Below are 288,358 nucleotides of genomic sequence, written 5' to 3'. Positions count from 1 at the left end.
ACAGGAAGTAAAACATGCCCAAGGGTGGGTACATACTCTTCAAGGGTGGGTCACTTTGGGAGACTTTCTTGATATAGGACATGAATCTGATGAGGCTCTTTTGTCATCAAGTGATAAAAATTTGCCGAAAGCTGCTTTCCTTAGAGGCACTGACTGCTTCTGAAGCAGAGAATGTATGCCTGAATGTGGTAGGACTTTGGTGAGTTGAGTTGTATTATAGTAGGGATAAAAATTTGAGAGTATCACAGTGAAAGGCTGTTAGTTGAGTAGACACTGTGGCAGTCTTCAGGACACGAAGGCCGATATTTGCAGCATCCACTCATCTTCTAAAAAGACTTATTTTTGGATGAGAAGAGGCATTCTGAGTATCTACTTGGTATTCTGCAGAAGTAAAACGTCTTGCTAGAGAGTTAACCAGACCATGAAGCTCTCTCTAAGGATGCAAAGTGGCTAAGAAAGTACAGCAATAATTTAATGTTTATAAAGGCTGGGCTGAAATAACTATAGTATATCAAAGGCAAATAATGGCTGAGGAAATTGGCATATTTTAATTTGGCTCACACTATATTTTACATGTTCTGGGCATATTGTAATGTATGAGCTTGTATGTAGAGCTTAAATGTATAATTAATATAGCTTTGAAGCTGGCTCTATCCACACAATTAAAATTTATCATGGCATTAGCTTTCAAAGAGAGGCTTCGTAACAAGTTAGAGTCCATGCAGCAAATTAGATCATCTCTGATGAGCTCAGAAAAAGGAAGCATCATTTATTTCCATAGCATTTTATCTAAGACATTTTATTTGCTGTGCCAGGTGAAACTCTCCATTCAGTATGTTGGCCAAATATCTTTATTAATGGAATGATTTCTTTCCAGCACTATTGGCTTGAAGAATATCCTGTACTATTGAAGATGAACTAAAGTCTTTATTTTATACTTGCTATCTGGCCTTAGTGTGAATACCAAGCAAACCCACTATATGTCTCTGTGTGTGTGTGTGTGTGTGTGTGTGTGTGTGTTTGCACGCGAGCGTGTGCATTCCACAAAGAAGACAAGAAATCAGTGGAGGGAAGGATCTCTGGAGGGAAGGAAAGCCTCTTCCTCACACGTGGAAAGCCAAGGGAAGAAATTTCCTGCCAGTGGTGTAAAAGTAAGGATCCAGGAGATGGCTTAGTGGGTAAAGTCCCTGACAATTTCAGTTCATATTCCTGGGACCTGTGTATAATTGTTCGAATAAAAATGGCCTCCATAGGGCTTAGGGAATGGCACTATTGGGATGTGCACTTGTTGGGGTAGGTGTAGCCATGTTGGAGGACTTTTGTCACTAGGGACAAGCTTTAAGATTTCAGAAGTTCAAGCCAGTCCTACTGGCTCATGGTTTCTTTCTTCTGCCTACAGATCTGGACGTAGAACTCTCAGATCCTCTCCAGGACCATGTTTGCCTGCAGGCTGCATGCTTCCTGCCATGTCAATAATAGACTAAACCTCTGAATTAGCACCAATCAAATGTTTTTCTTCATAAGAGTTGCCATGGTCAATGGTGTCTCTTCATAGAAATAAAAAACCCCAAAACACTGTGTAAAACCCAGATACAGAGAAATGCATCTGCAATTCCAGCACCCCTAAACAAGATAGGAGATAAAGATAGAAGAATTCCCTCATAAGCTTGTGGGCTAGCTAGCCTAGGGTATATAGTAGCATGGTGTCTTAGTCAGGGTTTTACTGCTGTGAACATACACCACAACCAAGGCAACTCCTATAAACGACACCATTTAGTTGGACTGGCTTACATGTTAAGAGGTTCATTCCATTATGATCAAGGTGGGAGCATGGTAGCATCTTGGGACTGGAAAAGCCGACAGTCCAACCTTTTGTTCCAAAGGCAGGTAGGAGAAGATTGGCTTTCAGGCAGCTAGGACAAGGGTATTTTTTCTATTGGATATTTTACGTATTTATACTTCAAATGCTATCCTCTTTCCCTCTCTTCCATGTCCCTGCCCCATCTATGAAGATCTTCCTACTCCCATCCCTACGTCATCACCCTGGCATTCCCCTACTCTTGGAAAACGAGCCTTCACAGGACCAAGGATTTCTTCTTTTGATACCAGACAATGCCATCCTCTGCTACATATGTGGCTAGAGCCATGGGTCCCTCCATGTGTACACTTTGGTTGGTGTTTTAGTCCCTGGGAGCTTTGGGAGGTTTGGATGGTTGATATTGTTGTTCTTCCTATGGGGTTGAAAACCCCTTCAGTTAGGACAAGGGTCTTAAAGTCCACACCCACAGTAACATATGTCCTCCAATAAGAACACATCTACTCCAACAAGGCCACATCTCCAAATAGTGTCACTCCCTGGGCCAAACCACCACACATGGCAAACAATAGAGACTCCCCCCACTCCATCCCCCCCCCCAAAGCAAGGCAGAAGATGAGGATTAATATCAGAGATTGTTCTTGGACATCCCTATTTGGACTGTGACAAACAGATCTGCGTTCTCACTCAAACATGACCCCCAGAGTTAAATAAGAAGACCTAGGGTATAATTTCTGATTACTACATTGTGAATGTGCCATGCTTACTAATTATTTTTATTTTTCTGATCTTATAAGTACTGCACATGTCTAAATACTTAAAAGTTTTAGAGACGTACAATGAAAAGCCTTCTGGTAACTCTTTCTCTAGCAGAGTGCTATTAGCAGTTTGGCATATTATATTATTCCAGAATTTCCTACAGAAAGTCCCTGCCCATTTTCCCCCATTCCTTCTTAAAATTGTAGGTCTGATGCCAAACGTGTCTGAATTCTTCTTCCTCTGCCTGCTGTATTTTAACAAAATTTCCACCCCTGCCGTTCCAATCACTGTGTTGGAATGACATATTACGCAAATGTAGCCAAAAATCTCAGTTCTTGGGCCTGAGGACAGATTCTGTGCCGATGCATCTGTGTCTAAAAGGAGATTTTAGATTCATGCCCAAGGAGGGATGGGGTGCCAGCTGGTTCAAAGCTTTGCCCAGCCCAGCCCACATGCGATGAGGATGCTTCTGGAGGCTCATGTCTGCCAGCTGGTTTAGGGGCACGTGTTGACTACATCGCTGAAGGGAGGGCAGAGTCTCTATCTCACATCTTCACATTGGGTTCAGTGGATTAAGCAAGGGCTCTTACTAAAATTTTGCCCTTGTCAAACTGATTGCCAAGCTTCCTCCATCTTGGGATGTGTGTTTCCAAACTTCTAATGAGTGAGTTCTACGGCTTAGTATTTGACTGCTAATTCAGTAGTCACAAGGGAGAGGCTTTAAAATGCATCTTCGAAAGTAATCTTTATCCAATCTGATAGGTCATTTGGAGTAAATATTCAACATGTATAGGGAGGCTGAAATTAACCGTCTAAATGCCACGCTCTATCTAGTAGGTTTTAGCACATCAGATAGCTTTACTAATGCCTAAGAACAAATTCCATATATGTTAAAGTAGTGATCGCGAGATGTTTGGGTTAGGATGCATCAGAAACTGATAAATAACTTCTTGGACTTGGTCACAAAAGAAAAAGTAAACACAAAGCAGGAAATGAAGCTCAGTGATAGGGGCTTGAAGGTCTTGGGATCAAGGTTTAATCCCCAGTGACACAGACACCATCACTTACAACCCCACAACCAACAGATATAAGGTTAGAATTATAAGATCACTGAACACCCTGAAGTAACCAAGGCAAAACAGTTTTATTGATACCTCATAATGACAATAAATGACATTGCTAAGCCCCTGCTGTGAGGTACATTTTTCCTTTTAGGTTTTTTTTTCCCTTAAAAACAAAACAAAACAAAAAAATCAGGATTTTTAATCCCTGAACCTGTATGAAGCTGGGCAATGGTGGCCCATACCTTGAATCCCAGCACTCCAAAGGCAGGTGAATCTCTGTGATTTCAAGACCAGCCTGGTCTACAAAGTGAGTTCGAGGGTAGCCAAGGCTGCTCAGAGAAACCCTGTCTTTCCGGGCAGGGAACCTATATGAGAGAGTAGCAGTTATTTATATATTTCAGTTTCATTTTATCTTTAACACAAATTGTACATATTAATAGGGCACAGTGTTATTTTTCAGCATATGCATGTTTGGTATAATAATCAGAGGACAATTAGCATATCCATGACCTTGAATTTATAATTTTTCTTTTCGCAGAGAGCATTCAGATCCTTTCTTCTGGGGCCCATTGAGATATGCAGTGGATGACAGCACTGGGTGAGCTTGTTGGCTTCTGGGAACCAGTCATGGAAGCACAGCTGAAAGTCGTCACCTCTGACCTCCATTTACCAGCCATGGCAAGCTCATGACCCGGCTCTCTCTCCTACACATCTGATGCCTCCTGGCCTTTGCAGATACTGCCATTCATGTGCACACATTCAACCTATAGTCACTCAATCAACATAATCTAAAAATAGTAAAATAATTGAGGGATGGGGCCACCCACCTACCTCAAAAATACTAATCCAGAATTCCTCCTAACAAAAGGAAATGCGGAGATAAAGAGTGGAGCAGAGACTGAAGGAAAGGCCATCCCTTAGGAATCCATCCCATTTGCAGCCACCAAACCCAGACACTATAGCTGATGCCAAGAAGTGCTTGCTGACAGGAACTTGATATAGCTGTCCCCTGAGAGGTTCTGCTAGAGCCTGACCGATACAGATTTGAATGTACACAGCCAAGCACTAGACTGAGTGTGGGGAACCCCACTGGGAAAGTTAGGGTGAGGACTGTGGGAGCTGAAGGGTTTGTAACCCCATAGAAAGAACAACAGTATCAACCAACCAGATCCCCCAGTGCTCCCAAGGACTAAACCACCAACCAAAGAGTACTCTTAGTGGTGATGGTGGGAACCCATGGCTCAAGCTGGTATGTTGCAGAGGGTGGTCTCATTGGGCATCACTGGGAGGGGAACCCTTTGGCTCTGTGGAGGCTCAATGACTCAGGAGAGGGGAATGCTAGGGCACTGAGGCAGAAGAGGGTGAATTGGTGGGAGAGCACCCTCATAGAGATGGGGAGAGGAGAGAGGATAGGGGTTTGTGGAGGGGAAACTGAGAAGGCAGATAACATCTGAAATGTAAAGAAATAAAATAAGCAATACAAATGAAAAAATAGAAATAAAAGCAAACCAAAAACCCTGGCTTCCTTCAGGGCAATTTGATGAGCTGCAGTTTCTTCATATTGCTTCCCAGCAATGCCTATGTTTGCTCAAAGCTTGAGGGATGTGCTTTCTAGATGGGCTGCAATGTTGAAGTTAAGTGTATACAAGAGAATATTAGGAAGTTGCTCACCAACAGAGTTGGGCCACCTTTCCATAGCCTTGGCATTGCTCATTGTGGTATCATGAAAGAATTCTGGACAACCCGTACCATGAAGTACTTAAATTTTTAAAAAAGAATTATTTATTTTATGTCTAGGAGCACACTGTACCTGTCTTTGTACAAACCAGAAGAGGGCATAAGATCCCATTACAGATTGTTATGAGCCACCATGTGGCTGCTGGGAATTGAACTCAGGTCCTTTGGAAGGGTGAGCAGTCAGTGCTCTTAACCACTGAGCCAAATCTCCAGCCCCTGAAGTATTTAAATTTTTAAAAATAAATTTATTATGACATTTTAACACACCCAAATAATATTTTTAAATTAAAAATATTGTTTTTTACTAGTTACTTATGTGTCTGTGTCTATGAGCACATATGTGCAGGTACAAAGGAGATCAGAATCGAATATCAGATCACTGGACCAGGAATCACAGTGGTTATAAGCCACCTGATATAGGTGCTAGGAACTCAACTCTGGTCTTCTGTAAGAATAGTATGTGCTCTTAACCACTGAAGCATCTCTCCAGCCCAATCTAATGTGTTTGGGTCATATTTACTCCCCTTGTTTCCCACTTTCCCTACTGATTACCTTCTTTCCAACCAGTCAACCAGTGGTTCTCATTTTTTAACACCTGTGGTTTGTTTCTGTCGTTCAAAGTCATGAGGCTTACTTTGGCAGCTATAAGTGGTGTGCTATTTGCAGGAAGACTGGAAACTTACCAGGATCTATAACACTGAAGAAAATGTCTCCTCTCCCATTCATGTAGTAACTACCTATAGATTCTTTGGGCAAGGCAGACTCTCATGAATCTCTACCTCCTTCAAGACAGAATGGACACAAATAAACTACTTAACTTCAATTAAGTACCATCACATTGTTAGATACACTATTGTCTCTGAAATTGGTGGCTGTGCGGACTGTCATCTGAGGCAATGTTGAAGGTTGCTCCTGGACTTGAGGAGTAGGAATGGTTAAACATTTTGGTTAAGAAGGATCAAGAGAAGAAAACTGATGAGCTCTCTGTGTGAAAAGGTGGCAGAATAGCAATTTGCAAATCAGCCCACACGTATTTTCCAGGGCTTTTGCCAGTTTTCAGTGTTTAATGGAGAAGGTAATTGAGGGATATAAATTACATACAGGCATTTATCTATTTAGACGGCATGCTCGCTTCTGGCAGGACACTGAAAAAGCTGGAGCATCGTCTTAGTTATGCAGGGAAGGGTGGATGGCATCCTTAGCTGAGTCAGAATGATAACAAGCCATGAATTATAACAGGCTAGCAAAGACAGCAGGAACGGAGCACATCAAATAAATACTTAACTCTGATGTTGGCAATAAGCAGAGGAGACTACAAAAGTGTTTTTTAGTTTTTTTGTTTGTTTTGTTTTTTGCTTTGTTTTGTTTTAGTACAGAATAGAGTTTATTCAGGGCATGGGGAGGGGGTTAAGAGGGTAGTAGAGGCAGAGAGAGAGGAGAAGAGGAGTAGAGGAGAATAGGCCGGCCATGAGCACATGGGGGGGGATGGGAAGAGGATGGGCAAGGGGGAGAGCAAGAGGCTAAGAGACCAAGAGAGAGCAAGAGAGAAAGAGAGAGGGAGGAGGGAGCAAGCAGCTCCCTTTTATAGTGTCAGGTAACTGGGGCGGAGCATACCTGGCTGTTGCGAGGTAACTGTGAGGTAGGGTTTACAGAATCCCAACATTCCCCCATTTTATTTTAAATAAAAAGAAAAATTAGAGGCAATGGTGTAACAGGAATAAGGTCATTTTAATCTTTTACTACTACAACTTCATGCTTGTCTTGGGGCAACATTTCTAGAGAATCTAGAAAAGTAGGGATGGGGGTGTTTGTCCAGTTTTAGAGTTGGAAAGAGAAGTTGGGACTGGACATGCAGTTACAGCCTCTTTTGTTTTTTTTTTTTTTGTTTTGTTTTGTTTTTGTTTTTTTTTTTTTGTAATATTTATTTGATGTATATGACACACACCAGAAGAGGGCATCAAATCTCATTACAGATGGTTGTGAACCACCATGTGGTTGCTGAGAATTGAACTCAGGACCTCTGGAGGAGTAGGCAGTGCTCTTAACCACTGAGCCAAGTCTCCATCCTGCTTTAGTTTTTAAAATACTAATAAATTGGCAGTGATCTTATCAAGAGGAGTCTAAGATGAGGAATAGGACAGAAATGCCCAGGTGCCATGTGACTCCTTCAACTTTCAGGGATTACTAGTTAAAAGTCAACAGCCAGGAGGGCAGGAAATGCCAATGGAATCTTTACGCTTTGTTCTTGGTCACTGTACCTATAGATGTTAAAGTCTAGGCCAGAAACTGTCCTGTCCAAAGGGGAAATGTAGCTCATGCCATTCACCTGTTATTCTGTCATTGTTTGGATTGCAGCCTCAAGTATGGCTCTAATCTTCGTGTCTGCTCTCTGATCCTAAGATGGGTCACTTCTGACAAATCCCAAGGTTGTATACATGGGATGGCTTTAAGATACTGACCAATAGCAATACATTGTGTTCATCTCTGGGTCTGACCGGATATCCCAGTGGGTGTTTAACGTAGTCAACATCCCAGTATTTATTATAAAGTAGGGCTCAGTATGCATGGAGACACATCGTCAAAGGTACCTGAAGTGGGATAGTAAAGGTGGTGTGCAGAAGAGGCAGTTTATGGTTGAGAAGAGGAGAAAGGGCCTTGAAGAAGACCTAGCTTGTGCCATCGCTTCCCCTTGGTCATTTAGTACTCATGGTAGAATTTTATCATCTTATCTAAAGCTGAAGAGATGGAAAAAAAAATCTGGGGGTTCTTGTCAAAGGTATTTGAACGTGTGTGTGTGTGTGTGTGTGTGTGTGTGTGTGAGAGAGAGAGAGAGAGAGAGAGAGAGAGAGAGAGAGAGAGAGACAGAGAGAGAGGGAACGGGTCAAAGAACTTCTGCATGGAGAGCTATGCAGAACAGACTACCATGCCTATCCTATAAGGCAATACACCAAGTGGCACAGTACTTTTTTTCCTTAAAAGTTGTTTACTATTACAGAAGCAATAAGCACATCATGTAAGAAGTTAACATAGAAAGATAAGTTATTTCACTCTGAGAAGTACATAGCAACCCCCCTTTAAAATTTTTTTATTAGATACTCATTGTATTTACATTTGAAATGTAATCTCCTTTGCCCACCCCGGTCCCATTCCCCTTCCCCCTCTACTTGTATTCACAAAGGTGCACTAGCTCCCAATAACCCTCTCCACCTCAGTGCCTTGGCTTCCCCTACATTGGGAAAACACGCACTCCCTGGACCAAAGGTCACTTCTCACATTGATGCCTGACATTGCTATTCTCTGCTACATATGCAACTGGAGCCATAGACCTCTCAATGTGTGTTCGGTGGTTGGTGTTTTAGTCCATGGGAGCTGTCGAGGATTTGTTTGGTCAACAATGTTGTTCTTCCCATGAGGCAGCAACCCCCTTCATTCCCCCTTCCCCCAGCACCCTTATCAGGGTCCCCGTGCTCAGTCTGATGGTTAACTGCAAGCATTCTCAGCTACATTACTCTGGCAGAGCCTCTGAGGAGGCACCACTATCTGGTTCCTGCCAGCAAGCACCTCCCAGCATCAGCTATAGTGCTCGGGCCCTGTGGCTGCACATGGGGTGGATCCCCAGGTGAGGCAGCTCCTGAATCATCCCCTTTTCGATCCCAGCTCTTCCATTTGATCTTGTACCTCCTCCTGTGAGCATTTTGTTCTCCCTTCCAAGAAGGACTGAGGCTTCTACATTTGGCCCTCCTTCTTTTTGAGCTACATAAGGTCTGTGAATTGTTTCTTGGGTATTCAGAGCTTTCTGGGGCTAGTATCCAATTATCAGTGACTGTATATCATGTCTGTTCTTTTGTGTCTGGACTACCTCACTCAGGATGATATTCTCTAGTCCCATTCATTTTCCTACGAATTTCCTAAAATCATTGTTTCTGATATCTGAGTAGTACTCCATTGTGTAAATGTTCCACACTTTTTGTATCCATTTCTCTGTTGAAGGACATCTGGGTTCTTTCCAGCTTCTGGCTATTATAAGTAAAGTTGCACATATCTTTGTTATATGTTGGAGCATCTTTGTTATATGGTGGAGAATGTGTCTTTATTATATGTTGGAGCATCTTTGGGGTATATGCCCAGGAGTTGTATAGCTGGGTCATCGGGTAGTACTATGTCCAATTTTCTGAGGGACCACCAGACTGATTTCCAGAGTGGTTGTACCAGTTTACAATCCCACCAACCATGGATGAGGGTTCCTCTTTCTCCGCATCCTCACCAGCATCTGCTGTCACCTGAGTGTTTGATCTTAGCCTTTCTGACTGGTGTGAGGTGGAATCTCAGGGTTGTTTTGATTTGCATTTCCCTGATGACTAGGGATGTTGAGCATTTCTTTAGGTCCATGGCAACCCTTTAATGCCCACCCTGTTAGAACTTTCTCTGTGCAAGGGGACACAGGGGGACATACACTTACTACCCATGGTATATGCAATTCATATTTTAGTTGTATATTATTTCTATGTACACAGCTTTACACTTACACAAAAGTTAGAAAGAGGAAAACAGCACAAGGGGACTCGTGTGCTCTTTTCCAAGACTCATTAATTATAATTTGCCAATTTCCATGACCATGTATCCTATGTCTCTATCTAGAATTTTCATCCTTGAATTTTTTTGTAGTTTAATGGAGCAGGTAAGCTATGTGTGTGTGCTTTTTCCCCTAAGTACTTTTGGAGGTAATACTTTGATAGGAGGCTTGGAATTTTAATAGGGAAGGTAATTTAGAAGCTGGCCTTGGGAATGCATCTCTATACACCAAGCTCTAGAGGAGTCATAAGTTAAAGAATATTCAAGAACTTTCTAGTATACAGAGTTAGTTAAGGCCATTGTCTCAAAATAAAGATGAAATGAAAGAAAGAAAGAAAGAAAGAAAGAAAGAGAGGGAGAGGAGAGGGAGGGAGAAGAAAGAAAGGAAAGAAAGAAAGAAAGGAAGGAAGGAAGGAACGAAGGAAGGAAGGAAGAAGAAAAGAAAGGCAGAAAGACAACAGACTGGAGATGTGGCTCAGTGATAGGGCACCTGCCTAGTGTGTATGAGGCCCCAAGTTGCTAGTACCACCAAAGTCCTTTAGAATAAAGCTACAATTGAGATAAAATGCTAGAAAATATTAAATCCCAAAGAAAGACTTGCACTCATTGTATCTAGCAGATTTGTATCCAGGCTGGCTCTGGTTGAGTACCATTCAAAGAAGGAAGCACATGGATTTAATGCTCACTATTTTATTTTGCTGATTTTGAACCTTAGAATCTATAACTTAATTCAGTTACCTATTCTTTACTTGCTTCCTTCCCTGGGAGTGAATACAATAAACATGGATGTTTAGAGACCAGGAAGTGGGGCTGGAGAGATGGCGTCATGATTAGGAACATTTGCTGCTCTTGCAGGGAACCTGGGTTCAGTTACCCAGAACCCACACTGGGATTGGACTGGCCACAACTGCCTGTAACTACAGATCCAGGGTGCCCTGATTTCTTCTGGCCTCCAAGAGCATCGGGCACACACATGGTACACATAATATACATGCAGGCACTCACACATAAAAATAAAATAAGTCTTTGAGAAAAATAAGGAAAATTTCATTTTTTTCTTCGTAAACATAGAATAATTATCTTCCCAGTCTCCAGAGTGAATTGTCTAGAAAAGCTTGGGAAGAGGAAAGAGGCAGAAGAGATGGTTCAGAGGTAAAGAGAGCATGTGCTGCTCCTACACCGGACTGGGCCTCAGTTCCCAGCATTTGTGTGGTGGATCACAACCTGCTCAAGGAAAAGAACTAGGAGAGATGGAGGGAAAGGGACAGGGAGAGCAGTAAGGAGAGGCAGAGGGGGCACAAAACTGAAGTAGACTGGCCTGGGGAAAGCAGATGCAGATCTCTCGTACCTTATCCAAGGCTGCTAGCAACCAAGAGATTGTACACCCACTGTCCAGGCTCATGACCAGAGTGTGTCACCCCTGGAAACTGCTTACCCAGGAAATCTCAGAGCAGCTTGTTAGAGATTCAAGTCACTTCTGTTTTGTTCTTATCTCATAGATAGATTTCAAATAAAAATAAAGATTTCTTTTCAAATTTCTAGTTGATTTATTATTACTGAATTACTGAATGTGTATCAAGTGCATGTGAGGGCGCTGTACATGTGTGCCGTAGTGTGCCTCTAGAGGCCAGATTCTCTCCTTCTACCCGGTGGGCTTCCAGGATCAGCTTCAGATCACCAGGTGTGGTGGCAAAGATGTTTACCCTCTGAGCCATCTCACTCACCTGAGAAGAGATAGTCTTTAAAAGTCCGAGTTTTTCTTTAACACAGAGGAAGTTTTGCCAATATTGTTGGAGCTGCCTTCTGTGACCTCTGCATGGTTGGTCTCTCAAGAGCTTTGAAACTTGCTAGATCACTAGAAAAGGTGTTTAATTAGTGCCTTTTCCAGTCCCTCCTGATTCCCTTAGCTTCTCCCCCTTTTAATTCTTTAGCTTTATCTCCTGTTCTCTCCTTTTCTCTGTTCCAGCTACATGTGTTTGTGCCATGTCCATGAACTCTCTCGTTTTGGTGAGGCCAATTCAGGATACCTCATGAGGAGTTCTAATCTTTCTCTATAATACATGTAAAATTGTAGTCTTGAGTCTTTCCCCCTTTGTGCTTAGCACTTTCTAGCCCAAAATATGTATAAATGAGTATGTCATTTCCACGCTCAGTTAAAATATGTGACAATGGGGCGTTTTCCCTGTTTTTGCTTTCTGCCTTTTTTTAGGATATGGATAAGTCTGACATTCACAGAGATTTATTAAGTTCATGCGAAATGAATGGAGCTCACCTGCAAGGAGGGAATAGAGGACAACGTAATTTAAAAGATTCACTAATGTCAGCTCAAGATATCCCCAGCACTCATTCATTATCACTGAACAGGATCAGAAATTTACTTGAAACTCCATGTTAAAAATGAAACCAAACCAAACAAACAAAAATTAACTAAAGGGGAAGTTATTGCTTGATCATGCTAGGGCCTAATTTTGGAGACAAAAAGAAAAGATCTGTTCCTAAAATTGGCAAAACCAAAAAAAAAAAAAAAAAAAAAAAAAAAAAAAAAAAAAAAACAATCCATAAGACTGATGAAAGAGACCTGTAGGAAACAGAGGGCACACGGGGCTGTTCACATTTAAAGGGCATGGTCCTGATGCAGCTGTGCAGTAAGGCCTACAAGGCTAATGTTGAACATGGGGCTGGTCTATGACTCAGTAAAAGACGCGTGGAACCATATGCCCAGGGAACCCAACATTAAGTAGTGACCTAAGCTGTTCTGTAACTATTCCTGGCAGCATGCTGTCTCTGTGTGGGTTTTTTTTTTTTTTATTTTTAATAAGTATGGACAGATGCCTTCACCAAACCCAGCCTTGTCCCTATTCGTCAATCTGCAGATCTATGTGTCTACCTCAGTGTGAACATCTGTCCATCAACATATGTGTCTTTTGCCTGCCTGTGTGTGGCCCAGTTGTGCTGGCATGTGCCTGGGTACCTGCTGGAATTTGCCAGCTTAGTGGCCTTCATCCACAGTAAGTAAAGCATACATTATCTGTCCAGAGATCTGAACAATCTCTTTAAGCTTCCAGGTTCCCTTGACCCCCATCTTTTCCTGACTTTGGTACTTGAATCTCACAAGACCCCTGCATTGGATTCCATTTTCTTATCTTTCCTAATTAACAAATGACAGATATGATGACAGATTATCAATCTCTCCAACATCTATTTGTGCAATAGATATTTGACCCAGAAGCCCCGGCTGAAGCTCTCATTTCGTCTTGCAAAATTCAGTCTCCAGACAACAGCTTGAGCTTGATCTGCTCACGGCATTCCCCCTTGGATTATACAGAGTCACTGTTTCCAGAGACTAAAGGGAAAGTTACTCAATTTAACTACATGGAGTGGACCCACTCCAACCATGTGGAATAGATATTCGGGTGTCTTGTGGAGAGCTTGGATTCTGGCATGCAAAAATAAATCAATAGCCTATGCTCTATGAGATGCCATTTCTGAATTGGGCTGTTTATATGAGTAGGCGAGATAAATTTAAAAGGTAAGTGGGGCTTCTGAGTTCGTCCCTCAAATTTACTCCTGTAGCAGGAGAGACTTATGCAGATAAAGGAACTACCCTAAGCTCCCAGGGCAGCTTATGACACAGCTTCAGTAGAATCTGCCTTCTGACCCATTTGTCAAACAAACCCTGCTTTAGCTAGTGCTGTTGTCATTCGCTCCAGCTGGAGACACGAGCTCCATCTTCCTTATCCCTTAGGAGGTAAAATATATTCAGTGTACTTCAAAACCATCTCCTGAACAATTCATGCACCTCACAGGCATCTTCTTACGGGTCTTAGGGTGCCTTACCGGTCTCCTAACAACCACACATGGTTCACCTGCACCCCACTAAAAGTCTTCTAATGCCATTTCCTATTCTTTTCTTTTCACAGGATTATTTTATTAGTTTTATGTATATGCACTTATGTGTGTGTTTGTTCGAAGACAGGCCATGTGTGTGTGTGCTTGTGAGTACAGAAGAGCATCAGGAGCTGAAGTTACAGGTATGAGCAGTTACTGGTGCTAGGAATGAGTCCTAGTCCTCTGGAGGAGCAGCAAGTGCTTTTACCTGCTGAACCATCTCCCCAGAACTTTCCCCGGTTTTCTTCCCCCCTCCTATTTCTAAGATTTAGTTTTAAGTTTTTAAAGTGTGTGTGTGTGTGTGTGTGTGTGTGTGTGTAAGTGTATATGAGTGTAGATGCCCAGAGGCATTGAATCCCTCTGAAATCGGAGTGAAGGGTAGTTGTAAGCCATCTAAAATAGGTGCTAGGAACTGAACTCAGGTGCTCTGGAAGAGGAGCAAGTGTTCTTAATGGCTGCGCCATCTCTCTAACCTTGTTTCCTTTTAAAAATTCACCTTTTCCTATTTTCCACAATGTAATGGTGTCCTTTTTGGTAAAGACATCCAATAATCAATTCCTCAACAATCAATCCTCAGTCTGTTTTGAGAATAGCTGTGTGCACTGATTTGCTTATTTATTTATTTTTATTCTACAATGTAACAATTCCAGCCTGGCTTTCCAGCCTTCCCATCATTCCTTAGCCACAACCTATCTTCCAAATCTCCATGGCATTAGGACTTGATTTGTGCACATGGCACAGGAAAAAAGCTACCAGTATCTTATATAAGATGCACATGTGAATTCCTTTTACATTAAAGACAGCTGAGAAGTAGGAATAGCAGAACAATGTAGTAATGTTGTCAGTGGCTAGAGCCTCTTCCATTTTACTACCCTACATATGTGGCTTGCATTTTTTATTTTCTATTTTTTTCAGCGCTGGACCTCACACATATTAGACAAGCTTTCTCCAAATGAGTAATAATGGCAGCCCACTGTTTCTGTTATCAGCATATATTAATTATATATTATTAGGTAACAATGGCCTTCATTATAACATATTCATATATGTATGGAATAGATTCCAATAATCTCCATCTCCCTTTACTTTTTCTTATCCTCCCTGCCACTCCCGCTGATTTCTTTACTCTTTCTAAATTTCTCCTCTACTTTCTTGTCTCTTCTTGACAATGCAATGAATTTTGTTAGAATTACTTACTGGAGCATGGATATAGTGTGGGAATCTTACCATAGCTACACCACTGAAGAAAATGTCTCTGCTTCCTCTAGGAACCATTAACTGCCTATAGAGTCTCAAGTTACTGAGCTCCAGAAAAAGACAGAATGCAGAGAGCATTCGGAAGGAGCAGCATTTTCTTATCTCGATTTCCTGTCATTTTTCCATTCGTCTTCACTTGACAATTTTAACTCTCAGGACCAAGACTCCACACTACACTGAAAGAAATGGGGTTTATTACTTCTATTTGGATAAGCCAAAATTTTAGCTACAAAAGCATACTATACAAAGATATCTGGTATAAACAGAGAGCAGATCCCAGCAGAACTGACTGACAGTTGGCTCAGTGGCATGGAACAGCGCTGGAGAAGCTGATGTAGACAAGCAGGACCAAAGATGGTAGCGCTAGCCTGAAACCCTGACTGAAAGTGTCTCTGAGCAGCATTCCCAGCACGTAAGTCGCAGGGGTTTTGGGATTCTGTGGGTTCCTGGCCCCGGAACACTGTTCCCCCCCCCCCCAGGTATGGTTCCTTGTGTGGCGTGAGCTGTGTGACACTAGCCTTTGTTTCTCATTAATTCGCGAAATTCTCCCTCGGCATTACACTTTGCAAAATGTGAGGACTGGACTTTACCACGCACCTTCCTCTCCAGGCGGCAGACCCATTGCCTTTTCTCCAGATGGTCTTCATAGGCTAGCCAAAGAGGAGACTGGGCTGGCCATCTGTTTCCTGTTGCCTTTTTAAGTTACCGAGCCATTCAGCAAGGCTGACATAGCCCAGGGTACCAGCTGTCAGTCCCAGCTGCCCCCAGTTGGCCTCGCCCTTTGTCATAGTAGGCAGGATAGGACAGGGGCCATGTTCAAAACAGTTTGACACTCAGGAGGAAAGATGGTTTGTTTCTCATTCATTCCAACCAGCTTGCCTTATGGCAAATATAAAAGATGCTTCCACGTACATAATGTCCGCACACTGGAGGTGGTGGTAGTGATTTTGGGGAGAGAACAGGCAAGGACTGATTGGGTAGACAAAACTGAATGTAACATAATTTACATTTAATGTATCAGTAAGCAATTTGATCATAACTTGCGATTTACCCTCATGTTTTGGTTTGCTTTCTATTCTTTCTAATTACACATTTATTTATTTACATTAACAAAATAAAGATACATTGTCGGTAGAAGTTTTATACATACAGCTAGAAAACTAAGATGATCACCTACTATACTGCACATCATAAATAAAACTACTGTTAAGTGTTAAGTGTCTGTTCAATACTCTGTACAGACAAATGCCTTGACTACACCTTCTCTTGGGCTTTATTTCTTAACATCACAATATCAAACATTAAGTACTTTCAATGAGTTACATCATTGTGTATGACTGTAGCAGAATTCATGTGACCATTCTCTAATTGTTGGATGGTTTTTTTTTTTTCCATTTTGTTACTATTTTAGGTCATTCCATTAAAGCCACATATAAACCACATTTAAAGTATGTCTAATTCCTTTGCATAGGATGGAGATATCAATTCTAACAAGTTAGTGCACTGTTAAATTGCCTCAAGAAGACTATTAGTGCCTTTACTGCCTTCAGCAGGAGATTGCCTGCTCACCGTCCTTCCTTCCTTCCTCCCTTCATTCCTTCCTCCCTTCCTTCCTTCATTCCTTCTTTCTTCCCTCCCTCGCTCTCTCCTTCCTATCTTTCTTCCTTTCTGATGCCTCTTTTTTTCTTTCACAAGAGCCATCACTGAAGGATAGATGTGAGCTACAGAGGCTAAGTCTGATACAAAGAGCCAGACACTCATTTCTGCCAGGTTCCCATAGTGACCTGGAGTGTAATCTGAACCTGACTCAGCAGGAGGAATGGATGCTGATGATGCTTCATCCTGTGCCTGAAAGGGATCCACAGAGCTCTGCATCCCAGGTGGTGCTCCCCTTTGAACAATCTCTATTTCCATTAGCCAGCTCTGTGGGGATCATGGCTGGCTCTGGGTCTTTAATGGCTCCTTTCAGTGGCCAGGTGGTCACCCCTACAGGGAAGAGCACAAGTGCTTGAATTGTTAGCCCAAGTTGGGCATGGAGTTGGGCATGGTGGCTGGCTCTCAGAATAGATTCCTCAGGGGTGCTGGTATTCTGTTGAGCATGCAGGCTGCTTCATGAGTGAGGGTCACACACCAGCCTTCTGTGAACTTGAAGAGATGATTTAGAATGCCCTGAGGTGGTGCTGTACAAACATGTTAGACTGTTGTTCCACCACCCAGCAGCTTCAGATTTATGTTTATTGAGCCTTTTAAGTATCCAGCTTATCAGTATAGCCTGTTCACCTCCTGCCTGGCATAAACATACTGTCTTCCTTGTGACAAACCAATTCTTGCCAATTCTGGCTCTAGTCTAATTCCTTCAAGTAACATGCATTGGTAATCCCGGGCTGTATTTTTCTCTGTCTTTATTTTTTTTTATTGCTCTGTAAAATTATAAATGTTAGGTCCACAAAAATTATCACTGATGCCAAACATTTATTTTGTCATTTTATCATCTACACATCTACTTCTCCCAAACTTGTCTAGATAAGCAAGCCTGGTAGCTTCAACAACATCACAGTCTTGTAGAAAAGAAACTTGAATCTTTTCTTTCATACCTTTCTTCTATTCCAGACCTTTCTATGAGCTCTGGCTGCTCCTGGCAAGCATCCACTTCATTTTCTAGGCAAAGCACAACATAAACGTCTGTCCTACCCAGATCTGAATCTGTTCCAGCATTCCCTGTCTAAACAACACCCTATGACCTCCCTTCTTGTTGTACCAATCCCAGATTCAACATTTCTGTTGCTCAGATCTGTCCACTTATAGCCATTTTTTCTAGCAGTCTTGCTGTGTCCTCCTGGCCAGCTTAGGCTGAACTTACCATACGACTTTCTTCAATTGATAGCATGACTAATGCAGTCTTTGCAAAACCCTAGTTAAACCCTGCCATGCTCTGTAGTCTTGTATTAAATTAACGTGTTTTTTTTTTTAATCCTATAAAGTTGTAATATTGTGGCAAATATATAGACAGTTTACCTTTTAATTCACTCAGTGGCATTAAATACATTGTATTTAATGTAATGTAATTGTACAGTCGTCACCATTAATTCTCAAACCTTTCATTACCTCTAGACAAAGCTCTGTATCCATTTTCAAGGACTTTTCCTCCACAGCTCCTGTAATCTCTAAACTATTATACTTCCCACCTAGGAGTTTGTCTCTTGTACCTATTTTGTGCTAAAAGTCTCATAGAATATTTAAACTTTCTATTCAGGCATATTTGCTTAGCATGTTTCCAAGGTTCATCTTTGCTGTAGCATGTATCACATTTTTTTTTTTTTTGATTATGGAATAGCATTCAGTTGCAGAAATACATGGTATTTGTTGATCCAGTCATTTGCAGATGGATATTGCTCCCTCTTTCGGCTCGCATGAGTATTGCAGTATTGATGTTTGGCACACAAGTCTCCATTTTTAATTCTCTTCCCTTTTATTGAACATTTTTAAAGCAAGCTTAAGAACCTGTCCTATTATATAAAGTTTTGCATTATGCAGCCACTGCCCCTCTGCTTCCCAGGATTTTCTTCTCTCTGTATCCTCTCTCTCTTCTTCAGAATTCTCATGTGCAAGGTTTCTTCCTATGCTGGGGCTGTGGCACAGCTGTTCGATATGCCGGTTGCCCACTTCCTTCCAGCATGTCAATGATTTCTTATCTCCACATCTTCATTGAAGTGCTATTTCTCTCAGAAGGGTTCCCTTCCCCTATCTCCCTCCCTTTCTTTTCTCTTCTTCCCTTTCTTATTTGTTCAGAATGGAAATAATGTTTACCTGAAAGCAACATTAGTTATAACTGGTATCACAGTAACAATACAAACTTAGAGACAGGAATTTCCACTCAGCTGTGTCACTGCTTCCGAATAAATAAGGTTGTTTCTTTTTTTTTTCCTTCGAAGTCACAGGAACAACTAGAAATGGTAAAGACATAGTGTTGAAATTTGGTTGGAAAGCTAATTAATTAAACCTCCATGCTATTCAACAGAATTCCAAAAAAAAAAAAAAAAAAAAAAAAAAAAAAAAAAAAAAAAAAAAAAAAAAAAAGAAAAGAAAAGAAAAGAAAGAAAGAAAGAAAGAAAGAAAAGCAAAAGGAAAGTTGACTTCCCACTGAGATGCAGTGCTTCAGACTCACCAGCACTGACCAGAAGACATTAGCCTCGCTAGAGCTGAGACGTACAATTCAGAAGTCCTTTACTCAGTCTCTGTGCATCTTTTCTCACAGTCCAAGACCTGCAAAGACCTGCAGGTGTATCGGGTGTGTCCTACCATCAGCGACCATAACTGTGGTGACAGTCCAAATGTTTGTCTCTGTTTGTCTCCATAAATAGCACACGACAAGGGTAATGTACTCGGCTCTTAAGTCTTCTGATTCACTTCCTGCCTCTTGCTGCATGTCTGCACGGAAACCACCGTGCTAAATCCTTCCCTCGGGTCTGTTGACCTGACTTTGGAGGAACTATGAGGCAGCTGTGCTGGCAAGTGAGAAATTGTTGCTGTCTGGGCCTTTCTAGTATCCTGTCCAGCCTTCCCACCAGCCATTCCTATCTGGCGGAAGCACATCCTGAGAAGGCAGGGCAAAAAATCAAAATTTTAAAATAAAAGAAGCCAGTCAGACAGAGAGGTGAGCCCACATCTTTCTCCCTCATAACTCTGCAACTCAGCTACCTGAGAAAGCAGCTCTGACCTTGAAGTCTAGATTCCCACCCCGGTGTCTCAGGACACTGCGTTTTGCTGATTGTTCCTCCGGAACAACTTGCTTTTACAGGCAGCTCTTCAAGAAGTCCCATTTCAAGACTATTAAACCCCTGCTCCTGTTCTTCCTACTGAGTCCTGGTGAGTTCCTCTTGCTAGAAGTTCAAGTATTTGTTAAAAGAAGACATGGTGGAAACACTGTGCTTTTGTTTCTGTTTTTGTTTTTCTGAATCCTAGTACATCTCATAAGGGCTCTTCTTTTATTTCTCACTTAAGCTTACAATTATTCATGTTCCAGTTTATGTTATAAGAAGAATACCTTAAGCCATAATAATAAAAACACAAAGATTCCAGAATTCAAGGGGCATCTCTTAATAGCCTGAGTCTTTTTCCTTGGCAATAACTATGTCATCATAGCTTCTATGACATATCCATTGTCAGAAACCAGAAGATGATTAAACACGTCCATTGTTCAATATGTTCAACACCGACTTACATGATGTCATAGCAATTCCACTCGGAGGTGCCAACCCAAAAGGGATGAAAACTGTGTCCACACGAGTACTCACACTAGAGGGTCCATAAGAATCTATTTTGCTTGTGAGCCTAGCCTTTAACAGCTGAGACGTCTCTCCAGACAGTTCAAAGAATCTAAAGCTGAAGTAACACATATGCTTTCTTCAGCCAGTAAGTGAATAGGTAAGATTTGTGTACTCATGTAATGGAACGTTATAAAACAAATGGCCGATAGATACATGGCCCACCAATAGCAAAGGAACACACATTGTGCACTTTCATCTAGCCAAAGGCCCGAAAGAGCTCAGTACATTCAGAAGTAGATTAGTGGTTCCCAGGGTTAGGCAGCTGGACAAATGGACAGTGAAGGAAGTGGTTATGAGGCTTCTCCTGAGTTATAAAAAATGTTCTAAAAATCACGACAGTGATGATCATACACCTTCAAAAATATTTTTAAAATACTCAAAAATCAAAAGCATGAAAAACTAAAAAAAAATATCCAAACCCGCTAAATTTTGTGTGTTTTTAAAAAAAGGTTTATTTTATTTTTATGAGTACACTGCAGCTGTCTTCAGACACACCAGAAGGGGGCATCAGATCCCATTACTAATGGTTGTGAGCCACCATGCGGTTGCTGGGATTTGAACTCAGGACCTCTGGAAGAGCAGTCAGTGCTCTTAACCACTGAGAGATTTCTCCAACCTGAATTTTGTGTTTTAAAAATAGCTTCTATTACCTGAAGTATATACCAATAAAAGTGGTTTTTTTATCATTAAAAAATAACAGATGGTGTGCTTCAAACTAGCTGTCTGGATTTAACGCATGGCCTCCTCATTTCCTAGTAATGTGGTCCTGAGCATGGTGCTTTATTTTCCAGATAATAATGGTAGCTACATGACGTGATATGTTATGAGGAAGAATATGTGACTTAGACTGGGCCTTGTGGCATGCACTTGCAATCCCAGCACTCAGGAGGCCAAGGTGAGAGGATCACAAGTGGAAAGACAGCCTGCGTTGCATGGTAAGACCCTGTCTGCACAAACACACAGAACTAAGTAGCATATAGCAAATAAATGGGCCAGAATGTTGCTAAGTCTTGTGCACATAAAGCTTATGTAAGGATCTGGAACTTAGTAAATTTTCAAGAATTGCAGCATTTTTTAGGAGTGTTTACTCACTGTCCTGGAAGGGTCCTTTTGCAGTTACCCGTCTTCCTATATAAGCACTATGTTCAGCTGACTGAGCCTCAGGTAAAGGGCTCACACCTCACTCATTGTTGTCTTATCATTTATCTTGCTAGTCATTGGTCTCTGGTTCCCTCTTTCTTAACAGAAATTGCTTTCATCTTGATTTTAATCTGTAAAATAGATTGTTTTTTGCAACTACTACGCTTATTAAGTTATGAATCGCTGCAGGAAATTTCACTTTGCTCAGGATTGCTTTATCACCTTTACATGTGAGAACTAGACAGGCTTAGTGATGGATATCTGAAGACACAATGAGGGTGGAATTGTTTGTGGGGGCAGGGCAAGCACATAATCAGAACACGGCTGTCCAGTAGTAAGTACACCCAAGCTAGACCATGTCCTGTTCTTGACTACGTGCCTCATGGCCACAAAGGATATAGAGGATAAAGACTGAGTACACTGGATGAAGATCCGACAAAGAAGCTACTCTTAGATGTTGTAAGACCACCAAGTGTCTGCACTTATGTTAACTATTTAACTTGGTAAAACTCTTTTATTTAAATAGTAAACCTTGCCTGCTTGCTTCCTTCCTTCCTTTCTTCCTTCCTTTCTTTATTGAGACAGGTTTAACTTTGTAGCTCTGGTTGTCCTGGAACTAGCTCTGTAGACCAGGCTGGCCTTGAACTCACAGAGATCCCCCAACTTTGTCTCCTGAGTCCTAGGACTAAAGGCATGAAATACTATGCCTGGCAATAAAGCTTAATTTATAAATTAGGTAAAAAACGATTAAAAGTTCAAGCAAATAAAATAATTAGAATAATGTATTATAAAGTTAAGAGAAAATTACTTCTCTGTATCTCTGTCTGTCTGTTTATCTGGGGTGTATGTCATTATAGTATTTACTTAGCATATATAAAACTGGGAGTTCAGTACCCAGCATTGCAAAGAAATATTCTTACGGTGCTGTATGCACAGTATTCTATCAGCAACACAATGCTGGTATACTGAGGAGAATGTCGACTAAGCACTTCTCCTGTATCATGCATTGAACTCTTCTTAGTATATGTTTTGCCGAAGCAAGAATACATTTAACTCTTTTTATCAGCTTATTTTATATTGACATATAACACTTGTATGTGCTTATAATCTGCAGTGAGATAATTCATACATATACATAATGTGTAATGATCAGGTTAAGTTAATTATGTTTTTGTTATTTCGGTGTATTGGAAAACCTTGGATTTCTCTCAAGTAGTTTATATAGTATATTTAGGTAAATGTGATATATATAAAGACCATATTGTAATACAGGACATTAGGAGTTAATTCTTGAAGGCATAGTGACACATGCTTGTAATCCCTACACTTGTGAGGTTGAGATAGGAAGATTACATGCTCAAAGGCAGTCTGGACTACTTAATGAATTTGCAGTGAACTTGGGCATATAGTAATACCCTGGATCAAAACAGAACAGGAAAACAAATGAAGAGTCTGCTCACACAACTGTCTTCTGGTGCCGTATAACCAGTCCCCTCTGACATACTGTTTCCTTTTTTTTTTTTAACAACTTTATTTTAAAAAACAAAGATAAATGTACAAATTTTAAGCATTTTGGCATAAAAGTATATGAATACATTTTTGTCAGTGCTTGTGTGTTTTTTTTTTTTTTTAATGTTTGATAGTGTGCATTAAGATCTTACCAGTTACAATGGGCATAGAGTCCATGTAAAAACAGGTTGTAACTTAAGACAGTTTGTTTTGTATCTTGCGTCAGCCACAAATGTACATATAAAGGATTCAAGACTAGACTATGCATTTGATCAATTACTTCTATATAAAGTTTTTAGTATTTCACTTCTTTTCTTTTCTTTTTTTTTTTTTTTTTTATTAAGAACAAAATATAACTGGCTGGCTTACTGGTTCTGAGGTTCAGTTTTTTTTTTTTTTTTGTTTGTTTGTTTTGTTTTGTTATCTTTTGTTCTTGAACTTCACACAGTTTGTGAGTTGTTTCTGGGGCAGTCCGGGCCTCTGGGGTTAGCATCCCACTATCAGTGACTGCATATTATATCTGTTCTTTTGTGACTGGGTTATCTCACTCAGGATGATATTCTCTAGATGCAGCCATTTTCTTAAGAATTTGGTTAAGTCATTGTTTCTGATGGCTGAGTAGTATTCCATTGTGTAAATGTACCACAATTTTTGTATCCATTCATCTACTGAAGGACATCTGGGTTCTTTCCAGCTTCTGGCTATTATAAATAGAGCTGCTATGAACATTGTGGTGCATATATCTTTGCTGTATATTGGAGTGTCTCTGGGGTATATGCCCAGAAGTGGAATAGCTGGGTCTTCAGGTAGTATTATGTCCAATTTTCTGAGGTATCGCCAGACTGATTTCCAGAGTGGTTGTATCAGTTTACAACCCCTCCAACAGTGGAGAAGTGTTCCTCTTTCTCCGCAACCTTGCCAGCATCTGCTGTCATCTGAGTTTTGGATGGTGGCCAATCTGACTGGTGTGAGGTGGAATCTCAGGGTTGTTTTGATTTGCATTTCCCTGATGGCTAAGGATGTCGAGCACTTCCTTAGATGTTTCTCAGCCATTATATATTCCTCAGTTGAGAACATTTTGTTTAGCTCTGTACCACATTTTTTAATAGGGCTGTTTGATTCTCTGATGTCTAGCTTTTTTAGTTCTTTGTATACCTTGGATATTAGGCCTCTATCTGTTGTGGAGTTGGTAAAGATCTTTTCCCATTCTGTTGGCTGCCATTTTGTTTTCTTGACAATGTTCTTAGCCTTACAGAAACTTTGCAATCTCATTAAGTCCCATTTGTTAATCTTTGACCTTAGAGCTTGAGCCATTGGTGTTTTGTTCAGAAAATTTTCTCCTGTGCCTATGTGTTCTAAGGTTTTTCCTACTTTCTCATCTAATAGTTTCAGTGTATCTGGTTTAATGTGGAGATCTTTGATCCACTTACACTTGAGCTTTGTACAAGGAGATAAGAAAGAGTCTATTTTCATTCTTTTGCATGCTGAGTGCCAGTTGGACTAGCACCATTTGTTGAATAGGCTGTCCTTTTTCCATTGAATGTTTACGGCTCCTTTGTCAAAAACCAGGTGACCATATACATGAGGGCTCATTTCTGGATCTTCTATTCTATTCCATTAATCCACGTGCCTATTTCTGTACCAGTACTATGCAGTTTTCAGCACAATTTCCTTGTAATATAGCTTAGGCTTCATCCCTGGGATGCAGGGATGCTTTAATATAAGAAAGTCCATTAATGTAATCCACCATATAAACAAACTCAAAGAACAAAATCACATGGTCATCTCACTAGATGCTGAGAAAGCATTTGACAAAATTCAACACCCCTTCATGTTAAAAGTCCTGGAAAGAACAGGAATTCAAGGTCTATACCTAAACATAATAAAAGCAATGTACAGCAAACCAACAGCCAACATCAAACATAATGGTGGGAAACTTGAAGCAATCCTACTAAAATCAGGGACTCGACAAGGCTGCCCACTCTCCCCCTACCTATTCAACATAGTACTGGAAGTCCTGGCTGGAGCAATTAGACAGCAAAAGGAGATCAAGGGGATACAAATCGGAAAGGAAGAGGTAAAAACATCACTCTTTCCAGATGACATGATAGTGTACTTAAGTGACCCCAAAAATTCCACCAGAGAACTCCTACAGCTGATAAACAAGTTCAGCAAAGTGGCTGGATACAAAATTAACTCAAACAAATCAGTAGCCTTCCTATACTCAAAGGACAAACATGTGGAGAAAGAAATTAGGGAAAAGATACCCTTCACAATAGTCACAAAAACTATGAAATACCTTGGTGTGACTCTAACTAAGCAAGTGAAGGACCTGTATGACAAGAACTTCAAACCCCTAAAGAAGGAAATAGAGGAAGATCTCAGAAAATGGAAAGATCTCCCATGCTCATGGATTGGAAGGATCAACATTTTAAAAATGGCCATCCTACCAAAAGCAATATAAAGATTCAATGCAATCCCCATCAAAATTCCAACCCAGTTCTTCATTGAGTTGTAAAGATCAATGTGCAATTTCATATGGAATAACAAAAGACCTAGAATAGTGAAATCCATCCTCAACAACAAGAAAACATCTGCGGGAATTACTATCCCTGGCATACTGTTTGCTACTCTTTAATTTTATGAAAACTGATCACTCTCCAGTTTTATATTATCAGCTTGAGTTTTGCTTCTGCACATGAGAAAGCACACACACGGTATTTGTCTTTCTGTATTTGAAACATGACAGTTAACATAGTGTCTTCCAGTTTATCCCTGTTGTTACAGAAGACAGTATTTTTAACAGATGAATAATGTCCCAGGGAAGATTTCCACACTTTAAAATGTCAATTGTTCCATTGATGGACATCTTGGACGATTTTGTACCATGGTTATCATAAATAAAGCTTTAGTAAGCCGAGTCATTCTTTTATTTCCTCCCTCTCTCTCCTCCTTCCTCCTTGGGCTTTGTGTATATAGGCTGGGCCTGAAATCTGTGTGCAGTCCAGGTAGCTGCAAATTTATGATCCTCTTGCCTCGGCCTTCCAAGTATTGGAATAAAAAGTACATGTTACCACCTTAACTTGCAGATAGTAAAATTAATTTTATTTATTTATTTTTTTAAAGATTCATGTATTGTTTGTATGTGAGTTCACTGTAGCTGTCTTCAGGCACACAAGAAGAGGGCATCTGATCCCATTACAGATGGTTGTAAGTGACCATGTGGTTGCTGGGAACTGTACTCAGGACCTCTGAAAGAGCAGTCAGTGCTCTTAACCACTGAGCAGTTCCTCCAGCCCATGGTTTTTATTTATTTTGAATATATAACTACTAGTAGTTAAGTCCTATTATACTTTTATTTTAATTGCTTGGGAAACTTTTCTTCTATTCTCTATAACTCTCGTAATCTACTTTTTCTCTCAACTATGTATAATCATTCCTTTTTTATGGCTGGGCATGTAGCTCAGCCAGGACAATGCTACTTAGCATACATAAGGCCACAGATTTTCTCCCTAGCACTACATAAACCAAGTGTGGTAGCTCACACCTCCAACACCAGCACTTAGAAGGTGGGGGCAGAAATTCAAGGCTATCCTGGGCTATCTAGGAAGCATAAGCTTGGCCTGGGCTGGTGATCATATTAAAAATATTCTTTCCCAGATCTGCCTGCTGTCCCTCAGCAGACTGCTAATCCTGGGAACACAGCCAGTCTCACCTGATTTCCCATTCCTGGCTCACTCTCAGTACCTGCTGTTTACCTGCTGTTTACACCTCTTAAGCTGCCGGGGAACAGCATTGCCAACAGAGTCTAGCATCTTGAATCTGAGCCCCAGCACACAATACACCAGATCCCCAGAGGCAAGCCACGAGGCTTGGGCACGATGCAAAGATGCTGGCAGGCAGCTACCCAAGTACAAGAGTGGCAGCGGTTTAAGTGGTGTTGGGAAAAGTGCTCTCACGATCCAGATGACCCACCACTGCTTCGTGAAAGACCATAACCCCACTATCCAGGATTCCTTCCGGAAGGAAGTGGTCCTGGACAACAGAGGCTACATTCTAAATGTGCTAGATACAGCTAGGGAGGATATTCACCGGGCCCTGTGTGACCAGTGCTTGGCCGCTGGTGATGGTGTGCTGGGCGTCTTTGCTCTTGATGACCTCTCATCTCTGGACCAGCTGCAGCAGATATGGTCCACCTGGAACCCTCACCACAAGCAGCCTATGGTGCTAGTGGGCAGCATGTGTGGACCACTGCTGGAGATGCTCACGCAGCTGCAGCAGTCCTTGCTAACAGGTTGGGAGCCCCCTTAGTGAAGACTTCAGCCAAGACACCGGAAGGTGTAGAGGACGCCTTTGCTCTGCTTGTGCGTGAGATTCCGAGGGCCCAGGAAGCTGTGGCTGAGTCAAGCAAGAAGACCCGACATCACAAAGTCGACTGTAGCTGTGGCTGCTCTGTAGCGTGAAGACCGTAGTCCAGCAAACTGACCCTTGTCTCATGTCAAGGTGACAATTCTCTTGTCATACGATTCCTCTCCCAGACCAAGTAAGTTACCACGGACACCTTTTTATTGTCATTTGGTGGTAACGTGGGGTATCCCTCATTGGCTGTGTTCTGTGAAACTCTATGCAAAATTAAATAAATGTTCTCAGGAAAAAAAATTCTTTCCCCGCGTCTTCATCTGAACTTAGTTTTGATTATAGCCAGTCTAATTAGTGAGATGGTATTCCATTGTGGTTTTGATTTTTCTTTCTTTGATATTAGTGTTGAGCATTGTCTGTCATGATGCCTGCAGAAGAAAAAGATGGAGCAACAGAGAGGAATCCTCAGCAGTACAAATATTGTACTTGGAATTATGAGCTTGTAGAGATATGGGCACAAGTGGATGTGGTTAGGAGTGCATGATTGTTAGTGGTTCTATTTTAAAAACATTTTCATTATTATTGATCCTGTATATCTGAGTGTCTCAAGTGTGAGTGTGGGGGCTTACTTGTGCCGAGCATACCTGTGGAAGACAGAGGAGAACCTCTGGAATTGGTTCAATCCTGTGGGTTGGTGTCCTGCTTGGAAAGGAATGGCACCCATAGGCTCATAGATATTGAATGCTTAGTCATTAGAGAAAAGGATTAAAAGGTGTGGCCTTGTCGGAGAAAAAGTATCACTGAAGGAAGGCTTTTGGGTTTCGGAAGCTCCATCCAAGCTCGGTGGCTTTTTCTTTCTTCCTGAAGTCTGCAGTTCTGGATGTAGAACTCACAGACACCTCTCCAGCACCGCACTGTTCCCGGCACACTGCCATGTTTCCCAGAATGCTGAAAATCTACTAAACCTCTGAGACTGTAAGCAAGCCCCAATTAAATTCTTTTTCTTGTAAGAATTGTTTCTGTGGCCATGCTATCTTTTCATAGTAATAGACACTGACTATGATAGTTGGGTTCTGGGAACTGAACTGTCAGGGCTGTGTGACAAGCATCTTTCACCCGCTGAACCATCACTCCAACTTTGATCTTATTTTCTTTAATCTTAGAGGAAGAGAATCCAAGGTCATTGAACAGGAGTGGAGACAGAAAGGGTGCCTGCCAGATGCTTGTCAAAGGGGAAAAGGTATTGGCTCAATGCTGTTCTGTAAGAAAATAACTAGGAAAAGTTGTTGAATTTTCTTTTAGACAATATTAAAGGTTCATTGGAAAGATTTTAGGTCACAAATTAAAGCAAAATTCTCTTTCTCTCACATTCTCCCCCTTTCAACCCTCTCTGTTTGTGCTGTGCATTCAACTTTAGCACAGTTACAGGTATGGATCAAGCTAAGTACTAGGTTAATCAATATCTAGGATATCTAGGATTTGTTTTTCCAATAAGTCAATGAGAAAACGTGTTGAGAGGCAGTTGTAGATGTTCACAAGAAACTCACGGACCATGGCCCTTCTGTTCTGAGAAGAGGGAAGCGGGGATTTGAGCGGTGTGACAGACAGTAAATGGTGTTGGGAAATTAAATATGTATTATAGGTACACATTTCCTCTAACCAAAACTGTAAACTGAGAGGAAGTGACAAAGATCTAGCAGCAACCTGTAAAATACTCTTATGCAACAGTAGCCAAAGAACACCATGTACCCAAGGCTTAACCAAAAGCACACCTTCTGTTTAACTTTTTTTTCATTCATTAATTAATCTATTTACTTTACACCATTATTGCACTCCCTTCTCTTCCTGGTCCCCCATTCACAACCCCTCCTTCATCCCCTTTTCCTCAGAGGAGGGGGTGTGGTCCTGGATATCACTCCACCCTGGGACATCAAGTCACTACAGGACTAGTCACATCCTCTCCCACTGAAATCAGACAATGCAGCCCAGATAGGTGAATGGGATCTATAGGCAGGCAATATTTAGGAACAGCCCCCTACTCCAGTTGTTGGGGGACCCACATGAACACCAAGTTTCACATCTGCTACATATCTATGGGGGGCCTAGGTCTAAGCCATGATTGCTCTTTGCTTGGTGGTTCAGTCTCTGGAAGCCCCTAAGGATCCACATTAGCTGACTCTGTTGGTCTTTTTGTGGAGTCCCGATTTCCTTTGTATCACTCAATCCTTCCCCCAACCGTTCCTCAAGTCTCCCATCTAATGTTTGGCTGTGGGTTTCTGTATCCGTTTCACCAGCTGCTGGGTGGAGCCTCTCAAAGGACAGTTATGCTAGGCTTCTGTCTGCAAGCTTAACAGAGTATCATTAATAGTGTCAGGGATTGGTTCTTGCTCATGGGATGGGTCTCAAGTTGGTCCAGTCATTGGTTGCCCATTCGCTTCATCTCTGTTTCATTCTTGTCTCTGCATATCTTATAAGCAGGACACATTTTGGGCAAGTAGGAGTCCTTATCCCTCCACTGGGAGTCTTGCCTATCTATAGGAGGTAGCCACATCAGGCTCCATATCCCTAGCTACTAGGAGTCTCAGCTAGAGTCATCCTCAAACACCTTTTTTAAAATTAATTATTCCATTTGTTTATATCTCAAATGATATTTCACTTTCCAGTTTCCCCTCCAGAACACCCCATCCCACATTCATTCTCCCCTTTGCTTCCATAAGGATGCTCTCCCACTCACCCACCCTCTCCCACCCCACTTCTCCAGCATTGCCCTACACTGGGGCATCAAATCTCCACAGGACCAAGGGCCTCCCCTCCCGTTGCTGTCAGGCAAGGCCATCTTCTGCTACATATGTATCTGGAGTCATGGATCCCCCCTGTATACTCCCTGGTTGGTGGTCCAGCCAGTTGATGTTGTTCTTCCTATGGGGTTGCAATCCTGTTCCACTCCCCTATTTCTTCTGCAGCTCCCCCATGGGGTCCAAGAGCTCAGTCTGATGGCTCCAAGTATCCACATCTGCATTGGCCAGTTGCTGCCTGGATCTCCCAAGGAGCAGCCACACCAGGTTTCTGTCAGCAAGCACCTCTTGACCACAAAAAACAGTGTTGGGTTTGGTGTTTGCAGGGTGGATCTCCAGATGGGGCAGTCCCTGGATAGCCCTTTCTTCAGTTTCTACCCCATATTTTGTCCCCTTTTCCCCCTTTGGACAGAAACATTTCTGGGTTAAAAATATTAAGATGGGTAGATGCCCCCAACCTTCAACCGGAGGCCGTGCCTATCTGCCAGAGGTGGTCTCTACATGTTCTGCCTCCCCCTTCTCTGTCCATTTTAGTTAAGTCATCCCTTAGGGACCTGGGAGCCTCTCTTTTCTTGGTGTCTGGGACACCCCAGTGGCTATCCCACTATCTTCCTCCTGCTATATTTTTATTCTTCTTGACCTTCTATACCTCTTTCCCATCCCTCCCAGTACCTGATACTGCTCCCCTATTTCCTCCTCCTCTTCTCTCTCTCCCAGGTCCCCCTGTCCCTCTACCTCCTGTGATGATCCTGGTTTCCCCTCAAGGCAGGACTGAAGCATCCACACCCTGGACTTTCTTCCTCCTAAGCTCCATATGGTCTGCTGGTTGAATCATGGGCGTTGTGAGCTTTTGGGCTAATACTCAGTTATCAGTGAGTACATCTCATGTGTGTTCTTCTGTACCTGGGTTACCTCACGCAGGATGAGATTTTCTAGATCCATCCATTTGCTTGTGAATTTCATGTAGTCATTGTTTTTAATAGCTGAGTAGTACTCCATTGCATAAATGTACCACATTTCCTGAATCCATTCTTCTGTTGAGGGACATCTGGGTTCTTTCCAGCTTTTAGCTATTATAAATAAGGCTGCTGCTATGAACACAGTGGAACATGTGTCCTTGTTATATGTTGGAACATCTTTTGGGTATATGTTCAGTAATTATATAGCTGTGTCTTCAGGTAGAACTATTTGCAATTTTCTCAGAAACTCTCAAATTAATATTCAGAGTGGTTTTACCAGATTGTCATCCCACCAGAAAAGGAGGAGTGTTTCTCTTTCTCCACATCCTCGCCAACATCTGCTGTCATCTGCACTTTTGATCTTAGCCATTCTGACTGGTGTGAGGTGGAATCTCAGGGTTGATTTGATTTGCATTTCCCCAATGACTAAGGATGCTGAACATTTCTTTAAGTACTTCTCAGCCACTTGAGATTTCTCAGTTGAGAATTCTCTGTTTTGCTCTGTACTCTACTTTTTAAATAGGGTTATTTAGTTCTCTGGAGTCTAACTTCTTTAGTTCTTTGGATATATTAAATATTAACCTTCTATTGGATGTAGGATTGGTAAAGATCTTTTTCCAATCTGTGGAAAAGCTTGCCATTTTTGTTCTATTGATAGTGTCCTTTGCCTTACAGAAGCTTTGCAATTTTATGAGGTCCCATTTGTCAGTTCTTGATCTTAATGCATAAGCCATTGCTGTTCTGCTCAGGAAGTTTTCTCCTGTGCCCAAGTATTTGAGGCTCTTCCCCACTTTCTCTTCTATTAGATTCATCATAACCCCCAAACTCTTGATAACAATAACCTCCAAAATGCTTTACATGTAGTATTTGTTCAGTTAATTGAATGAATAAGTAAATGATGCCAATTGTCCATCTCTCCATTATGATGGTTATGTTTAGTAAAATCTCTCCCAGTGTGCCTGAGTGACCATGGTGGAGACCATTCTTTGTTGTATGCTCCATGATTCTTTGCCAGGCAGTGCTTGCCATTCCCTAAACTGATTATTTTATCCCTTTACCTTTAAAATATTATTCCTACTCTGAAAATCACTTGCTGCCCCCTTGTTAATCATTTATGATAGATTACACCCATTTTCCAGCAGGTCTATTTGGAAATTCCTTTTTTCTTTTCTTCTTTTCTTTTTGTAATAACTAAGCATCACTCACCCCTTGTTTGCTTTGCCTTCAACTTTCTGCAGTTTCTCAGGCTTCTTCTGGAACTTGGCACTTGTTCAGTAAAGAGAGAGTCATCTGACATGAGTAACAGGAACTCTCACACTTGGTCAAAGCAATATGAACTCTTAACTACTGAGCCATAAATCCTACTCAGTCAGACTTTACATATTTTAAATTGTTCTCGGTGCATTTATGTTCCCTGTGCTTTATCTAATGTACAACAACACTTGTATGTTCAGTGCCAAGGAATTCAATGCCCTCTTCTGGACTCTGTTGACATCTGCAGTCCTGTGTAAATATGTACTTGCATATATAATTAATAAAGACACAAATAGGTCAATTAACCAAATAATACAAAAATAAAGTTATTTTTAAGGTAAGTACAAAATATGACACAGAAACCTATATGACATACAAAGTTAAAATATGCATAATCCCTTTACACTGAGTTTGTGAAGGCTGGAGATTTGGCACAGTTGGTAGACTGCTTGCCTACTGTACACAAAGCCCTCACTCCTATCCCGAGCACTGCCTAAAACAAGCATGGTGGTGCTTGCAATCCCCACACTAGAAAGGTGGAGGCCAGAGTGGGAGACCTAGTCTGCAGGGGAGCAGAGAGATCTCTGCGGAGTGCACACGGAAAGTGCACCCCCCTGCCTTGCCCTGTCCTGCCTTGCCCGATCCAGCGACTGGGAACAGAAAATTAGAACTTCTGTTTCCACGGGGAAGCGACTTCAGGACACAGAGCGGAGCCCGAGCCCATCTGCTACTCGAAACGGCAGCTCGTAAAGGCTGAACAACTGAGACTATGAAAGCTAGAAGAGCCTGGACAGACATCATGCACTCCTTAAGAGAGCACAAGTGCCAGCCCAAGCTGCTATACCCAGCAAAACTATCAATCACCATCGATGGAGAGACGAAGATATTTCAAGACAAATCAAAATTCACACAATATCTGACCACAAACCCAGCACTACAATGAATTATAGGTGGAAAACCCAATACAATGAGGGAAAATACAGCCTAGTAAAAACAAGAAAACTCCTAAACAAGAAAACTAAAAGAAGAAAAAGACACAGACACAACTCAACCCACAAAAGCAATAATGGCAGGAAACAGAAACAACTATTCCTTGATATCTATTAACATAAATGGTCTCAACTCCCCAATAAAGAGACATAGACTATCAGACTGGGTACATAAACAAAATCCAGCCTTTTGCTGCATATAGGAAACTCATCTCAGAGACAGAGACAGACACTATCTCAGAGTAAAAGGGTGGGAAAAAAACTTCCAAGCAAACAGCTCCAAGAAGCAAGCTGAAGTGGCTATTCTAATATCGAATAAAGTAAATTTCCAACCAAAAGTTATCAAAAAAAATAAGGAAGTACACTTTTTACTCATTACCGGAGAAATCTGTCAGGAGGAACTCTCAATCCTTAACATATATGCTCCAAATACAAAAGCACCCACATTCATAAAAGAAACCCTACTAAAGCTCAAAAAATACATCTCACCCCACACAATAATAGTGGGAGACTTTAATACCCCACTCTCACCAATGGACGGATCATGGAAATAGAAACTGAACAAGGACACTGCAAAACTAGCAGAGACTTTGAACCAACTAGAATTAATAGATATATACAGAACATATTATCCTAAAGTAAAAGAATACACCTTCTTCTCAGCACCCCATGGCACCTTCTCGAAAATTGACCACATAATTGGACACAGAGCGAGCCTCAATCAATATAAGAAGATTGAAATACTCCCATGCATCCTCTCAGATCACCATGGTCTATGGCTGGTCTTTAACAACAACAAAGACAACAAAAAACCCACATACACATGGAAACTAAACAACGCTCTGTTAAATGATAGCAGGGTCAAAGAAGAAATAAAAAAGAAATTAAGGATTTTCTATTATTCAACGAAAACGAAAACACAACATACCCAAACCTATGGGATGCAATGAAAGCAGTATTGAGAGGAAAACTCATAGCCCTAAGTGCTTCCAAAAAGAAACTGGAGAGAGCCTACATCAGCAACCTGACAGCACAGCTAAAAGCCCTAGAAGAAAAGGAAGCAAATATACCCAAAAAGAGTATACGGCAAGAAATAATCAAAATTAGGGCAGAAATAGACCAAATAGAATCAAAAAGAACCATTGAAAAAATCAACAAAACCAAGAGTTGGTTCTTTGAGAAAATCAACAAGATTGATAAACCCCTAGCCAGACTAACTAGAGGGCAAAGAGAGAGTATCCAAATTAACAAAATCAGAAAGGAAAGTGGTGACATAACAACTGAAACTGAGGAAATTCCAGAAATCATCAGATCCTACTACAAAAACTTATACTCCACAAAATAGGAAAATCTGAAGGAAATGGACGAATTCCTAGACAGATACAAGGTCCCAAATTTTAACCAGGACCAAGTAAACCATCTAAATAACCCTATAACACCTAAAGAAATAGAAGAAGTCATCAAAAGCCTCCCTACCAAAAAAAGCCCTGGTCCAGACGTGTTCAGTGCAGAATTTTTTCAGATATTTATTGGGAATATAACACCAATACTCTCCAAACTATTTCAAAAGATAGAATCAGATGGAATATTACCCAACTCATTTTTTGAGGCTACAATAACCCTCGTACCTAACCCACACAAAGACCCTACAAAAAAAGAGAACTTCAGACCAATCTCACTTATGAACATTGATGCAAAAATACTCAACAAAATCCTTGCAAACCGAATCCAAAAACACATCAAAACAATCATTCATCATGACCAAGTAGGCTTCATCCCTGGGATGCAGGGATGGTTTAACATAAGGATATCCATCAATGTAATCCACCATATAAACAAATTAAAAGATCAAAATCACATGGTCATCTCACTAGATGCTGAGAAAGCATTTGACAATATCCAACACCCCTTCATGTTAAAAGTCCTGGAAAGAAAAGGAATCCAAGGTCCATACTTAAACATAATAAAAGCAATATACAGCAAACCAACAGCCAACATCAAACTTAATGGCGGGAAACTTGAAGCAATCCCACTAAAATCAGGGACTCGACAAGGCTGCCCACTCTCCCCCTACCTATTCAACATAGTACTGGAAGTCCTGGCTGGAGCAATTAGAAAGCAAAAGGAGATCAAAGGGATACAAATCGAAAAGCAAGAGATAAAAACATCACTCTTTGCCGATGACATGATAGTGTACTTGAGTGACCACAAAAATTCCACCAGAGAACTCCTACAGCTGATAAACAAGTTCAGCAAAGTGGCTGGATACAAAATTAACTCAAACAAATCAGTAGCCTTTCTATACTCAAAGGACAAACATGTGGAGAAAGAAATTAGGGAAAAGGTACCCTTCACAATCGTCACAAAAACTATGAAATACCTTGGTGTGACTCTAACTAAGCAAGTGAAGGACCTGTATGACAAGAACTTCAAACCTCTAAAGAAAGAAATTGAGGAGGATCTCAGAAAATGGAAAGATCTCCCATGCTCAGGGATTGGAAAAATCAACATCTTAAAAATGGCCATCCTACCAAAAGCAAACTACAGATTCAATGCTATCCCCATCAAAATTCCAAGCCAGTTCTTCATGGAATTGGAAATATCAATGTGCAATTTCATATGGAATAACAAAAGACCTAGAATAGTGAAATCCATCCTCAACAACAAAAAAAACATCTGCGGGAATCACTATCCCTGAACTCAAGCTATATTACAAGGCAATTGTGCTGAAAACTGCATGGTACTGGTACAGAAATAGGCATGTGGATCAATGGAATAGAATAGAAGATCCAGAAATGAGCCCTCATGTATATGGTCACCTGATTTTTGACAAAGGAGCAGTAAACATTCAATGGAAAAAGAACAGCCTATTCAACAAATGGTGCTGGTTCAACTGGCACTCAGCATGCAAAAGAATGAAAATAGACCCTTTCTTATCTCCTTGTACAAAGCTCAAGTGCAAGTGGATCAAAGATCTCCACATTAAACCAGATGCACTGAAACTATTAGATGAGAAAGTAGGGAAAACCTTAGAACACATAGGCACAGGAGAAAATTTCCTGAACAAAACACCAATGGCTCAAGCTCTAAGGTCAAAGATTAACAAATGGGACTTAATGAGATTGCAAAGTTTCTGTAAGGGTAAGGACATTGTCAAGAAAACAAAACGGCAACCAACAGAATGGGAAAAGATCTTTACCAACACCACATCAGATAGAGGCCTAATATCCAAGGTATACAAGAAAGTCAAAAAGCTAGACACCAGAGAATCAAATAACCCCTTAAAAAATGGGGTACAGAGCTAAACAAAATGTTTTCAATTGAGGAACACCAAATGGCTGAAAAACATCTGAGGAAGTGCTCGACATCCTTAGCCATCAGGGAAATGCAAATCAAAACAACCCTGAGATTTCACCTCACACCAGTCATATTGGCCAAGATCCAAAACTCAGATGACAGCAGATGCTGGCAAGGCTGCGGAGAAAGAGGAACACTTCTCCACTGTTGGTGGGGTTGCAAGCTAATACAACCACTCTGGAAATCAGTCTGGCGATACCTCAGAAAATTGGATATAGTACTACCTGAAGACCCAGCTATTCCACTGCTGGGCATATACCCCAGAGACACTTTATTACACAACAAAGATATATGCACCACAATATTCATAGCGGATCTATTTATAATAGCCAATAGCTGGAAGGAACTCAGATGTCCTTCAGAAGATGAATGGATACAAAAATTGTGGTACATTTACACAATGGAATACTACTCAGCCACCAGAAACAATGACTTAACCAAATTCTTAAGAAAATGGCTGCATATAGAGAATATCATCCTGAGTGAGATAACCCAGTCACAAAAGAACAGACATAATATGCAGTCACTGATAGTGGGATGCTAACCCCAGAGGCTCGCACTCCCCCAGAAACAACTCACAGACCTTATGAAGTCCAAGAAATAAAGAAAACAAAACAAAACAAAAAAAATTATTTACAAAACAAGAAAAGTTTAACTATTTCCATGTTACACTTTATTTTACATGTACTTTATGGTCATTGTAACTATTAAGTTTTCAAGGCATACTATCAAACCTTGAAAAAAATCAAGTACTGACTAAAAAATATATTCATATAGTTTTATGTAAAAATTATGTTAAAATCTGAAAAATAAGTACTGACAATAATGTATAATTTTAAGAAAAAATATTTAAAATCTGTACATTTATCTTTGTTTTGTAAAATAAAGTTGTTTGAAAAAAAAATGAAAGGTGGAGGCTTGATCACAAGTTTAAGGTTATCATCAGTTAAATAGTGGATTCCAGGTCAGCCCAAGCTACAAGTCCTTGTCTCAAAACCACCACAAAACAAACAAATGAAAGCTTACTTCTTCAATATGGAAGCGCATATACTCTTTTATAAGAAAGGAAACAAGATGTATTTATTGGAAATAAGATTGTAAAATGGGAACTATGTAATCTTAAATAGAAAGTCAGTTTTCTTTTTCATTGAATTGCACTGACCACCCCAAGAACTCCATGCCTGCATATAATGACACATCACGACCATAGAAAAATGGTGGCCATGTCTCCAACCATGCAGCCTGATAATTCTCCTACTGCTTAGCCCTGCTTGCGTCTACTGATTGGCTCTGCCCTTGTGGGATATGCCATTTCCCCATTTCTTCTCTCATAATTCTAACCCAAAGAGAGCATGTTGCCCATATCATCCCTGGAGGGGCCTTCTGCTTCAGGGAGTGTGGTTTACAGTGTCCTGTGCAGAGACTCTTTGGAGTGTTGGCTCACCAGATCATTGCATGTTCTGAAAGATGAATGAATCCCCAAGTGAGCATCTCTTAGACTCAGAAGGATGCCCTACCACATCTGAAAATAAAGCATGTTTTGTTTAATTTTAATTTCTGCTTTGCTTGGAATAAATCTATCTACCTACCTACCTACCTACCTACCTACCTACCTATCTATCTATCTATCTATCTATCTATCTATCTATCTATCTATTTATCTGTCTATCATCTATCTATTTATCTATCCATCCAACCATCCATCCATCCATCCATCCATCCATCCATCCATTCATCCATCCATCCATCCATCCATCCATCCATCTATCGATTTATCCTATCTATACATCTATCTATATCTCTATCTCTCTATCTATGCTTCCTCTTTGATACAAATTCAGTCTTGATGTAAATGTGAACCATAATAAAAACTTGGAAATGAGAAGGTGATTATTTTCAGTGCATATTTTCTTTCCCTTTGAAATGTAAATTGCTGTGCCCTTTTCAGCTGGCTGTTTGCTAGCTCATTGCTGCTAGACAAAGGTTACATATGCCAGGAAGTATTCGAAAGTGCCAGAAAAATAGCATACACATTCAGGTAATGTTGGTCATCTGCTCCTTTGAGCTGATCACCCCACACCTGTCTTTCAAGCATCAATTAAAAGTAGCAAGAAAGCAATGGCTGTTTTTTGTTTGTTTTGTCTTGTATCTAAAATTCATTGCTTAAAAAAATGTATAAATTCGAGTAGAAAGTACTGTTTCGTAGAAAGTACTGTTTGGCAGGTGCATACATTACTCGCTATTGCTCCTCTTATGTCCCACCCTCCCACCATGATCCTCTACCATCTGCCCCAGCCCCGTTCTACTGTTCCAACCCAGTGGTCTGCTAGCTGCTTTCATACTCCCTGTGATTTATTTCCTTCTTTCTCTTCTTCAGAAACTCCTTTCCAAATCTTGTGTGTGTGTGTGTTTTTTTTTTTTTACTATTCTCATGGCTATACTCCCGAGGATGTATGTATGTATGTATATATATATAGTGTGTGTGTGAGTGTGTGTGTGTGTGTGTGTGTGTTCAGAAGTGTTGGAGTCTAGGATTCTCAAGAACAAATTAGCTTGAGTCTTGGAGAAATTTTTTTTTCTTTTTCTTCTCTTCCTTCTCCTTTTTCTAAAGGAGCCACAGCTTTCATTCTATTAACTGCTCTTATTTTATTGATGTTAGATTAACATGAGAATTGTGATGCAATGCCACAAACATGCTTATAGTTATCTTTGGGTTTGGTTTCCTGAGAGTTCTTATAAGAGCAGTAGAAAGACAATTTCTATTGCAGCAGGTCCAGAGACTAGTCTGCCAACTTAAAAAAAAATGGTATTTGAGAATTTCATGTAATATACTTTGACTATATATAATTTCAATTCATCTCCTCTACTCCTCCCATGTCCTTCCTACTTGACGTCCTTTCATTTTGTTTTATTAACCCATTGCCTCCAGCTGTGCCACCCACACCCTCCTGGGTGTAGACCATCTATTGGAATATAGTCAACCTACAAGAAAAACCTTAAAGAAAAGAACCTCTTTTCCTCACATTTTATCAACTGTTTATAGCTCTTCAGATAAGGATGTGACTCATGAACCCTTCCCACTTCATGCTAGAAAGCTGACTGACTTGGTCTTATGCATGTCTTTTGCAGAGAACAACAGCTGCTATGAACTTATGAGTAAAATAATCCTTTCATGTCTGGAAGACAGTGTCTTGCTCCAAAATTCCAAAATCTCTGGCTCTTACAGTCTTTATCCCTTGAGCTTCAGGGAGAACATGTTGTATAAATGCATCTTTTGTGGCTCAGCACCTTGCTGACGTTTATTTTCTACACTTTAATTGGTTGTTATGTTTCTGCATTAACTACCCTCAATTGTACAAAGAAACTTCTGCAATGAGGTATAAAAGCTGATCTGTAGGTAGGAAGACACAAATTTAGAAGGCAGTTTGATACTATATCCAGCTAGCAGAAAACAATAAAATGTTCACCTGTGAGATTCTATGAGTCCCATAACCATTCGTATTTGGGTATGTTTTACAGTAGCAGACAAACATTTCCCCCACTATGAAGCAGGTTATAAATTCCATCAGAAAGTGCTTGGTTCCCCCATAACATTCAAGCCACGATTGCATTCTTGGGTCTATCTTGCTACTCTGGTCACGTTTGCATTTCACAGGCTTCACAGTTTGGTAGGGCTGTTGATGACTATTTTCTCTTTAGGAGCCTGCATAGCACCTTGTAGTACCATGAGAGCTATCCAGGGAGGGAACTTCCTAGCTAGTGGAAACTCAATTTTTCCGTATCCTATGACCAATACGTGTGATGTCTTCAGCAATAGAGTCATGCTGAAAAGTTCTGGTGCCAGCTCATCAGCTTGTTACTGCTGGTGTGTAGTCTTTCATAAGCTAATTTCTTCCTCAAAGTCTGGAACGCTTCCTGCTTAAACATAGAATGAAGGGCTGGAGAGATGGCTCAGCTGATAAAAATGCTTCCTATTCTTCAAGTGGATCTTAGTTTCCAGCAACCAGATTTAGTGTGGCTAAGAATTGCCTGTACCTCTAGTTCCGGGAGGTTTGGCACCCTCTTCTGGCCTCTTCGGGCACCTGCACGGGTGTGGTGCACATACAGACAAGCATTAGTGTATTGTTATCATTCATTTTCATAGATAATTTAAAGAATGAATAATGTAATGTCTATGGAGTATTTCACTATTCTTGGTGGGAAATAGGTTTTAGGCCAGCTCTGGTGGTACTTGCTTGGAATTCCAGCTTCAAGAGGCAGAGGCAGATGGATTTGTATAAATTCAAGGCCAATCTGGTCTACACAGTGAGTTCCAAGACATCCAGGACTATATAGAGAGATACTGTCTCAAAAATCCAAACAAATTTTAATGTATATGACTTTTTTTGTCTGCATTTATGTATATGTACCATGTGTGTGTGGTAACCATGGATACCAGAGAAAGAAACCAAATACTTTGAGGCTAGAGTTACAGAGGGTTGTGAGCCACCATGTTGGTACTGGAAAGTGAACCTGGAACCTCTAGAAGAGCAGCCAGTGCTCTTAACCACTCACCTATCTCTTTAGCCCCTGATGCAGTATTTTAAATGAGAATTTTCTGAAAAAACATGAGCATTGGCTTGAGATGTACTGGCCCTGTTACCAAGAGCACCTTGGTTAAACCAACCCTCAGAATAGTTCATGGTCATAAACAACCCAAAATCTTCTATCAGTTGCTTTTTGTTTTTTCAACTATGAGGCTATTCTCTTTGGAAAAAGTTTTATTAGCATATATTAATCATACACAATAGCAAGTTTCACTATGACATTTTCATATACATAATCTATTCCAATCATCTTCCCAGCCACAAGTTTGTCTTGTTCTTCCATCTCACTGATTTCTCCCTCCATTCCCAATTATTCCTTCTTCTGCTTCTGGGTTTTGGGTTGGTTTTGTGTATGTGACCCAAGGCGTTTCATTAGGGTTGTTTACAGGTACATGAACACTTCACTAGTGGCTGTATCATTCAGGAAAATGCCTTTTTGAGCTGAAAGGGTCTGCAACCCCATGGGAAGAACAAAGTGATCAACTAACCAGACCCACCATAGCTCCCAGGGACTAAAACAACAACCAACGGGTTCACACGGAGAGACCCATGGCTCCGGGTGCATATACATCAGAGGATGGCATTTCCTGACATCAATGGGAGGAGAGGCCTTTGGTTCAGTGAAGGCTTGTTTTCCCAGTGTAGGGGAATGCCAAGGTGCTGAGGTGGGAGAGGGTGGTTGAGAGAGGGAGCACTTTAATGGAGGCAATGGGAGGGGGAGGGGAGAAGGAGTTAGGGGAAAGGGGATAATATCTGAAATGTAAATGCAGAGAATATCCAATAAAAAAATAGAGAAAATGCTCCTTACCCCCAGCATCCATTAACCGTATGTATCAGGGAGAGGTGTGTATGGATGTCCCATGAGCTGCTCCACTCCAAGGCAGGAGTTGATGGTCCAGACCTTATGCAGATATTGTGAAGGGAATCACTGCTGCTGTAAACTCAGGTGTACCATAGCCATGCTGCTCCTGGAAATATTCTTGCCACACTGCCTTCCTCCTGGTTATTTATGCTTTTCATTCCTTCTTCTGTGATATTCCCTGAGCTTTCATGGAGCTAATGTAGGTGCTCCTCTTGTAGCCAGAATATTCTATCACAAACATTTCAGTGTGCAAGGGTCTACGTGTATGAAGTGTGTGTGTGTGTGTGTGTGTGTGTGTTTGTGTGTGTGTATTTATGGATGTGAGCATACACACGTGTGTCTATGTGTGCATTTATATGTGTGTGAGCCTGTGGATATGGGTATGTATGTGACAACATCTGTGTATACCTATAAATGTGACTGTACATACATGTGTTTGTATATCTATGTGTGTATACCTATGGATGTGAGCACACACCCATACATACACATACACAGACACGTATATGTATGTGTATATACCTAAGAATGTGAGTACATTTATGTGTATGTGTGTACCTATTGATGTAAACATATGTATGTATGTACCTGTAAATGTGTGCATACATACATGTTTATTTCAATGGATGTACTCACATACATCATGTTCCACTGCAAGGCAATGAGTGTTTGCCATTCTTTTGGCAAAATCATGTACTAGGTAGATCACATGACTTGGATTTTCTCCCAGAGCAAACAGAACTTATTAAAGTAATTGGAGTCCCCAGGAGTCACTATTCGCTGATCTTAGAGCCATGTGACTTTCCAACCAGAGCCCACTAGTTATGTCATCACAGAGCATTTTGGTTGATAAATCAAAACCTAGATATTCTTTTGAGAGTATCTCTGTCTTAAAGATGGAGTTCATGAAGAGGCTTGGTGAGAGCTTTCTTTTGTTCACATCAGCTCCTCCAATCAGTCCTTGAACCCTTTTAACCCGATGCGTTGTTATGGAGAACAGGAGCTGAAGCACCACTTGAGATGCCTGAATTACCTGAAGAGATGGCTCAGTCACTTAGAGTATTTGTTGCTATTGAGAAGACATGGGTTTGATTCCTAGCACTGACCTGGTCACTCACAACCATTCACAATTGAAGTTTCAGTTTCAGTTCTGAATGGCCTGTTCTTGGGCATTGGGGTGCGTGTGGTACATATACACAAACACAGACCAAATATTCGGACACATAAAATAACATAAATAAATAAAACAGATTGTCAAATCTGAGGCAAGCATAGGACAAATACTCTCACAATAGACCAAGTCGAAAGCACTTCTAAGTTTTTAGGGAGTATATTGGTCAGGTCCTTTATTTTCTGATTCTGTTGTTTGACATCTGATGTCTTGCTGATCCCAAAGGGAACTTCTTTATTGGGTTTTCATACTCCAAACTGTTACTCTCTTGCTCCGGAACACATCATTTTTGAACCAGGCATCAGACTCCACAATATAGAACCGACTGAAGTTAACTCAAGTTAGACAATCCCAAGACTACTTACTCAACCTTACTGGCTCCTTCCCTGCAGCAACCTTATCAAAGGCCTATCAGCCCCCCTTTCCTCTACCTCTTATCTGCCTCAGTACATTCTCACATACCCTGCTGCCTTTGGGGAATCAAGATTTACAAACTAACTTTGCAGCAGTAATCTTTTCATCTGTCTGCCTTATCATACCTGAAGTGAAATAAAGCTGATTAATATAGGAAAGGAAAATCATCATAAGGACTGATGAACCACATACGGCTGGGGTTAACAGAAGCAGGAAAATAAGAGAAAGCCTCCCAGAAAGATTATTATGCAACTCAACTCCATCAATTTTGTTGGACTAGAGCTGCCATGTAGAGAAGATGACAAAATAAGGATGGAAGAATTCAGATCTCATTTGGTTGCAATCCACAGACTAATGAATTTGGACATTGACTGATTCATTTGAGCAAGAGAAAGCATTAAAGCAAGGCTTCAGATGAATCTCAATTGGTAGTGTGGAAGCCAGGTGTGGTGGTGCTTACTGATAACCCTAGAGTGTGTGTGGTAAAGCAGGAGGGTCAAGAGTTTAATGTCATCCTTGGGTACATATCAAATTTTGAGGCAGCTTGAGCCACATGAGGCCCCATCTCAAGCAAAGAGTAATTTGCAAAGCTGGAAGATTGTCCAGCTTAAGGACCAGAGTTCAGTGCTCCACAGCCTATAACTGATGGTTTGAATGGGAAATACTTCCTGTGTTAGTGCTCTATTGACTGTGGAACCTCTTATAAAGAAAAACATTTAATTGGGGATTGCTTGTTGTTTTGGAGGTTTAATTTATGATTTTCATGACAGGGAACATGTCGGCACACAGGCTCACACAGTGGCTCAACGGTCTCTAACCAGACCCTCAGGTATCAGGAAGAGAGAGAGACTAAGACCAGCTTGAACATTTGGAATTCAAAAGTCTACCCCTGTGACTTACTTCCTTCAATGAGGCTATACCCACACCAACAAGGCCACATCTCCTAGTCCCTCTCAAGAAGCACCAATTCCTGATGACCAAGCATTCAAATATATGGGAGTATTCCTATTCAAATCACCACACCTTCCATAGGCTCATGTTAGGGAACACAACTGTTTACTAGGAAATGAAAAACCTCCCAGGGCAAGGACAGCATTGGCTAAGTTTTATACTCAGGCCTAGTCATTCTGTCTCTGTGTATCTTTCTCTCTGTCTCTCTGTCTGTCTTTGTGAGTCTTTCTCTCTCTCTCCTGCTTGTGTGCTAATGAAATGTAATCTCTCTGCTTTTTGATTGCCAGAGCAGCCTCACACTAGAACTGTAAGCCAAAATAAACCCTTTCTTTCCTAAATTGCTTTTGGTCAGTATTTTACCTTCCAAAGAGATGAAACCGGAACCCAGTTTAAAGTTGGACAATATTAGATAGCCAGCATCTAATCGTAGTGCTTCTGTGGCAATATGGAAGGAGGAAACAGGAGAATGGTCAGTCACTCACAGGGCATGTAGTCTCTTGTTCATACACTGAACTGAACAAGTGACCCCGTCTCAAATCAGTAGACATCAAGGACTAACACCCATGTTTGTTGCTGACCTTCATGTGCATATTATAACGTGTATGACTGCAGTCACACATGAATACACATGCATGTGTACACACACACATATGTAAAAATTAAAAAATAATACTGAGTTGGGCACTTTAAAAGAAGCAGTAGATAAAGCTGCCTTATGACACTGAGCACCTGTGATTACAGCATCCAGTGCAGGTGGGGATGTCACTTGGTTTGACGTGGCATATTGCAAATAAGCAAACAACTCGGATCCTGGTAGGACAGAGTCTGATTTAGCAGGTCTAAGAAGAGTCTTGCAATTCCACATTTCCAGCAAGCTGATTGTGTAGGTTGCACTGTGACTTACAAAGAAATGTATAACCTCTACTTACAATAATTTTTAGTACTATCCTGCCAAGAAACAGTAGGGTGAAGATTTGCATCCAGTATCAGCTCAAGCTATTCTGTTTGTCCCTATTTGAGAAACAGAATTCTACAATACCATGCTCAACTATGCAAAAAGCATATGCACACAGTCTCTTGTCTTGAAGTTACCTGACAACGAAAAAGATTCATGGGAGAAAAAAGAAAATGATCACTAAGTTCTGCAAAGGTTAGAACTAAAGGGGGGTGAGAGGGAGTTCGGAGACAGCCTTGGTATCTTCAGAAAGATACAAAAGAAGAGCTGTAGGCCTTACTAATGGCTTAAGAATATAACTTGACTTGCTTATAAGATGATGAAATTCAATTTCACCATATCATGTAACTCTTATACAAACTACAAAAGAAATAATATTGTCACGTGTGCTCATGTGTGGAGGTCAGAGGACAACTTCCAGGAGTCTGTTCTCTCTTTTCAGTGTGTTTCTGGGCTCAAACTCAGGTCATTAAACTTGCAAGTGAACACTTGCAGCCTCTAACCCATCTTACTGCTCCCCCATCGTGTCATTGTTGTGAAGCACATATGAAAATATTCTTCCAATCATGCTCTTCCTCAAGCGTCTTTCTGGACCTTGAAGGCATGATGATATCGGAAGTACTTTATCAGAAGAATTAAAAACACTTAACCATAAACTTTTATTTCAAAGAAGTTTTTTTTTTTTTTTAATATTTATTTACGTATATGAGTACACCTTTCTTCAGACACACCAGAAGAGGGCATCAGATAACATTACAGGTGGTTGTGAGCCACCATGTGGTTGCTGGGAATTGAACTCAGAACCTCTGGAAGAGCAGTCAGTGCTCTTAACCACTGAGCCATCTCTCCAGCCCCCTCAAAGAAGTTTTTATAATGACTTTTTATATACATTCATTCTCTAGGTTTTGAGTTTTCTGACATTAGGTAAAAATTGTATTTAATTTTCATTTAACCACTTATTCTAGAACTTACATGTTTTTTTCTATTAGCATATCTTAATTTTACAAATTAGTAGGTCTCCTTGTGACATTTTCATGTGTGTTTCTCTGTTTTGAAGAGGCCCAAAAGTGACAAACTTGGGGACGCTTGATGGAGAACAGAATTCTCTTCATGTGGAAGAGATGATATGAATTCTCTTCATATGAAATGACAATAATATTTAAGAAGGAGACTTGTCTCTGTGATTTGCATTTATAGAAAGTTTATTCAATAGGATAATGGACTTTCAGAATAAAAAATGGACTTCAGAATTATAAGTTTCTTACTTTCATTTTGCAAGTTAGTAGACCCAGGCCAGCTCTTCTGGAACACCTAAGCAATTTGCTGCACACTGGGATATTAGTGGCTCAGTAAGAAGTTATTCTGATAGTTTTAATTCTTCTCCTCCTCCTTTTCCTTCTCCTTCTTGAATGTTACTTAAAAACAACAACAACAACAACCACAACAAAAACCAACCTTTTTATTGGTTCTTTCTAAATTTTACATCAAGCACCTCACTACCACTCCTTCCCTTCCCCCACCCCCCCCCGTACCCCTTACAACCTTTCTCCCCCATTGTAGGAGTTGTAGTGTGTCACAGTGTGTCCCACAGCATACCATTTTGTCCATACTTCTTTGCTAAAAAAATGTTTTTTACAGTGACCTGTTGTTCTGGTACAGAAGCTTCTGGTTTCTGCTACTTCATCAATACTGGAACCACACTGGGCCTCCTCTCAGATATCCTGTTGTTGCTCTGTGCCGTAGAGATCTTGTAGATTTGGATCTATAGGAACCTCCTCTTTATTTTTTATTTTTTAGCAGTTCTTCAATGGGGTAGATGTTGCGGTGAACCAATTCAAAGCCATGGATCTAGGCATGAAAGGTATTTAAGCTGGTCAGCCTTCCAGCTCTCGCACTTTCTTGCCCTTTCAGCCAGCGCGACAAAAATCCTTCCAACACACTACCAAGGCCAGTTCTGCCTCGCTGCCTAGGTGAGGTGCAGGACACAGTCTCCCCAGTGTTGCAGCCAGTGATGGACATGGCCGGTTCTTTCACTCTTTGACCCCAGGGCTAGTTCTCCTGTCTGCAGTAGATGGTGAGGAATGATGGAGGGGAGGAAGAAGTCTCTCCCTCATCTCTGCCCCATCCCCACAGCAGGTAAGTAGCAGGGTTGACTCTCCCACACTTTTACACTTGGGGTTGGCTCACCTACAACCTCCACATCTAGGACTAGCTCTACTGTGCTGTCTGGGTGAGGTGCGGGGCCAGTTCTCCTGAGTGCTTAGCAGGTGAGGGGCAGGGCCAGCTTTCCTACTCTGAACACATCAAGGCCAACTTTACTTCCTGCCATTGGAGGCAAGGGGCAAAGGAAGAGAATCTTTTCCTTCCCATGTCACCACACGGTAGACATGAGGTAGGGCCAGCTTTCCCATGTTCCCTCAATCCCCAACGTCAGGGCCAGCTGTACTATGCTGTCCAGGGGAAATGGAGGTCTCACTTTCCTGAGTGCTACAATTGGTGAGGGACAGGAACAGCTCTCCTCCTCTCATGGACCCATAGAAGGCTAGGTCTTCTGCATACTGCAGGTGGTGAGGGGCAAGCCAAGAGGAGGGTATCTCACCCTCATCTACATCAATGCATGGGAGACAAGCTCATATCCTTGAGTGCCAGCTTACCTGCAGCTCCCGCAATGTGCAGTGACCACTCTCCCTGTTACTGAAGCTGACAAGCAGCAGAGTCAGTTTTCCTCTCATGCCCAAGGCTTATGCTTAGTCTTTACACACCAAGAAAACTTTGACTGTTTCCAGGTTACATCTTGTTTTACATGTACTCTATGCTCATTGTAACTAGTAAGATTTTAAGGCATACTATCAAACCTTTAAAAAAAATCAAGTACTGACAAAAATGTATTCATATACTTTTATGTAAAAATGCCTTTAAAATCTGTACATTTATCTTTGTTTTTTAAAATGAAGTTGTTCAATTAAAAACAAAAGAGTAATTGTGGCTTCATAGAAGAAATTCAATAGTGTTCCTTCTGTTTCTATTTTGTGGAATAGTTTGGAGAGTGTTGATATTAGGTCTTCTATGAAGGAAGGGCTGATAGAATTTTGCACTGAACCCATCTGGACCTGGGCTTTTTTGATTGGGATACTTTTGATGACTGCTTCTATTTCTTTAGGCGTTATCGTACTAGTTAGATGGTTTATCTGATTCTGATTTAACTTTGCTATCTGGTATCTGTATAGCAAATTGTTCATTTCATCCAGATTTTCCAGTTTTGTTTAGTATAGGCTTTTTGTAGTAGGATCTGGTAATTTCTTGAATTTCCTCAGTTTCAGTTGTTATGTCCCCACTTTCGTTTCTGATGTTGTTAATTTGGATATTCTCTCTGTGCCCTCTAGTTAGTCTGGCTAAGGGTTTATCAATCTTGTTAAGAACCAGCTCTTGGCTTTGTTGATTCTCTGTATAGTTCTTTTGGTTTCTACTTAATTCATTTCATCCCTGAGTTTGATTACTTCCTGCCATCTACTCCTCTTGGGTGTATCTCCTTCTTTTTGTTCTAGAGCTTTCAGGTGTACTATCAAGCTGCTGGTGTATGGTCTCTCCAATTTCTTTTAGGAGGCACTTAGAGCTATGAGTTTTCCTCTTAGCACCACTTTTATTGTGTCCCATAAATTTGGGTATGTTATACCTTCATTTTCATTAAATTCTAAAAAGTGTTTAATTTCTTTTTTTATTTCTTCTTGACCAAGTTATCATTGAGTAGCACATTGTTCAGCTTCCAAGTGTATGTGGAAGTTTTTGTTGTTTTTGTTGTTATTGAAGACCAGCATTAGTCCATAGTGATCTGATAGGATGCATGGGTTTATTTCTATGTTCTTGTATCTGTGGAGGCCTGTTTTGTGACTGACTATATGGTCCATTTTTGGAGAAGGTACCATGAAGTGCTGAGAAGAAGGTATATTCTTTTGTTTTAAGATTAAATGTTCTAAAGATGTCTGTTGAATTTATTTAGTTCATAATTTCTGTTAGTTTCACCGTGTATCTGTTTAGCTTCTGTTTCCATATTTTGTCCATTGATGAGAGTGGGATGTTGAAGTCTCCCACTATTATTGTGCGGGGTTCAATATGTGCTTTGAGTTTTAATAAAGTTTCTTTTATGAATGAGTTGCTCTTGCATTTGGAGCATAGATATTCAGAATTGAGATTTCATCATGGTGAATTTTTCCTTCAAGGAGTATGAAGTGCCTTTCTTTATTTTTTTGATAACTTTTGACTGAACGTCAATTTTATTTGATATTAGAATGGATACTCCAGCTTTTTTTTTCAGACCATTTTTGAAAAATTGTTTTCCAGCCTTTTACTCTGAGGTAGTGTCTGTCTTTGTCACAGAGGTGAGTTTTCTGTATGCAGAAAAATGTTGGGTTATAGATAGATAGATAAATAGATAGATAGATAGATAGAGAGAGAGAGAGAGAGAGAGAGAGAGAGAGAGAGAGAGAGAGAGAGAGAGAGAGATGGATAGATATCTCTAGTCCATTAGTCTGTGTCTTTTATTGGGGAATCGAGTCCATTGATGTTGAGAGATATTAGGGACCAGTGATTGTTGATTCATGTTAGAGGTGGAATTATGTTTGTGTGGCCATCATCTTTTGGGTTATTTGAAAAAAGATTACTTCCTTGCTTTTTCTAGGGTTTGGTTTTTCTCCTTTATGTTGGAATTTTCCATCTATTATCCTTTGAAGGGCTGGATTTGTGGAAAGATATTGTGTACATTTGGATTTGTCCTGGAATATCTTGGTTTCTCCATTTATATTAATTGAAAGTTTTGCTGGATATAATAGCCTGGGCTGGCATTTGTAGTGTCTTATAGTCTGTATGATGTCTGTCCAGGATCTTCTAGCTTTCATAGTCTCTGTTGAGAAATCTGATGTTCGGTCTGCTTTTGTATGTTATTTGACCATTTTTCCCTTAGTTCTTTGTTTTGTGCATTTGTTGTTTTGACTATTATGTGACATGAGGAATTTCTTTTCTGGTCCAATGTATTCAGAGTTATGTAGGATTCTTGTATGTTTATGAGTATATCTTTCTTTAGGTTAGGTAAGGTTTTTTTTTTTTCTATAATTTTGTTGAAGATATTTGCTGGCCGTTTAAGTTGGGAGTCTTCCCCCTCTTCTATACCTATTCTCTTCAAATTTGATCTTCTCATTGTGTCCTGGATTTCCTGGATGGTTTAGGTTAGGAGCTTTTTGCATTTTGCATTTTCTTTGACTGTAGTGTCCATGTTTTCAATGGTAGCTTCTGCCTTTAAGATCCTCTCTTCCATCTCTTCTATTCTGTTAGTGCTGATGGCTTCTATGACTCCTGATCTCTTTCCTAGGTTTTCTAAAAAGAAACCTAGGCTTTCTTTCTTTCTTTCTTTTCTTTTTTTCTTTTTTTAGCCTTTGTTTTTCTTGAACTTCATATAGTCTATAAGTTGTTTCTGAAGTGTTCACAGCTTTCTGGGGTTAGTATCCAATTATCAGTGAGTGTATATTATGTCTGTTTTTTGTGACTGGGTTACCTCACTCAGGATGAGATTCTCTAGATACGTCCATTTTCTTAAGGATTTCATAAAGTCATCGCTTCGGATAGCTGAGTAGTACTCCATTGTGTAAATGTAACACAATTTTTGTATCCATTCATCTACTGAAGGACATCTGGGTTCTTTTCAGCTTCTGGCTATTATAAATAGAGCTGTTATGAACATTGTGGTGCATGTGTCTCTGTTGTATGTTGGAGCTTCTCTGGGGTATATGCCCAGAAGAGGAATAACTGGGTCTTCAGGTAGTATTATGTTCAATTTTCTGAGGAAACAGTGGAGAAGAGTTCCTCTTTCTCTACATCCTCGCCAGCATCTGCTGTGATCTGAAGTTTTGATCTTAGCCATTGTGGCTGGTGTTAGGTGGAATCTCAGGGTTGTTTTGATTTGCATTTCCCTGATGGCTAAGGATGTCGAGCACTTTTTTAGATGCTTCTCTGTCATTCAATATTCCTCAATTGGGAACTTTTTGTTTAGCTTAGTACCACATTTGATTCTCTGGTGTCTAACTTCTTGAGTTCTTTGTATACCTTGAATATTAGGCCTCTATCTGATGTGGGGTTTGGTAAAGATCTTTTCCCAATCTGTTGGCTGCCATTTTGTTTTCTTGACAGTGTCCTTAGTCTTATAGAAACTTTGCAATCTCATTAAGTCCCATTTGTCAATATTTGACCATAGAGCACGAGCCATTGGTGTTCTGTTCAGGAAATTTTCTCCTGTGCCTATGTGTTCTAAGGTTTTCCCTAATTTCTCTTCTAATAGTTTCAGTGTATCTGGTTTAATGTGGAGATCCTTGATTCATTTGCACTTGAACTTTGTATACGGAGATAAGAAAGGGTCTATTTTCATTCTTCTGCATGCTGAGTGCCAGTTGGACCAACACAGTTTGTTAAAGAGAGTGTCCTTTTTCCATTGAGTGTTTATGGGGAGACATGGCTAAGAAAATAGCTAAACTACAGCCATCTTGACACAGCAACCTGTGAGCAGCTGTACCCCCACCTGTGGGAACCTGACCTTTCGCCTGAGCCTTCCGGGAAGCACCACAATGGGCCCTGCCAAGAATAACTGCCAGGTGACAAAATAGGATGTTCCAGAAAAAGCACGAGACCATTGGAGCTAGACCACAGCACCACCCTCTTCCGTGTTCTGAAGATTTTGTAATATTCCACTGCATTCTGCCTTTTCCCTGCTCAAGCCTATATAAGCTGTAAGCATTCTATCCTCAATGAAACCTTGATACCATGCAGACTGACTCTGTGTCATTCTTTACTTGGTTGACTTCCTTTCTCTCTCACCCCCATGACTTTCGGGATGAAGGCCTTTTCGGGACCCTGAATAACCTGACCTGCTGGACAGGTCAAATGTTTACAGCTCCTTTGCCAAAAATCAAGTGACCATGTATGTGAGGGCTCATTTCTGGATCTTCCATTGATCCACGTGCCTATCTCTGTACAAGTAACATGAAGTTTTTTTAAACACGATTTCCTTGTAATATAGCTTGAGGTGAGGGATGATGATTCCTGCAGATATTTTCTTGTTGTTGAGGATGGATTTCGATACTCTAGGTCTTTTGTTATTCCAGATGAAATTGCATCTGTGACTCCTGATTTCTTTTTTATGTTTTTCTACCTCCAAGGTTGTCTCTTTTAGTGTTTTCTTTATCGTTTCCATTTTCATTTTAAATTCCTTCTTCAATTCCTTCATATCTTTGGTTCTGTTTTCCTCTAGATCTTTGATTTCTTTGAGGGTTTTTCGTGTTTCCTCTTTAAAAGCTTTTATTTTTTTATGCTTTTCCTTCCATTCTTGTTTAAAGATCTCCATCATCATCTTGAGGTATGATTTCAGGTCTTACTCTTCTTTTTCTGGGGTGTTTGGCATTCTGTTTGCTGTAATGGGAGAGCTGGGTTCTGATGTTGCCAGGTTGTCTTGGTTTCCACTGGGTAAGTTCTTTTGCTTTTCTCTTGTCATCTTGTTGTCAGTGATTGGTTCCCATCTCTCTGGTGTACCTTGCCTGTGTCCCTGGATTTCTACTGTTCCTGGTGCCAAATGGCCTGAGCATTTGTTCTGCACATACGGAACGAACCTCCGGGTAGAAACTGAGTCCCTATGGCAGAGTTCCTGTTCCCCTGAACCAATGGGAGGGGGGCATGTTTTCTGCATGTTCAGCCCAGACCTCTCTGCGCCCTGGCTCCTCTCAGGGCAGTCTCACCAGGCCTGCGTCTCTGTTTCCAGTCCACAATTACTCTTATAGCTAAACCACACAAAGACCCAACAAAGAAAGACAACTTCAGATATTCTTTTATGAATATCCATGCAAAATACTCAATATACAAAAAATGCAAAAATATGCAAACTGAATCCAGGAACACATCAAAACCACCATCTATCATGATCAAGTAAGCTTCATCCCAGGGATGCAGGGATGATTCAATATAAGGAAATCCATCAACACAATCCACTATTAAACAAACTCAAAGGAAAAAAAACATGATCATTTTATTAGATGCAGAGACAGCATTTGACAAAATTCAACACCTCTTCATGTTAAAAATCTTGGAACAATCAGAAACTCAAGGCCCATATCTAAATATAGTAAAAGCAACATACAAAAACTTAGTAGCTAACATCAAACATAGTGAGAAACATGAAGCAATCCCACTAAAATCAGGGACTAGACAAGGCTGCCCACTTTCTCCCTTTCTCGTCAATGTAGTACTGGAAGTCCTAGCCAGAGCAATTAGACAACAAAAGAAGGTCAAAATAATACAAATTGAAAAGGAAAAAATCAAAATATGACTATTTGCAGATGATATGATAGTATACTTAAATGACTCCAAATATTCCACCAGGGAACTCCTAAACTTGATAACAACTTCAGCAAAGTACCTGGATATAAAATTAACAACAACAACAACAAAAATTCAGTAACCTTCCTCTACCCAAAAGATAAACAGGCTGAGAAAGAAATTCAGGAAATGACAATTCCTTGTTTCTTCTTTTGGGACCTGTCCTTTTCTTTAGCACATTTATTGAGTGATAGTATTTTTACCTCTAATTCTGCAGTTCTTTTATAGCCTAGATAGTCACTCTCTGAGCATGGCTGGTTTGCTTCTATTCTGTAGGCTGACTGTTCACTCTGAGAGTTTCCACTGCTGTGCAAATTTTACATTTCATAGAGTCCCATGCATTCATTCTTTGGTTCATTTCCTGTGCTATTAGAGTCTTGCACAGAAAGTTCTTGCTCATGTCTCTATCTTGACATCATTTCTTATGTTTTCCTTTGGCATTTTCTGCATTTTACCTTTAAATTGAGGTATTCAACCCATATTATATTGATTTCTCTGCAGGGTGAGAAATATGGACCTAATTTTATTCTTCTGTCAGATATTTATCAAGCTTGCCAGCATCACTTGTTGAATAGACTGCCTAGTTTCTAGTGTGTTTTTGATGCTCTTATAGAAAATTAAGTAACCATAGTTGTGTGTGTGTGTGTGTGTGTGTGTGTGTGTGTAGGTTTATTTTGGCTTTCTACTTTTCTTATTGATTTACACTTCTGTTTTTATGCCAGCACTCCTGTCTTTGCCACTTTGGTCTGTGGTATTATTCAAAGTCAGACGTTATAAATCTCCAGCAGTTTTCTTTCCTTGCTTAGGATTATTGTGGCTGTATGTGGTCTTTTGTGTTTCTGTCTCAAATTTTAGACTTTAAAAATAGCTCTATGAAAAATACCATTGGAATGCTGATGGGAGTTGCTTTGACTCTGAGATTACTTTTGGTAAGATAACCATTTCATAATATTAATTCTGCCAGCCCATGACCATGCAAGGCTCTTCTGTTGTGTACTGTCTTCTTCGGTTTCTTTTCTCAGTTAGACATCAAATATTGGGAATGTTAGATTTATAGAAACTTAGCAGATAGTTTACATTCATGCAATATAATATTTTATAAGTATTTTGTACCAGTACAGTCTACCTATTATAATTAATAAGCGAATGTCCTATTATCACTAACTAAAGCCTATAGATTTGTGGGTTAATTTTTCACTAGGGGACACAAGAACTTGCATTCTAGTTAGTGATTCCTATATGGAAGAGAAGAGAGCTCGGAAGCTCAACTTTTAGCTGAGGAGCTCCTGACAATTAGGAAGGGATGTCATTTTTCTTTTGGGGTATAGACATTGGTATGTTGCCCATGTTCACAAAAGCATCACTAACTGGATTCAGTGGGCCAATAAAAATCACAAAACCATGAAGGTGAGAGAGTATATATTGGGGAGGAGGTAGAAATTGTTGGGGGTGAAGTTGAGTATGAATATGATTAAGATATATTGTTCATATATATCAAAGTACCAAATAAAATATTTTAACCATTTTTATTGGATAATCTCTGTATTTACATTTTTAGTATAATCCCCTTTCCCCCCCATTACCATCCCCCTCCCCCTCTCTTTGCTTCCATGAAGGTGCTTTCTCTTCCAACCATACACTCCCACCTTAGCACCTTGGCATTCCTCTACACTGAAAAATGAGCCTTCAATAGACCAAAGGCATCTCCTCTCATTGATCCCAGACAATGCCATCCTTTGGTACATATGCAACTGGAGCCATGGGTCTCTTTATGTGTACTCATTGGTTGGTGTTTTAGTCCCTTGGAGTTCTGGAGGGCTTGGTTGGTTGATATTGCTGTTCTTCCCATGGGATTCCAAACCCTTTCAGCTCCTTCAGTTCTTTTTCTGCATTGGGGAGCTTGTGTTCAGTTTGATGGTTGGATGCAAGCATCCTCATCTGTATCATTATGACTCTGGAAAAGCCTCCGAGGAGACATCCATATCAGGCTCCTGCCAGTAAAGCACTTACTGACATCACAATAGTGCTTAAGTTTGGTGGCTGTATATAGGGTGAATCCCCAGGTGAGGCAGTCTCTGGATGATCTTATCTTCAATCCCTGCTTCTCTATTTGTTCCTGTGTTACCTCCCATGAGTGTTTTGTTTTACTTTCTAAGAAGGACTGAGGCATCCACAGTTTGGCTTTCCTTCTTTTTGAGCTTCATAAGGTCTGTGAATTTTTTCTTGGGTAACTTGAGCTTTTTGAGCTAGTATCTGCTTATCAGTGAGTGCATACCCTGTGCATTCTTTTGTGACTGGGTTACCTCACTCAGGATGATAGCTTCTAATTCCATCCATTTGCCTAAGAATTTCATGAAGTCATTGTTTTTAATAGCTTAATAGCTTACATTATAGCTTAATATAACACACTTTCTATATCCATTCCTCTGTTGATGGACATCTGGGTTATTTCCAGCTTCTGGTTATTATAAATAAGGCTGCTATGAACATGTACCTGGTTTTATGTGGAGGTCTTCGATTCACTTGGGCTTGAGCTTTGTACAAGAAGATAAGAAAGGATTGATTTGCATTCTTCTGCATGCTGACTGCCAGTTGAAACAGCACCATTTGTTGAAGAGGCTGACCTTTTTCGATTGAATGTTTTTAGTTCCTTTGTCAAAGATCAAGTGACCATAGGTGTGTGGGTTCATTTCTGGGTCTCCCGTTCCATTCCACTGATCTAACTGCCTGTCTCTGTACCAATACCATGCAGGTTTTTTGTTTTTTTGTTTTTTTTAATCACTATTGATTTGTAATACAACTTGAGATTGGGGATGTAATTTTCCTCCATAAATTCTTTTATTATTGAGAATAGTTTTTGATATCCTGTTTTTTTTAATTCTAAATGAATTTGCAAATTGCTCTTTTCAACTCTATGAAGAATTGAGTTGGAATTTTGATGGGGATTGCACTGAATCTGTAGATTGCTTGTGGCAAGATGGCCATTTTTACTATATTAATCTTGCCAATCCATGGGCATGGGAGATTATTCCATCTTTGAGATCTTCTTTAATTTCTTCATAGACTTGAAGTTCTTGTCATAATGATCTATCACTTGCTTATTTATGGTCACACCAAGGTATTTTATATTATATTTGACTGTTGTGAAGGGTGGCATTTCATTAATTTCTTTCTCAGCCTGTTTATCATTTGAGTAGAGGAAAGCTACTGATTTGTTTGAGTTAATTTTATATACAGTCAGTTTGCTGAACTTAATCCATCAATGCAATCCACTATATAAACAAACTCAAAGAAAAATAAAACACATGATCATCTCTTTAGATGCTGAGAAAGCATTTGAAAAAATTCAACACCCCTTTATGCTAAAAGTCTTGGAAAGATGAGGAATTCCAGGCCAGTGCCTAAACATAATAAAAGCAATATACAGCAAACCAGTAGCCAACATCAAACTAAATGATGAGAACCTTGAAGCAATCCCACTAAAATCAGGGATAGACAAGGCTGCCCACTCTCCCCCTACCTATTCAATATAGTACTGGAAGTTCTAGCCAGACCAATTAGACAACAAAAAGATGTCAAAGGGATGTAAATTCAAAAGGAAGAAGTTAAAATATCACTATTTGCAGATGATATGGTAGTATACGTAAGTGACCCCAAAAATTCCTACAGCTGATAAGCAACTTCAGCAAAGTAGCTGGATCTAAAATTAACTCAAAGAAAATATTTCTAAAAAGGAGCCCAGACCATCCTGCAAGTGGCCTGGGACTCAGATCCTTATCTATCACAGCCATCCATTGACTGTCTAAGCCTTAATTTATGTTTAATAAAATAGATCATATATACTTGTTGGTATAATATATAGCAAGTCTATACCATCATGAATGTTATTTTTCACTTTTATCAATGAAAGTTTCTTAAAGAAAACAAATTTTGAGCATGTTATATAATAAGTAACTTGAGAACCACACTTGCACCATTAAAGGAAGACGTGGAATTGCTCTCTTGGACTTGCTTAGCATTGGAATATCAAACAGATACAGTGTGACCCAGCCTTACAGGAATTCTAGAGGGTGTAAAGTTCAAGACACCATTAAAGGTGATGCTGAACTTTGGCTTGTTTGTCTACTCACCCTATAAAAACATGAGGCGACACATAAGGAGAACACAGGGTGTATAATAACAGTTTGTGAGCCTCAACTTTGGAAATAAGGCTCTGGGGACTTTGAATTTAGCGAGTGCTGTCACACCCAGTCACTTCTACTAAAACCATGGGCTTCTTTTATTTGTTTTCATCTTAGAGAACTAACAATGGGCTTCTTTAATTCATTATATAAAGAGGCCAAGTAAAGGTGACTCACTGAAGACCTTAGAGCAGATACTTTCCATTTCAGAAGAATTCAGTAGCTAAAATATTTAGAGTATGAACAACACAAGATAATATACACATCACCATCTCCGCCACAGAGGCCACAATCAGCAAGTAAGTGACAAACATGCTGTCAGCTCCCAGTCCTCTCTGTTTGTCCTCAAACAGACTTGTACATAGGATTTATAAATTGCTGTCAGAAAACAAATGGAACGTTCAAAAATATTACTTATGCCATCTCATATGTCATTGTGAAAATCATCCATAAAATTGAGCCTGACAAATAATGACTCCCCAAGGTGCTCAGCTGCCTGAGTGCTGAGTTCTGAGCTGTGCTTTTGTATTACATACACTACTGATACGGTGCCTCCGTGTTTGCACAACTTGGCTAAACATCTGGATATGCCTCACTTCCTACTTGGCTCAAATAGAAGCAGTTGTCTATTAGATTGCTAGGAAAAAAATTGTTTTTCTTAGGCCTCAGTTGCTTTGGTCTTGTTTTGATATTTTTCTGTTGCCCTCTAAGTTTCCAAAAAGAAAAAAAAATCACATACACAGACAAAATTATATTTGGGTAAGAAATCTTGACATGCCTGTTTGATAGCTATCTAACTACAGAATTGTCTCTTGGTGTTATTTAAGGCCTTTGGTAGCTAACTCTTTGGTGATCTGAAATTCATCCAGCTTTCATTGAGCAACATGAGGAACTCAGAGCCTTCTTCCTTCCTCCACTACTACAGCTGTATTAGTGAACATGCTGTATGCAGACCATCTAAATAATAGCTTGTAATGATTAATTTTATGTCTTAACTTGACTGAGTAACAGTGTCTAAGTATGAGGGTGAATACATTTTTTTTTCTGGATATTTTTTATGAGAGGATCTTGGTGTAAAATTTACTTTGAAATAATTGAAATTTAGCTGATGCAGGCAGACTACCCTTTATAAGACAGGCCGTCCTCATTCAATCGGAGGCTGTGAGTCGAAATGTCTGGTTCTCTCTGGCCTAGCGGGACTTCTGCCAGCACACAGCACCAAACTTTGCATTGCTTCCCTGGCTCTTCTCTTCTCCCATATTACCAGCCCACTCTCTGCTTTTAGCTTTGCTGGTCTTCATAATTGCAGAAGGCAATAGCTTAAAATTAAACAAGAATAAGAAAAAACAAAAAACAGAAAACAAAACAAAAAAAAACAAAACAAAACAAAACTCCATTCACATTCTACTGGTTTTATTTTTCAAGAAAACTTTAATACCCTAGTATCCTATAAGTTTCTATTAACGTCTCAAAGCATAGAATTCTTAAAGCGGTGAAAATATGCTCATAGAAAATTCCAAATGTATTAACTGTAGCAGAAACCAACATCTGAGTTCTTTGCTTTGCCGGTCTGTTGTTTTTCTTTTTCTGTTTATTTTTCTCTGTGGTGCTGGGGAATCAAACCCACAGCATTGCTTTGCTCATGATAAGAAAAGATTCTACCTTTAGTTAGGCCTTGTACACCATTCCTTTGTGAGTATTGAAAAGGTATAGCAGTTACTATTGTAACTCGCAAATCAACCTCAATTTCCTCCTGGAGAATGCCTGCACTCAGTCCACAGGCAGGTTGTAGGCCATTAGGAGCAGCTACCTGTGTCCTCCGTACCTGGGGAAAGTTTTATGGTATGACTTTTCAGCATCTCACTGTTCTTGGTGTAACTTCTCAGCATCTGGATGTTCTTGGTATAGCTTCCCAGCATCTGGTTGTTCTTGGTATAGTTTCCCAGCATCTGGATGTTCTTGGTGTAGCTTCTCAGCATCTGACTATTCTGAGTTATGACTCGGCAACTGCACAGAATGGCTGTATACTCAGAAGAACAACTATTATCTTCAGAGAATTAAATGACCTGAAAAGGCCCAAAGAAATTCTCCCAGGAAACAACTGACCTAAGAATATGAAGAAAATCAACTTCTGGAGACAGCCATCTTACTTATCTATGATTTAGAAAAACAATCTTGGCAATTGGTTATAGCATCATCCCTAAATGGGGAGGCATCCCAGAGACACATGCAAGGTCAGAAAGGAAAAAAGCAGTCCACTTTTCTCTTGAGTCAAATTTTCTGCACCATTGAGAAAGATTACTGATGTACCCAGAAAACATGTTAAACTGTTATTTCTTACTAAAACAAATATAAATATGTTTGGGAACAAAGCACAACATTTTCACATTTTCCAAGACTTCCATAGATTAATGGCTTCTAGTAGGTTCCTAAACACTAATGTCAGTCAATATTATATTTGCTACTGTGCTCAGCAGGAAGCTTTGATGACAAAAGTTTCAAATGTATGAACTGGGTAAAGAAAATTTAGTGCATATACACAATGAAATTTTAAATATGTTAAAAAACAAAATAAAAATAAATGTAAAATATGTTTAAAAAACGAAACCACGACATTTGCAGAAAATGGATAAAACTAAAAATCATTGTGTTAAATGAAATAAAACATACTAGAAAAACAAAGAACTGGATATTTTCTTATTTGTACGAACCAGATTTAAATTGGTTTATGTGCGTGTGTGTGCACGTGTGTGTTTCACAAAGCTAGAAGGAGTATCATAAGAGTGTAGGAAGAAATCTTGGATAAGAGGTTAAACAGAGAGGGTAATGTGTACAGTATTAAGAAATGTTATCATTTTGTCTAAGCGCTGCCCCACAGTTACCTGGCAACAGCTAGGTGTGCCTGACTCACTATAAAAGGGACTGCTCGGCCCCTCCTCTCCCTCTGGCTTTCTTGCTCTAGCTCTGTCCTCTTCCCCCTTTCCTCTTCTCTCCTCATTCCCCTTTCTTCATGTATTCATGGATACTATACCATTGTGTTGCTGGTCCCTCAGGGGGAAGGGATGCCTCAGCATGGGCCCGATGGGGCACCCCCTTCTGTGGAGAGCTGTTTTGGCACCTCTGGTCAGCTGGTGGTGGAGAAATATTAATTTTTCTGAACACCTTGAAGCTGACCATAGGCAGGAAACTGGCTTTTGTGTTGCACCCCTAATGGGCTAGAATTAAATACATTTGCGTCTGAAGTTCAGAGCTAACCACTTAGGACAGCTAACCTGAGGAAGTATATTTACATTAGAATGCAGCTCCAGACGGGGCAGATTCAGCCTGGTTAGATTGAGCAGAGTAGGCTCAACAGTCTCTTGTCTTTTGAGACCACCTTTTGTCCCTGATCTTCACACCTGGCCTCCAGAAGGATATTTACAGGATCTTTGTTAACTTGCTTGTTCCCTGTCTTAGAACTGATATAATCTTTCTGCATGCAATTAAAGTGGTATATAACAAGAGAAATAAACAAAGGCTTCGCTTAAGCCATGTGGCTTAGGCTTCAAGTCCGCCGAAGTCATATGGCAACTTTAACTAACTAATTTGTCTTTTTTCAATCCTCGCTCCGGTTCTGGGTGGACTTGTTGGGAGTTCGAGCTGGTCTCAGACACCCTTCCCCAACACCTTACCAAACAACCCCCAAACATATTCCTTCTCTCTTTATCTTTTTACAAACACAACAAGAAAGCAGAAAAGGAGAGTAATGAGAGAATCAAAGGGAATCAGCTAGAGAGTAAGAGGGAGTGCAGGAGATGGACCAATGAGAACAAAGTATAGATAAGGGGACACACACAGACACAGACACACACACATACACACAGAGAGACACACACAGACACACACACACACACAGACACACACACAGACACACACACACACACACACACACACACACACACACACACACACACACACACACACACACACACGAAGATGCCGTGGTTGAAACTATTACCTTGTGTGCTAATCTAAAAATAGTAAGATAAAAATAGAAGGGAGGGCCTTAGAAAGTGGCAAGTTTTGGGAAAAGGGACTGGGTGCCAGCTTTGTTTGAGATGACTCTACTTTGAGTTAAAACATAAAAATGAGCTAACTCTCTCAAAGAAGAGGCAAGAGAGCTGAGAGATGTGAGCAGAACGTTTTAATGGCACTGTTAGTTGAATTTTGCATCCCATTTCTCAGAAAAGAACCTCTTTGGGTAAATGATTTTACGTTGGTCTTTATTTTCTTTCTCAAGCATAGGCATTTATGGTGCCTTTTCAAGTTTATCCAGATGTCTGCAAGGGTTTCCACTATTGCTCCTTTCAGAGTCTCCATGAGTTAGACGTAAAATATAAAGTAGCAACGGCCACATTCAATCTTCCTGTTTCTCCAAGCCTGTGATTTGAGCACACTGCTGGGCTAACTCCTACCATCTTTGTATTTTCCCTTTCAAAACTCAGGTCTGTCTATGGGGCAGCAGATATATCAAAGGCCATTATGTTCATGTCAAAATAGCGGTGTGCACTTGCTTTCAAAGAAGTCCATGCTTCCCGAGCCTGCAAAGAAAACACAAGTCAGGATGTCTGAGCAGGTGGGACGTGACCTAACACTTGAACTAATCTGTTTATTCTGGTGCTCAGATGTGTGACAGGGTTTCCAGGGGACACTGTGAATGAACATGCCCACCTTGTGACATTGCAGTATCTATCCGTTGATTACTAAATTGGTTTATGGCAACAAGCAGGAGCACACTTGGATATTTTAACATCCCATGAATAAGGCACCATGTATCGAGCCTATGTATTTATTTCATTTGCCAAAGTAAACACTGTTGCATCCTAGTAATTGTAAATGATCACTATCGGAGAAAAAGGAGCATAAAACTTCATGTTCTAGCTGTTGGGATTCTGTAAACCCCACCCCTCAATTACCTGGCAGTAGCCAGGTATGCTCCACCCCAGTGACCTGACACTATAAGAGGAGCTGCTTGCCCCCTCCTCTCTCTCTTGGCCTCTCTTGCCTCCTGGCTCTCTTGTTCTCCCGACCCTAGCCCTCCTCTTCCCCTTCCCTGCCCCCTCTCTCCACATGCTCATGGCCGGCCTCTACTCCTCTACCTCCCCCCTCTCTCTCTCTCTCTCTCTCTCTCTCTGCCTCTACCACCCTCTTAACTCTACCATGATCTAAATAAACTCTATTCTGTACTATACCGTTGTGTGGCTGGTCCCTCATGGGGAAGGGATTCCCAACATAGACCCCCAGAGGCATCTCCCTTGCCCCCAGGCCTTGCCACACCTCCATGGGCCATATACCCCCCACTCTCTTCATCCTTCCCCTAACATTGGTGCCAAAACCCAGGACGTCATGTCATCTTTTCACAACATTGGTGTCCCGTAACTTTTCCTTTCAGTGACTTTTCCTTTCATTGGTGCCCCATCATCTTTTCCTTACACTAGCTGGTGCTGAGCAAAAGTGAAGTGGCCCTGGGAGGCCAGTTAATACCTAGCCATGCAAACAAGGTTAGGACGGGGCCTATTCAAAACCAAGGACATTTCATGGCTTTATGTTTTTATAATGCACATATGCCTGGTAATGATAACAGCCTGAGACAGAAGAGATAAAGAAATAAAGAGAGCAAGGGGGGAGGGAAGGGAGGAAGGAAGAAGCAAAGAAGGAAGGGAAAGACAAAGGAAAATTTGATAATTTGTCATAGACATATTTTTAGGTTGTTAAATTGTAAGAGGACACTCATGAGTAATGGGCATCCTCGGGTAAGTTAGCAATTTCACTGGGTTCAGAACTTCCATTGTTTTCTTCTATCAGAAAAGTAAGCATGAGAGACAACTGGCCAATGCACGCTGATTTTATTTCTCTTGAAGCTGGAACAAATGAATAGGAAAATATTCAAAAGATAAGCACATGAAGGAGGCCTCAGAGGCACAATAATGGTCACAGAGGAATATTAGCAGTAAACAACCGAGAGTAGACTACAGTGGGGCCACTATCCACTTATCCACGTACCGAAGCAGTCAATAATGTAGTAAGCCTTGACTGTATAACAGTAATTGTATGGAGCCAAAGAATAGATAGACATAGACTTGGCCTCTGTAATTCAGTGAGGCTGGGTGTATGAACCAAATAATCCCCATGTGATATTTTGAGAGCTGTTCACATATAAATAGCATGCAAAAGGGAGGGAGAAGGAAGCACACATATCCCCTTGAAATGAAGAGGAGGATATCAGAAAGAAAAGGACATTTGAGCTCAATATTTCAGCAAGATGTGGCATTTACTAGGTAAAGGCCACTTCATGGTGAGGGAGAGAAATTACAGCTCAGAAAAGCTAAAAAGGAGCACACAAAGCAAGCCTGGTGTCATCAGAATGCTGGCAGATGCAATGTCAGTTCACAAGATTACAATAAAGGACTGCTTGTATTGGATACCACTACCTCGTCAGCCAATAGCGTTCCCTTTCCATCTGGGTGGTGATCTGGGTCCCAGAAATCTTGCAAGTGTACCACTTGTCTTTTCAGGCTTAGGAACTGGTTTTCTGGGTCCTCCATTAAAAATGGTGCTCCCAACACTTCTGCAATTAGACCAAGGGCACAGAATCTTAGGAAGTGCATTATGTATCTATGTTTCCTCTAAAACAGGCACAACTCTGGTGTTTGGGCAATAGGTTTCTGTGCTGGGGCAATCTGGGAAAACTAAGCCCTGGGGAACATAACGGGCTTTTTGTAACCTATGTAGTGTCACCACCATAACCTACAAGTAGATAGAAAAGTGTGGCAGAGTTGTGGTAAATGTATGGGAGCCTCACAGTCTGGATTAAAATCCTAGCTATTCTGACATACTACAAAAAGTATTTAATTCTAAGCTGTAGTTTTCTCATAGGTAAGCAGTGCTGGTAACAACACATAAAAATTGTTCTACGTGCTGCATAAATTAATAGATACTGCCTCCTGACCTTAAACCAGCCAGTCAATGTTTATATCCTGCTACATAGAGACTTTGAAGCCAATGGGGGTTACATGAGACCCTGTTTCAAAAACTAAACAATAAAACACATGAAAATGAAATTAAGAACACTAGCTGTTCTTCCAAAGGACCAGGGTTGGATTCCCAGTGCCTTCACGACCATCTGCAACTCCCATTCCAGGTGATCTTGTGCCCTCTTATGACTTCTTCTGGTCTCCATGGGCACCAGGCATGCACATGGTACACAGACACATTTACCAACAAATTACCCATACACATTAACATATTAACAACAACAATAAGACTTTGTTAAAATGTACCGCACAGGGGGGAAAATGAATATACTCTGAAAGTCTCCAGACTGAATTAAGCTTAAGAATGATGTTGAAATGATATAAAATCAATCCAGATAAAAATGGAAAATATTCCAAAAATAGAATATATTTTTTACATTATTGCTTATTAAATTTTTTGAGAATTTTTTCTATGTAAACAGTGTTTACATTAGTTTCATTTGCACCTCTACTTCTGTCCCCTCTAACTCCTCTGGTGCCCCCTCTTCCTCTCAAATTTATGACCACTTCCTTTTCAATTATTATTGTTACATATGTACACATACATGCATGCATATTTAATGTTCTCAGTCCATTTAGTGTTCCTCATAAGTGCATGTTTAAAGTTGACAAGGGATTGCATAATCTCTCTGGGGCTCCTCCCTGGAAAACACCGATTCTCCTTCTCTCTCAGAAATCACTACTTGCATGGAGTTCTTTATCTGGGGATGGTATCCTGTAAGATTCCCCTTATCTAAAAGCTCCATGTTGATAGTACACTGCATTTTGTCTTGAGTATAACAACCCTGCTCAGAAATGCAACACAATGTAACCAACGTGGAGAAAAAAATCGAAACTCTGCCCTACCTTTGCAGTAACAATATAATCTGTGCTTCCTGTTTGATAAACACTTCTCACAAAATGCAATGCTAAAGAATGCTACCTTAGGGGCTCTCCAGCCTCACAATTAACAGGGCTTAGGACCAGCGCTCTACATGGAGCAAGGCTTTGGTGAGATACAGCATTCTCTCCCACAAGGCTTGCTGATTAGTTGAGGGTCAAAGATTAAAGATACGTAGCAGAATGATCCAGCACGTGATCCACTTACATCGTACTTGAGGGTAGGGCATAGGGCATGGACAGCTGTTTCCATGGTTTATGAAGAAAAAATTAGATCGGGAGGGTAGCAGAACAGGCTGGGTGCTTTGGTTTAAATTAGAGGAACGATGTGTGGAAACTACTTCTAATCTACAAAGAATCCACAAAGCCTAATCTGAAAACAATGGCTAGAAATATGAGTCATAGCTGTTAATATTAAATTTCAGAATGTTGTCATGACAGGTGCCAGGGTAATACTGTCTTAATGTTGCTAATTCAATTTCATGCCATTGAACTGAGAAATTTGCAAAGCCTCTCTAACAGCTCCCCAAACCCTTCTGATTCCTGTTATCCATACCTTTGGGCATTTCCCTCTTTCAGCTCATAGGGCTGTGCTATGTACCTGGGAGATTGCAAAAGTGATTGCATGGTTCTTCTTTTGTGGCTAGTGTAGAGCTCCTGATGTGTTCTACACTGAGTCACTTGCTCTAATAGAAGGTAGATGCTATGATCTGAGAACACCTAAGTAACCCCAAGGGAGAGGCTCAAACCCCAAGGGAACAAAGCTTCCCAACATCTGTGCATACTCTCATCTCAGAACCTGATGCCTTTGCTTCAGTCAGGCCTTAAGATGATGGTTTGCCCACATAACTATTTAATGTGTCATTATTGCAAAAAAAAAAAAAAAAAAAAACAAAAAACAAAACAAAAAAAACCAACAAACAAAAACAACAACAAAAAACAGAGCCAGAATTGAGGCCTTATGCCACTCGAAAATTCCTGACCCTGAAATGAGTATAATAAATGCTTATTGTTTTAAGCTGCTATGGTTTGAGGCAATTAGCTACATCATAGTAGATAAATACTGAGTACCATGATAGGTACTTGCAGTAGTAGGTCCAGTAGGTTGCAGTAGGAGAAACGTTCCTCACAAGGGTAGGAGTGTAGTGAAGTAAGTAAGGGCCTGAAGAACATAACAGTCAAAGAACATTCTCAGAGGCATGTAAATTTTGTGCCCCAGGTCCCTCATATCCCCCTTTTTTAGCCTCTGTTCTGATAATTGTCATTGCTTGGTAAGATATCAGAAGATAGTCCTGACCCATCTAACCTTGCTATGGATGTAGCGATAGGCAATAAGCCACCTGTGCCACATGGGAATTCATAGTAAGAGTTAACGTGTAACTTGAAACGAATACGTTGAGACCAGACAATCCAGAGTATGTGTTACTACGTTTTAGGGATAGTTTGTTTTATTTCTTTTAATTTTTAGACAAGGTCTTGCTGTGTAACCAGGGTAACCTGGTACTGTGTACACAGGCAGCCTCAAATCTTCATCAGTTCACTAGTCCTTCTACCTCACCCTCCTCTATATTGTAAATAGAAGCACACAGCATATTGAGCAGTTTTAAGGGTATAATTAATTTGCATACCATGGTGGAGACCTTGCAGAGGATCTGGCTTTCTCAGCAGACACAGAGATCTCTTGGAAAAGAGAGCAAGAAGTTGAAAGTAGACAAGGAACAGTCTGTACAACCACGACCAGGTTCAGAGACTCCCACACTGCCAATGTGATTGAAAAGACCGGCTGAGCTGTGGACATGCTTAGACAGTGTTGAAGGATGAGTTGGACCTGGAGCCCAAGGTACGTTGCATGCAGTGCTAAGGGATTTGGATTTTAATCTGTAACTACTTTCTGATAATTTCTGAACAAGAAAATAAGGGGCCAGATTTACTTCTAAGTTGTTGTTATTTTGATAAAAATGTACAAAATATAACAATGATCGGTTTAATTTCTTTCTTTTTTTTTTAAGAGAAATTATCTCACTATGTATTCCTGGCTGGACTGGAATTCAGTACATAGACTACTCTAGCCTTAAATGCACAAGGATCTGCCTGCCTCTGTTTCCTATGCACTGGAATTAAAGGTCTGTGCTATTATCTACAAGCATTTTAAAACTATTGTTGAGTTTATGATTCAGCAGCAGCAAGTTCATTCATGTTTTCTAACCACCATCTCTGTCCATTTCCAGAACAGTGTCCTCATCCCAGACAAAACCTCTGAACGCTGTAGCAGTGACTCCCAACCTACCCTCTCCCAGTTTCTGTAACTACCATTCTCCTTCCTGTCTCATTGCAGATGCATTCCAGGTACCTCCAGTAAGTGGACCCATCCTGTATCCATGCTTTATTTCACTTAGCAGACTGTATTCAGGGTCCACCATGCTGTGAAGGGCCTATTCCTTTGTAAGGCTGAACAGCATTGTATAAACATGCCACATTTATCTTCCCACTCACAGCTCTACTTTATCAGTGGATAGGCAGATGGGAAAAGGAGAAGGCAGATCAAAAAAACATAAGGTTGAGACTCTCCTAAATATCAGATGTGTGATAATGACAGTGGAGATGGGAATTCACCACTGACCTGAAGATGCTCAGAAGAGCCCTCATTCATTTATAGTATGGACCAACCAGCACTGGTTCTAAGAAGTGCTTGTGGGGGACTCTTCTGATTTCTCATTTATAATTTATCCTGAAGAAAAGGTCACGATGTTCCCATATACTGGTCCTGATTAATCCTGTTTTAAAAGGTATTTTCCAAACAAGGTGAATTGTTATGCAAAGTGGACCAAATATTACCAGCAAATAATAACACTGCTAAATATTGGCTCTTAGGTTATTCCACAAAGAAAGAGAAATTGTAGTAGTTGCTTCACACAGTATTCCTTCAGATCATCCAGAAGTAAAATTCATTTTCTGCAGCACAATTATCCTGGTGCATTGTACAGCCTTTGAGAACAAAGGAGCTATTACATAAGCCTCAGAAGAGAAGCATGATTTAAAATATGTGACATTGCTATTTTAAGCTTTAATAACTCTATCTTTGGAACTCTGCTCCCCTTTTCTTCATGGAAAATGTTTTACTGATACAACCATCTCTTCCTTCCCAGGGCAAAGGATCCACCTCAGCAGAATAGGCCCAACAGGCAACCAATAAATATTAATCGGTGGTGATAATAGCATCACCCAGGAGACAGAAGCAGCAAGTGTTATTTATTATCTGACATTACAAACGGGAAAATTGACCCTGGGGGATGAGATGACTCAAGGTCGCTCCGGAAGCTGGTGGCCAAGCTGGAAATAAAGTCTAAGTAATATAGTGGGGTACGCAATTACCCTCTCTGCTTCAGAGATTTCTCCTCCCTTTTTTGTTCTGCCTCATCAACCTTGAAAGTTACTGAAAGCAAGAGCAGGGTTTTGAGTTTGTGGGTTTATTTAACCAGGCTGGGTTCTGGAAATTCAACCCCGAGAGTTTTATTGCTTTGTTGGTCTTCCAAAGGGTGTTTTGTGATTTGGTTTTCTTAGTGTAGTTATTATCAGCAAGGTTAACACTTTCCTTAAAATCTTTATAAGCCATAAAAACATTTCCCTCTTTTTAACTCTTTATAACTTATCCTTTCCTCAGCCCCTATTAGTCAGACTTAATAAGTTCGGTTTATGTTCTAACAAGCGTTCTCAAATACCCTCCAAAGAAATGCTAATGGCAGAGACTTCAGGCTGGACAGCTGTTCCTGCTGGCGACTGCCTACATTGTGCAGCCACTTTCTACATAACTCCCCTCTGTGGTTAAGGGAGGCAAAGCTTCATGTTCTCTAGGATGTACTGGAATAAAGGAGAAAGGGTTCCTAATAAGCAAGTATAAAAGAGGAAGGTGTGAGAATAATATACAATTGTACCAATAATGCCAAAATAGATAAAGTATTCTCTGTTAAGTCTCTCTCTCTCTCTCTCTCTCTCTCTCTCTCTCTCTCTCTCTCTCTCTCTCTCTCTCCTCTATTTCTCTCTTTTCTTTTCTCTCTCCTCTCTCCCCCCTCTCTTTCTCTCTCTCTCTTGAGAGACAATCTATCTTTATAGCACAAGATGATCTCTAACTCACTGCTATGTTCCCAACTTAGCTCTCTAGAGTTGGCATCACAAGTTATAAGCAACGTGCCTACCTTTAAGTTCTTCTTCTTCTTCTTCTTTTTTTTTTTTTTAAAGAATAAGGAAACCACTTATTTCATTCTCTTTTAACACTTGACTTTGATCACCAATTCAAAGACTTGTGATTAAGGGATGGACAACTTGGTATGTAGTATAAGAAATAAGTCACATAAAAATGGAGCAGGAAGCAGGGGAGGGGGAGAAGGGAGGGAGAGTAGATAAATGAATACAAAAGAAGAGAAGAAATTTGGGTTATGAGTGAAAAGGTGAAGAAGAGAAAGGAAATCAGAAAGAGAAAAGGGAAGAAACTATCTTGATCTTTTCACATGTGCCTATAGTCCAAAATGACACTTAGAGACCTAAAATTTGAGGCCAGCCTGGGTTACACAGTGAAAGTATGTCTCAAGAACACAATAGGAGAGCCTTGTGGTGGTCTTGGTGTACTTCTGTAATCCCAGAACTTGGAAAGTGAATGGAGGTGGAGCCAACTTGAGCTGCACCTACAGGAGACCTTAATCTCAACGGGCAAAAAGAATTTAAACAGAGAAAGGAAAAGTCAAAAGAAGGAAAGAAAAAAAAAAGAAAGGAAGGGACAATCGACAGAAGGTCACAGAAGGTGAGAAGCCATGGGGCAAAGGAACAGGGTTCAGGGGTAAAGAAAAGACACAAAGGGAGGAGGAGAGCTGGAAAACAGAAAGGCTGGCTAACTTCTTTAATTTAGCCTGTCTTTTCAATCCTGGTGTACTGAAATATTTAACAGGCTCCTTCACATCTGAAGCTTTAGCAGAGAAACCAGTTTTATTGACCTGAGAATTGCTGATGGCTTCGAATTCACTGCTATGCCCCTGTCTCAGCTTACTGAGTGGTGCTTTTGTGGCATCTGTGGAGAATCTTGCAAAGTCTCATCACCCGAGTTTATCGGAAGTCTGACCCAGCTCTCAGCAGGTACATAGGGACACACACATGCAGGTAGCCATACTGCGCAGTTCCTTGGATATGTCTTGGGAACAGCAAAGATTCCACTGGTTTTTAATTACATGGAGAGGAAAGTTGAGACCCCATGAAAGGCAGCATTTCATATAATATGACAGTGACCAGACAGTGCCACTTCCTGGCTGCGTTTATGGTATCTCTATTTCCAGGGCCACGCTTGGTGCCACATGGATGGGTAGCAGTTTCACTTGTCCATCAGTGAAATCGTGTCTTTAGCAGTACAATACAATTTCTCTCCAATTGTATTATTTTCTGTCACTATTATTTATTGTCCCTATGCATGATTAAGAGTATCAAGCAATCCTACTCTAGTACAGGCCCACACCTGTAGCTCCCAGCGTTTGGGAGGCTGAGGCAGGCAGATCTCCTGAGCTTCAGAGACAATTCCAGGCTACCCCAAACTACCTAAAACAGCAGTGTCTCACTCATTCTTAAATCCAACTAATCAGGTGAAATTATAATAGCAAAATCTCCCAAAATAAAAGTTATAGCAAGAAATACTAAGTTTCCCAAGGATTAGAGCCTTTCAAGGGAGTGGCTGGAAAGAGCCATGTCTGTGGTTGAGGAGAAAGCTGGAAGAGGAGGTCTGAAGGCACAGACAAGCCTCTGAAGAAGGAAGTGTGAGCACAGAAGTCCTTGTAAAAGAAAAAATAAAACTGAAAATGAAAAGTCCTTCAAGACAGAGCCACGGCTTACTAACAGGGGAGAGGGAACTACAGGTTGGGATGACCAGAGACAAACAGGTCAAAGGTGGCTGATTTTTTTTTTCTGTCTCTAGCTGGCAGATGTCCTTGCACTTTATGGGCAGGCATGATCACAGGTCAGCAACAAGGACGTGGACCTCCACGTTGTTCTACATGTGGCTCAACTCCAGCTGCTGAATCAAAACTGATATGTCGAGGGGAAAAAAAAATCTGGTTTTTATTTTAGCAGACTAGCAGTGAAAACTACCCTTTACAAAGAAAATTAGAAATAACCAAATTCTTTTGCAGTCGTAGTTGTTTCAGACAGGGGCGCACCACGTAGCTCAGGTTAGCCCCCTTACTCACAATCCTCCTTCCCCAGCCTCATCGGTACTGGGATGGCAGATAACACTAACACTTACTCCACTGAATCTCAATAATGCTTAGAGATTGGCTTACTAGGGAAAGACATTTAAGATGTGTTTATTTTCCATAGGGTTCCTAGCAGTCTAGGCTGGCAACCAGCTTATTCTGTAGCCAACGATGACCTTGAACTTCTGACCTTCCTACCTCTCTACCTTTTAAGTGCTGGGGTTACAGGTGTGCCCTACAGTGTCAGGTTTATGTAGTTCATACTAAGCAAATACTCCACCACTTGAGCTTGAACTACAGTTCCAGTCTCATATTCACTCTTTTCTCCCCCTGCCTACAGTACCTGGTATTCCCAGGAGGGTTTCCAGCCCAGCACTAACCAGGCCCGACACTGCCTGCCTTCCCAGATCAGATCCGGTGTGTTCAGAGAGTTTTGTCTGTAGATCCAATATTTACTCCTTAGGTTTGATTTCTTGAATGCCCCGTTGAGAGAGATACATGTTGAACTTAGCACTACTCTGAGCAGCAACAGACTGAGGAACTGCCTGGAAAAGCTGCTGGCTGGGCCGCGTTAGTTACCTTGTCGGATATGGTTCCCCTGCTTGCTGGCTTTTGTTCTTTTGGTGAGGAACCAACGGCCACCTTACTGGGTTGATTTCTCTGGGATGAGGTTTGGCCTGTGTTCAATGCCCATGTCAACTCTAAAGTCAGTGCAGCCATAAGAGGCTTACGTGGCAAGAAGAAGGGGCTTGCTTTAAGCTGTATAATGTGACGCGCCTCAGCATCCGCCTGGGGATGACTGTGTGACGTGCTCTCGACACATCTCAAAGCTCAGAGTTTTCTTTTCATAAAGCGGGGGCATGGAACCGATTTGCAGGTTGATCAGGGGACTTGAATTACAGGAATGTGAAATGTCCCTGACACATAAAAGGAACTTAGCTGGCAGGATTAATATTTGCTGACTTTAATTTAGGGGAAGGCAGTTCTTGACCTAAATGTTCAAAGGAGGTGTAATTATTTTTTAAATCAAACTATGGCACTCACGCTTCCGATTCCCTATCCAGGGATGTCTCTGTTACTATTTTGAAAACAGAATCAGTGAGATGCTGTAGGAACTCAGCTCTCAGCTTTAAGGACCCCACTGAAGCTAACAATCGGTTTTGGAAATGGATAATGAGGATCTCTCCCTATCCACCAAAGTCATGTTCTAAGGGAGACTGGTGTGCTGCATAGCTAATCTGTTGTGGAGAAAACTTTGAAAATAATAAAAATAAACATTAAAATTATTTATTTATTTTATGATGCTTAGGGCCCCAGGGACGTATGGGTGAGAAAACTCTGTTCTTATTGGAAAAAGGAATCGAGGCAGAAGTAAAGGAATTTGATACCTACTCTAGAGTTGTCCAGTTTAGAAGATGTTGATTATACTCATCATTAGAGCAAAGAATCAGCGTGATTCTAAAGACTTCGGCTTCTACAGCTTCAAACAAAGCAGGCTTCTTTCCTGAGGGTGGTCTGAAGGTCTGGCCCAGGACAGCAAATGGTTCTTTCATCTTACTTTCCAGTTCTCAAATTGTTTTTTGTTTTGTTTGTTTGTTTGTTTGTTTTTTCTTGAGCTTTAGCTACAACTTCATTTTCTTTTTATTACAGCAAGGCCAGGCAAATCTGTTGTCTTGCAGGTAGATGTATTTGCATCTCAGAGCTTCTGAATTAATGGCTAAATCTACACAAAGGCACACAAAAAGAGCTGCTTCTATCTATGGGAAGAGCTTCATGCAAAAAGTAATTTTTGCATATTTCTAGACCTTATGAACAAAACAAATTTATTGTAGATTATGAATTTTTATCAGAAATATTTATCACTAATTTTATAACTCATATTGGCTTAACTATTAAGTTAACTTAAGTATTTTATGTTCAGTTACAGGGAAAACAAATGGTTGCTTGGTTAAATTCTGGTGAGTTACAAATTTCCTGGGTCAGCTTGGCAGTAAATTGCTTGTGCTCTGGTGCCTCCCTTGATCTGTCTTTAAAACATGGAGCTCAGGGAAAGTTAATGAACTCAGGCTTCCAGAATACTTTGAGGTCTTCTTATACTACTCTGTGGGTATTACAATTCTGAAAAGATATTTTAATCGTTCCTTTATTCAAGGACACCAGAATGCTCCTTTGGAAGAAACAATTAAACCAGAATATTAATATGTTAATGTAAAATTAGGAATAAAGCAATCACCCACTCACTACAGTACCAGTTTCAAAACCGTATCGTGGCAAGTTTCCTTGACCCCCTCAATGATTCTGAGGTCTACAGGTGAGACATTATTTGTTCATATCGTTCAGAATCCAAAAGGAGTTATCAACCACCCTGATGGTTGTAAAAGATATGACAAAACAAGAAATGAACCAATCTCTTACCTATTAGCAAGGTGGAGCACACAGCTGCTTGAAGCAATTTATAGGCCATGATCCTGTTTTAGAAAAAAAAAAAAGATGTATTTACTTTAATCCATCCCACACAAAGCTTTAGGGTACACTAGATATTTTCCCCCAGGCATATATAGTATTTACTGTGTATCTGAACGCCCGAAAGGAGTCAGGGAGAGGCACTTTCTTGATGTCACAGTTTTATATACCTCCTGCTCCCTTAACCTTTGGACTTTTTGAACTGACTTTACAGGCTGTACTTACATGAACCATTTATTTACTCACGGATTTAACTATACACACAGTTACATAATATATCAAAAAGGAGGAGGAGGAAGAAGAAGAAAAGAAAGAGGAGGAAGAAAAGGATGAGGAAGAGGAAGAGAAAGAGGAAAAGGAGGGAGAGGAGGAGGAAGAGGAGAAGGAGGAAAAGGAAGAGGAAGAGGAGGAGAATTACCACCACCACTACCACCACCACTACCACCATCTCTCACCCCCAAGGTCACATCCATTCCTAGTGGAAACATTTTAGAATGTACAATTAATCATGTCAAAGAATACTTTGGTAGTTTCTTTAAAAAAGTCACAGCATACAATTAAAATTTAGTCCACAGCTCCAGAACTGGACGTGTATCTGAGCTTCAATACTCATGCCTAATCAATAGCTTTATTAGTAGGAATCAAGGCCAGTAGACATACCAGATGTTTTTCAGTTCCAAATGTTAAGTTGTAGTACATATGTATTATAGAGTTCATCCATTAGTAAAAAGTATCATTTATACATATAGCAGTTTGGATGAATATGGGGAAGTCATTGAAGTAGTTACATCCTTTATGGTTCATTTGTTTAATGTTTTTGAAAACAACAAAACTGTGGATATTCAGAACAGATTAGTGGTTGCTAGGGATTAGCAATGAGGAGGGAAAAGAAGGACAACATGGATTACTGGTGGGAAATGTGTGGGTAGATCTCCTCTCTATTTGAATTGTGATAAGGATGAGACACAAAAATGTGTTCAAATTAAATGGAACTTACTACATATCACACACAATGAGCCTATGCAGAACCAGGGAGATTGTGATGTGGCAGTTCTAGTCACAAATTCCCTCATTGTGTTAGAAAGCTTTACTCTACTTTTGCAAGATACTCCTGTTGGGAAGAGCTTGGTAAGGAACACATGGCACCTCTCTAAGTTATTTCTTACAAGTGTGTGCAAATCAATGCATCTCAAAATAAAGCTCAATTAAGTGCAAAGTGTTTAGCTGCACTGTAATGTCTGTTTCAAGTAACAAAATGCAAAGCAAACCAACAGCCCACTCTTGTGTCTCCAACATTTGTTTATTCCTGGGTGTGATGAACAGTTAAGTAAGTGGATTCATCATCTGATACAATTTGTTGTCAATGGCAAACTGCACATCTTTTGCCCAGCCTCACCAAAACTTCCACCTGGAATATGTATAAAGATATAAAAGTGATGAAAACATCTTCTTGATGGCATCTGAACTATGCAGGGTATTGAATATCTGGATCTCTGGCTGGGACTGTGTCTCCATTAACTTGTAGACAAATGGCTTGGAAGAACTCTACTGGAAAACAAAACAAAACATGGTAACCATGGAAGCCCATCCCAGGTGTCACACACACTACACCTCCCATATGTCCATGCATATCACACCTCCCAGGTGTCCATCCACACCACAACTCCCAGATGTTCACCTACACCACACCTCCCAGGTGTCCATCCACACCTCACCTCCCAGGTGTTCACCCACACCTCACCTCCCAGGTGTTCACCCACACCACACCTCCCAGATGTTCACCCACACCTCACCTCCCAGATGTTCACCCACACCACACCTCCCAGATGTTCACCCACATCACACTTACCAGGTGTTCTCCCATACCACACCTCCCAGGTGTCCATCCACACCACACCTCCCAGGTGTTCACCCACACCACACCTCCCAGGTGTTCACCCACACCTCACCTCCCAGGTGTTCACCCACACCACACCTCCCAGATGTTCACCCACACCTCACCTCCCAGATGTTCACCCACACCACACCTCCCAGATGTTCACCCACATCACACTTACCAGGTGTCCATCCACACCACACCTCCCAGGTGTCCATCCACACCACACCTCCCAGATGTCCATCCACAGCACACTTCTCATGTATAAATCCCACCTCCACAATTCTCCTTTGCTTTGAATTTGAGGAGGGTTAAGGGGTTTAGTTGTGTATTGTGTTCTGGAATCTTGAGAAAATACTTAACTTTAAGTTAGGATAAAAAGAGAAATTAATCTTACCTTCTTAACTTTCATACCTTTACAATTTATGAACTTAAAAATGCAGTTTACAGATAGGAGGGAAGGGTAATGTTGTTTTGCCTATTATTATTGTTTTTATTACTATTTGCCTCTTATTATTATTATCATATAAGTTGTTCATTTCTGTTGAGTGGAAGCAGGAAGAAAGCAGAAATCATAATCTGAGATGGGTGTAGTGGTGCATGCCTTTAATCCCAGCACTCGGGGGGCAGAGGCAGGTCGATCTCTTTGTCTGAGGTCAGCCTGGACTACAGAGTAAGATCTAGGGCAGCCAGAGGAACCCTGTCTTGGAAAAAAAAAAAAAACAGAAAAAGAAAAACGAAAACAATAGTATATCATCCTGCTACAGAGGAGAGAACTCGTGCTCACAGACTTTCCCTGGCTCTTCACGGAGTGTTCAGAAACTCAGATCAACCTTCACAGCTGCCCAGACGATGCTCATGCATGTGGGTGGGATAAGAATAATGTGTCAGTTCAGGTGTTTTCTGTCCCAAATGTGGTCTGGGCAACAAACTCAGTTTCTTAGAAGTGGAATAAATATAATACACTATTCTGAATGGGCTGAGTGTTGTCTTTCCTGTCAGTAAAGCCCTCCTTGAGATTTCAGTGTGTTAGAGTTCCTCTTTCTAATATGTGCTTCCCTGTTGTCCTCAGATCAGGCTTCCCTGCGTTGTGACATTCCCAAGGAAATGACAAGCCTTCTACAGGCCATTGCCACATTCACCCCCACCCCAACCCTGTGTCTTCAGTGCATAGCAGGCACCTGTCATGCAATAGTCCTTACTAAGCATTACTGAAGTTAATGGAATCAATTGACTCAGCTTTAATTAAGCTGCCTTCCATCCAGTCAGGACTTCTGGACAGTTGCACACAGTAAGCAGCATGTAACAGTTTCATCTTTGTGTTGAGGCTTGGCTGAGCTTGTCTCCTCTTGTGATCTATGAAGGAAAAATTATCCATGAAAATTAGCAACTCATATTCTAAAGTAGTGGAAATGGTCTTTAAAATGAAATTGAAATAACTGTCTTTGGAAAAAATAGATCAAGTAGCATGGATTAATGAAGCCCATCCCTGGGCTGTTTCTTATTATCGTTTCCCACTGGAAAACTGCTGCTTTTATATGATAGGACAGACTCCTGTCAGCTACCACAATTTCTTGCATACCAGTCACATGCAAATGTGGGAAGAGAAGACAGTGGATCCCATCCTATATCATCAAAAAATGATTTTTTTTTTAAAAAAAGAAGACAAACAAAGGAGAGAAAGATGCTGTGTCATGCCATCAAAGCCATCGGACTTCATAAACTGCAAAACAACTTATGCCATCAGACTTTGTAGACCGCAAACCCACCAATGCCAGAAGACTTTGTAGATGGCAAAGCCTTGGAGAACACAGCCCTCCTTTATAAGGTCCTGATGTTGAGTATTGAAGGGTATAGTAGAGCCTGGCTTGCTTCAACTGTCTCAGTATCAGTGGATGGAGAGGGCCAGCCTGTGCTCCAGGGGAAGATGGAAACATACTGAATGCTGTGCTGAACTTTGAACTGTAGTTGCAATCTGGGAATGGAACTGCTGCTGGTACTCATTCTTGTGAAGTTAATGTAGGTATTCAGAGCAGCTAAAGAAGACCAGCACTTCCTCACAGCACCTTTCAGGGGGGACATTTGTAAACTGATTTGTCAGCCAGTATTGTTTTACCGTAATTTGTATTCTGAGAATCCTACCACGGAGGGCATCACAGTGAACGTTTGCTCCCTGATATTTAGGCAGAGAATGACACAGTAACAAATGAATACGGACTTGGGTATAGCCTTTTTACCTGTAAGCAGCTCTTCCCAGAGGGGCCCAGTCAGACTGAAACCTACCGGTGTAAAACAGAAATTACTATTGAAGTGTCAGATGGAATATGTGTTAGTCATGGAAGGTGGATTTTTTTTTTCCATTTTACTCACAATGTGAATTGTGACACATGGAAGACACTGTTCCTCTTCATCCCTCTTTCTCCATGAAAGAACACTAACTTCTCAGAATTATGTTCATCAGAATTTGACTGGCGTTCTCACCATAGTGGGGCACACTCATGGTATGCCAAAAGTGGGAAGAGGATTAGTTGGAAGAGGTCAGCTACAGTTTTGAGAAGTTGTAATTTTGCCCTTGGATTCATTTTTGGCATGATTAGTGAAGATTTTAAAAATTTCTACAGTTCTCTCCTTTTCTGGCTGGAACTATAGCTGTTCCAGAGGAGAAAAAGAAGGTTGCTGTTGTGCCAGAAACTCTTAAGACAAAGGATCCTGCTTAAGAAAAATCGAAGGTATTAAAGGTGGAGCACCCAAGGAAGAAGCTTGCCCTGAAGATGTTGCAGAAGGCAAGGAGGAAGTTCATCTAGAAGAAGGCAAAGTACTGTCACAAGAAGTACAGGCAGATGTACTGGCTGGGATGGCAAGGAAGGCTGGAAACTTCTATGTGCCACAGAACTGAAATTGGCATTTGTCATCAGAATCTGGGATATCAATGGAGTAAGCCCAAAGGTGACCAAGGTATCGCAGCTACTTCGTCTTTGATAGATCTTCAATGGCATCTTTGTTAAGCTCAATAAGGCTTCAATTAACCTGCTGAGGATTGTGGAACTGTACATTGCATGGGGTAACCCAACCTAAAGTCATAAATGAGCTCATCTACAAGTGAGGTTATGGCAAAATTAATAAAAAGCAGATTGCCTTGACAGATAATCCCTTGATTGTTTGATCTCTTGGTAAATTTGGCATCATCTGCATGGAGGATCTAATTCATGATATCTATACAGTTGGGAAACTCTTCAAGGAAGCAAATAACTTCCTGTGGCCCTTCAAATTATCTTCCCCTCGAGGTGGATTAAAGAAAAAGACAACTCAGTTTGTAGAAGGTGGAGATGCTGGCAACAGGGAAGAGCAGAGAAACAGGCTTCTTAGATGACCTAAGGTGTCACCCATGGTATTTTTATAATCTGGTCAGTCAATAAAAGAGTCACAGCTTGGCAAATTGAAAAATAAATAAATAAATAAAAATTTGCTATGACTCAAGAGGTCCAAGATTTAATATCATTTGGTCATTACTTTCAGGACTTGTGTAATGAACTTCCCTTTGAAGAGGTACAAGGAGGAAGGAGTCATTCTTGGGTCTGTGTTGTCCAGGAGCTTTCTCTTCCATTTTCCTCATTTGTGTGCTAACTTAAAAAAAATTAATTTAAATTTTGTTTCTTTTCAGGACAGGATTTCTATGTGCAGTCTGGCTACTGTGGAACTCACTCTGTAGACCAGGCTGGCCTCAATTTCACAGAGATCCATCTGCTTGTCTGTCCAGTGCTGTGATTAAAGGCATGCACTACTACCACCTGACTTTGTGTGCTAATTTGTATGCCCCAAACTGAGAATAAAGGTAGGGAACGTGGGGAATCTCATAGTCTGTTGTAATTTATTACTTTAATAACTATTTTAAGAGCAGTTCCTATGCTTTAGGTAATTTTCAAAATCTATCTATTTCAGATGTATTTGTTTCAAATACTGGAATTACAAAAGGACAATGAAACTGTTCCCAAGGGGGAAGAAAACCCTTTCATGGACATTTGAGGAAACAGATAGTGCTTTGAAGGACAGATAACTTAGGTGAAAGGCTGGGAGAGGATTACATGGACACAAGGTCCACTGTAAACATATTGGATCAGAAACCAAGTGTATCTTACACATTAGCAGAGCATACACTGGGGTATTCATAACAATTCTTGTGATTTTTTTTACACACACACACACACACACACACACACACACACACACACACACACCAGTAAAAAAATAACAATAAAATTCTTGTTAGCTGAGTATGGTTGGTTACATATACAATTCCAGCTCTTAGGAGGCTGAGATGAGAAAAACATGGATTTAAAGCTAGTCAAAACTATTCAGCAAACACGAGTAAAGCCTGGGTTACAAACCAAGACAAACCTTCTAACATTTTTAATTATTTATTATTGTTAGTATTTGCTATTATTATTACTACTTGAGAACATGACTTGTATGTGGGGCTGTGTGGATTATTGTGTAACAGAGCACAAATTCAGGAGTTGATTCGCTCATACCCCAGGTTCTGGGGATAAACCCAGGCTCATGTTGCAAGGATCCACTTAGCCAGCTTACTAACTAATGACACTGTCCTAAAACAATAAAAACAGCATTAAAGAAATCAGGGCATTGGGGGGGGACTTCCTTGTTACTGGTGTTTAATAACATCGTGACTTCCACCAATTGTCACTATAAACAAATTAGAGTAATTTGGAAACACTCCATTAATACAAATGTATTCAGTCTTAAAGTTTAAGGCAAAGTGACCATCTGTTCTGTGATACAGTGTTGGAATTCCACAGCTTCTCAGTTACATTTTGAAGGAAATGCCTGCTAAGGCTTTTTTTTTCTCATTACACACTGAATAATTGATAGGTGACAAATGTGGCATTTACTGAGCATCAGCAATATGCTACAAAGCTCACGGAGCACAGAGCCGTCAAGGATTGCTGTCCGCTTGGCTCGCTATCAAACCCAAGCCTGCCATTTGCTAAGTCATCCGTGCTTCCCTAAGCCAAAAGCAAAGAAAACATTGCTGGAGAGTCTGGATAGAAGTGAATGGGTCCGGATTTTCCCTGCAGGTATCCCCTTGGGGATTAGAATTAGTTCTGCGGGGATGCAATTTGTTCCCATGGTGCTGATAATCTCACAAGATAAACTTGATAAAGAAGGAATAGATTTGAAATGAGGGCTGCGGGCTGCCCTGTCATTTTATGATCGCCATTCTCCTCCATCCGCCTGTAGTTGAGCCTTCAACAGCAACAGCATGAGTTGAAGCACGGGGAAAGCAAACTCAGAGTTCTCAACTGGCAGGAAAGGACAGGAAGTTAAAGGGATAGCAGAAGCCTGGCTTGGTGAATCATGCCTGCGATTCCTCCACTTGTAAGGCTGTGATGAGAGGACCACTAGTTAGAAGTCAGCCTGGGCCACGTAGAAAGACACTATTTCAATGACGAGCACGATGACAAAGGGCAGAAATTACTTTCTGTTGATTCCTATTGATGGCCATTGGGTAGTGGTAATAATTTTTCAGGGGTGTCCCAGTGAAATGCCACAGATTGTGTGTTCGTGTGTGTTTTTTAAACAAACAGAAATATATTCCTTTCAGTTCGAGGAGATGCAAGTCTGAGATCACTGGGCTGGTATGCTTTGTCTGCTCTGAGATCTTATTGGCCATTCTCCTGCTGTCTCTTCATGTCATGGTTTCTCTGGGCATAGGTGTATGCATCCTTGATGTCTCTCTGTGTCTGAGCCATCTCTTCTTAAAAGCAACTAGTCATACTAGATCAGAGCCCATTCTAACAATCCCACTATAAAATAATTACCCCATTAAAAGTTCCCTCATCAAATACAGCTACTTAGTTATGGTTTAGGATTCAACATATGACTTTTTTTTTCTTGAAATAGGTCTCACTATGAATTCAGATCTCTGGCTAACCTGAAACTTGCTATGTAGATCAGGCTAGCCTCAGGCTTTCATGAGCCTTCTACCGTGACCTTCTGAGTCCTGGAATAATGAATGTCTGCCTCCACGCTTTACTGTACTAAACTCTGTTTTAATTGTTCATCCTTGGCTGAATTCTTTCCTTCAAGAAGACAAAAAAAAAGCCAAGGTTAAAACCTTTCTCCTGGGGTCAGGTTCTAGTTTATAACAGCAGCAAAGAGAAGACCCTTCAAATGTGGATGTTGTGCTCCTCCCAAATGTCATTTCCACATAAGGACGGAGTGTTTGGAAGGTCTGTTGAGATGTCTGAGGTCAGAGCTGCAGTGAGGCCCTGCCTATGACGCAGTGGCTTTGCTTGGTGAGGCTGCTGTTCCTTCATGGCTAGAACCGAGCTTTAAGAAAAACAAGAAACACTGTCTCATCATCTTCCCTCAGAGTTATTCCAATACCGTTTCTTTCTTAGGAGTTCCAAGGTGGTAAAATTATTTCCATCTCTATCCATTGTCAACAGGTCAAAGTTAATGCACAGTTTTAGCTTGTGTTCCTATTGAGGTTGGCCAAGTGGCTCAGGCCTTTCTGAAGCAAGGACAGGTAAATATGGATACCCGTGATCTTGGGATGTAGATTGGGTTGTTTTTACCTACAGGAGGTTATTCAGAATCCACAAGTATGTGAAACAGAGAGGAGAAGGAGAGAAAGTATGTGTGTATGTGTGTATGTGTGTGTGTGTGTGTGTGTGTGTGTTTGTGCATGTGTGTGAGTGATCCTTAAAAACCAGATTATTTTGTTCATTCCTGACCTTGGAATAGGAATAAATGAATTATTAGAGTCATATTTCTTTGTTATCAGCTGTAACATACTTCTCAAGCCCATCGAAAACATATCCTTTGGATCCAGAAAATCAAACTTAATGCATATTACGTAGATGGCTCTTGACATTATGAAAAAACCCCAAACAGAATGCCTACAGGGTACATTTAGAACTCTAACTTTTACCTGATGTCTCCGGACACTTTGTGTGCCTCAGTGTCCTTTACATAAGACTGGCACCTTCTTCTGCCATCAGAGATTCTACCAGAACAACAGTTTTCTGATTACTTTAGATGAGATTTATGACACCGTGAATAATAAAGTTTTCAGTGGAGACACGGGTGGGATGTTTTGTAATGGAGAATGAGAAAAAGACATGATGAACCCAGAAAGAATAAGCAACATCACAATGACATAAAACATTGCCATTACATGACCTAATTAGATATAGCCACACAAGGAGAGACATGATAAAGTTGCATTTGTTTTGTGTACCAAGAAAAATGAGAGACAGAAGACAAATCAACCACATGTTATTTGGTCACGTACATTCTTCTTCTCTCCCTCTCCCATTCCCTCTCCCTCCTCCCCCCCTCTCTCTGTTTTATTTTTATATAGACTGAGTTTGTAGTCTAGGCTAGATTCCCACTTGCAGCAATTCTCTTGGCTTGGCCTCTTGCTTTAACACTGCAGTGGCTGCCAGGTCCTGTCTATCTAGCATTCTTAAAGAAAGTTTTGAACTAAATGGATACAATTTAATAAACACAGATAAGTTCAGTGAGTTCAATGCCTTGGTGGACTCTGAGTCGTAGCATACCAGTTTCTGGGACAAGATGATGACTATCAGAGGGACTTGAGAAGAATTAATATTCATAACCAGTGGTCTTTAATAAGAGTTTTATCTGTATGGTTTAGGTATAATAAAAGTGAGTGGGGCATGGGGCGATAGCTTGGTAAAGTGCTTGCTGTGCAAACGTGAAGATGGTTGGCTCCTCAGAAACCACACAAAAAGATTAGCAGCCAGGAAAGGTCATTTATAATCCCAGCACTCAGTAGACAGAAATGGAGGAATCCCTGGAGCAATCTGTCAACTAGAGACGCCACAATCCAGGTTCAGTCAGTGATCCTGGATCCATAGTGAAAGGCACTGGGTGTCACCTGCATGCTTCTACAGGCAAGCTACACATGTACGGCTATACACAGACAAACATTAAAAACTACATAATAAACAAGAGAGACAATGTTACTCTAAGCATGGTGACATCCACACCCATTAGCACAGCTGTAGTAATGGTGGGTCCATAAGTAATGGGGTGATGAGCTTTTGGAAGCAGTGGTGCTCTGAAGAGAAGCAAGGTGTCAACTTCCATATTTAGAGCTGTTAGAGCATAGAGGTATTTCTAGGAATGGAATAGATAGTCAGGGCTTTAAAGAGACAGGCAATGCCTCAAGCAAAGAGAGACTGATCTAGGTTTTATCAAGATGCCTATGAAGAAGCCCTGGAGTAAGTCAACTCCCAACAGGTGTCACACTTCCCATCCTCAACCTTCCTTCTATGCACTGGAACTAGATAGATAATCAGGGCTCTGGAAAGTTGGCTCAGTGGTTAAGAGTGCTTGCTGCTCATGCAGAGAAACAGAGTTCAGTCTCCAAGCACCTTCTTTGGATTGCTTACAACTACCTGAAACTCCAACTCCAGGGGTGACCCAACATCTGAACTCTGTGGGCACTCACTAGCATGTGTTCACTCAGAAAAAAAATAAACCTTCAAAAACTGTATGGTGCTGAAAGCTCTAGAGCAAAAAGAAGCAGATACACCCAAGAGGAGTAAATGGCAGGAAATAATCAAACTCAGAGCAGAAATCAACCAAGAAGAAACAAAAAGAACCATACAAAGATTCAACAAAACCAGGAGCTGGTTCATTAAGAAAATCATCAAGATCGACAAGCCCTTAGCCAGACTAAATAGAGGGCAAAGAGAGTGTATCCAAATTAACAAAATCAGAAATGAAAGTGGAGACATAACAACTGAAACAGAGGAAATTGAAGAAATCATCAAATTCTACTATAAAAGCCTATATTCAACAAAACTGGAAAATCTGGAGGAAATGGATAAATATCTAGACAGATACCAAATGCCAAAGTTAAATCAGGACCAGATAAACCATCTAAACAATCCCATAACACCTAAAGAAATAGAAGCAGCCATCAAAAGCCTCTCAATGAAGAAAAGCCCAGGACCAGATGGATTCAGTGCAGAATTCTATCAGATATTTATTGATGACCTTACACCAATACTCTAAAACTATTCCACAAAATAGAGTCAGATAGAACACTATTCAACTTGTTCTTTGAAGCCACAATAACTCTCATTCCTAAACCACACAAAGACCCTACAAAGAAAGAGAACTTCAGACCAATCTCACTTATGAACATTGATGCAAAAATACTCAGCAAAATTCTTGCAAACTGAATCCAAGAACACATCCAAATGATCATTCACCATGACCAAGTAGGCTTCATCCCTGGGATGCAGGGATGGTTTAATATACATCAATCCATCAATGCAATCCACCATATAAACAAACTCAAAAAAACAAAACAAAACAAAATAAAAAAAACAAAAAAAAAAAAAAAAGAAAAACACATGATCATCTCTCTAGATGCTGAGAAGGCATTTGACAAAATTCAACACCCTTTCATGTTAAAAGTCTTGAAAAGAGCAGGAATCCAAGGCCCATACCTAAACATAATAAAAGCAATATACAGGAAACCAATAGCCAACATCAAACTAAATGGCGAGGAACTTGAAGCAATTCCACTAAAATCAGGGACTCGACAAGGCTGCCCACTCTCCCCCTACCTATTCAACATAGTACTGGAAGTCCTGGCTGGAGCAATTAGACAGCAAAAGGAAATCAAAGGGATAAAAATCAGAAAGGAAGAAGTAAAAATATCACTATATGCAAATGACATGATAGTTTACTTAAATGAACCCCAAAACCCCATCAGAGAACTTCTACAGCTGAAAAACAAGTTCAGCAAAGTGATTATATAAAATTAACTCAAAAAGATCAGTAGCCTTCCTCTACTCAAAGGACAAACATGAGAAAGAAAGTAGGGAAAAAGATACCCTTCACAATAGTCACAAACAACATGAAATACCTTGGTGTAACTCTAACTAAGCAAGTAAAGGAACTGTATGACAAGAACTTCAAATCTCTGAAGAAGGAAATTGAAGAAGATCTCAGAAGATGGAAAGATCTCCCATGCTCATGGATTGGAAGAATCAACATTGTAAAAATGGCCATCTTACCAAAAGCAACCTACAGATTCAATGCAATCCCCATCAAAATTTCAACTCAATTCTTCATAGAGTTGGAAAGAGCAATTTGAAGACTCATCTGGAATAACAAAAAACCTAGAATAGCGAAATCTATTCTCAACAATAAGAAAACTTCTGAATGACTCACCATCCCTGACCTCAAGCTATATTACAAAGCGAGTGTGTTAAAAACCGCATGGTACTGGTACAGAGATACTCAGGTTGATCAATGGAACAGATTTGAAAATCCAGAAATGAACTCTCACACATATGGTCACTTGATCCTTTGACAAAGGAGCTGAAAACATTCAATGGAAAAAGGACAGCCTCTTCAACAATTGTTGCTTGCTCTACTGGCACTCAGCATGCAGAAGCAAGAAAATAGACCTTTTCTTATCTCCTTGTACAAAGCTCAAGTGCAATTGGATCAAAGATCTCCACATAAAATAAGATACACTGAAACTAATAGAAGAGAAAGTGGAGAAAACCTTAGAACACATAGGCACAGGGGACAATTTCCTGAACATAACAACAATGTCTTATGCTCTAAGATCAAGAATCAGTAAATGGGACTTAATGAGACTGCAAAGTTTCTGTAAGGCTAAGGACACTGTTAAGAAAATGAAACGACAACCAACAGATTGGGAAAAGATCTTTACCAATCCCACATCTCATAGAGGGCTAATATCCAATATATACAAAGAACTCAAGAAGTTGAACTCCAGAGACTCAAACAATCCTATTACAAAATGGGATATAGAGCTAAACAAAGAATTCTCAATTGAGGAATATCGAATGACTGAGAAGCACCTAAGGAAATGTTCGACATCCCTAGTCATCAGGGAAATGCAAATTAAAACAACTTTGAGATTCCACCTCACATCTGTCAAAATGGCTAAGATAAAAAACTCAGATGACAGCACATGCTGGCTAGACTGTGGAGAAAGAGGAACACTCCTCCACTTTTGGTGGGGAAATCAGTCTGGCGGTTCCTCAGAAAATTGGACATAGTACTACCTGAAGACCCAGTTATTCCACTTCTGGGCATATACTCCAGAGAAGCTCCAACATATAACAAAGTCACATGCACCACAATGTTCATAGCAGCCCTATTTATAATAGCCAGAGGCTGGAAAGAGTCCAGACGTCCTTCAGTGGATGAATGGATACAGAAATTGTGATATATTTATGCAGTGGAGTACTACTCAGCTATCAGAAACAATGACTTCATGAAATTCCTAGGAAGTACAGAAATAGGCACGTGGATCAATGGAATAGAATAGAAGACCCAGAAATGAGCCCCCACGTATATGGTCACCTGATTTTTGACAAAGGAGCTGTAAACATTCAATGGAAAAAGGACAGCCTATTCAACAAATGGTGCTGGTCCAACTGGCACTCAGCATGCACAAGAGTGAAAATAGACCCTTTCTTATCTCCTTGTACAAAGCTCAAGTGTAGGTGGATCAAAGATCTCCACATTAAACCAGGTACACTGAAACTATTAGATGAGAAAGTAGGGAAAACCTTAGAACACATAGGCACAGGGGAAATTTTTCTGAACAAAGCACCAATGGCTCGTGCTCTAAGGTCAAAGATTAACAAATGGGACTTAATGAGATTGCAAAGTTTCTGTAAGGCTAAGGACACTGTCAAGAAAACAAAACGGCAGCCAACAGAATGGGAAAAGATATTTACCAACCCCACATCAGATAGAGGCCTAATATCCAAGGTATACAAAGAACTCAAAAAGCTAGACACCAGAGAATCAAACAACCCTATTAAAAAATGGGGTACAGAGCTAACCAAAACGTTCTCAATTGAGGAATATCGAATGGCTGAGAAACATCTAAGGAAGTGCTCGACATCCTTAGCCATCAGGGAAATGCAAATCAAAACAACCCTGAGATTCCACCTAACACCAGTCAGATTGGCCAAGATCCAAAACTCAGATGACAGCAGATGCTGGCGAGGTTGTGGAGAAAGAGGAATACTTCTCCACGGTTGGTGGGGTTGTAAACTGATACAACCACTCTGGAAATCAGTCTGGCGATTCCTCAGAAAATTGGACATAGTATTACCTGAAGATCCAGCTATTCCACTTCTGGGCATATACCCCAGAGACACTCCAATATACAACAAAGATGCGTGCACAACAATGCTCATAGCAGCTCTATTTATAATAGCCAGAAGCTGGAAAGAACCCAGATGTCCTTCAGTAGATGAATGGATACAGAAATTGTGGTACATTTACACAATGGAGTACTACTCAGCTATCAGAAACAATGACTTAACCAAATTCTTAAGAAAATGATTGCATCTAGAGAATATCATCCTGAGTGAGATAGCCCAGTCACAAAAGAACAAACCTAATATGCAGTCACTGATAATGGGATACTAACCCCAGAAAGCTCGGCCTACCCCAGAAACAACTCACAGACTGTGTGAAGTTCAAGAAAAAAAAAAAAGAAATTCCTAGGAAAATGGATGCATTTAGAGAATATCATCCTGAGTGAGGTAACCCAGTCACAAAAGAACAGACATGATATGCAGTCACTGATAATTGGACACTGGCCTCAGAAAGCTCTGAATACCCAAGAAAATAACTCTCAAACTATATGAAGCTCAAAAAAACAAACAAACAAAAAAAAAAAACCAAAAAAAAAAAAGGCCAAAAAGTGGAAGCCTCAGTCCTTCTTAGAAATAATAATAATAATAATAATAATAATAATAATAATAATAATAATAATAATAATAAAGTGTATAGCACCCTCTCAGAGTGGGGTACACCTAGACTTTAAACCATTAATAACTGAAGAGCTGAGAAGATAGCCTTGTGGTAATTTTTGGTAGTTAAAAATCATTATGTTTAATCTTTACATATCAAAAACTTTGACTATTTTCATGTTATGTTTTGTTTAACATATACTTTATGATCTGTAAACAGTAAGATTTCAATGCATATTATCAAACCTTTAACAAAATCACATAGTGTGAAAATGTATTAATATATATTTGCGCTATAATGCTTTTAATAATCTATATATATACATATATATATATCTTTTTTAAAAAAATAAAGTTGTACAAAAATCTGTATGGTTTGGTGAATGTGGAAATTGGAATGCTAAGTACATTATAGAGTCTTGTTATACTTCCTCTCCCTCTCATATTCTGTTCCATACAGTTAGATTTTTTCTTCCTTTCCTTCCTTTCATCTTTTCTTCCTTCTTTCCTCCCTCCCTTTCTCCCTTCCTCCCTCCCGTTCTTCCTCCCTTCCTTCTTTTCTCTCTCTTTTTCTCTCTCTTGTCCTTTTTGACTCCGTTTCCCAATAGTCTTTCATGATTTTTAGAGGCTTAGAAAGAGATTCCTCTGCTGACCATCCTTTTATGACATGGTCCCTGAGCCAGCCTTCTGGACAGGGCTCCAGGGTCCGTGGAAGCTGGGCTGGCTTGCCAGTGTCCCTGAGTGAAGAAGGCAGAACCTGGTTCATATTCTAACTTGGAACCTTGAAACTAAGTGCAGCCACATATAAGTCCATTCTCTCCAGACACACCCTCCTACTTCTCTCTGCTGTAAAATGAAAGTTCTTAGGGCTCGTTGAAGACATTTTATCCTCTAGATTGAGACCCGAGGACATAAGGCTGAAGGCATAGATCTCTGACATCACAGACAGGCTCCTTTTATTTCTGCATGTTGTATTTTTTCATCATTAGTACGTGATAGTTACGATGGACCAAAGGTAATTATAGTCCAACAACATAATAAGATCAAGAGAAGTTATTCTCAAAGTGTTGTCTGCTTTGTTTCTATATGAATGTGGTGCATGCCATACAATTCTTTTATGGCAACTTACTTGGAGCTTGTCTCAAATAGTATGGGCCTAGTACTCTTGATATTGGAGAGATATGAAAATAGTAAAAATAAATTTAGATACTAATTTAATGCTATGAAAGTAGTTTTTTTGAATGCCTTACACTGGGTAGCTTCTAGATATTTGTGTGGCACAGGATGGGAAGACAGGCCAATTATGGGTAAGTAAGGTCCCTAGACTAAAATGACCCATTTGAGAGCATACAAGGCAATTTGATTCATTTCAGAGCTCTGCAATTTGAGTTAAAAGACAATTTAAGAGATGGTACCTTTTTATTTATTTATTTATTTTTATTTTCTTTGTAACAGCGGGAAAATATGTATTTTCTTCTCCTTTGGAACTGCCTATGACTCAGAACATGTTGGCAAGCGCTGAGCCCAAAGGCCAAGGTACTAACCTCTCTTACATGTGTGAGACTTTTTCCCACCTTTGGACTTTTAAAAAGATTTTCATTAGAGAGTGCTCCAAAGTTCAATCCTCTTGTTTTGTCCCTTTGCATCCTAATAGGGGGTCCAAAGTTGGCTGCTTCCCCTGAGTTTTAAAATAGTTTGCTAAAATTGGTGTGAGATTAAACACACATGTATCTCCCCCCACCCCCTATTTCCAAGGAATATCATTCCAATCCCTGTATTGCCTTTTCACATCCAGACTGTGACTTATTGGTAGAGACTCATGACATTGACATTGTGATCCTGAGTTCAATTCCCAGCAACCACATCGTGGTTCACAACCATCTGTAATGGGACCCGATGCCTTCTTCTGGTGTGTCTGAAGACAACTCAGAGTTAGGCATTATATCTAAATGAAGGTTCTGGAAAAATTGCTTTTTTCTTTTCTCTTCTTTTTCTGGTGTGTGTGTGTGTGTGTGTGTATGTGTACGTGGTGGGGGATGGGACTTAATGTCCCAAATATGCAAAACAAATACCACTGAGCTCTTCCTCTAATAATGAAAATGTTTTTGATACACATTTTTGGGGGAAGCAGAACTTGAAATATTAACTTATATGTTCAAAGTTCAAAATTGGCATTTACATCTCTGCTTCCCCCTATTTTATACATTTTTTCAATTATACTATTATTATTATTATTTTCTGAGACAGAGTTTCTCTTCGTTGCCCTGGCTGCCCTGGAACTCATTTTGTAGATCTGACTGGCCTTGAACTCATGGAGATACACCTGCCTTTCCAGTGCCGAGATTAAAGTCGTGCACAAAATAATGAGCTTCTTTGTGACTTTTTCTACTATTTTTTTCTCTTACAACTTTATTTTAAAAAAAGAGATGCATGCACAGATTTTTAAAGGCATTTTGGCATAACACTATATGAATATATTTTTGTCAGTACTTAATTCTTTTAGAGGTTTGATAGTATGCATTGATATCTTACTAGTTACCATAAGAATAAAGTACATGTAGAACAGAATGTAATATGGAAACAGAATTTTGTTGATGTGTATAGATTAAACATAATAATTTTTGAATACCAAAATTTGCCACAAGGCTATATTTTTAGCTCGTGGGTTATTAATGATTTAAGGTCCAGGTGTACCACACTCAGAGTGTGCTATACACTTATTTTTTTTTTCCTAAGAAGGTTTTCTACTATTAGTAACTGGCTTCTTAGTACCTTCCAGCGCTGTAGCTTCTGATTTCAGAGGGACAATGGCTCAACAGCTTCACTTTTCCATAAAACATAAAATTATATTTCATTGAAGAAAATGGCAACCTGTAATCTACTTCCAGTAAAAAAAAAAAAAAGGAGAAGTATGTATTTATTTTAACTGCATTGACAATTTTATTCTATTTGGATATACTACTTAATGACAAATTTTACCATACCCAAAGTGAACTCATTCTTTCCTAATCTCTCAACCTAAAACTGTGTGCATGCGTGCGTGTGTGCGTGTGTGCGTGCGTGCGTGCGTGCGTGCGTGCATGCGTGCGTGCGTGCATGTGTGTGTGTGTGTGTGTGTGTGTGTGTGTGTATGTGTGTGTGTGTGACTGGCTCAGTGCTGTTAACAAGGTCATATGTTCAGGGGTGAACACCTATGGTAGGGTGTTGGTTCCTGCTTCCTTTCCTGATTCGGTTATCCCTGAGAAGAGCTAAGTCAGCATGCACAGTCATGTGATCCCCCTTCCCTTTATTGATTCTGTCCTGTCCTCTTTGAAGTTTAGCTTACCGCTAGGTACTCCAGTTCTGCTGGCATATAATAACTACTTCCCCTCGAATATCACACCTCTCTCATCCTGCCTTACTGCACGCACCATAGTCTTGGATATAAAATTCTCAGTGAACATACAGAAATTTTACAGTCTTTTTCCCCCAAATCATCCCTCTGTCCAAAATGCTCATCCCTAATCTGTTTAACTCACAAGTATAAACCCATTTTTTTTTTCAAGTGTAAACTTATTTTTCAAGGGGCTGTTCCAATTTCAAAATTTCAAACCTTCTTGGATCTTTCTTAACCTGCTTCATGACTTGGAGACTGAACTTCTTCCAGAGGGCCCACACCACCTTTACTCCATGACTGATGCTTTAGGACCCGTAGGGTCTGGACACTTCTCCCAGTCTTGTTAGAAAGGAAAATGAGAAGGTATGCTTTGATGCTGTTTCAGTAATTCTTCCCCTGCTGTGATAAAACAGCAAGACAAGCACCTTATAGAGAGAAGACTTTATTTTGACCTATGCTTTCCAGAGAGCTAAAGGCCATAACGGTGGGAGTGACTTGACAGCAGGCCACTGAGAGTAGGAAGCTAAGACATCACATCTTCAATTACACACAAAAAGCAGTGCGTAAACTGGAAGAGGGGCAGGGCTACAAATCCTCGGACCTATACTCCCTGTCACATACTTTTTCTAGCAAGGCTACTCCTAACAGTTCTACACTTTCACAAAACAATGCCTCCAGTTGGAGATCACGCCCTTAAAAACCTGTGAGCCCATGAGGCTGAGGACAGCATGGAATATTTCTTATCAAAGCCGCCACAGATGCCTCTGTAGCTAACTAAGCTCAAATTGTGAAGAAGGGGTGTTCACCAATTCTGGAGCTTTACTAACTTGGAGGGCAGTGGCCAACCTTCCTATCCCACAAGCTAGAGGCCATCCTTACAGAGACAGCTGTCACAATGCCTTCCACTCTGTGGCTTTGTAGTCATGAGCCTGAACTTCTCCAGCAGGGGCCTTACACTTAGACGCCTCTATGTTTCCCAAACATTTTATGAACGATCATTTTCCTGTACTGTACGTTTCCTACCAAGAGTAAACAGAATGGCTTCTAATACAGACACTTACACACTTTTGTCCTATTGAACTCCTTTGAAAGTACCAACAAAGTGACTTGATTTTTATATTGTTACAAAGAACAAACTCTCCTGAAATAAATGTATGATTTGCATAATGAGCTGGTAGTTTCTCCAAATTAAGAGCCATACTCCACAGGAGCCTCACCCCACCACACAGCACACACCACAGGAGCCTCACCCCACCACACAGCACACAGTACATACCACAGGAGCCTCACCCACCACACAGCATACACCCCTCTCCTAAGGCCGCTCCTTCCCAGGCAGTGTGATCTGTCTTGTTTGTACTTCACTATGATGGTCCAAGTTACTAAGCTCTAGCTCCTCCCATCTTGTCTCTGAAACCTTTTTGTGCTGATGGCTGCTCATGTCTGTCATACCGGCTGATGTGTCACACACATTCAGCACAAGTAGTAAGGAAAGTTGGAATGTCCCTTCAGGAATAAATAGTCTGCTGCTGCTGTCTAGTGACATAGAAGACGTGACCCCAGTACTTTTGAAAGTCTTGGCTATATGGACAGGAAAATTCAATTACTGGGACTGGAAAAATGATTAAGAACATGTACAAGGTGGCTCACAACCACCTGTAACTTCAGGGAATCTGACATCCTTTTCTGATCTCCACAAGCACTTTCACACATATCACACTCACACATACACATAAACTCACACACACACACACACATACATACATACACACACACAGACAAACATGCAGACACACATGCACACACATACAGACACACACACACAGTCACACAGATGCACATACACATAGACATACACACATACACACACACAGAGACACACACACACAAATAAAATAAAAGTAAAAATCCACTGAACTGACTTAGGATGGATAGCAAGTTTAGTTTCATAAAAGAACTCTGGACATGCATGTCTGCTGGTGAGTGTCCAGTGTTTGGGGCAATTTTATGTCCATCTCTTGACTTTTCAATCACAGATGTAAAGATAACACAAAGATCCAGGTGCAATGCTTGATTTCCTTAAAGAAGGGAGTTAAGAGCCAGCTTCTTTTCAGGAGGGAGAGCAAAAGTTATCTCAGATACCACTTAGTGCATTTTCCACTTCTGTCTAATTCATGACATCTGTATCAGGCGAGCACCCTTAGTGAGAAGATAGCCCAAGGGACACGTTGTTTTCAGCTTTGTGGTGGAAAGAAGCAGAGGCATTTGAGCATCCCTCTGGGGTTGCCTTCCTCACAGCCATCCCTCCGGTTTCATCTCTTACACCTTTGCTATGTTTGGGAAAGCTCCTCTTTATTTTCCCACACTGACCAGAGGTGCTTGTGGAAATTGTGATTGCTGGTTACAAAGGTAACTACGAGTTGTGAAGATACTCATCATTGACCGATATGTGGGAAACTGGGAGGGATGAAGGCACAGAAAGGAGACTCAGACTTGAAAGAATACCTTATCTATCTATCTATCTATCTATCTATCTATCTATCTATCTATCTATCTATCTATGTATCTATCTATCTATCTATTTATATTGAATATTTTCTGTATTTACATTTCAAATATTATCTCCTTTCCCCTTCTCCCCTTCCCTCTCTCTTTCCCCTTGCTTTCATGAAGGTGCGCCCTCTCCCAACCGCCCTCTTCACCTCCATGCCTTGGCATTCCTCTACACTGGGAAAACGTGCCTTCACTGGATGAAAGGCCTCTTCGTCCATTGATGCCAGACCATGCTATCCTCTGCTACACATGCAACTGGAGCCATGGGTCTCTCCACATGTGCTCATTGGTTAGTGTTTTAGTCCCTGGAAGCTCTGGAGGGTTTGGTTGGTTGATAATGTTGCTCTTCCCAAAGGTTTGCAAGCCCTTTCAGCTCCTTCAGTATTTTCTCTAGCTTTTTCATTGGGGTCCCTGTGCTCAGTTGGATGGTTGGTTGCAAGCATCTTCAACTGTATCTGTATGACTCTGGCAGAATCTTTGAGGAGGCATCCATATCTGGCTCCTGCCAGTAAGTATTTCTTGGCATCAGCAATAGTGACTTGGTTTGATGGCTGCATATGGGGTGGATCCCCAGGTGAGGCAGCCTCTGAATGATCTCTTCTTCAATCCCTACTCCTCAAAGAATATAAGAAGCTTAGCTAGTGTGCTATACGGAGTTTTCAGAATCAGTGGACCTGCTTCCATCGAAGGTCATTGGTCCTTACAAATGTTAGCTTTATAGCAGCTGCCTCCCACGCTCATTCGAATATGCTAGCAGTGTATCTGTGGCTGTTAGGATGTGGCAGTTCTTCTCCACACCAATTCAGACTCCAGTTTTCAAGTTCATCAACTTTGTGCTGAATTTAAATATCTTCTCCAAAAGTAATACGATTCTGGTTTATCTGTACTTATTAAGAGTGACGTTTTGTGTAGCATATGCATTTACAAACCACAAAATGGTTAGTTAGAGAGAGCTGAGGTGATTCTCTTTAACATGGGGATCAGGTGTGAGAGGATCAAATGACTGTCACCTCCTCTCTCTGTTTTTATGTCTGAGTTCCTATTAAGAAATGATGTTAAAGTGTACCTTGAAGCAGGGTGGAGGGAAACAGGTCAAAGAAGGTAACTCCCCTGAGTATACCTGGGGAAGACTATGCTTAGCTTTCCGTACAAGGGTGACTGACAATCAGAGCTGACATGAGAAAGGAGGAAGGCTTTGGGATGATGCACTGTGGCTCTCACCCCCTCAGCCCCATCATCATCACACTAACCCGGCAACGCCTGCGCTTTGGGGCTGTCTACTGACAGCAGGAAGACTGCTCAGATTATTAGAAGGACTGCTTCTGTGATAATTGGATTCTTCCCTCTGGTAGATATTACAGTGTTTACTAATTACAGGCTAGTGGCTCCGGTGTCCCTCAACTCCCCCTCACCCCCGGACCTCGAATTAAGTTGCTCTGAGATAGCAGATGGAAATGGGAATTGCAAAATAAATCTGGAAGAGGCTCGTCGAGCTTTTCTTTCCCATTAAAAATGAAAATAGAATATCATTTGTGAAGTTCTATTGAGGAAAAACTTGGGAAAGATCATTTAGGTTGCTCAGTAGAGGGAATGTGGGTATTTAAACAGTGCCAACGACACCAGCCACCGTTAAAAGAAAAATGCAATCAGGAGAAATTACTAGAAACGTTTACGTTCACTTCCATTCTTCAAATTATAGCCGAGCACGTGCTCCTTTGGGTTGCAATTCAAATTCTCACGTCCTCCCCAGATTCCTATAAACGTAGCAGCTGGAAGAGACTTCCTGTCTGCTAACTGTGACTGCTCCGCACTTCACATTTTTGCTTCTATTTTCTGAGAGCTTTATTGCCCGTTTGACACTTTGAAATCACAAAACATCTCCTTCAGACTCTCCGCTCCAGAGACCCGTCTCTCTGACTTTGAGAAGAGCATGTGAAATACTCTGAGCAGAACTGAGCACATTAGTCTCCAAGCCAAGCAGCCTTAGCCTTTGGGTCTGACTACATCCGAGCGGCCAAGTCACCTTCCAGCCTGTCAATCATGTCCCTCCAACGTCCTTGACCCTGAGTTGCTTCCTCTTGGGTTTTGGTGACTCAGAATTCAGGGCTCTACTGAGTATATTGATGGGTCTGGACACAGGCCAGCACATCAAATGGTTGAATGCAGGTGTGAGGACAAACAGAAAAATGTTTTTGATTCCTCCAGGTGGCGACAGCCCTTAACACAGAGGGAAATGCCTGCACATCGAAGCCCGTCTAATGTCGGCTCTCTGTCCTCTGCTCTTTCTTTTGTTTGCCCTTTTCTCTCCTCCACTCTCCAGCGAGGAAGATGCAATTAAACCCATACACAAGAGTGCAAGTGGATCACTCAAGTAAGGAAAAATGACTATAACTTTCTGGGGTTCATGTCCTGCATGGACTCAACAAGGTTCAGAGGGAAGGGGTATAAAAGAAGGGGGGTGGCTAAGAGCTCTCACTTCAGACTCAGCTACAATGACTTACTTTTCAGATGGCCAGCGATGGGGAAAGTGCCAGGAAGAGGAGAGTCTGAGGTTATAGAAAGTCCTCTTCTGAAGAGGCCAAGCCAGACGCTTTCTAGCAGCTTTCAAGAATCTCTCAGAAGGCCTAGCATGGTGGCATAGGGCTTTAATTCCAGCACTTTTGGGATAGAGGCAAGAGAATCTCTGTGAGTTCAAGGCCAGATGAGTCTAAATAGTGAGCCTTAGGACAATGAAGTCTCAAACAACCACAACAGAAACAAAACAAAAGAACAACAAGAAAACCAAAATGAGAATCTCTCAAAGATAGAGACACATTGCAGGGTGAGCTTCCGCGCTGAGGACACCAGGGGGCGAATGTGTCTGTTGAGCTCCGGCTCCTGCAAGGGAGCCAGGGCGTGGGCGTGGAAATAAGCGTGGGCCAACAGTTTCCGGTCAGGCATCAGTGTCGTCTGGTGTCCCGCAGGCCGTGTCTGAAGACATGGACAAATACGCCCCGCTGCAGAGGGCCAAACTGCATCTGGATTTCATCCACGCAAACTCGTGAGTTTCCAGAGGGGTTGGAATGGGGTGGTTTTTGTCCACGTGCTGCCACCGTATTTAACTCGAAAACAAAAGCTTAATGAGCTTGGTAGAGCTGTTTTAAGAGTGTATTTATGCTGCGTGAGTACTTAGTGGAGAAGCAACAACCCGAGGACAGAATGAATAATTTTGATGCCCTTCAGTTAAAGCCACGTGTGAAAAGATGGCCTGGTGTTTATCACTTAACAAATTTAAATATTGGCCAGCAGATTAGAAGACTTACTCCTCACCTTTCAATCCTTCCACCGACACTCTGCAAGACACTGTAAAGAAAAAAAAATCTTGCTGCTTTACAGAGTAATTGGCTTGTGTAGATTCCAGCAGCTGTGGGCAGTAATCTAGCACTTTTCCTTCTTTGCTGAGTCAGATGTGTTTGCTGTCTTCTTAGTAGCTGTTATGGTGTCAGACTAGAGAGAAGACAAGGCAGTTGAGAGCACTGGCTGCCCTTCCAGAGGACTGGGGTTCAATTTGAAGCACCCACAGGACAACTCACAACCGTCTGTAGCTCCTAACACCATCTTCTGACCTTCCTGGGTACCAGGCATGCACTGTGGTACTCAGATGTACATATACCAAGACAAGACACCCTTGCACACAGAATTGAAATTAGAAAAGAAACAGTACAGTCTGTTCTTAAGCACGACGGTTGACAAAGATTTCCCAAGTGCATCTTTAAATTTTGGGTTACTACAGAACCAGAAATGACGATAATCGTCTGTTTGTGTTGATATATCTGAGCCCTTCATTCATATATGCCTGTTATAAAGCTGATGAAGGAGACATAGTAAGAGAAGACCTATAATAATACAGACCACTTAGAGCCATACGCCGCGATGAGCGGAGCAAAGCAAAGTCATGATTTAATGGTTTCCAAGTAATGCAAAGGGTAATGAAAATCCACAGAAAGTAAAACCATGGACCAGAAAGGGCTACTGCAGTCATGTTGCAAAGGCGAGTGGCTGAATTTTCTGTGTCATTTGTCACTTGGAGTTTGGCACAGTACAGCAGTGGACGGTGAGCCACTTGTGTGGTGTGCTGGAATTACCTAGTAATTTGTATTTACAGAGACTACCACCCATGGAGCAAGTTTTAACCACAAGGATGGAAGTGGATTGGAAATCCAGGGAAGGGTTGTCATATTGTGTAGGGCACTCTGTGAGACTCTAAGGTAACAGAGGACAGCAGGCTTTGCCATAGACAGAGGTTTTAAGCTGGCAGGATGAGGGCATCTTCCTAACATTTTGCTTGATATTTGAAATAGGGTTTTGTTGTGTAACCCAGAGTGGTCTCAAACTTGAAGTCTTTCTGACTTAGCCTCTCAAGTTCTGGGATTGCTATGTTTAATATTCCGTCTCTACACCCTAGAATCATACTCTGTAATTAAGCTAATGCTTTCTCTAAGGCACTCAACAATCCTTTCTATCCTATCTGTCATTGATGTCAGTCCAAGCCACATTATCTCTTTTGTGAGTCACCTTCCAAGTGGCCTGTTAACTGGTACTATACTTCCACCCCAGCTCCTTACAGGCCCCTGTTTTCTAAAGTTTCCAGGCTGAACGTTGAAAAAGTGAACCAGATAGAAAGGGCATGCATCAAAAAATATTACAGTGTTCTCCACTGGGACAGGAGCTCCTATATGACCTAGACATGCCTTTACTTTTAGCCTGCTCTGTGAATTCATGAAACATTTAGTGTGGTCTCAATCAGTCTTTTCCTGCTCTGAGATCTTTACCTGTTTGGAGAGTTTCCACCCTGGCTCTTCAAAGGATATAATTATTCCCCCCCCCTTAAAGTTTTTTATTGGAATTTTTCTGCATTTACATTTCAGATGTTATCCCTTTCCCACAATCCCACCCCCCCCCCATTGCCTCCATGAAGGTGCTCCTTCTCCCAACCACCCTCTCCCACCTCCAGCACCTTGGTGTTCCAAAGGAAATAATTCTTGAGTGCAGGGGTCAGATGAAGAGTCTTTTGTGACATCCTATCCATCTTTTGCTGTCATTCTTTCTTGGTACTACTATGAATAGTATATCTGTTAACAAGATATTTTTGGTGGTTTATGAAGCTAATTCAAAGATAGCTTACAGAATACTGAGTTTAATAAGGTATTTTATACCTATATGTCATTGTAATTTGCTTATATGTCCCCACTCAATACACTCTCTAGTCTTCCCTCCCCCTTCCTGTTGGTCTTCCTCCTCCCTCTTCTAGACTGTACATACAAGAGAAACACATGTAATTTCTTGTCTTTAGCTCCCCTTCACTCTCTCATTCTTCCTTAGCTAGTACTTTTTTTTTAACTTTGTTAGGTTTATTTTTATTTTTTTTAATTTTAAGTATATGAGTATACTGTAGCTGCCCTCAGACATAGCAGACGAAGGTGTTGGATCCCATTACAGATGGTTGTGAGCTGTCATGTGGTTGCTGGGAATTGAATTCAGGACCTCTGGAAGAGCAGTCAGTGCTCTTACCCGCTGAACCATCTCTCCAGCCCATCTAGTACTTATTTTTAAATAAATTAGAAAATTTAAAGGATTGATTCAAAAGTCCTTTTTTAGCATCTGAATTTGAAGTTAAATTAGGCTTATGTATGTGTATTTTGTTTTCTCTGGGACAAGGTTTTTCTGTTTAGCCCTGGTTGTTCTAGAACTCGCTCTGTAGACCAGGATGTCCTCAAACTTAGAGATTCACCTGCTTCTGCCTCCCAAGTAAGTGCTGGGATTAAAGGCATGCGCCACCATTGCCTTACATGTATATTTTATTAAATTCATTTAAACTAAGGCTTGAAGTTTCCATTAACTTATTTATTTGTGTTACACCCCAATTGGAGGCCTCCCTCCTCCCTGTTCCTTTTTCACATAGCCCCCTCCCTCCCCTTTTCCTCTGAGAAAGAGGAGGCTCCCCTTGGGTATCAATGCATCCTGGCAGATCAAGTCACTGTGGGACTAGGCACATCCTCTCCCACTGAAGCCAGACAGGGCATCTCAGTTAGGGGAACAGGATCCACAAGCAGGCAACAGATGCAGGTACAGCCCCCGCTTCAGTCACTGAGAGAACTACATGAGGACTAAGCTGCACATGTGGTCCATATGCTTGTGGGAGGAAGATGGGTCTAATACTACCCTTTCCTGGTAGTATTAGAAATGGGGAACACAGAGAAAAGCCAACCACCATTAGGGCTCAGGGCTCAGTAGAGAGTTCACAGGCTCAGGGAAGCTCACGTACAAGTGCCTTCCCAATTTTGAAAAAGCTCCACACAAAATTATAGACAGTGGGGGTGAACAGGGTGCCTGCTTACTTCTGTATCTACAGGTTTTTAATATTCCCTCAAAATGATTTGTTCTTAAATGCTATTATTTATTAATGTCCTAGAAACAACCCACTTAATACATATTTATGAGGTAAATTTAAAATATGAAAGAGATTTGTAGCAATAATATATTCCTTAAAGACTCCCTTTTACTACAATCTATTGGTAAAACATGTTTATAGAGCAAAATATAAGCATATGAATGTACGAACTTTGTGCAGTGAAGCCTATTTCTTTTATGCTTACAAAGTATTAACAGTGAAACAACTAGGGGGCTGGAGAGATGGCTCAGCAGTTAGGAGCACTAACTACTGTTCCAGAGGACCCCATTTCAATTCCCAGCACCCGCATGGTGGCTCATAGCTGTCTGTAACTCCAGTTCCAGGGAATTGTGGTAGCTCTTCTGGTTTCTGTGGGAACCAAGAATTCATATGGAGCACACACTTACATATGGAGCACAAACAAAGGCTCATTCATATAAAAATATAAACAAATATATCTTTAAATGATAAGCCAGACAGTGGTAGCTCATGCTTTTAATCCCAGCACCGAGTAGACGGAGGCAGGAGGATCACTGTGTTTGAGGCCAGCCTTGTCTACAGAGTGAGTGAGTTCCAGGGCAGCCAGGGCTATTTAGAGAAATCCTATCTTAGAAAAAAACAAAACAAAAAACAAACAAACTCCAACCAATCAAAAACAAACGAAAGCAAGAAAACCCAAAGAAGCCCACAAACAAACGAAAAGCAAAAATAAAACCAACAAAAAAACAAATGAAATTAACTGTAGAAGGTGTTCTTCCTTTAGCTTTACAATATATAAGATCTATTTCAGAGTCTTTGCAAGTAGTTTTAAAGATATTTTACAACTAAATTTGATTGAAATATAGTTCATCATATATGTTATATATTTATACTTATTAGATATACTTTAGGTAAATATCGTTATCACCTCTCATTAGTGACAGGTACCCCCCTTCCCTTCTGTGTTACTCTCCCTCTTGTCCATCATCAAATTCCTCATCCTCTTGTAATTGGTGAGCTGCTTAGAGACGCAGAAAAGTTGACTGTGTCTGAAACCTTCCTCTGATTGCATACCTGCCTCATCTTTTCCTTTTCCCTTTCATTTCCTCATCAGCACAACTCACAGTTTCCTCTTTGGAGCGCTGGCTGAGTTGCTGGACAATGCGAGGTAAGATGCATCTGTGAACAAAGATCATTGGGGAAATTTCCAGACACAAATATTTATATTTGAAATAAAACTATAATACTAGTGAATAAGAAATAAAATAAAAGGTGGGCATGACTATTCCCTAAAGGGTTGAAGGGGTTTTGTTATTGTTGTTTTAACTATAGGTAGAAGATAGAGCAGAGACCGAGGCAGAGACAGAGGGAGAGTTCAGAATGAACATGACTGGCAGATTGAAAAGGAGAGAGGTACCAGGAGCCAAAGAGGCCAGGAGTGACTCAGGAGACCAGGAGAACAAGAGACTGGCATAGCCCCAAATAGCTGGGTTATATAGGAAAGAGAAGCTGGACAGAGGGTAGTCCAGTCCCTGAGCTGGGGAGTTGAGAGTAGGGGCCAGGCCATGCCAGGCAGGAGGACCTTGTAACAGGGAGGGAGGCTGGCAGCCAGAGTCCACCTAGATAAGTTAATAGGCACCTCAATTAGGCATTTGTCCAGGGTTTGAGACCTAAGAGCTATTACCTCCAATCTGGAATGTACTGTAATTTGCTTTCCTATACATTCAAAGTACTATACAAAAAGACCAAACAGGAGTGTTTCATACCTTTACTTAATTTGTCCTGTCACATCTGAAACTCTAGGATCCTGGGTGCCTGCTTTTTTATTAACAGTTATGAAAAGCAGATACTCTCGAATTCAGCTGCTTTTTGAATTATGTATCAGTGGACGGTACGTCTTAACACACCCTGAAGTTGTCTTTGGAGCCATTTGTACTAACCAGTAGCTGTAGCTTATCTCTTCCTGTATGCCGTGTGTTTATACACATTTATATGTGTGTCTCACCTTGTCCTAGTTGGCCTTCTGCTGGCGTGACAAAGCACGGATCAAGAGCAACTTCGGGAAACAGGGTTTATTTAGCTTCTCCTTCCGAGTCAGAGTTTATCACTGCAGGAGGCATAGGCAGGAATCTTGAGGTAGGAAGTGAAGCAAGACCATGGAGAAGTGTTGCTTACTGGCTTGCTCTGTTAGTTGTTTTAATATGACTCAGGCTCATCTGCCTAGGGATGTACTAGTCATCAAGAAATATCCTTTAAAGACATGCTCATGGGCCCCTTTCATAAAAGAAGTTCCTCGACTAAGACTCCCTCTTCCCAGGAGTGCCAAGTTGACACCTACGACTTGGCATCAAGTAACTCATGTGTCTTTTCAGTGTTTCTCTGAGGTGGGGATCATTATGCCATCTCTACAGACATAGACCATGCTGTACAGAGAGACTAGATGGTTTATTAATAGTTATGCAAAGTTATTCAGTTGCTCTGTGCCAAAAGTAATTCAATAGCCACGTGGCTATACAACCCAGTACCACATTTTACTGACTCTGACGAAAGTAATGAGGCTTAAGTATCCTCTTTATGAATTTAAGATCCATCCAGTAGTGTGTTTTGGAAGACTTAAGAAAGACTAGTTTTGGTATATTTGGTGGTTGTCCTTGAGACCTATACTTAATATACGGCATCAGGCTTCGTCTGTAGTCCAGATTGGCTTCTGTCATGACTTCTTGCAGCCCCAGCCTCCCAGGTGTTGGGACTGTGGGAACACACCACCATGCCTAGCTCAGACCTCCATGTCTCAGCTCAGTTGAAAATGACCTGTTTATATTTCTTTTCTCTGTTAAACACGTTCTCTGCAGCGGGACAAGTCTAGTCAAGAAATACCCCGTAGTTTTCAGATGAAGGCATATCAGATTCTTGAGCTTGCTGCTCATTTCGACCCTTAGAAATAAGATGGCCTTGTGAGAGCACATATAGAGTGTAGTGATTAGCTAACTACCTAGGAATTCCTCTAAGCACCAAGAGGGGAATAAGATGCTAGCACTCTTTTTATTTAAAAAAAAAAAAAAAAGAAAAGAAAACAAAACCAACTATCTTTCTGTAAGTTAGGAAATAATAAAGCACTTAGTCCTGGAGCACTGAATTCACGTCCAGAGCTACGAGGGATGGGGCCAGGCCCAAGGATCACCACGGTTGGTTTCTCTGTAGTTTCGAGTGGCTGCTGCTCCTACAAGGATTTCCTATATACCCCTCCTGACTGTTTCTGAACACTCTTTTCAGGAGCTTCACTATCTCTGACTCTGAAAGAACGAGTTTATCCGAGCTGCCAGGTTTCTCTTTTTCTGGGTTTTACATGTTCCTTTGAGAGAGAAGCATAGTTAAAAGCAGAGTGTAGCAGGAAGGGTTCTGGGAGAGAACTTTAGGGAGAGGATAGTCAGGGTGGGTGGGGAGAAGATGGAGAAAACAGTTCTCCGGTTCTGTTTGTGAAGCTCCAACCCCAGCCCATCTCTTGTTTGCACTGAGCTTGTAAAGAAAAGGAAGTTAAGGTTCAAGCAGCGAGAGGCGGGCTGGGGGTGTGGAGGGGGCTTGTGCAATAAGGGACTTGTCTTGTGAGCACAAGGATCCTAGAGGTCACATAACCCCCCTGGCCGTGTGGTGTAGTTGTAACTCCAGTGCAGGAGAGGTGAAGACAACAGGATTCCCATGCTCACTGGCCGCTGGTCTATTCTACTTTTTTTTTTTTTTTTCTTGGAAAGGATAAATAGTGTTAAAGATATGTGAGATTTCCTCTACATGCACTCACTACTCAACATTCACACGCAGGATCTCTCCTTTCCTCTCAGCTCCCTCCTTCCTCTACCTCCCTGCCCCTCACTATCTCCTTCCTCTTGTCTCCTACTTTCCCAGAAGCAATGGAAGAAGTGGCGTGTGGCAGGCGTCATTTCTTCCCAGGACTGGACTGTTCCAGTTCCTTCACCTTTGCTTTCACTGATGCCCTCAGGGAACACATTGGTCTTTTTTTTTCCCCCTGGCTTTGGCAGATACTGATGTTTTTCACCCTTGTTTCAATGCTGATATTAAACATCAAAAGAAAATGTACGTTTAATATTTTATTGAAGATGCTCATCTGGTCTCCTGAAGGAGTTTGTAAAACTTCCCTGTTACTCTAATAAATAATTTTGCATCATATTCAAGACTTTAGTGACTTCCTGTGGATGTAAACATGAGAACTTATGTATCGTAAAAAGAATACCTGAGAGAAGAGGAAGGAAGGTGGTAACATGGAGTGGTGCTGGGGGTGTGGCCAGTACAGTAATGATCCAAAGGAACATTTCCCCGGGCTGAAGCAGAAATGCTGCACAAAGCATCCAGAAAACAGTCCATATAAACTGTCTCTTTAAAACCCGTAGTCTCTGCTGGGAGTATGGCTCAGTGATAGAATATTTGTTCTCATGTATCCGGCCTTTTATTGGATGTCTAACACACAAGAAAAACAAACAAACAAACAAACAAGCCCAGCACACATTTAACTTCAGTCCAGTGGTATTTACTGAGCACCCGATGTATCCACACTTCTTAGCAAAGGCACAGCCGTACAGTGGAAACGCTGACCACTTCATACAGGACTGTAGTGGGACTAGAGGAGCATAAAGTCCGGATCCCACCCTGCGCTTGCTTTATATACAGGAAATTATTAGGAAACGGCGAGTCTTGCAGAATTTGTATGACATGAGAGCCTTAAGGTATTTTTAGCTGCAGGAAAAAGCCAAAGCAGTGTTTCCTACCAGGCTGGCAGACTGAGTACAGTGTGCCTCCTCTCACTGTATTTGGCATAGTTCTCTCTCTCCCTGAGGTTCCACCTCACACAAGTCAGAGTGGCTAAGATCAAAAACTCATGTTACAGCACATGCGGAACACTCCTCCACCATGGGTGGGACTGTAAACTGGTACAACCACTCTGGAAATCAGTCTGGTGGTTCCTCAGAAAATTGGACGTAGTAAAACTTTATATATAAAAACAGTTGGTGAGCCAGACTGGGTCCACAGGCCATAGCTCACCTTTACAGGAAAAACTTCTATTGACATTTTGAGGGGTATGTAAAGCATTCTCCTAGTATGAATGAGGCCTGGGCCTTAATCTCCACCATTTCAAAGGAACACATTTTGTTTGAACATGTATATAATACATGCCTTTAAAAGTATGTTCATGTGCTACAAATGGTATGGTAATTTCCCTTTCTTTTCAGCTTTTGAACTGGGATATGTCATGAAAAAAATTCTATTGCTTTTTATTATTCTCTAGGACATTTTAAAATATAAATACTGTATTTATGTTCATTTGAACCTTTTTTTGTAACTAGTGCTAAATTCCATATCCAGTCTTTTAAGGTACTAAGTTTTAGCTTTTGTAATATTTGTAAATTATGGGTAATGACAGTTCTTTGTATATAAATGTACAATGAACCATTGCAGAAATTTACCTTAAGTGATTTATGATTTCTGTATTGATATCTGACAATAGGTTACACCTCACATAAGCTATAAAGATTAATGTTATTTTTAAGACATTTTTTCCCCTGCGAATCAATGTTATTTTTGTATTGTTTCCAGAGATGCCGGGGCTGTAAGACTTGATGTGTTTTCAGGTGAGCACACATTTTCTTTTTTTTTTCTCTAATAAAAAGCCTGTAGCTACTTTGGTTTTATTTTATTTCATCAAATCACACCACATTTTGTAGCTTTTCAGTGTAATCTAAGTGCTTTGTGAACACCGTGGTCCTGTGGGGAGCCAGATTAAGAAATGTATACTCTGATGGTCAAATTGCTTACTCACTGGAGGGCCCGTTTGCAAAATGAGGTCTTCTGGAGTTTTGTGAAAACCTCTGAATGATTTGGAGCCATGAATTTGCTTGTCACGAGAAGCAGTTTTATTTTAAAAACTGCATTAACAAAATAGTTATTCATAATTAAGCATATAGAATTTCTGATTTGTTGCAGTCTTCAAAATGCGTAAGTGACTATGTGGTACAGGTAATTGTCTAACTGCTACAAAGCACAAGCCAAGTGTGATTTCTTCATTGACTTACTTTGTGGTTCCTCTGTCTTGTGTGCTAATTAGTTAGTCTTGGTAGATTATGATGCTAACGACATGAGTTTCTGAGATGCTATTAATGCCGCCTTCCTGCACCAACACAGCCATTAGTTTTGGTCACATGAGAGGGGATGTTGTCCTCGACATGATCCCAGCATCTCGTATCACTTCTCCTGTCTGAACATGTTAAAATGAGTGCTTAGCGTTCATGAGATATGTAGATGGTGAAATCCCAAGACATGGGACACAATAAGTGATACTCTCCTCGTTCCTCCTGTTCACGTTATGAAAAGTTTGAGAGATAAATGGACAAATGAGTCTCTGTCGCTGAGGCATAAAATTAGGTTGGAGTGTTGTACCGGCTGGTTTCGTGTGTCAACTTGACACAAGCTGGAATTATCACAGGAAAAGGAGCCTTCCTTGGGGAAATGGATCCAGGAGATCCAGCTGTAAGGCATTTTTCAGCTAGTGACCATGGGGGGAGGGCCCAGCCCATTGTGGGTGGAGCCATCCCTGGACTGGGAGACCTGGGTTCTATAAGAAAGCAGGCCGAGCAAGCCAGGGGAAGCAAACCAGCAAGTAACATCCCTCCATGGCCTCTGCATCAGCTCCTGCTTCCTGACCTGCTTGAGTTCCAGTCCTGACTTCCTTTGGTGATGAACAGCGATGTGGAAAGTGTGAGCTGAATAAACCCTTTCCTCCCCAACTTGCTTCTTGATTATGATGTTTGTGCAGGAATAGAAACCCTGAATAAGACAGTTTGTTATGTGGCTTGGATTTTTTTTTTTTTTTTTTTTCTGGGAAGTCAGGACAGGATTTTCAGCAGGAGTTGTGACATGAACAGCTGACCAAAATTGGGCTGCACAGTGTTTAGGGGAGGAAGTTAGGAAGCTTTTGCTGCCATCTGGAAAATCCAGATCTTCTGAGTGAAGTCAACACAGCTGGATAGAGTAGCCCAATCACAGAGGCAGTGAGAAGCAGAGGACATTGAGAGTTCGAATCCTGGTGGGGGAGGGGACGGAAGGCTTGATTGCCATGATGTTTTTGTCTTGGCCAAAGCCCAGTGCAAACAAGGAGCACTAGAGAAGAAAGGAGGCTTGTGTAAGTGATGATGGTGTTTGCTTAGGGAAATACATAATTAACAGGAGATAGAAATCTGAGCACCCTGCCTTCAAAAGAAATATTGTTTTCCTCTTCACAAGTTATCCAGCCTCAAGTATCTTATTATAGTAACAGAAGTGGGTAAATACAACTAGGTGCGTCTTTCAGATATTTATCTTTGGCTGTCTTGAGAACTGCCTCAATTTTCAATGTGAGTTCTATTTGAACTTTGAATACATAGGCACTAAAATTAGTCTCCTTAGTTTTAGTTACACCTCTAACATTTGAAGTGGGAGATTAGACTATGTAATTTAATGGCATCTCTTCATCATCAAAATTGACTTCAAATGACTTAGCCCTTTTCAGAAATCAAAAGCATCATCAAGAAGCAAATATTTGCCGCTACAAAGAAACACTCACCGAAGGCGTTCAGAGGAATTAACTACTTAGAAGGGAGCCTGCTGAATTTAATAAGAATGGCCTTGATCTATTATAGAATTACTGTGTTGTTGGAAGGGCATAAGGGACGGTCAGGTTGATAGAGAAATCCCCGGGGATCACCTCTCATGGTTACCTTTTACCCTTTCCCAGAGGAAAATTACCTGAAGCTTCAAGGACCGATCCAGGTCCTGAGCAGGGCTTCTCCGGCTGTATGCGTAACTTGTCCACCTGCAGATGCTGCGTGTTAATTTAAATCTGTTCTGCCGTGGGATTGTTTTCCTCCTGCAGTTTCTTAGGAAGTTATAGCCAAGACTCCATTTGGTGGCCATCTCTATTCTGTCCCCGTCCCATGCCTGCCGAGGAGGGGTAGAATAATTATGGGAGCAGCATGGTTTTCTGATGAACAAATTAAGCCCAATATTTATTAGGAATAACTGCTTTCCCTTACAGTGGATAATGAAACTCTGCAGGGAGGATTCATGTTGTGTTTCCTGGATGATGGATGTGGCATGAGCCCTGGTAAGTTAATTATCTGGATACCTAACTGGCTATGGAAGGATGCAGTTTGCAAATGCAGAAAATAAAAATAAATTGAACTATCTGTTCCAAACAGAGATAGGGAGCAATTAGGGCAAATAGATTGCAGACGACTTGTTTTGAAAAAGTTATTTTTTTTTTTTTTTTATTTTTAGGTTTAAATATTCTAGCTGGCAAACTAGATTCATTTTAACCACCTAAACCAAGACACAAAATGGCTGTGCATACTATCGTAAGGGCCCATGAAAGACAAATCATACTGGTTGTAAGACAAAAAAGCACCTGGAAAGGAACGACTACAAACAGTAACTGAACAGACTTTGAGCTCATCTTTTGCCTCTAAGTTTCAGGAGCCCTGAGGCAATTTCTAATACCTTTAGGCTATTATTAATTTTCTGCATAACCTTGAGAGAGAGAGGTTGTTTCTCTTTATTTTTAGCAGTTTGTGGGACTTTTTCTTCCTCTTCTTCAAAGGCTTAGTTTCTTCGACTGAATGTTCTCGTCACAGCAAATATATCCACAATATATTTTAGGATTTCTCCTGGTCTATTTAAGGGTAGCTCCCAGTCAGCACATCATAGGTGCATGGTGCAGACTCCAGGCAACTGAAGCCATGTCTCCTCTGATCCTGCCTGTGTGTTCTCTTGGATCTAGTCTTCTTAGATGCTTTATGTATCTTAAGCTAAGGTTCTGACCACTCTGCTTAAAAGAATGGCGTTGGAGTCCAAGCGGACTGATTAGGCACACGCGTGAGAAAAGGGTGGCCATCTTCTGGAGAGACTGAGAACGATGAAAGCAGTTAACTTCCCTTAGCTTTGATATCACCTCTTGCTCCCAATAGCCACTGGGCAAGTTTAGAAAATGCCCTACTTTCCCACTCATCTGCTTGTTCGTGTTTTGTTTGGATAGTTTTTCCAGGGCTCTTTTGATTAGAGATTTTTCCACATTTCAGTATAATGTGGTAACGGGGCTGTAGAAAGCTGAAGTGAAGAATGTCTCTATTTACGTCTAGTCTGAGTTACAAGTTCATTTTCCCAAGTTGTTTGTTTGCTTATTTGTTTTGAGACAGGCTTTCTTGATTCAGGATTGACGTGCAAGCGCCCAGACCATTGGCAGTGGTGCCATCCATAGGCATGTGGGTTCGGATGATATGAGAATGCGTGACAAGCAAGTCAGTAAAGAGCATTTCCCCAAAGCCTCTGGTCCAGCTCCCGTCTCCAGATTCCTGCCTTAGGTCCTCATTTTCTTTGATGATGGACTGGTGGGGAAGTGTAAGCAACATAAATCTCCACCCTCACCACGCCCACCAAGTTGCTTTGGGTCATGGTGTTTTATCTCTGCAATAGAAACCCTAGGTAAGACAGTTAGAAATCAAGTGATACATTAGGAAGAATTTATCTCAGATGGCATGTGTCATCTAAATATGTAACCCACAGGTGATGGCTGTACAATTTCCAGGATGCTTTTGTCCTTCATTCTTCCAGTCTTGATATCAAAGGCTTGATATCACAGAGTTGCATGAATTTATCTTTAGTTTCTTGTTGTTGTTTATCCTTTTGAGACCATTTTACCTTGTAGTTCTGACTGAGCGGAAACTCACCATTTAGACCAGGCTCTGTACCTTTAACAAATACTGTGCAGTGAAAATCTTGTACCCTGTGGTCAGGGCTTTGGTGTCAGTGATTTCACTTTCCTGATGAAAACACTTAGTGAGTGCCCATGGCTTCAGAATAGGGCTCAGAACCCCCCCTTCCATGGTCAGCATCTCTTAGTCTTGCATTCCACACCGTCCACTTTTTGAGACTTCTCTTGGAACACTTGTTTTCCTGCTTATAGCCATATTTGGTGGGACCACCACACGTGGAACTTTCTCTCTGGGGCTGACTTTCAATGCCACTCCCCAGTTACTCTATCGTAAGGCTACACGTGCTTCTCTATCACATCTTTTGTTTCCCTCACTTAAGCCTGTAGGACACGATCTTCTATTTCTCTTTTTCCTTCCACTACATTAATACAGATTTTAATACCGTCCTGTAAGTGTAGAAGGAGAAAAATGCATGTGAGGCATAGAACCTTCCTAACATAACGAAGCTGTCAGTAAGTGCTAGCTAATACTGTCATGGACTTACTCCCGTATGAAAATATGTGACCAAATGTCTTTAGCTTCATACTAAATATCACAGTGTATCTCTGTCCTTAGTGTCACATGGACCAGAACCAGGACCAACACTGTGAGACAGTTACTAGCTATCAGACAACTGCAACATTTACATTAACGCTTCTTATGCTCCAGGTGGTGTGAAGCAGTTCGTAGGCATATCAGCTCATTTAATTTGCTTTCTTTATCTTTGTTGCTAGGGTGGTGTTAGTCTTTCTCTTTTAGAAAGGAAACTGAGGCTCACAGTTTTAAACTGTAGTTGAAGTTACATGGTTATGTCTGTCTGACCTTCAGTACATCCCCATGAGGATCTTTGTGACTCTGGGTCATGACACCAGTCCCTGTGTGTGGACTGTAACAGAAGCTATGGACTGGTCTTAGGGTCCTGAAGCATGGATAAAATTCTGACATCTGGACTCAGTGCTGACGTCAGACTCTTCATAACTACCTTAAGAACATGTTGTCAATTACAGATGAGGCTTCAGACATCATTTACTTTGGAACGTCCAAGAAACGGTTGTCAACCTTGAAGTTCATCGGGCAGTATGGCAATGGGCTTAAAAGGTGAGAATTGGTTCCCCTTAATTTATACACTATTTGCTGATACTGACAACAATATGCAGTATTTTTTTTTTTATATAACCTGGCAACAGTGGCTGAGTTTTAGGAACCATCTGAACTCACTTTGGAATCTTTATACCTGTAATTGACTCAGTTCTTTGCAATCTTAAAAAGCTTTTCATGTAAAACAAGTTGCGTCTTTCACAGGCATCCAAAAGCAGTTCAGTGTCATTGGGTCTTTACATTCTCTTGCCTCTCAAAACACATTTGTGCATTGGTGTGGTGTCTGCAGCTTTCTTTAGTTTGCTTCAGTGTAAGTGACATGTGTGTGGCTCCATTCAGGGCCTGGTAATTGTTGTTTTGTGCCTTGGTTGGAACTTTTTTCAGGCAGCTGTGTGTCAAGCAAAAGTGTCAGGCTGGATCTGTTCAAATTCATCTGTTCTACTCTGAGAAGTAAAGGAATATTTGTGCGCTCCTGGGGATGAGTCAAGCAGATGGGTTATGGAAAAGAACAACCTGTTCCAGTAAACAAAATCATGCCCCCGTTTCTTCTTTATTGGTGTCTGTATGTAAAACACTGTGCTCTCCATTTTGAATATAGTGGCTCCATGAGAATTGGCAAAGACTGTATTCTTTTCACAAAGAAGGAAGAGACCATGACCTGTCTGTTCTTCTCTCAGACTTTCTGTGAAAAAGAAGGTCTCACTGAGGTAAGAGATGGGGCTTTCCTTCCATTTCCATGGCAACGGTGCAGTTTTCATTTACCCTCTCAGGAGGTGAAGAAAGCTGTAACTCCTTGCAGATTAGGACTTAGATATTTGGGCATATGTTTGAGGAATGGACAGAAGGTGTCTGTATACACTGGGGTCACCAGAGGCCTTTTTTGGAGAACTTAATTTTGTTTTCCTTGTGCCTGAATTTCCCAGAATAAGAAACTGTCTCTGGCACAGTAATATTTCTTGGAAAAGACTCCGGAGACCTTTCTGCCATTTTGTGACACACACAATTTATCAGTTTTTAAATAAATAAACCATTGAGTTCAAAGACTTAGAATACATTTATAAAGAAACTGAATGCAAAATAGACTTAAATTGCTAATTCTAGTGACATCTTCAACTCTTTTAGCTGAACTTCAGTGTATTAATTTACAGTGTTTGAGTTCTGTTATGAATGTGAATTTTAATCCAACACACCATATGCATATTACAAATACTGTCTGCTTAGCAATGGTTAGAGTCTGTGGATGGAGAAAAACACAACTAAAGACTGTCACCAATAAAATGTTTTCAGCCTTATCACAAGATTATTCAGACACACAGAAACTGTTTAAATAAAAAAACCTGTAGTATTGTGAGGAAGAATGCCGCCCAATGACCTTGTGTGACCATTATTGCCAAAATGTCAGGAAGCAGCACCGTGGAGGGAGAGGTTAGGGAGCCTTGGGTGGCTAGTGAGGGTTCAATAGAGACAATATATATGACTATGTCTGGATAAGCAGCTCTGTGAAGATGTGGGGTTTGAACAGTGTGGCAGTGCGAGCCTGCTGCAGGGGTTGGGTCTGGACCACAGCAACACCTTTCATCAAAAAGGACCTTAAAAACACACACACACACACACACACACACACACACACACACACACACACACACAGAGTCACATGTGCTCCTGAGTTTAGGCTGCGAAGGGTGACACCATGTCACCTTAGAGTACATCACCAATTATTCCATGCTTGTTTTTCTTTCATGTGCCTTTGCCTTACTCTAGAATGAACAATTACTTAGTGTCCACATTTGTATCAGTTGGTTGACCCCAGCCTCACACTGCAGTCAGGTCCCCAGTAAACCCTGCTGTTGATCTCTCCCCTCGTGTGTGTGTGAGTGTGTGTGTGTGTGTGTGTGTGTAGTGTATGTGTGTGTGTGTTGACCTCTTGTGCCACCATGGAATGTATATGGAAATTCAGAGGACTTGTGGAAATTGTTTCTTTACTTCCACCTGTGTGTCATCCCAGGGGTTGGTGACAAATGGTTTTCTCCACTGGGCCATTTCAGCAGCTCTGACAATAGAAATTAGAAACAAACAAACAAACAAAAACAAAAAGCAAACAAAAAACCCAACTCTGAGTAAACACAAACACATCTGTCTCCTTCTTATAAGTCTAGGCTTCAGGAAGAAGATTACTTTTAACTTAGTGTTTTGTAATTTGCAAGAAGAATGGAATAAATTAGAATAAAACAAAGGAATGTTAGTGTATTTATATTTCACAATATGTTGTTGTGTTTTTAAAAACTAGGTTGTAGTTCCAATGCCTTCATGGCTAACGAGAACAAGAGAGCATATCACTGATGACCCACAGAAGTTCTTCACAGAATTGTCCATCATTTACAAATACTCGCCATTCAAAACCGAAGCTGAATTAATGCAGCAATTTGACATGATCTATGGGAGATGTGGTAAGGTTATCAAAAGCAACATCTTTGACCGAAGCATTTCTTTTCATACTTTTTAAGCATCAGTGATCTCAGGTGCAGTTTTGCACGAGGGCAGCCATTCTTCTTATCCTTATGAGTGTTATCTTGAAAGAATCCAGATATGATTTCTTGTAAATTCTTAACACAAGGAGAGCAGTTCAGGCTTGAGCTTCTGAATCAGCAGAGGGTGCCAAAGGCTGTTCCCACAGGGATCCTCAGTCCTGAACTTTATAGCAGACATAGCTGTCCGTTGCATCTTCTGAATCTGTGTGATGCTGTGTTGATTAGAGAGTTAGCAATGATGAGAGGATGCTGTAGTGCACTTGTGTGTGGGGGAGGGGGACACTCCTCTCCCAGGCTCACATCTTTCCCTCATTTTTTTCGGCAGCCACTGTTCTCTTGATGTCTAGACTGCACTGGTTTCTGGAAATTTCCTGTGTTGCTCTTTCTCTAGACATCTATTTTCATTTCTGGAAGCATAAAAAAGAAGTCTGCTTTAGAGGAATCCATTGCTCTTAGCAGTGTTTGACTAATATAATATTTGTAGAAAGATTCTGATAATTTTATTTCCAACTTGGTCTGCTTTACTCTGAGATTCCTCCAAAACCCGTGGCATCATTTTTTTTTTTTCCAAAAAATATTTTAACTACTTTCCTTCTGTCATTGATAAAAAATGGTGGTGATTAAATTACTATTTACATAATAGCACAAATATTATAATCTTATTGTTTTAGGTTAGACTATGAAGTAATGGCTTCCATGGGATCTTCAGATGTCCCCTTACATTTTCTTCTCTTCTTTTCCCCTCTCTTGGCCTCCTCCCTGCTCCAGCTGGTCTCTTTCTATCCCTGAGTTATTTCCATGTCTGCTTCCCTATAATTTCACTTCATTACACTCTCTGCCTTCTCCCCTCCCTTAATATCTCTCCCTCTTCTGTCAGAATTTTCCTGTTCATCTTACCCCTTCACATATGTAAATACTTGTATGTACACACAAATATGTAGGACCTTCATGTGTGGGAAAACAAGAAAGACTTTACACCTTAATGCTTATTTATTCCCTTAGAGCCCTTCTCATTGTGAAGTACTCACAAAAATATTAGTAAAGTGGTTTTTATTTTTTCTTATTTTATTATGTTTATGAGTTGGATATATTAGGAAAATGAGGCTTTTGTTAGTTTTATATGTGTATACATGGTTTTACAATCATTTTACTCCCCCATTACTATCTCTTGTCGTCCTCTTACTGCTGTGTGCTCCCTTCTTCTCAACCAGTCCCAGCCCACTTTTATGTGTTTGCTTGCGAGTGGAGCTCTTAAGGTCACTCCACTGCTGATCCAGGATTTAGAAGATTACTAAACTGAAAGCTATATTATATGATGTGAAGCAACTGGTGCAGACCCATATAGGCCCTGTGCATGCTGCTTCAGTCTCTGTGAGTTCATATGAGCTTAGCTCAGTCATTTCAGAGGGCTTTGTTCTCCTGGTGTCCTTTATCCCTTCTCTCTTCCCAGTTTCTTCTGCCTCTTTGCTGTGGTATTGTGGTATTGTGGTACTTGAGCCCAACCATAAAACTTATGATTTATAAAGCTGAGAACTGTCTTTTGAAGGTTTGTGAAGAATTGTCTTGAAATTTTGATGGGGACTGAATTGAGTTTGCAGATTACATTTGAACATTTTTACTAGATTAATCTTACCAATTATTAACACGAAAGATTTCCATCCTCTGATATTCTCTCTTTAAAGACTGTGAAAAATTTATCACACACATCTTTAACATGCTTGGATAGAGTTACTCCAATATATTTTATATTGTTTAAGGCTGTTACGAAAAGTGTTGCTTCTCTGATTTCTTTCTTAGTCTGTTTGTTATTTGTCATTTGTATTTAGGAAAACTACTATTTTTTGTGGGTTAATCTTGCTCCGAGTTTCTCTTCACTTAAATTGATACTGGTTATGGGCTTCCTGTAAACTGCCTTTATTGTGTTAGGATATGTCCAGTGTATCCCTGTGTTTTCATCATTGTAATTAACTTCCTTTGGTTGGAGTTTTTCTTCTAGCACCTGTAGGGCTGGATTTGTCGATAAGCATTCTTTATATTTTGTTTTATAATAAAGTATCTTTTATTTATAGTGATTGAGAATTTTTCTGGGTATAATAGTACGGGCTGGAATCTCTAGTCTCTTAGAATTGACAACACATCTTTTCAGACCTTTCTGGCTTTTAATTTCTTCATCAAGAAGCCAGGCATAATTTTGATAACTCTGTCTTTTTATGTTACTTGGTCTTTTTTCTTTGCAGCTTTTAATATTCTTTATTTGCTCTATACATTCAGCATTTTGATTATTATATGTCAAACAAACTTTCTTTTCTGGTTCAATTTTCTTTGTGTTCTGTATGCTTCTTGTACTTTTGTAGGCATCTCTTTCTTTAACTTAGGAAAATTTTCTTCTTCCTTTATTCCTATTACTTTTAGATTTGCTCTTTTCACAGTGTTACAGATTGGGTTTTACTTTGGGTATGTGTGGGTGGAAAGTTTTAGACTTAACTTTTTTGACCAATGTATTCAATTTTTCCTCGTATTTTTCAATGCAGGAGATTCTACCATTTCCTGTAATCTGTTGGTGAAACCTGTCTCTATAGTTTCTCTTTAAATTCTCAAATTCTTCATTTACAGCATTTCCCAAGTTTGTGTTTTCTTCATTGGCTCTCTTTCAATCTTAAGATCTTGAACAGTTTTATTCACTTCCTTGCACTGTTTTTGTTCTCCTGGGTTTCTTTGGGGATTTATTAATTTTTCTCTTTAAGGACCCCTATCATCCTCACATAGGCCATTTATAGGTCTTTGTATTGGGCTTCAACTCTTTTGGAATAATCAGTGCCTGCTGTGGTCAGGTAGCTGGGTTTCAGTGGAGACTTATATTTCTGGATATCATTGGTTGTATTTTTATTCTGACATCTAGGCACCTGGGATTGGGATGATTATAGGTCTGGGTAATTATATCTGGTTTTGTCTCTACTGAGTGTGTGTTTTATTCCTTGATTCATGCTTCCTCCCTGGATGTCAGGAGACTGTGGTGGCTATGTGCTTCCTGGAAAGAATTTTCTGTGTAACTGTTTTCCCAGCCTGATCAGCTGGTATGTGCCCAGTGCTGGTGTTGGAGGCTGGAATAATGGGATGAGATTGGGGAAATGAATGCTGGGGTAGGGGAGAAGATATTTGTGAATTATTGGTCAGAGAGAAAAGGGAGACTGCAGCAAGTCTGGGTCTGCCATCAGCCTACTTGTTGCACTAGCATGGGTGGTCGTTAGATTAGTTAATATGAACTGCCTGCTTGGGTTGGGGTCTGAGACAGTCAATGAATGGGGTGGGGATATTATCTAAGGGAGTGATCTGTGGTGGTGTCTACAGGAGATGGCAATAGGGGGACAGGGAAAGCTTCCATCGTGGTTCTGATGCAGAGCTGGGGTTGAAGCTGGGGGATTGGATCTCAGAGAATGGAGTGAGAAGAGAATATCTGCAGGTAGCCTACCCCATTTTCTTGGCACTCTGTAATTATTAATAACCTTTTTGGGGAATAATTTTCTTCATTCCTTTAAGTCTCTTTAGCTGTTTTTATGGTACAACAGTGATCAAGTTAAGTTGTGAGTAGCTAAGGAGGTGACAATATGAAATTCAAAACTTAAAATATTTATTGATTGATTTATACAGAATAATTTGTCAGTTCCAGCTCTAGAATAAAAAAATTGACACTCAATTAGTTTTTCAAACTAATTGTTTTATATGCATTGTTTTTAGTTTCACCAATGGGAGCTTCACGTACAATACAAACTTGGCTCAGGCTCATAGCAGTTGTCCAAATATAAACTATGAAAAGTGTGCCAAATTTTAAAAGACTGACAGTGGATTGAATAGTACTTGATGCAGTGTATTATGGAAGGACAGCAGTCTCAGACAGATAGTTTAATTTCCCATAAGGCACGGCTTTTATTTTATCCAAATGTATTTCCAAAAAAGAAATTTGTTCTAGAACAACAATTCTCAACCTGTGTGTCCCATGCCCTTTGGGAGGGCTGAATGATCCTTTCCCATCAGACCTTTTCATATCAGTTATTCTGCATAGCATATGTTTACATTACTATTCATAACAGTATCAGAATTGTCCCCACAACATGAGGAACTGCATTAAAGGGTCACGGCATTAGGAAGGTTGAGAACCACTGCTTTAGAGTGTGCTGAATTCTACGGTTGAAATGATTACAAAGGACTAGAATTTAGTGCAGTTTAAGAACTAACACATCAATATTCCCCACACCCCACTTTTTTTTTTGTAGGGACATTGCTGATTATTTATAACTTGAAGCTGCTGCTTAGTGGAGAACCAGAATTGGATGTTACAACTGACAAAGAAGATATACTGATGGCTGAGACTCTGGAAGAGTGAGTACTAGTATACTGAAGAGCATCCTTCCCCCATGGCACTAGCCTCGAGCTGGGAGCACTGCATTCCAGCTGCAGACACAAGGCTCCTAATCGTGCCACTGTGATAATTCATTTTATACCGAGCAGAGAAGGAAATTAGGCCAGACAGGTGGTCTCCCAAAACACGTTTGAACCTCCAGTGTATTGGGAAGCTTCTTAAATAGGCCTCATCAAGATGTCATATTTAGAATCTCTGGATATTAAGGCTGGAAAATAATACATTCCAGATGTTTCTCAGGTGACATGATGCCAGAACATTTGGAGATTACTGGGTAATCAGACTTACAAAGTTCCTTAGCAGTGTTCTCCTATTCCACATATATTAAAACAGAAAACATCAGAATTGATATCACAAATCAACAAAGGTGATTGATATGAGCGGGTCTGTAGATAGAGTCGGGAGCAAAGAACAAGACGAAAAGTGAAAAAAATATGGCGAGAAGTCAACTACAGGATTTGTCTGCTCAAGCTGGTCTTGTGTGAACTCCCCTTGTTTTTATGTAATAAACAAATTAATTAGAATAAACATTCTTTTATCTATTGTGGACCCAAGATAAACAGAATGGGAAGGCACTGAGAGAAGGTACATGTGAAATCTATAAGAGGATGAAGTTGATGTAAAGTAATTTACTGGGACTTTCAGTAACACATCAAGGAGAATGTGGATTCTCAGTGTCAGACTAAAAGGTACATCTTATGCAGCTTAAATGGCAGGAGAGTTGCTTTTCTGACTAGGAGGGCTTGCTGCTCTTCCAGAGGAGCTGAGTTTCATTCATAGCATCCTAATTGGACAGCTCACAACTGTATCTCTTGCTTCAGATCATCCAGTTCTTTCTTCTGACTTCTATGCACACCACACACACACAGAGTCACATGTCTAGCACATAAAAAAAATTAAGTTCTTTAAAAGCAAAGTAATTTACTATAATTCAATTTGTTTTATGTATTGTTACCTAGTCTAATCTTAAATTTCTTACTAGCTGTGTTAAGTCAAAAGAAACACCTGAAAATGATGTTAGTATTGTTTTATTTAATCTGATGTATCCAAAATAATTTAATTTCAGTCTCAATACAAAGATGTCTCTTTTTCTCTCCCTGCCCCCACTCTCAACAAAATCTTTGATGTCAGAGTGTATTTTAGACATACAGCACAGGAATTTGGAGTGGTGTCCAGTAGCAACAGTAGCCAGTAGCTACTATACACAACAGAAGAGTTTTAGCCTGAGGTGTTATGACTCTCACAAACACATCAGCTTACCAGGGAGCATTGTATCCTTTACCTATGAGGAGAAATTTAGACAGTCTCTTTTAGTTTATTGTTTAAAATATATACTTTGGGTCTTTCTTTTGTAATTTTTCCATTTTATTTTTTTTTTGTTTTTATAATGTGTGGAATTATGAATAAACAGAAATAGGGAGGATTTAGTTCATTTAGACAAAAAAAAAAAAAAAAAAAAAAAGAAAAAAAAAAAAAAAGGAACCAGCCTCATTGCCGTAGTGCTGGGAACCCCTTGCCAACATTAGTATGCCAGTATCAGGCCAGAGGCCAGAGTTGTTACTGGCACCTCCATTACACACTCCCCACTCCCCACCGACCCTGTCCTTCTGTTTAACAGTTGGTTCCAGAACTGATATTTCATGCTATTTAAAAGCTTTGAATACACATTTTCAAATAGTTATCTGTCAGAGTGCCTTGGCATTTCAACATTAATGTCAGAAAACAGTACATTATTAGAGGAACAATTTGTCAGCCTAAGTTGAAGGAGAAAGTTCTTGCTGTTTCCTGATTGTCTAATGATGCCTAAAGCTTCTCAAGACATTTATACAGTCAATTATAAAATAAAGAAAATGAATTAGACCTAGGACATCATATAGTTTTGAGTAGTGAAATTGATAGTTTTATTTTTACAGTCATTCATTCTCTTTACATCCTGTTTACTACCCCTTGTCCTGGCCCCTCCCTCACACAAATCCCTCCCCCTAACCCCCTCCCATTCTCCTCCGAGAGGGTGTTCGCCTTTTCTGGGTATCTCCCATTCTGGTACTCCAAGTATCTGTACCCTCTCCTTGAGGCCAGAAAAGGGAATCCAGTTAAGGAAGCATATTCCACAGATAGGCAACAGCTTTAGGGACAGCCCTTGCTCTAGTTGTTGGGGGACCCACATGAAGATAGAGCTGCACCACCGCTACATATGTGTAGAGGGTCTAGATCGTGCTCATATATGTTCTGTGGTTGGATAAGTCTTTGAGAGACTCAGGGGTCCATGTTAGATAACTCTGTTAGTCTTCTTATGGTGTTTCTATCCCCTTTGGGGCCCTTAGTTCTTCCTCCAATTCTTCCATAGGAGTGCCCAAGCCCCATTCAATGTTTGGCTGTGAGTCTCTGCATTTGTTTTAGTTAGCTGCTGATGAACTGTCTAAGAGGACAGTTATGTGATGCTCCTGTCTGCAAGCATAACAGAGTATCATAAATAGTGTCAGGTACCATGGACTAAGGCTGGTCTTCAATGACAATAAAAACGACAAGAAACCCACATACACATGGAAGCTGAACAATGCTCTACTCAATGATATCTTGGTCAAGGAAGAAAGAAAGAAATAAAAGACTATTTAGAATTTAACGAAAATGAGGGCATGACATGCCCAAACTTACTGGACACAGTGAAAACAGTGCTAAGAGGAAAACTCAGTTCTGAGCACCTTTAAAAAAAACCAAAAAAACTGGAGAGAGCATATTCTAACAGCTTGACAGCACATCTGAAATCTCTAGAACAAAAAGAAGGAGATATGCCCAAGAAGAGTAGACGACAGGAAATAATCAAACTCAGAGCAGAAATCAACCAAATAGAAACAAAAAGAACTATACAAAGATTCAACAAAACCAAGAGCTGGTTTTTTGAGAAAATCAAGAAGATTGACAAACCCTTAGCCAGATTAACTAGAGGGAGCAGAGAGAGTATCCACGTTAGCAAAATTAGAAATGAAACAGGAAACATAACAACAGAAACTGAGGGAATTCAAGAAATTATCAGATCCTACTACAAAAGTCTATACTCAACAAAACTGGAAAATCTAGAGGAAATAAACAATTTTCAATACAGATACCAGGTACCAAAATTAAAACAGGATCAAATGAATCATCTTAACAGCCCCATAACCCCTAAAGAAATAGAAGTAGTCATCAAAAGCCTCCCAGCCAAAAAAAAAGCACAGGACCTGATGGGTTTAGTGCAGAATTCTTCAGACCATTGTAGAAGACCTAATACCAATACTCTCCAAACTATTTCACAAAATGTAAACAGAGGGAACACTACCCAACTCATTCTTTGAATCCATAATAACTCTCATTTCTAAACCACACAAAGACCCTACAAAGGAAGAGAACTTCAGACCAATTTCTCTCATGAACATTGCTTCAAAATTAGTAAATAAAATTCTTGCAAACTAAATCTAAAAACACATCAAAACGATCATTCACCATGATCAAGTAGCCTTCAATCCAGGGATACAAGGATGGTTCAATATATGGAAGTCTATCAATGTAATCCACTATATAAAAAAACTCAAAGAAAAAAAAACACGTGATCATCTCTCTAGATGCTGAGAAATAATTTGAAAAAATTTAACTCCTTTTCATGTTAAAAGACTTGGAAAGATCAGGAATTCAAGGCTCATACTTAAACGTAGTAAAAGCAATATACAGAAAACCAGTATCCAACATCAAACTAAATGGTGAGAAACTTGAAGCAATCCTACTAAAATACTAGACAAGGCTGCTCACTCTCTCTCTACCTATTCAATATAGTACTGGAAGTACTAGCCAGAGCAATTAGATAGCAAAAAGAGGTCAAAGGGATACAAATTGGAAAGGAAGTCAAAATATCACTATTTGCAGATTATGTGATAGTATACTTAAGTGACCTCAAAAATTTCACCAGCTGATAAACAACTTCAGCAGAGTGGCTGAATATAAAATTAACTCAAGCAAATCAGTAACTTTCCGCTACTCAAAGGCTGAGAAAGAAATTAGAGAATCCACACCCTCCACAATAGTCACAAAGAATATAAAATACTTTGGGGTAACACTAACCAAGCAAGTGAAAGATTTGTATGACAAGATCTTCAAGTCTCTGAAGAAGGAAATTCAAGAAGACCTCAGAAGGTGGAAAGATCTCCCATGCTTATGGATTGGAAGGATCAACATAATAAAAATGGCCATCTTGCCTAAGGCAATTTACAGAGTCAATGCAATCCCGATCAAAATTTCAACTTTAATCTTCATAGAGATAGAAAGAGCAACTTGCAAATTTATTAAGAATAGTAATAATAAACCAAAGATAGCAAAAACTATTCTCATAAAACAAACAAACAAAAACTTCCAGGGGAATCATCATTCCTGACCTTAAGCAGTAACACAGATCAATGGTGATAAAAACTGCATGGTATTGGTACAGAGACAGGCTGGTAGATCACTGGAATAGAATGGAAAACACAGAATGAATCCACACACCTATGGTGAGCTGGTCTTTGACAAAGGAGCTAAAAACATTTAATGGAAAAAGGACAGCATCTTCAACATATGGTGCTGGTACAACTGGCAGTCAGCATGCAGAAGAATACAAATGGATCCTTTATCTTCTTGTACAAAGTTCAAGTCCTAGTTGACCAAAGATCTTCACATTAAACCATGTACACTGAAACTAATAGAGCAGAAAGTGAAAAAGGAACTTAGAACACATAATCATGGGATAATTTTCTGAACACCAATTCCTTATGCTCTAAGATCAAGAATCAACACATGGGACCTAAGCTTCCACCTTATTTATAATAACCAGAAGCTGGAAAGAACCCAGATGTCTTTCAACAGAGGAATGGATACAGAAAGTGTGGTATATTTACACAATGGTGTACTATTGTACTATTAGAAACAATGAAAAAGAAAATATCAACCTGAGTGAAGTAACTCAGTCACAAAAGTACACACATGATATACAGTCACTGATAAGCATATACTATCCCCAGAAAGCTCTGAATACCCAGGAAACAATTCACAGACCTTATGAAGCTCAAAAAGAAGGAAGGCCAAAAATGTGGAAGCTTCAGTCCTTCTTAGAACAGAGAACAAAACACTCATGGGAAGAGGTACAAGATCAGATGGAGAAGCAGGGATTGGTGAGGGGATTTTTCAAGAGATGCCTAACTTGGGGATCCACCATATGTGCAGCCCCTGGGCTCAAGCACTATAGCTGATGCTGGGAGATGCTTGCTGGCAGGAAGCAGATAGGGGTGCCTCTTTAGGGCCTCTGCCAGAGTCATGCAGCTGAGAATGCTTGCAGTTAACCATCAGACTGAGCACGGGTACCCCAGCAAGGGTGCTGGGGTGGGGATGAAAGAGCTGAAGTGTGTTTTAGCCTCATGGGAAGAACAACATTGTCAACAACCAAATTCTCCAGAGCTCCTGTAGACTAGAACACCAACCATTGAACACGCATTGAAAGGCCCATGGCTCCAGTTGCATTTGCATCAGAGAGTAGTAGTGTCTGGCATCAATGTAAGAAGAGGCTTTTTGGTCCAGGAAGGGAATGTTTTCCCAGTGTAGGGGAACGCCAAGGCACTGAGGTGGAAAGGGTGATTGGGAGCTAGTGCACCTTTGTGAAAACAAGTAGAGGGGGAGGAGGGGATAGGAGCAGGGTGGGCAAAGGGGATAATATTTCAAATGTAAATACAGCAGTATCTAATAAAAAATTTAAAACAAAACAACACAAAACAAAAACAAAAAAATAAAACCTATAAAGCTTCTGTAAGGCCAAGGACACTGTCAAAAGGAGAAAATGGCAACCAACAGATTGGAAAAAGATCTTTACCAATGCTACATCTGATAGACAACTAAAGAAGTTGAACTTTAGAGAATCAAATAATCCTGTTAAAAATGGGGTACAGAGCTAAATAAAGAATTCTCAACTGAGAAATATTGAATGCCTGAGAAGCATCTAAGGAAGTGCTCAACATCCCTAGTCATCAGGAAAATGAAAATCAAAACCACCCTATGATTCCACCTCACACCAGTCAGAATGGCTAAGATCACAAACTCAGATGACAGCAGATGCTGTCGAAGATGTGGAGAAAGAGAACACTCCTCCACTGTTGGTGGGGTTGTAAGCTGGCACAACCACTCTGAAAATCAGTCTAGTGGTTCTTCAGAAATTTGGACATAGTACTACCTAAGGACCCAGTTATTCCACTTCTGGGCATATACCTCAAAGATTCTTCAACATATAATAAGGGCACATGTTCCACCATGTTCATAGCAGCCTTATTTATAATATCTTGTAGCTGGAAAGAACCCAGATGTCCTTCAACCGATGAATGGATACAGAAATTGTGGTATATATACAGAATGGAGAACTACTCCGCTATTAGAAACAATGACTTTAGGAAATTCCTAGGCAAATGGATGGAACTTGAAGGTATCATCCTGAGTAAGGTAACCCAGTCACAAAAGAACACTTATGGTATGTACTCACTTATACGTGGATACCAACCCAGAAAGCTCGAATACCCAAGAAACAATTCACAGAAATCATGAAGCTCAAACAGAAGGAAGACCAGAAAGTGGATGCCTCAGTCTTTCTTAGAAGGAAGAACAAAATGTTCATGAGAGGAAATAAAGGGACAAATAGAGGAGCAGGGATTAGAGAAAAGATCATGCAGAGCCTGCCCCACCTGGGGATACATACTATATTCACCCAATAAACCCAATGCGCTATTGTTGATGCCAAGTAGTGCTTACTGACAGGAATCTGATATGGATGCCTCCTCAGAGGCTCCAGAGCCATACTGATACAGAGGAGGATGCTGGCTGTAACCATCAGACTGAACATGAGGACTCCAGTGAAGGAGCTAGAGAAAGGACTGAAGGAGCTAAAATGGTCCTTGGGAAGAACAAAATGCTTGCTTCTACTTCATTTCATTTCTATCAGAAACCAGCCTTTCTAAACTGGTTTCTTTCTGACTATCCCTTCTTCTTGGGTCTTGTACCACAGCTTTTTAATGACAGCACTTTTGGTTTGTTTGTTTGGCCTAATGCTTGCAAGCAGCCTACAATGCTGGTGGTGTTAGCATTTTATGTAATACACATTTACTGTTCCCTGGCTATATGTAGACTGACATTTCACATGTCACATGTCGCGTTATTTTACTTCACTTCTTTTGTTCTTTTTGTCTTGCCATGTTTTTGTCTTCCCCTTTCTAAAACAGTAGTCGTGGTTTTGCTTTTCCAAGAGAGAAAACTCTTATCTTGTCCCAAAGGTTTGCAAAGGAGCTGTTCTGTTGTATTATTTTGGTAGTTTGCTTTTACATTTAATAAACATGCCTAATCTTGAGAGTCTACTGTCTAACTGTGGAGTTCATTTTTATTGACGTCATTTCAAAGGCGTGGAGTGCTCTCACATCCTTGTCTAGGATTTGGACTTGTCTAGGGTTATAGTTGCACATTTTTACAGTTTTTATTAAGTCATGCATAAACAATTATTTAGGCTTAATTACACTATTTATTCTAAATTTTTCTGCATATTCCACATCATTTTCTCCTTTCTTGGATTTGTTGTTCATTTTTCTTGGCTAGGTCCTCAAATGACTATTTCATAGTTTGTTAGAAGTAAACTTTTGAACATATATTATCCCTAAACGCGTTCTTTTCTTCTCATTAAAAATTATTTAAATGGAAATGTTGCCTCAAAAATAGTATGCCCTAAAAATTAGCTATTTATTTTCACTTTCTGGGCCCAAGTTATTGAGACATGTCATGAAGATATAATTATATTCTCATTCTCTCTTTCTCTTTCCCTAGCAAGGTCTTACTAATTAGCCCTGGCTGGTGTGGATCTTGTTATGTAGACTAGGCTGGCCTTCGGCTCGGTGAACCACCTGTCTCTGCTTTCTGAGTGCCGACATTGAAGAAATACACTGCCATTAGCAGCAATCATTAAGTTCTTTATAATCACTATTTCTTCCTCCACCTTAGGTAGCTTTAAGCCTTTCCTCAGGACCTTTTATAATTCCCACTATTTATCACCCGTGGGTCAAATCCTGGTTTGTTTCTTGGTACTTAGTTACTTCATAGTGGTTTCACTCTCTAGAAAGATTCCTGCAGATGCAGTTAATGATATTTTGGTGCACACCCAGTCATGTCTAGCTTCATTATTGCAACACAACGTCCATTGTCACCAGGGTCTCTCTACATCAACCCTTGGTCCTCTAAACCTGTCTCTGATGCCTAAGTAGGTACTAGACCAATCCTTTTAAACCTTTAATAAAAGAAAACAAAATGTCTTCTGTGGTATTCCATTATATTCCAACAGAATGCTTGACTGTTCTGTGGTTGTCTGGATGAATAATTTGGATGCCTGATCTACCAGGCAAGCCCCAACCCCTAGGCTCTCTCTCAGGCCTCCCTAATAGTAACCTGGGTTTCACCAGGAGACTATATGTATGCTCAATCTGACAACCTGATTTTATGTCTTTATTTAAAAAAACAAAAACAACAACAAACAAACACACAAAAAAATCCCCAACTGATTCCTTTGCCTAACAGCCTGGGCTGCCAGTAGAGATATTGGGTTAATTGGATGCCTAGGAGCTGTTGGCTGCCTAATACCATATAATTTATTCTATGTATAGTGATAGACAGGATCAGAAAATGGGGCCACCAGATCGTTAAATCCAGATCTGTATGAACAACTTGAAGACATGCCAGTTTATGTGTACGTGGGTGGTTATGGAGAGCTGCTGTTCTGGTGACCTGTTTTCTGTGGTTCCAAACTTCGTTCCTTTGTATAAAACACAGCTGTCCAGCATGTAGTTGATGTGAATGTCATGCATCTAAGAGAGCTGCAGCATGTGATGTGTGGAAGATCTAGTGCTGTTTACTTTGACTTCTGCATTCCCCTTCTCCTCACTGCTCTTCTTCCTGGTGTTTGCTACAGTGCCGTTAGTTTGCACAATAGGAATCTAAGCCAGTGGTTAACACCTGGATTAGATTCAAGTGACTAACGGGAATGTTATATTGTCTTCATGGGTCTCTAAGCATATGGCAGGTTCTATAGTAGGAAGAAACTGGGAAGCCTTAGTCTTAGCTTCTAGTGCCCTCAATCCCTGAAGCTCACTGGAGAGCCTTATGATGTGAGAGGGACTTTGGGACAATTGGAGTCTCTTCCATTGCAAACTCTGGAGGTCTGATCACCTCTAAGGCATCTTTTTCTAATGCTTTGTGCTTTGTTTGTTTGGTTGTTTTAGTCACATGATCCATTGCAGCTGTTCTGTTTTACACTTGGATTTCTTGTGCCCATATTACCTTCAATGACTTAGCATATTGTAAACATTATAAATTAAAATGTCCTGACTATGTACGAAACTGGATGAAGGCACTGACCCCTGGAGAAGAAAATAAGGCTTGTGGAATTGACTGTCCTTATAAAGCCCTGCATTAACTTTAGAACCCATCGGGGCTGGGGCTCTTGGGACTGGAATGCCATCCATCTCCGCCACCTTCCCGAGTGATGGTATAATGCACAGAATTAGAGAGGGGACTTTGTCCTATGTCGTGTTTTGAAATTAGGTGCCACACTGCCAGCAGTTTTTAAATTGACAATCAGTGGGCAGCCTTCCATAATGACCCTAGTTTACATCTTAATCAAGCTGGCCAGATCACAACACTGCTGCGGCTCCAGACTCTTCTAACATGCTGCTGACATCCTGCGGTAATCGCAAAAGAAGCACTTTTGTCACCCCATGTAGCTCAGGACTTTTCTTTGAAGCTACCTCTTGCAGTTGACATTTCTCTCAGGAATAATCTACAACCTAACATTCAGTAAATCTGTTCAAAGATCAGAATTTATACTAGTTAAAAAATCTTCATGGAGCTTTTTGTGTGCATGATAATATAGACCTTGTTAATGTCAAGCACAACAACTTGTCTGCTTTATGGGAACACAATTTTGGTTGTCATATATAACTATTTTATACATAACATATGACACCTCTGTGGTATTGTAAAAGGACCTAGCTTAATGTTGTGCCTGGAATTCAGAGCCCATGTCCCAGCCATACCCTATATAAAGTACCATATATATATGTATATATATATATATTAGAATACATAAGGATGGGCTATTTATTCAGGCTAGGTTTACTTAACTCATGGTTTGGGAAGCTGAGAGATTTGAGAGCATGGGCTTATATCTGGTAAAGATCTTCTTTCTTTTGGGATCTTTGTACTGTGCCCTAAAGCATCAGATGACATCACACAGTCAGAGAGACAGCTGAGAGAACCACGCAGTCAGAGAGATGGAGACAAAAGTACTTTTTTCCCACTCAGTACTATAGGTTTGTTTGTTTGTTTGTTTACACTCCAGATTTTATTCCCCTCCTGGTCCACCCTCCTACTGTTCCCCTCCTCCTCTTCGCCCCCCTGTCTTCAAGACATCTTCACCCCACCCACCCCACCTACCTCATCAGACCTCTAAACTCCCTGGCGCCTCCAGTCTCTTGAGGATTTGGTGCATCTTCTCTAACTAGACCCAGACCTCAGTCCTCTGCTGTATATGTGTTGGGGGCCTTATATCAGCTGGTGTATATTGCCTAGTTGGTAATCCAGTGTCTGAGAGATCTTGGGGGTCCACGTTAATTGAGATTGCTGGTCCTCCTATAGGGTCACCCTCCTCCTCAGCTTCCTCCAGCTTTTCCCTAATTCAATCACAGGGGCAGCTTCTGATCATTGGTTGGGTGCAAATATCTGCATCTGACTCTTTCAGCTGCTTATTGGAGGGCAGTCATGATAGGTCCCTTTTTGTGAGTGCTCCATAGCCTGAGTAATAGTGTCAGGCCTTGGAGACTGCTCTTGAGCTGGATCCCACTTTGGGCCTGTCACAGGACCTTTGTTTCTTCAGGTTCTCTGTTTTCATTTCTGTAGTTCTTTCAGACAGGAACAATTATGGGTTAGAGTTTTGACTGTGGGATGGAGAGCCCATCCCTCACTTGATGCCCTGCTGGAGGTGGGTTCTACAAGTTCCCTCTCCCCACTGTAGGGCATTTTATCTAGGATTCCACACCCCCTTGAGTCCTTAGGGTCTCTCACCTCCTACGTCTCTGGTACATTCTGGAGGGTCCTTTCAACCTCCTTCTTCCCGAGGTTGCCTGTTTCCTTTCTTTTGGCTGGCCCTCAGGGCTTCAATTCTTTTTCTCCACCCAACACCAGATCATCCCCCCCCACCCTACCCCTTCCCCTTCCCCTCTGAGGTCCATCCTTCTCTCCCTCCTTGTGGTTGCTTTCTTCTTCTCCCCCAGTGGGACTGAGGCTTCCTCACTAGGGACCTTCAGCTTGTTGAACTTTTTGAGTTCTGTGAACTGTTTTTTTTTATAACAGACATGCACCGGAAATAACCACCAACCAATTAAGCTATTAATGTATGAATATATGAATGTATTTATGGTGACCTAGTTTTCTCTTATAGATCCCATAGGATTGCACTTTTTAATGTCATCCAAGGGACTTTTAGTTTTAACTTGGATTTTTGTGGGGACATTCGTACTCTATAGCACAAAAGTAGCTCAGATGATGGCTTGGATGGGAGTCTGTCGTCTGGGCTCATTTGTGGTTATATGTAGGGGTTAGCTTTCTCAGTTAGTGTTCTACTCCTAAACACCTATAAGTGTGTTCTCCTTTCTTGTGGTCCTGTGCCTACATATCCCCTGACAGCAATGTCTACCAAACTGTAACTTCCAAACTTCATAGAGGGAAGGAGTTTAGGGGCAGCCTTGAGGAGTTCATGCTTCTAAACTCTAGCCCCAGGGATCTGAATCAGTAGATAAAGGCAAGACCTGGCTGCAGTGGCTTGCCCTCACGTTCCCACCCTTCCCCTGTTCCTCGAATACTACTGCTACTACTACTACTACTACTACTACTACTACTACTACTACTACTATTACTATTACTACTACTACTATTGTTATTATTAATTGCGTGGTTACTATGCTAGTCCACATGTATCTAAGGTACACATGGGTGAGTCCCAGAAATAGAAGAGTGTGTACCGATCAGGTAAAGAAAGCTGTACAGATGGCACAGCAGACCATTGAAGCCACGTTGTAGACTGAGTCGTAAGAATTCTCAAGTCTAAGCAGAGAAAAGGACACTGATTGTAACCTGCTTCTCCTCCACCATATTCCCCAGACTCTGCACGCACTAGGTTCAGACTTAAAATAGTCTTTTCTTTACCTCTGCTTGTCATGTGACTCTGAGTGGGGAGGGCCTGGAGATGGGGATAGTGGCTTCCTTCAATTTCTTATCAGAGCTAATTAAATAGAAAGTGAAAAAGGAAACCATACAGTGATAGAGATAATGGAGTCCCCTGGCAAAGCACAGGGAGGTGGAAAGTAAGGATGCTTGTGCAGAAATGAGACAAGAGAAGCCCTTGACGAGTTTATGAAAAGAGGGTTCTTACAATTGGAGAGTTGCGGACATTTCTTTGTCTTCTAAAGATATCCTGACTACTGGGCATTTCTTTGTCAGCCCCTCAAGTGCATGTCTGTATTTACAACTGGATAACATCAGCACTGAAGATGATTGGCCATGAAAAGACCTCATCACATGGGGAATGCTCTGCTGCTCATACTAAACCAGCAAGAGAAGCCGTGAATGATCCTTCATTCACACAAAAACCGTTTATTTAATGGATGAAGTCACTAACTGCATGGAATTTACAGCCTGATAGAAAAATACAGAGGTAGTGACAGTAACTGGGGAAGGAGGGACAGAAGGGGGGACTCACACAGGGTCTACCAATCTGGAGGTACAGAAGTACTTCAACAGAAGTGAGATTTCAAGAGATCGAAAGAGATCTAAAGGAGCTAGCCTAGCCAAGACTGAACAAGATTCACATAGCTGTGGTCTGGAGATTAGATGGTGTGAGCCATATTTTAGAACTGAGAGTTTCCAGAGATGAAGCTACAGGGTTAATTTCGCAGAGTAAGAAGAAGCTTTACATTCTGTATTTAACTCTGTTTTCTTTATACTCCAGTCTTCAGAAATTACAACTAGTTCCATTATGTTTGTCACAGACAGGAACTAGAGAAAAGACAGGAGAAGAGACGAGGCCAGAGCAAGTGCCAGGACTACATAGATTGTCTAAAAAGAAGTGATCTTGGGTCTCCAAACAAACAGAAATATTACTGTCATTATTCATTTGGTGTGTGTGTGTGTGTGTGTGTGTGTGTGTGTGTGTAAGAGAGAGAGAGACAGAGACAGAGAGAGACAGAGAGAGAGAAGGAGGGGAGGAGAAGTTGGTATTTATTTATATATATCAGCACTTGTTAATCACTTTGAATTCTCACCATACTTCTACAATTCATAAACTCTGTTGTAAATTATGCTGTTGTTTTGCTATACTGGGAATTGAACCAAGGGCTTTGTGCATGCTTGGCAAGCACTGTACCACCACTGATTGAAATCCCCATTCTCTCTGAACTACTCTTGACTTTAACCTTGAAATAGCAACGTTGTGTCTGTATTGATAAGCGTACAAATAAGGAGTTAGCAGCTTCAGGGCAATTTCAAATCACAGGATTTCAAGGGTGGTAAGATTCCTTGGGGTGTTAATAAGCATCACAAGACTTATTGTTTTTCTTTCCTTGACTAAGTGAAGAAATACTTAGTTGTCAGACATTTAGGGATACTAAATGAAACTGCCGCATCACAGTACAATACCGTAATGCAGATAGCGTCTCTTGTTACATTAAAAGTGCATTAGTAATGACATATATGCATGAACATGCTGTAATAAAGAAACCATTACTTCATATGCCAACTTAAAAATAAATTAAAAAGTGCATTGATATTTATGGCATAGCAGCTACATACAGGGTACTTTGACATAATTTATGTGAGAAAATCGGAACAACTGGAAGGAATTTCTTATCTTTGAGCAAGCTTCAGAGAATATCCAAAGGATATTTTACCAGGAAACCCTTGGATTACTTAGGGCTTCACCTTCAGTTTCCAGAGTCCCTTGGAGTTCTACCCTTAGACCCTGCTGAGCTGATCCCTCAGATAGACCTCATCTCATCAACCCTGTCTCCTTCTGAACCAGAGAGAATGGCTCCCTGCTTTCTCTTTAATCTCAGAGCCTTGTCTGCAGCTTAGAAGCACGGAACACCAACCTTTAAGCCTAGCTCAGTTTGCTCTTGTCCAGCATTTTTTACCTATTTGGAGACTATTTACAGCACACAAGTGGATTTTAATATTCAAGGTCTACTAACAGGCAGAGTTCCAACAACCTCCCAGCCCCATGCAGCTTCCCACGGTAGTTTTCCTCAGACTGCTGACATTGTTTTTCCTCCTGCTTAATTGTCTTCTGTACTCCTTTGTCTTTTTTCACCATCACTGTAGAGTGTCTTTTCAGCTGACCATAAATACTGATTCTAATACTTGATGTTCATACAGAGTTAAGTTTTATATGCCTGTCCCCTTCAAAGTTCTGAAAGCAAGTTTTCCCAGTTTCATTTCTCTGATTACCACTGATTAGTAGAAATTCCTTTTGTTTACATGAACCTGCAATCTATCTCTTACGTTTGAACAAGAAGATTACGTTATTTGCTTGATTTTTTTTTCTGCAGCAATTACTGGGTCAGTTAATGTAAAGTATTTTTCCTGTGACAGATGTATCTTCTTAGAACTGGTTAGCTGCCAATAAATTTTAGTTCCGACCAAAGCAAACGTTATCTGTGCTTGCCTTCTGTTCAGAGATTTACTGCCATGAACGTGGTAAGATTTACTGGTGTCTGCAGCATCATTAGTTCTGAGAAAAGGTTTCTAAGACTATCCAGGAACCTGAAAGAGAGTGAACCCCAAAGCTCGTATGTCTGCGTATGCAGTGCCCAGTTGGTAGAGCTGTTTAGAAAGGAGAAGGAGGTGTGTCCTTATTGAAGGAGCAGTGTCACCAGCGGTAGCCCAGGCCATTCCCAGTTATCACTCTCTCTGCTTTTGTTTGTGGTTTGCTCCAGCCAACATGCCTGCTGCTCACTGCCCTGCCGCCCTGCCATGGTGAACTCTTGCCCTATGTAGCCGATTCCTTACGTTAGTGGCATTGATCATAGTGTTTTATCTCAGCAACAGAAAAATAACCATGACCGAGCACAGTAGTAGGACGTTTCATTTTTCTTCTTCTTAAAGAGAATGGTGCCCTCTACACTGTGACCTTTCACGTTCTCTGTTTCAGATTTCCAGAGAGACGGTCATTCAGAGCCTACACAGCTGTTCTGTACTTTGAACCCCGGATGAGAATATTTATTCAGGCCAAAAGAGTTCAAACAAAGCACCTATGTTATTCCCTCTACAAACCCAGGTAACATGTTTGCTTTATTTCCTTGGTATTTTTTACATATAAAATGGATATAACTCCTCAGATTGTCAAGATGAAGGTATTGACTGAGGTTAAGAGTTTCACCTTGCTCTTGGGAAAGAACGAACACTTACGGGAACATGTGAAATTGGAATAAAACCCTTAGTAGGAATTCAGGGTTCACTTTTATGCTTTGCTTGTGATTATTTCTGTGAAGAGAACACAGCTGGAGGTGTTTTTAGTTTATGTAGTATGTTAGAACTATTAAGCTACATACAGTCTTGTTACATATAGTAATGGTCTTCAGGATGAGACTATAAGAAAGTGATTCCATAGGACTTTTACCACTTAATGGTGACACGGGTATCTTAGTGTTGTAAGTACACTGTGGCTGACACTTCTCAGACTGTAATATAGTATCCCTATCCTTAGCAGTGCATGGTTTACAGTTAGGCATGGTATACGTGTAGCTTGAGCAGCAGTATCAGATACCTGATGCACTTGTACCTTACTACGTATAGTTTTATTTCCTTTTAAAAGTATTTTTATTTTATTATTTTATATCTATGGGTATTATTATTATTTCATAAATATCAAACAGTGTTTACTGGTCTTTTCTTTTCTTTTTTTAATTAAACAACTTTATTTTAAAAAACAGAGATAAATACACAGATTTTAAAAGTATTTTTGCATAAAACTATATGAATATATTTGTCAGTACTTGATGTTTTTAAAAGTTTGATAGTATGCATTGAAAACTTACTAGTACAATGAACATAAAGTACATGTAAAACAAAACGTAACATGGAAAGAGTCAAAGTTTTCTTGGTGTGTAAAGATTAAACATAATGATTTTTAAATAACAAGAATTGCTACAAGGCTGCATTCTTAGCTCTTGAATTATTAATTATCTAAGGTCTAGATGTACCACACTCTGAGAGGGTGCTGTATACTTTTTTTCAAGAAGTACTGAGGCTTCCACATTTTGGCCTTCCTTTTTGTTGTTTCATATGGTCTGTGTGTTGTTTCTTGGGTATTCAAAACTTTCTGGGGCTAGTATCCAATTTTGAGTGAGTGCATATTATGTCTGTTATTTTGTGACTGGGTTATCCCACTCAGGATGATATTCCGTAGTTCCACCCATTTGCCTAGGAATTTCCTAAAGTCATTGTTTCTAATAGCTGAGTAGTACTCCACTGTGTAAATTTCCACAATTTCTTTATTCATTTATCTACTGAAGGACATTTGGGTTCTTTCCAGCTCTGGCTATTATAAATAAGTCTGCTATGAACATGGTAGAGCATGTGTCCTTATTATATGTTGGAGCATCTTTGGGGTATATGCCCAAAAGTGGATTAACTGGGTCTTCAGGTAGTACTATATCCAATTTTCTGAGGAACCTCCAGACTGATTTCAGAGTGGTTGTACCAGCTTACAACCGCACCAACAGTGGAAGAGTGTTCCTCTTTCTCCGCGTCCTCGCCAGCTAGTTTTTTTTAAAATGATTTCTGTCTTTGTGAGTTTGGTTGAGAAAATGTTCAAATTATTGGAAAATGAATTCCTTTCTATTTTCTGAAGAAGTTTTTGTAAGCTGAGTTTTAAAGCCTAAAACTCAGTTTGCCAAACAATTGCTGTTTCCATTCCAGTATGTTTTCGTCCACCTTCTGAAGTGACATCCTTAGTTTATGCTGCCAGAAGCAGGCATCATGTCAATGTGTGTGTGTGTGTGTGTGTGTGTGTGTGTGTGTGTGTGTGTGTGTTGGTGTCAGTAGCTTCGTTCCAACTTTATACTCTCTTGAGTATTATCAGTAGTAACTTGGATGAAAAAGCCAAATGTGAGTGTTTTTTAAATTCGTATTCGACCCTGACCTAATGAGATATATTTCTGGAGTGGTAGCAGAAACAAAGTGTGAAAAGAGTTGAATTTGTGAAACAAATATGCTATCTACAAGTAACACATCAGCCTTCATTTTTTTAAAATAATGTATTTATTTTTATCTCATATGCATTAGTGTTTTGCCTGTGTGTATATCCATGAGAGAATATTTGGGACCCTGCAACGGAATTACAGAGAGCTGTAAGCTGCAATGTGGGTGGTGGGAACTGAACCCAGGTCCTCTGGAAGAGCAGTCAGTACGATTAATCGCTGATCCATTTATTTCTTCCGTCTAGCCTTTAGATTTCTAAAACTCTATTACATGGGCATAGCGCTGACAAGTGATTTTCGTGAATAGGTTCATAGGTGCCTTAACTGAGCCAATATTGGTTTTTATCTCATAGGGTGATAGGGTTACTAAATGTGGTTTTGGAACTAGATAGCCAGCACCAGTTAACCAAGGCTACAGGGGGAATTTCAGAATCAGGTCCTTTTGAAGGGATGTATGCTACTGAGATAATATCAATTTCATAGCAAATAACTATCTTCCAAGAGTCCATTGACAGACCTGAGGATTATCCTAAAGATTGAAGAACACTCTGGATGAAACATGAAAGGCTGCCACGTATTGTTAGAATTCTGAGAGCTAGACCTTGGATGGCTGAGGAGCAGACAGAGCTAGCTCTGCATGACATAGTTAGGCTGCTTTCACAATGAAGAGACGCATTACTGACCTTTCCCCATTGCTGCTTTATACAATGATATTCAGAGTCCCAAGCTGAGGGAGCCCTTACAGCTGCTTTTGCATTCAGCTTGCATTTGAGGTGTGGCCAGAGATAGGTAAATGTTAGAAAATCCCTAGCCACTAAGAGGGGCTAACTGATGCAGACAGGACAGAGAAACTAAGAGCTAGATGAAGTTCCTTTTCTCTCTTCCAGTAGATAAATGGAAGATCTTTTTTGTCAAAATTTTATTAGTAGGGTGTGTGTGTGTGTGTGTTGGGGCTTGTAGAGGAATTTTAATCTGGCAACATGGCTGCTCTGATTACATCTAAAGACCTAGGTCTGTGTGATCTCACTAGAATGCAGACAAGCCCTTAGTATACATCTTTAATCCCAAACAGTTGAGGGACAGATAAAGTGACAAATCAGAGAAAAATTTGACAAAATGAGTCAGAGAAAGGATCCACTCAACTCTCAGGAGCAGCGCAGGGAGAGAAAAGTCAGTTTGTTGGTGAGTTGGGAGTTGAGTTCATTTCAGCCAGTCAGTACAGGAGTCAGTATAATGGAGTTGAGTTCAGTTCCATCCAGTTCATGTAGCTGAGGCAGTTGAAGCCAGAGAATGAGAAGGAGCCAGGTGATGAGAACAAATTGTCAGAGTTATATTGAGGCCAAGCAGAGCAATTCAGTGGGAAGCCAGAGAAGTCAGATTGACTCAATCAGTTTGTAGAAGATTCAGGCCAAGACAACTGAGGTAAATCAGCCAGCCATAGCTCAAAAAGAACTAGAAAGTGTGAGCTTATTCATAGTAAACCTCTGAGATGATGTTTACATCAGGTGAATATAAGTTATGCTTACAGGGTGGAGACACATAAGTATCAGGGTGGTGGTGGCTTCCATTTCTGGAATGGAGATTTGAACTTTTTTTCAGTTATGAGGTTGGACAGATTTACTATATTAAACTTTTAGAAATGATTGAACAAAGTTTGTTTAAATTGTCAACAAAAATTCTGAAGTTGCAGCTGTACACTGTGATGCAGATTGTTTGGTGTCAGGTTATATCATTCAATTGTCGGCTTATTATTTTAAATTAAGCACTAAGGCAGAGTTGGCATCTCTAATGCCACCTTTATCTCCTACAAAAATGCTTGAATAGCTTAATTCACGTTCTTTGAAAAATGACTTCATTGTTTAAACAATATCCTCTTAATTTCATTTTGATTAAAAAATGTGAATTGACCTAAGATGAATGATTCAAACCAGATAAAGTATATGATTAGTACCTGATTTTTAAAAGCAAATGACAATTTCAGTATGTAGTCACCAATAATTGCATGCCATCCAGGCTTAGGTTTGCTGTTCTCTGAGTACAGTCGAGACTAATTTGGACTACACCAAGGTTACCATTTGAATGAGCAATATTCGGCATAAAAGAAAATCAAGGGAACAAACTTATTATAGCTTCACCTTAGATTTTAGAAGTTTTTCTTCTCTGTAGTCAGTCTTTTCTCAAATTGGACATTGAACTTAGTAACAGTAACTACAAAGCTAGGCCTGAGAATAAGATGCCCATTAAACCATTGAGGTGCAAGAATACAGGACGCCATTTAGTTTTGCTATTGCTATGTATTTGGTTTTTGTTTTGTTTTGTTGGTTGGTTGGCTTTTGTGCTGTAGAGAGATCTCATGTTCTCGATATTCTAAGTGAGAATTATCTCACTGAGCCCTCCCAAGTCAGTCTGTCTTGTTAGGATTCCTATTGCTATGATGAAACGCTATGACCAAAAGCAAATTTGGGAAGATTGGGATGGTTTCATTTATATATCCAGGTAGCCATGCATTACAGAGGGAAGTCAGGCAAGAACTTAAACAGGACAGAAATCTGGAGACAGGAACCAATGCAGAAGCCATGGAAGAGTGCTGCTTACTGACTTGCTGTCTATGGCATTCAGCCTTCTTCCTTCCTTTCTTCCTTCCTTCCTTTTTTTTTTTTCATTTTACTTTTATTGAATATACTTTATTTACATTTCAGATGTTATCCCTTTTCCTGCTTTCTCCTCTATAATCTCCCATCCCATCTCCTTCCCCCGGCTTCTATGAGAGTGTCCCCCTATCCCCACCTATTCACCCTGACATTCCCTTACACTGGGGCATCCAGCATTGGCAGGACCAAGGGCTTCTCTTCCCATTGATGGCCAACAAGGCCATCCTTTGCTACATATGCAGCTGGAGCCATAGGTCAGTCCATTTGTACTCTTTGGATAGAGGTTTAGTTCCTGGGAGCTCTGGTTGGCTGGTATTGTTATTCTTATGGGGTTGCAAACCCCTTCAACTCCTTCAATCCTTTCCCTAACTCTTTTACTGGGGACCCTGTTTTCAGTTGTGGTTGGCTGTGAGCATCCTTCTCTGCATTTGTCATGATCTGGGAGAGGTGTCAGGGGACAGCTATATCAGGCTCCTGTCAGCATGTCTTTCTCGGCATCAGCAATATTGTCTGGGTTTGGTTCAGCCTACTTTCTTACAGCACCCAGGATTACCAGTCCAGGGGTAGCACCACCGGCCCCGGGCAGAGCCCTCCCAACATCAGACACTAATTAAGAAAACGCCTATAGGTATTCTGTAGCACCATCTTCTGGAGGCATCCAGTCACTAGCATTCCCCCTTCTCAGATAAACTACCTTGTGTCAAAGTGACAGAAAAACCTAATGAGCACAGAATCCAAACATTTAATTACTTTACAAGTCTTTGTTTTTCCGTGTGAGTCACCCATCAGATGTTACAAGTTTTTCACATTATGACAAGAAAAGTAATTTATTCTCAATCCACAATGTATTTCTTCTCTAAAACTAGAGGGATTAGATAATAATAACAACATATACTGAGAACCAACATAGTTTGAAGTTCTTTAATATGTTAAATTTTACTTCCTGTAACAGCCCTCTGAGATTGGTAACACTGCTGTCTCCCAACTACAGATGATGAAACAGAATTTTTGCAAATATGATTGGTTCAGCCTTACATTACTTTAGAGGATACATATTAGCTTGAACCCAGGCAGAAAAAAAACTCTGAGAATTCCAGATTGTGTTCATTTGTCCGTAAAACTGTTGTGACTGGTGTAATCTGTTCTGTATCTGTTAAGATAATGAAAAAGAGTCATTAATAAACTAAACGGACCCCAGGTACCAACCATGTAATTGATGTGTGACCTGTTTATGTCAGCAATCAGTGAAAAATTTGCATTACTGCTCTCCTTCTTTAATGTTCCTGTATTTGGCTGGAGAGATGGTTCAGTGGGTAAGAGTTCTTGCTGCTATTCCAAAGAACCTGTGTTCAGCTCCTACCACCCATGTTTGGAGGTTCACAGCTGCCTGCTAACTCTAAGTTCAGGGGATCTTATATTCTCTTTGGCCTCTTCAGGCACCCCAAAGTGTGATGTGTATGTAGACACATACACATAAATAAAAATAAAAACAAAAGACCAAACCTTTAAGAATTGTTTTGAGTGGTGGAAAATATGCAAGCATTTCTAGATCAGGTGACAATTTAAAGGCTGTTGTTAATGGGTTGCCAGGCTGTTTCTGTATGTATATGTAGGAAGTTCGTTAGTGAGTACATAGACACATTTGCATATTTCCTTTAATTTAAAAACCATCAAAAATGTTGATTCAGGTGTGAGGCTGTCTCAGAAGTCAGTGGCTCCATTTGGCCCATGGGCTGTAGCTTGCCTACCCTGGTGTATGCACACTTGTTCAATGAACAGATTTATACACTGCTTTTTATGCATCTTCGGAAAGCTTGGCCTTCAGCAACTGATCTCTGTGCTTTGGGTGTGTTTGATTAATAGTGATTTTATTGGTCAGGATTCTCTAGATAAAGAGAACGTGTAACAGAGTCAGAGACTTTGATATGTGGATTCCTCACATGACTGGAGTTCAGGACCTTTTACCAGCTGCAGTATGCACACTGGCAGCCCAGGACACCAGTTATATAGTTCAGCTTGAAAACAAAGGCCTGATAACCCGGGTAGCAGATAGCACAACTTTTATTCTGAGTCTAATGGGTGGACCTGGGCAGGGAAAGAGTAGGTAACTCACAGCACATGCAGGCCCAAAATCTGAAGTTTTGATGTTTCAAAATAAGAGAGTTGAGTGCCTCAGCTCAAACAGAGCTGGAATTAGGCTGCTTCCGTTTTATGCTTCTATTACCCTTGAGCTGGGTCATGTCCAGACACGCTGATGAGAGAGGATTGTCTGCTCGTCTATATCTTCAAATGCTCATTTCCTCCAGAAACACACTGACAGACACACTTGGAAATAACATTTTACCAGCTCTCTGGTCATAACCCAGTTATGTTGACACATAGAATTGACTGTCCTGTGCTTTTGTAAATGAGACGTGAGTGAATGATGGGCTCCTGAGTCAACAGGACTGTGAGGTGAAAGCACAGAGAGAGGGGTTGTGCTTTGGTCCTTCCCAAGCCTAATATTCTAGAATGTTCTTTTCCATGATGATTTAAGACAAAATTTAAGCACCAGGCTCCAAGGATCCTCTATACATGCCTGTAGCTTTATACATCAGGGTGACCTATTCCAAAAATCTTTTCTTTAAATTTTGTTTTTATTAGCATATTTCATTTGTAATAATATGTGTTTTATTATAACATCTTCATACATGAACATATATTTCAACTCTCTTCTCCTCCATTAATTCTTTTCATTGTCCCAAGAAGTCCCTCTTTCTACCACTGTGCATGCATACATGCTGCTCTCTCTCTCTCTCTCTCTCTCTCTCTCTGTGTGTGTGTGTGTGTGTGTGTGTGTGTGTGTGTGTGTGTGTGTGTATGTGTGAATAGCTTTATTTATAGGACCCCGGGTGGGAACTTGTTTATACCAAATTATGGAAAAAATCTTTTTTGTCCTGCTTTGCTATTGCTGTGGTAAACACCATGACCATAATCAAACTGGGGAAGAAAGCGTTTATTTCATTTTATACTTCTAGTTTGCAGTGAAGGGAAGTCAGTGCAGGAACTCAAAGCAGAAACTTGGAGGTAGGAACTGAAGCAGGGCCCATGGAGGATGGCTGTTTATTAGCTTGCTCAGCCTGCTTTTCGATAATAACCACGACCATTCAGGGGTGGTACCATTCCCAGTATGCTGGGCCCTCCCACACCAATCACTAATCTAAAATATATGCACATAGGTTAATGTGAAAAAGGCATTTTTCTCAATTTAAGTTCCCTCTTTCCAGATGATCATTGCTTATATCAAGTTACCAAATAGCTAAGCAGCTTACCCCTCTGTTAGCTGTTATCTGTGTATACATTCTCAGGAAGGGGTGAGTCTTTTGGACAGGATGCTGATGGGTCTGATCTTACACGGCTCTAAGCATTTAACCACAGCTGCCATGCATTCACAAATGCAGCTTCTCTGCCATGCCCAGAAGTTGGTGTGCACACATTTTTTCCTCCTTCTGCTCTTACTCAATTTCTGATTCCATTTTTTTTTTTTTTTTTTTTGCAGTGTTCTCTAAGTTTTGAACGTAGTCTGGGCCACTTATATCTTGTCATTCAAAGTTATTTATTCTCCATCTTATGACAAGTTACAAGTTTCTGCAGTCTCTGCTAACCACTGCAGAAAAGCTTCTCTGGCCCAATTCTGTGATGAAGAATTGGAGAAGGCAGGTTGACAGGCACCTCATGTCCATTTAGGAAAATAACAGCAGCAGCTTCCTCACTAGGGCCTATAACTGGCCCCCAAGGTGTATGCTTTTGGCCAGATTTATGATACCAAATGTGCATCCCCACTCATGAAGCAGCCATCAAGTCCAGTAAGAAAGCAGTTAGTTACCCCACAACAGACTTGCCACTGTTGCACAAGTGGGCACATCTTCCCTGGCTGGAGTCCAGAGCCGTGTGCCTATTGAAGATAATTCTTCCCAGAAGCCTGCTTAGCACCTTCCAGCCCACGGAAGGCTAGCCAGCGGAGAGGAAGCTTCAACACAGTTCCAGCTTGCTTTCTCATTGTCCTGTGACTAAATCTTGTGTCATCTTTAGGGCCTTAATAACCACTTGTTCTTGTAGGAAAGCAATAGGATCATTTGTCTATGTTCTTTTGAGAGCTTCTGGAGCCTCCCATTCAACAGCTCCTGGAAAGATGACCCATCCATCTTACCCCTGATTTGTTTTCCTTGAGTTCATAGATACATAGACACACACTCATATATCTTTTTCCTTGATTATTCTAGAAACTGTTTGCTGCCAGTCAAACAATGGGCCTTAAAAATAGGATACCAGAAAGTGGGGCTCTTAGTAGGTCAGAATGACTATGTGTTTTTCTGAACATTTCAAGCAGAGATAATGGCTTGGGGACTGGGAGAAGCCATTTATACAGTGTCAGAGATGAGCGGAGTGAGAAAGCTATGTATATTAATTGGAAACTCTGACAGTGGAGCACTTGGGTGATCGTGTATCCCTTTTTGAGAGTTCTCCTGTTTGCACTTGTAGTGAACACTTGTGTGGGAAGAGATTTTAATCTCACTCTTAACTCATGATTTTCTGACAGTGAATTTTCTGAAGAAAAATTACCATGTATTAAAAGGCAAGTGATTTTTTTTCACAGTTGCATCACCTAGATGGGACTTACTCAATGAATCTTTCTTTCTTAACAATTGTATATTTCTGGAGTCATGGTCTTATTGAAGAATATTCTCTTATTAATGCTCTTTAAGATGGTAATCTGACTTGATTGTGTTCTTTTCTTCTTCCCAGAAAGTACCAATATACTACATCTTCTTTCAAAGGGAAACTCAAAACTGAAGTCAAAAAGGCAGAAGAAGCAGTAAAGATGGGTATGTGGGTTTCTACAGCCACATCATTATGGCTCATCCACTTAGCAAATGCTAATCAAGCTCTTATTCTCAGGAAAATACTGCTCTAGGAATTGTGGGTACTGTCACTGTCCAGCAAAGGCAGCTTGTCTCTGGAACTTAAAATGCATTATATATCTCTACTTTAATAATCATATAATTTAATATAATTTAGTATCTTTTTCACATTTACCCTCCTGCACCTCGTGTGTGTGTGTGTGTGTGTGTGTTTATGTGTGTGTGTGTGTGTGTGTGTGTGTGTGTGTATTAGTCAACAAACAGCTTTCGGGAGTCAGTTCATTCCTTTTATGATGTAGGTTCTGGGCTCCATCTCAGGTCATTTAGCTTGGTAGCATGTACATCTATTGTGCTAAGCCATCTCACTGACTTATAATTTAGTATCTTAAGTGTGATGCCTGTCCTAGACAGAGTTACTATTGCTGGGATAAAGCACAGAAAGCAACTCTTGGGAATAAAGAGTTTATCTTATTCACTTTTAAATATAATATATCATTGAAAGCAGTGAAGACAGGAACTCAAGTAGGACAGAAACCTGGAGTCAGAAGCTGGTGCAGAATCCATGGAGGGATGCTACTTATTGGCTTGCTCCTTGTGGCTTACTCAGCCTGCTTTCTTACAGAACCCAGGATGAGCAGCCCAGGGTGGTATCATCCCTCTCACACCAGCCACAAGTTTACAAAATTTATAAAATGCCCTGGAGTTGTCTCTCTTGGATAACTATAGCTTTTGCCAAGTGGACTTAATGCTATCCAGCAAAATCCCCAACATACTAAGAGATAATTGATGTGTTAGAACCCCTAGATGCTATGATGCTGTGTTAGCTCATGCTAATGATGAACATTGCCTTTATTTGGGGAAGTGTTTTTTTTTTCTCATTTGTCAGGTTAGCCAGCAAGCTTTCTGGCTCTGCCTGACTCTATCCCATCGTGCATGTATACACACATGCAGCCTTGCCATGCTTTTTATGTTGGTGACTGGAATTCAAACTCAGATCCTCATTCTTGCCAAGGAGGCACACTTACCCACAGCAGCATCTTCCACCTGCCTCAAATGGAAGAGTTAAAATCTCTTTGAGGAACAGAGAGTTTTCAGATTGTGGTCTCTGTGCCACTCCCAGTGGCCATGGCTACACATGTAGAAAGCACGTGCTTAGAAATGGCTTGAAAGAATCTGTGTCATAACTTTTGTGCTTCTGCTCCCAGCTGAACTCCTGTTTAAAGAGGTGCAAACCAAAGTAAACCAGCCTGACAGAATTGTGTTGCCTTCTGCCAAGGTACGATGGGCCAAACGTCATCTGCAGTGGCGAGCAATGCCCCTTGTTTTTTTTTTTTTGTTTGTTTTTTTTTGTTTTGTTTTGTTTTGTTTGTCCCCCCCCCCCCCCCCCCCCGCCGCACAAACTTGTCTCTGATCAAACTCTTAAATCCAGACAAGCTCAAAAGATAGAGGTGGTTTTAGCACAGGTAAACAGATGGTGTGAGTACAGAGAACGGGAAGCCCTGTGAGAAGGGGGAAAGCTAAGACAGAGCAAAGATGAGCAGGATCTGGGATGGATTTGGAGCAGGGTGAAAGGGCTTTACAGCCAATTTCTCTAAAACGAACAGGAAAGCACTACAAGAAAAAAAAGAAAATAATGAAAAGATAGTAGAAAAATATCTAGCTTGTGAAGCATCCTCCAGAATATCTATTCAAATTACAGCTCTCCATGGACCCAGATAAATGGGGAAAGCAAGAAGAGGGCTAATAAGCAATTCTTCTTCCCAGCACTAGGAATCATAGACCATAATTATGAATATTAATCACAACACTTCCAGCTTACAAAGCTGTTTTCTTGTGAGTTGGTTCGCACAGTTCATAAACAATCTCTGTAATCCTTGTAATATGCCCACGAGTAAGGCACGTTTATAAAGAACTATAATTATTAGTTATAGCATACTGCACTAACAAAAAAAAACCTGCAAGATATGCACTGAAAGACTGCTCTTACCCAAACCATGGCATAACACTTCCACTGCAGTGGTTTGTCAAGCACTGCGTAAGCTGGCTTGTGTGCAGAGATGAACAGGAACGAGGAGAGGAATTGCCTTCTCTGTTACCTGATGCAGGTTAAATACATAAGTCTTTGCAGTGATTTGGCCTTAACTCTGAGAGACAGGAACCCAAGTCTAGTCTATGGTCACACAGAAGTCAGAGAGGGGTGTATGTTAATGTCCCAAGCAAAGCAAAACCATGGCTTTCTCAAGATTCTTATATTCTTGCTGTCATCTTGAAGAGGTAAATCTATCTTCTTTTTAAGTTTTGGTAACTTAAGCTTTTTGTTGTTGTTGTTGTTTCTAAGATTATCAATGCCCCCGGCCTTCTGTACCTGAGAGTTGAGAGAAATACCCTGTCGTGGCTCAGGGTCTAATTTCTTATCTCCGTGCCTCTGCTTTGCACTGAGTGCTCTATCAGGAAAGGGGAGCTGTCTTTGGCCAGCTTGCTTTGTGTCTCTGAAGTGTCATGGTTACTTTAATGCAGAGAAGGTGGTGAAGTGGAAAGACCTCTTCATGCTTTCAGGGAACTTAATATGATTTTTTTAAAACTTAAAAGATAGTGAAAGTGGTGTTCTATCACAGATGCAGCCACTAAGAGTGCCATCATCAAGAGATATTAACAGTCATATGTGATGGGTGAAGCTCTCTAAATGTCTATTTTTTTTAAAAAGGCTTTATTAGTATATGCTATACAAACTAATGAATCTCAGTATAAAATTTGTATATATGCATAGAATACAGTTTGATCACATTAACTTTATTACCCTCTCTTGTCCCCTTCTGACTCCCTATGATGTTTTTCTCTTCCCAAGTACTCCTTATAAAAGTCTATTATTATCTATGAGAACAGTAATAATGGATACTGCCTCTTCAGCCTAATTAGAGGGAATGGAAACTTACTAGAGATGGGGGGAGGATGATAAATCAATGCATCAGATTAAAAGCAAGTCAGGCTGGGGACTGGCTTTAGAGCACTCTGAAAAGAAACAGCCCGAGGAACCTATAACTGGAGCATTTGGGGAATGTCAGTCCAGAGTTTGATAACAAAAGGAACATATTGAGAGGAATACTAACAAAAGTTATAACTGAAACACACCTCAGTGACTTCAGAAACCAGGATTTCTGTTCCCCCAGACAAAAGTCAGAGTCTATATGCATTGAATATGTCACTCAAGCTTTCATGTAGTTTGTGTCAAAACCCTTTGGCCTTATAGGAAGTAAAATGAAGGCAGAAGAGGGCATCTTAGAATGTGCAAAAAGAGAATGGTAGATTTGGACTTAGGGTATATTCTGGAAACACTGGAATGACACCTAGTACTGTGTGCCTGTTGAGTTCCTACCATTAGAACTGCATTAGACCCGATGTTCTTTCTGGCTCTGCTGCCCCAGAACCTTCTGATAACAGGGGACCAGCTCAGCTAGTATCAATTCAATGTCCTTATGTTTCCTCTCAACCAATATGCTTCTCCAGGATGTTTTACAGAAAGCTCTGGAAGATGTGGAAGCAAAGAGTACAAATCTTCACCAGAAACAGAGGTAAGGCTTAGGGCTTTCTGTTTGTGAGGAGCCCCATGCTGTGTCAAATTCTTATTTCTAACTGGTTATATTTTATGGTACTTATTGTGACAATTTCTCTTTATTAGCATGTGATATATTATTATAGTAAATCTTAATGTGATGAAGCTTTCCCAACCAAGACAATATTGTAAAACACAGATGACATTTTTATCGGTGTACATTTGTGTCTGTATAATGTTGAAGACAAGCGAGAAACTCTCCCGATTTGTCAGTTTAGACCTTAGGAAGACGTTTATGTGAAGAGACCTGAGGAGGAGAGCGTATGACAGCTTTGCTATCCCTTTGTCATTTGTCCTTCATGCTAGAGCTTAAAATTTAAAGTACGAATTAACGCTTAAAGGGATGTTTCACACACACACACACACACACACACACACACACACACACAAGTGGCAAGGCTATCTTACAGAACAAATATTTATGTTTTTAAGTTTGACTTGTTCACCATCTTAGATGCTGAGTAAGTTAAATTAAAAAAAAAATTACTGTTACACAAAACAGACCAAGTCAGACTTTGAAAACTGACATCTTGAGAAACTTCTTTTCGGGGAACAGTGATTAGCTCTCAGCATCTTTTTAATGATATATTTATACCTTTAAACACAAGTTTAAAATGCTAATTATGCAGATGCCAAAATGATTTTAAAATATTATTAATACATTTTCCAAAATTATTTAAATTTCATGGAATTTCTACTGAAAACTAAGATTTCTACTAGTCTTCAGAAAGAAAAACTTTGTTGATAACACATTTCCAGCCATAGTGGGATATATTAAAATTTATCTATACTGACAATAATGGCTAATTTGTAAATTGAAACTTAAAGTTAGCATATGAAGTAATGGCATCATGTTCATGAGAATTCTGTGGGTTTTTTTTTTTTGTTTGTTTGTTTGTTTTAGAGAGAGGCTCATGTACCAACATCTGGTATAGAGTTCACTCTGTGGTCTAGGCTGAACTCATACTCACAGTGAAAAGATTAAAGAAGTGTGTTTACCACCCTGCCTGTGCTTGTAAATCTACAGACAAGCAGAGTATCCAGAACCGTGGAGGGATAATGTCATACCTCTTCATGCTGTTTTGGGAACCCCTAAACTGGTCACTGTTCTAGTTTGTTGCTAAATTGGAATCTCATGGTTAGGTAAAGATTTTTGAGAAAGGCTTTGATCTTTTTATTACCTTAGGTGTATATGCATTTAGTATTATATAATACCCATGTCAGTAAGCCAACCTCTGAGACATGGAAAAAGATCCAGTCTGTGGCCATTAGGAGCTGAGAAAGGAAGATTTTTATACCTCCTACCATTCCAAATTAACTCCTAAAAGTCTTCTCTCAGTCTTCACCATCTCCCATGCCTAGGTAGGCATTTTCCCCAATGTTGCAGGTGGGACATTGTTCTAGTAGCTTGTGGTTGCCAGGTTACTGTGAATGTGAGCCAGGTTTGTGTCTCACAGCCAGGTGCTTTCTGGAGATCCAGCAGCTTTCTTGTACCATGGCGATCTGTTTCACAGTGTGTTATTTCTCTCTCTCTCCTCCTTTACCTCTCCCTCCCACTCTCCCCCTCTCTCTTTCTCTCTCTATGTTTTTAACACTTAATAGAAAAGAAAAAAGAAAAACAATCCCAAAAACTTTCTGTATAGGAAAACAACAAAAACAACAACAAAAGACCATAATGGTAGCCTGTCTGTTGTTCATGTAAATTGACACTATCAGCTTTTATATTTTTTGAATTTTAGCAAGTATTAGAGAGAAAGCTAGTGAGAACATTTCTTTCACAGTTTAATCTTCATTGGTTATTTGGGAATTTGAGAACACGTTGCAAGTGGGAAACACAGGTAGTGTCAAATTTTTCTTTTAAGAACCACGTTACCATTTTGCAGTAATACTCTTGTGATGACTGTTCTTGCTTTTCAACTTTATTATATCTGGAGTTAACTAAAATACAAGCAGCTGGTTCGCCTGTAAGGGAATTTCTCTTAGTTAAATTACTTCAAGTGGGAAGGCCCACTTTTCCTCCAGGTCTTTGGAGGTGGGAAGATCCGGTTTAGTCCTGACTATCCCTTGCTGGCGGCATGGAAGGAGGAAGGTCGGCTTCTTTGCCTTCGTGCTCTCACTCTCTGGCAAGTCCATTCTTGCACTGGCATTAGAACCCAATCTTTGAGATTCTGATGTGTACTGAAGACCAGCTGCGACATCCAGTCTTGTAGACTGAACAACTGGATTCTTACCAGTAATGCTTCTAGATAAACAGAAATACAAGGACGAATAGTTTAGCAATCTAGAATAAGCTTTACAATTTGTTAGCTGGAGCCTCTCCTGGGAGTTTGGAGACTACTGAAAACCCATGGCATGAACTACATGTTTGAGGAGCTTTATTGTCATTTTTGCTTGAGCTAGAACTTAGGGTTGAGGATGCTACTGCTCAGTGGGATGGATTAAAAGCAGTGGGCTCTATTGGGACTTGAAGTAGCAGAGGCCAGGTTGCAGGGCTGAATGACTCAAAGTCAAGGTGATCATAGTTATCATAATGGGCAGCATACATAAAGCAATGTCCACAATGATCTGACCCGTAATGTTCAGCACAGGCACCATGATTTTTATAATGGCATGGACCTTTGATTCTGGGTAATCAGTCATGGTATTTATAGGCATGAAATAAGAAGTCTGCTGCATTTTTGGTCCTCTGTATAAACAGAAAAATTCTCAAATGAAACAAAGGCTAAATATAGATTATGGAAAAGGAGAATCTTGGCCCATGAACCAATATTCAGACTTGAGCCCATTTGCAGACCAAGAACCCTTTAGTTCCCCTAAGGAAGGATCTTCCTAAAATACCTACAAGTTGTACTATTAGCCTTTTTCTAGTCCTTCCCTAGAGAGACCTGGGTCTTTTACAAGGGTAACTGAGCACTGGGGGAAAGGAAATAATGAGACTTTTCTGGATCTATTGGATGCTGGTACTAAATTAATACCTATTCTGTAAGATCCCAAGAAATACTGTGGCCCTCCAATTAAGTTAGGGGCTTATGGAGGTCAGTTGTTTATGAAGCCTGACTCACACTATGTTCAGTGAGTCTCGGAATTCATCCTGTGATTATTTCCCCAGTCACAGAATGGGTAATTGGGCTAGATAAATGCTAATGTTTTCATGACCTGTGGAGTGAGGGCTATTATAGCTGGAAAGGCTAAAGGAAGCTTTTAGAGTTGCCTCTGCCAAGTAAAATAGTTGAATTGAAAACTGTATCACTCCCCTGGATGAATTACAGAAATTAATGCCACCATTAAGTACTTAAAAGATACAGGGTTGGTGGTTCCTTCCATATCTTTCTTTAAGTCTCCTATTTGGCCAGTAAAGAAAACAGATGGATTATGGAGAGTGACAAATGACTGTTGGAAACAATCAAATAGTGACTCTGATTGCAGCTGCTATACCAGATGTGGTAGTTTCTTACTTGCACAAATTAACACATCTGGTACATGATATGCAGCTATTGATCTACCAAATGCATGTTTCTTGTACCTGTCCATATAGACTGCCAGAAACAGTTTTCTTTTAGTTGGCAAGGCCAGAATTATAGCTTTATCTCAGGAATATATTAATTTTCCAATCTTGTTTCATAACTTAATTTGAAGAGATTGTGATCATTTGTTTCTTTCACAAAATATCACATTGGTTCACAGCATATTTATGACATTATGCTGATTGGACTAAGTGAATAAGAGGTAGCAACCAACCACTTTGTATGTGTTGATAACACATATGTCTATCAACAGATGGGAAATAAATCCAAACAAAATTCACTTCTACCTCAGTGAAATTCATAGGAATGTCGTGTGTAGGGCATGCAGAGATATTCCTTGTGAGGTAAATGATAAGTTTTTTTTACGCCCACCACTATGAAAGAAGCACAACATTCTGTTGGCCTATTTGGAGTGTTACCCTGACCAATATATCATTTCCAATGACTTGGAAATCTACTAGCTTTGGAAATAGCCTGGAACAAGAGAAGCCTTTCAAGTTAAGCATGTTGTGGAGGCCACCATACCACTTGGTCCATGATTCAGTGGATCCATTGGTACTTGAGATATAAGTGGCAAATAGGGATGGTGTTTGGTACTTTTGTCAAGCTGATATAGGTGAATCCAAGAAGGGATCTTTGGGAGTTTGGAGTCAGGCTTTGACACCATCTTCAGATACTATTCTCTCTTTGAGAGACAGCTCTTGGGCTGCTATTGGGCCTGAAAGTTTATTAATAGTTCACAAAGTTACCAAGTGACCTGAGCTGCCCATAATGAGCTAAGTATTATCTGACCCACTGAGCCTTAAAATAGGACTTTGTCACTAGCAATTCATTATCAAATGGAAGTGATATACATGTGATATGTCCAAAGCCAGTCCCTGAAGGCACAAACATGTTACAAGAACAAGTTTTCTAAATGCCTATGGTTCTACTGGTGAAGTGAAATCTTCCCAGTGGGCAGATCATTGGGCAGTACATATGATCAGATATTTTATTTGGAAGGATAAATGTGTAGATGTGCAATTGTTCGCTTATTCATGTCAGTTGATGTCTGGATGGACAAGGACTTAAATATCACATGATTGGAAAATTGGTGAGAATTATATTGAGGGTAGTATGTCAAAGATCTCTACAAATGAGTGAAGGATATGAAGATATTTGAGACCCATGTAAATGCACATCAAAAGGTGATGTCAGCAGAGGAGGAGCTTTGTAATCAAGTAGATAACAGTAACCTGTTCTATGGGCAGTCGGGCTCTTTCTGTAGCTATCTCTGTAATTAACCAATATGCACATGAAGAAATTCACCATGGTAGCAGAGATGGAATTTATACATGGGCTTGGCAATCTGGACTTCCACTTCCACCAGGCTGATCTGGCTACAACTGTGGCGAATGCCAGATTTGCCAACAGTAGGGAGAAACACTGGTGCCTTTAAGCAAACAGGAACAACAGTGCTAAGAGAGATACTTGATCCAGATTACCAAGGGGATATTTGATTGCTTCTCCACAATGCAGGTAATAAAGATTGTGTCTGGAATTTAGGAGGTCTTTTAGAGTGTATCTTGGTGTTCCTATATCCTGTAATTAAAGTCAATAGGAAACTACAACAACCTAGTCGAGGTAGGGTTACAAAGGATACAGATAGACCTATTCGGAATGAAGGTAAGGGTCACTCCTTCAGAAAAAGAGCCAAGACTTGATGAGAGTGAAGGAAATACAGAATGTGTAGTAGAGGAAGGTAGTTACAAAATGTCAGCTAAAGCCACATAACCGTTCTCAGAAATGAGTATTATAATCGACGTGGCTATTTCTGTCATATTTTGTTAAGAATTTGTTTTGCAGATATTTGTTTTCTTTCCTCAATTTCTTTATCATGATCTGGATGAAAAATTAGTCTTCAAAGTACTTAATCATGAAATAGTTCCTCTCAGGTTTTTGAATTTTATATTTTATATTTATATTTTATATTCCAGATACAATCAAGTTTACAAGAATAACCATCACAATTCCACTCTTTGTCAACATAACACCCAGTCATATATCCTTATGTCATACTTAATTTCCAAATGCAAACAATTAACAGGTCATAATTACACCTATCATAAAATAACTATCTCATCTACAATCATAAATACATTATCTATTTAACTGTTATAATTATACCTAACATGATACACCGATTACATGCATAACCACAAACTTTTTCTACACATAGCCCTATAAATTTTTAGGATAGGTGGAAATATCTCTTGAGAGACATTTTTTAGTCTCTCAACTTACATATGATAATTCTTGATATTCCTTCATTGGTGTTAAATTACCTTTTGGGGTGAGAAGATTCGACTTTAATCAGCCATACTCTCTGTTGGCAGCCTATATAAAGGGCATAGGAGAAAAAAAATCTTGTTTTCTTTGCCTGTTTGCCCTTTTTTATTTTTCTTGGCAAATCAATTCCTTCACTGGCATTAGAGCCCACACATCTTTGGGATTCTAATGTATACTGAAGACCAGCAGAGACACACCCCCCAGCCTCAAAACACTGAACAACTACTGGATTTTTGGACCTTTTGTTGGTAGATACCCATTGTTGGATTATCTAGACCACAGCCTGTAATTCTAACCATTCATATGTTCTCTTACTCCAGAGAACCCTGACCACTACAGCTGTCACACATGTCAAATGAGTGGAAACACATCTTTCTTGTACTTTTAGATTTAAGTGAACAGACTTGTGTTTACATGAATGCCTGTGTATGACCTATAATTTTCATACACAGAATACTTGCCTATATGTAGATATCAGCTATACTCACCACGTTTTACAAAATATCTGGTATACTATGGGTTATTTTTTTGATATTTATCTTTTGAATTTGTTTATTAGACATTTTATAAATTTTATATATTTTCTTAATTAAGCAGTTTTTAAAACCTTTCTCAATACAATTCTAGGGCACTAAGGAAAGCAAGAACTCTCTCTCTGTTCTTTGGAGTGCACATAGAAGACCAAAGCCAAGCTGGAATGTTCATTTACAGTAATAATCGGTTGATCAAAATGTATGAGAAGGTTGGCCCCCAACTGAAAATGAAATCATTGTAAGTAGTTCGTTTCTCCATTGGAGGCAGTACGGGGCGGGAGGCAGGCCACAGTCCATTTCTGTCTGTGGAGCTAGATGTGTGATTCACTAGAGCACCAATAGGTGTGGTGTTTTTCACTCACCCTTCCTGTGTAGTGATACAGGAATTGATGTGCCCAGTATGATGAAGCTGTGTGCTGTCTCTCATGAGAAAACCACACTGTGGGGGAAAATACTGTTTCCAGTCTATTTCCTTATATTTTTCCTTTATGAAATGTATTTTCCAATGTATTTCCTTTATGTGTTTCCCTTATGATATCTTGTCATGTTTCTAATTTTACCAATTAAAGAAGCAATACAAATTAAAGAGATAGTAACAGAGAAAAGAAAATCCAAACTCTAATCTTAAAGGAACCATGTTATGGATTTTGCAGTTCTTGTCAGTTACCTGAATGTGTATATGTATACACACACACACACATACACACACACACATACACACACACACACACACACACACACACACACCAGTACACACACACCAATAAACCTCTCCAGTCTCTTTAGAATCTGGGATTCATTTTCTGGTGCTAAAGTTCCATAAATTGATAGTTACGCCGAAGTTTTCAAAGACATCATAGAGAGGTTAGGTATTAAAGGTTAATCTCACAACCAAAAAGTCAAAGGATAGAGTCAGACAGGATGCCTAAGAGCGGTACAGTGAGTTCTGGAGCCTTTGGTCTTCTTGCCTCCTCTTCATTCATTGTTCAGGCAAAAGCAGGGGTGTTGCAATCCTATGGGCTAAGTAAGCACTGTGGACATAAAGAGCACCCACCTTTTTCTGAGCATCATTAGTGTACTTTAGTACTGTGCCCCAACAGAGAGAACAAAATTTCTTTATTATTAATTTTAAGGTTAACATACAGTGTGACTGGATTCATCATCACATCTTCACACATATGTATCATTATGTTTTGTTTTTATTCATTCCCTTACCCCTGTGCTTTTCACCATGTTTCCTTCCCTTCGAAAATTCACTTTCTCCTCCCCCACTCCCCACCCTGGCCTAGTGAGTCTGCTTTTCTGTTTCCTATTCATGTTTTCCTTAAGATTTCTTCATTTCATCTTGGGATTCCTTTTCTAGTTCTATGGCCTATAAATACATTCATATGTACACACACACACACACACACACACACACACATTTTCTAAAAATAGAGAAAATAGGCTCTGTTTGTTTTTATGAGTTGGACTAACTTTGCTTAGCACAATGATTTTTGGTTGCATAAAATTTTCCTCCACTGTCAAGTTTTTATTTTCCTTTATGTTTGAATAAAATTTTATTTTATATGTGGACCACATTTTCTTTGTTTATCCATCTACTGATGGACGCGAGGCTGAATCCATTTCCTGGTATACTGACTACTATAGTAGTAAACTTAACGGTATAAGCATCTCTGGGACATGTTAACAGAGACTTAGATGGTCAAGAACAAAGAGAGTGGGGTTGTGCGGAACTTCTCCTTTCAGTTTTTTGAGGAACCCGTATCCTTATCTCCTTTGTGACTACAAGGACTCGTATTTCTGCCAGCAGCGAGTAAGGGTGCCTCTTTGTCCACGTCGTCATCAGCATTTGTTTTCCTTCCTTTTCGCCAGGGCAAAACAAAATTTCAAAGCACTTTTGTTTTGTCTTTTCTTGATAACTAAAAATATTAAACAGCTTTCCAAATATGTGTTGGTAATTTTACTTTATTCTTTGGAGAATGATCTTTTAGTTCATTCATTCAATGACTAATGGTACGATTTGGATACTTATGTGTCCTGGATATAAATTTCTTGTCTGATAACTGGCAAATGTTTCCCCAGATGTGTAGGCTGTCATTCTATACTCTGATGATTATTGCCTTTGCTGTGCAGGGGCTTTCTAATTTCATAATCCCATTTGTCACATCTTGGGGTTATTTCCCACACTATTAGAATCACAGTCACAAAATGCATGCCTGTGCTTATTATATATTTGAGGTGTTTTTCTGTTTGCCTCTTGCAGTCGCAAAGTTTCAGGTCTTACATGTGGTCTTTGATCCATTTTTAAATTAAATTTTCTGGTAAAGGTGGGAGATATGGAACCAGTTTCACTCTTCTAAGTACAAAAATCCAGTTTTCTGAGCACTAGTCTTGTCTGCAACGCATGTTTTTAGCAGCTTTCCCCTAGTTAGATGGTTATGTGACTGTGTTCAGTTTTTTCTGGGTCCTCTGTTCTTTCCCATTGGTCCACAGGTCTGATTCTGCATCAGTTCCATGCTGTTTTTCTAGTGAAAAATATAGCCCATAATACCCAGTGTTGTGATTTTCTTCCACTGTTTGTCCTGCTAAGGTTGTTATTTGGGAGGATATTTTTACTTTGTGCTTCCATATGAATTTTAAGAATTTTTTGTTTGTTTGGTGAGGAATGTTTTTGGAATTTTGATGGGATTGCTTTGAATCTGTATATTTGGTAATACATTCTTTTCACAATATTAACTGTCTTTATCCATGAACATGGGAGATTTTTCTTAAGTTTTTTTCTTCATCATCTCAACATAGGAGTATTTTATCTCCTGGGTTAGGTTTGTTCTAATTGAGTTTTTTTTTTTTTTTTTTTTTTTGATACTGTGATGGAATTTTTCCATTTATTCATTATTGGTATTTTTTTAAAAAACTATCATGTAATTTTCATGCATAATTAATATGTGCCAATAACAATATTAAAAAATAAAAGACATGGATATTGCTACTGATTTGTTTATATAATGACATTTGTATCTTGCTATATTGCTGGAAGGATTTATGGGGCTTCTGTGTTTTCTGGTGGACTCTTTAGGGTCTCTTAAGCACAGAATTATGTTTTCTGCAAATAGGACTAGCTGAGTTTTGTAGAGTGTTTTTCTAAAACTCAAATTAGTTGTCTCTCATTGATTAAAATCTTAGAGCTGTTAGCTTAGCAATTGCTATTAAGCTTCCTGTCCTTAGATCTTCTCACTGTAGGCCTTAGAATGCTGTACGGACATGAATGCTAACGCCTCTTCTTTGATTACCTAATTAAAACTAGGCCTATTGTCATACCTCTCTGTCACTTTGCACATAATTTAGTGCCCACTTTATTTTCCCAAAGCCACTTATCATCTTGTGACATGATCCTGTACATTTATCTCCTTGCTAATGTCATGCTTGTCATTCTTCAGTCAGTGAGACCTGGGTACTTCGTCTTTCCTGCTTTTGTGTAAGATCCTAGTTCCTGGAACTGGTCCAGGTGCTAACTTTGAATGGCTGTGTGAATAAATGCATGGATAAAGGAATAAAGGAATGTTGTGTGACAGGGACAGTAAGTAAACAAGGAAGTCACATCAGGCCGGCTGTTCGAGACATAAATTTAGACTTACAGAATGAGTAACTGGGGACGGCAGGTTAGAAGAAGAAAGTTCTGAAATACAAAGCTGTCTCAGATTGGGGGAGAATGATATAGCCTGTGATAAGAGTGGTGGAAAACCAGTCTCCTGTGCTTTGGAACATAGGAGGCTTTTCTCCAAATCCTATAATGTAAAAAAGTCAAAATAACTCAGTTGGATGTATAACCTGTACCCCTAGGAAAGCAAAAGAAAAGAACCAAAAATCCTTTGCATATCAGGCTAATGATCAGATCTGTCACCCTCTGGGCCTGTTGTGCTCCCTCACTCGAGCTCTGTGAATGACTACGAGCCACTGTGATGGTGAAATGTGCAGCCTGACCATGAAATGGAGACAAAGGAAGTAGTTCTTTTTGTCCAGTATCAGGATTAAAGGTACACGTTTGGTCATTGCGTGGAGATATTGGGGTTATGGTTGTTTTTGATACAAGTTTGTACCTTTCTACCAACATGAGCTCCCACATAAGTAAAAGGTTTGGAAAGAGTACTGTTAACAGCCCAGTGACATACTGAGATGACATCATAGAACAGAACTAAACTCTGAAGAAATCACCATGGATAATGAAATATTTTTAAATTAGCATAACTTTGATGTGGTCCCCACCAAGGCAGTGGATTTATTTGAGGAAGGTTTGATTTCATGTTTCCTTTTTTTTTCCCTTTAGCCTGATTTTACAAAGTTTATACATGTATTTATTCCCTCAGACTTGGTGCAGGTGTGATTGGCATTGTGAACATACCCTTGGAGATCATGGAACCATCCCATAATAAACAAGAATTCCTCAATGTCCAAGAATACAACCATCTACTAAAAGTCATGGGACAGTACTTGATCCAGTACTGTAAGGACACCGGGATCAGTGAGTATTCTGTGGTCATAGTAAGAGTTAAGGGGCTCAATCTTGGGATTCATTTAAGGGGAAAACATTAAATTGGCTCAAGTAACCAGTAACCCAAAACTGAGAAGAAAGGCTTCTTCTTTGAAAACATAAAAGGAAGACTGAGGGTTTGGTATAGTTCTAGAACCCTTGTTTAGCTGCGGATTTCATCTTCAGTGGTATAAAAAAAAAGCAATAAAACGTGAGAAGGGAGCCAGTTTCAGAATCTTCCCCAGAGTATCACATAAAAACAAAGCATCAGTTGGTCATTGTGCACATCTTTAGTTCCAGCCCAGGGCTACATAGCAAGACTGACTCTCTCTCTCTCTCTCTCTCTCTCTCTCTCTCTCTCTCTCTCTCTCTCTCTCTCTCTCTCTCTCTCCCTCCCTCCCTCCCTCCCTTCCTCCCTCCCTCCTTCCTTCCCTCCCTCTCTGACACACACGCACATACGTGCACACACAAAAACAGATTAGCAATGTCAAGAGGAAACAATTGGAAAGCACTGTGCTATGGTAGCTGATCATGGCACAGGGAGGCAGAACATAGTTTCCTAAAGATTGAGAAACCCCTCAGAGGGTCCCCTGAGACTCCACTGCCTTCCCAGAGCACATAATTCCCCATGGACCTGAGAATCTCTTACAGTCACGTCATATACCATGAAATAATACATATGTAGATAGGTCACATGATATTCTGTAGACTTACTGAGAATACTAACACTGGAAGCATTTTCGTTAAAATTAATGTTTCTAAACTTAAAAGATAAACAACATTTATCTGGAAAATTTGACCTGTGTCATCTTACTTCCAGATATACTTAAACAATGACTTGCTGTTCCATGTATTACACAAGTACTTTTCAACACAGGTAGACATAGCACTTCAATTATGTAAAGGAAATATATTAGCTACTATGAACCTGTTAAATGATTGGCTTGAGGTATGCATAATTCAAGCATATCAAACATAGTTTTCTACCTCCAGGACAAGTTAAGATGTTATTACTGCTCTGTTTGAAGTAGTAATTTTAGAGTGTTTTTTCCCTTGTGTACTCATTGTACTTCGACCTGAAAATTCCTCTCCAGTGACACAGAGGGAAGGATATATAAATTCACAGGACAACAGAGCAGATAGGTACCTACCAAGTGTGTGCTTAATGTTGTGGTCTATGTTGTGATCTATGGAGGAACAGCATCAATACCATAAATATCTTCCCTTCAGAGACATATTTGAAGTTGTACAAGGCACAGGGATTGCTGCAATGATTGACAGGATCTACTCAAACCTGTAGGACATATAGAAGGATATAAATGTAATCATAAGCATAAACAGTGAAGGAGAAGATAAGCATTTACTCCTTGGTTTTCCAAATGCTGACATTGTACTGACTGGAAACAGTGAGCATCTGAAGTCATGAGGGTCTTGCTCTCTTCATATCTTCTCAGTAATGCAGACCTTCACCTCCCAGCCTTATAGTAAGGAAGAAGTCCCCAGAAAGAGAGAGCATAAATTTAAAAGTGATGGAGATATCTTCATTAGCATACTTGGGGTGTCCTGGTGTGTGTGTGTGTGTGTGTATGTGTGTAGTTCCCTCAACTCCTTACCTGGTGTGTGGGTACACTCAACAATCTGGTTCTCCTGTTCTGATGTTACTTAGCACATCCCCATGTCAATGCTATTACTTCCTGTTGCTATAGTATCTGCACCATGGCCTCAGTTTTCTTCAAAATCCTCTCAAGTGATATAATATGGTTTAAAAGAAAAAAATCATCTGTTTCTGTTAATATTAATTAATGACATTGTGCTTTAAATCCTATGAATTAACTTCAGGATGAAGAATACTTTCAGCAACAACAACAAAAAGCTTTCCTAGAAGGAAGACAATGGGAGTAGGTTAGCAAACATGGGCAGGGGTCATTCATTATAAATTGGAATTCAGTCACTGAGGTATGACCTGATAGTTTCAGTAACCTTCACCAGAATAGCAAAAATTATGTAATGCTTGACTAATACTCTTAAAGCCAGGTTTTAATGAAAAGTATTTGAGAGTTTTTCCCTCATACATAAAAGATGCAATCTTTGTATTTGTTGTAAATCTGATCTGTTCCTATGGAAAATGTGGGTCGTTGTAAAACATTGAATCAGCAGAGAGAGAAATGCAGAGGGAATGGCTTTGTGTCGTTTCCCAAATCTGCATTCCCCTCTCCCCACCCTGCACAGTGGATCCTAAGGAAATCAAAAATAGTTTTCAGTAGGACTGACCTCACCTCATTGTTGGCTACGCTTCTTAAATTCTTCTGTATCCTAATGATGCTATAGCTATTCATAAGCTTTGAGGAGTAGGGAGGGAAAAAGATAGAAATCATGGCAAAAAACATGAAATAATATTTGAGGTTGATTGAAATCTGTTATGTAGATTATTAACTCTCTAATGTGGATTGGAATTGAGCTGATTGCTAAAGTGCAATCTATGATGTAATGCACATAATCCTCAATAAAATTCAACATGTTCTTAGTAAACACTGAACCCAAAATCACTCAGCCTAGTCACATTCATCTCCATGACTTTACTGTAGCTTATCCCTGAAACATGGCCTCCAAAGTTGGAGAGGAGCTACCTTCAGGCTGCCTGTGGATCTCAGTACCACAGTATTTGAAAATGTCCTCATACTTCTTCAACTTTCTCATGGTTACTTATTCAACCAGCTATGGTAGGGCTGAGAGTTCTAATCCTGACCAATAAATCCTGATATACCTTGTCTAGCAACTTTTAATCCATAGGTTGCTATGTTCTGAATGTTATGTCCACTCCACATTAATAAGTTGAAACTCTGGCTCCCCAAAAAGATGGTATAGGAGGAGGACATTACTGGAAGTGATGGGGTCCTAACAGCTGGTACCCCATGACTGTGATTCCTATGTCTTTATTTATTTATTTATTTATTTATTTTATTTTTTAATGGAGCAAGTGAGAGAAGAGAGTACTATCCCTGGACCACGGCATACTGCAAACTGGACAGCTGCAAACTCCCTGTACATTTTTTTTTTTTTTTTTTTTTTTTTTTGGACTTGCAGCCTTCAGTACCATGAGGAACAAATTCCTATTGCTTATAAATCACCCAGTCTATATGGCCCAAATTAACCAAAGACACAGGGCTAACATGCTCTGACAAACTATTAGAAACAGAATGGTTGCTTAATAGAGAAGAATAAAGAGGGAAGCCACAGCCAGTGTCTGGCAAGCTTTAGCTTTGGGCTAATTTTGGGGACTGGTTCTAATGCTTTCTCTTAATATTGGGAATCGGAATCTACATGTGTAACCACTAAAGGTTCCTGTCTCTAATTGGTTTTTAATTGATCAATAAAGAGCCAATTCCTAGTGGTTGGGAGGGATGAAAGAGGTAAGACTCTCAGGTTCCCAGAGGAAGAATGGAGGAGGAAGAAGAGAAGGAGGAGAAAGAGCTGCCTGGAGAAGGGGTAGGATGGACTATTTTGGGAAGAAATGGGGGAAGTTACAGCTGAAATTAGGTACAAGAAAGAAAGCAGCCCCCAGAAGGGCTGCCCAGAAGCATCTTGGGCAGTAAAGATAGGGGTACCACTGAGAAGGAGCCAGGGAAACAAAGATAAAATATGGATTTAGGCAGTGTTAAGCCAGGAATACTGGAGGTAAGTATTTGCTGGCTGCAGGGAGGTTTAGAAGTCCCCTATCATTTAGCTAGTCAAGGTATATCAAAATTAAGCTGGTGTGTGTGTGTGTGTGTGTGTGTGTGTGTGTGTGTGTGTGTGTGCGCGCGCGCGCCTTTCATTCAGAAATCCAGAGGCTCTGGCATACCAGGAGCCAAAGCAGTTTAACTAATTCACTGTTACTGGCTAAGGAATGATACATCTCTGAGAAAGTGATCATTTCTGTAGGAGGAAAAGGAGTGGACTGATGAAGTGACTCTTCCCACTTGGGCCATGGGATATAGGGTTAAATTCGTCTCTATTGTTGGCCCTTAAGATCTTTAAAGATGAGTCATATCTCTCTTCTGCCTTGTTTAACCTTTACTTACAGCTCCAACTCCATTGTTATTCTTCATGTGGACAGAATTCATAATTTCTACCATTCTGACATTTATACCTGGTTTATGCTTGGTTTATGCTTTGCTTAAAGATCCTCTTCTTGTGCTTCAGTTTCAATAGGACATCCAGGGTTGTTACAGCAGGATGGAAGTACTCTGGTGGTGCCATATTGCCCTGGGTTGTGTTCTTAAGCTGTTCTTTAGGCCTCTGGTTTTCCCTGGTGTTGACTAGATGATCCTTATGGCAGCGGAACTTCTCAGGAAAGTGGGGGAGGGGGCTGTGGGCTACATTGGGGGTCAAGGACCCTGACTCTGATGACTGTGCCTTAGCCAGACCCCATTCTGTAGCCAGTGTCTTACATGAACCCTACTAGGCAGGCTGAGTCTCAGTCAGACCCATGTGGGATGTCAGGTGGATCTGACTCTGCAGGCTGTTCCAGGAAGACAAACTGGGATGAAGGGAAGTTTCAACTAAGATGGGTATTGGAACAAGGTTCCAGTCTGATTAGTTTGGTGCCCAGAAGATTTCCATGGGGAAGCAGGTTGCTCTTTAGGTCCCTCAAGGCTTCTCTGGACCAAAGAGCAACCCCAGAGCTAGACAATAGGGATCGGAAGATCATATGCCACCTCTGAGGCTGGTCCAGATAGACCAGCTAGGATCCAACCAGGATACATTAACTCTTAGTAAGCATATTCTTGACCCTCAGTGCATTGGTTGCTAACTAAAAATTTCAACAAAAAGTTTAATGTGATTTCATATTAAGATGAATGTGAGTTCATGTACAGTCTTATCTATATTTCTATCTTTCTGAAAGTAAGCATTTTTAGTCCCCTGTGCACAATTGTACATTTATTCCCATTAAATTTTATTACCTTACTTGGCCCAATTCATTCAAGTTGTCAGGGTTTGATCATTGCTGACTTACAGCTGCAGTGTTATCTTACAAGATTTGTGTAAAGTAAATGTCCTCTATGACTTCATGCAAATTCTGGGGTATAAGTAGGGGAAAGGCAAGGTTTATGGCCTTGACTAATGGTAGAAGTTTCTGGACCAAATTAACTCAATTACCAATTTTCCCACTTAGGTTGTTACCTAAAAAAATACATTTCCAAATTTGTGCTTAATTTTGAACTCGAAGTTTAATATTCTACTTGCATAACTTTCTAAGTCACAGGATTTCATTTTACTATTGGTTCACTTTAGTTTCTAAGTTGTCAGAATTTCAGTAAGGAAAATGTACTGCCACACCCTCCTAGGGACATTTGGCTATGCAGACCCCTGGAAACAAAAAGGTGAAAATACAGGGCAAGTTTAAGATCTTGGCCAAGAAACAATTCATATCTTTTGAATTTTATTTCATTAAGTTATGAGATTTGTCTATTTATTTTGACGTTAAATATTATATTATAAATATCACATCTTAGCCTTTATCTTTAAAGTTTGCTTATGCTGCTATGTATTGAACTGTGTCCTTCTGAAATTCATACGTTGAAGCCTTATTCCCAGTACCTGGAGGTATTACTGTTTTTGAAGATAGAGGCTTTAACAAAATACTTAAGATAGAATTGTTACCATGGACTTTAATCCCACAAGCCCAGAGCCTTTGTAAGAAGAAATTTAGACACATAAAGAGACTTCAGGAATGGATACAGTTAAAGAAATGACTATAGAAGAATATACTAGAAGGTGGCCATCTGCATGAAAGGCAGAGGCACCAGGGAGAGATGCACACAAAGAGAAAGCTATATGACAATGCATCAAGAAAGGAGACTTCTGCAAGTAAGGCAGGGCACCCCAGAAGAGAATGAGAACATGCTGTTTGGCCAGGTAGTCTGTGATTCCCAGCTGAGATGGGAAGCCAAGGAAAACAGGAGGAACTTCAAAATTAGAATCAAGGTAATTAAATAAACCTCTCATTTGTCCTTGACAATGATCAAATGGTGGGGAAATTGATTTCAACTCTTTTCATCTTTCTCACCACTTGGATTGTGAAAGGCATAATTCTGGAAATTCTGTAATTATATCTGTGAGTACTTTAGCATGCATTTCTAAAAGCAAGTGTCCTTTAAGACAAAAATGCAAATACCACACCAAATCTTTGTCAACATTTCCTCAGTATGATAAATTGTCTAATATACCATTCATATTTATAAATTATTTCCTGGAAGATATTTGATCACATTGTGAACCCTGGGAATATGTAATTTTCTGAAAAACCCTGTTTCTAGTTATGGTGTGGCTCAGTCCTTAGCACATATCCCTTTGTCTGGAATACAGACACACCCTTAGTACAGACCCTTAATCTCAAACAATGGAGGTAATGCTAGTTTGTAGAAGGAAGCACCACAACCTAACAGTAAGACCCTATTGCTGAAATGCCCAGTTATATCATGGAACACGGAGAAACTTCACCCCTACTGATTAGCATTCATGGTGTTGGAACTCACCCGGCATGCTACTGGAGGAGAAATATAATCATCAGTATTACCTAGCTATAAACCCTGTGACCTAAAATAGTAAGCTCCCAGCAAAATGTACTTGTATGATAGTAGCATACATAATATGGTAGTAACCAACTGCTTTTTAAAAGTTTGGTTTTAAGGCCCATTCCTCGAAATGGAACCCATGCCCACCTAATACTGCTAAACTAGAACCTAAGACTAAATAGTTCATAGGCACTAGAGGAAAACTCACAGCTACTATTTTACTAAGTGAGCATAGCAACAAAGTAACTCCTTATGACATATTGCTATGCCCATAGATCAGTGTCTTGCTCAGCCCTCATCAGAGAAGCTTCAGATGATAGTTAATATAGAATCACACAAACAGACAAGGTGCAGACAGGGAGAGACCTTGGAGCACTCAGCTCTATATAGGATGTCTTCATCAAACCCTTCTTCATGAGACTCGTGGATGTATGAAGAAGAGGAAACAAAAACACTGTAAGAACTACAGGTGTTGAATGAGTCCAAGGAGACAGTATTTTCTGGACTCAACAAGAGTGATGCACATACAAATTCAAAGGAATCGTGACAGCATTCACAAGACCTGCACAGAGTCCGAGCAGACAAAATTCCAACAAGAAGGGGCAGTGGAAATAAGGTCCCACCCTAGCAAGAACCTATGTGCAGTTGACACCTGCATAGAAAGGGGAAATCGGTTTTCTCCAGTAGAGTCTGCCTGAGTATATCAATCACACTCCAGGGGAAGCCCTGTGCTCAAGAGTATCTAGCAACACAAAATAGACTCCATGTCTTTTATGTGCTTTTTGTTTGACTTTTGCTGTTTGTTTGTTTGCTTTGAAATGGAAATAAAGGAAAAAACAACATGAATTTAGTTGGGGGGCAAACAAAAAGAATGTGAACAAAATATATTTCATTAGTTGGTAATTTTACCATTTGACAAAGAAGCAACAGGACTTTCTCTTGCTAAAATTTGTCAAGAATGAAAACATAAGAGAGAGTAGTTGGAGATAATTAAAATACTAAAACAGGTCATTCTGCCTGATTGGCTATCTGGAATGCATATTCTGTTTAGAATTGTTACATCACTTCAGCTGCCAATGAATAACTGAACAGTTCAGAAGTTCACCAGAATGGCTTATGATAGAAGCAAAAATCTCAGCCAGCTAACCAACCAAACAAGGAACCAATTCACATTTTAATGTCTCATCTACTACACAGCTTTTTAAGTGAATAGAATTATCTTCATCAGCTGAATTTATACTATGGTAAATGAGTTGTTTTACTTTTTTAAAAATTTATTTCTTCTATGAAGTTTCTCAGAAACTCTCTGTGGATATCACTTTATTGAAAAATAAAGCACTGGGATGTGAGGTCCATGCTTTGCCTAGAATTTAATATGGCTTGATTTTTAAATCTATTTTTTTCACTGTCATGCTTCAATCAAGACCACAAATCTGTTAATCAGTCTGCTAATTCATATTCACCTTAACAAAGATCAAGCTTTAGTTAAACAATTACAGATCTAATGTTCATCACAAGGACTGTAGTCACTGAAATTATTCTGCTTACACTTTTTAGTCTTGTTGAATGATTAGATTTTAACTGCCTTTGCTATGAAACAAGGTTGAAAGATTGTCAGGAGTGCCAGGATATCTATGTGATTTATCCATTTCACAGATGTGACCTTTCCTTACATATGATACACTCCATCACACTCTATACCACTGGTTTCCAAAGAGACCCTCAAATTTAAAGCCAGCCCAGATTATACAGGGAAACCAGTATGGTGTAGTTAATTAAATTCTCCTCAGAGACAGAGCCAGATTACTGCCATTGGAACTCATTGCCAGTACACAGAGAGCCGGACACCCAGGAGCACCTCCTGAGCCCATGGGTTCTCAGACCCATAGGAGAGACAAGCTCCAGTCAGAGACAACAAAATCACCCAACATCAATGATAACAAGATGGAAAGAGGCAAGCACAAGAACCTAAGCAATGGAAACCAAGATAACCTGACAACAACAGAACCCACTTCTCCCACCACAGCAAGTAGTGGATATCCCAACACACCAGACAAACAAGATATGGATGTGAAATCATACTTCATGATGATGTTGGAAGTCCTCAAGAAGCGCATGAATAACTCTCTTAAAGAATTACAGGAGAACACACATAAACAAGTAGAAGCCCTTAAAGAGGAAACATAAAAATCACTTGAAGAGCTACAGGAAAACACAACCAAACAGGTGAAGGAATTGAAAATAGAAATAGAAATAGTAAAGAAACCACAAAAGGAGACAACTCTGGAGATAGAAAACTTAGGAAAGAGATCAGGGGTCATAGCTGCAAACATCACCAAGAGAATACAAGAGGTGGAAGGATTTCAGGGGCAGAAGATAACAGAAAAAAATTGACACAAGAGTCAAAGAAAATGCAAAAATCAAAAAAGCTCCTAACCCAAAAACATCCAGGATATGCAGGACACAATGAGAAGACCAAATCTAAAGTTAATAGGTGTAAAAGAGAGTAAAGACTCCCAAATAAAAGGCCCACTAAATATCTTCAACAAAATCATAGAATAATACTTTCCTAACCTTAAGAATGAGATGCCCATGAACATACAAGAAGCCTACAGAACTCCTAATAGATTGGACCAGAAAAGAAACTCCTTCTGATACATAATAGTCAAAACACTGAATGTTCAAAACAAAGAATACTAAAAGCAGTAAGGGAAAAATGATGAGTAACATACATATAGGAAGACCGATCAGAATTACATCAGACTTCTCAACGAGAGTATGAAAGCTCTAAGATCCTAGACAGACACCATACAGGCCCTAAGAGAACACAAATGCCAGCCCAGGTTACTATATCCAGAAAAACTCTCAATTACCATATATGGAGAAACCAAGATATTCCAGGACAAAACCAAATTTATAAAATATCTGTCCACAAACCCAGCACTACAAAGGATAATAGATTAAAAACTCCAACACAAGGAGGGAAACTACACCCTAGGAAAAGTAAGAAAATAATCATCTTGCAACAAATCAAAAGAAGAAAAACACACAAACATAATTCTTCCTCTAACAAGAAATATAATAGGAAACTACAATCACTCTTCCTTGATATCTCTTAACATTAGTGGACTCAATTGCCCAATAAAAAGACATAGACTATCAAACTGGATACATAAACAGGATCCAGCATTTTGTTACATATAGGAAACTCACCTCAGTGACAAAGACAGACACTACCTCAGTAAAAGGCTGGAAAACTTTTCAAGCAAATGGTCATAAGAAACAAGCTGGAGTAGCCACCCTCATATGGAATACGATAGATAGTCAACTAAAAGTCATCAAAAAGATAAGGAAGGACACTTTTTACTCATCAAAGGGAAAAGTCTATCAAGATAAACTCTCAATCCTGAATATCTGTGCTCCAAATACAAGGGCACCAATATTCATAACAGAAATCCTACTAAAGGTCAAAGCATATATTATGCTACACATGATAATAATGCAAGACTTCAACACCCTATTCTCATCAATAGACAGATTATGGAAGCAGAAACTGAACAGAGATATAGTGAAACAGGCAGAAGTTATGAAGCAAATGGATTTAACAGATATCTATAGAACATTTCATCCTAAAAGAAAAAAAAAATACCTTCTTCTCAGCACCTCACAGTACTGTCTCCAAAATTGACCATATATTTGGTCACAAAACAAGCCTGAAGAGATGTAAGAAGATCAAAATACTCCCATGCATACTATCAGATCACAGTAAGGACTAAGGTTGGTCTTCAATAACAACAAAAAGCCCACAGACACATAGAAGCTGAACAATGCTGTACTCAATGATAACATGGTCAAGGAAGAAGTAAAGAAAGAAATTAAGGAGCTTTTTAGAATTTAATGAACATGAAGGTAAAACATACCCAAACTTATGGGATGCAATGAAAGCAGTACTAAGGAAAACACATAGCTCTGAGTGCCTCCACAAAGAAACTGGAGAGAGCGTACAGGAGCAGCTTGACAGCACACCTGAAAGCTCTAGAACAAAAAGAGGCAGATACACAAAGAGTAGTAGACAGTAAGAAATAAACAAACTCAGAGCAGAAATCAACCAAGTAGAAACTAAAAGAACTATACAAAGAATCAACAAAACCAGGAGCCTATTCTTTGAGATAATCAACAAGATTGATTAAACCCTTAGCCAGACTAACTAAAAAGCACACAGAGAGCATCCAGATTAACAAAATCAGAAGTGAAAGGTGAGACATCACAACAGGAACTGGGGATATTCATGAAATCACCAGATCCTACTACAAAAGATTATACTCAGCAAAACTATAAAATCTGGAGGAAATGGACAAATTTCTAGACAGATACCAGGTACTAAAGTTAAATCAGAATCTGATAAACCACCTAAATGGTTCCATAATTTCTAAACAAATATAAGCAGTCATCAAAAGCCTCCAAGCCAAAAAAGCCCAGGACCTGATGGGTTCAGGGCAGAATTCTCTCAGACTTTCATACAAAACCTAATACCAGTACTCTCCAAACTATACCACAAAATAGAAACAGAAGGAACACTACCCAATTTGCCTTTTGAAGCCAAATTTATGCTCTTTCCTAAACCCTACAAAGAAAAAGAATTTTAGACCAATTTTCTCATGAATGTTGATGCAAAAATACTCAATAAAATTCATACAAACCAAATCTAAGAACACATCAAGACAATCATTCAACCTGATCAATTAGGTTTCATCCCAGGAAAGCAAGGATGGTTCAGTGTACAGAAATACATCAATGTCATCCACTATATAAACAAACTCAAAGGACAGAACCACATGATCATCTCTCTAGATGCTGAGAAAGCATGTGAAAAAATTCAACACCCTTTCATATAAAAAAGTCTTGGGAAGATTAGGCATTGAAGTCCCATACCTAAACATAATAAAAACAATATACAGCAAACCAGTAGCCAACATCAAACTAAATGGTATGAAAGTTGAATCAATCCCACTAAAATCAGTGACTAGAATGGGTGCCCTCTCTTTCCCATCCCTATTTAACATAGTACTGGAAGTCTTGGCCAGGGCAATAAGACAACAAAAGGAAGTCAGAGGGATACAAATCGGAAAAGAAGTCGTCAAAATATCACTATTTGCAGATGATATGGTAGTATTCTTAAGTAGCCCCCAAAATTCCACCAGAGAACTCCTACAACTGATAAACAATTTCAGCAATGTGGGTGGATATAAAATTAACTCAAACAAATTGAGCACCAACAGAGAGACCCATGGTTCCTCAGGGATCATATAACCCAGGTGAGTCTTAAAGTCAGAACGTTCTTGCTTTGAGTATATGAGTGCTAAGATTTATAGGTCTGTGCCATCACACATAGCTTAGGTATGTATAATATTGATTTCCATATTTTAGAGACATGGAAATGAATGTATCACAAAAGCGGCAATGCTAAGTGAAAATGCACCTGTATAAGGGAGAAGTAATTCCCTCCTGAGAGCACGGATCATAAGAAATGTACTTTGTCCTTTATTTCTTTTGAAGGTTTGTCCTCATGAGGTATCTAGCTCTTCCCTTTCTGTTCTCTTTAAACACAATGTCACAGATTCTAACTGGGGCGTATATGCCCAGGCATCTGCAAGAAAAGCAGCTATTCAGTGTCTGGTCTTATACACAGCACACAGAAGAGGTACAGATTTCTAATACATACTTGCGCTTTGAGAAGTTAGAGATAAAGTCACTCAAAGGTTTTACTGAAAAGGAGGCTGAGAACTGGATGTCCATATATATCAAATAGGACCTTAATCTCTTATTCTGTACACAAATCAACTTAAAATGAATCAAAGACCTGAAACTGTAGTTACACAAGGAAAACTTGAAGGCATCAGTGTAGACAATAACTTTCTGACATTGGCTTCAAAGCACAGTGAACCAATATTATACGATTAGGATTAGATCTACTAATACATCTATGGGAATAAAGTATGGGGACACCTATGGAATGAAACAACACATCTGTAAGCTACCCCCATGACAAAGGATTAATGTTCAGTATATACAAAAACCTCTAAACCGAGTATGAACCACAAAAAGATCCAAACGAAATAGACCAGTGGTTCTCAAATGGAGAAAAAAGAGTGACCAACAAATATATTAAAAAGTTCAATATTGTACTATTAGTCACAAGGAAAGTTTAACTAAAAACTGAGATAATGTCATCACACTTTCTAGAATAGCTGTTATCAAAAAATAAAGTAATGAATGTTGGTGGGCTATAGAGAGGAAGTGAATTGACATTGAGCTGGGTGATAAGAATTAGTATGACCATGAGGAAAAGCATGAGGGGAGCCTTCAGAAACTAAAAATAGGTCTTTATTTGGGCCTGCTATGTCATGTCTGGGTACTCACCCCAAGAAAATGGAACCAACATACGAAAAGATACTTTTGTGCTGTCCACTGCACCATTCGCAATAGGTACGATGAGCAACAGGTGCCCTGAAGTGGATGAAAGTGGCCTTTACGATGCCGGAAATAAGCACACCTGAATACTAGCCAGCCCTAAAGAAAAATGAAATCTTGTACATTTCAGAAAAGTAATATAACTGAACGATAGTTTTAAGTAACTGAGTCAGCTGTAGACAAGTGCAAGACTTGGTTTAAATATAAAGCAGTGATTATTAGCTCTTGGTAAAGGAGGGAGTGCTATAAAAGATGGCTTGTTTTGATTGGTGTTCTTTTCTGGGTCAGCTGATGCCCTGGATGCTATTGTACTTTCTACTTAGCTGATGTCCAGGATGCAACTGTATTTCTCTTACTGGTGGTGTTTTCATTACCATGTATTAACTTTGCCTAATAGTGGGTTTCATTCTGATGATTTTATGCATTTTTAGACTATGTTTAACACACACACACACACACACACACACCTGAGTTACATTTTCTTATCTCCCATCTTTATTTCTTTTATTTTTATAGACAAAAATCCAACTGTGTGAGGTAGACTAAACTTACTGGATTTAAACATTTTTTCCATAAATAATTGTTGCAGGATATTTGATCACACTGTGAACTCGAAGACACTGTGTTATTTGCTGAACAAAACCTTTTTCTAGTTGTGTTGTGGCCCATCCCTTAGCAAATAACTTTAAATGTCTTTGGCTAGAAAACTGCATACACCTTTAATCCCTACAAAATGAAGGTAAAGTTAGCTTGTAGAAGAAAACACCCATGTTTGAAAGTGATAGCTAATTGAGTAGCAGACAGAGACAAATCAGAGAAAGATTTGACAAAACTCAAATATGATATGATAAAATAAGATATGCCCAACTCCCATGAGAACCTAGAGGAAAGGAAGACTACTTCAGTGGTACTGCAGGGAAGAAAGAAAAATAGGCTGTTTTCCCAGGCCAGTAACAGAGAGCAGGGCAGAGGCAGAAGAGGGCAGTTTTACTGGGATAAGTTGCAGAGAGAGAGAACAAGCTAGACACACGTGAAGACAGAGCAAGCCAGAGAATGAGAAGGAGTCAGAGATTAAAACATATTGCCAAAGTTAGTAAGAGGCAGAAAAGAACAATAAGGAGAAGCTAAAAGAAGACAGATTGAATCAGTCAGCTTGGAGGGGAGTTTAAGCCAGAACAGCTAAGTTGAACCAGCCAGCAAGAGATTAGAAAGAGATAGAAAGGAATGAGTTTATTTAGCAGTAGGTCTCAGAGGCTGAAAATATTCTAGGCCTAGATTAGATTGTGCAGAGGCTACAAGCTTCCAAGACTAGGCCTAGGTTAGCAGACAGAGGCAGTAAGCCTCCAAGATGAACATTTATCAGAAGAGTAAAAACATACTTTTCCAAATTATTGCAGGTTTTAAAAGACTCCTGAAAATTACAGTGATGAAACCATTACAGTTCTGACATTTAGAATAATTCTGGATAAAATATTCTATGTGTTCCTAACAGTAAATTTACTGTTCAGAGTTTTTACCACAGATCTCTGTTGTAGACAGTGAGACTTTAATTCAACGTGCATCAGTCCCAGATTGTCCCATTATTGTAATGAACTTATTGAGTCTTTAAACACAAATCTGTTCTGTTTATTCTGTGTTACATATTCTGTTATAATTCTGACTGTTATCTGTGAGCTTTTGGTCTTTTACTCTTCCCAGAAGTAAATGGAAGTTTTGAATCAGTCCAGTTTAGAGATGCTAAAGTAATAAAAAATACTGTAGTTGATTTTGGATCATCTATATGGCTTACTTCATTGGTGACTGGAAACACTATAAATGTATTCTGAAAAATGAATCACCTTCTAAGTCCTGAAACTTCACTTTGGGTCTCAGAGTTACCTGCAAAAGGGAAAAATGTATCACTTTAATTAAATTGCACAAACATTAGTATCTGTTAGTAATCTATGTATTTAAATATCCATTATTGTATGCCACTCCATTTGTGAAGGCCTAAAACACTGAAGTATTGTTACTGATTTTATTTCTTGCCAGACTAGGTTAGATAGGAATTTTTACAAGTGTGGATTCTGAGTCTGCTTTCTGCATTACAGTTTGGAAATGTCAGTACATATGTACCTTTTACTGTCAATCATAATGATCATTATGGAATACATGGATTTTGAAGAGAAACCACTTAGAATAGCTGCCTAAATCCCTGTGGACTGTATGAGACATTAAAGAAAATGAAGTTGAGATGCGTTTCTTCTCCCTGTTATCTTTCCGCCCTTCTTGCTTATGAGGACATTTTCTCATCTCCAGAACCCAGTTCACAGCAGATATGTTCTGACACCATGACTGGCACAGATACAAGTTGTTCCTGTTACTGTGGCTTTGTGTATTGGAAATAGTTGAGTTTCTATCAGAAGTTATGAGAGCTGTTTTTATCTCATCAGACATCCCGTTGTTTCTTTACCTTGGTCTCTTCTGTGTGCTTGTATAAGCCAGGACACGCCATGGCACACAGATGAAGGTCAGGGACAAAATTCTGGATCTGGTTCTCTCTTTCCCCACTTGGGCCCCAGGAATTAAACTCAAGGTCCTTTATTGCTGAGTCGTTGCACATTCTGATACCTTTGGTCTTGTATATTCCTGTGTCTTTTCTTCAGTCTGGTCTTCCGGATGTCTGGGCTAGTGAAATTTTCACTTAGCCTTCAATCAATAGTTCTTTAGTATTATATAATACCTTAGAAAACAGTCAAGGAAGGTGGACTTCAGTTGTATAATTTTATATTCAATAATCGGAACAAATCAAGCAGATATTTAAAAGAAGAGATATTCAGCTAGGTCAGGTACTACAGCTATGATGCTGTGCACAGCCAGTGTCTTCTGAGATGCCATCATCTACTGGAGAACAGAGGCAGAGGTGACCGATATGAAGTGTTACATGGTTTGACTCAGTATCCTACATAAAGGCATTTGTTTTTGTGACCTGTTTATTTTAGTTATAGCCTCGAGGTTTTCATGTATGTTGAAGCATGTGCTGGAATAACCTTCCTTTTTTATGACTGACAATCCATGTTGTGTATGGGCTGTAGTTTGACTTCTTATCTTTCTGACCATAGACACTTGGGTTTCTTCCACCTAGGATCTCTTGTGGAAGAAGCTGCTGTGGACAGTTGTGCAAATTCTTTACCTTAGAAGTTCTAAATTCTGTTGTTATTAATGATATTTACCATTGTGTGCAGTAGACCTCTTGAACATATTCCTCATGTCTGAAATTTTGTGTTCTTTGATGAACATCTTCCCCAGCTTTCTCCTCCAAGCCTCTTACAACCATTATTCTACTGTTGGTTCCCATGAACTCAATTTTTAGAGATCTACTTATGACTGAGACCATGTGATATCTGTCTTTCTGGTTTTTTTTTTCCCTTAATGTCCTCAATGTGCATAGGTGCTGTTGCAAATAGCAGGATTTCTTCCTTTTCAATGACAAATGTGTATATTTACTATATGTTTCAAACCATTAATCTAACATTTAGAGTGTAAGCGAAAACAAACCCTTTCTAACATTGCTTTGGTCAGGGTACTTTATCACAGCAATGGGAAAAGAAAGGGAAAAGCAAGGATTTTTCCATAGGTTTGTTTTTTTGTGTGTTTTTATGATCAAGTCATACACACTTTAATTTAGATTGTACTGTGTGATCTAGGCTGTCCTCAAACAAATAGCAATCCTCTTGGTTCAACATGCTGAGAGCTAGGATTATAGGTGTGAGGCCCCATCCCCAGCTCTAAGCCATATTCTTTAAACCATATTCCTGGGGTGCATGTGAGAAAGCTGACTGTAGAGGTAAGGAAGGGCAGAGAATACACTATGATGACTGAAATTCTTTGCAGTTGAGGGAACCAAGAGCAGATGGATGTCTGGAGATACAGGGAATTATACAGCCATTTGCTTTGACTGCCATAAAAATATATCATAGAGAGTTGTTTCCCAGCAGTGTTAGCGGCTGGAAAGTCAACTGGCAAGGAATAGTAAGATGGCTTTCACCTAGAGGCTTCTTCTGGTTTTTAAATTGCTGCCATCTAGTTGTATGCTCCATGACCTCTGATCTCACACAGGTAGAGAGGACAGACTAGTGAGTCTGTCCCTTTCTCTGGTTTGTTTTTACTGAGGATAATTTTAGCACTTAAGTTTACCTCCCTGGCAATTTCTCTTGCCTGATATTTCTCTTTAAATTTGTTGCATTAGCGCCGACAAAGAGATCATGGCAGCCGGTTCTTACTGTTTACACACAGCCACGGCATGGACTTGGCTGCCTACGACGCTATCTTCTTAACGCTCTTGGGACTTAATTTTAAGATGTGGTTGATTCATTATAACATATACTGTTGTCTTCTTTAACTCATTTTCTAACTGATCTTTAAAAGGGACGAATTGATTAATTGCATACAGGCAAGCTTTTAGTTAGAATAAAAAAAAAAAAAAAAAAAAAAACGAAAAAGACCCCAAGAAGAGAAAGAAAGAGTGAAGCATGTATAATTAAGTGATACAAAATACAAAGCATCATTAAGTCTATTATAAACAACATACCAACAAACTGTAAACCCTAGATGAAGTGAATAATTTTCTATATACGTATTTCTAAAACTGAATCACACAAATGGCAGAAGAAGCTGTGTTAAGAATGAAGTATTCAGTCTCTTTGGTAAAGCTGTTGTTTGAATTTTGCCAGTTGGCTTCCTGTTTTGCTTTAGCTTATTGTTAGGTGCATCTGCCTACAATTGTTTTATCCTCTCTGTCTTTTGAACCTTTTATTAATATTTAAGATTCTTCATTGTCTCTTGTCAACAGTTTTGGTTTGAAATCTATTTTGTTGGTTTGCACAGACACGCTTGCTCTATTGTGTGTTTTTTTTTTTTTTTTTTTGAAGAATAATGTTTCTTATACTTTTATTTGTAACTAGTCTTCATCTTGCTATCAAAAGAGATATTGTCCTTTGTCTCATTTGCAGCTAATTTGCATCTGGACAGCACATACAGAAATCATACTTTTAATTCCCTCTACCATGTGTCTTCTGAATGGAGACTACATCCTATTCTGTACTAAAGTGAGCTCTGATAATGAGGCCGTGTCAGTGTGCTGATTATTTTCCTGATGCCTTACAGCTTTCTATTTGTTCTGTGTGTCTTCTTTACTTTCCTCCATTGTGTCTGTCCGATTATTGTAATGAAGCACTTAAACTCCTTCCTCATTTATTTTTCTGTGTTTCAGAAAAGTTCTCATTACATAGCCCAGGCTGGTCCCAGTCTTGGGATGTCTCCACCTTCGGAGTCCTGGGATTATAGGCAGACACTAACTTTCCTCACTTCACATTTTTTTCTCTGTTATGTATATACTTTAGACATTTTCTTTGTATGTGTCGTATTTAGAACACTAAAATTATGACATCCTAAATTGATTATATAGCCGCTTTACTTCAGCAACATTGTTGTATGTGTGTGTTTATTGTACTTTTTCTTTTCTAAAATTATTGTTTGCTTATTTAGTTTGTGTGTTTATTTTCTAAAGGGAGAAAGAAAGGGCTTGGAGTTAGGTGGCTGGCTGGGGAAGCAAGGTGGACCTAAGAGGCATTGGGGGAGGAAAACTATCATTAGACTATATTGTATGAAAACAAAGTCATATTCAGTAAATACATGTTTATACGTAAATATTTATGTATATACCTGTGCACCAACATTCATGTACACACACACACACACACACACACACACACACCCTTATATTTGTCTTTTAACAGCATGATTATGATGAGTATTGTTATACGTTTGAGTTTGCCCTACTTAGAAGGTCTTAAGGTTCTTGGATATATTTTTATTAATGCCTTTAATCAAATATGGGGAAATTGTAGTCATTATTTATTTAAATGACCTTAGCTTTTATAGTGAAGTCTTTCACTCAACCTGGAGCTCAGTGAATGGCATACACTTCTTGTGCCTTCCCACTGCTGGTCACAGGCATACACTCATACATTCAGCTTCCTAAGTAGATGTGAAGAATTTGAACTCAGATCCTTATGCTTGCATAGCAGCATTTTACCAGCTGAGCCATCTTCCTGACGTCCCTTCTAGTCCTTTGGCAGCATGTTTGTTGGCCTACTTGGTAGAGTTATTCTGGTCTCAAAGGCTCAGTTCACTTTCTTGTGGTCATTTTCCTCTCTACTCCTCACATACATATAATTTCCATTAGTTCATCTTTAACTTCACTGGCTCTCCTTTTTCCTGCTAGAATCTACACTTGAACATGTCAGGAAAGTGTCCATTTTGGTTACTAGATTGCTATGCTCAAGAATTCTTTTCTGCCTCTTACTAATTTTCATGTTTCTCTGGGTACTTTTGATTTTATATTATTTTCTTGATTTTTTTTCTCTTTTAGAATTTGCTCTAAAATTTTTACGGATGTTTTCTAAGGAAAGTGACTGCTAACTTAGTTTTCTTTTTGCTTTGTATACCTTAAGACATTGTTCTTGAAAACTATGTTAGAATCTGATACTGTTGTAACTCTGGAGATTGAGTCTGACCTTTGCAGCCCCTTGTGTTTTATTTTGGGTTTTACTCTTGTAAGGAGGTCTCTGGGCAGAGGATCAGCCTGAGATGTAAACTTTTCTCTGCAATATGTTGATCTTCTGCTACCTCTGGTCACTTAAATTTCTCTTGTTCAGATTGTTGCTTTTGTCTAGCTTGGCAAACATAGGTCACAAAAGTAAGATCACAGAAAAATAAAAGGTTTAGAAGAAAAAGGCATTAGTTCCTCAGATCTCCTAGAAGTCATTGTAACCAATGGAGATGGAGCTTGTGGCATTGATGAAGACCTGTGACATCAGTGGTCCTACTTCATCCTCTTCACCTTTAGATCATGAGCACCAGTACAACAGAGATCACTGGTACTGGGAATGCAATAAACCCGTTTGCTTAGTCTGAGTTCCTAATGCACCAGCATTTCCAGGGACCCAAGCACATCTTCCTGTTACAAGGTTAAGGTGGATAGGATGAGTGGGGACTACTGGCTAGGAGCTGAACTGGCTTTGTAATCCTTTGATAGGCTCCAAAGTTCCAAAGTAGTTACACTCAACAGATTCAGCCAGTGACGTTTCCACCAAGATAATAAGACAGGTTTGAGAGCACCCTGCTGTCTAGTTTTGGAATACTTTTTTCTTTGCTTTATTGTATTTCACATTTCATCTTTAATAATAATCCTGTAAGGCAATTTACTGTCATCATTCACGTTTCATAATATAGTTTATTGTTTTTCTCTTGCTATGAGAGAGAGTACATGCAATACTGATTTTTCTGGGTCTGCTTTACCTCGCTTGGAATGACTGTTTCCAGCTCCATTCATGACCATGTATATCCTTTTGCCTCTGGGTTACCTCACTCAGGATATTTTCAAGTGTTATCCATTTGCCTGCAAAATTCATGATGCCTTTGTTTTTAGTAGCTAAGTAGTATTCCATTGTGTAGATGTACCACATTTTCTGTATTCATTCTTCTGTTTACACCGAGGGTTTTCTAGTTTCTGGCTACTGTGAATAAAGCTGTATCCTTGAGCAGCGTCCCTGTGGTATAGAGGGGTATCTTTGTGGTATATGCCTAGGAGTGGTATAGCTGGGTCTTGAGGTAGAGCTATTCCCAGTGTTCTGAGAAATTATCAAATTAATTTCCAAAGTTTTTGTACACGTTGGCACTCCCACTAGCAATAGAGGAGTATTCCCCTTGCTTTGCATTTTTGCCAGCATGTGTTATCACTAGAGTTTTTTTTTTTAATTTTTCTTACATTTGTTTATTTTGTTTATACCTGGGTACACCTGTAGATGACAGAGGACATATAGTAACGTGTGTTTCTCTGCCTTGTGCATCCCTAGGGATCAAACCATGTTGTCAGATTTGGCACCAAGCACATTTGCCTACTGAACCATATTGCCTATCCAATATTCACTTGATGGATAAGAAAACTTGAGAGTTTCCCCAAAACTTTGCAAATAATATGTATCAGAGTCAGCGTGTATTCTATGCCTATAAAATCTGTAGAACACTCCTGAGATAAGAAAGACAAAATAGTTAATTTGAAAATCAGAGAAGCAGCTCTCATGAGCCACTTCAGAGTCAAGAGATGTAGTGAAGTGGACGATGAGGTGGACTGAAGAGTAAAAGGTGAGGATCTCCCTTTGGAGGTCTTTCAGGACCAGGACCAAATAACGCAGCTGTGGAGAATAGAGCTCAGTTGGTAAAGTGCGTGTTGTAGAACATTAAGTTTGTGGCCTCACCTGGCTTTGATGAGGTTGATGCCCCGCTTCCCCACCAAAGCTTGTTTACTAAGAAATAGAGACAGTAGGATCAGAAGTTCAAGGTCTTTGTCTTGATCAGTATTCAATTGTTGAAGAAACACCATGAGCGAGGCAACTTTTATAAAAGAAATCATGTAATCGGGGACTCTCTTACAGTCTCAGATGTGTAGTCCATTATCATCATGGTGGCACAGAGACAGGCATGATGCTGGAGAGGTAGTTGAGAATTCTACACCCAGATCTGCAAGCAGCAGGGAAGGGGGCTGGGCAGAGAGAGACAAAGGACTGGGCCTGACTTGAGATTTTGAAACCTCAAAGCCCACCTCCACTGACATCCTTCCTCTAGCCTTGCCACACCTCCTAATCCTTCCAGAGGATGAGCCTATAGGGGCCATTTGCATTCAAAACACCTCAGTCTTCCTCAGCTAGATTGAAAATTCAAAGCTAGGTAATGAGCAAAAGGCAGAAACTGAGTCTGAATGGAAAGCTCACCAGGCCCATTTGGTTGAGAGTAAGTAAAAATTTAGTGAAGAATCAGGACTAGAATTTAAGGATCTGTGAATTCTTTTTAGTAGCCTAGCTCATGGAGAAAATCTGTTTCAAACACTGACTTTTTGGTCTGCTTGTTTTAAAATTAAGCATGTGAAGAATGGCCTTGTTTCCAGCATCTCCAGGGTTTAGACTTCGGAATACACTTTTGGAAATGTGAACATTGGTGATGGTGTTCTCTATGGATCTATTTTGGAAGTTCCACAGCCACATGGCCAGGCAGTTCGTGGCTGCAATCTTAGGTGAAATAGGAAGGCATGGTTCTTGTTTTTTATTAAAGATCCTTTTAAAAATAGTACCTGCATGCACATGTAAATATTAAAACGTGTTCACAAAGAGTAGATGTATCTTCCTTAGCTTCTTTCATTAACCTTTTCTTCTCTAAAGATATTTACTATTAAAACCTGATTTGGGGTGTTGGAGAGGTGTATGAGTGGGTTAAAAGCACTCTGTGCTCTTCCGGAAGACTGGAGTTTTATTCCTAGGATGCACACAGGATTTTATGACACCTGTAATTCAAGAGACTCAACATCTTTTCTCGTCTCTGTGTGCACTAGGCACACATGGTACACAAGCATATGTGTGAAGAAAGCATCCATACATATAAGAATATAAATCCTTAAAATGTTCAAAAATAACTTTTTTTTTTCATACGACTAGTACAGTATTTCCAACCTGATATTATATGAGTGCACATTTTGTAAGTTTGAAAAAACATCATACTCTGCTGTTGCCTTGTATCTTTTAAAAATAAAGTCTGTGTTTTGTAGAGCCTAGTTAAGACAGCACATTTATGCGTTCTTGCATCCCCTTCCAGGGGCCTAGGGTTCTTCCACTGTTTGAAAATGGAGTTTATCAGTTATCTGTAGCTTTTATGTTGTTTCCAATTTTTTGCTATTCTAATAATACTGTAATGTATTCACAGCTGTGCAATTTCTAGATCAAAGGATAAGAATACACTTCTTACAGAAATCCTAATGCTCATCTGAGATGAGTACTATTTCCAAGAAAAGAAGGTTATAGAACTTTGGGTTGAAGTGGAACATAAAACACAGCCCAGGAAGAAACGAGCCAGAGATGATATATGGGCTCAAGAAAAGTCTGTGTGATAGGAGTGATAAATATTTGTGGAAATAATTTTGAAAATGACCTGTGCACATTAATTAGCATAGCTCTTCCTGGGAATATTTAAGAATAATAGTTTAACTGTCACTGTGTTTTATTGCAACAATAACGGTATAACTTTTTATAACTGCTGTTGTCTTTAGTTTCATTGTAAAGATAGTATTCATTACTGTGTGTGATCTCAAACTGCAAGAGCATATAAATCAGTAAACATATTCTACCTATAAATACCAAACAGAGATAACCATACATCAATTTCTTATTTATGTTTTGGCTTCTACAAGGTGAAATCATATTGTATATGTACTTATATATTAATGTTCCTTTGCTAATCACCTTGACTGTGTTAACTTATTTTGTCTTTATACTATCTGTTTTTCCCTTTCAGGTAATAGGAACCTAACACTGTTTTGTGATGAATTCAAGTATCACCGTAGCAACGACACAGACAGCTCTTTAGAATCTCTCCAGTGGCGAAGAAGACAAGCCATGGGTATCCCATTCATCCTCCAGTGTGGTGAGTGCTGAGTACCAAAGTAACAAATATTCATGATTTCCTAAATATTCAAGTTATGGTGCCAAAAAGACAACACAGCATAAAAATTGGTGTTTGCCTCTACGGAGTGACTGTCTAGGCAAGAAATTAAATTAAGAATTAATTTAATTATATAATTGTTATAGTGGTCATAAGGCAACACCACTATAACAAGACCATGCCTCCTAATAGTGTGACATTCCATTGGCACATTCAACCACCACAGAGGTATTGGGACAGAAACATCAAATCACCAACCTTTTAGTATGCCTTCAAAGTGCTCTCCAAAGGGCTTGGAATTAAGAACAATATACTTTCTCTCACCTGTAATCCAGTAGATATGACAGACAAGCACCAGAAGAGCACCTCTCCAAGCATTCCTGGGGGGAATTAATCGGTTAGATGTAACTCTCAGTAAAGCAACTCCATGAAAGATGATTTGATGCAGGGTCAAATCACCCTTCTGTGAATTTCCCACTACCTCTGTTGTAGTCTTGAGGAAGCCTCGCTAATGGGAAGTGGCACTATTAGGAGGTGTGGTCTTGTTGTAGTGGTGTGGCCAGGTTGGGGGAACTGAGTCACCTTGGGGATGGGCGTTGAGGTCCTATGCTCAAGCTCTGCCTAGTGTGGAAGGATAACCCTCCTCCTGGCTGCCTACAGAAGAGGCTCCTTCAGGTTATCCTCAGATCAAGAACTCTTGGCTCTTCTAACACCACGTCTTCCTGCACACTGCCATGTTCCCTGCCGTGATGATAACAGACTAGAACTCTGAATTCGTGATGAAAGGTCAAACCTAAGCTGGTAAAACCTGTTGTAATAAAAGATTCGGGTGAGAGATGTAAATGCATGAACTGATTTGTAGCAGCAAGATTTAATAAACAGAACATGACATCTTCAAAGAGTATAATGAGTTCATGGATGACAGTATATGAGTCCCTGCCAGGTGACAATGATAATGCCTAATAGTTACTGTGTATATTTATTTGATGCTTGCCAAGTACACATTGATTCTAGTGATTAAAGGCCATATGGGATCCTGGCAGTCATCGGATGTCTCTGAGGATTGAACACCTATCTAAGAAACGAGACTGGTGCTTATAACCATAAGCATTTATGTCATAAGGTTGTGGGCATGTGATCTAGTAAGTATGAACTTTTCTAAGTGATCAAGAACGTGTTTAACAGTGTTGACTTTTATCATCATTAATACTGTAAAACCAATTTTATCCTCAGATCCTCTGTCTATAAATACTAGTAGAAATGTCATTTTTTTACAGATGATTGTTCTGACACAGAAATTAAGTCATTCTCTCAAGATCCACAGGCTGTAGGGGGTGGTTCAGGGGCTTACTGGCTGTGCCAACTGCATTTGCTTCAGGAATGCAGGCACTGTTTACCTCAAGAGGAAATCCAGGATTAAACTTTGGTTTAGTCTAGAGTCAGCTATGTGCCTTGGGCTTACAGGCAAGGAGAAATTTTAAGGGGAAGCACAGAAGGAAACCAGAGCAGACTGTGGAGTAAGATCAAGGAAAAGAATGAACAAAGAGAGGAAGGCAGTGCATGAATGACTTACAGATCTTGGCTTCCCTTTTTCTGACAGTTCTGTGGATCCACGGGGAAAGTGTAGTAGATGGGAATGTGCTGGAAACCATGGGGGTCAAAAGGGTGAGGGTGCTCCACTCTAGCAAAGTTCCTTTCTCACAAGTAACAGCAGCCAACCCGGAGGGAGCTGGGATAGTCACACTGATTGCACATTTCTTGGCGAGCTTTTTACGTAGCTCCTAGAACGCTGGGAGAGATGAGCCAGTAGGCATAGGTGGCTGCTGAAGGGGTCACTGCTTCGGGTATGTCTAAACAGACAGTTTTTTAAAAATAGATTCATTTCTTTTGTGTTTTTGTCTTGATGGGCAGATCTTTGTCTCAAATGGAGAGTCCTGCCATCCTCTTCCAATTGCCAGGAGAACGGATTTCCTGACATATGGATTTGCGCCAATAATCCCAACAACCTGGAAAACAGGTGATTTTTTGATTCATTTTTCTAAACATTTTCTATCAAGTTAAAATTTCTAAGATGTACCTTATAAACCTCGAAAGTGTTAGTTCGTTGTCGAGAGATTTTAGCTTAGAGGTTGGCTTCTCTATAAAGCCCCTTAAACTCCTTACTATCTATGAGAAGATGGTTTGTTAGTATATTTTTCTGTTGATTAAAACAGATCCGCTATCACAAAGCACAGGTCCTAGTGTATGTGTGGCTTCAGCCTGACCCCAAGCCCTGGCCTCCTGAGCTCTGCCTTACCATTCAGCTCACAAGGCAATTGAATCTTACAGGAAGGTTCTGGAGAGGGTGCATCCCGGAGCTGTTACAGTATGTGCTTTTTTTTTTTCTATTCAAGTCATATATTGATTTCATTGCTTTATATGCTGGAGAGAAAAGTTCAGACTAAACGAGAAAATGGACTGATTAAGTATTGATGGCTGTCAGTGTTCTTCTGAGCCCTTTTAGACTAATATTCTTTCTCCAGGGAAAAGAGTTAGTATTCCTTTTTAATAGAGGCACCCTCACCCCATCCCAGCATGGCTTTCTGTGTACAATCTCCTCTGTGTCCTTAGGACTGAAGAGTAAATGGACCACTATTACTAATATGGACCCAAGGGTAATAATTCTTAAGTATTTTTACCCAGCTCTGAAAACAAATCACGCAGGCCTGAGAAGCTGTCTTTCACAGCTTTCTTTGCTTCCAATTGCCCAGTGACCCTGAACTGGCATGCTCTTGCCCTCTTCCCTTAGCAACTAGTGATGCCTCACAGAGCATTACAGAATCATCTTCAAGACATTAACTTTGTCCCTTTTCTGCATCCAGATAATTTCACTTGCAAGGGGAGGCAAGACACATTTAGTTGTGTTGACAGAAAATTGATAGACTTTGAAAATAGAAATATCAGAAAGTGCTTCTATTTCTAGTTCCCCGAAGTCCCTGAACCTCTAAACACAATGCCATAATACTGACCATCTGTATTCTGTCTCCACTGAAAAGATTATAATAAAATATGCATAAAACAGCAGCAGGAGGCTTAGCAAGATGTAACAAAGTCTAATTGGGAGCAGGCGCTTCCTGCATGGGGAACTCATGGTCTGTTGTATAGATATGATGACTCTTGCGGGAGGACTTTGAATCAGTCCTGTGACCTCACTCAGTCCTCTGCAGAATCACAGATGGACCTGCTTTTGTGAAAAGTGGGGCTTGAACCATGCCACAAGACTGATGATGCACTGTTAAGTTTAGATGGAATCATATAAAATAAACTCATATAAACAAAAATGGTGTAGTGCTGTATTAGGGCATGTTCTGGGAGTACAAGCGCAGAGTCTCGAGATTAGACAAGGTATTGTCTATACTTACAGAGCCTGTAGTTGGTGGTCCAAAGTTGCTTCCTAGTTGCCACCAAGGTCAGTGCTAGTGGGTGGCATTCGAATGAACAGCCGTCTATGTAAACAGAACTTGAGACGGAGACACCACTTTGTCAACATGGAAGCTTACCTCTCCGTCTTTACAGACATCCTGTGAACTCATTCGATCTTCAAGAGGAAAACACAAATAGTCAGAAGGCTTTAGAGACCTGCTGAGAATTTCCTCTTCAAGCTGAACTTGAAGCAGAGAGTCTGACACAAACTATCCTATGACATCCTATAGAACTCAGTTCCACTTTACATGCATTTAATGATTAAACCCATCATACCCACAGTAGTGTTCAGGACCTGGACAAGAGAAAATAGAGCAGGTTTTGTTGAGGCTACTGAAGTCTTGTTTGTTTAAGCACAGAGGGAAACTACATTTTTGTCCTAGTCCCTGGGAAATAGCTATCAGCATGCTCCCATTATATTCATGATATGCAATCATCTGTATGGAATGCAGGGATCACCAGCAGGGTATGCCTGGCATTTGCTGAAGCAAAGCCTCTTTAATTTTGGAAAGGATGCCAAATACATAGAGGTCATACTGCATATTAAAATTTTGTGTCCAAAAAAAAATCTTTGAAGGTAGACAGTTAAATGTGCTTTCTTTTCATAAAGTCCTCTATTTCTTTGCTCAAAATAAAAACTGAATGTGGCCATGAGGTTCTTTCCTCAAAGGAAACAGTGCTGTGTAAGTATTGCTCCATAAATGTCAGGTTCGTGTAGTTGGTGGCTGTGTATACAGCCTGTGTAGTCATCCTTGGGATTTGTTTATGCAGCACGTCTCTTTGCAAATAACAATAATAGCAAAGAAACACCACATAAAGGCAGGATGAAGTGTCTTTTCACAGCAGTGCTTGAATTGGGTGGTAGTTCCTCACTCTTTCTGCTGGGAGGGGTCAAGAAAAATACATGCTCACAACGCTGTAAAACAGAGCCCGTGGTTTCCTTTTGTCATACGTTTTCTTCCTTTTTCAGTGTGGAGAGGCCCGCCCCATTCCCGGTCTCCTCCCTCTCTGAGCCCAACATCAGTATATTTTCTGACTCACTCCACCTCCTCTTTCACTGACTGGATGCAGCTCTCCCCTCGGTCCACCTATCAATAATAGAAAACTTCTTAACCTAGAAGAGACCCAAAGAATTGACTTCTGTATTTCATAATCCTACTGCCCACTCAGCCATGCCTGGATTGAGAGCTCTACTCAGAGATATTGCAGTCCTTTTTCTGTATCAAGTTTTGAAACCAACACAAACTAAACAAAATATTTGTCTGATTCAGCTCCCTATTACATAGCTACAACATTAAAAAAAATAATAAAGCAAAATAGCCTCAAACTTTCTAAAATAGAGGCTTACTTAATTTTTGTAATGGCGATGAGAAATGCTCATGGTTGTAAAGAACACAGGGCTGGAAGCCAGGATGATCACAAAGAACAGACCACTAAGGACAGTAGTTCATTTGGAAAAGATGTACCAGTCTGGGTTGCTCACTGTCTCTGAAAACAATGTGGTAGGATAACCATTGCTCTCTCGGTGATTCCAAACTAGAGATCCCTGTGTCCCAGAAGCAGAACTGTTTGTAATATCTTAGAATGTGCACAGATTTCTACGCCGAACTTGGGGGCAGGGTAGGGAAATATTTGTCAGTATTGAGAGGATCAAAAACAAATGGTTTTTAAAGACTTGATTTATGATAATATAGGATAAGTGGACCATTAACAAAACAATTCACATTCTCACACCCTCATAAATACCCGTGCCCTATATTTCCTATGTAGCTCCTTCCCATACCAACTGGACATTTAAGGCTAAATACTGCTCTCAAGTAATATAATCCTACTTTAGAGTCAGATTTTGGGTGTAGAACAGAAACTGTAACACTTTAGAGAAGTAACTTGTCTTTTCTAGTCAGCACATTCTTTACCACTGCCTCAGAAGCTAACTTGTTACTTGTTAATTGTGAAGCTGCAACCAGCTGGAATGCCTGCCTTCCATCCCACTGGGCACCATGAACAGGAGAGCAACAGCGAAAGACGAGCTAGAGAGGCAACTTCAGGAGTCAGTCCAGAGATACCAGGACAGGCTGGTGGAAGCACAGACTCAGGTGAGCGGTCGCTCAGCTTCCCAAGTTAAGCAGTTGCTCTTGAAAATCGATCATGCAAATCGATCAATATGGTTTTCTCAAGTAAAATATACAGCTTCCTTTTAATTTCCATTTTGTTCTTTTAATTTTGCACCTGAGAAATATACTAAAGCTAAGGGGATGTGGGGGGGGTCCTATAAAAATGTCTGCATATGTACTGTCTAAGGCCATCTATCTGCACACAGATCATGTCGGGGGACAAGGCATTTCTATTCTGCAGTTGTGTGCTTGTTTAGGGTTAGGTATTCAAGGTAAGGAACTAGGTTTGCATGACTACAAAGATTAGGCTACACCCCTGCCCTGTCCTCTACACTACCTGACTGCTTCCCTGGAAATGGACATTTAGGTAAAGAGTGTTTGTAGACAGCTCTGGCATATATATATATATATATATATATATATATATATATATATATATATATATATGGAATATCAAAGGTACATTTTAATTGTTACAAGAACTCAGTAAGAATAAACAATGCTATGGATAAATAGGAGGTATAGAAATTTTAGTGAAAGAAATGTGACATACAGAAAAGTTCTGTAATCTTCATTTTTATTAGCATGTGTTAACTATCCAAAGTAAGGGAATTCCTCAGAACATTTCTATAATACATATGCTTTGATTATTTTCAATTCTCTCTTACTCGTTCTTTTAACTTTCACTTCTTTCCTTTTCCCTTCCATATCTGTAGTATATTTTTAGTTTCATTCTCACTTTGATTTGTTTGCTTAAATGTGTATGTATGTGTGTGTGTGTGCGCGCGTGCGTGTGCATACATAGAGGTCATAGGACAACCTTGGGTGTCTTGGTCTTTACCTTCCGTCTTGTTTGAGGCAATGTCTCTCTATTGTTCGAAGCTGCATTTGCTGGTGAGCCTCTGGAGGTCTCCAGTTCTCAGTTCTTATCTCACATAGGAGCATCAGGACTGTAGATGTGAGCCACTGCACATGGTCTGTATGGGCTCTCGGGATTCAGCTCAGATTTTCACATTCTTGTCAAATGGGCTTTACCCACTGAGCCATGTCCCCAGCCCTCATTCTCTGATCCAAGAGTGATGATATCCCTGCTTATAGACTCAGCTCCCAAATTCAACATTTTAAACTTTACTCAAGTAGCATTTGAGCAGGTCAGGGGTAAATAAATATGCAGAATTATTGACTTGTCTGCATATGCCAGAAAACAAAAAAGGAAAGACTCATCAGAATACAATACAGTGCGGTAGGAGTCAATCCAATATTGCATCAGTTTTGGTTTCTTACAATGTAAACTTGTTCTCTTCTTACCTGACCACTTTGGTAGAAATCTGCTGTGCACGTCAGATACTATCTGAGGTGGTCACAAGACTAGCTCTCCCCTTCTAGCCTAATGTCTTGGTCAATCTTGGAATGTTATTAACAATTATTTGGGAAATGCATCCCCTAAGCATTCCCTACTGCTAAAACACATCTCACTCCTCTATTTAGTTCATAAAGCCTCTGGTATCTTGTGTGCTAAGAAGCCAGAAATAAAGGCATGAGAGTCTGTGATTATCTTAACTGATAGGCAAATACATAAATACAGAAGTTTTTATCTATAAATATCTTGGTTTTAAAAGTTACTTTTTTAAAAATTTGACTTCTGCTCATTGAAGCTTTAGGAAGACATCCAACACATTGGAATTGATCTTATCTTTTGACCGTCTCTGAATATATTGTTTTTCTTTCTTACAGGTCACTGTTGGCCATTGGATATTGATAGTGTCCTTCACAAAGCCCTGATTAGCTTATTGTTGTTTAAAGTTGGACTATGCTGTTTATTACTTAGTGGAGATTTTAAAGGCAGCTGATGGAGTCAACAGATGGGAGCCATCCGTTCTGCCCACTCTCTTTCTCAGTAGATTCTTTTCTCCCACAAAAATTTAAGTCAAGATTAGAGATTCAGCTCATTCCAATTGTAACAGCAATCTAACACCACTTATGTCGAAATCTTGTTCAAAGGATATAAGAATCCTCGCTGTCTTCCTTTTTTGAAGGAAAGTTTCCACTACAATCTACATGGGCAAACATTCCTAGAATCTTAACACACTTTCAAGTATTCAATACATATCAGTGACCCAACCCCAGGCAGCTGGTTAATTTGGAGTGGTCATTGACTTTTAAATGCTTGGTTTTGGGTACACCCCAGGCTAGGCCATGGTGGAAGTTCATAGTAACTGGAGTAGTAGTAGTAGTAAAAGTTCCTGGATGTAGGAAAACTCTCAGCTTTGTCTACCATTTTTTGGCATTACCTACATCAGTGCCTGGTAGGTACTAGACACTCAGTAGGCTGTTGTTGAAATAGTAAATATGTCACATCCTCAGGTTAAAACCAGTCTCTTTGTAAACTAAACCTAATGATGATTTACAAATTATCAACCACAGTAAGACAATGTTAGTTCAGTAATACGATCACACCTGAAATGATGTGGAAATTTATTCTAAGGAGACTGTGAAGGGTGATTTAGGGTAAGTACCTGTTACAGGGGAAGTGGCCTTGAACTTCTATCTTGAAATCAAGGTAGAGTAAGTTGAAGGAATCAGAGAAAACATTCAAGGCAAGAACAGTTTAAATAAGGTTGTGGCAAAGAGCAGTGCTTTTGACCGTCATGGGAACTCAGACATTTAAAACAGCTAATCCAGGCTCGTTTATGGTATAGTTATCTTTTCAGAAGTGCAAAGTCCTTTATAAAATATGTTAATTACTGAATAGGAGAATTTTAAAAGAGCATGTCAGTTCTTCTTTTATAAAAGGAGTCCATGAAAATAAAGTGAATGTTCAGAAACTCTTGTTTACAGATATCTACCCAGTGCCCAATCAAGCCTGAAAGCCACAAGGCAGACAGTGTGACATTGTACCTTGCATTGTATTGTATTCTTGGTACCCTTAAAATGATTCCACATAAGGATATTTGACAGATATGGGAATGGGAAGGTCAGAGAAGCAGCGTTGCTTCCACTCGACATCAAAATAAACTGCATTTCAGTGCAGGCTGAATGCTGCTGGAAAGTCAGGACTGGCTCATTTACCACCATGACTCAGCACGTTTCTCGGCCAGCACTCGTTCATCTGTCCTCTGGAAGCCAGGCTGTCATAAAGTATAAACCCTGTAATTATGCCTGTCCACCTCCTCGCTCTTCCCTCTGGCCTCTCACTGGTACTAATCACTGACCCACTGAGCAGACCTGGGCAGCGAAGGTCACCACGTCTCACTCTACACATCAAGCCCTCAGCCTCTGTTGTCCCAGAGCCCACAGCAGCTGGCAGTCTGACGTGGGGTATGAAGAGGGTAGCTGGGTGTCTGTAGGTAAGTCTCTGTAGCTGTGACAAAATGCTATTACCAAAAGCAGTTTAAGGAGGAAAGTTGTATTTTGACTCACAGTTCGAGGAGATAGCCCATGATATCAGAGGAGCCAAGTCTCCCCACTGTCCGCTGATCCCTGCCTTGTGTCTGGTTGTGGCTTTCTATGAAGATCTCCACGTGCTGTGAGAGAGGCTTCTTTGATGAGGACTTACCTGTGGGCTCAAGGATAAGATTTAGAATGTCGTAAGGAAGTAGAAAGCTGTCAGTGTAGATTCTTTCCTGAGGTTCATGACCTCACTAGCCATGCTGAGCTGGCCAGGTTTCCAGTCCAGGTTTCCTTCCTGCTGAGTAGACCTAAAGTACAATTAGACAGATGTTTGTTAACACCAGCATGGGTGAGCTACTTACTGCACACATAGGGATATCTTGCCATGGGGGTCATTGTCATGGTTCATAGGGGTTGCATCAGGGTAGGACAATTCATTGCTTCCATCCCTTGGCCAACTGGTAAAGTATCTCCTTGGAGAAAGCCAGACCACGGGAAGTACATTTTCAGGTTAGATCAAGCTCAAATCATCCAAGTGAGGGGCTCACTTTAAGCAGTCTGTCACTAGAGGCTTGTCCTGTAGGCGATTCTCAACCCTGTCAAGTTGACAACAACACTAAGCACCATACTGGATCCAAAGTTCCAAGATTGTTCTGCATCTAGAGTTCTGTGGCCCTAGGTTTTATATCACCCACCACCAGGACAGTAGAATATTAATACTTCTGCTCCTCACAAAACCCAGAAGCTTTGTCCCCCCTCCCCCCACTCTGTACATAGCCTACCTGTATGCAGTCTGATTGTCGCTTACCTCTAGGAACACCCACATGAGAATACCTCAGGGTTATTCAGAGAACGGTCATGGTAGAAAAGGCAGGCACGCCTTGTCCTCTAGTGTGGAAGGCATATCTCTTCCCGGAGTTGCATCTCTCCATAGTTATCCATACACCATACAACATTCCAACTACTTATATTCATCTTTACAAAGGGAGAAGGGCAAGTGATTAATCGAATCAGGCATCTGTAAATGGTGACGTTACAAGTTTTCTGTCTAATTTTCACACCAGTTTTGCTCCCAGGGAAAGAACAGCACAGAAGAAAAGGCCGCCCAAACATTTGTAGCACAGCAGAGTGGTATTTGGTAAAAGAAAGTAAGCTGAAAGGAAAGGCTACCTCAAGATCTGTCACCCATGGTGGTTCATTTCCTAAAACAAAGACATTGTGTAATTGATACTCTCCGCCAACCAGCCAAAAAACCATGGTTATAGATTGTGTGACTGGAACAGTCCTTTGCAATCATTCTGCTGAAAATATGGGTGCAGAGTTTGTACCCAACTCCAGTGTAGGTTTCCTTCTCCCATCAGTACCTGCATTCTACACTGGGTGACAAGCGCCACCTGCTGGCCAAGAGAAGCGTTTCCACGTTCACGTGCCGCTTGAGTGCTTTGCTGCTGCTTGACAAATTAACTGGATAATTGCTTTTCTATTTTCTAATGTACTGAGTCAGTACTTTTAATACCACTGACCTATGAAATCAAATTCTATGCAGTTTAGGATGTCTAAGCTTCCAGTTCCCCTCCCTTAGTTTTAACTCATAGCTTAAATTACTATATTCCATTGTATATCAAGGATGACTCTGTACATAGAATTTACTTTTAGTTACATTTGATTCAGGCATTTTGGGACCACATTAAAATACCCTTAATGCACTCAGTCATTAAAGGATGAATCATAGTTTCATGCTTTAAACTAACCTACTACAGTATGCTTATCTTTTATTTAAAATTATAATTTCTTTTTATTTTATGAGTGTGTGTGTGTGTGTGTGTGTGTGTGTGTGTGTGTGTGTATGTCAGGGGGGTTGCCTGCATGTATGTGTGCACATGTAAATTCAGTGCTCATCGAGGCCAGAAGAGGATGCTGCATTCTCTGGAGCTGGAATTACATATGGCTGTGAGCTGCCATTTGGGTTCTCAGAATCTGCATGTTTGTGGTGTGTGTGTTACTTTGCCTGTGTATGTATCCTCTAGACGTTGTGGCTAATAGTAATTTGTTAGGCTCTCTGTAATCAGACGACTGTCTTCCTAACATGCTTTTAGATGGTTGGCCTGGTTCTTCTCTACATTCTTCCACAGGCTTCTTGTATCTGCACTGCCCTGAGAACCGTTGTTCCTGCTGTTCTCCTCTGGCCTCTGCCCTTTCTCTGGTCCCTTCTGATCTCAAACTAAAACCCAACCCAGTGAACGTTTTAATCCTTCCTGGCCCATAAAAGCACCCTTTCCCTTCTGGTCCTCTTATCCTTGGCATATGTTTCTTCCAGCACACTCTTCCCTTCTCCCCACCACTAAAGGTACTTACATAGTCAATAGGCTATACACCTTTAGAAAGAAAATGTTCATTTATCCATAGCCAGCATCCTGGCAACACATAGGGTTGGATCTTTTGAGTGATAGGTATTTAGCAAACAATGTGAAAGATGGAATGAATAATTTGATATTTCATTTAGTAAGACTACACTGTGAGACTTTGGAACTTGTGCATCATATATTACCTGAGACCATTTTTTTTTTCTTAACACTCAGTCAAAGTAGAGTGGAGTATACTGAAATAAACAGTGGACATTTAGATTTCATTTGTCTTGTTTACAGTCTTCCCACCAAATGAACAGTCCTGGTGGAATTCCACACCTCCTGAAAGGGAAAGGCAGCAGTAGCTTTCTATAGTTTTGCAGAGCTGCTATGGATACACACAAAAAATGGACTTAAATAATCTGGAAGTTCCCATGTTGGTCATTGTTGCTGTAAACGCTGAGCAAAGACGGCTTGCAGACATTTTAGCCGTGATTCTGAAGTTAAAATGACACATTTGAGGAGAACTTTGTAATGGAGAACATGAACACATTTTCCCACGTAGAATTCAGGCTTTCTAATGTGCCATTATTGTGTAGGATGCTGATTTCAAATCAGTGTCACCACGGTGACAGATGCCTTAGAAAGTGCATTGATTTATCACAAGTACTTTCCAACCACCTTACACCAACATCTGTGCTGTGAAACGTATGGCACCCGAAGACCTCTTGTCTTGCAAGAGGCCTATTATTCTCATCGAAGATGATGGATTTTACTTTATTACTCTGGCTACACAGATCTCATTTCTCCATGATGTTGCATTATGGGATGGAAAATGCATGATGTGTTCACACTGGAGGCCCTAGTCCATGCATAATAATGAGACAGAAGAATTGCTTGTGATTAACTCTCCCAGAAGCCTGCTGAAGGCAGGGACAGTGCCTTGGTGTTTCTCTCACTACAATGCCTGGCTCAATGCTTTGCATAATAGATTTAAATCCTAGGGTGGTCCTCTATCCTCAACCTGATCTGGTCAAAGTATCATCCTAAGAAGTGTTAAACTTTCTGTCAAAACAGAAGTTTGTATTTGCTAAATTACTCAGATAGGGTCATTAGCTAGAGAAAAGGAATCAGCCTGGTGTCATGGCATGTGATTCACAGAGCCCAGCTTCTGGATTCCCAAATTACTCAACGCCTTTTTCACAACATTGGAACTAAGGAACGTTGCCTACTGTCATCTGCTATTGAGCCTGTCAGAAATGACCAAATACTGATATTGAAGGCCAAGATGATTGTAAATCCAGAGGTGGACATGTCTCTTTTTTGGAGGACAGAAATAGTTTTGACCATTGCATGCAGGCAAGCAGAGTTCTATTCCTCTCTCTTTACTTGCTAGTCAGACATTCCTATCCACATCAGCAAGCATGAGAGGAGAGGATTGGATGTGTGGCCTGAAATAATTCAACGGGGGACAATACTCCTTTAGATTCTGATGTAAATATATCTGTTTGATCTCTGCCCTACACTCCTCCTTAAGCACCTGAATTGTATGTGCCACCAGTTCTCAATTAGTGTACTGGTTAACCAGGGTCCCTCAGAGGCTCCCCGGCATCCTGGATGTACTTTGGAGCCTGATCTTTTCCTCAGCCGAGGAAGGTACAGGTATTCAGCTTCCCTCCAAGGCTCCGCCTTGCTTCTTTCTAAGGGATACCCTGGCCTCTCAGTCTAGAGCTCTGGACACAGCATTTGTGTGTCCTTCTCTGGGAGCGGGCGCCCTGAGTCTCATATTGCTTGGCTTTAATCTCCATTCTTACTCAGATCCTGAGTTCACATTTTGAATTTAGTTCAAGGATCTGGAATTTATTACCGTTGTGACTTTGATCTTATATGTAGCACCACTGGCTTGTTAGTCCTTGTTGAACCTTGAGGCCTGCATTTCTCTCATCTATTATCTGTCTCAATTCTATAGGCTCAGGTAAAATTCAGACTGAATCCCTCTCTGATTCTGTTTCCACCCTAGACTTTAGCAGCAGGTGCATTTAACCCTTTAGCAGTCCCAGACTCTACCACTCCATGTGGAGAAGGACTGCTGATACCCCAGGGTCCTGCAAGGGTAGAGCCTTTTCACATGCACAGAAAAAACTGTGAATCTAGAGCTAAATGGTGATTTCTGTCTGAGGATTCTGTCAGTTTAGGCAGCTTTAGAAGGCAAAGTGATCATAGGCTGTTTAAGTGGCTTTTTTGTAACTATTAAATTTTTTTTACATACAATATACTTTGATGTACACCCTCTCCCAACTCCTCCCAGATCCTCCCATCTCCCTACACACCCAACTTCCTGTTATTTTTTTTCTCTAGGAAAAAAAAAACAAAAAACATAAAACTAAAGACAAAGAAACAAAGACCAAAACAAAGAAAAACCACAAAACAAACAAAAAGAAACAAACCAAACCCAAACAGAGCAACAGCAACAAAAGGCATGGAGTCTGTTTGGTGTTGGCTAACTACTCCAGGGGTGTGGTACCTGTCCAGGAGTCCTGGGTTAATGTATCTAGTAACAGGCCGCTGAAGAGTGACTCTTAAAGTCTTGCTTATCCCTCATCAGAGAAGCTTCCCCTTGCAGGAGATGGTAATTAACACAGAGATCCAACTCAGGTCAATTCAGAGAGAGAGAGAGAGACTTTGGCACACTTAGCTCTGAATGGGATGTCTTCATCAAACCCTTCCTCTAAAGGCTCAGTTGTGTAGAAGAGGAGGCAGAGACATTGTCAGAGCCAGAAGTCAGAAGTGGGGGATGACTCCAAGGCCGCAGTGTCATCCAGACCCAACAGGGCTGATGCATGTATGAGTTCCAGGAGACTGACAGAACAAGATCTGCTTAGCAGCTTTTTACGAAGGAAAAGGAAGTAGTAAGTGGCAGTAAAGATTTGCCCAGTAGACCTTAGGAGATGAGAAAGTTATTATTAAAAATACACACACACACACACACACACACACACACACACACACACACACACACACACACACGGAGGGAGGGAGGATTAATTAATTTTTGCTACAGAAATGTCCCCCCAAAACACACTCTTCAGTTTCAAGAGGGAAATTCTTCAAATGCTCATTAGTAATCAGTCACAAACTAAACTCAAACATGTGTTATTTCTTCTTAGATTTCAAATGAAGTAAATTTAGTTGATGCAGAAACATGAAAATATTTTTCTGTACTCTCCCACACACCATCAAAACACACACACACACACACACACACAGAGAGAGAGAGAGAGAGAGAGAGAGAGAGAGAGAGAGAGGGAGGGAGGGAGGGAGGGAGGGAGGGAGGGAGGGAGGGAGGGAGGGAGAGAGAGAGAGAGAGAGAGAGAGAGAGAGAGAGAGAGAGAGAGAGAGAGAGCAGGGATGTGGAAGGAGGAGGAGAGACAGACAGATTGACTGACTGTTCTGTTTTCTGAGGCATTGAGTCTTAGGCTAGTGAGGATGGCGATCATCTATATGAGAAAACATCACATCTCTGGAAATGTAGATTCCTGGATGTACCCCAGGTTCACAAAACAAAAATTTTTGTCATTGGAGCCTTGGAATCTTCATTCCAGGCTGTGTCCAACACAAATGCTGACCCCTTTCCTTCTGCCTTGGGGGATCCTCTGTTTTCTGCTTTCACAAATAACCTACATGAGACAGCTTTTGCTAATTCCACTGTGGTTCGCAAGACTCTGAACTTGGGAGAGAAATGCAGTCACCTTGCTGGCGGAGGTTAGGTGTGCCATTTAAAAATAAATGCCTGCATTTTTAAGATTTCTGTCATAATTATTTTTTTCTAAATCTGAAAAGATGATGGGAATAAAAAGATTCTGTGATTAGGAAACAGCTATTCATTAGGGAGCAGAGAAAGAATTGGAAGTGGATCACTACGCTGACAGAGTTCAGCTTTATAAAAGTGCAATCAGAGACGGGAAAATGTGTTCTTCAAATTAAAAATGAATATATGTGATTTTAAAAGATACTTAAAAATAATAGGGCAACCTGCAGGCTGATGCTGGCAGCCCACGTCGGTTAATGGAAAATGCTACTTTTAATTAGAATGGAAAGACAAACTCCACTTAGTACATTTAGCACAGGCAGAAGAGTTTAGTGCCAGTTATTTGTCTGTGTCTGTTTCTGTAGAGGATGCTTTGGAGAGAGAGTTGAAATGCCCTACTCTGTCTTAATTCCTTAGCACATTCCTCATCTTTTGGTATTTTGCTTTGGCTTTGGCCCTTTAATTCTGTTGCATTGGGAAAAATCCTGAGTGGGGATTAGATAAGTTGAGAAGAATGTAAAGAAATCAACTATTTATAGAAAACTGATAAAGGTGGGCTGGACCCTGCATGACCATGCGGGACGGTGGTCTATCTGTGGCTGAGAGATTCATCAGTGTTTCTGAACTGTAGAAAGATAGCCAGTGAGACTGAAGAATCTTATCACACAAGAGAGGTGCGGGGTCTTGCTTATGCACAAGCCCAGAAGACAGAAAAGGTGAGGTCTAGGGAGAAGCCTTAGGTTAGAGGAAGAGGAGCTCTGTTTTCCCAAGACATGGTGATAGTAGTTAAGGGCCTTCACATACACTAATAACCTTACTTTTGTCTTCTCTAAAGAGGAATCAGGACCATCTGATGACACTGAAGAGCAGGAACTGTGTATGGGTCCCCAGAAGAACAGCCTTGTGTGATTAGGAACAGGAGCCGATTAGGGACCAAAGAAAGAACTGACCAGGCGATGAGAATCGTGCATGCCCTTGTGCTATGGAATCAAGAGTCTTGGAAGTCTGAAATTTCTGAGCTTTTGAAGTATTCTCTTCCTGTTTTCAGTTGAGAGAATAAAACCTCACTTGGATAGGAGAAATTAAGAAGTTCAGAATTAATAGTGATCCTAAGGAGACTCATGAGTGACCTGAGGACCCAAGAGCTAACAACCATCAGGAGGGGTTTTTCTCAGTAGAATTAGAGAAGGAAGGAATATGGGAGAAGAGGGGAAGGATGAGGGGAGGAAAGTTTTCTCTGACAGCCACAGTGTCAAAGATACTCCTGACACAAAGCTATACATTGTAAGGAAGAGTAAAGAATTTCACAGCTGGTTATTTTTTTTAAGGAATGAAAATGCTCTTGAGAGAAGCTCAAGTTAAGCCATCCCTGGAATTAGAAACTCACCTGTTTCTCAAGAGGGAATTCACTCCCGACATTTCCTAGAGGGCTAGGATCCAGAGGCTGGAGAGGACAGAGACCTAAAATAGAACCAAAATGATTGGCAAAACCCCCCCAAAAACATAAAACAAAACCATCAACAAAATAATTCCTAATGATATTCTGCTATACTCCAGGGAGGGCTAATCCAGCAACCGATAAAACAGATACAGAGGCCCACGGCTAAACATTAGGCAGAACTTGTGGAATCCTGTAGAAAGGGAAGGAAGGAATATGGGAGCAGGAGTAAAAGACACCACACAAAATCCAGCAGCATCTGCCACTCAACCAACGACCAGCATGGGAACAACCTAGGCTCTCTGAATGTGCACTACAGTTGTGTAGCTTGATTTTTCTCGTGATCTTCCAGCAGGGTCTGTCTCTGACTCTTTGCCTGCTTTGGGGACCTTTTCCTTCATACTGGGTTGCCTCTTCCATCCTTAATACAAGGGAGATGCCCAGTCTTACTGCTGATTGATATGCTGTGTTTGAAGAGGGAGGGACCTGAAAGAGAGGAGGGAGGGTAAGCTGCAGTCAGAATGAAAAATGAATGAATGAATGAATGAATGAATGAATGAATGAATAACCAAGAGAAGAAATAATCAGAAAGGAAGTGAGTGAAACTCAGGTGAACAGGAGAAAGGCAACTGCAGATTTTCCAGGTTGCATCAAGTACCTTTAGTGAAAGACAGGAAATAATAGCCATCTATTAACAGCAGTATTCAAAACTGCCGAGTGCATAGCTGAAGGAGAAAGGTGTTCACTACAGTGTCTCTTCCTCCTCCTCCTCTTCCTGTGTTCTTCTTTCTACTTCCATTCTGTTCCTTGAAGCCAGTACAGTATCTTCTATTGGCTTCTTGATGGCTTCAGAATGTTGTTTCTTCATAATTATTAATGTTTTTTTATTCAAAATGCGGCCGAAAACTCTGACGTGCTTTTCAGTGTCTCTTATCCTTTTGTAGAAACAGTTCTAAAGTTAAAATGAAAGAGTAGAATTTATGGGGATTATAAAAATCTCCACTTACAATTATTGTTTAGTGATGTGGTTAATACGCCAGGTCTGATTCCATTACAATAAAACTGTATAGCAAACTAATTATCTTTAAGTTATTATTAAAAATGTTGTAAATTCAAATACTGTAATTGAGTCATATATTATAGGCAGGCTAGGTTCAGTCTGCTTTGCCATGTCAGGAATCAGTCTCATTATAGATGGTTGCCAACACTTAACTGGAAATGAATGTTCTTGACACCGCTGAAAGTGCTTTCAAGGTGTGATCGCATCCAGCATGGAGAATAGAATCTGTCAAGCTATGAATTCCAAGGAGATCCTAACAGTGTTTCAACTGTGGAAAGATGGGCAGTACACTCTAGGACAATCTGTTTATTCTACAATCAGCAACCCTTTACCAAGTGTCTGTCACATCCCAAGCATTATGCCCTGTGCCTCATATTAGAGAAACATGCTTGAAGTTCAGTCAATTACAGTACACCACTAACATGAAGCTGTGTGACTGTGTGATTGTGTGAAACAATCATATAGAAAGGTAGAGTTCTGGGGAACTTTGGGTGTAAGTGTAGTTGTAAATACACATCCTTTCCACTCTTTCCAGAAAGTCCTTTAAGAACAAAGCTTATAAAGAGCAAAGATGTAAACCGCATTAAGCTAGGAGACATCTACCAAAGATATTTCTCAGGGTTGTTTGGGGAATCAAGATGAAACAGGAGCTTCAAAGGAAAAAGGAGAGAGCAGTTGAAGAGACCCCAGAAAGAAGGGTCAGCAGGGGTCAGCATGTGGGCAGCTACAGAGAAGGGCACTTGTGGAGATGGAAATGTACATTGCTTACAACGGAAGAAGGGCTTTGGAGACCCTGTTGGACAAAGGCCGGTTCATGGATGTAGGATACAGGGGATGCTCGTGAAAGAGCTTAAGAGGCAACGACTGACAGAGGAGCAGTTTCTGTAGATATGAGAGAAGTTGCTTTGCTTGGCAAGGACTTACTGGAATCTTACCTTGCATTCTACGTTTCCTGTGGAGACACTCTGGTCAAAAGCAATCTTGGTAAACCTAACTCACAACAGTGTGTTTTTAAAGAATGAACCAATGATGCTCTTTTTATTTTTGTAGCTTCAAAGCAAAACATATTAAAACGTAAAAACCCATTTTCTGAAATGTTCTGTGAGCTGAAAAGCAGCATGGTTCTTCCTTAGGAACCTGGATCCAGCAGTTGGGATGGATGCTTTTGGAACCAAGGCTTGAAGGATGAATGGGTTTGGCAGAAAGATAAAGCCGGACAGGACCATCCAGTCTATAGACATGGGTTGTCTGATGGTACGGCAGTATGAAAGGTGGCCATGTAATCAGGGAGGAATGTCAAATGCACGAAGGCAGAAGGGTAGCAGAGAGATAGGAAGGGGTCAGGATTGGGGGTAGATGTTAGGAAACAGCTCATATGCCCATGGGTGTAGTGAGTTTGCACTTATACAACCTCAATTGGTTGTTCATGTGCCAGGTGCCTGAGGTTCAGCCATGGTACCACCTCCCGTGGTAGAGTTTCTCCATTCTGACTGCACATCAGAACCACTTGCAAAATGCAAGATGTGCTGCCTGAACCAACCCCTAACAGTTGAATGAGAGTCCCATGTGTAAGGATGTGATACAATTTCCACAGGCTTTTCTGAAGATTCTGATAACATGCATGCAACTCTGATGGTAATGTTTTCTTCTCAACTTGATTTGTTTTTTAATTTAGTCTTACTTAGCATGTGTGTGTGTGTGTGTGTGTGTGTGTGTGTGTGTGTGTGTCTGTGGATGACTACCATGCCATGTTACAGTTGCCAGAAAATAGCTTTGTGGAATAAGTTGTCTCCTGCCCTTACATAGGTGGTGGTATATAATTCAAGTTGCCAGATTTTCTTGGTAAGCACCTTTATACACCAATCTATTTCACCTGCATTTTCTATTTTATTTTTATTACATTTGTTTATTATTTAGTTAGTTAGTTGGATGAAGAATGCTTTCCAACTGTGAAGGTAATTGATTCTTTATGAGTGTAATTGGTTCTTTCCTTTTTTTAAACTAGTACTGAAAATCTCAGGTTACAGGTCTTGGTGACAAACACTTTACCCACTGAACCACCTCATCTCTTTGGTGGTGATTTTGACCTAATGCATTTTGAATTTACAGAGGATTCAGTTGGGGAAATTTACATAGTTTGATCACTAAAAGGTATGATGAATAGAGAAGGTTTGGAACCAGGAACATCCTTAGCCTCTAATATAGGTGTCTATGCTGATGATCTACCAATCAAGACTGATCCCATGAGGATATACTGTGAAAATCACCTGTTCAGATTTGGGAGGGTGACCTTGAAGGTACCTGCAGATGTAACATATTGCTAAGAACTATGTGAATCCCAGGACAGTGCATTTCAGGCCAGATTAGTGAGACATCATCTTAGAACAAAACAGAAATAGTAGCTAAAAGCACTAGCATCAAATGAGCATCCTCTTCAGAGGGAGCAACAGGCCCCCTTCTCCACACCCTGCCTGGGGATACAGGAAGCTTGTGGGAACTAGACATAAGGCAGTCAACAGTTCACAGAAGCTCAGCCCAGTGCTTCCAGCAAGAAAGAATAATGCCTCAGGTCAGAATGCCCCTGAGCTCCTCAGGCAGAGAGCAGAGGGTCTCAAGCCAGGAGAGGCAGGAGATTATGGGATAGAGAAGCTAGACCCAGAGTTTGATTAAGTTGCTCATAAAATATTCAATCTGCAGTGCTTACTAAAACAATCAGAAGTTACATTACCTACACCTCTGTAAGAACATCCCTGTAGCAGAACTGAAGGATTATGGGTAAGGACCAGGACCTTGACACTTCTTTAGGAAAATAAGAATACCGAGTTTCTGTAATATGCCAACCGAAAGGCAAGTTTTGGTTATTAAATTTGCCTTAATATTCTCTTTCCATAGAAGTCTCAACTTATAGTAACAAGCAAGATCCCTGAGTTCAAGTCCTCATGCCTTTCCTCAGCACCTAAGGTGAGCAATTACAATAGGATTCAGGATCCAGAAAGATGGCTCCGCTATTAGGAGTGCTGGCTGCTCATACGGAGCATCCAGGTTCAATTCCCCAGTGACTCACAACCATCTTCAGTCTCGGGATCTGACACCATCTTCTGGCTTCTGTGGGCACTGTATGCATGTGGTATTTAACATGCATGCAAGATACACATACATATAGAATAAAATAATTTAAATCTCAAAAATTTAAATAAACACATAAACTAATGTCCAGGCATCTGTTACATTTCTCCCATAAGCTTCCTGGGTCATGTGGGTGTCTATGCTGTGGATGGTGAGCTCACAGAGAGAAGTACTAGTAGATTTTAGCTGACACTGTTTTTTTCACTAGACATATATTTATTATAAAAATTTAGAAAATAAAACATAAATAACATTAAATCACTTATTATCCTACTAGTTGGACATGATGACAATTAAAAAAATTATTTATTATTATCTCATATAATACTTCCCAACTAGAGCTTCTCCTTTTCCCACTCCTCCAAGTTCACCTCCATCTCCCCCTCTTCCCAAATCCATTCCTGCACCTCCCATAAAAGAGCAGCCCTCCCAGGGACATGAACCAAACATGGCAGAACACGATAAAATAAGAGCAGACATAAACTGTCACATCAAGACTGATATAATGAGGCAACCCAGTAGGAGATAAACGGTCCCAAAAGCAGGCAAAAAAACTCTGTCAGGAATCATCTCAAACCACCAAGCCAACAACCATAACATATATACAGAGGGCCTAGTGCAGACCCATGCAGATCCCATGACTGCCTCTTCAGTCTCTGTGAGCCCCATGCTTACTTGATTCTGTGGGATACCCAGACTGTTTCTTTTGAACTTTTTGCTAGTAATGAGAAACATGGCTGATAATCCAGAGCCTCACAACTGGTAGAAGTGCAGAGAGAATGTGTCTGGGGCATGCTCCACCCTTCATGCTCAACCTCAATCTACATCATACTCTGCCCCACACGGCTCAGAACCCGTCATGGAGGATTATGAGAGTGTGAGATCAGGGAGACCTTCTGTGTCTTCTGAACATGGCAGGGCATTGCACTCATAAACACAGGAGCTGTTGCTACATGCCTACTATCTGCCCTAACCAAGTCAGTCTGCATTGTACCATGGATGGGGAAGGGGCACATGAACCCCAGCCCCGAGCTGAGGCAGTATTTACAGGGGATGGCTATTAGAGTTATTTTTCTTCAGAGGCATGGCCTTGCTCCAGTGGGTGGCACCACACCCGTATGAATATAAGCAGCATGAGTTGGACTTAGTGCATTTAAGAAAAAAGGGGGGGGGATTAAATTGGAAAGGGGATGGATGTCTCTTAGTTACTTTTCTACTGCTATGAAAAAGATGTACATATTATTTTGGAACACCAAGCAACTTGGAAAAGAAAGTATTTAATGTAGGGTTTCACAGTTCCGGAGGATGGTCCTTTGTAACAGGCAGGGGGCTTGGTATTAGAACTAGAAACATTGAAGAGAACTTACATCTGAGGGAGGGAAGGGAGAGGAGGTAGGGAATGGAGGGAGGGGAAGGGAGGGGAGGGCGGGAGACTATGCATGGGAGTATTAGAAAGCATGCTAACTGGGAATGATGTGAGCTTTTAAACCCTGAAATACATGCATCTATGGGTACCACTCATATTGGAACAAATATTGGGGAGATCTGGAGAAACTGGTGTGCAAGACTATGGGGTGAATAAATGATGCAGCCACAACTCATAACATTACATCTTACTGTTTTTAATTAAGGAAAAATCCAAACTCGGGAGAATCAAGCCCTCAGAGGCTGGCCTAACTCAGGGCAGTCCTTCACTTGTTGAGCTGTCATTCAGCCAAAGAGGCCAGAAGAGAAGCACAGAGGATGCCGACTCTGATGTGGAGTTCGTCTGCATGGCTAAGATTCCCAGGAAGTCTGTGGAGAAGAAGGCGCAGCACCTGCAGCCTCGTCATTCCCCAGCTCTGTTGGAAAATCTCGCACATGAGGACACAGCCCAGGCATGGCTTTTTTTTTTTTCTTCTTCTTCTTTCCATTCTTTTATCTTATTCACAAAATATATAATAATTTCCTTTTTCTGGAAATAGCATGTGGTAAAGGTTTTGCTTCATTTTCACATTTTTAGCTCACTCTAATTATGGGATGTACATTGCAACCTGTGTTTGCTGGATAAGGTCCTGAATTCTATTTTTTTCCCTTCCGTTCTCTATTTTGGAAGAAAAGTTAGATTGCTACTATCAGCACAATTTGGAGAGCTTGGCCAAGTGACGGTGCCACGAAGAATGCCTGGATAGAAAAAAAAAGCTCACATTTGTATCTTTTTTTCTTTTTTTAATTGGATATTCTCTGTATTTACACTTCAGATGTTATCCCCTTTTTTCCAATACCATCCCCCCTCTTCCTCCCATTGCTTCAATGAAGGTGATCCCTCTCTCAACCACCCTTCCCCCGCTCAGCACTCAGCGTCTTGTTGTTCCCCTATACTGGGAAAACAAGCCTTCTCTGGACCAATGTCCTCCCCTCCCATTGATGTCAGACAATGCTATCCTCTACTGCATATGTACCTGGAGCCATGGGTCTCTCTATGTGAACTCAATGATTAGTGTTTTAGTCCTTGGGGTCTGTGGTGGGTTTGGTTAGTTGATAATTTTGTTCTTCCCATGGGTCACATTTGTATTTAAGAGAAGAGGACAGGAGAAACTTCTAACTTACAACAGCCATGGTGTGGTGGTTTGAATGTGCTTGGCCTATGGAAGTGGCACTATTAAGGAGTTATAGCCTTTTTGGAATATAGACTAATAAATATGTTACTCTAGAATTTCCAGGTATGCAAATATGTGTCTCTTTTAAAGAATTGTAGTGCACACATTCCTACAGTATTATCATCATTTCCTTCTTCTTGTAATGAATGTCTGCACACATGAGCTTATGAAATGCTAATGACTTGCCCAGACTTTGCAGCAGTAGGAATGACATAAACACTTTGTTGCTGCTGATGATGGTGGAGGGTAGAGGCCGGAAGCCAGATTGGAACTGATTCACAGGTAGAGACAGAAAGTGGAGGCAGAGTATACACCAGCTCTTGAAAACTAAGTTATTTGGGTTTGAAAGATATTATACTCATGGAAACCAAAAAAAAAAAAAAAAAAAAAATGAAGTAGATATATTGGGAGATCATTTAGTTTTTTTATAAGTATTTAAAACTAAGGTAAATGTTATATATATATATAATTGTTATGTGTTCTTAGTTGATCTTTACATGTACTTACTTGAATGATATATGTCTTTCTATCTTTGCCTTCTTTTTCATGGTCTCTTTATATAGATTGCTCTTCACTTGTGATCCTCCTGCCTCAGTCTACTGAATACTGAGATTATAGGTGTGTGCTACCATCCCCAACTGATCATCAGAAGTTACATCTTCCCTGAGTTAATAAGAGTTTCTATGACATAGGATAAGTAGCTTAACCTTTACTGTTGATTGGTTTTAATGCTTGCCTATTTTTTTGAAACTCTTTTAGGTTTCTTCATGGGAAATAAAAAAGAGACAGAATGAAAACCTTGTGCAGGAACACAAGGCATCCACTGAAGTTGAAGCTAGCAGCAGAGATCCAGCTGTAGCTGTGGTAAGACAAACTCCATGATGAATGGCACCTTAATTCACATCCATAGAATTAAAGGGTCTATAAGATTTGGGTAGGTGAGACGGTCACTTGAAGATGAAATAGCAAACCCCAGAGACACCAAATGTGATAAGTAAACTCTCACTTGTTTCAGGCTGGGAGAACTTTGACACATATGTAAGTGTATGAAAAATGTCTACATAGTTTGAAGAATGTATCAGAGCCCCATGTACCAATCCAAATCATATACAATTTAAAATATGGACTCTTGTCAGAAATGTAGTTTTTCTTTTGATGTTCTGGTCTTCATTATTTATTTATTGACTGTCTAACATTCTTGTGGTACTAGAAACCGCTAAGTTATAAAAACACCAATCCCTGAAGTAAAATTTTGAATTGAATTAAATTCTTCAAAAGCCCTTCAGAGAAATCAGTTTAGGAAACATGGAAACGTTTTCCACTCAGTCAACTAGATAATGAATGTTCATTCTAACTGATGGTTGGTATCAAACAGCCAAGTATCTTGGCAACTGTGGAATCACTTTGAGTTTACAAAGCCAAGTGTGACAGTGCTTTGGTGTTCAGGATTGATTCAAGGACTAGCGATGTTGTTGACTGATTCAAAGACTGGCCATGTCTTCCTTTGTGCAGACCTGTTAAAAGCCATTGTCCATATGTTATATAACACTCTTTTTTTTTTTTTATGAGTTGTTTAGATTGTGCTTGGCCCCACAGGGAACATATTTTTTCTGACTTCCCTTTGGGAGAACATAATTGACCCAATGCATACAATAGGACTATTTAAAATAAATCTATAAACCTAGCTAGCCCACATAAAAGGCACCCAGGTACTATATTTAAAAACCGTATGCCTAGATTGGGCAGGTTGGGAGCAAGTCTAACATACCCTCCATCTAGAAAGTGCTTTGTTACTTGCTGTTTCTCCTGGCCATTTGTTCATGGTTCATCTCCTCTCATGGCAGCCTCCTCTACCTTTGTCTTCTTTCTTCTCTTCCTTCCTGGACTTGCAACCCCTTAATCTAATCCTCAAGTCCCACTTTCCTCCCTCCACTGGCCAGTCACAGGATCTAGCTTTCTATTGACCAGTTCAGTTGGGGAACAGGGTTCCCATAGCATCACTTGTTTTATTTATATGTGAGGATCTGCCCATGGGGCAACCACATTTTGAGAACCAGTATTTAGCATTAGAATACAAGCAGCATTTGAACAACCTACTGTAGGACTATGAAGAGGTTTTACTTAGGAAAAAAAATAAAGGTGGACATTTTCAAACAGAACTTCATTAAGTCCCATGTGCTCATTTTTCACCCCCTAGCTAGGACGTCTTGGCTAGTCTGCTCTCCTCCATATTTGAACCTATTCCTGCTACTTCTAGATATCACATGAAGCACATTGCTATCATTTTAAGAAGCCAATGGGAAAGGAAGGAAGGAAGCCAGGAAGGAAGTTGAAAAGAAAAAAATATATATGGGAGCAGAAAACAAAACAAAAATAACCCAACAAAACAAACAAACTTTAATATCAATGACAAGGAACTAAAATCTAGCAAGTAAACATGAAAGTATTTTCAAAGTTAGAAAAGAGGTCAGAATTTAACCAGAAGCTGAAAAGGAAGGGAGAACCGTGAGTGAGTGTTAACCACAAGAGCTCTGTGATGTGCACTTTGACACAGCTGCTCCTGGGACGGTTAGGAGTGTGCAGAGGCATCACCTGCCTCATCTGCTTCTCATGGAGCTGGATTGTCATTGTCATCTTTTCTAAACCGTGCACAAGCTTTAGTAAGTACTTACTCAGAAACTACTGTGTGTCTTTGTACTGTGTATTTCATGTTCTGGTGTCTTTTGTGGGTATGGTGGGTGATTTATTCTGATAGCTTATATCAGGATATTCATTTTCCAACTCATACAACTAATTAATTTGCATAAATGCACATTACTGAGATGCACATTAATTTCTGTTTGGCTAAAGTTGGAATAATTCAACTAGGACGTAATTACCTATGGATGCTTCTCTGTACTTTTGTTTTTTTTAATTGAAGATTCTTAAACCTTATGACCCATCACAGTTATCTTTTAATTACTGTGTATGTGTGTATGTGTGTATGTGTGTGTGTGTGTGCATGTGTAGTGTATGTGTGTTTTTGCACATGAGAGTGTACACCTGTTTTTATGTGTGTGTTATTTGGATGCTCTGCCTTTTTAATATGATAGTCAGTGCTAACAGAGGTACAAGAGGTTGTTACTTATGGAAGAAAAATTAACTACAACACAAGACACCCTCCCTTCATCTGTCATGCTACTATTCATTATTTTAGCAAGCTTAATTGATTGTGGAACCTAGGGCCTTATTCCCAAGTATAATAGACAGAGATGTATGGTGTGTTCCACCCACCATAGAAAGCTCTCACCTCATGCCTGGTTGTGCACTACTGTACTGGTTTCATGTTGTCGAGGGAACAATTTCATTCTGATTAGCATATTTTTCCTTGACTGTGTTAATAATGTCTACCCACTTGCCTTTAGACACAAGATTCATTTTCACAGTAGGGCACTTAATTTTCCTCCCTTCTGACTTTAGGTTCCTCACTGGCTCTTGAATTGACAGTTTTGCAAACTCAGGTGAAATGATGCTAGCACCAGGTGCCCTGCACAGTGTAATTCAACTCCACCATTGCTCAGTATCCAGTCACGTGGTCATGTGATCTCACTGTTGGGGCTCAGTGTTCGAACAGTTTCATCTATTAGCCTAATGTCTTCCTTTTTCTCTCCCTGAAGTCTGTTTTTTTTTAATTGAAAATAGATTTTTTTCCCTACATGATATGTTCTGATTATAGTATTTTCTTCCACACCTCCTCTCAGTTTCTTTCCCCTTTCATCTAGAGCCATACCCTTTCTGTTTCTAGTTAGAAAAAAATGGGCATCTAAGAATAAAAATAAGATAAAACAAAAACAAATTGGAATTGGACTAAACAAACTCACAGGAGGTGGGGGGGTAACTATGAGGACACATGCAGAGCAGACACACACATTTGCACACTTATGAATTACCTAAAAACATAAAAATCCCAAACCATGATATGTATGCAAAGGATCTGTAAAGTTTAAAAAAACAAAAATGTGTAGAAACAACATTATGAGACAAAGAACTTCCAGAGATGCTCTTGAGTTTCTTTTGTGTTGTCCATCTGCGGTTGGGTCCTGCCCTGCCCTGCCCTGCAAGTATTTTCTATGTTCTTTTCTCATGCTCTGTGTCACTTATAACAACTCTTAACACACACACACATACACACACATTATACACACACATTCACTACACACACACACAAACTACACATACACACACTACACACACACTACACATACACACACACTACACACACATATAACATACACACACACTACACATACACACACACTATCCACACACACTAAACACACACACACACACTACAAACACACACACACTAAACACACACACTACAAACACACACACTACATACACACACACTACACACACACACACTACACACACACACACTACACACACACACTACACACACACACTACACACACACACTACATACACACACACTACACACACACATTACACACACAAACTACACATACACACACACTACACACACACTACACACACACACTACATACACACACACTACACATACACACACACTACACACACACACACACACACTACATACACACACACTACACATACACACACTAAACACACACACACACACACACACACACATGCTTTACTCCCTAGGCCTTGGAGTCGTTTGCTTTGTCTGCAGTTGCTTTGGGCTCTGTAGACTGTTGTCACTTCCACGTTATTATATTAATTTATATATTGAAAAAACTGCCCTGAAAATAATGAAGAATTTTCCAGAAGATGCCATAATCCACTCTGGAATGTGCTCATTAGTCTTCTAGTTTGATTGTTGTTGGACTCTTCATCCAAACTTCAGCAAACTTCTCTTGTTGTTCTCCACAATTCTACTAGTCCAGGCATGATCCCTGGCAATTTAGGGAAACTAGAGTGATCCACATTTATCATTTCTGTTCCTGTAAACCTGAATTGTTCTCATGTGTGTGTGTGTGTGTGTGTGTGTGTGTGTTCCCAAGTGTGTGCACGTGCTTGTAGAGAAAGGAATGTGGGTGTGTCTGAGTGTTTTACTGAAATCAGTTCCCTTTTCTGTGTGGCCAGGATGAAATCTGGGGGAGGTTCTTCCCCTGAGTCACTTCATCTAATCTTCTTGCTAGTCTGAGGATTCTGATTCCCACTTCACAGATGAGAATAAAAGCTGTCCTTCCCAAGGTCACACTGCTGGAGGTGTTCACTCTGAACCTCAGCTGTCCAACCATGACTCCTGCTCCACTCCTTCTTTAAGGGCTCACTGTGACTTCTTGCTCTCTGTGTAGTAACTGATCAGTTATGAAAGCAGCCTCTTCCTCTTGGATCAGCTAAGACAAACCAACTTTCTGTACTCAAACATGAAGATTCCAAGAAATACCCATGCAGTGTATTGATCGACATTAAGAATTTGGAGTTAATTGACTTCGAAAGTTGTATAGATGAGCATCTACAGGCTAGAATCTTGAATTGACTTCTAAGAACCAGACCATCTAAAAACCGGTATGTGTAAACACACACACACACACACACACACACATACACACACACACACACACACACACACACACACATGAAGCATATGTATAAACGTAAGTAAAAATAGATCTTTGTTTAAAAAGCTCAATTCAGCATTGAGTCCTGTTGCTCTGTGTTCTCCCTACATCTAACCTGAGCAGCATACTTCTTTCTTTTCTCTGTACTTTCTTCTTGTCAGCCTGGGTCTTCTCAGTACTTATCTCTTCTTCTAGTCAGCCTGGTATTCTGTGTGACTCATCTTCTAGATGACTGTGAGAGCATTTCTGGCTCTCTAGTGTTCTTGCTCTTTGCTCTCCCACTCTCACTCTCCCCTCCTTGCCCCTCCCCTCCCCATTTCCTCCCTTCCCCCCCAAGTGCTCATGGCCAGCATCTGCTTCTCTACCCCTCTTCTCTCTTCTCTCCACCCCTACTACCCTCTTAACTCTCCTCCCATGCCCTGAATAAACTCTACTCTGTACTATTTTTTTAAAGCATTTCTGGGTAGTCTCTCCTCTCAGATCTCTTAGGGAGGAGAAAGTCTTTTTTTTTCTTTAACGTCATTGTGGCTATAGACTTAGCACTAACTTTTCCGTGACTTAGTGTTCTCTTCCTTTACTTTCAGAACATCCATTATTTCCTTATTCCCTCACACCCATTGATGAATACTTGCCATTCTGACCTGTTTTCTCCCTCAAGCATTTCCACCCTTATGTGTAAAGTTCAATTTGCCCTGCTTAGTTCCCGTTGGGAAGGAAGTAGAAGCTATTTTATTGTGTCCAACCATGCCAACTTTTGTCAGCAGTACCAAAGTCTGAGTAAACATTATTCCCCTGTTACTGCTCAGAGTGTTACATCTCTGCCAAGGATTTGTCTAAATTCCAGTAAAAACTCCTGTACATTGCTGTGTGATAGACTGGCAATTCGACTCCAGATTCCAGCCAGAAATTTGGGAAACGGGTCTCATACCCAAGAGCTGGGACTGGGTCTGATTGTATCAATCTCCCATTCCCCTGCCTCCTCACTCAAAAGTGGGGCAGTCTGGATAGCTATTACTTTGTCATGCAACATGAGGAAAGGAAGCAGTGGGAAGAGAATAGCAAGCAGCCTATCAAAGAGTTATGAGTTCTTTCAAGTCATGCCACAGATGAACCTCCCTCGAGGCTCTTTGCTTAAAGCCAGTGGTGTAACCAGGCTGTCATCCCAACAGATGGTTGCAAAAGCAAATGATAACGCTGAAAAAGGCTCAATTTGAAAAAAAAAATGTTGAGTTTGAGTTGAGTGAGAATAATTTTCTGAGACCCAAATGAGAAAGACAAAAGAAGTAACTTTGAATATGCTGTGAGTGCCTTCATTCGCCTTTCTGGCTACACATTCCAGATTTATGAAGACATATGCAAACTACTCTATACCATGGTTATACATGGATGGTTTAGATTTAACATAATGAGATGCTATACAACCTTTAAAAAAGTATTGTCCTATATCAGCAGTCTTCACAGCCAACATAAATTCTGCTGAGATTAATTTTTATATTTGTTTATTTATTGTGTGTGTTTATTTATTCTGTGTGCCTTCGTGTTATATATGTGCAACTTATGTATTGCAAGAGTAAGAGAAGGTTAAAAGAGACTACAGTCATAGGTGGTTGTCAGCTATGACCCACTGCTGTAAACTGAATGCAAGGCTTCTGAAAGACCAGCAAATACCCTTGATGCCGAGCTCTCTCTTCCAGCCCCTCATATAGCCTTTTTGATCAGACCGACTTTAGCTCGCTGTCTCCTCCCTCTGTGGGTCACGTCTTGAAGACAGACTGGCATATGGACTTATTATCTGTGTTCAAAGCAACATGCTCTGCCCTTCTTTTTGATGAATAGTTGATATTCTGACCTGTTTTTCTGTCTCAAGCATTTCCAAATTTGAGAGTCCTGTCAACAGAATTCTGTCTTCAGAAGCTTGATGGCCAGGTCATTCTGTCAGAAATATTTTTAAGTGTCAATGGAGTCTTAGATGTTTGGGGGAGATGTAACCACCAGTGTTCAGAACAGAGTTCAACACAGTTTGGGGCACAGGAAAGATCTATGATCAAAGGAACAAGAGGATGGAGTCATCTCTCTGTATCAGAGCCGCACTAAGCCACAAAGACACCTGGGTTGCCCTTACTGTCAGTCATTCTCTCAGAGAGGACACTTGCAGCTACCTGAAAGCACTGGGCCACACGAATGCCTAGGACCTTAACAGAGGTTCCATGTAAAAACCGAGGGACACTTGGTGAGCTGCTGAGTTGTCACCCAGACTTTTTTACAGTGATTACAATCCAGCCCAGAGGACAACCAGGAACAACTGCAGCTAAATTTTGGTCATCAGTGTTATATGGCAAGGAACTTAATAGGGTGGCTAACCCAAAATCATATAAATTAAAAAAAATAGCTAAGAGCCCACATCTGCTATATTCACCCTGGTCCTTGTTCCTAAGTTTTCATAAGAAACTGCATTGGTGTCACTGTAACAAGCACAGAATTCACCATTGACAGGGCTTCAGCATAGTGAAGTGGCCTTCATTTTGAAAGAGGACCATTTCTTCATCAGCCTTCCTTGTTGCCTTATGTGGACCAGGAAAGTATGGAGGCTGTTTCTAATACTACAAAAATATTCCCAGGGAATGTGTCATAAGATATAGTTCAGAGATGTCCAAGGGCTTTGAGGAAAATCATCTGTACGCAGACTGACCTGAGTCATCCATCAGCCAACTGGCAGACTGTGCAGCCAGCCATAAGACGAATGTGTGAGATCTGCGCAGGAGCGTCTCAAGGCTGACTTAGACGGAATCTAAATATTAGGGACCTGTGAGTGAACTACCAACCACCAGGAGTCAAATCACAGGGGCAAATTTACTAACCGTTGTCATGGCAGAGATTGTTAGGGACAATAAAAAGATGAAGTACACAACTTTAGCCCTAAAGACAAGAGGAAAATAACAGACACCCATACCCATGTCCCATGAGGAGCATTATATCATAGGAAGATGACAGGCTGTAGCTTAAGGGTAGATTCAGTTTCAAATTCAAACCTATACACTGTTTGCCAGTTTTATCAAATTTTTACCGTCTGTGGTTTGTATTTTGTAAACAAAGTAATAATGTCACCTACTGTCATGGTTGCTACAGGGAGGCATGGGATAATTGGTTGTGATGAAATGAAAATAATTCTGTGTAAGATGAAATACATCTCTTAAAGCCACCTTTGAAATTGGGAGGGAGTCAAATTCAGTCTTTATTGTGTAATCCAGAAGAAGGGAGCAGAGAGAGCAAAATTCTCTAGGGCGTATATGGATAAAGCAAGGGCAGGGTGTGACCCCAGATGCTGTGAGTCCTGGACCCGAAAACCAGAAAGTCTGAATGGGAAAATGTCAGTCATGGAAGAATTAGGTGCTAGTGGTCCTGAAAACTTCTGCTGCAACCCTCTATTTCTATGAAGATGTTTAATGGCAATTTTATGTTGGTTTATAGTTTTGCTAAATGAAAATCTTTCCTTTATTTGTTAGTATAGTTCTTAGTATTTTTTCGTACACTTAGATGTGTTTTGTGGGAACTCAACCAAATTGTGAATTCTGTTTTGAAGTATCATGGCAGGTATTGAAAGCATATGAACAATAATAAATAATAATAACAGTAATAAAGAATCAAGGCTGTGGCATGGTAGTGTTCTCCATCTCATAGTTGCTTGGCTACACATTAGCATTAGTATATATTCATAGTCATGGTTGAGAAGAAGAATGATTGTGTGTAGAAAAATGAAAAAGACTATTTAAGTAGGAAGACCTATCCTGTGTTTGTCTTTTAAAAGGATACAATGTCAAAAAAGAAGAAAATGTGATGAGACATTACAAGGGGACTTTTGTCTCATCTATATCTATATTTGTCTATCTAGATAGATTTTTTTTACGTATGTATGTGTGTGTGTGTGTATGAATACAGACACAGACACAGATGAAGTTACCAAGCAAGACTTTCTGTGATTTTTCTATAGAATGTCTGGCTGAACTTTAGGTTATAACAGAAATGTTTATTAGGAAAAAGTGAACTATGACCTGTTAGCTTAGAATCCTACTGAGAAGGGTTTGGGAAGCCGTCCACTTCCCAAGTCTATGCATGAGACAGTGAGAAGGCAGAGCCTGCAGGAAGCCTTCACTGTGTTTTGGTGTGAAGTTATCTCTTGTTCTTTTCTCCCCAAACCTTATCAAACAATGATAACAACTGAATCAGAGGGAGAAAGAGTTAAAAAAAATTAGACAAAACAAATCAAAACGGAAGTAAGAACTCATTGGAAATAATAAAAGGAAGGAGATGAGGCAAACATTTGAGAGAAAGATCGTGGTAAAGAATATGGAAGACTAAACAATAAAAGCAGTGTCGAGACAAATGTGTGCCATAAAGGGAAGGGAACAGATGAGCAGAGGAATCTTCTTGGTGTCCAGTAATAACGCTGAGGACTTGAGGTGTCCGCACAATATTTGTATTTAAATGCCAGCTCAGTTGTGTGGTTGAGGGGACCCGGTAAAGGAACTGCCAACATAACTGCTCTGTGATCGGGTGAATTGTAGATATGAGAGAGGGAACAGCCAGAATATCTGGAAGAGTCTGGAGTAGAGAGAGGAGGATTGGAGTAGAGGAGTAGATTGGTCATAGCCAGGGATAGGGATGTGGGAGGGAACAGCAGAGGTGGTGGAAACGAGAGTGACTGAGTGCCAATAGACAGCTCTGAGGAGGGTGAGGAGCTGTGATGAGAGAAGGGCCTGGAGGCTGGCACATGGACTTGGACATTTCCATTGAGCTTGTGTGAATAGGGACTGGGGAAGCTTTGATGTACAGCCAAGGGTAAATGTCTGTGGAAAGCCAAATGTCCCTTCTGCCACAAGTAAGAGAGATGACTCCTTTGGGCTAATGGGAACCAGTTTTACATGTTCTGAGGAATGCTGGGTTTTACTTAACCACCAGAACTCCTGGTCTAGCTTGAACTGACTTGGGGATATATGGACTGCCTTTGGAGTCTGTGGAATCTGTTTCCTTTGGGACTGACAAGTTGGAAGTATCCAGAGCAAACGTGGAAGGTGGAACGTTGCTGCTAATTAAAGCACTGTGTGCACAAAACAAGGTAGCTTGTCCTGCAGTCTCGGTCGTACAGCGAGGTGGAGAGTAAAAGAATAACTTTCCCAGGAGAGTTGAGACCTAGAAGGCTACAGGAAATAAGAAAGAATTCTAAGAGGATGTTCATATTCATTCCAGAAGTGACATTGTGCCTAGCCTGTAAACCCTGCATTCAGCACACAGCTAATCTGGTTGAATCAGACTTCTTGAGTTGAGTAGCTGTTTTGTTGCCTCCACAGTGACCACTCTGGCCAACACCATCTCTTCTAGAGCAACTGCAGAAGCCTCATTAAAAATCTCAACATTTCTCTTAGCCTCCGCTGTCTAAATTTATGAGTGTTCCATTTGAAGTTTAAGTTGTCTTCAGTGCTTCCCCTGCCCTGACTTTTCTAATCATTCCTCATTCCTGGACAAAACTCAGTGTCCTTGTTGTGGCTCCAGAACCCCAGATGACCTGAGCTGACATCTGGAGTTCTTACCACATCTATTCATTCCTTTCCTTGTCTTTAAACACTCTAATAAATATTGATCGAATAAAATATAAAAATGGAACATAATAACAGGTAATGTAAGTTCTGTAAAAGCAGAAGAAAACAAAACAGGTGAAAGACCAGGATAAATCCTGACCCCCTAACAGGTAAAGTAGAAGACCCCTAGCAGGTAGAGTAGAGCCAAAAATGTAGGATAGTAGGTTCAGTGACTCTGTTTCAGGAACTGGCTGACCATAAGGAATTTATGGCCTTAAGGTCAGGGTGACTCTGTTTCAGAAACTGACTGACCATAAAAACATAAAAGTTAACACATCATAAACAATCTTGAGAAACCGGATGTTCCCCTTGCAATTCTTCATTGGTAATTTTCACCTTATAGGCGATCTTGAGAAACCAGGTATTTCCCTTACATACTCTGCCCCCCCCCCCCCCCGTGTGCGCCCTGTTGTGGTTTGTTTCCTTTAAAACCCCATCTCTCAACCACTTGGAGTCAGACTCCTCCTGCGTGAGATACTCCTGTGTGGGATATGAGTCTCGACCCCAGTACACTGGTCCATTAAAAAAACCTCGTGTCATGTTATCCTGAGACTTGACTAAAGGTCTCCTTTCTGCGGGGGTCTTTCACAGGTATGAAGAAAATAGTGTGAACCTAAGCTTTCCTTTGTGGATTCTAATTCCTGGACTTCACTTTGCACAGTCCCTACCACCATTATCAAACAGCGCGTACATCTTTTCAAGATTTTGTATGTTGTTAACTATTGACCTGGATATTGGGATCTGGCAGAGAAAAGGTTGTGATGGTGACACTCACTCCATGTTCTTGTGGAGGTGCAATTCTGTGGTGTGAGGGGAGGCTCAGTAAGAAATGGCTGAACTGACCACTCTGTAGATGGGAAAGGAAACATTTATTCCAAACTGCCAGGGCTGTGGGGTGCGGTGCAGAAACAGAACTAGAAAAAATAACGAAGGTTATAAAATGAGAATCTGGGGAAAGAGAAGCCTGTGACCTGAAACAACAGATACGTGTGTGTGTGTGTGTGTGTGTGTGTGTGTGTGTGTGTGTGTGTTTGTAAAGAGAGAGAGAGAGAGAGAGAGAGAGAGAGAGAGAGAGTCTTTAGTCGAGGCAGTAAGAGAGTGGCTCCTTTTGGCAGACAGAAAACCCATTTTACAGGTCCCTGAGTAATTCTGTCACCAATCCTAGAGCAGTTTGAGCTGAGCCAACGTTGTCATTTGGGGCTATTCACACTTTTGGGGAGCTGGGGTTCCCATTGGACCTGCTATATGGGGTCAGGGATCTGGTGGTACATTAGATGGCTAAGTGAATGTTGCATGGTAGGTCATGTTATGTGCTCAGGAATAAAAGAGGCAAGGGGAAAAGCTGGGCGCATCTTTGTTGAATGTGTGTATGTGGGTTGTAATTTTAGGTCAGAAAGGAGCTCACAGATGGAAGCAGTGAATGGGGGCAAGAAAAAAGGATGAGTACAGGAGAAAAACCAAGTCCCCAGAGAGAGCGAACCAAAGGCCCCTGAGATTAGAGGGTGGCTGACATAGTGGCAGAAGTGGAAGGGGAAGGAGGGAGGGAGGTGGCTCCAAAGGAGAAATGGAAGGAAAGGGCCAGAGAACATTGATCAGGTGGCTGGCTTATGCAAGGTCTTATGCTTCTCTTTCTCATCTGGTATTTTTTCTCGCAGAATTTTTATTACCTGATGTTGAATATGCATTGTTTATTTTGTTTATTAAAGATCTTTCTCGTACAGTAGAAAGCAGACTGCAAACACCAGGACTTTGGGCTTGATTGTACTACAAAGTCGTCTTTAATGGAAAAATGAACATGTGAATGGGAGGGGCACATGAACTAGGAAGAAGAAAAGCAGCCAGTTGAGTTGACAGCAGGACATTTACTTACCTGATAGCTTCCTTAAGTCCCTAACAATAATGTGCACCCAGGTGGGTGGGGGGTGGGGCAAAGACACAAAGGAAGAGAAGGAAAGAATCCTAATGATGCCACCCAGTCCCCACGTTTCCTAGCAACATTTAAATCAGGTGTTGCACAGCCTCTTCCCTGTGTTCCTCTCCAGCATAGTCTGGGCTTATAGGTCTTCTGACATAGAGACTTTACAAAGTGAGCAGGTGATCCTGTAACTGGCCTGCCTGGCAGGAATAATACATTCTAAAGAGACCCATGCTTCCTTCTAGACCATCAGAAAGAATAGACTCCTCGGAAATTTGAATTTCCCTAGAAATCTCCTGCTAAGAGAGGAAATGGCTAAAGCCCAGAGAAAATCTCCTGGGAGAGCTCGGCTCTTAGAGAAAGATTTAAAATTTGTCAAATAACCTTGACGAAAAGACTCCGGGCTGAGACAGTGGGAGGCAGGGTACCATACCTGGCTGGAGTGTTTAGTTATACAATTTCATGCTTCCTGTTTTAAAGCCTACCCTTCTGCTAGGATCCTGGGATGGGTTGGGGTGTGATCTGATCTCTTTGTCCTCACCCCCTCATAATGTGGCTACTGTGGCTGCACTGAATAAATCTCCTTTTCTTTTCCTGTTTTTTTTGTTTTGTTTTGTCTTTACTTTTTACCATTAATTTGGCCTTTTGTTCTTTTAATGTTTTTCTCCCTTTCTCTCTGCCTCCTCTCTTTTTGTTGTTCATTACTGTTTTTTGAGACAGGCTCTCACTATGTAGACTTGAATTTATCCAGGTTCTCCTCCCTTCGCCTCAAGTGGGATGCTGGTTTTAAAGGCATGCTCCAGATCCCTTATCCTAATTTGGACTTTTTAGGTGGCTTGCTGAAAAAAAAAAAAAAAAACAGGCAGTCAAACCTAGGAAGAAAAATAAATTTTGGGTGTCAACTACCTACAGTAAGTTGACCCCAAGTGGGAAGGAAAGATGGCTATTCCTAGCAGCTGCTGGGGTCTTTATTCTCTGGGGATACATTCCTTTTCTTCCCTCCTTTCTGCTTTTACCTCTGCTTGTTGAATCAGAACCAAACACAAACCTTAGAACTTTGTTTTGTAGTCTCAAGAAAGTCTAGCTCTTGGTAAGTTTCTCTTTGGTCAGTATACCTTAGACATTGCTTCTCTGCTTGCTTTTGGGCTCTTTAAAGCAGTTTCAGGATCTTTTGAACCATTTGCGATGGCTGCCATTTGATGACTGGCTGTATCTCTTAGAGTTCTTTTGTGTAGGGACTGTTATTGTTAAACCAAAAAACATAAAAATCTCAGTTGCCAGTGTTAATTCCAAAAGATTCAAAGAGAATTAAATCCTGCAGTGTTGATTCCAAAGATTCAAAGAGAAAGATCACACATCCAACTCAACACAGCCAAGTTATTTAAAGCAAACAATTAAGGCAAGCTTTTTTATTCATGTACATGGGCTGTCCTCACCTAAGGAAGGGTTTGAGAGGTCAGCCCTTGATTCAAGGAAGACAAGGCTTTTACAGCTCAGGGACAAGGGGTTTCTAATGGACAGATTTGGTGGGCAAAATAGGAAGGGTTACAGGAGTAGAACATAGCATAATAAGTTCGTCATAATGACCTCCCGAAACAAGTACGTGGTTACAGACTGGCCATACTGAAGTAGTTACTACAGTCTTCAGAGACAGAGGTAGGGTTGCAAGATGATTTTGAAACAAAAACATGGTTGTCATTTCCTGGAACATACAGTACAGAACTATTTGTAGTTAAGGTTATACATGGGATATAGCCCAATTCTTGAGAAACAGAGGTTTCATCATGTTTGATTACCAAGGAAGGATTCTAGTTTGTCTTTACTATAAGATGGCTTTCAAGCCTAAGATGGAGGCAGGCAGGTTCATCATTGTTATGACGACTGGCCATCTTTGCCATTGGAGGCTTTACAGGGAAAGTACATTTCCTGATAAATACACAGTGTTGAGATGTTCTAATTTTTGCATCAGAATAGTTGCTGAGACACGGTACATTGTGTTGTATGTAATGTTTAACAGTTCAGTATTTCAACATCTAAGTATGTTACAGGGGATTCATGGTTTCTTTGGGTGCTCTTATTCCTGATGACATGAGAATTTAGAAATAGAACTCAGAAAGAAACTTGAGGGCCACTTAGTTTGAGAGAAAGCAAAACAGACTTGGGAGTGGTTTATGCAATGTTTCATGGAGGAACAGAAGTCTTCAAAGTATGAACAAAAATACTCAATGTCAGCACAGAAATGCTTGGGATTTAGATCCATAGAAGAAAAAAAAGTAGAATAAGGAAGATGACATGTTAGGGTTTCGCTATTGCTGCTGTTATTTGTTTCTGTTCTGTTGTTCTTGGAGCTCAAGAGAAGCTCACCAGTAAAGATTGCAAATGGTTGCATTATGGGTAAGGTCAGCAGTAGGAAATGTTACCATGACTGAGTATACACTGGAGCATCAAGTTGCCACCATAGACCTGAGCAATAGAATTCAGATTCTATTGATGCGGAAAAAAAGAAGTGATTTTTCCCTTAATGTGTCTTGGGCAAGCCCTAATACCTCCACTCTTCTTCCTTTCATATAATATTTAGGATCTTTTTTTTCTTACCACTTTATTTTTTTTTTTAAAGAGGGATACATATACAGATTTTTAAAGGCATTTTGGCATAACACTATATGAATATTTTTGTCAGTACTTAATTCTTTTAGAGGTTTGATAGCATGCATTGAAATCCCACTAGTCACCATAAGCATGAAGTACATGTAGGACAGAACATAGCATGGAAACAGATTTCTTGTTGGGTATAGATTAAGCTTATAAGAAGGGGCTGTTGTTACTTTTCCTTCTTATGTGGTTTTGTCAGAGAGATTCTACTTTCTTGAGGTTCAGCCTTTCTATAATGCTATAGCCAATGAAGGGGACACACATGTCTCTTTAGAATGTATTTATTCCAGCCAGGCAGGCTCGCCACAGAATTATGCTGATCCATTAAGTGCCACACCCTGCTTGTTGTAGACAAAACTGAAGCTGGGGCATCTTTAAACTCATGACAAGATTGAACTATAATCTCATTTACCATTTGTGAGGTGTTATCTGTCTTCTGGTTTAAGTAAAAAGCTTAACAGATATTCTCAACTACAGTGTGCAAACCATAGTCCAGCTACTGAAAAACATAAGGAAACATTGTTGAAAAGACAAATTTCTTGTTTCACCCTGAGCGAATTTAGACCCTCTATATAAAACTGTATTGGAAGAGAAGATAATGTCTTACTGAAACAATGTCTAGGCTATTACTTAGAGAAGTGTAGGTAGTGAGGTAATTAATTCTTTTCATATTTTAAATCTAAATACTAAGGAAAACAAGCCAGGCATAATGGCATATATGTCTAGTCCTATTACTCAAGAGGCAGAGGCAGGTGAATGTGTGAATTCAAGGATAGCCTAATCTATACAGGTTTCACAGTGAAATGTCTCAAGAAACCAAGCCAAACAAATGAAGGAATAAATAAAATAGGTGTCTGAGGTTGTATCGATTTCTAGTGAAGACAGCCTCAACAACACTCACAATAGAATAACAGGCTAAAACAAAAAACAAAAAACAAACAAACAAACAAACAAAAAAAAACAATAGCTTCATGAGCCTGTGTTGAGAACACTAACAAGATGAAGTCCTCTGTGGGCCAAGCTGCCTCTTTGGGTCATGTTGATATGAGTGAGTTGTATAGCCACCTGAGGCCATGTTGATATCTGTGGTCCATGCTACCACTGATTGCCATGTCTGTGTCCTGCTGCAGCTGGAGGTCCTGTTAGTACCTGTGGCCTGTGTTACCAGCAAAGTTCACACTGCCTTCTGAAGCCATATTGATGTTTGTGGGTTGTGCTACTGAAAGAACAGGATAAAGCCTGACCCCCTAACTGGTAAAGTAGAAGACCCCCAGCTGGTAGAGTAGAGCCAAAAATGTAGGCTAGCCAGTTCTGCAATACTATCCTTCTATTCCAGGAACTAGCTGACCATAAAGAATTTATGGCCTTAAGGTCAGGGTGACTCTGTTTCAGAAACTGACTGACCATAAAAATATAAAAGTTAAATAACACATCATAAACAATCTTGAGAGACCAGGTGTTTCCCTTACGATTCTTCACTGGTATTTTTGGTATTCTCAAATGATGTACCCCCCCCCCCTTTGTGGTTTTATTCCTTTAAAATCCCTGTCTCCTAGCCACTCGGGATCGAACTCCTCTACTCCTGTGTGGGTACGAGTTTTGACCCCATCACTGGATTTCAATAAACCTCATGTGATTGCAGCAAGAACAGTCTCTCGTGAGTTCTTGGGGGGTCGTGTTATCCCAAGACTAGACTGAGGGGCTCCCCTCTGCAGGGGTCTTTCACTACCACTGGGGTCCATGACCCATGCTGCAGCAGAGAGCCATCTGTCCTATGTCTGCCACCAGTGATCCTGCTGAGGTCCATGGTGCGTGATGATGCTGGAGACCATGTAGAAGTTCTCGATCCATGCTTCTACTGATTGTAAAGGGCAAGGAAGCCACGTCTGCCATGGTGTCAGAGGCTACAGACTCACAGTTGAGAAAGAAGGATGTAGAACTCTTCTGTGACAATCCTTATTCCATTCTACAATCCACCAGTCAATCACTTCTCTCCCCCAAGTACCAGCCTAAAAAGAAAACCAACAAAAATAACTCTTAAAAATTGTGATAAGGACACTGAAGTGTAGTTCTCCACAGTTGAGGGCTTCTGGCAGGGTATATGTGGGGAAGGACTCAAGGTTTTTTTTTTGTTTGTTTGTTTTTTATTTATTTGTTTGTTTGTTTGTTTTAAAAGCTGACCACTGGGAGTTTGCCCATGCTCCAGTGAGTATATGAATAACACAAATTGGAGTTGAGGTGTTTCTCCTCCTCCATCTTCTTTTTGGTGTAGAGGGGCTGTAAGGGTTGGGGTTGACCTGGGAGGATTGGTGAATGAGATCAGGCCGCATGATGTGAAATTCCTAAATAATCAATAAAAATATCATGCTGAAAAAAGGAACACTAACAGGAAGTGTTCTTTGCTGGGAATAGTGCCAGTTTTGTTCAGATTGGATGCTTCCACTGGACAAGGTCCTGTCTTATTTCATCATAAGCCAAGTCACCAAAGAATACAGATGCGCATGAACCGATCCATCACACATTAGGATAAAGTGCTGATATCCAAAGGCATGCAATGTTTCCCTAAGATTGTCTTACAGTCATTCTTAACTGTTGTGGAAAATAAGCTACTTGTAACCTGCTCAAAGCTATTTAGTCCAAATATAGAGAAGCTTAGTATCAGGTAGCTTTTCTTTATACAGCAGAGAAAACCATCAATTTTATGTGGTGTCAGAAATATAGGAAGGCATACATTTGAAAGTCACTTTCAAGATTGTCACAAAATGAATCTCAGAAATGTGCATTTTCATTTCTTTTCCTGGAGCCTTCAGATAGTCACAATGTAAGCGTGCAAATATTTTAAATGCACCACAGTAGCTGAAAAGCAACTGTTTCCCCTGCCTGGATGGCTTCTTTCTGTTTGAGTGGAATAGAAAAGGGCAGTGATGGACAGCTATAGTTACTCAGTTGCTAGGCTACAGGTGTGCCTATTAACGGGCTTAGAGACAGTGCGGTTTCCAAAGTGTTGTGCAGGAATCACCTTTGTTTCCTGGTAGAGGGGAAAAGGCAGTTTGACATCCTCTTCAGCAGGTGTATATGGATGAGGAAGATAAGGAAACTCTCAGGAGGAAGAATCCTCAGAAAATAAGCTGCCTCGGCCACACCTCACCTCCGGTGTCTCTCTGTGGGGTAGGGGTGGAGTCTTCAGAACAAAAGACAGGGCCGAACTAGGACTGGAACTTTTGCCTTCTTTCTCTTTTCCCCCAGTTTTTAAGTTGTAAATTTTTTAACTGCTTAGTTTTTCTACCTTGGTAAAATTTACAGCATATTTAAAGGCATCATACTGAGTTTTGTTTTTCCTTGAAGGTCACATTCTTATTGTTCTCACCTTTTCTTGTGCCCCTCCCCCTTCCCTGTGTTCCTTCCAGTTCCCCATACCCCTTATCTCATAGATGGAACTGTCTTCTGGAAATGTAAATTTGTTTCCAGTGAGCCCAGTAAATGGGATCCTGGAGAATTTAAGGAATGTTAATCCTCATCCCCTACCTCACAGATCTCCTTCATGGAGATTCTGCCTGCCTCTGCCTCTGGAGTACTGGAATTTAAGGTGGGTTCCACTCCAGCAAGCAACCTCCATCAATTTTCTTGCACTGATGCTGAGCTCCTACTTTGTCTTAGCTGTGTGATAAATCTCGCCCAAAGTACACATTTATTCCCAGTGAATCAAATACTTGATTCATTTACTGCCGATACTATTAAGGGTATGTATAAGATCAATTTTGGAAATAAACAGGCCTTCTTGAGAGTCTATAGTGATGCAAGGACTGAGTGTGTCTTGGCGAAGGTGGTTATCCCAGAGGGGCCCACCAGCATGGCTGTCTCCAGTGATCATTCACTGCCTCAAAAACCTGATCATAGTTTCGTGCTGATTTCCTCATGGTCTCCTGTCTGGGGTGTGAGTGCGGCTTTTCAAGCTTTTGCTCAACTCTGTCCTGTGTCCTATTTGTTTGCATAGTTTTAAATGTAGAACTTGTTTTTCAGGTTTGGGATAAAAGCAGCACCAAGGCCTCACTGAAGCAAGAAAAAGAGGAAATCACCCTGACAAGGACAGGTAAATCAAAGTAGAGGGCTCTAGTGTTGATGCTGTGTTCGACTGCCCGGACAGCAATTTGGACTTGAATAGGCTTGTTCTAAAGCAGCAGTTCTTAAGCTATGGTCAAGAGCCCTTTGGGGTCGCATATCTTACATACCAGATACATTATGGTTCCTAACAGTAGCAAAATTAGAGTTAGGAAGCAACAACAATATAATTTTATGGTTGGGGTCACCACATGTGGAACTGTATTGAAGGATCTCAACATTAGGAAGGCTGAACTCCACTGGACTAGAAGAAGGAGGATAGATGGGAGGTTTTGCCAGTGCAGAGAGAGGCCTGCTGGCTGGGAATGTGCCCTCAACACTGCCACACCACCTTCAAATCCCACAGCCTTGAGCCAGGCCACACTGAGTTCTCTTTGGAAAAAAGACCTGGAACACAAGGCTGGGGAGCATGTTTTTATACGAAAACAGATCTGGCCTTCAGGTTCTCCCAGCATCCCTCAGAACCCACCTGTTTCAGGGTATTGCTGGCTTACCTGTCCTCTGCCCTGGACTTCACAGCAGAAACAGGGAGATCTCCCCCCTCCCCAACCCACCCCTCTCTCTGTCTGTGTTTCTAATGTCTCTCTCTTTCTACCCCCCTCTTCTTGCTCACTTCTCTGTGTATATGTCTCCGTGTTCCTATCTGTCTGTCTCTGTCTCTCTCTCTATCTCCCCTTCTCTGTCTCTCCCTGTGGAAACTTCACTGATCCCGTCCTGTGTGGTCAGTGAAGTCATCCGAGAGCTGCTTCCCCATGAACTTGCCCTTTATACACTCCACTTTGGCTCTACTTGTGTCATTGGTGGAGAATAACTTAACAATTTTCATAATCTCTTTAAAATTTATGTTTCCCCCAGGTTTCAGTCTTCTAGTCTCCTTCCTGCTTTCATAATTTCCCCGAGACTCCCCAAGATTATCTCAGCACTAGATATTTCATGTCCATACAATGTAGTGCATTTCAGATGAGATTTGAACTTACAGCAGAAAGTTGTCATCTAACAAGGTTCAAGCCAACAGAAGTCTCCACGGACAGCTTTCCCTGGGGAAACCTTCATCCTTCTTTGTAGCCATTCATCCTTAGTACATTATCTGTATCCCACGCTAATGCTGTCATTATACATTTTCTCTTTAATGCTCCGTCATTGGCTCCAAGCAACACACACGGCGCTTTCACCGGCATTGTCAGTGTTTTCAACTTTGGTTGTTTTTGAGACAGGGTATCACTCTGTGGGCCTGGCTGGCCTGGAGGAGCTGTGAGAAGAGGCTAGCCTCAGATTGCAGATTACAGAGCTCTGCCTCCTAAATGCTGAGATTAAAGGTGTGACTACCACGCTCAGCAGTTGTCCTTATTGTTTCACCGTCTTTCTTATTCTCTTTGCTTGGTGACCCTCAACCAACATACTTGACTCTGTCATCCCTATCACCTTTATTTGTCTCCATTTTTCTCTTCCATCCACACCATCATTTTGTGGTCACTGTCCTCAGCAACTTCTTCTTCCTGACATCCTCTGTTGCTTCCAAAACCATATCAGCTACTTACTCACAACTTCACCTTTCAACTCATCAGCGAGGCCTAAGAAATCAGTTTTTCCTTTTCATCTTAATTAGAATGATTTTAAATTCTACAACAAAGAATGGGGGAGGGATGTCCTCTTAATTTTAAAGGCAACATCTACATTTCAGTGCCAGTTTTTTTACAGATATTTCCAACCACTATTTTGTCATCAAATGTAGTTCCAATTGGTGATACAAAATTTAGTAATATAACTTTGATCTTAAAACTCATATTTAACTTCAAATACTCATTTTAGGTTTGGCCGACAGGAATTTTGAAATATTTCCAGTGATTGTAATTATGGACTACTTGACTGTTGTTAATTATTTTTTTACTTTGAATACAACTCAGAAGGCAAAGCTAGTCGTGCCAAGCATGTGCTTGGAGAGCCTGTCCATCCATTAGTTTCTTTTGTGTTTCTCTTGAGGGAAGTTGGCAGGTCCTTGTCATTTACCCTACCCATTATCTAAACCTTCCCCTGTTGCTCTCTCGTTCTACCGTGGCCTTCAGCAGCAATAAACAGTGGCAGTGGTTAATTCTATGAAACAAAAGTACCAGGAGGGCCATAACAAAGAATTGCTGTGCAGGATGGAAGCAGCAGCACTCAACTATTTCACGAGTCACAGAAATTGTAGACTAAGATGGCCAACCTCTCTCAAAGTACACGTTTGAGTTTTCCTGAATGAACAGATCTTCTAGAAACTGTAGGCTTCTTCCTGCTTTACAGTTCAGCTCTCTACTGGAGACTGGGTTTTCATCCAGACTCATCAGAACTCTGAACATGAATCACAAGGAGAGAGGAAAGTCAGGTGGGACATCTTAGGGAGGGTGGAGGGAGAGGTGATTTGAGCAGATTGTATCAGCTCTTTGTAACAGCATAGTCAAAAATGACAGAAAACAGGTCTTGGAAGTTCTTAGTTTATCATTACAATCATATATACTTCATTAAAATTTTATAAATTACCTTAAGAATGTGTTATAAATTGCCTTGAAATTGGCATAATTTACAAATGGATGTTTAATACATTCATTTTCTACACAGGTAGTTAATGAGCTAGCATTTTCTTTCTTTCTTTCTTTTGGTATAATTTATATTATGATCATAAGCCTGATATTTTATTTGTGTTCTTTTGAAGACAAACAAGAGCTGTGTGATGATGTTCCAGTAGTGAAAAGAAATTCTTCAGCACTTAACTGGAAAAGGTGCGTATACTATAATTATACAGATTCCAAACGAGCATAATTACGCTGCTGAAAAGTAATTATCAATGTGTAAGTAGAAAAAGACAGAAAATAATAGCAACAAAGGCAATTAAGAATGACACCCATTCTTACAACAGAGAGCAGAGAGGACAGAAATTCTCCTTTTCCACAGCCCTTTTTATTTCTTTTTGAGAATTTGGGAATACTGAAAGGGAACAAGCTTCACTTCTGGTTCATAATAGCTGACCATCTTAGATTACTGCATTGTCACCAAAGAAATGAGAGTCACACACACACACACACAAGGGGAAAGTAAGAAATAATAGGCGTAATGTTTTTCTGGGTACCTCACTAACTTATTGTCAAACAAATTTGTAATTATTTTAATTCTTGCATTCTGGAATTTTAAGATTAAAACCAACTAGATAGACACAGTGGGATTAAAAGGCCTGTTTTTGAGAAAACAGGCTCTTCTGCCACCTGCACTCCCCTCGATATCTTGTTGATTCATCCCCCATCTTTGCACTTCAGTACACTGAATTAAAGGCAAGGGAGGCGACAGAGCTGTTTTTCTGACATCACTCCAAGCAAGCATGCCCAACTCTGCCTGGCTACTCAAAACCCTGCCATAGGCCTGTCACTTAGAAGGTGACATTTAAATTTCCCCATGGCACACATTGCCCTACTGTAGTCCTCCTTTTAGCCTCTACTTTGTTTCCCAGGAATTCCAATTTTTTTATGATGTAGACACCCTTCTCTGTCTGTACTTAGATACTTGGATGCCCTCTGCCAGCCTGTGTACCATCAGCCCCCCTTCCATTACAGCTGGGTCTCAGGTCAACATTCTCTTCCTTGGGGCCTCCTAGCTGTCCTAGGCAGATGTGCATATCCACAGAGGCCCTGCTATAGTGCCTAGGTACATAGAAATTCCTTGAGCTTCCAAGGGTATTTGCTAAACACTTCACCAGTTCCATTCTGTCTTGCTTAGCTGTTTCCTGCCTTTTCCATGAGAAATAAACGTAAATCCATAAGGACATGATCTGCCTTTTCACCCCTGTGTCTCTTAAGTAGCTAGACAGATGCCTATCCATAGTGGGTACTTGGTGTTTGAATAAATGATGTAGTTTTCCATCAGTGCTGTTCCTAGGCCTTGTGATGAATAAGACTTTTATAGATTTATTTGTTAAAATGTAAGTTAAAACTCAAGATAGAGCCAGATACTAGAATGTATGTTCCTATGCGTGTGCGTGCATGTGAGTATTATATGAATGTATGACTTTTAGTTCTTGATGTTCATTTTAACACTGTTGACCCAGACTAGGTGGTGGTACATGCCTTTAATCCCAGCACTTGGGAGGCACAGGCAGGCAGATCTCTTGAATTGGAAGACAGCCTGGTTTAGAAAGCTAGTTTCAGGGTAGCCAGGGTTACACAAAGAAACCTTTTCTCAAAAAAGAAAGAAAGGGAGGGAGGGAGGGAGGGAGGAAGGAAGGAAGGAAACACAATAAACACATACAAACAAATGAGAAAACAACAACAATAAACACAGCAACCAAAGAAACAAAAGCCCTGCTGACCTAGTATAGAATGAATGTTAGTACTACAATCAAACGAAAACAACCTTAATAGAAGAAATTGATTCAATCCTGAAGTGATAGTGCCTATGGTAAAGGTGGTTATAATAACATTAGTTATTAGATACTGTTTGCTGAGCACTTAATACTGAGCTAAACTAGTTATACATTTCATTTAATCCACGATATACTAATGTGAGGTATGCCCTGTTACTAGTTGTTTCCCCTAGAGCTATGGATGCTAGGCAGGCATTGTACCACTGAGAAATGTTTTCAGCTCTGTGAACATTTGACAGAAGAAATGCTGTCCTGGGAACTGACCTAAAATATTTTAACTTTACTGTCAACATCAGAAACAATTTCCAACCACTTTAAAAATCTTAAAATGTCAATATAAAGGAGATTATAATTAATGATTTTTTGGACATTGTGTATATACTTTTTAACAGATGAGTAAGCATTAGCTTATATAATATTCATCATCTTAAAATGGATGGATGAAGTAAGACAGTATGCTTAATGCTAAAGAACATTTGACAGTCCAGGTACCTTTCTCATTATTTAAACTGTCACCCCGTTCTTAAAGGCCTTTCCAATATAATCAGACAAAACTGTTCAAAGCACAGGTTTATAGGTGTCAGTGTGAAAGAATAAAAACAAACCTTTCTTGCTACTTGAAGATATAACTGCCTTGTCTACGCTCTCTAGCCACCTCCACTTGCCTCATTCCACCAACTTCTGTTTTGTTCTGTTGTGTTCCAACCATGCCCAAAGATTTGGTCTTGTCTCATGCTTCATTCATGTACCCCCACATGACGAATACCCCAGGATCATTAAATCTTCAGCTGGGACACTCTTCCCTCCGATCTTCACTAGGAATTTCTCTTTCCACCTTTGGCCCTTCTACATTTTGCTGTTGTGCATCTTTGCAAGTGTAAACTAGAACTTAAGTCTCTTCCTGCGGAGAAGAGGTGAGCGTTATGACTCTCTATTTCTGACTAGGTGTAACAGCAAACACCTATCAGGAGTTCAAGACCATCACCTATATAGTGAGTTCAAGACCAACCTTGTCTAGATAAGAGACTGTCTTAAACAGTCCTAAATAGTTAGAGAATTGTCACAAACTTTGTTTAATCAATGCTGTCGCACAGACTTGAAGCAATGCATGAGAATAAATTATTATTACAAGAAAACTTTTGTATAATCACACACATGGGAACTCTGAGTATTACATTGATGCCCGTCCTTTCTTTCATTGTTAAAAATGTCCTTCATTGTTAAAATATTAACAATTTATGGGAATGTTTCTGAATTGGGTGTGATCTAATGTTCTTGACATCATAAATTTCAGCTTGCCCAGAGAACAAGCAGAAGGTTTAAGTGCACATTCTAGACATCAAGTTAGCTCCATGAGTGGTGATTATCAGCTTCCCTCTTCACTGATGCCTTCCCGAAGCAGGTCTGTGGAGGAAACAGCGAGAAAACTGCTATCTAATTTAAGGTAAAAATGATTCCTAATTTTCCCACGTGTATTGTATTGAATGTTTAAAGTAAGCAAGGACAACTCCCCCTCCCTTTTCTTTGTTTTATGTTGACTCCCTGCCCATCAGGATGTTTTTGAATACATTCAGTAGAATGATTTTTATGACCTATTTTCATAACCATATTCAGTTAGATACACCACAAGTTAATAGTCCCTTGGAAGATATTTGTGGTCACTAACTGCCTGTTGTTATCTGGTCCAGCAGTGTGGGGGATATACACATATAGGCTACTCTTTCCTTGAATGTAATAAAGAAGTTTTTATTGAATTTCATATTTTTTTCTACCCACGAAGACATGCATGACATTTTCATGGCCTTTGAAAAGGATTTTTGTGGTTTTTAGCTATGAAACTTAAAGAAGAAAACTGAGTTTCACTCTTCAATGGGTTGAATATGAACATTTGTAGACATGGTTGCTCAAGGAATTTAGATGTCATAATCTCAGCTCTTAAAGGAGAAACTTGGAAGGAGTGACGATGCTGTGTTTTTCTAAGTGGGGCAGATACAAGAGATGGCTTTACTGTCAATACTGTCAATAGAAGGCTGTTCAGAAGTGTGTTCTAGGAAAGCTGTCACAGTAGGAGCAAGAGTTCATTTTATTTAGTGAGCACCTTAAATTGTGCTGGGTTCAAGGACTTGTTGAGTTAGGTGAGGGGGCTTTGAGTCAGGAAGACCACAAAACCTACACTCCCCAGAGTGATAGCCCCCTAAGGCCTTGATTTTCTTGCGACTGAATGATTTCTTTTGAAGGTGAAAGTTCTCAAAGAGTAGACAGTAGAAGGAAAGGAGGAAGGAAGAAAAGCCAAATGTGGCCTCTGCTAACATGCCGGTGCTGTCCTGTGTGTGAAAGGAGGTGGAGAGCCAGTGTAGACACAGACTCAATTACACAGTTGAACAGAGCACCTGTACCAGCATTAGGGGCCGAAGGGCTACATTTTCTTGGATGTGGAGGCTGTCCTTCAAAAGTCATGTCCAACAGCAGACCTGCTCCAGGAGATTGAAGGGCATTTGGTTTTATATAGTGGAGCAAGATTGATGGAACAGTAAATCACTAGTACTAATTTCTTCATTAGCTATGCTAAGCACTCATTGTGCCTGAGTTGGCAACCATACAGTTATCTAGAAAGGAGACAGGAATAGGGCACACCAACTGTGTACAGATGTTATAAGACTGTAAAGGCCACTAGTCAAGTGACGTTGGATGAATGAATGGGTAGATGGATGAATGGGTGTAAGTATCGTATTGCTAAGCTTACCAGCAGAATGTCTGAAGACTGAGTTCTCCCTATAGTGCTTTATCCTTTGCCAGCATTTTCAAGCGGACCATTTATTTCCTACTCTTTGCTTTTTAGTTAACTGGCTGTAGAGTTAGCCTGGTTTATTTGCTGATATTAAGATTAGGGCATATCAACTGGTTACTTAGACTTGATAGTATACAAGCATTTATATATATATATATATATATATATATATATATATATATAGTGTGTATGTACACACCTTTATATGTGAAGAACATTTAAAATATGTGCACATGATTACATAATGACTTGGTACATTGCTGAAAATAAACCAGAGTTTCTTGAAAATAATAGTTATTATTTTGCACCTTTATAATATTTTAGATATATATCCAATAATTATTATGTATTATAACCATGGATGGGTAGATATCTTTCTTAGCCATCCACAGTAAGACTAGGAAAGATCTGCCTGAGTGTGTTGTAGCAGAGGTTGAATGTATTGTTACTTAACTTTTTTTTGGTTGCATAAACATTCTTTTCAGATTCACCATGTTTCTTAATTTTCACTTAGCTAGTCTTGTTTCTTCATGTCAGTGCAACACTCACTGGTACTATTAATTTTAACGAGTTCCATGTGATCAAAAGGGAGTAATGCGACTAAGAATACTAGGACATTAAACTGCATCCACTTCTAGTGTTAGCCACCAATGGCATATTAAACCTTCCCAGAAACCAACTCCCTAGTGAACAGACTCATAAGTCCCCAGAATCATCATATTAAGTGCTGATTCTTAGGGTGTTTTTTTTTTTGGCATGTTTGCAGGCACACATTCTTTAGGGGTCCTCAGTGGATTATAGACTAGCTGTGTCTGGTAAAAGAAACCTGAAATTGGATAGGCCAAGAGAGGTTAAATATGATAAACCCTAGAACAACAACAACAACAAAAAAATCTGTAAAAAATACCATAGGAGAAAGGGACCCGTGTCAGTAACTGAAGGAAGTTTTGAGACTTGTTAAATAGTTATAATCAGAACTTACAGGTATGAACTTTCATAACATTTTTTCCTTTTTTGTGTTTGACTCTGGGGGTGGAGTGTGAATTAATTTTGCAGAAAAATAAGGCGTGTGTGTGTATATGTGTGTGTGTGTGTGTGTGTGTGTTTGTTTGGAGACTGCATATTGTTGTATCACTTATCATTCTGTCTAGTCAGTCTGGGGAACAGAATTTCCAAAGGAACTATTTAGCCACAACATGCTTTAGAAAGGCACAAAAGATATCAGAGAAAAAAAAAATACACACAATTTTCAGATGTGCTGGCATACATTTCTAGATCCTATGTTCTCCTAGAAATTAAATAAGTATCGTGAATACAATTGATCCCAGAAAAATGTGATACATTCTGACAAAATAAAAGACCTTCAGAGCAGGGGACACCAAGGTCTAAGCAAACTGAGATCCATATGTGATTTCTTTTTCATTCTTCTTTGAGACATGATCTCATTAAACAGCTTAAGATAGTCTTGAAGCCAGTCTTCCCGCCTCAGTTTCCCAAGTGTTACGATTAAAGGTTGTGCTTCTACCTTGGACCCATCTATGAATTTTAAGACTATCCCTGCAGGGTCTAATGAAGGGAATTGCTCTGGGTAATTAAACACCTTTGTTCTTGGGGTAAAGTGAATAGAGCTGGTAGTTGTTTTTCTCCAGGAAGCTTTCCCCACTGATTCTCTACAGAAACGAATACTCACACAGGTGCAGAGGTTTCCTGGAATGGTCATTGCAGATTTCTGGTATTGCAGATCTTTTAATCTCTTAAAATATTTTTCTTCTGTTTCTGCCTCTATCTCTGTCTCCAATCCTCCCAGCAGGGATGTATCTGCTGTTATGCATGCCCTTGTGTGTTTGCATGTTTGTCACATGTATGTGGCGCGCGCGTGTGTGTGTGTGTGTGTGTGTGTGTGTGTGTGTGTGTGTGTGTGTACAGATGACTCTGGAGCACTGGGATTAAGGTGCCTACTCTGTTCACCTAGCAGTTATATGAATGCAGGGAATCCAAACACCAGCCCTTTTATAAGCAATAGACCATCTACCCAGCCTCCCCTCCTCTCTGTGTCTTTCTCTCTTTCTTCTTTTTTCTTTATCTTCTTCTCCTCCTTCTCCTTCCCCTCCTCCTCCCCCTTCTTCTTTCTCTTTCTCCTTTTTCTCGCCCTGTTCCTCTTCCTCCTCTTCTTTTCCCTTCATTTTGTTACTTCTCCTTCCTTTCTATCCTTTTTTTCTCCTTTGGTTTTCTTTCTTTTTTAGTTTTCATTGGATATTTTCTTTGTTTTCATTTTAAATGTTATTCCCTTTCCCGGTTTTCCTTCTGGAAAACCCCTATCTCCCCCTCCCCTTACTTCCATGAGGGTGCTCCCCCGCCCACACGCCCACCCACCCACCCATCCACTTCCTCTCCTCTCCTTGCCCTAGCATTCCCCTACATTGGGACAATGAGCCTTCACAGGACCAACTGCTTCTATTCACATTGATGCCAGTTAAGGCCATCCTCTGCTACATATGCAGCTGGAGCCATGGGTCCTTCCATGTGTACTCTTTTGTTGGTGGTTTAGTCCCTGGGAGTTCTGAGGGCTCTGGTTGGTTGATATTGTTGTTCTTCCTAAGGGATTTGCAATCCATAGGTTGCTTGCTTCTTCAGTCATTTTTCTAACTCCTACATTGGGGACCCCATTCTTAGCCCAGTGGTTGGCTGTGAGCATCCACCTCTGTATTTGTCAGCTTGTCAGAGCCTCTCAGGAGACAGCTATATCAGGCTCCTGTCAGCATATACTTCTTGGCATTTGCAATATTGTCTGGGTTTGGTGACTATATATGGGATGAATCCCCAGGCGAGGCAGTCTCTCAATGGCGTTTCCTTCAGTCTTTGGTCCAAACATTGTCTCTGTATTTCCTCCTGAGAATATTTTTGTTCCCACTTCTAAGAAGGACTGACCCATCTGTGAACTGTATCTTGGGTATTCTGGGCTCTTGAGCTAATATCCACTTATCAGTGAGTGTATACCATGTGTGTTGTATTGTGATTGGGTTATCTCATTAAGGATGATATTTTCTAATTCCATCCATTTGCCTAAGAATTGCATGAAGTCACTGTTTTAATAGCTGAGTAGTACTCCATTGTGTAAATATACCAGATTTTTTGTATCCATTCCTCTGTTGAAGAACATCTGATGGTTTTTCTTTTTATCTTATTGTTTTAATGAACCTTTAATGTCAAAATAAATAATAAGATAAAATGTATGGTTTGAAGAATAATAAACATAAAAATATGCCCTTTACACAGTTTAATGTAAATATCTTGAAAAAGTACAGAAAAAGAACCACAATTAAGGTATTAGTGTTTATATGGTCAAGATACAAAGCACCTTCATATCTGAGAGGCTCCCTCCTATTGTCCATTTATACCCACACCTAAGTCCCTGACCCCAATCTCTGTTTCCTCCACAGCACTTTGATGTCAATGGTGAAAATAAATATTTAATAGGAACTAACATTCGTCTCTGCCAGGAAGTTAGACACGCAAGAGACAAACCCTGTTATAAAGAGTGAGTGCTGCCTCTTTTGTCTGGGTACACTGTTTTTGTTGTGATTGTCTTCTTAGGGAGATTCTTCTGTATTTTGTTCCTGAGTTACAACTATCATCTGAATTTGAGTGCACATCTGTGGAAGAACTCATAAGAAATCCTGAGGTAAGCTGGCTATTTTGGAAGCGGGTGACTGACAGGACAGCTTGAACACAGAGGAGAATATAAAAAGGCATCAGGGACTGTAGATAGAAATTCCATACCAGGTATGTGAGAAGTTGTTGTCACAGGCTAAGTAAGGTAGAGAAGATCTCAGAGACCGAGACCGTTCAAAGGGTGAGTCCTTGACTGTGGTGGAAAGTATGGCAGCAGAAATGCAAGTGTGGCGTTAGAGCAGTGGCTAACAGCTCACAGTCTGATCCACAAGCACAAGGCACGGAGAGCTCACTGGGAATGGTGTGAGATTTTTGGAAACCTCAGAGTTCACCCCCAGTGACACACCTCCACCAGCAAGGATGTGCTTCTTAATCCTTCCCAAACAGTTCTACCAACTGAGGACCCCCACGCATTAAGACCTGAGCCCATGGAGGCCATTCTCATTCAGACCACTTCAACTCTCTCCTACCAAACAAAGAGTTTCTGATTTCATCCGCCATTCTTGAAATGCCGAGCTTAGGATTGCATAGCTCAGCCCTCTGAGGTGTTCAGGGTACCACTCTTTCTAAACATCATGGGAAATGATGAAGACAATGCATTCACCAAAGTTCTTCTTGGCGATAGTGCCATGGAAGATGGGAAGGACAACTTTGGCCAGCTACCTCAGATGCGGAGGGTGACTCTCACTCAAGCCTTCGTTCAAATCTAGTGGAAAAGTACTAATTGGGTTTAGTACCCTGCAGATGGAGGTAGTAGTAAGTGAGGTTCAAGACCAGTGCAGAGAAGAGATACCCCAGAAAAGAGCCTGAGAGGCACTTCTCTACTGTGTGGTCAACATTGATTGTAAGATTGGGAGGTGCACAAGGAAAGGCTCCAAGTGAAAAGAACATGGGTTACTAATAGGACAGTGGTGCCATGTGCCCAGGATTTCTCATCTTCACTTTCTGTTCTCACCTCAGCCTCTCTCACTGGCTTCTACTGCATTACTTAGCTGAAGTCCTTCCCTGTAGGGGTCTCCAGTGATCTCTGGGCCAAGTGCGGTAATTATTTTCTAATCTGACTTGCTGGGGCATTCAACCCAGGTTTCTACTTTCTCCCCAAAGTGCTTTCTTTGCATAGCCTCCATAACCACATGGTCCACTTCCTTGTTTTCTCCACCCCCACCCCATCATCTTACAGTATCTATTTTTCTGTTTGAATTCTAGATGTTACCATGTCTGAGAGCTTCTTTCTGGACCATGTTGCTTTCTCTGCAAAGAGCAATTTTTGGATGATATAAAACTAATCTCTTACCTTAATCCTGTTCAATATGCCAGTGACTCCTAGTCTATTTCCTATCTAAAGTATGCCTTCCTCACTCTGCCTTCTGAATATTTGTCATTTGATTTTCCTTCACCTTGATTTGTGCTACCTGCAGGTTGTTAAACAAGACTGGGTTTATTATGTATGTAGGCTACCTTAGTTCTTTAAAGAAAGTAATAAATTTAGGTAGGTCAGTTCAGTTAATTAACTTAATTAGGCTTAAAAGATGCCTAGTAGCAGTGTTGGTGGATTCTAAGCTTGGATGCTTTTTCATCCTAGAAACATCAGTGTTCTAACTGTATTCCAGACAGATCACTCTGTAAAGTTAATGTCCTTTTCTGTTATTGCTTATGAAAACAGCTGGAGCGATTCCCAGAGAGTATAAATGAAAAGCTAAAAACGTGTTTCAACCAGGTAAGCTTCCTTTCCATGAAGCCATTTATAGTCTGACATCTAAACGACCCTATGCTCTAAAGAGGAAATAACATGTGTTTTGAAATGTTAGGTTTGGAAGGAAATCAAATTTTCCTGTTCTTATCAAGACTTAGATTAATGTGTAGCATATCCGATGTCACGAAGCAACATCTTTTTGAATTTGAAAATGTAAATGTTCCCACAACCAGTGCTTATGTAGCATTGGAATGGGACTTTAGTTTGAACAAAAAATAGAAATCCTTAGATTTTAAGAAGTATATATTCTAGATCTTTGAAAGACTAGAATAAAACAGAAATTGTTGAGGAATCACAGAAGAATAAACAAGCTCCCAGGCAGTTTGAGCTTCTGAAAAAAAATAAAATCTATGATTTTTTTACATAACAGTTAACAAACCTCTTAGTCTGTCTTCTCATCAGCATGCTACACACACACACACACACACACACACACACACACACAGGCTCTGATAATCAATGTGGCGCTTTCTCAGAGACTGTTCTCAGTTGAATTTATGAAAAACACAGGTAGTCAGAGGGAAAGTTACCAGCATAAGCTGTGAGTCTCTGTGCTGTAGGTTGAGGCTTTAACATAATGGCTACTGAAGTGGCTTTTAGTGTATGAGCTTTCATGTGGAATTTTCATACATACTTCATTTTGGTTGATTCCCCCATGCTCTGCTCCACCTCACTTTCCTGCACATGTACCCTGCAATATACCCTGCACATATACCCTGCAATATACCCTGCACATGTATCCTGCAATATACCCTGCACATGCATCCTGCAATATACCCTGCACATATACCCTGCAATATACCCTGCACATATACCCTGCAGTATACCCTGCACATGTACCCTGCAATATACCCTGCACATGTACCCTGCAATATACCCTGCACATGTACCCTGCAATATACCCTGCACATATACCCTTCAGTATACCCTGCACATGTACCCTGCAATATACCCTGCACATATACCCTTCAGTATACCCTGCACATGTACCCTGCAATATACCCTGCACATATACCCTTCAGTATACCCTGCACATGTATCCTGCAATATACCCTGCACATGCATCCTGCAGTATACCCTGCATATGCATCTGCAGTATAAGTTTGCACCCCAGTATTTTCTTCTGCTTCTTCATTCCACCGTCTTCTCTGCTTCCTCTACCCTACCCTCTATTTTTGTTCTATTCCCACAGCTCCTTTACAGTCTCTCATCTTTTCCCATGTTTACTCCCACTTGGATACACAGAATACCAGAGAGAATATGTTGTGTTTGTCATTCTGAGCCCAAGTTACCTCAATGTAGTGCTTACCAGTTCCCACGCACTTTCCCCATACTTTCATAATTTTGTTTTCTTTCCAGCCATATGAATTATGTAGTGTATAGGCATATGTTTTTATGAACCATTCATCTGTTAATAGATGCCTAGGCTGATTTCATTTCCCTGCTATGGTGAAACATAATGCTATTTAATTCAATTGACTCACACCTGCTCCACTGCAACACAGGCCCCAGCTGGTAGCACTGAGCTCTTCCTCACAGCAGACAGAATTTTTGAATAATTGCACTACCTTGTGCTACCAGCTAAGTTGTTCCTGAGGACAAAGTCGGCCTTATATATCTTTGTATCACTAATAGTGAAGCGCAATGCCTTGACTTAGGAAGTTGTTAGTAAAATGTTTCTGAAACAGAACTATGGACAGATAAGGATTTGCACATTTGGTTTTATAGATGAGAAGCTCATGAAAGCCACGTCTGGCAGATGTAGATGGTGCGGAGGAACTCTGCACACATTAATGGATGTAAGGAAGGGTTGTAAAGTGTCTCTCTCTCTCTCCCTTCCCCCCCGTGTGTGTGTGTGTGTGTGTGTGTGTGTGTGTGTGTGTGTGTGTGTGTGTGCGCGAGCGTGCAGTTGTGTAGGCTTGTCTTACAGTTCCCTGCCACCCAGCCAGTACTCCAACACAGAAATCTTAAGATAGAAGCATTCGAATGTTTATCACAGTGGGGTTTATCACAGTGCCCTTATCTGTTTTCTCAGAATTCCCTGGTTCTCTCAGAATGTTGATACAAGTAAGTGATACCATTGCAAAGTGGGAGAGGACCTGCAGAAGCAGCACCATGTTGGAAAACAACCCAGACCCTGTGTCCTTGACGGGCTTTGGGGGCCTTTCAATACCCCTTACATCAGGATTTAAAAAGAAAGGGAGAGCGAGAGAGAGAGAGAGAGAGAGCGCGCGCAGAATTCCTTATTTTGCAGCCTCTGTGCTCTGAAGATTACAGATTTGAGTTACAGCAGTGAGTCAGCACCAAGATGTTCCATGTAACTGGCCATCTGCCAGTGGCTGTAGGGTACTGCTTCTTGAGATGACTTTATACCACTGAGGGGGAAAATAGGCTTAACCTTCACAAGGTTTCTCCTTGATTCCAAAGCCAAGGTCATCAAACCTCCCTCTCTGAGTCTCTCTATGCCTTCTATGATAATTATTTTCACATGCTTTCCCTTCTTCTTTCTCTTCATCAAAGAGTAGGTTCAAGTATCAGGGTTGATTCTTAGCCCCTGTGTACAGAATTTGAATGTGAAATTGATTTGTGATATTATTGGAAAATAATAATGTATTTAAATATATACTTGTGTTCTTCTAAAACCTCCTCAGATCCAGAATATCTACATGGCTCAGTATGAGAGAAGGCTCAAGAGAAAAATGCAATCTCTTGTCTATGAGGCAAACAGAAGAGGGACACTCAATGAAGTTCTTCTGGGACAGTGTGAACTGAAAAGAAAGAGGACTGAGGAGAAACTCAGTGACCTCCGTGCAAAGCTGGCCTTGCTGCTGCAGAAACTTCAGCTGGTGAGTGACAGGGGAAGGAGCTGGAACAAGCTCTGGGGAAAGAGCCTGTGGCTGGATTTCCCTCCTACCCGTGTGGTGTGCTTACTCACCTTGGCTAACCTGCCTAAACTAGGCCTTGATGCTAGTAATGATACTAAAATCTTTCAAGCTCAAGGGATAGTATGATAGATTGTAGGGGGACACACAAGCAGAGGACAGAGTGACAGGGCTCGGAAGAGTGTTCAGGCCGGAACACAACTATAGAGAAGTAAATGGTGACTGCTATTAAAATAAGAATGGGGGTATGTGTGGCCCACATCTAGTCTAATTGGAGTCTTCTGTGTCTCTGAGAAAGGGGAGTGTGTCACAACAAGAGTCTTCTTCAGCCCAGCAGGAAAGGGGGTTGGGACAGGATGTATGGCTACCAATATACCCTTTGATAAAAACTCTCCAGGCAAGAAGTCTAGGGACTTGGAAGTCTGTTAGGAAATTATAAACAGTATTCTCAGTAGAGTGCTTGTCCATGTCCATGTGAGGGGAAAGGCTACTGCAGACACTTAATTCCAGAGCAGTCTGGGCTGGCTAACCATAAACAATTACAAGTGCATTCACTTTTAAGGCATATGTTAGAACATTTAAATTTTTCTGTACTTCTTTCTCTAAGTATACACTAGAATCTTGGCTTGTGACATTCGTTGGTGGTTATCTTTTCTGTGATAAAACACCTGGATAAAATGAGCTTACAAGAGAAGAGTGTGTTTTGTTTTACAGTTCAAGGATGTGGTTTATCATGAAAGAAAGCAATGAATTCATACTACTGCTTAGGTCCTTTTTCCCTCTTACATTGTCAGGCCCACAATGGGAGGGTCTGTGTACCCCATTGAACACAGTCAAGATAATCTTCCATAGGCACACCCAGAGCCCTATTTTCTAGGTAATTCTGGATTTAATCAATCAGCTTCTCAAAGCCATGTGTCCAATAAGCAATAATTTCCAACTTTTTTTTTCAGGAAGTGAAAATTTTCAAAGCAATTTTATCTTTATATACAAATAAAAATAAAATTTTCTTAATCCTGGAAGGAGGAGTAAAGACAATAAAAAAAAACCAGGGAAGCATCATAAATGTGAATTATTGTCAGTTTTGCTTGTATGCTTCCATGATAAATTGAAGTAATGGGTACTGGTCCATCTTTTATTACTGTATTTTCATTGTATACACTGAGTTTTATAAAAACATTCCTTTCAAGTATATCATGCCCCTTTCCCATATCCCTCCAGACCTGTAAGTGGTCCAGCTTCTAGATGGCACATAGAAATCTTGGTTTTATAAAAAACTTAGATATAGTAGCCAAGGTTGTAAAGGCTTTCTGTGGATTCTAGAAATATATGGAGAAATCAGAGTCAAAACTGAGTTTAAGGAGCCTAAGGCATTTTAGAGTTAGGTCATGAGGTAGGTCTTCCTGAGCTCCTCACAGTGTGAGAAGGCAGGAGCAGAGCTTGAAAAATTTGAGGACTGGGGTGACTTTATCCTTGAAGAGACTGGAAAAGAGGCAGGCAAATCTATCATCCATCACTACAGAGTTCAGCAACTCTGAACATGGATCTGGGCTTCCTGGCTTTCTGTCTGTAAGGGTCCATGATTCAGTGAAGAATGATAACCTGGCACAAATAGGATGTAAATACAAAGAATGTTTTATTGTGCAAAAGTCCAGCACGCTGGGGTCGCCCCATTACCAAGACAGATATACCCACATGAAGTTGCAGGCCTGATTTAAAGTACATTAGGGAATTCCAGGGTAGGTGGCCTCTATGTTCATCTGTTGGGTTTATCTCCACAGATATTCCACTACTGGAGATAGGAGTGGGGATGTGGAGGGGGTAGAAACTTGCTGTGGAGGTCTGGGAACTGTGACTGAGGAAGTAGCTGAGGAAGTCTGAAAATGGCTGCAGACCTATATAGTCCTTGCTTCAGCCCAGGTGGCTGGGACATTCCATTACCTGGGTGTGAAACTTGAGCCTGGGTTTTTTTCCATTAGTCATTGACTTGCCTGGGCTTGCCTGGACTTGCCTAGTTTTAGGCCTAGTCTCCTTAACTGCCAATTTGAAGTTTGTCATGAAATCAGCCTAGCCTTCTCACGTCAAAGTTGTGAACATGTTGAAATGGGAGTTCATTTTCTCTAATATTCTCATGTTCAGCTTCATCAAGAATTCTTTCTATATCAAGTAAAAAATGAGATGCAGAAAATACTTCACACAAGCTTAGGTGGCCTTTCCCACTCCTCTGTTCACGCAGGAAGAGATATGGAGAGGGTGGTATTTGAACCATGAGGACCCTCACCTCCAGGCAGGAAATTCCTTCTCACCTCCCAACCCAATCTCCCTCTGCCCCTCAAACCCAGATGGAATGGGTTTTTAGCATGCTGCCAGAGAAATCCCCCTTAATTTTGGTGATCGGATGAATAAAAAACTACATTACTAAAGAGCAAAAAAGATAATAAATGCTAAATTGTTTTACACATGGTAATTGTATTTGGGCTCCTGTCAGCATTACCATTTCAGCCAATTCTTGAAAGAGGAAAACTCTAGCTGCCACTGAAGAAGCAAACATTATTCAAATCCTTAACCACTTGTAAGTGTAAAATAAGATTAAAAGAGAGAAAACCTTTGCAAAGGTTAAGAGCATTAATCAGCCACGATGTAGGGTTGCTGTCAGATGAATCACCAGGATGACTGCAGGCGGCATCCAGAGTGACAGGAGTAACAGCTGAGCCTCTCCTCCTGGAGTGACTGTGGCTTCTCTCTTTCAGGGTGGTCCAGCGGGAGACCTCCAGCAGATTGATACTTACTTAGAAGATTTACTTAAAGAAGATCATCTCCTGACCACTTTAAATGAAAAGTCTATAGCATCAGGGCAAGCAAAAGATACAGAACCCTGAAAGAGTATCTCAAAAGTCAGAAAAGGTGTTTCTTCTGAAAACATCTAATAAGGAAAAATGGAAAATTCTTTTAGCAAACAGTTCCTTCTTATTACTCTTGTAAAATTTAGCTTGATTCATATTTTTTTTTTTTTCTGTCTTGGTTTGCTATAGGTCCATTCCCTTTTTTCTTAATTCTTCCCATTCTATCAGAAGCAATTTCTAAGTTTTCTATTTTTCCCTCTGAGCTCTAGAAAAAAAGAAACTGTCACTTAAGCTTAAAATTTGCTTTAACTGGACTTTGATATGCTTTTTACGATAACTTCATTATTTAGGTGGACTAAAAGAATAACCCTTGTATGATGTGCATATGTTGTACACATGTTAAGAATTGTGTTTTTACATTTCTCTGTGTGTAAAATATTGCTTCACACTTTACTCAATGATTGCTTTGTTTAGAAATTTCTGTGACTTTGGAAAGCACAAGGAAACATTAAACATTTGTTTGTGGAATTGTGTTTTGATGTATATAATCCTCCTCCTATGGCATTTTGAACATGCGGATGGTATTTTGTGACAAGCCTTTATCTGACTTGTGTCTTAAACTAGTTGTTAAACCTTCCCATGAGGTATGCCCTCGCCAGTTTTCTTATTAAAATACTACATTGGTGTGTTTTATCATTAAATGGTGAGTTTATTATCATTCAGTGTATGGAAACCATACCAATCATTAAACACCTGAAAACACAAATGTAATAGTATCCAAAAGATGCTAATAGGTTTTACCCACTGAAAATACCTTACAGATTATTTTATATCATAATACTATGTATAACTTGTTTTAAAATTACTTCCTTATCCGTTTAAAAAACTATTGCTATTTTTTTACATATGGTATTGAGACAGTAAGATAATATTACTCTTTAGTGGCTTCTTGTTTCTTAAATCTACAGAAATAGTAAAATTTATTTAACCATTTCCCATCAGTGAACATTTAAGATTTATATTCACGAGGTGATGGCTTGCCCATCGGATTTGTGTATGCATATGAATCAATATTCTGGGAGATATGTTATTAAAAGATATGTTAATAATATTCGGTGTATAGTTTATATTACAAAACCCCATTACTCATTTAAATCCATATTTACAATATTCATGTATGAACAAGCAGATACTCTTTACTCTGCAGATAAGGAAATGAGATCTGAGACTCTTACGTGATGCTTCTGTGAAGTTAGTAAGTGGTAGAAAAGTCTAGAACCCATGTGTCCACAGTTGCAGTTATCCTGTCACTAACTTCACTGATAAGTTACTCATATTTGTAAGTTTCTAAAATATTTGTAAAATAGAAACAATATTATCGTTCTTTTCCTTTCCTATTATCTGTCTGTCTGTCTGTCTATCTATCTATCTATCTATCTATCTATCTATCTATCTATCCATTTATCATCCATCCATTTATTTTTTGACAGGTTTCTCTGGGTAACAGCCATGAATGTCCCAGAACTCCTGTAGTGCAGACTGATCTAGAACTAACAGATAGTCCTCCTGCCTCTACGTTCTGGATACTTGGATTAAAGGCATATGCCGCCACTGCCTGAACAATATCTTTCTTTTTTCAGTCCAATGTTTTCGACTCACTCAAAAATGTAGTCATAAGGTGTAGCCAATAACACCACAAGGAACACACTCACTAAAATATTGCCTCTGACTTTCTCAGCAAACTATGTCTGGATGGCTGTAAACCCAGTATCTTCAGTTAGTGAGAAGTGACTTTATTTTTAAAATTATATAATTAATTTCACTAGCTTTCTGATATTATTTAGCCTGTAGCTATATAAGCGGTTTCGAGTCACTTTCTGAGCACACAAGTGTTTTCATTACTGCTGTATTGCTGTGACAAAGCACAATGAAGAAGGCAATTTACAAAAGAGTGTGTTTAATTAGGACTACAGTTTCAGAGAATAGTCTATGAAGATGGAATAAAGCCATGGTGGCAGGAATAGCTTCAGAGTTTACATCTTAGTCCATAACCAGGCAGCAGAGAGAACACATTGAGGGTAAGGAGAGTCTTGAATCCTCAGAGCCCACCTCCAGCAGCATACTTCCTCCCTCAAGACCACACGTCCTAATCCTCAAATACTTCTACCAAATTGGGACCACACATTCAAATACATGATCTACAGGAACCATTCTCATCCAAACCACCATAACCTGTTCATTTCACAGAATCATTTCATAACATAATCATTTCACAATAAAGAATGAGGCACTAAATCAAGAGATAATTCATGCAAAACCAACCCGAGCAGAGCAAAGGGCTAAGTTTTGAGAATTATGTCAGGAGTCAGTAGATTCATATCTGATGATAAGATAGCAACTCCTCAAAGAGTCCTGTGAGTGGCAGAGAACATTTAAGATGGAACTCCTGACCTACTTGTGAACATAAAACATTTTGGGTCTGTGAGGTAGCAAAGGCCAATCAACAAGATCGAGTTTATAATGCCTTCATTATGATCCTTTGGCTTTCATTTGACTCTTAATTTTTCTTTCTCCCTCATTTGCTCCCTATTAATTAACCCCAGGTAAAACACACCCATCCACTGCCTTCTCACAACCCACAGTGTGCAGGTGAGTCGGTCCTTTAAACACATTTAGCACTGGCGACATGAAAATAATTGGGAAATCGCCTCTTTACCCTTGGAAATGTTCTGCATGTAGAGAGTTATTTTAAATCAAAATAAGTCTCAGCATGGAATTCTAATGCTATCGTTTAAATAAATCTAATAAGTGGGAATTGATTTGCAAAGACTGTTGGCAAAGTATGTAATGCATTGGTGACATTTTATCAAAAGGCTGATTGGTAGGGGTTTGCTTTTAAAAGTGTGATTATATCTAGATTGGCAGATAAAATCAATACAAATTAGCCAATGTGGTGTCCATAGGCTTTGCACTGCCCCTTTCTCATCTACCCAATTTAGTTTAACTAAAATAAGACAATTTGGTTTTTAATTCACATACATTTTAGCTTATAAAGATTGCTATTTGGTGAGTGTTATGAGTTTCTCATGCCTGAGGAACTGAAAAAATGCTTACCTGGATTTCATGAAAGAGAAGCAAATTTAAGAAGAAAAGTAATGATATAAAACAAGAAAAAGAAGACAAAACAAATGAACAAACATGAAGTCACAGGCTCGTGTTCTTCCCGGTTTTTCTTATGTATTACCTACATAAATCCATATGATTAAAATGTCCAGATGTCAAGTGGAAGCAAAAAAAGTGGCAGAGAAGACACCACTAACAGAAAGATGAGTAAAATTTGAAGGCTATGACAATGATAAATGATGAGGCAAGAAACTAAGTAAAATTGGAAACACAAGGCTGGCATTAGGATGTATGGAGTTCTGCTCACGCCCCTGGTCATTTTCCAAAGCCAAGATACAAGTGTCCTAAATCAAGCTAAGAAAGCCAAGAGCTGGGGAAAGTTAGACTTGTGTTAAATAAATTAGAATCTGTTTCTCGGAGGACATTCCTGTCCTCTGTGTTTCGTTATCAAGCGTGAGTTAGGTGGTGACCACATAGGAAGTTTCCTTGTAAACTTGACTTCAGGTAGGTGCAAACCTGAGCCAGTGGGAAAGGAGGCATGTACTATGCCTCTGTCCTGGTATGTATCTCATTTCTTGATTCTCAATCCTCCCAGCAGCTGCTATCCCATTGTACCTTTGGTAAGCGATACAACTTCAGCGTGGAAGTCTGATGCTCTAGACGCCCACTTCTGGGCCCTCACAGAGCCCCTGAGATTATTTGATGAGAGATGGTCAAGCTCTCCGGTTCAGTGTCAGGGACATGGATGTTGCATCTAGTGCCAACAGTGTTGTTATCAGCTTAATAAGTGTGAAAGCACTGTGCTCACCAGTGGCGAATAGGCGAGAGCAGAAACAATGTGTGAAGAAGCAGGCTGGGTGGGAACAAGGATCTGCTGTCAAGATGAAGCCTGTTTTCAAGGAAGCAGGAGGAAATGGTGTCTGGGCATGGATGCCGCTGATAAGAGAGCTCAATTAGTGTTCATCACAAGAGTGGCTGTGCTCATTTTCAGAGCTCTATTCCTGAGGCTTATACTTTTTGTTGCTATTCATTACTCAACCATGGGGATTTTAGGTTTGCTTATGCATCAAATGCTCCTTCACATTCAGGGCATGCCCAAACACTGTGGGGAAGTCCATGTGGAATCAGGTTGTAGAATGAGGGTTTCCCATTATTAAGTGGCACCAACAAACGAAACGTGATTTGGCACAGAGAAATGAAATGGCATATGTTCATTTAGGCAAATCAGTATAACACCCGCTGTCCATTATTCCTGGGGACTTAGCATTTTCATCTGTGGTGGTCTAAGTGTCCTGGAAAGGAATCATTCAAATTGCATTCCTGGATTTCTAGATCTTCACAGTGCTGGCAAGGCTTATTTCTGGTTTGCCAGAGTCATTGGTATGATCATCAGCTATGACATTTTATGCAATGTCATAGTCCACACATGCCTTTTTAAGCTGGGCTCAGTTTTCTGAGTGTTAAAAACTCGGGGAGGGTGAACATGCGTTCCTCACTGTTTTCTTCTCCTTTCCGTGTTTCCGTGTCTTCAGTGGTCAAACCTTTCATGGCTTTCTGTTCGTTTTCATTCTTCTTGTTTTGTTTGATCTCTTTTAACTTATCATTTCTAAACAGACTTTGGCTTGTACTCAAGTTGGACATGACTGTCAGAGCAGTACTTAAAGGAAAAGGAAACACATCTCTCGAAGTTTAGAGACTAAAATTTATATCATCAATTCCTTCAGCCACTTGCACGTGCTTCCCTTTTGTACTTGACAAATGTTTGAGATATTAAAGGTTTGGGGACATCACGGGACCTGTTGTACACCGTTGGTGAGAATGTAAGTTACTATAGCTGGGTGGTGACTAGTCTGGTGGTCTCTGAAAATATTGAAAACAGGGTTTTCGTATAAACCAGCCTTCTCAGTTCTGGGTATTTATCCGAAAACATGAAATCACCGTGCTGATGAGACATCTACACCCCCACATGCAGTAGGTAAGATGTGGAATCAACGTGGGTTCAGGTGCAACTGAAGATACAATGCACACAAGCACAAAGGAACATTCTTTAGCCTTAAAATGAGAAGAAAAATCTCAGTGCTTGGGACAACATGAACGAACCAGCCACGTACAATTTTGAGTTAAATAAACTAGGTACAGAACGTTTGTTCCTGAATAATTTTGTTTATTTGTGGCTTCTAAAGTGAGTTGAATTAGTGTAAAATGAGTAGTGTAAAATGAGTAGAGTGTAAAATGAGTAGAGGAGAGTAGAATGGCAGGTGCCAGGCAGCCACAATGGAAGAATGGAAAGCCATTAGTTAAAAGGGGGTCGCTGATCACTGATCACACTTTATATATCTGAAATTGTCACAAGAGATCTTACCTCAAAATAAGTTTGTGAGATGACACATACATTGCTCTACTTAATAATTTTAAGTGTGTTCATGTTTAATGTTGTAGACTATAACGGCAATTCTTTTAAAAATGATAAACGTATACTCTGTTTTTATGTGTACGTTTGGGTATATTAACACTATAGTATGCATATGGAGGTCACACGACAACTTGCAGAAGTTGTTTCTCTTTGCCTTGTGGGTTCCAGAGATTGGACTCAAGTCAACAGGTTTGGTGGTAAGTGCTTTTGCTGACTGAGGCATCTCACTGGCCCTATAAATATATACAATTCCTACCAAATAACACTCAAAACAACTACTTCTGGAGTACTTGCTGTATTCCTGACATGTGTATACATTGCACGATTAAGAAATTTCATCATCACAGGGACTATGGGATCTATTTTATCACAGTAACCATGACAATCATATTTGGGGCTAACTGAGCAGAACTCAGATGCTTTTCATTGGGAGGCATCTGTGTGTTTGTGCTGAGTATATGCTTCCTGTGTCTACACTGTCCACAGGCATGTGGTAAAACAGAGATACCGTGGCTATTCTCTACAGACCTTTATCTGGGTCAGGATGTCATGGAGGGCTAACAGGTTTCCCCCTTAGAAAACTCAGTTTGGCTGGGGATATAGCCTTACACTTTTTTTCCGCAAGCTCTCTTGGCTACAGGGGAACCTGTGTGTTTCTACCCTAGCAGTGAATCACAGACATGCCTGCCTCTTACGGTTGCCAAACATGGTATTTAATGCCTTCCTACCCTTCTCCTGCAATGGTCTTAGTTTTCACAGAGCAGGGACATGGAGTACATAATGTATACTTGGCAATTGTGTAAATTGCACACTTGAGATGTTCATCAATACAAGGACTATAGGATTTACTGCAGCAACAATGCCAACTACACCTCAATCCTACAGGAGGCACCACTGAGCAGGACTCAGATGCTTTCCTTCGGAAGACATCAGTGTACTGATGTTTGGGAACCTTCTTTTCCTAGTCTTTTGCACAGATTAACACGTTAATGATTAACTCTGAGTCTTCAGTAACACTGCCGTGTAACGTTAAGAAAAAAAATTCAAGGTGCTTCCCTTCGTATCATGTAACTAAGACTGAACCCTGATTTGGAATTTTTACTTTCCACTCCCCGTGTCTCCTGATGTCTCTGCCTGTCTGTTGCGTGAGCCTGAATCTGTCCTTACCTCAAGGCTCTCTTGAGAATCTGTCCCTGTTCCTGTATGTCTGTCTGACTGTGTCTCCATCAGTCCCTAACAACTGGCTTTGCTTTCTATTGAACAGCACAGGAGGTACCATGTGGGGACCAAATAAGATACCTTACAGAAATCTCTGACAGTTTTATGAAGGATTGTCACTAAATCAAATTAATCCAGATATCAAACAGTATGCAAAGGCCATTGCTTATTAAGCAATATTCAAATATATTCATGATGGATATCATTTGATAAGATTGCATTCAACTGCTGTTGCATCTATTCACAACAAATGACTATCAGAGCACACATGCATTGTTCTGGCCCATTTTTATGAAGCAGACTTAAGATCACAGCTATGCATTAGCTTAGGTTATAAATGTTGATTACATGAGAAATCCAAGACATGCTTGGTTGTTTGTCTCACTGTTCTCTTAAAGCCAGATTAAGCACAGTCTGAGTACATAGTATGATAGCAGTCTTAAGTCTTAAATGGCCTTTAAGGTATGTTATTAACTCTATGAGGTCCAGCAAAATGTCCAGTCTCTTAGGATTTAAGTGATATTATTTATTAAAGTGCATTGCCACATTCATAGTCCATACCTCCCCAGTGAAATATATCTTTATTTGGTTTGGGAGTAACTTGGAGTAACCAGGAAATTTGCCTCTATAGACTCTTCTAAATATATTCAAATAGAATAATGTTTATTCTCTGGGTTCAAACTGTATAAACCACCAAGTACAAGAGGTAAGATGGAACTTGATTTCTGTGTTTCTGCCTCTCTAATTTCATGATTTTAAACCATGTCTGTCAACATTGCTCATCATGTAGTGTCTTTCTCTCTAGGTTGGTCTGTGTGGAAGAGATGGCTCGACAGTTCACTGCTACCCAGGTAAAGCAGGAACTCTTTTGAAGACCGTACTCCCATCTAGGGAGATGGTGTGGCATTGAGTCAGTAGATAGATGGCTGTCTGATTTTGAGCTGTTTACAGTGTGTTTGTGGAGAGAAAGTTATGTCCAGTTGCAGAAGCAAGCAGAGCAATGCCACTGTGACATGTGACAACAGTAGGACTGTTGTGGTCCAAACCACATCCTTCCATCAGAAGATGTGACATAAACTAAGTCATGGAGCTTTCTGGAGAAAGTAAGGCATTTTCAAATCATCAGGGAAGTGAATAACTTAACAAAAGCGAGCATCCAATAAGTTGAATCAGTAACTGAATTAGGCTTTTTACATTCACTGATAATCTCATAGAATATTAATAATCATATTATAGAGTGATTACTACTTTAATGAGTCTCCTTTTATACCTGAAGCATGGACAGGCTAAATAATGCTTATAATTGCATAGCAGAATTGGGAAGTTGACACCAGCTCTAAGGGTTGCACCTTGAACTGGTGTGGTATTGCATCTTTCCTGTAATAGCTCAGGTCACAATACACAGTATGAGAGACTATGGATGTGGGGCCTTATATCCAGAGGGTACTGCTAGCAGGTTATGGGGACCACTCACAGCAAGCATCCTATCTATATTTCTTGCCTCACACAGGACTAAATTTGCATCATATTCAAGCCACTCAACATCCCACGATGCCAGCCGTGATTGGTACAGCGGTTCAGCCTTTGGTTCATCAAGTTTATGGTATCTTCCTTCATACATGGAACATATCTACAGTACCATCATTGGCTCTTCAAATCATGCCAGATGCAGGAAGACAGGAGTGAAGCCACTTTTCCCACATTAATGATGATTAGGACTCAGGAATTGTGGTTGGGCAGTTCTATCTATCTAAATTATGTAAGAATTTAAAGTTCTTGCCTCATGTAGGCTTTCAGAAGTTAATTTGATTTTGTTGTTAATTTATACATGCATGGGTTATATGCCCATTGGAGACACAATCTCACTCAGCAGCTTCAGGCTGGCCTGAGACTTCCTCTGTCGCCTGGAATGACATTGAACTCATGGCCATGTGCCACCGTGCCCAGCTTGACCCTCAGAAGCCTCACTAAAGTAGGTAAATGGTTTTCCTGAGTGTGTGAGTCTGAGATTTAAATCCCAAATAGAGTTAACCAGTTTAGTTGTACAAGGGACCATTCACTGGCTAAATACACCAAGAAAACCAAGTAGATTCTCAGGTTGTTTTACATTAGCAGCCGTGGGCAAAGCCAGTGAATTAGGGGTAAGGAAATGAGCAAACACTGGTGTGGACAGGTAATCTGACACAGAAGAAAAATAAAAGTGGCAAAGTGACAGACAATGGGGCTTGGATATGTGGCATGGATGCTCAGCAATCACCCTGCCTCAGTCTCTAGAGTACTGGGATTACTAGCATGTACCTCAATCCAACTCCTTCTTTGTTTAGGATAAATTCTGGGATTAATTTCTTTATAATATATTATAATTCATAATATAACTTCTTCACAACTCAAAAGGGGACCGTGGGAGGAAGACCGTAAAAACAATTATGATGTCCTAGCTTCTGTCCTAGCTCTGACCCTCACTTGCTGTGTGTAATCTTGGACAATGTGATTAGCTTCTCTGCATCTCAGATTCTTTATTTCCTAAACTGGGACAACATGACCTATGTCGACTACATTATCATTGAGTGCATGAGATGCCATGTAGGTGAATGATCTCTGAATAAAAAGTGTGTGTGGTACGGCCAGCCAAAGGATGGCCTGTTTGTCCTCAGAATGCAGATGACCTCAGCATCTTGGGTGTGATTGACATGCTCAAGAGCCTGCTTCTTGTCGAACTTGAACAGTATCCTCCCGAGGAAAGGATTCTCCTCCAGGTTTGGGGCTTGCTTTCCTGCTTTTCTCAGCCTTCACTTATCCCCATGCTCATTTGTGTTATTTGGGATGACATTTTCAGTTTGGGATGGTTGCCAGCCACAGAATGAAACTAATCAAATGAGAATCAGCTTAGAGTTTTGACTGTCACCTCAGTCTAAACCCGAGCACATGTGTGGGAGTCTCAGTTGTACTTGAAATTCAGAAGTGACCTTTGATTATCAGTTTCCTTAGTGCTCAATATATAGGAGCCCTGGAAAGATGTGAGCAAGCAACGTGACTTTTGTCCCATGTCATAGTTGCTAATATTCATTGATCTCAGGCTAATATGTCACCGACAGCACTGTGTGGGGTTGCTTGGCCTATATAGTAACCAGAATTACTGTCATTACTCATAAGATGCAGTTCCTGAAAACACATAACCATCTATAGAGTCATAGACTTTTTAGGGTAAAGACAAAGCTCCTCACTTCAGAACCATGCCCCTGGCATGAGCACTCTCAAATATTAGTCAGTGTTGATAAATGGGCATATTTGCTTAAAAATCTTAGAAATTATAGTTTTCACGTATAACATCAGTTGTTAATATTGTTGCCAAGGCTTTGACACAATTTTACATATGAAAGATGTCAGCTTTACTGGACTGCGTTTGGTAAAATATAAGCCATTATGATGTGTGTATTGTAGTGAAGTTTATTGGAGCTGTGCTGTTTAATTCTGACCACAGGTTCTAGGACACACTTTCTACTTCAGAACAATTAGCTCTAGAAAAATCTTTGATTTGTTTTATAACCATTGGGGTGCCCTGTATGAACAGCCAGATCTGAATACCACCATTATCTTACAAATGCCGTGTTAGGTGGTAACAGACTGGTTCTAGGCCCATTTCCTACCACCAATGAGCTGAGGGCATGTAAAAAAAGGATTTTGGTGATAGACAAAGACAAATAGACAGATGAGTGATATGTGATTGATAAATTAATAGATGATAGGTAGAGAAATAGACGGTAAGTAGATAGGAAGATGATATGGATAAGTGATGGATAGATAGTTGATAGATAAATTAAATCAGTTTCCTTGCTGCCATGAGAGAATACCTGACTAAACCAAGTTGAGAGAAGATTTATTTTCGCTTGAAATGGGCAGTCATGGAGGCAGAAGCCTGAGAAGTTGATCATATTATATCTACAGTCAAGAAGTGCAGAGTGATGGATGCTTCTGCTCTCTCAGTTCACTTTCTCCCTTTATTCAGTCCATAGCTCCAGACCCACAAATGGTGTCTCCCCATATTTAAGTGTAGTCTTCGTACCTCTATTAACCCAACCTAGATAATCCTTCCCAAGCATGCCCAGAAGCTTGCTTCCAAGGTGATTCTTAGTCATGTCCAGTTGACCCATAGTAAAAACACAGCTTTAAAGCTATAAGGATAAACACATATAACCCATCATTTATTCTGCATTTCTTTGTCCTCATCTCACCCTTTTTTATTCATTAAAGGATCCAGGATCATTTCGTGGGACGTAACAACACAATAAAGAAACAGACTGAGTTAAAGCACAGCTGGATTTTATTTTATCTGCTATGAATTTCAAGAGACAGCTGTTTGGAATAGCAACCAGGTTTGACACCAGTGATACTTCTGTGTAAAAAGCTGCTGTTGTTGCAATCCCTGATCTTTAATATTTGAAGCATTCAGAAGTCATCAGATTTTCACTCTTATCTCTCCTTCCCTAAGATCATAAGAGACTGACTGCGGACTTTTCCTGAGATGAATGCATTCTTGTCAAGGTTTACTGATATCAAAAAAACATATTAATCATCAAGTGCTTGACTGGAAATTATGGGAAGCCCTTTGTCTCAGAACCCCTGAACTGTGTACAGCCATGGTCAAGTCAAGAGCAGCCATGTCTGAGCTGCATAAAGATCACATTATGAAATCAATTTCCTAAGTCAGCAGTGCATTCTCATCTTACTGAGGTGACTCTGTCTTCAGGCATCCTAACAATCCTGAATAGCTAAAGGTTATATTTGCTGTTAACTGGCATCCTTGGGAGAATCTAGGTTAGGTCATAACCCTGAACACAACATCTCTCAGGATTTTTAAGTTTCACAAAAGGTATAGTGTGCATTTGACATAGTTAGGGTGCCCCCCTTTTTTACATTACTCACTTTGAACTTTTCATGGCTACAAAATCAAAATATATCACCACTTAAGCATCTATTTTAGGAATCACATAGGCACAGAGACAGTAAGCAAGGGTGGGATGATTGTGGGCACAAGGGGTGAAACCTATAATGGATTTTCACAGGGTGCAAGATAGGATTATTTCGGCCTTCTATGGAAGTAAGAGGCCCTGGAGGGGGAAGAGATATGCTGTTCCAAAAGCAAGAACAGATTATGAAGAAAAAGTTGATTATTGAATTCAAGTCAAGAACCGGGGTGAAGACTATGAACCTAACTAACTGACATGAGACCAACAAAGACACAGCACATCATAGAGGAATACTTGGGAACAATGAATTGAGAAACTTTAGTCTGTGGGTATAGAAGCTAAGCTGGTGAGAAGAGGGGTACAGGGCTGAAGATTCTAGGAAGAACAAACTAAGTGCTCATGAGATACGGGGAGAAAGTGGGAAAGATGAGAATGAAGGCCTACTGAGAAGACAGGTGGCATCAGCTGGAATATGGAAAAGCTTCCTAGAACTGCCACAAAGGTCTCAAAGTCTCCCTGAAGCTAAGTCACCTAGTGTACTCAGCTCAGTTTCCTCAAGCAGCACCAGGGATGCTGTGATATGTTCCAGCCTACTTTTCTTTTTTAGTTAATTGATTAAGTAAGTAAGTAAGTAATGTGTGTGTACACACATGTGTGCGTACTTGCCTGTGTATGTGCTCGTACCATGGTTAGCAGGCAGAGATCAGGGGATAATTTTCAGGTATTGATTTTTTTCCTCTATTGTGTGGGTGGGTCCTGGGGACTGAGCTTAGGTCCTCAGCTTGAAGGTAAGTGCCTGTACCCACTGAGCCATCTTGCAGTCCCTTGACCTACCTATCTTTGTACAGGCCTGTCTTCTCACAAATATCTCACACCAGAAACCCAGTATGGTACACTGCGTCAAATATGTACCCTCAAGTCACATTTGTGTCTCTCTTCTAGAAAGAGGATTCTAACACTAACCAGTTCTAAAGGCAGTGCTGGATGCTATGAAGAACAAGAACTTCAGGCAAGGCTGACTGGGCTTAAATGGTGAAGTCACCTGAATTTTAGTCTTGTTACCTAGCTCCTTTATTTAACTTCTCTGAAAGTTAATTCTGTACTCTCTAAAATAAGAATAATAAGACAACCTGTCACAATAAGGTCACTTTTAGAATTAGAGATAATAGAGTTGACTAGCATATGCTGGAGACATAGGTTTTCTCTTTGTTCCTTCCTTTCTTCCTTCTTTCATTTTTTCATGTATGATATCTTCTAACTGTACCAATAGATTAAATACTTACTTTCATGTTCATGTATTATTTATCATTTGCCTTCTTCTTATACTTCAATTGGTCATTTATGGAAATAGTTGTGACTATGGCAGGTCACAGACATCACCCAGAGACCTTAAAATCCACTTATGGATTTTTTTTTTTTTATTGGGCAGATAGATCTCTAGGACCTTGTTCTCATTTTTTTGAAAAATTATGTTAGAACTATAAAGTCTTATATGCTTTATGGCAGAAAATAAAAGCATATGCTTATACTTTTTTTATAGGCGTAAGACAAGATGTGTTTATAGCTTTCATATACTTTAGAGATCACTCAAAGAAAATTCATATACATATGTACATACATACATACACCAAAGTCATGAAGAATAAGTCTATAGATATGTTGAGATTAAAATTATGTCTAATGTGCATACCCCGAAGCTTTTGTTTCCTTGGGTTTCCTAGAATGAGTTCTATTTGCATTCCTGCGAGTGTTTTAGAATCTTATGATGCAGAAAACTGAAGACATAAAAGCATGAGATGCTATCATGTGAGACCTGGTGGTGAAGGAACTGGGGGGATTGCTGAACACTTAGTGGTGAGGTGTGTGAAGAAGTAGATAGACAAAGAAGGAGATGGTTGTAGAGAAACCTTGGATGACTTTACTCCTGTGGTGCTGAAGACTGATCCAGGCTCTCGTGTGGTCTATACCAGAACTACATTTCTAACTCTATGAAAACATGTCAAGTCAAAATGAAACTCGGGATAAATACCTAACTGTGGCGTCTATTAGCATTCTGAAGTGTCTGCTGGCCTCCTGGCTCACTTGGTACCTGTGAATTCTCTCAGCTCTTTTCACCACACCCCTGCCTTAAACTTCTCCCACTCAGGGACTCCTCCTCCCCTAGCTCTTTGATCATGCTTTCTTGGTCTCCTCTCCTTGCCCTCTCTCTTCTTTGGTCTGCTCCACCCCCCTGCACCCCTCCTTTTCTTGTTCTCTCACCTGCTCTCATGGTCCCGTTCAGTCTACTGGCCATGTCTAGTCTACTATCCACTCTCTCTGCTCTGAAACTCTTCCAGATGCCTTTGGCTATACTTTACCTCATATATTTACAATAAAATCCTTCGCTTCAACCCATACATCGAAATGATCCTGTCCTCACTTTATACAAAGAAAATATTTTTAACCAATTCACGTTTGCTCCAGAAATGCAAGCAAAGACTGTTCATTATTTTTAAGTTAATTTTTCTTAGACTATCTTCTTATTACTATATCACTATTCTTAGACTGAACCATGAGTTTTAACTTCTTCTAATTGGGCTTTAAAAAGTTATACACTCACATGGGAATACACAAGGATTAAAAAGCCATTTGAACAGGTAGCAAGGTGACAATTGCTTACAAAATAGCTACAAATAAAAATGATACCTAATGTCTGCAGTTCACAAATCTTAACATATATCTGACTAAGCATGTCAGTGTGTTAATATAGTTCTTAGAGTCTGTCCTTAACAGCTTTGATGCTGTGGTTTTTTTTCTTTTGTTTTTCTAATGGTAGCGGTATAAGCATGTAGGAATTTGTTTACCTCTACATGATTCTGATGCAGGGAGTTAGTGAGCCTCACTTAGGCTCAGACCATGAACCTCAGACATATCCAGAATATTCAGTACAATACAGGAGCTTCTGTAGCTCAGCTAAGGACCTTATTAAGGTTACACTACAGAACGACCTTTGACTATTTTATTTTATTCTTCATAATCCCATCTGCAAGTATATTTAACTTCCCAATAAAGTTTAGTATCTTCTCTTGCACTTGATGTGTATGGGTTAATGTTAGAGGCTAGGCAGAGCCAAAGACCCTTCAGGGTCTTGTAGATGAAACAAGGAATACTGGGCTTTTATTCTGACAGAGTCATGCATGACAAGGCTATCAATGGTGCTTGCTTCGGCAGCACATATACTAAAATTGGAACGACAAGGCTGTCAATGGACTGGCCATGGCTCTAGGGAAAAGGGTTGCCTAACCTGGACTTTGAAGAGAACAGTTTCCCTATAATGCTGTGGTAAGATGTTCCAGTCACTGAGATATGAAATGCTTTGCTTACTGTGTTAGCATGTACCTTGTTAAGGAAGAACCAGAGCCACTCAGAGATCCTTATAAACCCTCTGTCTGCTGAATTCTACTGATGTGCTCTCTGCTTCCTCATTTGAGGAGATAAAAAAGCCACGATACTAAAAAACTTACTGACTTGGGTCATCAGCCCTCACAGCCCTCCTTACCCCAGCTTTTGACTATTTTCTTATTTCAGGTTTTCCTTGTTGGAATGCCAGTGCAAACTCAGAAAGAAATGTTGGTCAAGTACAGACTAAATATTTTTGTTTCCATTTATTGATAACTACAGGGATTTCAAAATGCCAAGTCTATATACAGCTTCTCTATTTTAACACTGCTGGTGGTTTATCATAGTTCCTCCTCCCAAATGTCACTCATAGCTAGACTGAAACAATATTTGGGAAATAATTCCACAGTATGGATTTTGCTGGAGATCCACAGGCATTTCCTGTTGTGGAGTTGAAAACAAAGAGCAAGTAGCTAAAGCTATTGTGGGATTCCTCGGTGGTACAGTCAGAGCAGGGAAGGGGATAAGAGACAGATCTGAGCATTCATGTTGCAGGATGTAGGATGCAGGATACAGGATGCCTTCTTTTCAGGTCAAAAGCAAAAAGAAAAGAAAAAAAGAAAGAAAGAAAAAGACTTAGAAAAATGGTATTTATAAAGATGCCAAAGACTATGTGGACTGGTTCCCAAAGAAACTTGTTTTTTTCTTGGAGAGTGACAATGGTCACATATTTTCCTCTTATACAATGAACCTTTACCTACAACCTTCTACAGTTATATTCCCCAAGTCATGCATGTTTCTTTACAAATCACAATAGATGACTACAGGAAAGAGGATCTGACTGTAGCTTTAATGGTTAAACTATATGATTGAAGACAGAAGTCAAGGGGTGTTTAGCTTCCAGAAGCTCTTACTAAAGGGGGAACTATTTTAATCAAAAAAGTCTCTCTATTTCCAATCAGCTAGGTGTGAAAATCAGGTTGGCCATGTTAGATAATTCCGTGCAAAATATTTATACTCATCTCCTGGTAGATCTCGTCCAGGATGTCTAGAACCTGGATTGTCAGGTGTTGAGACCACTTAGGCACTTTATATAAGAATAAAATACCAAATGTTCTAAGGGCATTATTGATTAACACAGTGTCACCATGTGGTCATGCAGTGGGTACCAGGAGCTGTGATCACTAAACCAGAACTCAAAAAGTGAAGCAACTTTTATAAACACTCTGGAAGATCACTTCACCAATGAACAAGGTTTGTAGCAGGAAGTCTTCTGTGATCCTCTGGTAAACTCACTCAGTAACTGTCCAGGGGAGAGATGATCAGCCAGAAAGACCCAGAAGTGTCTAACAGCATCTGTACCCCTGCTTGAAGACTGTCTGACTTGTTTATTCCCCACAAGTCAACAGGCTGACTTCTGAAAGATGGTGGTCAGACATGTCCTACCAAAACTGAACATCCGATGTCTCCATTCATGCTAAGTGGATTTTAGCTCTCTCACACCATATTTCCTTTGTTTTAAACACAGCTCTTTAGGGAGTTAAGCAGATGAAGCTGCAGCAAGCTGCAGGAGAAGCAGGTGAAGAAAGGTTTTCACAAGAGAAAATGTGTTTTATTCTTTGAATCAATTCCTTTAGGAGACCCATTGGCCAGACTCCCCATCTGGCAGCAGAAATAATTTCTTACATCAAGGATATTGATTGAATAAATACACTCAAGTCATAAAGCATAACACCCTAATACCAATTGTAGTGAAATGTTTTTGGTATTGTTATGTTTTGGATGTTTTCTTATGTTGTTTTTGATGGTAAAAAGCAAAGGTTCACACACATAGGCTTTCCTTCTCAGAACCACTGTGGATTTCTCAGTAGCTCATCTTGCAGACTTAGTTGAGTTGTTCATAAAAGCCTGAGACTCAACAGCATGTTATTTTACAGACCAATACATTTAAAGCCCTATATTTCCAAGGAGAAAGAGTACTTTATATTTTACTTGCTGTGTAAACAGATACTGGCATTACAAGCATTTCAAAAAGAACACAGTGGGCAGCTGATTTTCTTGAGGTGAGGCTACATGGGAAAATAAGAAAGAAGCATTTGTGTGTTTTCTTAGAGCCAGCTACCTCTCTGACATTCTCCCTTAGTAGAACAGTTTTTGTGCAGGGTTTGAAGAATGTGACCAATATTAATACGGTTGTTCCTGTTCCAGCTCAAACGTTTTATTCTTTTAACTCAGACGAAGGGGAACCCCCTAAGCTTTCAACCCGTAAACGCCTGCAATTGAATAATAGGACAAAAATCTCCATAGATAAAGAGCCTCAAATACTTTGACTCGTATTTTACATTATCCACATAAGGAAAACATGCCAAACTTAGAACTAACCAATGGTGCAAAATAGCGACCAGGCTCAGTAAGAGGAATGCAACATTGTATACTTATGTTATGTATGGTGGTATATGTTTGTAATCCTAGCATTTGAGTGGTAGAGGCAGGAGGATGAGATATTCAAGGAGAGCTGCCAGTATTTAGCATGAGACCCCATGTTAAAACAAACAAAAATAATGAAAAATAATTATACCCTTGGATATGTTATCCTATTATTAAAATTTGGTACATAGTCTTCTTCCGAGGAAATACTAAGTGGTATTGATCCAGAAGTATGGACCAGACTTTAGTCTTCTTCCCAGGCAGCACTGAGTGTTATTGATCCTGAAGTATGGAACAGACAATCACTGGGGTCCCGGGGTTAGGGGTGAGTTTTCTGTCATAGCATTTAAATGCTTTTTTGGATTAAGAAATAAACATTTCCCTAAAAGGCATGCTTTCTCAGTTTGATTTTTATTTTAAAGTAAAATCAAGCATCCGTGAATAATGTCAGTGTCACAGAGATCAGGAGCAAGGCTGGGGTACTCCTCCTCACTTCTGCTTGTCACCATCATGCTGAAGTCACAGCTCATGCCAAAGAAACTGCATACAGATTGAGAAGGAAGAAGTAATGCTGTCCTTGTTTACAGGTTGTATATACAGGAAATCCAAAGGAGCAAAAACAAAAATTCTCCTGGATATAGCAACTAGTGTCAGTCACATCCTTAAAGAACATGCTTAGAAAAACTATTAAAACCGGGATGAAAGCTATCATGGGATTAGAAATAATCTCAGCAGTGTATCATGATGTCAGGTTGTAAATAGCTTCTGTGAGATGCAAGGATAGGACTGAGTCCAGAAACTAAAGATAAGATTTTATCCTGGGAAAAGAGCATTGGAAAACACACACACACACACACACACACACACACACACAACTGGACCACAATTAAGCTACATAAAAACAGAAAGGCCACCAGTGGGTCTCAACCTGTGACCCCTTTGGTAACCCACTATCTTCAAAAATATGCAACATTACAATCTATAACAGCAGTAAAATTACAACCTTAGAAAGACTGAAAACTATTGATACCCAGTAAGCAAAACTAACTAGAAGATATTTCCTAGGTACAGGAAGTAGAGTCAGGGACTCTCCTACAAGCTAAGCCAGAGAGGACAATAGACACAAGTCAGCAGTCCAGGTATAGGACATGCCCACAGCTCTTACAAGCCTTAAATCCTTTTTGGAGTTGTTGTGACAGTGTCTCCTGCCCAGTTCAGCACTAGAGAAGCCCATTTTGGTACTCATCCATACCAGAAAGGGCTATTTTCAGGCCACTTAGAAAGGTTTCTTTCTTTTCTTTTTTATTATTTTAGGCCACAAAATTAGGCCATTTTTATTTTTAAGTTTAATATTTCTTTTTACTTTTGTGTGTGTGTGTGTGTGTGTGTGTGTGTACATGCTGTGTATAAATAACATGGATGCAGAGGGAAAAGAGGGATATTTAGGGATTAGAGGGAACATTTCTGTCTTAGTTAGGGTTTTACTGCTGTAAACAGTACTATGCAACAGATACCATGACCAAGGCAACTCTTATAAAGACAACAGTTAATTGGAGCTCACTTACAGGTTCAAAGGTTCAGTCTTTTATCATTAGGGCAGGAACATGGCAGTATCCAGGAAGGCATTGGTACTGAGGGAGCTGAGAGCTCTACCTCTTCTTCAGAGGGTAGCTAGGAGAAGACTCACTTCCAGGCAGCTAGGATCTTAAAACCCATGCCGCAGTGACACACTTTCTTCAACAAGGCCTCATCTTCTAACAGTGCAACTCCCTGGGCCAAGCATATTCAAATCAGGATACCATCAGGAAGCATAAAGGGACGAGTTAAGAACAAATGTAAAAAAAAAATGCAGCTATATACATGTGTGAAAATGGTATAACTAAGTCCATTATTTTTGTAGAAATATTGAATAAAATATAAAAGAATTAAATAAATGATGAGATATCCTATGCTCATGGAAAAAGAATATTCAGTCTTGCTAAGTTATGAGTTCTTCTCAACTTCATCCTTAAAGTTTATACCAACCAGAATTATAATTTCATGAGCTATTCTATGGATCTTGACAACCTGAATCTAAAGTTTCCATGGAGACACAGAAGATTCAGAGCAGCAGACACAATCATGAGAGAAGAACAATGTTGGCAAACTTATATTAACCTGACTTCGAGAATTGGTACAAACTATGGCTGTCAACCTGGAATGGTACTGCGGAGGAGATAAGTAAAGAATAGCATATCACAGAGCCCAGAAATAGGTCCCTATAAGAATATTCAAATGACTTGACAAAGCCCAGGCAGTAAAATGGAGAAAAAGACTCTTTTTCAGTAAGTGCTACTAGAACAAGATACCAACAAAGATACAACAAAGTAAAAGGAATCAAACCCCTACAACCATCAGAAAGAGTAACTCAGAATGCATAACATGTTTAAATAAAATCAGAAAAACTAAACATATTTACATGATAACATTAGAAAAAATCTAGATAGCCTTGAGTTTGAGAAGTACTTTTCCAATAAACACCAAGGATAAAGATCTCATTAAAATTGTAGTCTTCTGGTCTATAGGAGGCACTGTCAATAGAATTAAAAGATCAGCTATAGATGAGGAAAAAAAACATGTGCCAAAGACATCATTGATAAAAAACTATTGTCCAAAACACATAATTAATATATGAGGCCTAATAATGAGGAACAAAAATTCTGAATCCTGAGTCAGAAAGGAGCCAAAGGTGTCACCAAAGGAGATATTAAGATGACAAATACATATGAATGATTTCTAGCATCTTCTATAATTTAAAAAAAGCCAAAGGAGACATCAATATACTCTTCCACTTAGACATAATTTCTAGCACTGTGAATGTCCAGTGCTGGTAAGGACATGGAACAACATGAATTCTGGCTCATCACTGGTAGGCAAAAAAATGATCAGCCACCTTCAGGAGTTTGGTGATTTTTTTTAAAACGAATTTCTATATTGTCAAAGTACCTTATTTTTTTCTTCAAGGATTTAAAATGCACAAAAGACAAAACTTTGCACATTGATATTTATAGCAACTTTACTCATAATAGCCCACCTGAATGAAACCAAGACGTCCTTCACTGGATGAGTGGAGGAATGGATGTATCTAGACAGTGGAATATTATCCAGTGTCAAAATGAAACGAACTATCCTGAAAGCATTAAGCATAGTGAGGAGACAGCCTGCATGGTGGGAGAAATATTTGCCAAACATATAATATATCCAATCAGAAAATGGGCAGGTGAACAGACCAGATGCTTTTCAGAATAACTACCAAGAGAATTACATTGTGAAGGAATTTTCACTCTCCCTAACTATCATGGAAATACAAAGTAAAGCTATGTTGAGATTCCATCCCACTCCAGTCAGAGTGACTGCTAAGAAGGAAACAAATGACAATAAATGCTCACCAGGAGGCAGGAAAAGAGGAACACTTGCATTGATGTCTGCATGTACACCAGAGCAGCCACTACGGCAACCAAGATGGAGCTCCCTCAAAACGCTAAAAGTAAAATTGCTGTGAGATTCTTTTGTGCCCCTAAGGAGAATCCCAAACAGAGTCTCAGTAAGCATACCATGGAGACACATCACATCATTGCTGACGACAGCTCTAGTCACAAAAGGCAAAATATGGAACCATCTCAGATGTCCACTAACAAATGAATGAACAAAAAAATGCCATATTTATACAAAATCAAGTTTTTTTTTTTCCTAAAAGGTATCAAGTTATTTGCACAAAATGAGAGTCATGATGAAATTAGCCAGTCTGGGAAAGACAAACAGCACATTTCTTTAATACCTGTAATCTAAATTCTAACAAAACATATGTGTAACAAAGCACCAACTATGTGAGAGAGGAAGGGGCATAAATGAAGGGTAGGGTAACAAAAGAGAAAGGGAAATAAATATGGCTCTATGTGACATGAAAGGCATGTGGTGTGTGTGTGTGTGTGTGTGTGTGTGTGTGTGCATGCGCAGGTGTTTGAGAGAAGGAGAGACAAAGACAGAAACAAACAGAAACACAGAGAGTAACAAAACAAAACTCTTCGGGAGGGAGAGAGAAATATTCTCTCCACAGATTCCATCACCATGTTCCTCAATGAGTCTGGGATGTTTTCATGGTTTGGCAATGAAAAGGATCCTAAAACTAAACAAAAAACATTAAATGAAAATTGTACCATTGCAAAGATGGAGCTGGAATAAACATTTTGGTTGTGGAGCAATACACTCTTAACATGAAATAAAAGGAGATAAAAATCAAATGTCTTAGACTTGATTTAGTCCCAATTTATCCATCTTACATGAGAGAATTGAGTAACTAATAAAACGTAGGATAGAAAAATAAACAGCGATTTTAATCATAGCTCAGCATTTCAATAAGTGAGTAAAACTAGCACCATTTGTTGAAAATTTTGTCTTTTTTCCACTGATGGTTTTAGCTCCTTGTCAAAGATCAAGTGACCATAGGTGTGGATTCATTTTTGGGTCTTCAATTCTAGTCCATTGCTCTACCTGCCTGTCTCTGTACCAATACCATGCAATTTTTATCATTATTGTTCTGCAATACAGCTTGAGGTCAGGGATAGTAATTTCCCCAAAAGTTCTTTTATTGTTGAGATAGGTTTTGCTATCCTGGAATTTTGTTATTCCAAATGAATTTACAAATTGTTCTTTTTTAACTCTATGAATAATTGAGTTAGAACTTTGATGGGGATTGCATTAAATTTATAGATTGCTTTTGATAAGATGACCATCTTTACTATATTATTCCTGCCAATAAATGAGCATGGGAGATCTTTCCATCTTCTGAGATCTTCTTTGATTTCTTTCTTCAGCGACTTGAAGTTCTTGTCAAACAGATCTTTTACTTGCTTTGTTAGAGTAACATCAAGGTATTTTGTATTATTTGTGACTATTGTGAAGGGTGTCCTTTCACTAATTTCCTTCTTAGCATATTTATCATTTGAGTAGAGGAAGGCTACTGATATGTCTGAGTTAATTTTATATCTAGCCACTTTACTGAAGTTGTTTATCAGCTCTAGGAGTTCTCTGCTAGAATTTTTGCGGTTACTTACATATACTGACAGAGCATAGGAATAACACATTACAAAGAAGAAAGACTTATTATGGCTCATGATTTCAGAGGGTGTAAGTTCATGACTATTGGGTTCTGGGGGTGGAGCAAGGCAGAACAGAAAGAAAAAAAAAAACCTGCTCACTCACAGCAACCAGAATGCAATAAAGAGTCCAACTTTCTCTCTCTTGGGTATACCTCTATGTCCTAACTTTCTTCCAACAGTCCATGACTCTGAAAGCTTCAACCACCTTTAATTTTATCTTAAGCTATAAACTAAAACTTTGACATACTGGCCTTTGAATGGGGTTTCAGATTCAAATTATAACAAAATATATGTTTGGTATTTATTTGGTATTTAATAGGGTCTCACTAGGTAGCTTTGGTTGACCTGGAACTTGTTAGGTAGACCAGGTTGATATCAAACTTATAGAGAACAACCTGTCTCAGCTTCTCAAGTGCTGGGTTTAAATGTCTGTTCTATTATACACAGCTCAGAGAATCACTCTTTTTTTTCGAGAAAGACTTTTAGAAACTTTTGATATAAGACCGCCGACATCGGTAATAGGTGTTTTTGTTTGTTTTGTTTTGTTCCTTGAGGAAAGAGGTATTTAAGAACGGTACTGAGAAGTAAATGAATCATGTCATTCTGGAGAACATTCTTTTTGCTCTTTGAATTGCATGGAAAGTCTAAGGAAACAGTTCATGGCAGTAAACTGAGGTTATACCAAAGATACTGGGCTGTTTTGAATGGATCCAGTATTGACTTCTATAGAAGAAAGAAGGCATTTTGTCATAGATATCCAGCAAGGCAACATTCAGGCGTGAGGAATTGTCAGATGCAGAAGAGTAAAGGGCAGTGGAAGCAAGCTAGCCCTGTGGATAATCATCAATCTAAGGCTTAAAGTTAGTACTGGTTGCAAATCAGCAGAGAGGAAGCCATATTTAGATCATTGACCTCCTTACTGGAATAAATTGCCAGGAATTTCTCTAAGATCCTTTCATGTTCAGTCAAGGTAGTTATATCTGCATTCTGAGATAATGCTCTGATCTCCCTTTTTTTTTTTTTTTTTTCTTTCTTTTTTTTTCTCTTCTCATCTTGATATATTTAGATTTCTCAACTACCATTTCTTCCTTTCATTCCCCTTTAGGACTTTACTGCTGCAATCCTAGATTGACACATTACAATCTTTCACAAGTATTACTGTTTAGATATGAAACGTCCCCCACTGAGACTCATGTGTTAAAGGCTGGTCCTTAATGCCATATTCAGAATGAATGGATCACAAGAGGGCTAATTTCATCACTGGGTCAATTCATAAATGAATTTACTATAAATTTGCTGTTGGGATGGCAGGCTTGGTATATGGGATTGTATATTGAGCTAAGGTCATGCAGGGCATGTCCTTGAAGGGTGCATCATGCCTCAAACCCTTCTGGTCTCCCTTTCCAGCTGCCATGAGTGATAGGCAGCTTCTCTTCACACATGTCCACTGTGATGAACTGCCCAGGTCAGCCTTAATCTCTGCCTTGTTCTTGTTTTCGGGTGTTAGGGATTGAGCTGAGGGCTCCAAACATGTTGTCCCAGGCAAGCTTTCTGCCCCTGCCATGTTGGGTATTGAGACACAGTGATGGAAGACTAATGAATCACATCAGTGTGTCTCCTCCTAAACTGACTTACTGTCTACTTTCTGCACTCTTTTCTCCACAAAACTTCTAGATTGTTGTCCCTTAGTATCTTCTCTTTTTAATTGAATAGTCTCTGTACTTAAATTTCAAATGTTATCCCCTTTCCTCTCACTCCCATCTCTCCCCCGCTCTACTTCCTTCCATGAAGGTGTGCCCTCTCCCAACCACCCTCTCCCACCTCATCGCCTTGCTATTCCCCTATACTGGGAAAACAAGCCTTCACTGGACCAAAGACCTCTTCTCCCATTGATGCCAGACAATGCCATCCTCTGCTACATATGCAACTGGAGCCATGGGTCTCTCCATATAAACTCATTGGTTGTTTTAGTCTGTTCTCCTTTTCTTCTGCATTTCCATGTAAATCTGGGTCATGGGCTTTAATCATCTTAGGAGAGGAGATAAATCTCTTTTGTAAGGTGGCTGAAAATGTCACTCACCCAGGGTCTCTTGACAGCACTCATAACAAGTGACTGGCCAAATGTGAGAGAAATTTAATGTTCTTCTGAGGCATATACCTCCGTCTTGTTCATTGGTCATCCTATAGAAGGTCATAGAAGAACCAGAGGTGCTAAGGGTAGAATCCAGAGAGGAGACCTTGGATTTTTGCTTAGTTCCAGCCATTTTTTTAAATTCATTATTTTATTCATCCAGTGTAGGCTATGCCTTTAGAAGTTAATTTGCTCCTTTAATTATGTGCATCCTGGAGATTAATCCCAAACCCTCAGGTTTGATGGTAAGTCATTTTTCTGGCTCTTCTTGCCATATTCTCATGCTCACCCCTAAGATTCAAGAAGAATTAACCTGAAATTGAGAACTATGCCTCTTTTTCATTGTATGTATGGTCATTACAAAGACAATACATTTTCCAAGGGGCTCTTTGTATCTTTTGTTACCTAATATGTTGAATACATTTTTGGATACTATATTAAACCAGACTTCACACAATTAACTTAATTTCTAAGCTTCATTACTAAGAACTACATGGAAAGTTTTCTTCTTGTTTTTGACAGAATAGGTTAGGAATGAGTTAGGAAGCAAAACTTAAAACCAACACATTGCCAACACCTCTCACATTGGGGTAGAAATGATGCATAAAGCATTTTCATTCAGCAGAGATGAACCTTGATTTCTTGCGGGCTGCTGAAGCTCTCACCCTCTAGAAAGCTCTGAGTCTTGGGGATTTCGCGATGTGATGCTTCATAATATTGACAAAGATGTGAGAGTTAAAGCATCTGCTCTGTGGCTGACATAGGTAGAAAGTATTATTCACTTAAAAGAAGGAAAGTTCAATCCAACATATGGTGATTTTTGGGTTTCGTAACTTGACTGTTTCCATATTCTATAGTTAAATGCAGTTCAACCAAGTAAATGTTGGACATATTTATATTTAATCTGTGTTGATTGGCACTGTCACATATATAAAAGAATGAATAAGAACCCAAGGGACTTGGGTGAATGTGGAATTGTCACATCACATCTGTTGTTCACCATGAGAAAGGGGAAAGAAAACACCCATGGTTTCACAAAATAACAAAATCTTTTATTATTCCCATAACATAAGCAGAGTCACTGATTTATCAGGGCCACCAGGAAAGGACCCAGGAGAACTATTTATTCTGGCAGTCCAAGTAGGAGATGAAGAGTGCTTATGTGTATAAAACCCACAAGCATTTGGGCCAAGTTACAGTCATAATTTTAACCAATCAGGGCTTAGGGATTAGGGACTGTCCCCAATTTTCAAATGACATTGAATGTAAATGATGTGCTTTTGCCCAATCAATCAAATTTAGGTGTTCTTTCTGTTGTTAGAACCAGATATTATGCTTTGGGGAACTATTGTTGCTTAGAGAGGGCGCTGGCAACAGGTATGTTTTGGGAAACTGTTGTTGGTTAGAGAAGGAATTGGTCATCTTAGGTAAAACAAATTCTGAAGTCAAAATGGTAGTCCTTAAGACAAATTTCTTTGATCTGCTCCCAACAGAATGAAGTATCTTCTGGTGCCTGCCTTGGTGCATACTCTATCAATCCTTACTTGTCTAGTTGAAATTTTTTAATTAATGCACAAATGAACTCAAGTTTTCGGTTTTTTTTTTAACTGTAGAAAACTTTTCTCCAACTGTGTTATCTTCTGATATAAGGCCTGTCTTCCTTCCCTTTGCTTAAACATTCTTGGAAAGTAGTTCATAGCTGCTTTATCATCCTGCATTTCAAATTTTTATGCTCATAGTCCCAATATTACTATTGATTGCAGACTTATAAACCATACTTGGTCCCTAAAAATTGGCAAATTTGGCATTCTGAAAACCAGAATCTACCAGCAGAGGTTAAAGCGAAAGGATAAGAAGCAAGGGAATTCTAGTCCTGGTTGTCTTCAGTCTAAAATAATTTCTTCCATAGTCTCAACCTGTCCATGATGGGTCACCTCTTCCCATGGCGCAAGTGGACAGTAGAGAGGGTAATCCTATGGAGAGTGTGACAGCTTATGGAACTACAGGTGACAGCTCTGTGTCACAGAATGAGATAGTAAGAAGGCCGAAAGGAAGTTCTAATGAAGCCACCACCGAGAAAAGACAAATCATGTGAAAAGCTTCACTCCTAGAGAAACAATTTAGAGACATGTCAATCTGAGACCTACCTCTTCCCAGTCTGAAGTCAGTCTCCTAGCATCCCAAGGCCAAAGAACAAAATTACCTTGTATATGTGAGTGTGTATGTGAGCTCATACTAAAAGATGAGTCAGCTTCTGCAGACTTGTGGAGGATTCTGGCTGAGAGAGTTGGAGAAGACTGGGAAGTGGAGGGTAAAGAGTTTGAAAAACGCTTGTTAAAAAAAATTTCAAATTGGGCTAGAGAGATAGCTCAGTAGTTAAGACCGTTTGGCTTTTCTGCAGAGGACCAGGTTTGACAACCAGCACCACACAGTGGCTCACAACTACTCATAACTACAGTTCCAAGGAACCCAATTCCCTCTAAAATGCCAGTGACCTACCCAGCATCTATAGGGTTTCCCAGGTTTAGAAGGTAGCAAATGGGGGAGCAGTCTGTCCAGTGATAATAACAGGCAATTTATGGGATCAATACTACTGATGGAACAAAACTTAATTATTTTTGGGCTGGTAAGAATGCCCAGAAACTCTGAACTCTTTTAACTCTTAAGTGTACATATGTATAGACAGACAGACAGACAGACAGTCAGACATTTGGATGGATGGATGGATGGATGGATGGATGAATGGATAGATGAAGGGATGGCTGGGGCAGAGCCCACCCAAGCCACCACAATACACTGTATTTATTTATTTTCTCACCTTTATTTTATAGACAAGATTTCTTAGAAAATAACCTCATAGACAAATGTTACACAAAATAGGAGTTACAGAAGGATGCTGATATTAAGTTCAAAGCAGTGTTTCATTCTACATGCTCATCATAAGTCCAAAGCAACAATTTCTCATGGCTTTATCTTATCATAGGGCACAACTGTGGCTTCACTCTTGGACTTGCATTCTTTTCCTTGAACACAATTTGTCTCAAGCTTATTTCCCTTTTTAGTGTAATTATGAAAGCTCATTGTATTTCTCATTATGCAGCGTTTGTTAACTATTGTGAGGAGTGGGTGTATTCTATTCTTGATTCTAACTTTATCACTTCTTTCTAGCAAAACAACTAAGACCATTTCTTAAAATTTTCTTCCTCATCACGAGGAAGAGTCTGAGATCTGGGATAAAGAAGGCACCACTCAAGAGTCAATGGTGGTGTCCTTACCTGTGACTCACAGAATTGGGGATATAGAACCTGAGGAGGCCACCTCCTGTAGGAGGAACTCTGGTGGAGCAGCAGAGACACCAACCTACCCACAAAACTTTCAACCCCAAATTTATTTTGTCTACTAAAAATGCAGGCATGGGGAATGGAACAAAGTCTGAGGAAATAGCTAACTAATAACTGGCCCAATTTGAGACTCATCAGCCCATGGGCAATCACCAATCCTTAACACTATTAATAATACTGTTATGCTTACAGTCAGAAGTCTAGCGTGGCTGTCCTCTGAGAGGCTCCACCCAGCAATGGACTCAGACAGATGTAGGCACCCACAGCCAAACAGTGGGTGGAGGTTGAAGATTCTTTTTTTTTCTTCCAGTTCCTTCTTTTTATTAACTCATACACAACTACTTGTCTTCTGGTTTGTTGAAGCAGTAAGTCAGACAACACCTGCCACAGTAATGCCTGTCAAAGTGGCTACCCATGAAAACTCCAGCACCACATTCACCAGAAGGACATTCTCGATGAAGTCGGCTGATTTTGCCATTTTCATTCACCTTATGGTATTTCAGCACAGCCAACTTAACCTTCTTCCTTTTATGCTTATTCTTCTTGGGAGTGGTGTAAGATTTCTTCCTTTTCTTAGCACCACCATGAAGTCTCAACACAAGATGAAGTGTAGACTTCTTTTGAATGTTATAGTCAGACAAAGTACATGCATCTTCCAGCTTCTTACCAGCAAAGATCAACCTCTGCTGATCAGGAGAAACTCCTTCACTATCCTGGATCTTGACCTTTATACTTTCTAGTGTCTGATGGTTCAACATGAAGTGTGATGATGGTCTTCCCTGTAAAGGTCTTCACAGAAATCCGTATCATGGTGGTGACTCCACTCATAATGGCAGATTGGAAATTGAGATTAGAGATTCTTATGGAAGAATAGGAGAAAGGATTTTGGCCCCTAAGGGGATAGGAACTTCACCAGAAGGCCACAGAACCAACTAACCTGGACCCTTGGGACTCTCAGAGACTGAACCACCAACCAAAGACCATACACAGGCTGGACCTAGGCCCAGGTCTGTCCTGAACAACTGGAGTGGGGATATCCCCAAAGCTGATGCCTGCCGGTGGGGCATGCCCTTCTAGCTGGGCTGCTTTGTCTGGCTTCTGTAGATATGCCTAGCCTCACAGACACTTGATGTACCAGAGCAGAAAGATACCTGGGGAGCCACACCTACTCAGAGGAGAAGAGGAGGATGGGATGGGGGAAAGACTGTGCAAGGGATGATCAGGAGGGGGGGAAGTGAGTGGAATCTAAAGTTAATAATAATAATAATAATAATAATAATAATAATAATAATAATAATAATAAAAGTTTGTTTTGGAAAAAAGCTTTCTCCCCAAAATTATTTGAATCATCAGAATTTTATAAAATCATTAATTCACCTAAGCAGCATTAATTCATGAAAGTTTATTTTTATGTTTACCTGCAGGAAATCTAATGCCCAGGGATTATTATATTAATCTAATCACAATAGGAAAGGCATATCAACTGCAAGAAGCAATCCTGAGATGAAGACTCTTTGGGAGCTTGCCTCATAGCTTACCTCAGAGCTCCATGCAAAAATATTTATTCCTATAAAATAAAATGAAGCTTAAAAATTACTTTTGATAACTTGAAACACACACATATGTAGTATATTGTAATCATATTTACTATTATTCTCTCTTATGCCTCTTCTATTTCTTACAACACCCTTCCCAATTAGTTCCTTTCTTACTGTTCTGTCGTGTGTGTGTGTGTGTGTGTGTGTGTGTGTGTGTGTGTGTGTGTGTTGTACATATGTGAGCATGAGCAGGCCTAGTGCAGGTAGCCACAACTCTGTGTGCTCATGATTGAGACAGCTATGTCATGTCCAATAGACAGCATTTCATAAACCCCCTCTCTATCCTCTAGTTCTTGCAATACTTTTGCTACTTGCATGAAGTTATTTTGTGTCTTAGAAGGTGATTTAGGGTTAAGAACTTACGAGTCCACTTCCTGCCATCACTTTGATGAGTTATGCATTCAGCATCACCTGTGGAGAAAAGCAGCATTAGCTGGAGAGTATAAATGCAAAAACTCTGAAGGTAATCTGACATGTCCACTCAGCAAAACAACAGCAGTAGGTTCTTCCTCTAGGGCCTGTGACCTCCCCAGCTACGAACCTTGACTACGTCTACAGTACCAGATATGAATTCTAATGGAATAGGTCTCAAATCATCTAGAAAGCAGCTGCTTACCACCGAAACAGCCAAGACACTGTGTAAACAGTAGGCATAAACTGTCTGACAGGTTGGTATTGTAGCATACAGTGGCCTCAGCTGGGTAAAACCATTGATGGCTCCTCTGGTTTGGCAGCTTAGACATCACATTTCAACTTCATGAATGTTAGTCAGCAGGCACAAAGCTTCCAGTTCATGTCCATCTCGATGTTTCTGCATCCTACATCCAGAGTATGTGATGTCTGTAGTATTGAGTCTTCAGATAGAGTTCTGGTGGGCAGCCAAGGGCCATAGCAATAGCTTGCATTGATTCTGTGACCTCTGAGATCTCTTTGGCTAACACGAATTCACAGGGAGCGATAGAACAGTTGGTGTTGCAAATGAAAGCCCTGTTTTAAATAAGCAGCAGTAAATGGATCATCACAGAGGTAAAAAATATTGCAGTAGGTTTTGTCTTTGTTTTTGATCTTAACAGATATCAGCGATTAGGGTAGAGAGAGAGAACAGAGCATTGCAGAACATCCATGTGAAAAGGATCAGTTTTCCATGGGGAAGTGGGGGCATGTGGGTATTTTAGACAGTCTACTCAATGAATTTTAAGAAATCAAGGCAAGATGTTTGCTACTGTAAATGGTGCTACTTCCAGTGCAAAGAGAAATGATGGGGAGTAGCATCCCTTGAAGAAATATGAGGATTCAGTTGTCCTTTAGGAAAAAAGCTATCTTCAGAGAAAAATTGCTTCAGTAACAATATGAGACCACAGATAACAGGAACCAAAAGAAAACGAAGGCAGGACTTTTCACTTGCTATCTAGGGTAATTCTGCATGAGTGAAACACAAGGAGTTAATAATAGGGCTGTGGTTAGAGGGCCCTTTAAGACAGAGAGGGTGACTAGAAAGATGGCTTAGCAGTTAAACACAGACTGGTTTTACAGAGGAACCTATTCACTTCGCATCCCCCATTTTGAACCACTAGCAATCACTTCTGCCATTAGCAGCCAGGAAATCTGACACCTCTGGCCTCTGTGGGCACCCACAACTCACATACACACCTGCACAAAGAAAAATAATTAAAATAAGTACATTTAAAGCGCCTATAGGAGAAAAATGATATTTAGACTAGAACTGAGGTTGAGAAATGGGACATCTGAACTGGAAGACTGTGACAAGAACAGATGTATCACAGTCCTTAAAAAACATCATAGAACTGTGTGTGTTATTTCTTCTGGCTTTAAAAATCACAGTTTAGGCAAAAATCAACACACACACACACACACAACTGTGTATGCATCTGTTACACATCTATGTATATATTGGAATAGGAATAAAGATTCAATCCTGCATTAACAGAATTAAAAGTGATAAAGATTTCCTTAATGAGAGATCATTAGGGGTTTTGTGTTGCCCCATGGAAAAGTGATTGTCTAGTTACTTTCCTTGTTGCTGTGATACATACTCAGCATAGGTGACTTAGGGAAGGAAGGCTTATTTCAGTTCGCAGGTCCAGGGAGCACCTCTCTGTCATGGTGAGAAAGGCCTGGGACATTTCAGGGTGCCGGCTCCCGGCCACCTTAGCCATGTAGGAAACAAATAATCAGACTGGAATCCGAACCATATTACAATCCTCAAAATCTGTCCCACAGTGGCCTGAGCCACTGCTGAGTGAGGCCCCATGTTCCAAAACTTCCTCGTGTTCACAACATGAGCTGTAGCCTGGGGACCAAGCTTATGTGGGGGGGGGGCGTGCATTGCACATTCAGCCTATAATGGTGAACCGTTACAGGCATCGATAAATGATGTTAAAATAGCTTCTGTTAGGTAGACAGAGACCTGTGAAACATAGGATCAAAGTGAGAAAGTAATAAAGACAGAAAGTCAATATCTGCATAAGTATAAGAGGATCATCTGGGCCAAAGGGGGACAGCAGGGAAGCATGGAAAGGAGATGCCACTGCAGAGGACCTGCAAGGAAAGCAAGGGCGCCTCAAGTACCTCACAAAATAAACACAGCTCCTTTCAAAAATTTACTTATTTAGTAGTGTGTGTGTGTGTGTGTGTGTGTGTGTGTGTGTGTGTGTGTGTGTAATGTGATGTGTGTGTCCTCTCTGAATTCTTCTAGCCAGCACAGTCAGAGTCAGCTTTACTTTAGCCCCACTCAACCAATGGTTACTGCCCTACAGGAACATCCCTTAAGTATCCTGGGTTCACATTGGCCAGAAAGACCTGCTCCGAGTAAATAACTGAATGGAAAGCTTGTAAGACCAACACACCTTCAAAGCGACTGTGTCCCCAAGACACAGTGACCTTGGCAGGCTGAGGGGCACAGGCCCCAGCCTTGCCTCCACTACTGCACTTACACTATGGGTTCTGGATCAGTTAGAGGATGAACATCATTGAGAATGCCAGCCTTCCTCCTTACCTAGCAGACAGTTCTGATTCTAGTGAGGAAGGGGTGGAGGCTCGGAGGCTGCTTTACCTCCTCACTCACTCCCTTCCCCACGTGTCAATAATAAAACAGTCAATTTCAGGGAGTGCCACTCCTGTGGTTTCTGTTGAGGCTCTCAGACACGTCTCCAGTGGTTAGGTACATACTTCTCATTGCGTGACTTTCAACAACCTCACTCTTCACTATCAAAAGTTGGTTTTAAGAAAATGTAACAAATTCGGGAGAACTTGCTCAGACATACTGAATTTAAGCAAGCAATTCTATAGGCTTCACTACCCAGAAGAAAGCAGCTCACGTTTTTCCATGCTCTGTTTGGAATTTTTCCTTGTGTGATTCAGGAAGAGTTGTGCATATTTGTTAGAAGATCTTGCTGTTCAGAGGTCTTAGTCTGTCTCCAGATAGCTCCCCTGAGCTCAGTGCAAAGTGGAGGACTCCCTTTCCCAGGGGGATTTCCTCTTCTCTACCTCACCTGGGGAGCCCCTGCTCCCACACTGTACTGGAGAACTTAATCCTTGGCCAAATTACAGACCCAACTTCCTGGAATGCATCTCCATGCAAATACGTTATCCCTGGTACATTAAGCCTCAGCCAATAAAACCACACTATGAAGAACCCCTTCCCACTCTTCAAGGCTTATCTAGTCCTTGACCAAACTGGATAAAGAGCACAAATTGTTTGGTTAACTAATGTCTAAGACAGCTGTTTTCTAAAAGAGCTGTAACACCGAAACCTTCGTGGAAGACATCCTCTACTTCTCTCTGCCTTCACCGCTTGACAGAAATCCTGCCGAAGCAGCTATTCTAGACTTCCAGGTTCCATCCTTTCCCTAGCTGTGCATTTGGCTTCAGATACTACAAAGGAAGAAGCGGATCCCAGAGCTCGGCTCTACTCTGTCCTCCTTGCCAAGTGTGCAACAGTGCCTGGACACGCCGAGGGAAGAAGTGAAAAAACGGACCCACACATGCATCCGATGCAGAAAGTGTCTAGACTAGTTTCAGAAAAAGGGTGACCTCAGTGGTAATGAAGAGAGGCTAGGGAAGAAACGAAAGAGGCTGTGGTTGCTAAGTCGGTATTTTACTATTGTCGTTAAGTTTTATTTCCTATGCATGAGAGTTTCTCCGGCTTGCGTGTCAAGGTACCGCCTCTTGTGTGCCTGGTGTGTCTAGAGTTACAGTCCATTGGGAGCTGCCGTGGGAGTGCGGAGAACTGAGCCTGACCCTGCTGGAAGAGAAACAAGTAATATTAAACTCAGCGTTTCTGTAGTCCTGAATGAGCAGAGATATTAGGTACAAGAAAATAAGGAAAGAATATAAAGGAAAGCATTTCCTTGGGTGACTAACAAGAATGACTAGCACTTCAGACTGGAAAAAAATGTAAAAAAAAAAAAAAAAAAAAAAAAAAAACCCAAAAGGTAAAAGAAAAACCATCAAGGTCACAAGGAATAAGGTTCACCGGAGAAGCAGCTGCTGCTAGCAGCATGGGAAGCTGCTAGTCCGTGCCTAGAGCGCCACCTAGCGGACACTATAAACGAAAGCCTTAAAGTCACCGGCGGGCGGGTGTCCTCCGTTGAATAATATTTGGTTGCTCTCACCATCTCCTGGCTCCGCCCCATTTCAGCTTTACTAATTTCCCACTCCTAGCACAGGTTTTCTCATAATTCTCATAAAGCAAAATCGTGCCTGAAAGGTTTTTTTTTTTGCCAGTTAACACGACTTTTTAAGAGCTAATGTGGGCATGCACTTTTCTGGGATTTTTTTTTTTTTTTTTTTTTTAAATGAAAAGGTAAGATGCTGATGTGGGAAATGTATGATCCAAGAGTATTAACAAGGACACCAGACTGCAAAACTGGAAATGAAATCAGTGGCCATGGGTAGCTGTTCCATTACCAATCCTGCAGCTAGATGGAGGGGTCACTTTGTAGTTCACTGGACAGTCCAGCTCCTAAAGGAGCATGTGGGCCATCAGAGTTCAGCAAGGTAGATACTAATTGTATGCATATATATATTATGGTATATAAGCTAATTTTTCACATATGAATTATACATAATAAATAACTTTATAAATTATATATGCATTATATATACATATATATAATAAATTTCACGAATAAAATAAGCATTTAGTAGGCACTTTGAGTCCTCCTGGAGTTAGTGGTCTTCAGCTCAAATATCTCTTGCTCCTCTTTCTCTCATTTCTTTCTTCTTTCCTTCCTTTTTTTGAGTCAGTGTCTTATTTAGTGAATCTGGTTTCAAATTCACTGAATACCAAGACTGACTTTAAACTTCTGACTCTCCTTTCTCGCCCTCCAGAGGCACAGGGCATCACGCCTGGTTCATGTGATACTTAGTATCCATTTACACTGGGAAAGGATGCTACCAGTCCAGCTCTGTCTGACTCTTTGGAGTGAATCTCGCCGACCTGCACGACTGACCCTCACCACCAATTGTTTGGAAACCATCCACTTAATTTGTTTGGGACTCAATTCATAGCCATAGGAGTAGGAAGGACGGTCTCCTAGTTAGTGCAGCTGTCAGCAGGACAAAGTCCAGAGTTATCTGAGGGAGTCTCAGTGGGAGGATTGCTTCAATCTGATCAACCCACAGGCATGTTTGGGGTACATTTTTATTACTAATTAAGAGAGCAATACACCCCTAACCGGGGTGGTCCTGAGTTATATGAAAGAAGCAGCTTAGCAGAAGCCAGGGAGCAGGCCAGTCGGCAGTTCGTCTCCCAGTTCTGGCCTCTGCTACTCCGACTTGCCTCAGTGACGAATTGTGACCTGGAAGATGAAATGCTTGCCTTCCCAGGCTGCTTCCGGCCATGGTGTTTATTGTAGCCACAGAAAGCTAAGCTGGACGTGAGGCCCGTGAAGAGCAGAGCCACAGAAGCAGTTCCCATCGCTCTCTTTGTGTCTGTGTGGGTTCAGCCCTTCACCGGGCTGTGGTGTAACCAGGCTGAGGTGAAGAAGATGATCGCACACAGGGCTTAAGAAAGGATGAAGAAAGGAAGAAGTGATCTGTGCTGTCGGCAGGGAAGAGTGGGGAGTAATGCTACACATTACATTGCAACAGATAAAACTTGGGGATTGCACAGGCATTTTTAATGGAAGTATTGTTATGTTTTAGTAACAGGAAAAATGTTAATTTCAGAAATCTGAAAGATATGAAGGAAATATAGGCAGCGGCAGTGAAGAATTTCATTTTTTCCTTTTTTGCTTCTGCCCTGCATTCCTTACCTGTGCTGATTTTCAGCTGAGGCAGTGACAAGCCTGTTGCTTTCAGCCACAGAATTTGCCCAAGCGGATGGCGGTCCTGTTTCATGACTGCCTTGTTTCTGCTCTCACTTCTCTTCCGTTCACGCCGAGTCCCTAGAAATGTGAAAGTCTTATGGTTGGGGGTTCACCGGCTGTGAATTCCCTGTGCAGAGGGAATGGGGTGTGCTTTGGGTTTTAAAATTCCCTGTCTACTCTGCATGGACCTCCCCATCACCCCTTCTGCTTTCCAGTGTTACAACTTCACGATGGTTAGTAGTGGATTTTCCCCTTCAGACTTGGGGTTTCATTCCTTGCTGCTGTTAACTATAGTCTTGCCTAGAGCATTAGTTGTGGTGAGTACTGAATGGCTGTGGAGTAGCATCTGACGTCATTTCCTGCTGGTTTCCCACTCTTTGTACATTTTCCGGTGACTGGATGTCTTGACCTGTCCTGAGCTCATCTTGTACCTGGTTACAAACCTCACTGATCGTGTCTTTGAGATTAAGGACTGCACCAATAAGCTCAACTAGAACACACTCATAACTCGAATTCAAGTGACTCATGTCAACAAGGAATTTCCTCCACCCTCCAACTTAAAAAGCAGTATGGTGTGGATGGGGGTAAGCATCGAGACAGTCCATATGTTACAAGACGATACATAGCAGAATTCGGATAGCGTATGCTTCAGGTGTCAGCCAAGGTGGTAAAATTTGAGGTCATAAAACAGAGAAGGAGGAGAAAAACAGAGATTAAAAAATAATATCCGTGAAGGTGGAGATTCCTCAGAGGCAAAATGCTTGATGTACAAGCATAAAGCCCTGTGTTTTATCTTCATCATTCAAGAAAAACAAAAACAAAAAAACAAACACAACCTTCCAGGCATGGTAGCATTGGCAAGGGAAAGGTAAGATCAATTCCCAGAACACACATAAAAGTTGGAGAGAACCAGCTCTATAAAGATATCTTCTGACCACTATACATACACCATAATACATGTCTACGTACTTCACGGTATGTAATACCGTATTTTTTAAAAATACGGTAGTAATTTTAAAAAATCTATAGTCTTTTATGTCTGTGATCTAGTCTCACCTTCAGAATTATAGGACACAGAGCCAAAATAAAGAAGAGATGTAAAGGAATGTTGACCATATTGCATTGGGCATATTATCCACCACAGCCAACCAAATATAAAAGCACATTGTGTTCTCTGTCTCAGCCATTTTAAGCATACGTTGAATTGTTGTTCATATATTCTCAAATATCTAGATCTTAGAGTCTAGTAGAGATGAGAGGGTTAAAAACAAGATAGCCAACAGAGCTACTAGTGAATATACTGTGGGTATCAATGAGCCTGAGTGGTTATCTTGTGAACAGTTCTTTTGTTGCTTTTCAGGAGAACTGCTTTACAAGGTTTACCAACTTCAGGACAGAAGATCAAGATCTCCTGGAGATTGTCACCATGTGCTTCAGCCTGTCCTATAATGGGAAACCGCCAGATGACAAGGCTGATGTTGTAAACATCCTACACAGGATGATCTGGACAATAGAATTGAAGTAGCCTCAATATACCCTCCATAGCTCTCAGTGAGCATGGCACGTGCCGTGGGGAAGAAATGAGGTCTTTCCTAAGTACCAGTTGTTGGCTTCAATCTTTATCATAATTAAGGTGGGTCTCTGATTGTGGCCTTCGTAGTTTGCACATGGGTTTTCACAGATGAATCATTGCTTTTGGGTTTGTGCATTATGCAATTCTCTGCAGAAAACAATGTGCATATTAAATTGAAAGCATATCTCTGTACCTAAAAGTTCATTACAGGACTTGTACGCATGCATCTGGAAATATAACTGCATTACCCGGGATGAGTCTCTACAATTCAGCATTCTTGGGATTAACCATACTATTGTCTAGGGCATTTGCTGTGTCCTAGCTCCAGATGCGTCTGTGTATTATAAGTGACTGAATTGTGGAATATTTGAGAACTTGGTTCTCTACTCTGATTTCTTACTCTTTATGCTGAGTGCTGTCTTGAGTCTGTAGTAATGTTTTGCTCCAAAGGAAAAACAACTGTGTGAGGGAAAAGGAGTGGATTTCGGGCTCAGCGATGGGGATGTATTCATCAAAATACTTATGAATTTGAGTTCAGTCCCACACGAGAATGTTGTGTATCATCTGTAATTATTACGCCAGTTGGAGGTTTGATTGGAGGAGCAGACAGGCAGGCTGTGTAACAGCAAGCACTTGACATTTTCAGTGCTCCTGACATTATAGCATTGACATTTCATCTTTTATATGCTTTCCCTCCAAAATAAAATGATGAATGGGGTTTCTTATGGGTTAGAGTTTTGAAGTCTTCCATCCTATATCATGGACCCATTAGCTCACCTGTCAGTGAATGGCTTCATCACAGAAACACCGCAGAGGCTTCCAAGCCTCCAACCACATGTGAACCATCCTCATGTCAAAGGCTTCCTGATTATGCTTTCATATTCAAACGAGAGTTAAAGCATACGATTTAGGGGGAACTGAAGACAACGAGATGGACCGTCTTATATACTTATTAATATCAACGTAAATTTAGATAAGGATGAAGGTTTACATGGGAAATAGATGACAGCAAAGTTGAACTATAGAGAGTAGGAATGTCTAGGAGATTTTCTTCCCTTAAATACTCTGTGAAGACTCACTCTGATGTACATGCTGTGTAGTAAAGAATGTAGACATAAAATGATCATGGGTAAAATACAGTGTGGAAGATGACCGCAACCTTATGACAAAATTCTATAGGTTATATATTGGATTTTGTGCATCCTCACAGTGGAAGTTAACTATCACAAGAAAACACTATCACAAGAGGTGGACAATCAGCAAGACACATGACCACAGGAAGTTACTGTGCTGTCAGATGACAGGCTGTCTCCAGTTGTTAAGGTTCCGTGAACTCCAGAGATTTGCAAATGCATGGTGCCATGCAATACTAAAGATAGATCATTTTGTTTGTGGAAAGAAGACAGCACACCACATAGCAAATGAGACAACAGAAAAAATGGACTGAGCATTCTCTGATGAGATGGGACGGCTGCTGAAGCAAGGTGGGCAGGGCAGGAAGGTCATACCCTCTGCCTGCCATTGAGAAATATCCGCTAACACCCACCACAGGCTCAGTGGGAAAGAAAATGCCTGGAAAAAGTTACATGTAGACAGGTGGGCCCAGGTCAGCCTCACAGAGCCAGGTCTGGAAGAAAGGCTCTGACTGAGAGCTTGTCTTATATTTTCCCCACAGGAAGAGCTGGCCTAGTATGTTCAGGAGAGTTCTACAGATATCCTCTCTACCTTAGGATATCCTCTTGACCGACTAGACTAGGAACATCTAAGCCTGCTTTGCTCCCAGCCTTTTGCCCATCTTGCGGGTTAAACCCTGAGACTCTGGTACTTTCTAGGTTCCTGAGTATGTCCTAGACCCCCCCTCAGCACCTCTACCTTTTGGAATCAGGGCTGGCATATGAAGTTCACTCTGAGGTGTCACCTCTTGGGTTTCTGAAGTTTGTCTAGGCTTACTCCTGGGCTTCATCTCCTAAAATGATTTGCAGCATCTCTGAAGGAGAGGCCAAGGGGTGTTCACTTTACATCACAAAGAATAACTGTGCTGTTGAAGAGTAAAAGGTTGTCAAAGGACACTGATTCCTTGCCCTAGGGATTTCCTCTGCCGCTCCCAGGAAATCCCACCCAGGAAATCCCACTTTCTTGAGATTTGAGTTCCCAAAATACCACAGAAGGTCCGGATGACCTCTGTGAAATGTCCCAACACCCTAGGTGTGCCTGGGGGTGTACTGATAAAAAAATGTATGATTCTTCCCCTTTGAATTTCCTCATTCCGCCTGTCCTCCCCCTCCGTTGTAATTTTTGCCTTTATAAGCCTGTTACAAGTTCAGGCCGGGGTCGAACTCCTCTACCCCTGCGTGGTGTATGAGTCTCGACCCCAGCATGCTGGCCTGAGATCTCACTCTTTCACTTTCAATAAACTTCCTCATGCGATTGCAGCAAGTCTGGTCTCGGTGCCTCGCTGGGTGCGCGCCTCTCCTGAGATTTGAGTGAGGGTCTCCCTTCGGAGGTCTTTCACTGTCAGTGATGAGGGCACACAGTCCACACAGTACTCCTGGGCTAGTTTCCAGGAAACTGATGAACAGGGACAAAGAGAAGTTCCTAAAAGCTTGTGTAAAAAACAAACAAACAAATAAAACAAAACACCCACCCTACAAATTATATCTATTTCATAACTTTTTGAGAGCAGGTCTGGAAAGATAAGTTTAAAATTTGTGGATACAAAGCGTAAGTTAGTTCATTATTTGGGTTTGGGGAACCAAAAGCCTGAAAAGAGCAACACTGTATCTCCCTCAACTCCCCATCTCTTACAGACCTGCAACCCCACCTACCACCTCCAGATACTACCCTATTCCCTAACACCCAACTCCAGCAATACTCCCCCAAGCTATCTGAAGTTTGACTTTGGTCTGAGCAAACACTTCTGATCTCCATGTAAAGTCAGGCTGATCTAGCATCCAGATTCCCTAACACATCTTCTTGTTGTGATGAGTTGCTGAGAGGAAGCAAGTAAGGCAGAGAAGGCTTACAGTTTGAGTGGATCGTGACCATCATGGCACAGCAGGAACAGGAGACAGCTTGTCACACTGTGATCACAGTAGGGAAGCAGAGACTAGACAGGAAATAGGACTGGATTATAGAAACTCAAGGTCCTACCCTAGTGACACATTTCCTCCAGAGAGGCTCTACTTCCTTAAGGTTCCACAACCTTCCAGTACAGCACTATCAGCTTTGGATCAAGGGTTTAAATGTGTGAGCCTATGAAGGCTTTTCATCTTCAAAGCATAGCACACATGTTTTAAAATACTTTTCTTCATATTATGAGTATAACCTACTGCCCAATGACTTAATATTTACCTGTTTTTATAATTTTTAATCAGAACTCTATGCACTTACTTTCTTCATAGTTCTAGAGTAACAATTTCACCAAGAGTTTTCATATACATGAAGAGTCCCAAGTGACATTAATGACCCTTTGACCATTTATCAAAGAGCAGAATTTTTCAATGTATTTCCTGTCTCATTTCTATAATTCATCATTGCCTGCAGAAAAGATGATCCACGAGAAAGAGAAAAATGAAGAAGATCATATTGCAGGATCTAATAATATTTGCTTTATGAGAATGACACTCGAAGAAAAAGCAATAACTGTTTACCTGAAGTTTTTAGAACGTCAAAGATACACAGGAAGCAGATAGCCTGGTTCACTGGTTCGACAGGTAGGGAAATAAAGGGAAAAAGTTGCTCAGAATGAAGAGGCAGATGGCTGAGGAAGCACAAGTAGCAATTCAATTTCTATCCTTCTCCTTACAGGTTAGTGACTGGTAACTAGATGCCCCACAAGTAGGGCTTGGCTCCTAGTACTAACAAAGAACATTCCAACCCCAGAGTGGTATCTCTTGCTAGTAGAAGAATAGATCAGAAGTGGCTTAGGTAAGGCCAATGTTACATTCATTTTCTATCTAAAGTTGAATTAAATGAATTGGCATAAAAGTAATTGGGGATATATATGAGAAAAATATACTTTATGTAAAATAGAATTTATGGCTGAAAAATAGTAATTTAAAGGAACACTTAGTACATCAGAGAAATAACACATGGGTTGGGAGAAACAGCTTTCTTATCCACAACGTTATATTAGAATAACCTTTAAAAGTGAAAATGAAATACAGAAAAGTCCTGACATTTAAAAGCAAGCTAAGGTTTCATGCTTGCTGAGGAAATCTAAATCACTGAAACTTAGTGGACAGGGAATAGATTTTTCAATACCCAGATTGTGTTTCTGGGGACAGATATGACTAGACAAAGCTAGAAGCTCAGATTAAACCAACAGAAGAAAGCTTTTTCTGTGTAATTACTGACAATATTAGAGGTACACAGGGAGGTAGGACTGCTCTGTGGAAGAACTGGGCTGAGCCCCAGGTCTAGGTTCTTCTGACCTTTGACCCCGAGTTTCTAGAGTGAAATGATCAATCTGAGATTCATCCAGTTTTCAGACTATCACAGTGTGGAATATAATGCAGATTTAAGAAAAAAATTGTTCATATTTGACAAAAGTTAGCAGAGGTGCAGCTTGGTCTTTGTGGGTAGCCCCAACATCTGGGAGCAGGGGCTATCTGTCAATCTGTTGTCTGCCTGTGGATCTCATTTCTTTAACTGGCCTGCCCTGTCTGGTCTCAGTGGAAGAGGATGTGCTGAAGTGACTTGATATGCCAGGGTGGGGGAATACCCAGGAGGCTTCCACCATCTCAATAGAGAAGGTCGGGGAGGGGAGATGGGAGGAAAGACATTGTGAGGGCTGACCAGGAGGAAGGAGCAGAGACCAGCTGTTCAAATGAATGAATGAATGGGAAAAATTGCAAAGCCAAGGCTTTGACTTTCATTTGCTTGTTTGTTTGTTCTTTTGCTTTTTGAATCCTTTAGATTTTTATTTAATTATTTTTTCATTTATTCTTGACACATGTCATAGAAAATACTTATGTCCTATTTTTCCATCCCTCCAACTCTTCCCAGATCCTTTTCTATTTCTTACTCACTCAGCTTCACGATCCTCTTCTCTCTTAGAAAACAAACAAACCAGGATTAATCTGAATTCAAGTGAATTAATTAATTAATGGAAAAACAAACAAACAAACAAAACACTAAGCAACATGGAGTCTGATTGTGCGGGTCAACTACTCCTGAGCATGAGGCCTGCTCTGGCGTGTGGTAACCATTGTTACTCCATTTAAGGAAACTGAATTTCCCTCTCCTAGCAGCTATTATTTGGGAATAGCTTCTTGGCCAAGAGTGGTAGTTTACACCTACTTCTCCTCCTCTCTTCTGGGACTTTGTCTGGATTGACTGGATGCAGGTCTCACACATGCTGTCCTAGTCTCTGTGAGCTTATATGTGCCCTACTGTTCCTGAAAAATGCCGTCTCTCTACCTCTTCTTTAGAGGTCCCCGAGGCTTATTTTATTGCTTTAGAATCTTGCAGTCAGTCAGTCTTCGATACTTATGAACTCTGTAGCTGAAGTTGCTAGTTGCTGTCCCTACAGATAAGCGAACTTTGTTCTCCACTGTGTATGAAATGCTAAGTGAGAGAGAAGCTGTCAACATAGAATTCACCTGGATATCTTTTTCCAAATCAAAAGAAAATGTATAGCTCCAATATGCAGTGTGATTTTAATGCTTGGCCACCACCTGGTCTCTGTGGTTCTTTTTGGTTGCTATGGGAACAACCAGAGACCATCCACTCTTGATTTCTTAACATTGACCTTTAAAGTACATTGAGACCAGGGACTCATGAATACTTTTTTGTAAAGTACAAAAAAAAAAAAAAAAAAAAAAACATTCAGATGCACTGATGCACTTGTTTGAATTTATCACTTCATCTATGACTCTGGCTAAGTTGTTTTTGCCAAAAAGTAAACCTATGTTTCCATGTTCATGAAATCATTTAAAAATGCTTATTATTACTGTCGGGGTGACACAAGATCTCTCTCTCTCTCTCTCTTTCACACACACACACACACACACACACACACACACACACACACACACTCTATCATCAGTGGCTTAGCAGGCTGCTAGTGTGTGCTTAGTGAATGTTATATGTATGCATTTTAGATTCTTCAGGCACTCAGGTAGAACCTATGGATGATACTTCATGAGAAGTGTTCCCGCAGACACCTACAGACTTATCTTAGACAGTTTAATCTCTTGTTCAGAGCCATTTTAACTGGCCTGCAGTGAGGTCTGAGTAAGCTACAATCCAATAACTGAGACCTCTGGATAGACAAAGCATTTTAAATGTCAACAGTCCCCAAACTATCACTTGCCCACACATTT

At 40.3% G+C, this 288,358-nt stretch overlaps 1 protein-coding gene and 3 pseudogenes across 4 annotated transcripts; 3 read left to right on the top strand and 1 right to left on the bottom strand.

The window, feature by feature from the left end:
- The first annotated feature begins 13,412 nt into the window (after positions 1–13,412).
- LOC308422842 (GTPase ERas-like) lies at positions 13,413–27,532 on the top strand (annotated as a pseudogene). The gene is made up of 2 exons: positions 13,413–13,477; positions 26,849–27,532. The product of its transcript is annotated as a GTPase ERas-like (transcript).
- A 51,951-nt stretch (positions 27,533–79,483) lies between these two features.
- LOC308422841 (large ribosomal subunit protein uL30-like) lies at positions 79,484–80,199 on the top strand (annotated as a pseudogene). Its single transcript has one exon. The product of its transcript is annotated as a large ribosomal subunit protein uL30-like (transcript).
- An 18,355-nt stretch (positions 80,200–98,554) lies between these two features.
- On the top strand, positions 98,555–244,429 carry MORC1 (MORC family CW-type zinc finger 1; the record flags this gene model as incomplete). The annotated part of the gene is made up of 27 exons (XM_080919493.1): positions 98,555–98,616; positions 103,100–103,153; positions 107,590–107,624; positions 110,063–110,131; positions 112,781–112,871; positions 113,470–113,578; positions 115,159–115,318; positions 119,671–119,776; positions 135,091–135,216; positions 144,577–144,656; positions 145,898–145,968; positions 148,197–148,261; positions 154,782–154,925; positions 159,055–159,209; positions 182,630–182,758; positions 184,688–184,793; positions 188,196–188,334; positions 203,286–203,354; positions 205,151–205,396; positions 206,918–207,022; positions 225,970–226,039; positions 228,758–228,824; positions 231,750–231,899; positions 236,838–236,925; positions 238,579–238,632; positions 241,320–241,514; positions 244,301–244,429. 27 exons carry the CDS (start codon positions 98,555–98,557, stop codon positions 244,427–244,429), a joined length of 2,874 nt encoding a protein of 957 aa, XP_080775619.1.
- A 28,438-nt stretch (positions 244,430–272,867) lies between these two features.
- Positions 272,868–273,357, bottom strand: LOC308422838 (ubiquitin-ribosomal protein eS31 fusion protein-like; annotated as a pseudogene). Its single transcript has one exon. The product of its transcript is annotated as a ubiquitin-ribosomal protein eS31 fusion protein-like (transcript).
- Between the last annotated feature and the right edge of the window lie 15,001 nt (positions 273,358–288,358).

This window comes from Micromys minutus (assembly GCF_963924665.1).
Source record: "Micromys minutus genome assembly, chromosome: 7".
In the NCBI taxonomy this organism is placed as follows: domain Eukaryota; kingdom Metazoa; phylum Chordata; class Mammalia; order Rodentia; family Muridae; genus Micromys; species Micromys minutus.
This window is presented reverse-complemented; position numbering and strand designations above follow the sequence as displayed.